We start from the raw sequence: 288,358 nt of genomic DNA on the forward strand, positions 1-288,358 counted from the left end.
TCCAGAAACTCCCCACATACGTTCGAGACACCACCCACGCCCTTCACCTCCTCCAAGACTTCCGTTTCCATGGCCCCCAACGCCTCATCTTCACCATGGATATCCAATCCCTCTATACCTTCATCCGCCATGACCAGGGCCTCCAAGCCCTCCGTTTGTTCCTCTCCAGACGTCCCCAACAGTACCCTTCCACTGACACTCTCATTCGTTTGGCCGAACTGGTCCTCACCCTTAACAATTTCTCCTTTGAATCCTCCCACTTCCTCCAGACCAAAGGGGTAGCCATGGGCACACGTATGGGCCCCAGCTATGCCTGTCTCTTTGTTGGCTACGTAGAGCAGTTGATCTTCCGTAATTACACCGGCACCACTCCCCACCTCTTCCTCCGCTACATTGATGACTGCATTGGCGCCACCTCGTGCTCCCGCGAGGAGGTTGAGCAATTCATCAACTTCACCAACACATTCCACCCTGACCTTAAATTTACCTGGACCATCTCTGACACTTCCCTCCCCTTCCTGGACCTCTCCATCTCCATTAATGACGACCGACTTGACACTGACATTTTTTACAAACCCACCGACTCCCACAGCTACCTGGATTACACCTCTTCCCACCCTACCTCTTGCAAAAATGCCATCCCATATTCCCAATTCCTCTGCCTCCACCGGATCTGCTCCCAGGAGGACCAATTCCACCACAGAACACACCAGATGGCCTCCTTCTTTAGAGACCGCAATTTCCCTTCCCACGTGGTTAAAGATGCCCTCCAACGCATCTCGTCCACATCCCGCACCTCGGCCCTCAGACCCCACCCTCCAACCGTAACAAGGACAGAACGCCCCTGGTGCTCACCTTCCACCCTACCAACCTTCGCATAAACCAAATCATCCGCCGACATTTCTGCCACCTCCAAACAGACCTCACCACCAGGGATATATTTCCCTCCCCACCCCTTTCCGCCTTCCGCAAAGACCGTTCCCTCCATGACTACCTGGTCAGGTCCACGCCCCTTACAACCCACTCTCCCATCCTGGCACTTTCCCCTGCCACCGCAGGAACTGTAAAACCTGTACCCACACTTCCTCCCTCACTTCTATCCAAGGCCCTAAAGGAGCCTTCCACATCCATCAAAGTTTTACTTGCACATCCACTAATATAATTTATTGTATCCGTTGCTCCCGATGCGGTCTCCTCTACATTGGGGAGACTGGGCGCCTCCTAGCAGAGCGCTTTAGGGAACATCTCCGGGACACCCGCACCAATCAACTAAACCATCCCGTGGCCCAACATTTCAACTCCCCCTCCCACTCTGCCGAGGACATGGAGGTCCTGGGCCTCCTTCACCGCCGCTCCCTCACCACCAGACCCATGGAGGAAGAACGCCTCATCTTCCGCCTCGGAACACTTCAACCCCAGGGCATCATTATGAACTTCAACAGTTTCCTCATTTCCCCTTCCCCCACCTCACCCTAGTTCTAAACTTCCAGCTCAGCACTGTCCCCATGACTTGTCCGGACTTGTCCTACCTGCCTATCTCCTTTTCCACCTATCCACTCCACCCTCTCCTCCCTGACCTATCACCTTCATCCCTTCCCCCACTTACCCATTGTACTCTATGCTACTTTCTCCCCACCCCCACCCTCCTCTGGCTTATCTCTCCACGCTCCAGGCTCACTGCCTTTATTCCTGATGAAGGGCTTTTGCCCGAAACGTCGATTTCGAAGCTCCTTGGATGCTACCTGAACTGCTGTGCTCTTCCAGCACCACTAATCTAGAATCTGGTTTCCAGCATCTGAAGTCATTGTTTTTACTCTTCAGAGAGTCAGTGCAGACCCGATGGACCAAATGGCCTATATTTGTTTTTATGGATTCTGCGACAATATGAGATATTAGGATACATCATTAAAAGCGAATTAGTTTTTCAGGAGTGCCTTGAAGAAGAGAGATAAAGAGATAACGAGATGTAATCAAAAGCTTTAGGGGTTTAGAGCAAGGTATAGGCAGTTGAAGAGACATCCACCGCTGGCACTCAATTAAAATTGGGGTACTCAAAAGGCTAGATTTCAAGAAACACAGCTTACCCAGAGTTTGACAACTGCGGGGGATCACAGACCTAGGGAGAGACTTAGCATGAAAATTTAAAGAGAGCCGAGGAACTTTGATCAGTGAGCTCAGGACTGATGGGTGAACAGGAATGGTTGAGATGGGGAAAGATTTCTGGCTGCAGAGCTTGGATAACCTTGCTAATACACAGTGCAGGGTTAGTAAAGTAGAGTTGCCATGGTCTTACCAGATCACAGGGCTGTTCTCTCATTAAAGAACAATGACTAGTGGTGGTTTAATCTGAGGGTCACCATCATTCAGACAAGGGAAAAAGCTGAGAAGGAGAGTTTTTCCTGATAAACTCAGCCAGTATGGGAATTGAATCCATGCTATTGGCATCACTCCACTTTGCAGACCAGCAGATAAATCCAAGTGAGCTAACCAACTATCAAAGTGATAGTAACTTACTGCTGTAGATTCAAGACATATTACTTTAGCTAATTCAGACAAGAGCATCTCATTTAAGTTAGCAGAAAGGTAAATTTAACATGTGTATTCAAAGCTGTTGTCAAAGTGTGATAAATGGTTTGGAACAAGCCAACTGACATTTCACTAGAGCATAGGAGGTTGAGAGGCAACCTTATAAAGGTTTATAAAATCATATGGGTGAGAGATAAGGTGAATGACAGGTGCCTTTTCCTGAGCGTGGAGGATAACAAGACTAAGAGGCATATTTTTAAAGTGAGAGGGCTTGGGGGGGGGGCAATGTTTCCACACAGAATGTGGTTCGTGTAGAATGAACTTACAGAGGAAGTGGTGGATGTGGGTATAGTAACAAAATTTAAAAGACATTTGGATAAGTACATGAATAAGAAATATTTGGAGAGATATGGCCCAAGCACAGATAGATGGGACTAGTTTAGTTTGGAATTATGGGCGTCGTGGTCTGTTTGGACCAAATGGGTTGTTTCTGTGCTGTATGGCCCTACAAAACGATAAAATCCAGGACAATTGGAGCAGGCAAAGTGCAGTTGATGGCAAGGCTGTGGGTCAGTTCTGCATTAGTTATGGCTCATTGTAAGGCAAAGACCAATGTGGCTACTAGGCCTAGTCCAGAGAGTTGAGCACACAATCTGGGCTGTCAATGCAACAGCCTGAGGTGCCACATATCAGGCGACATTGCAAACCAAGGCACTATCTATTTTGTCTGGAGGATGCAAAAGACTAAAGTTAATGTTGGAAGAAGACCACATGCATTCTTTCTAGTGGCAAATATTTTCAGCCTCCTCCTTCTCCTGTCCTCCTTAAAGGCACTCCTATGAGGAGACATGTTGATATAGCAAGTCACACTCATATGCGTTGCATTATCCTCAAACATCCACAGTATCTTGTTCACTTTTTGATGTCTGTCATTCAACTATGTCTCGGTCGACCAACCGACATCAGACCAACAACATTAGTTGGTCATTACCTCATTGCTGCTTATGGAAGCTTGCTGTGCACTATCTGACAGCTGTTTTACTAACATTACAAAGGTACCTGCACTTTAAAGTGAATGAATTCTTTGAAACCTGGTCTGGGAGGATATGAAAGGCATTAGTGAAAGATAATAATATGAACACAAATAACTGTGGATGCTGGAAATCTGAAACAAAAACAGAGAGTGCTGGTGAAATTCAGAAGGATCCCTGGACTAGAACATAAGAACACAAGAATGTTAGAAGTAGGAGCAGGAGTCGGCCATCAGACCCTTCAAGTCTGCTCCTCCATTCAATAAGATCATGGCTGATTGTTTTGTGGCCTCTCCACTACTTATCCGCCTTCTCACCGTAACCTTTAATCCCTTTATTGGTCAAAAAATTCTATCTTAACCTTAAAAACATTTACCGGAGTCGTGTCAACTACTTCACTGGGCAGGGAATTCCATAGATTCACAAATCTCTGGTTGAAGAAGCTCCTTCTCAATTCAGTCCTAAATCTACTCCCCCTAATTTTGAGGCTATGCCCTCTTGCCCTAGTTTCACCTGTCAGTAGAAACTTCTGCTCTACATCTGTCTTATCTATTCCCTTCATCATTTTATGAATCTCTATAAGATTCCTGTCATTCTTCTAAATTCCAATGAATATAATCCCAGTCAATTCAGTCTCTCCTCGTAAGCCAACTCCCTCAACTCCGGAATTTACCTTATGAACCTCCTCTGCACCCCCTCTAGTACGAGTCCATCCTTTTTCAAGTAAGGAGACCAAACCTGCACACAATACTCCAGGTGTGGCCTCACCAGCTCCCTGTATAGCTGCAACATAACCTCCCTGCTTTTAAACTGAATCCCTTAAACAATGCCAGACAAAATTCCATTTGCCGTCTTAATTAATTATTGCATCTGCAGACCAACCTTCTGTGATTCATGCACAAGGACACCCAGGTCCCGCTACACAGCAGCATGCTGTAATTTTTTACCATTCAAGTAATAGTTCTTTTTACTGTTATTCCCACCAAAATGGATGACTTCACATTTATTAACATTGTACTCCATCTGCCAGACCTTTGCCCACTCACTTAAAGTATCTCTGTTCATCTGCAAAGTTTCATAGTCCTCTGCACACTTTGATCTGCCACTCATCTTAGTATCATCTGCAAACTTTGACACACTACATGTGGTCCCCAACTCCAAGTCATCTGTCAATTGTGAATAATTGCAGTCCCCAACACTGATCCCTGAGGCACACCATTAGTTCTTGATTGCCAACCAGAAAAGCACCTATTTATCTCCACTCTTTGCTTCCTGTTAGTTAACTAATCCTCTATTCATGCTAATATATTGCCCGTAACACCATGCATCTTTATCTTATACTGCAGCCATGTGTGCAGCACATTGTCAAAGGCCTTTTGGAAATCTGGGTTCACCATATCTACTGGGTCCCCATTGTCCCCTGTACTTGTAATGTCTTCATAGAATTACGAAAGATTAGTTAAGCATGACCTGCCCTTCATGAACACATGCTGCGTATGCACAATGGGAAAATTTGTATCTAGATGTCTTGCTATGACATCCTTGATAATTCAAAATGCTAACTCAGTTTTTGTCTTTGCAGATACAGCCAGGCCTGCTGGTTTTCTGCAGCACCCTGCTATTGAATGGCTTATATTTCAGAGCCTTCTTCAGAACTGGTGGTAGCTAGGAGAAGATGGTATATGTGCTGTTGACAGGGGATATGGAGGTGGTGGTGGGAACAGGAACAAGTGGATAGGGGGAGACAGAGCCCAGAGAGAGAGAGAAAGACAGTTGGGATGTTGATCGTAATCCAGGGAAGGCGAAAAGCTGATAACTGGGGCAATGAGTGGGTGAAAATGGATTGGCTATGCTAAGAGCAGTCCATATCATGACAGAACTTGGGTTGTGGGAGTGAGTAAAGGCATAGAAGGAGATATATTGAGTTCTGAAGACTGCAGTACCCAAGTGGTAGATGAGATGCTATTTTTCCAGCTTGCACTGAGCTTTGCTGGAGCACTGTGGCAGGCTCAAGACAGAAATGTTGGCCAGGGAACAGGGTGGTGTGTTGAAGTGGCAGGTAACTGGAAACTCAAGATCATTTTTTACAGACAGATCATAGATACTCTGCAAAGAGGTTTCCCAGTCTGCTTTTTGTCTCCCCAGTGTAGAGGATACCACATTGTCAGCAGTGAATACAGTAGACTACATTGAGTGAAGTGCAAGTAAAGTGCTGCTTTAACTGGAACATGTGCCAGGGACCTTGAATAGTGAGGAGGAAGGAAGTAATCTGCTACATTTTACATCTTTTGTGTTTTCATGGGAACATGTAAAGGGGATGTGGGGAAATGTTGGGAGTGGAAGCGGAGTGAATCAGAGTATTCTGGAGGGAATGATCCATGCAAAATGCTTACAGAGGATAGGAGGGGACTGTGCGTCTGGTGGTGGCATCCCATAGGAGGTGGGAGAAATTGTCCTTTGGGTGCAGATGCTAGTGAGATGCAAAGTTATGTGGGTGTTGTAGGAGGGAAGAGAAGAGGTGAGGACAGAAGCAGAGCAAATGGGTCAGACATGGCTTAGGGCCCTATTGACTACAGTGGCGGGGAAATCCTTCATTGAGGAAGAAGATGGACATTTCTGAGGCCCCACCACAGAAGGTGGCATCATCAGAACAGATGTGATGGAGACAGAGAAATGGGAGAATAGGATAGAGTCTTTACAGGAACAAGGTGTGAGGATGTATAATCCAGGTAACTGTGGGAGTTGGTGGGTTTACAATGGATGTTGTATCCCCAGAAATGGAAAACAGAGATGCTGAAAAAGGGAAGTCAGAAATGGGCCAGGTGAAGGGGGTTTAAGGTGTAGGTTTGCTCGCTGAGCTATAGGTTTGATATCCAGACGGTTCATTACCTGGCTCGGTAACACCATCAGTGGCGACCTCCAAGAGAAGCGAAGCTGTTGTCTCCTGCTTTCTATTTATATCTTTCTCCTGGATGGGGTTCCTGGGGTTTGTGGTGATGTCATTTCCTGTTCATTTTCTGAGGGGTTGATAGATGGCATCTAGATCTATGTGTTTGTTAATGGTGTTGTGGTTGGAGTGCCAGGCCTCTAGGAATTCTCTGGCATGTCTTTGCTTAGCCTGTCCCAGGATAGACGTGTTGTCCCAGTCAAAATGGTGGGTTTTTTTCATCCGTGTGTAGGGCTACGAGGGAGAGAGGGTCGTGTCTTTTTGTGGCTAACTGGTGTTCGTGTGTCCTGGTGGCTAACTTTCTTCCTATTTGTCCTACGTAGTGTTTGTGGCAGTCCTTGCATGGAATTTTGTAGATGGGCCAGGTGAAGATGAGAGAAGGGTGGAAATTGGAAACGAATTTGATACATTGTTCTCTTTTCCAAATGAGAGAGGGGGTCAGCACTGATGATGAGCCAGAGAATGAGTTGTAGGGAGGGACCCAAAGTAGGACAGGAATAAGAAATGTTCCATGTACCCCACAATGAGACAGGCATAACCATGCGGGTGCCCATTGTCACACCTCCATCCTGAAGAAAGTGAGAGAAGTAAAAGGTGAATTTGTTCAAAGCAAAGACAAGCTCACTTGTTGTCTTTGAGTATGAGATATGAAATGTGATTCAGAAATGGAAAACCCAGGTGTGACATTGAAGTTAGCATCTGATTAGATTTGTTATGTGGTATGACAAGGGGGAAATTAGTGCAAACTACGTAATGGTCATGATTGCTTCAGGCCGTAATGTTTCCTTTTCATTCTTGCAAAAAGAACGAATTGCCGATGAAGTGCAATTTAACGCCAGATGGGTGACATTACTGAATCACTGGATACATGTTTAATGCAATTGCCCCTAGCAGGCTTCCCATTCAAAAAATTATATTCTGCCTCCTGAAGAGAAAACCAGGAACTTACTCTATCTGCTCTGCATGGAGTAGCAGTCATTTTGTCTTTTATTGCTCAGTTGATTTTAGCTCGAAAATGACAAGGTTTCAGCTTTGTGCCCTCATCACTGAATTGCAGGCTCTGCATGAGACAAAGATACCCTTCCATCCTTCCTTACTTGGTGTTGCTGCCTCTGTATCTCCAGTAACATTACAACCTCCCTGTATTTCCAATCAATCACTTTTTATAATGGTAAATGCTCCAAATTTATAGCTTGAGCCCCTGGCCTTGCCAATTGTCCTTTCTGGTCATTCACTATCCATGTATAGAAGTCAGAGGAATTTACCGCCCGAAATCCTCCCACAGCTTCCTGTCCCCTCCTAAAATCCATGAGACCCCCCCCTCCCCCTGATATCTTGAATTGCCCCCAGCATTCCCCCGCAATTAAGTCGACTGAGCACCAACCCCAGTCTTGACCCTCCCACTTTCCACAGGACTCCATGGACTGGCCCCTGAGAAGTGCCCTGACTATTATTACCCAAATTCCTGGGTTTGATCATGGCCCATTCTCCCGAACAGGACAGCCCAGAGTGGTTCAGTCCATAAGACTATAAGATAAAGGAGTAGTGTTAGGCCGTTTGGCCCATCGAGTCTGCTCCACCATTTGATTGTGGCCGAATGTTTCTCAACCTCACTCTCCTGTCTTCTCCCAGTAACCTTTGATCGTCTTACCAATCAAGTACCTATCTATTTCTGCCTTAAATATACTCAAAGGCTTGGCCTCCACAGCTTTCCACAGCAATTAGTTCCACCGATTCACCACCCTCTGACTGAAGACATTCTTCCTCATCTCAGTTCGAAAGGATTGCCCCTTCATTCTGAGGTTGTGCCCTTCAGTCCTAGTGTCTTCTACTAGTTGAAACATCTAGTCTACATCCACACTATCTAAGCCTCTCAGTATTCAATCCCCCGATTGTTATCTTCCCATCCCCTGAGTGATGTATTTGTAAACCTGGACTAATTATACTTACATTCAGTATTGACTACACAACGTGATCCCTAAAACTCTGATAGGAACATGCATCTAACTGAATGTGGCCAAAGCCCTGGAATTAGTCCATTGACTGACTATGGTGATGCACCCTGATTCCCTTTGACCTCACTAAGGACTAGACCCCTCTGACTTTCAGCCATGTGATTTGCACTGTGTTTGCTACTGATGTAGCATGGCACTGTAAAGTGACATATTCACCCCCTTGACTCTATTGTGCCCTGGACCATAGCAAACTGCCTACCTCTTCTTCAGTGAAGCCATAGATACTGACACCTGTTTATTAGAACTGTGGTGCTTATGTGCTAAAAAGCAAGCCACAGATGCTGGCAACCTCTAAGTAAGCACAAAGCAAGTGAATATTAAGAAAATGAACTAAGAACCATGAATTGCATCCTGCGTAGATGCCTGAGATGCATTTGTGTCCCTACACACAAGTCAAAAGTTCCAAACCTTTACTCTGCAGGGTTGAAGTGGTGTGTGATTGGTCTAAAACCTGCAATGATAATGTGCTGAGGTTTGATGATGCCAACTTGCCTTGGCAAAAGGTGTTAGAGGACGGTTTCCATGGAGCTGTAGAAAGCTCAAGAGTTGTCTAAAAGTCTAGAAAAGCAAGCAACAACGTTGTAACTACTCTGACTTGTACATTGGGAATTGGTGCCATCAAGTTTCTTGTGGAAGGAGGGAAGAATTGGGAGCATAATAAAAATTAGGTCAGTTTATAAAGAGATATAACTGAGGCAGTCATGGAAAAAAGGTTGTCACTGCTCATTAGAGAGGTTCAGAACTCCTCAATTAATCACTAAAGTTTTCTTCTGGACATTAAGAATCTGATTTTCATATTTCCCCTAAAATTTCCCAGCTTTCTCAGCATTAACCACACCAGCCGAAGGAGTGGAAAGTACCATCCTATGGGGCAGCTTAGCAAATGGAGGCAGTAGATGACTGCTCAGTGTAAGGGGATTTCTGGCACAATTAGTGACCAGCAGCTGAAAGATAGCAGAGAATACGCCTGCCACCTTTTCCAGACCAACAAACATCCCCACCTCCCGTGATCCGATTTGCTTTCAATTTCCTTCCTATTATCCTTCCCATCTATCTCCTGGCCTGCAATTTTTCCAACCTCCCTTCCCCACATAAAATAAGCTTTTTGCTTACCCCCGCATTGCTTAGAAGCACCTTTACTCTGATCTCTCCCTCCATCCTGTGCACTACCTGACTGCAGCCCAGAGTTATTCCAAAATTATGAGCTCAACAGTGAGCTGACCTATCTTCTGCCTCACCATCTGGCTGAATGCAACCAGGAAACAGGCTCCAAAATCGGTAAGCAAATCTTAAATTTAGCAGGAGCTGAGGAATGACTGTTGTTTCAGATTTACCGTGGTTAAGCGGTCTTCCTCCTCCCCAGTCAATGTCAGAGGCAATACATACTGTGTTTAATATTCATCTCTAGGCTCTCTAGCTCACAGATATAACATACCTGTGAAGCCAGAAGCACCTTACACCAAAGTTTTGTTTGTTGGAGTGAGGAAGAAAGCTAATTTCAAGCATTTAGGGGAGATAAACCACAAAGGCACTGAGGGCCAATCATCATGCTGGGTTAAAGGGGGCATAGAAATTATATCTGAGCATCTGGGAATCCTGGACAACAATAAGATGTTGTAAAACTTGGAAATGTTCAGAAAAGATTTACAAGGATGTTGCCAGGGTTGGAGGATTTGAGCTATAGGAAGAGGCTGAACAGGCTGGGGCTGTTTTCCCTGGAGCGTCGGAGGCTGAGGGGTGACCTTATAGAGGTTTATAAAATTATGAGGGGCATGGATAGAGTAAATAGACGAAGTCTTTTCCCTGGGGTGGGGGAGTCCAGAACTAGAGGGCATAGGTTTAGGGTGAGAGGGGAAAGATATAAAAGAGACCTAAGGGGAACCTTTTCAAGCAGAGGGTGGTACGTGTATGGAATGAGCTGCCAGAGGAGGCGAGTACAATTGCAACATTTAAAAGGCATTTGGATGGGTATATGAATAGGAAGGGTTTGGAAGGATATGGGCCAGATGCTGGCAGGTGGGACTAGATTGAGTTGGGATATCTGGTTGGCATGGACGGGTTGGACTGAAGGGTCTGTTTCCATGCTGTACACCTCAATGACTATGAGTCTATGTCCATATTCCCCCCTAATGATATCTCCGGAATGGCTATAATAAGCATCTGTGATTTTCAATCTACGATTTTACTCAACAGCAACAGCTTGCATTTAGATAGCACCTTTTTCAAGTGAAACATCCTAAAGACCTTCTCAGAAATGTGATCAAATAAATGGCACCATTCAGCTTAGGACTTAGACAACTGAAAGCACAGCTACCAAAGATGGAGCAATGAAAATCAGGGAAGAAACAGAGTGTGGCAGTGAAGAAATGCAGAGATTTCCAGTGTCTGAGCAAATAATAAATGCAAGCATCATATGTGCAGTTATACTGGAATATCATCAACCAGCTCATTATGAAATGCTCTGAATCCAAATGAACATCAGTAGCATCATATTTGATACCTTTGAGGTCTCACTACATCATATTAAACACTGATTTCCCCTCAATGAAGACCTTACTGTTATTTTTCTGACAGTGTCAATACTTCGTCCAGCAACAATTATTTCCATAGTTTATTTCCAAAGCAACGTTTCCATGTGCGCATATTGCTGAATTATCATTTTCTTGTCATTGCGGGTTAACTACATTTCTGAACAAGCAGTCACATGGGAGCTTTTTCCCACCTCTGATGATTGGTGATGAACGATGCACCATATTGTTTTGAGGTCTGCAAGGCCTGTGATAAAATGACAATTACTGTACAGCAGTGTCTCCTTCTCCCAGTGGCATACCTGAGTATTGATAAACGTCTCAAGTTTGCTAAGGCATAGCACACTTGAATCCAAGCCAGAAAAAGAAACATCTTGTCAATTGCCCTCTGCTTGCAAACCAAACTTTGTTTTTGAGAATTCCTGTTTTTTTTTCTTTGGTATTTACCGTTTGGTATTTACCAGGACTATATATATCGTGAAAACAAATAAATTTGACATTGAAAGAAAATGAATGAAATATACTTCTGGTATTGGGGAAGCAAAAGTATTAAATTATATTTACAAAATGCTTTTAACTTTGTAAAATGTCCCAAATTGTTTCACAAGAAAGTTATTTTAAAAAGCTGTTCAGTGGGCCACATAAGACAATTTTGGAGCAGGTGACAGGGAGCTTATCAAAGACGTAAAGATTTGCAAAAGACATGCAACTGAGAAGTAGTAATAGCTTAAAGTCAATTATTGGAAAAAATGTAAAGTTTAGTATCAATGATGCGATAGCAGAGCATTTAAAAATACATCATATGATCAAACAGAGTCAGCATGACTTCTTTAAGGGTAAATCATGCCTGGCAAATTTACTGGAATTCTTTGAGGAGGTAACAAGCAGAATACATAAAGGGGAAGTGTGAGGAGGTAATATACTTGGAATTTCAGAAGGTGGTTGAAATAGTACCACGCAGTAAGAGCCCATGATGCTGGAAGTAGTGTATTGTATAGACAGGGAATTGCCAAACTAATAGAAGATAGAGAGTTGGGATAAAGCATTCACTAGTTGCATGTGGATTTGCTTCACTGGAGTCATAGAATCATAGAATCCCAAAAGTGCAGAAAGAGGCTATTCAGCCCATTGAGTCGGCACCAACCCTCTGAGGAGTATCCCATCTGGATGCAGCTAACCACCACACTCTCATAACCCTGCATTTATCATAGCTAATCCACCTAACCTGCACATCCCTGGACACTATGGGGACAATATGATTAGATTAGATTTAGATTCTCTGCAGTGTGGAAACAGGCCCTTTGGCCCAACCAGTCCACACCGACCCTCCAAAGAGTAACCCAACCACACCTATTTCCCTCTGACTAATGCATCTAATACTATGGGCAAGTTAGCATGCGAATTCACCTGGCCTGCACATGTTTGGACTGTGGGAGGAAACCGGAGCACCCAGAGGAAACCCACACTGGCACGGGGAGAATGCGCAAACTTCACACAGACAGTCGCCCGAGGCTGGAATCGAACCTGGGACCCTGAACCACTCTGCCATCTGGAAAATCCACATAAGCTGGACATCTTTGCACTGTGAGAGGAAACTGGAGCTCAAGGCAGAAACCCATAGAGTAAGATTAGAGGCACAAAATCACTCAAATTGCATCGGGATTTCAGCAATTTGAAGGGAATAGAAAGATGAAGTGTGAGGATTTTGATCCTGCAGATATACCCTCAGACAGGTGTGGGTGTTCAGGAAAATGACCTGAGCTTGGGTGAAAGAGATTTAAGAGGTAGGTAAGGCGAAGGAAAACAATGGTGGAAAGATGTTCCCAGGGAAAGCCCCTAACCCCAGCTCTGTGTGGAGGAACAAAGTAGGGAAGGGAAATAGAGGAAGAGAAAGAGGTCACCCATCCCTATACTCTCCTCCTGAGAAGAGATGCAGAGGTCAACCCCTAGGAAACAGCAGGTGGGGAGCTACAATTGTGGCTGAGTGGGTCACTATGCCCAAGAATGCAGAGCACCCAACAAAGCCCCATCTGAACATGGAACAGAGCAGGGATATCAGACCATGCCACTAGAGGGACCAGCACAACAAGCCCCAGTAGCCATGGTGGAGGAAACCAAGAACTCCTTCTGTCTGTACCCTCAGCAGAACACAGGTCTGAGGCCATGACAGGGTCAGACCACACCAATTCCTCAGCACAGACTCTATGCTAGACCCACCTTCATAGCAAGAAGATCGTGAGTACACCTGTCAACAGAGATCAGTGAGTTGAATCCAGAAACGCATTCAAGTTCACCACAACAGGTATGTAAATGTGCAGTCAGCCTAGTTTGGAGAAAAGTTAACTTAATTTGTATCAGATTTGTTTCTTTAACTTGCTAGTGCCTTAACAAAACAAAGTTTGAATTGCAATTCTTTGTTTGTCTCAAACAGTAAGAGCACCTGGGTAAATGTATTTTATGAATAATAAACTGGTCACGGTGTCTGTATAGAATATTTCACAGGGAACAAGCTGAATATTATTTGAATAGAGAAAGGCTGCAGAAAGAAACAGAACGGAGGGATTTGGGAGTCCTTGTGCATAAATCTCAAAAAAGTTAGCTCCCAGTTCAGCAGGCAATAGGGAAGACAAATGGAATATTGGCCTTTATTTCAAAGGGAATGGTGTAAAAAAAGTAGGGTAGTTTTGCTAAAACTATACAAGGAACTGTTCAGACTAAAGCTAGAATATTGTGAACAGTTTCAAACCCATTTTCTGAGGAAAAATATATTGGTATTGGAGGCAGCCCATAAAAGGTTTATTAGGCTGATACTGGATTTAGAGGACTGTCTCACAAGGAAAGGTTGTGTAGGTTGGGCCAGTACTCATTGGGATTTAGTAGAATAAAAGGTGACTTTACTAAAACTTATAAGATTCTTAGAGGATTTGACAGGGTAAATGCGGTGAGGTTGTTTCGTATTGTGGGAGAGTCCAGCACCAGAGGCATAATCTTTAAATAAGGGGTCAGATATTTAAAATAGAGATAAGGAGGAATTTCCTCAGAGAGTAGAATCTGCAGAATTCTTTATCACTGAGAGCTGTCAAGGTTGGGTGATAAAGTATATTCAAGGCTGAGATAGATTCTGCAATCAATAAGGAAATCAAGGGTTATAAGAAAAAGGCAGGAAAGTGGAGATGAAGATTGTCAGATTAGCCATGATCTTATTGAATGGCCAAGCAGGCTCCATGGGCTGAACAGCCTACTGTAGCTCCTACACCTTATGGTCTTATGGTCTTAGAAATCAAGAAGATCTACATGCTGTGTAAGGGCCTGATGGATCATGAATCATCACTCAATCTAAGTTATATTAGTAAATGTCCCCAGAAGGCAGCGATTCTAATGAGTTGCATCAGAGACAGGTTCAGTGGTGGTTCAGTGGTTAATACTGCTGCCTCACAGTACCAGGGACCTGGGATCGATCCCAGCATTGGATGACTGCGTGGAGATTGCCTTTGCTTATTAAAATCACTGGATTTGTAGGGGAGTGGACCATATGCAGCCCCTAACTGCCAAATAATTGCACATCCACCATTAAGTTCAGGGATGATCGCCTTGGAAGGTAGAATAGGCTTGAAGGGCCAAATGGTCTCATATGATTCCTCTGTTCTTATCTTTGAGAATTGTTGGACTGGATAAGTTCATGGAGAGAAGGAGCATTTGGAGACCATGCAGCAATTTGAAATATGAGTGAGAAAAGAAAGGAAAACGATAATCTCGTTTAGCTTGTCTGGTTTTTAGTTTGGTGGAAGCTGTGAGCTGATAGCTGACCTCAAACGTATGACTAATTCTTTCAACTTTAGGCTTTTCTTTTACTGGAAATCAATAGTTTAAAATAATACAATACAGCTCTCATGGCTGTCTGTCTGATTTATTACAAAACCAGAGTTTGCAAGAGGTTTTTTTTGACTTCCTCAACCCAGAGACAAACCTAAAAGAACAAAATATAATTCTGCATTGATAGTTTACATTTGCAGAATTGTAGAATCAACTCATAAAATCTTACGCATAGAATAGTGTCATTTAGCCTATTATATCTCTGCTGACTTTGAAAGAGCTATCCAGTTTGGTCATACAGTCCAACTTTATTCCTATGATCATTCAAATTGTTTTCTTCAAAGGATTTATCCAACTGGTTTTCAAAACTTCTGCTGGATTCTGATTCCACTACCCTTTCAGCACAACCCCCTGAATGAATGAAGTTATTCTCACATCCTCCCTATTTCTTTCAGGAATTATTTTAAGTCCATGATCTCTAGTTGTTCACCCACTTCCCCCATTGGAACAGGAGGAGGCCATTCGGGCCTGTTCCATCACTCAATTTGCTTATGGTGGATCTATATTTGAGCTCCATCAACCTGCCTTTGTTCCATTTACTTACGTCTTATGAAAATTATCAATCTCAATTCTGAAATATTCAAACAAACCTTCAGCTTTTTTTGAGGCAGAGAATTCCAGATTTCCAGATGTGTGAAGAAGTGCTTTGAAGAGGTCTCTTAGGCAGCCAATGGCTCAGAGGTTAGCACTGCTGCCTCACAGATCCAGGGACACAGTTTCGATCCTAACTTTGGGTGACTGTCTGTGTAGAGTCCTCCCCGAATCTGCATGGGTTTCCATTGAGTGCTCAGTTTCTTCCCACAATCCAAAGATGTGAAGGCTGGATGGATTAGCCATGCTAAATTGCCCTGTAGTGTCCAAAGATGTGCAGGCTAGATGGCTTAGTCATGGAAAATGCAAGGTTACAGGAATAGAGTGGGAACCTGGGTCTGAGTATGAGGCTTTTTGGAGGGTGGGTACAGACCTGATGAGCTGAATGGCTTGTTTCTGCACTGTAGGGGTTCTATAGTATGTATTTGTCATTTGCAATTATTGCAGATGATTTCAACTTAGTAGAGGGAGTTAGGAAAATTTGTAAATAATTCCATACAAATAAAGCAATGTTCCTGGATATAATAAAGAGGTTCTTACGGTGAAGGAACTTAAGCAAGTTACAGTACTTCAAGGGGGTCAGTTGGCTGGTCAGCTGGTTTGTGATGCAGAATGGCACTGACTGTGTGGGTTCAATTCCCACACTCGCTGAGGTGACTACAAACGGCTCTCTCTCACAACCCCTTCCCTTGCCTGAGGCAAGGTAACCCTCAGGTTAGGCCACTACCAGTCATCTCTCTCTAATGAGAGAGCAGCCTTTTGGTCAGGTAGACCTGGTGATCTCACTCTTACCTATTACATCAAGATGTCCAAATATTTTTTAAAATGTGACAAGTATTTCTGCCTGAACCTTCCTTTCAGGCATTGAGTTCCAGAGCCCACACTCCCTGAGTGAATAATTACTGTTCAACTTTCCTCTAAATCTTCTACCAATTACTTTAAATTCAGGTCTCCGTGGATCTCTACTAATGAAATAGGTCCATAACGAGGGGTTTTTACAGAACCAATGATTATAAGAATTCAAGCATATATCAGACCATATAATTGACTTAAGTTATTTCAGCATGCTTGAAATGATCATTCTCCTTTTTGCAATGTGCCCATTGAAAAACTCCAAACTAAACCTTTAGGCACATGTTCCTTCTCTTAACCTATAAGCACAGCTAGAATTTCATTTCTACAGGAATTTGCATCTGGAAATTTCAGCAGAAACACTTGAGAAAAGAAAGCTTGCTTTCAGGTTAAAAATGAAAAGCTATGAGTGGCGTATTTCAATGGAAGGCCTCTTTAAAGTTTTCCCTCAGGAATGTTTTTTTTAACTTGTTTGAGGGATACATGTTGAGAATTAATGAAGGAACACATGTTTGATTACATTTCATACATGCTCAGAGAGCTTACAGGGTCATCGTTATGGGACAAGGGAGCTATTTACAAGTGTGCAGGTGCTGACAAAATACCAGTGGCTCTGTTCATATTCTGCTTAGTTGTCATTGCTTCGGGGCAAAGCGTTTCGGGTTTAAGCCCCAGCTGGAGAACCTCAGCTCATGTATGGGATAATGGAGATGTTTATTTAAAGCGAATGTTGGTTCAGGTACTCATTTACCTCCAATACAATTGCTGCAGTGTTTACCCAGTAGGGGCCCTCCATCACCAAGTGGAAGGGTACTCCTTTCAAAGGGCCTTTATTGTATTGTTGCCACTTGCTTGCTGAACCAAACTGTACAGCATATAACTGAGCTCTTCTGAAATCTTTGTTTCCAAGTATAGGGGCAGTTTTCTTGTCCACACCAATTCCTGAATTCGTGATTCGCAATGGGAATCCAAGCTCAAAGGAGGAAGCTCTGGGTGATGAATCAGGCTGACACTGCAACAGGCCAATTGTCCTTCCTGTGTGGGAACTTAATAACACCACTAAATTCGAATGTGTAACAAGCTCTTTGCAATGAAAACATTTACAATTTTGTTACATTGCAGATTAAAAATGTACTATTACCCCAATCCCTCAATACCGCTTCAAGTAAGGTAATAAGCTTCAGGATAAATATCTGGTCTTGACACTTGGCTCATCCAATTGTTTTTTTTAGCAGCAAAAAAGACTTCTGGTTTTCAGGTAGATTAGTTAGCATGTGTCGACCCATCACCAAAAACCACTATGTTTGATCTCAGCAGACTCAGCTCAGGAATAAACTATAGGCTTCAGCAGTATAGCTCCTAGCACCAATTGACATTGTTTCCAAACCTGGTCGCAGAAGGAGTCTGGTGCCAGCTGTCAGACACAGCAGTTTGCAGCCGGGTGAGCAGCATTGCTGACTGAAATGCTTGATCTCCGTGACATTGTGATAATAATAATGTTTAACCTCACGGGTGGCATTGTTCCAGCTGCTGTTGCTTTAGTCCTTTCACTAAAAATATAGCGTAAAATATAGCTCACAGTCCCACAAGATTGCCCAATGTAATAAAGGCAAAATTCTGTGGTCGCTGGGGATCTGAGATAAAAACAGAAAGTGCTGGTGAAATTCAGCAGGTCTTGCAGTATCTGCAGAGAGAGATACAGAGCTATCATTTCAAGTTCAATATAGCTCTTCTTTGGAACTGAAGGTAACTGGAAGTTGATCATTTTTATGCTGTTAACAAAGGGAGAAGAGAAGCAAGTAGAATAGCTGGTGAGGGTGCCCAAAGAAAGACAACAGGGGTATTAATGATACTACAGGAGAGCCATGAACACGTAATAATTGCTAATGGTCGGTGTGAATAGTCAAAAATAGGTTGGCTACGCTGAGAGCAAACAAGACATAGGAGGACAGTATAAACTTAAAATGGAGGACAGTGTTCATCCTCTGAAGTTGTTGTACTCAATATTGAGTCCAAGGTGAAGTACCAAAGCTGAAATTGAGGTATTTGTCCTCAAATTTACATTGAGCTTCACTTGAGATCTCCGGCAGTCCTAAGACAGAAATGTCAATATGACAGTGAGATGATATATTGAAATGGTAAGCAACTGGATGTCAGGGTCAATCGGCCCCGAATTATTTAGTTACATATTGTAGGCAGCCTACTGATCTCAGTGCTCTTATCCCCTGTTTATTATGGAGCAGAGCATGTGGTTGGGTGGCAAGGTGCTGGACTAGCCATCCAATTTATTTTACATGCACACCTCGCCTGCTGAAACCACACCCAGTGGAGCCGTGTTACATTCAGCCCATTGTGCCTCGTGGCATTTGAGCACAGAGTAATAAATTGACACGTCTAAAAAGTGGTTTCCTTCCAAACAAAAACAGAAATTGCTGGAAAAACTCAGCAGGTCTTGCAACATCTGTGGAGAGAAGGCAGCGTTAACATTTCGGGTCCAGAACTGATTGCAGCAAAACCAGTTCAAGACAGCTCAAAATACGGGTTAGGCCATTTATACTGTTCACTTAGAGTGTCATTGGCTTAGTAATCCTCATCAACTGACCGCATGGCTTGGTTGGGCATTTTATTTCTCTTGCTTTGACACAGTTTGGTTTCATCTTTGGTTGTTCAGAATGTAGCATTGGTCTGGCTTTTGGCTGTGGATTCCCATGAAATATAATCCCTTGTTTTGGCCTTTGATTTTGGTATTAGCCTTTCAGATATCCTCAGATGCCACATGCTTTGCCCAGCGTGTTAAAAGCTGGGCGATTTCAGGGTCCATGTATGAGACAGCACTGCCCATGTTGCTGATTAGGGGGTTACTTACCTGTATTAGCTATCATATCAATGGTGGATGAATTGTGCATAGCCTGTAGTCTTTTTATCCCAGTGCTATAGCTATGTGCTTGCATCTACATGTAGCAATGCTTCCAGGTTGTAGCCTTTGGGCTGGTCCAAGATTTCTTTTTGAAAGGCTTCCACTATGATAGGTGCTATCACAAACTCTATGTTTCTATCAATCAGTTCTGTGGCAATGAAATCACAATCACACACATTGTCTCTGCTAATACATATAAAGTGATCAATGGTCTTTGTCATTTGTTGCCTGGAAGACATGTACTCTAAACAGTGTATTCTGAAGTTGAGCTTCACTCTTAGTTGTTTTTGAATTGATCACCATATGTTCTCTGGATTTTTCTGATTGTCATTGGACAGAACCAATGTGTTCAGAAATTGTCTTTCAGAGGCATGTTCTCTTTCTCAGGAGCAGTGCAGGTTGGGTAATTGAACACTTTTAATGCAGAGTTGGATTCTTGACTAAGTCAAGGAGGTGGGCAGGAAATTGGAGCAGAGCTTCCAGTAGGATCATCCAAGACTTTGTCAAATGACAAAACTAGCTCACAGTGTCAATAGCCTAATCATGCTCCTAATTTGTATTGGTCAGTCTGTGGTCTGAGGCCTTCATTGTCTGTAACAAGTTCAAATTTAATCACTTGTTTATTTAATTAGTGCATGTTGAGGTATAAAACATACAGTGGGACATGCTGTTGGAAAAAAGTAATTTCATGTCGGAGATTCATTGCTTTCCAATTATGTGTTGAAAATTTTGTACCCATCTTACAACTTTTTGCAGGATTTTTAACACTGTCTGGAGCTTTTAGTTCTGAGTTATAATAATTTTATTGTCCATTGCCTTTCCACATTATAGATTATTCTTTTGGTTACAATCATAGCACTGTTGAGCTCTTTCTGCTTTTTATCTAGTTTTAGCTCTAAGCTCTGCCCACAAAAAGACATTTAGTAGGAAACTATCCACAGACTTGAAAAATGGAAGCAAATATTAATAAAAATGTTTTTTAACAGCTTCTTCTGGCTGCTAGGAGCTGTTACCTGATGGATTCTTCTTCCCAGCCCAGTACTTAATAGTCAGCGTCAGTGGAAATTAATTTTTCTGTCAGAGAATTCAACTTAAAGTGAGGCTAAACCTGAAATCTGCTGTTCAATCCAGAAACTGAATTTGCTGAAGAAGGTTTACTGGACTCGAAACATTAACTCTCCTTTTTCTCCACAGATGCTGCTAGACCTGCTGAGTTTCTGTGACATTTTCTGGCATTTGTTGTTTCAGATTCCAGCATCTGCAGTTTGTTGTTTTATTTTGCTCGATGTCTGATCTTGCTTAAATTTCACAGCAAGTAGAATTTTACCTATTGAGCTCTCCCAAGTTTGCTGGCTGGAGGGACGTGTAATCCCAGAATTAAGGATTACACGTTTACACGCTTGCTGGCTGGAGGGACGTGTAATCCCAGAATTAAGGTATAGTCTGGAGAATCTCTGACAAACTTCAGAATCATTAAACATAGTGAGGCCTGATAGTTGTTTCACTTTCACATCAGGTATACAGGACTGAAAAAGCTTGCATAGTCTTCTTAAACAAATCTTGACAATAATACAGTGATTATTTTATTGATGGTGCCCCTAAATTGAACCACAAGCTGCAACCAACATAATATATTTCTTTGAGGCATAAAAGGATTGTTCAAATAATAATGCATGTTGTTCATTTAAAGACAAAATATGTGCAGATAATTTTCAATGGTATCTATATATGACTTTTACCACTGCTGCTTCAGACTGTATGTGAGTCATGGGACTAATATATCACATTCGATTGAGATAGATTATGATTGACAGTATCTTAGGATTTGCTTTCACATTATATCACAACAAATTTTGAATCTAAACATAGTTTCAAAGGAAACTTGCTCTGTTTATAAGACAGCAAGTCTCATGTTTATATGCTTTATAATGTCTTTGATATTCATAAACTATTGGCAAAAGAGAGGTGGGGATCTAGTAGAAGTGCTTGAAATTAGGAACGATTTTGAACAAGTTAATATTACTCATAACCTCGACCATATAGAAAGACAACAGCAGCAGGTGCAAAGAAGTGTCAGAAACTCCAATCATACACAAATTCATTTCTTCATTGTCACTGTGACAAAATCCTGCCACTTTCAACCAGTATACCTGTATACTGACAATTTAAGCATCATGCCCACCGCCAATGGAAGATTCCCTCCCAATCTTATTGAAACAGCTAAGACTGACTGGCCACTCTACTATCGCAGCAATGCAATTACAAATCACAATAACCAGGAATTGTGGAATCAGCTGCATTAAGTGAAGAAAATAAGATCTGGGCTGTTAAGGGTTTTTGGGCATGTAAATTCACCTCCAATTAATGTAAATGTAAATTAAGGCATTCAATGGAACATTACATGAAATCATGCAAATTAAATGAAATTCCCTGGTGTAATTACATTAAGTGCCTTCTACTGTAGCAACAATCTGTCAAATTTGCAACAATGTTCTAATTAAACTGTACATGGAGTGTTCTCTGTAATGATTATGAAATTATCTGACAGTATGGTGTGTGGGCATTAAAATTAATTTTGTACATATACACAGCAAATTCCAAAAAGTTGACAAGTTAACATGATGGGCATTGTAAAGGTCATTTTCCATCCTTAAGCTTCTTTCACCTGGCTCAGATGATAATCGCCTAATTCTGAGTTCAGCACCTAGAAATGAAAGCATAGCCCAGGCTTGCCAATGCCTTTTCTTTAACTCAGTGAAATCTAGACACTCCTATTTTATCAGATGGTGCCAGTTTCTGTTTGGACAAGCTATGATCTCAACAGTTGCAGCCTTGCAATCATGGAAGCCTTTTGTTGTTGGTCCCTGCGCCAACTTTCCTTCTTTCTCCAATTTGGGCAGGGAATGAGTCCTGTCCCGCATTTGAAGTCTACACAATGGTATTCTTTCTCCTGTGCTTTTCACGGTCCCATGCCATGAAGCTTGGAGGTAATGTATGAGAAGGAGAAAAAGTTTGGTTTGTTGCTTGGAGCCCATCCAAAGCTGGCTTTGGGCAAAGTTATCTATAAAAGGTGTTGAGTGGTAATTTTGTTGCTTAAAATGAAAATCTTCTTTCTTTTGCAGGAGGTTTTTAATGTTATAGATCTCTTGCTCAGCTTCTCGCTGGCTTCTGAAGACCAGAAGAAATATGAACATCAGTAGCTCATTCAGCTCTTGGAGCTTACTCTGCCATTCTGTAGGATCATGGTTGATCCAACATTAGATTAGATTACTTACAGTGTGGAAACAGGCCCTTCGGCCCAACAAGTCCACACCGACCCTCAGAAGAGCAACCCACCCTGACCCATTCCTCTACACCTAACACTACGGGCAATTTAGCATGGCCAATTCAGCTAACCTGCACATTTCTTTTTGGACTGTGGGAGGAAACCGGAGCACCCGGTGGAAACCCACACAGACATGGGGAGAATGTGCAAACTCCACACAGACAGTTGCCTGAGGCGGGAATTGAACCTGGGTCTCTGGCGCTGTGAGGCAGCAGTGCTAACCACGGTGCCACCGTGCCGCCTTCACATCCATTTTTCTGCATTTCCCCCATTGGCTGATTCAACTACTGATTAAAACTCTATCCATCTCAGCCTTAAACATACACAAGGACTCTGCCTCCATTGCTCTCTGTGGCAAGGATTTCTAAAGACTCACAACTCCTTCAAAGAAGGAATTTCTCCTCATCTCAGTGTTAAATTGGGCACCTCTTTATTCTGAGTCTATGTTCTCTGGTCCCAGACTATCCCATGAGGGGAAACAGCCTCTCAGTGTGTATCCTATCAAGTACCTTAAGCATCCTACATATTTCAATCAGATCACCTCACATTATTTCAAACTCCAGCGAGTAGATTCCCAACCCGTTTAGCCTTTGCTTGTAAGACAATCCCTTCCTACCAGGGATTATACTAGTGAACCTTCTCTGCACGGTCTCCAATGAAATCATATCTTCTAACAGCTTAAGGGTGACTCAATGAAATTGTAATATGGATAAATCAATACAAGGCTGCAAAGGATTAGAAAAACGTATTGGTCAGAGTCAACAACGTCAGGAGCCCATTTGTGGAATTCAAAGAGGTTTGTCTTCAGCGATGTTATAACAACATGAGAGGCGATTTGATTAAATATCTGCACGTCAATCCAATGGAAATGATCATTCACAAGGATGAGAAAAACTATCTTTTTGAATTCACAAAGTTCAATAGCAAAGTGCTGCCGTGGTCTGGCTGGAAAGGAGGAGATCGGAAGAAGTTATTTCTACTCCTGTCTGTGAGTAGCACAATAGCACAGTAAGAAACAATGCCCCTGAGAAAATGTGAGATATCAAACAGATTGTGGTACCCCCGACCTGACATTTGGAAATACCAAGATATCTACTATGAATCTTCTGGAGGATGTCCCAACAGAGAACCTGTGGGACCTCAAACCTCTCACTATAGGCATTAAAATTTTCATAATCTCTGACTGACAAATATTGCGCGGTTAAAACTCTGAAGGCTTCAGCTTCTTCAACAAAATTGTTGACTTTTTTTCCCCGGGCAGTTGGTGACTAATTCTGACAGAGCGTCAGCATTAGTCTGGTATTTTCCTTGCACATAATCTTTAACAATGTCTCACTGCATGAGCAGCAAAACAAAATCATTGGATTCTGAGTGGTAACTTTCCAGTTTCCCATGTATTTAGTTGCCAACAGTTTGCGACACATTTCAGTTTTAAATCATAGGCCCAAATTGTAGTCAGAATATTTTTCACAAATCACAGCAAGTCCTTCTTTCTTCATTTCTGCATATTGCTGTTTGGATTCAGTAACAGCGCATTGAAACAGGCACTAACAGACAGGAGAATCCCATCATGAAGAATCTGGAATGAAAGGACCCCAGATCTTGCACGTGCTATTACAATAGCTGAAAGTTCTGGATTATGACATCCTAGGACATCTGGCATTTTTCTATTTCAGTCAGCTGTTCATGCTCAATCCTGCACTTGCCTGATCTTGTTCCAAAAGCTGTCTTAGCGGTTCACTTATCTGGACTATGTTAACTAAGAATTTTCCCATTTGCTTCACCATTCCCACAAACCATTGGAGATCTAAAATACTCCTGGATTGTGGAAATTTCTTGATGTTTTTTGCTTTTCCATATTGCCCATGATCCCTATTGCCAGGATATTGCAGCCTAAAAACATTATCATTGGCTTTGAAAATGTAATCTTGTCATTAAGAGCAACCACACATCTTGTAATGCTTTCAAGACTAACTAAACACTTCTGCCATGTTATTTTTTAGTTGATCCATGGATATGAACATTATCCATGTAGAACACTGTGTCCTCTATACCTTCTGGCATATTGGGCATCATCTGTTTGAAAATCTTCAGTGCACACATGATTGCCAAAGCAAGATACTTGAAATGATAACGTCAAAATGATGTTATGAAGATGCTTCAAGGTTTGGACATCTGATCTAGTGGAAGTTGAAGGAATCTACTGTTTACATCCAGCTTAATGACAATTGTACTGTTGGAAGTTTAACTAGTCTGTCATCAGCAGATGCCATTGGACGTATTTCTCACTGCATTGCCTTGTTCAAATGTTAATTAGATGCAAATTTTAATAGTTGATGGTCTGCATTGTCTTTAACAGACTAAGCACATAATTTAATCAAGTGGAAAACACAGATGATTGACTCATGGTGGTTAATTGATGTTAAAAAATACCATGGGCGATTTGGTGATGGGAACATAATGTCCAGTTGTGTGTTACAGCACTTCTGAATATTGAAAAAAATGTTGAACTCTTTGGGCTCTTGTGGTGCAGTTGTTGTGTCCTTATCTCTGGACCAGGAGATCTAGGTTCAAGTCCCACCTGATCCAGAGATGTGTGATAACAACTCTGAGCATATTGACGAGAAATAGATCAATTTGACTTGAAACTGGTACCACAGCAGAGCACCTCATAGTTAACTCAGTACCTGGCAATGCCCTGATGCTTTCTGATCTGCTGAGCATTTCTCGCATTTTCTGTTTTTGTAAGAGAAAGATACATTAGTGCAAGTGAGCAAGGTATGTTTTAAGGACTGTCCTAAAGGAGAGAGAGCGAGACAGGCAGAGAGACTTAGAGAGGGAATTCAGAGCTTAGAACGTGGGTAGCAAAAGGAGTGGTCACCATTAGTGGAGCAACTAAAATCTAGGATGTACAGGAGGCCAGAATTAAAGAAGCAAAGGAGATGTCAGTGGATTGGAGGACTGGGAGGAGCTTATAGAGGTAGGGAAGGTCAAGGACATCAAGGGGTTTGAAAACACATTTAAAAATCAGATTATATATTGAGTAGTAATTGTATGTTAAATATTACTAAGAAACAACAAGAAAAATTGTGAAAACACATTTTTGCTTGAAAACCAGCAATTAATTATTTTGGGAGTGGCAGCATGATGGTTTGGGACAGAGGGAAATGAAGCACTGGAATTTCAGTATAGCCTGTGCATAATGAGCAGGATAAGTTACTAAATAAAAACCTAGGCTTCTGTAAACCATACGCTGGACCACAAGGCAGGCAGTTGAGATTGAGCAGAAACCTTCTTCCCTAGAAAAAGAAAGAAGCAATTGAGCTCTTCAAGTGTGTTTACACAGAAGAGCACGTTAGTTGCTACTGTAACAGAGATAGTAATGTTTGAAATAGATTAACATCTACCACCTGTGTTAAGATGGCAAATGGGACTTCTATAAAATTATTTATCCATCGATAATTCTGCAGTTGAACTTCTGTAACTATTTCTAATTTCTACTTTGAAGATTTAAATCATTGAAATAGGCTGATAAATTAAAATGCATCACTGAAGATTAATACAGAAATTAATGCAAGCAACCTTACGAACACAAAATGAAAATGATCATCAGAATTTAAAAACAATTGTTTGAAAAGACCTCTCATATCTGATTATTAGAAATTAGTTCTTTGCCTTCCCTTTAAAGGAGATTTGCCACTTAACTCTGGAAATATTAAATATTTCTCTATGACAACATTCCTGGTGCTATGACTCAGCAGAGAGCACTCAAAGACCATAGCATGAGCACACAATGCATGCACACACACACCTAATTGAAGCACACACTTATTAGAAACCAACAGTTCAGGAAACAAACTTAACTTGGGATTGATGAGGTGATTCATGATGTTCCAACAGCTGTTGCACTTTTTGTAATGATCAGAATGTAAGCTTCCCAGCTTGGTTTTATGACTTCAAAACACAGTGGTCGAGAATACATGGAGGCTGGCAATCAAGAGAAGCAGCACTCAGTAGGGAAGGATCAACAGAAGTTAAGGCAGAGATCAGATGTTAAATCAGCACCCAGTTCCTGTTGATTTAGTCAGTCCCTAACCAGTGTCACAAATCTGAGATACAGGCATAGTCCTCACATTAACATCAGCAACAACATGCATTTATGTGTCATTTAACATGGTAAAACCTCCAAAGATGATTCACAGGAGAGTAATCAACCAAAACTTGACACTGATCTGGAAATATTTGGAGAGATGACCAAAACCTGGTCAAATACATTTTAAAAATATCATAAAGGAGGAAAGAAAATCAAAGATGTTTGATGGGAACTTCAGATTGTTAACCCTTTCAAGTGGTTCCAATGTTGTTTTACATGAAGAACATCTGACATTTCTTATTTTATGTGTAATTGTCTAATGTTGCTGCCAATTTAAACTTGTCATAATGCTGAAATTTAAAATAGAAAATAATAGAGATTTTATTTTCCCCAGAGTCCTATTTTGTTCTTTTTTCGAGTTAGCCCCTAACCTACATGAGTCACCCTTGAATACAGAGGGCAGTGGAAGGCCACCAATTAACAGTCCATCAACTCCTTGTCAGTTAATAGTGACATAATTACTAATAACATAACTTTGGCATTCCTTTATTAATAAAATTACTGAATTTTCCATGTCTTAAATAGATAGACAACATCAGTAAGATCTGGAGCAACAATATTCAATATACTACGTAAAAGACCTAGTGCAGAGAGTAGGTGATTGAAAGGTATTATTCTAGTTATCCATTGGTATTTTGTACACCAATGTATTGAGCAGTACCAGAAAATTAACTCAAATAATTCAAGTTTGATCCAAGTTTTGAGTTAGCTGTGACATGATAATGGAACATGAGAATTTGGACCAATTTGGACAAAAGATAAAGGCTCATATGGAGTTGAAGCAACGTGGGCGATGGCCAATTTTGTGGCAGAATCAGACAAGAACGCCATCAAGGGAACATTTTGTTCCATTTTTTTAGATATTTTTAATCAATCTGTTCAGATATATTATGACACACCTCTGCAACAGGTAGGATTTAAACCCAGGTCTTGTGGCCCAGAAATGAGGACATTGTGTCACAAGAGCCATCACTCCACCTTTTAGGCTTTTGTCAAATGGGAAGGACAATTCCTCATTAGGCAATTTATTGGGGGTTATTGCTTATTAAACACTCCATGAATAGCTCAACTGCAATTCACCGCAGCCTGATCATCTAGATCCCAGAGTACTAAATGAAGTGTCTCTGAAAATATTGGGTGCAATAGTGGTCATTTTGTTCTGGTTTCAGAAGACTGGGAAGACCATCTAGGAATGAGATTAGGAAAAATTTCTTTACTCAAAGGATAGCGAACCTGTGGAATTCTGCACAAGGCTATGGAGGACAAGTCATTAAACATATTCAAGAATGAAACAGATAATTTTTTTGGATCTTAAAGACATCCAGGGGTCTGATGAGAAAGTGGGAATATGACACTGAGATATATGATCAGCTATGATTATATCAAATGACAGTGCAGACTCAAAGCATCAAATGGCTTCCTCCTGCTCCTAGTTTCTATGTAGCTCACCTCATTAATAGTCAGCTTCCTATATTACTAAATATGCCAAACAAGCTAGCTAGCTAGCATGAAAATCTGATGTTGAAATGAAAGCAGATATCTGGTGGTTTCAGCTCACTGCTTGCATTGAAGGACTTCTATGTCAGACTCCAAGCGTCAGTATCTCAGGACACAGTCCATGGGAACTGGCCACACACACACACACCCCATGTCCTAGGACATTGGCATACAATATGTGCCAATTATTAAGAACTCACATGGCATATCTTTAGATTCAATTGAAAGACACTTAAAATGCTGCACCTGAGGCTGACAAAGGGGCTATATTCCGAAAGTTTGCGACTTCAAATTAATTTGTTGGACTGTAACCTGACCTAACCTGTCCCTCCTCTCATTTATCTCTCCACCCTTCAGGCTCTCTGCCTGTATTCCTGATGAAGGGCTTTTGCCCGAAACATCGATTTTACTGCTCCTCAGATGCTGCCTGAACTGCTGTGTTTTTCCAGCACCACTCTAATCTAGACTCTGGTTTCCAGCATCTGCAGTCACTGTTTTTACCGTAACCTGACATTGTGTGACTTCTGACTTTGTCCACCCTTGTCCAACACTGGCATCTCCACAACTGAAGCTGCACCAATAACTAACATTGTATGGGTGCAAGGACAATGTGTGCTCATGGATTAGACCAGGCTACATCTCTGGGCTCTTCAATCACTGTCACTTACTCTCTCTGAGGCTCGCTGGGTGCTCACAGCATCCTTGTCTTGCCTTGCTTTTCTGCGCTTTGAAATACTAGGCTGATATTGCTACTGTCTTGCCATGCTGTTTAGTGTAGACACAAGTCAAGGGAGATCGCCTTTGGCCGGGAGGTTCAAGTTCAGAAAGCCAAAGGCTACCCGTGTACCAGACCAGGGGCTTGAACACAGTCAGCCACTCCAAACAGTCAGAGTCAGATCCTCTCCACATTAAGTGTGAGGAGCTGAATGTCAGATAGTGCACCACCCGCCTTGACTCTTTCCACCCAATTGTAGGCTTCTTTCCTCCACAAAGCAGGGACTTGGAAATCATGCTGGGTGAGATGGTGCAGAGGTAGGATGCCATCACCCTTTAGGAGCAACAGAAGAGACCACAACAACAGACCATGCCAGCAAGATTAAAACATTCTCAACCTTCTGGAGGAATTCCAAGCACTGTAGGAAGAACATCACTGACCTTCTCCACTTTGCCAGCATAAGTATCCTACCTTTTCTCCGGTATCTCACAAGGACTCTATTTCTGTAAGTGTACCCACCTCCCACTAAGGCTCATGCTCTATCTCTCTCATTATTGCATGCAAAATCATCCCTCGCTCACTGTCATCCACCCCAACATCTGGCACAGTTAGCCCTGCATTCCCTCTGCCTTGCCTACTCACTTACTAGTGACACCTCCCTAGCTATATCATGAGTAAAAGCTACACTACAACTTTTATCTTCTGCAATATCTGCCTCTCTCATGTCAGGAACAATGCAGAGCAGCTCTAATTGACAGTGTTTGTCTGGGTCCATAATGGGGTCTAAAAGTAGTCACAGGCGAAGAGCTGCCAGTGAATTCTGAGATATCCTGGCAGTGGAGAGTTGTTCTGGAAACAGCACCTAATAAGATGGGGCCAGAATTAGACATGACACCATAAGGGCAGAGTAGGTTGTGAATAAGACAAGTTTGATAACACGCAGTGAGATGGGTCCCATGGCAGAGATCCTTTTGAAAACCTTGATGCAACTCACACTTCATGAATTAAACGTACGTTTCAACTTGATGTTTCACTCTTGCAAATAGATCTTGATGTAAATTGTTCCTTTATTTCCAATAGCCACAATGTTAAATGGGCTGAAGCTCATTATCATCCCAAAGAGAGATCTATCTGTACCCACCAACATGGTGATTAGAAATGTCCCGCGTTTAATGGTCAGGTGGGGCCATTTCACACCCAACTTTGTAGCCCCTGAGAATGAATATGGATCAACAGAAAAGCCCAAAATGGTTCAAAGCCAGTGATTTACTCTTAATGCTAAGTCACTATTGGAATGTAAGAGGACACTGCAACCAAATGGAGATCCTGCTGGATGGGATAGTGTAGAGGTCGGAATTCATCATAGAGTTATACAGCACAGAAAAAGAGCTTTCTGTCTGAGTTGTCTGTGCCATCTAGATATCCTAAACTGATCTATCATCTCCTCGGACCAAGAGAAGAGGCCACAATTGTTGACCATGCCAACCTGGTCCAATGTTGCCAGCCAGGTTAAAACAATCTCAGCCTTCTGAAGGAATAGCCAGCATTGGGGGAAGAATGTCACTGATCTTCTCCACTCAGCCAATCCTCTCCTCTCTGGCAACCCACACTCACTACTGCCACATTTTACATAATGAGATCCCACAAGGACAATGTGTGACTGGCTGATGTCCTTTTTTTGGCATTGGTTGAGGGATATATGTCAGAACAACTTTGCAGTTCATCTTTAATTGAAAGATGCTATGGGATCTTTTAAGAACTCTTTATAGGCATTTGTATTCTTGAAGTACAACTTTCTTCTAATTCCAGCTTCTTGTATTTAATTGCTCCATCATTTGTAATTACGCTTTCATGTTCTGGACTCCAAGATTTAGAAATCCTTCTGTAAACTTTTCTGCCTCTGCTCTAAGACAATTCTTAAGATATTTTCTAATCAACGTCTTCATAGATGTTATTACACAGCCCTGGAGCAGATGGGAGTTAAACCTGGATCTATTGGCTCAGAGGTAGGGGTTACCACCATTGTACCACAAGAACATGCCATAGCCCCTCCCAACCTTGAGGCAATTCTTAAAACTCACCTATTTAATTTCAATTGCCTGCTCTGTACCTCCTGATGTCAACTTTTACTTTATATCACTCCTACAAAGCAATTTGGATTTTTTTTTTAAGTTAAATGTATTATAGAAATCCAAGTTTTCAATTACATGGCTACCAGCAATAGCAGTTATGAGTCTATTCTTTATGAGCTTTAAACAACACTGCCACTATTTATTTACATCAGCCTGTTCATTTCTTTAGAATTAATTTATTTGGTGTTAATGTAATGTCTCTTCAGCACTGTAATGTAAGATGTAGTGCATGGGCACACCAGATCACCCAAGCTTGTCTCCTTGCCACACACCATCCTGACTTCAAATTGTTCCTTAATCACCTCTAAGTCAAAATCCGGAGATTCCTTTCTAAGAAGCTGTGTGGCCTCTTCATGACACTGACAGGGGCAGTTCATGAGGAAACTTCCACCAGCACTTCCTTAAAAATCATGAGAGATGGGCAATGAAGGTGTTAGACTAGATTATGAACCTTGAACTTTGTGCTTTTGAAGTCCATCGTGTCACTAATTAAACCAACATGGCCACTCACCAGTGATCTATATACCCCCCCAGTCTGACACTCATTGTCCTGCCTCACAGGAAACAATGACAATGTTGCTGAACTGCCTAGGGGCTATTTGGACCAATAGGATTATGTAGTCATCTTGACCCACAACCTCAGAGTAAAAGAGAAACAAATTTGAGGGCAGGATACAAAAGCAAATGAAAATTCACGTTCCGAATCTATTCGCAGATGGAGAGGGAGATAAATAGTCAGCTGTGTTCCCTAAATAGCCCACTGTTTTGTAAACTGCTGTTACATATCTATTATGTTATATGTTGAATTATGGTATCAAAATATTGCTATAAATTATATGGCATCACCAGTCTACAATAACATTACTATTGTGCATGATTATCTGTCATATAACATTTAATGTATCTGGCTATGATAGTGCCATTATGAATTGAAGGGTCTATTGTAATGTAAATTCCTTGCCAGTGATGGTCAACCCTATTCATTGTATGATAATAAATACTAAACACTGTGGTGAGATTCTATGGAAGTTTTCTGCAGCATATTTTATAATATATTTCCGATTTCCAGTTAAGTATAACATGAACCAGATTATCGTTGAGCAATAGACGGAGAGCTTTGTGTCTGTGCTAGCTCCTAGAAAGAGCCATCCAATTTATCTCACTCCTCCCACCTTCCCCCACTCCACACCCCCAACGACTCTCCTCATCGCCCTACAATGTTTGCATTTTAAAATCTATTACCAAGTCCCCATTTTAATCTGCTTCGTTAATCCTACATTAATCAGACAGTGATTGGTACAAATTACTGAGTTTTAAAAAAAAGCTCCTCATCTCCCCGGGCTTTTTTAAAATTAATTATTGTAAATCTATGTTGGGTTACCGACCCTCATGCCAATGGGAATGTTACCCAATCTGTGAGCACGGCTAAGATGAAAAGCACAGCTGTAGCATTGCTATTAGTATGTGCATTTCTGTGAGCTGTGACTTATAAGGTCCACATTCTATAATGGATTAGATCAGAAAGGTTACTTCTCACATCTCAAGGCTTTTACTATTGTATTACATTGCTCTGTTGTACTGGGCTGAGTCATCGTATTAGTCAACACTCAAAGTATGTTCATTAAAACAAATGCACGTGCTGACGTTTTTCACTGGATTCCAAGCTAACAGGTTGCATTCCAAGCTTATCAATATGCCTGTCATTCAATTGCCTAATTGGCTGCATAAGATTGAGTTCCAGCTGTGGAATGAATCTAATTACTGCATATTGGAAGACCTAATTAAGAAATATTTTGTTAATTTTCTTTTTAAAAAGCAAAGTGGTTCATCTTTACAACCTATTGGTTTTCAGGTGGATCCATTGGGCTTTGTCCTGGTTTTTTGTCATCATTCCCAAACGTAAAAGTGGCAGATGTATTTAGTCAAACAGTAAATGTGCCCCATTTTGTAACAGTGCTGCCTCGTTAGGAAGGATGTTGTTAAACTTGAGAGGGCGCAGAAAAGATTTACAAGGGTGTTGCCAGGACTAGAGGATTTGCACTATAGGGAGAGGCTGAATAGGCTGCAGCTTTTTTTCCCTGGAGCATCAAAGGCTGAGGGGTGCCCTTATAGAGGTTTATAAAATCATGTGTGGCATAGATATGGTGAATAGCCAAAGTCGTTTTCCTAGGGTAAAGTGGGAGGGGAAAGATTTAGAAAGGACCTGACAGGTGATATTTACACACAGAGGGTGGTGCATGTATGGGACGGCCTGCCAGAGGAAGTGGTGAAGGTAGATAAAATTACAACATTTAAAAGGCTTCTGGATGGACATATGAATAGGAAGGATTTAGAAGGATATGGGCCAAACATGGGCAAATGGGACTAGGTCAGATTGGGAGGCCAGATCAGCATGAACAAGTTGGGCTGAAGGGTCTATTTCTGTGCTGTCTGATTATGTGAGTCTATGACTATAAGTCCACATAGAAGAACAACCAAAATGGATTATTATTTCAAAACTACTTAAGTAGCTTTAAAATATTCACAGGAAGCTTGTTTTCAGCTGATTTTTGGTCTCTCCTTTTGAACTATGTATCTTCTGGTTCGGGGCTTCCAATGACTGCCTCTCCCCATCTCAATTCTGAAGATGTCATTAGAATCACAGTATGGTTACAGCACAGACGTCCATTTGGCCTGTTGTGTCTGTTCTGGTTCTCTAAGCGAGTGATACGCCCTGTGCCATTCCCCCAACTTCTCCCCATAATCATACACATTCTCCCCTTTCAGATAATAATCCAATTCCTGTGTGAATACTGAAAAAATATCCATTAACCATTACTGTCACTCAGACTGTTTTGTGTCTATGTTGCTACTGTCCCTTTCATTCTATGCGCTTTAACAAGTCTTTTTTTAAAACACTGAGTATTAAATGCCCTTTGGAAGACATGCATAAAGGCAGTGGCATTACCCTTATTGACCCTCTATTACCTCTTCAAAAAACTCTAGTCACTTAGTTAAGCATGATTTGCATTTAAAAAATTTCATGTTAGCTTTTTTTAATTGACTGACTTTTGCCCAAGAGACTATTGATTTTGTCCCATCTTATTGTTTATTGCTGTTAGAAAATTTTCTCCCACCAAAATTAAATTGATTGGCCTGTAGTATCAGGCCTTATTTTTATATACATAATTATTGAACAAGACTAAAACCTTTGCCCTATTCAGTCATCCGATACCATCACTAAGTCCAAGAAGACTACAAAACTTCCAACCAGCACCTCCACAATTTCCACTCTCTGTCATCTGGGATTTTCCAATGGGAAGATGCATGCATCTTTGCTCTTAGCTTTGATAATCAGTAAAGCTAAGGAAATGAGCCAGGGAAGCACACAGCATCATCCAGTGCTATTCCCACTCTGGACTATGTAGTCAGGGCTGATCCAACCTCACACTCACAGTATGCTCATTGAGGCTGCAAAACAATGGAAGCCATCAATGAGTTAGATTGCCTGCTTCAACCTGGCCTACAGTCCATTGAACAGCACAGGCATTGAAATACCCACAGTTGCCCTGGGTTTAATATTATGGGCACTTCCAAAGCCACTGATGGAGCATTAACCAGTTAGCAGTGCACAGATGCAGGAGGCAAGTCAACAATGTGTTGCTCACAAGAGCAAACCCATGACTCTGTGTTCATGAAAGCATGAAAGAATGATTCACATTTCATGGGGGCAATTGTATCATCAGTGAATGTGTGCTGTGCTCTAAGAAGTGCCATCTTTTCGATGAGCTGATAAACTGGAAATTTGTTTGCCCTGTCAGGCTAGATGTAACAGATCACATACTGCTGCTTTGGAAAAGAGCAGGAGAGTTAACACTGATGTCCTGACCAATACTTATCCCTCAAACTACATCACAAACATAGACTATCTGGTGATTGCTCCTTGTGAGAATTTGCTGAGTGCAACTTGACTCCTGTGTTACCCACAATGTAGCAGTGTGTACACTTCAAAAGTAAATACCGTATATATTTGTGGAAACATAACATTTTTAGACTATTTTTTAAGGTTAAATTTATGGGGTCAACTATTACATAGACACTACTTTTGAGGGGCTGAAATTCATGCTGCAGTCCAAAATACTGTATCATTAGCAGAAACCCAATTGATGTCTAAATGAATAAAGAATAAAAACACAAAGAGTGGTTCACCTGGCTCTGACCTGTTGCATCTTCAACTTTCACACCAAATTCGTCCATTTCCCTCCGTTTTAACATAGAAACATAGAGGGTAGGAGCAGGAGGAGGCCGTTTGGCCCTTCGAGCCTGCTCCGCCATTCATCACGATCATTAGTTTTTTCAAACTAACAAACTAACTAAAGAAAAATGCATTTCCTCATTGTAATGTTTATGTACAAGATATTAGCTTGACTCACAAATGTTGGTAGAACTAGGGTTGACATTTACACAAGATATATGGAAAATTCCAGACTTTTGGCCGAAGATAGGGGGTCAACTTTAACTTGAGATCGACTTCTACTCAAGTATATATGGTAAGCTGACCTCCATAATAATGAAGTGCTTTGAGAGGTTAGTCATGGCTCATATCAACTCTAGCCCACCAGCCTGCCTCGATTCCTTCCAATTTGCTTACCAGCAAAACAGGTCTACAACAGACACCATTTCTCTCATCTTACACTCATCCCAGGAACATCTGGATAATAAGGATACCTACATTAAGTTCCCACTTATCAACTACTGCTCTGCCTTCAACACTATAATCCCAACCAAAATAATCTCAAAACTCCAAGACCTAGGTCTCGGCTCCACACTCTGCAATTGGATCCTCAGCTTCCTGACTCACAGATCACAATCAGTAAAGATAGACAATAGCACCTCCTCCACGATAATCCTCAACACTGGTGCCCTGCAAGGATGGGTACTCAGCCCCCGACTGTACTCCCTTTGCACTCATGACTGTGTGGCCAAATATCGTATGAACGCCTTCCACAAGTTCACTGAAGACTCCACTGCTGTAGACTGGATATCAAACAAGGGCGAGTCAGGATACGCGAAGAAAATAGAAAGGTTGTTACTGTGGTGCAGAGATGATAAGTGTCAGCAAAATCAAAGAACTGATCATTGACTTTAGAAAGAAAGGCGGAGGAGGAGGACACGCCCCTATCTACATCAATGGAGCTGAGGTGGAGAGGGTCAAGAGCATCAAGTTCTTAGGAGTAGCGATAAATAACTATCCGTCCTGGACCTCCCACATCGATGTGACTTTAAAGAAAGCACAACAATGCCTCTTCTTCCTCATGGGCTTAGAAAATTTGTCATGTCCATATGGACCCTCACCAACTTTTATAGACGCACCTTAGAAAGCATTCTATCTGGGTGCATAGTAGATTGGTATGGCAATTGCTCCCTCCAGGACCTTAAGAAACTAGAGAAAGCTGTGTAAACAGCCCAGACCATCATGCATGCCAACCTCCCATCCATGGACTCCAACTATACTGCTCATTGCCACAGAAAGGCTGCCAACATCATCAAAGACCCCTCCCATCATGGTAATACTCTCTTCCAACCTCTTCCATCAGGCTGAAGATACAGAAGCTTAAACACACATACCAACAGGTTCACAAACAGCTTCTTCCCTGCTGTTATTAGACTGCTGAGTGGACCTCTCCAATTTCAAATCTAATGTTGATCTTGGTTTTGTGCACCTCCTGTGTAGCTGTAACTTGTAGGCCTCACTCTGTCTAAACACCCTATGATCTATATGTGGAGAAAGTGAGGTCTGCAGATGCTGGAGATCATAGATGGAAATGTGTTGCTGGAAAAGCGCAGCAGGTCAGGCAGCATCTAGGGAACAGGAAAATCGACGTTTCGGGCATTAGCCCTTCTTCAGGAATAAGGAAAGTTGGTCCAGCAGGCTAAGATAAAAGATAGGGAGGAGGGACTTGGGGGAGGGGTGTCGGAAATGTGATAGGAAATGTGAAACCTATCACATTTCCGAGGCCCCTCCCCCAAGTCCCTCCTCCCTATCTTTTATCTTAGCCTGCTGGACCAACTTTCCTCATTCCTGAAGAAGGGCTAATGCCCGAAACATCGATTCTCCTGTTCCCTAGATGCTGCCTGACCTGCTGCGCTTTTCCAGCAACACATTTCCATCTATGATCTATATGTCCTTGTTTGCTATGATCTGCCTGTACTGCTGGCAAAACAAAACTTTTGACTGTACTTAGATACATCTGATAACAATAAATAAAAGAAAGATTATCTTGGATCAACTGAGGTTGTGAAAATTGCTTTATAAATTGAAGTCTTTCTTTTTTTATTGTCACAAGGATTGATGGAAGTTTACAAATACACAGTGTGTATTGTCAGTGCCAAGATGCCAGTAAAGATGGTTGCTAGCTGTGCATGTGCAGATGGCACAGGAATATCAACAAAAGTGATCTTCTGAGCAGTGATTTGCCACATCTACAGGCAGCACCTCTGCTTGCATTACCTTCACAGAATTGATGGTGCATGAAGTAATGAGCTTGAACAGATTTGGCCTGTTTGAGCCAATTCTTTTTATGGATTGTAGTTGTTCCTCTCACCTCCAAAAGCATAATTGAACAGAGTCACTTCTGTAACCAGCTTTGGTCTGGGGAGGCAACAGCCACTAATGTCTGTCAGACTCGATAGATGTAGGTCTCACTGCAAAGATTGAACATGCCAATAAAGCTTATCCATTGGTGCAGCACAGAGGTGAATTCAAAGGTTACTGTTCAATATATGGGGAATGAAACAGAATTGTCCAACTGATCTTACCATGGTTGAAAATGGATGAAAAATTGTTTTATGCACTGCCCAAGAGGTGACTCTCAAGGGTATGACTCTGCCCTGCAGTGTGATTACCTGGGCAGTGTCAACTCTGTTGTAGTGATGAGGCACTGCAAAGCCGTGCATAAATCCTGCACCACCCAAAGATGACATTTAGATACAGCCGGCCTTACAAATCCTGTAATAAGATGTGAAACAGTGCATGTGTTCTCTATCACCCACCAGGGTCAAGTATAATTGGGGATATTATTGCCAAGAGCTTGGGAATAATATTAAAATGAAGTTGATTCCAATACGTCCAAAACCTGGAAAAGATGCCATTTTACCACACATGCACAGAAAATATAGCAAGGAAGAAAAAGATTATTTCCCTTACATAGTGTGTTCCATCTCTTTTGGATGGCCCACTGTGTTTTCCAGTTAATGGAGTACTTTTTGTAGCAGGCACTGAGCATACATGAACACCAATGTATTAATGGCCAGGTGATCTGATTTTCTTAGTGATGCTCTTTTAGGGATAAACATTTGCTGCAGAATTGTTTAAATTGGCCTACCACCCCAACCAATCCATATATTCATGATCTCTAACATCTTCATGCAGGAATACATCAAGCTGGTTACATCTTTAACCATGCAACCTTACATAGCACTTCACCTCGGTCTCTAAATTACAAGAAAAGAAATGAAACCTGCTGGCAGGGAGAGCAAAAATGAGAGGCAATTAAAAAAAAAACAAAGTTAGGTCACTTGTCATCGAGGTTCTTTCCCGTTATCTATCGTTTGCTATTCATCTTAATCATTAACTCAGACAGCCATGAAATTGTAAGAACCTCAAAAACAGCCAGTAAGATCATTTCTCTATTCATTGAGTTAAAATTACAATGAAATATTTTGAGTTGCATAGGAAATATGATCTAAAGATAAGTTCTGATTATTTGCAACAGCTTTGAAAGGAAACATGTAGGAAAATGCCTGGAATACCTTCTGTGAAGTGTCTGAAGGTTATAAGAAAAGGTGAGAAAATAGCATACCTGTGCAGAAAAGACTGAGGTTATTGCACATGCTTTGAAGTAAATATTTGTTTTTATTTAAAATTCAAGTGGAATTCTAAGTTGCTGGCAGAATCAGGGCATCACAGAATGGTAGAATGGTTACAAAGCTAAAGGAGGCCATTTGCTCCATCATGTATATGCTGCCATTTACATAGAACATAGAAAAATACAGCGCAGTACAGGCCCTTTGGCCCTCGATGTTGCGCCGATACAAGCCCACCTAACCTACACTAGCCCACTATCCTCCATATGCCTATCCAATGCCCGTTTAAATGCCCATAAAGAGGGAGAGTCCACCACTGCTACTGGCCGGGCATTCCATGAATTCACGACTCGCTGAGTAAAGAATCTACCCCTAACATCTGTCCTATACCTACCACCCCTTAATTTAAAGCTATGCCCCCTCGCAATAGCTGACTCCATACGTGGAAAAAGGTTCTCATGGTCAACCCTATCTAAACCCCTAATCATCTTGAAAACCTCTATCAAGTCACTCCTAAACCTTCTTTTCTCCAATGAAAACAGCCCCAAGTGCCTCAGCCTTTCCTCATACGATCTTCCTACCATACCAGGCAACATCCTGGTAAACCTCCTCTGCACCCGTTCCAGTGCCTCCACATCCTTCCTATAGTATGGCGACCAAAACTGCACACAATACTCCAGATGCAGCCGCACCAGAGTCTTATACAACTGCAACATGACCTCAGGGCTCCGGAACTCAATTCCTCTACCAATAAAAGCCAGTACGCCATATGCCTTCATTACCGCACTATTTACCTGGGTGGCAACTTGCAGAGATCTGTGTACATGGACACCAAGATCCCTCTGCTCATCCACACTACCAAGTATCCGACCATTAGCCCAGTACCCCATCTTTTTGTTACTCTTACCAAAGTGAATCACCTCACACTTACCTACATTGAACTCCATTTGCCACCTTTCTACCCAGCTCTGCATCTATATCCCGCTGACACATCCTTCCTCACTGTCAACAACTCCATCGACTTTCGTATCATCCGCAAACTTGCTCACCCAACCTTCTAGCCCCTCCTCCAGGTCATTTATAAAAATGACAAACAGCAATGATCCCAAAACAGATCCTTGCGGAACACCGCACTCCAAGATGAACCTTTACCATCAACTACTACCCTCTGTCTTCTTCCAGCCAGCCAATTCCTAATCCAAATCTCCAACTCACCCTCAATGCCATACCTCCATATTTTTTGCAGTAGCCTACCATGGGGAACCTTATCAATCACCTTACTAAAATCTATATACACCACATCTCGTCTACCCTCGTCTACCTCCTTAGTCACCTTCTCAAAGAATTCAATAAGGTTTGTGAGGCACGACCTGCCCTTCACAAAACCATGCTGACTATCCTTGATCACATTATTCCTATCCAGATGTTCATAAATCCTATCCCTTACAATTCTCTCTAAGACTTTGCCCACAACAGAAGTGAGACTCACCGGCCTATAGTTACTAGAGTTATCCCTACTCCCCTTCTTGAACAAGGGAACCACATTTGCTATCCTCCAGTCTTCTGGCACTATTCCTGTAGACAACGAGGATATAAAAATCAAGGCTATTGGCTCTGCAATCTCATCCCTTGCTTCCCAGAGAATCCTAGGATAAATGCTATCAGGCCCAGGAGACTTATCTATTTTCACCCTTTCCAGAATTTCCAACACCTCTTCCCTACATACCTCAAAGCCGTCCATTCTAATTAATTGTGACTCAATATTCACATCGGCAACAATGTCCTGTTCCTGAGTGAATACTGATGAAAAGTATTCATTCAGTGTCTCCCCAATCTCTTCAGCCTCCACACGCAACTTCCCACTACTATCCTTGACTGGACCTATTCCTAACCTAGTCATTCTTTTATTCCTGACATACCTATAGAAAGCCTTAGGGTTTTCCCTAATCCTACCAACTAAGGACTTTTCATGTCCCCTCCTTGCTGCTCTTAGCTCTCTCTTCAGATCCTTCCTGGCTACCTTATAACTCTCAATTGCCCCAATTGAACCTACACACCTCATCTTTACATAGGCCGCCCTCTTCCATTTGACAAGGGATTCCAATTCCTTATTAAACCACGGCTCCCTCACATGACCCTTTCCTCCCTGCCTGACAGGTACATACTTATCAAGGACACTCAATAGTTGCTCCTTGAACAAGCTCCACATATCAATTGTGCCCATGCCTTGAAGCCTACTTTTCCAAGCCACGCATCCTAAGTCGTGCCTCACTGCATCATAATTTCCCTGCCCCCAGCTATAACTCTTGCCCTGCAGTGCACACTTATCCCTCTCCATCACTAGAGTAAAAGTCACTGAATTGTGGTCACTGTCCCCAAAGTGCTCACCTACCTCCAATTCTAACACCTGGCCTGGTTCGTTACCCAGAACCAAATCCAGTATGGCCTCACCTCTTGTTGGCCTATCTACATATTGTGTCAGGAAACCCTCCTGCACACATTGAACAAACACCGACCCATCCAAAGAACTCGAGCTATAGCTTTCCCAGTCAATATCTGGATCGTTAAAGACCCCATAACAACCACCCTATTACTTTCATTCTTCTCCTGAATCATCCTCGCAATCCTTTCTTCTACGTCTCTAGGACTATTAGGAGGCCTGTAGAAAACTCCTAACAGGGTGACCTCACCTTTCCTATTCCTAACCTCAGCCCAAACTACCTCAGATGTCGAGTCTTCATCCATCGTCCTTTCCACCGTAGTAATACTATCTTTGACAAGCAATGCCACACCTCCCCCTCTTTTATCCCCACCTCTGATCCTACTAAAACATTTAAACCCTGGAACCTGCAACAGCCAATCCTGTCCCTGTTCTAGCCATGTCTCCGTAATAGCCACAACATCGAAATCCCAGGTACCAACCCACGCTGCAAGTTCACCTACCTTATTTCGTATACTTCTTGCATAGAAGTATACACACTTCAAACCACTTTCCTGTTTACAGGCACCCTCCTTTGAGATTGATGCCATGTTCCTAACCTCCCTACACTCCAGGTCCTGCACCCTAAAGTTACAGTATAGGTTCCCATGCCCCTGCAGAGTTAGTTTAAATCGCCAAGAGCACTAGCAAACCTCCCGCCAAGGATACTGGTGCCCCTCAGGTTCAGGTGTAGACCATCCTGTTTATAGAGGTCCCACCTTCCCCAGAAAGAACCCCAGTTATCCAGATATCGGAATCCCTCCCTCCTGCACCATCCCTGTAGCCACGCATTTAACTGTTCTCTCTCTCTATCCCTCGACTCTCTATCACGTGGCACGGATAACAAACCAGAGACAACAACTCTGTTTGTTCTAACTCTGAGCTTCCAGCCTAGCTCCCTGAAAGCCTGCCTAACATCCTCAGCCCTCCTCCTACCTATGTCGTTGGTGCCAATGTGGACCACGACTTCGGGCTGCTCCCCCTCCCCCTTAAGGACCCGGAAAACACGATCAGAGACGTCACGTACCCTGTATAGCCACAACATGACCTCCCAACTCTTGTACTCAGTACTCTGACCAATTAAAGACAGTATACCAAACGCCTTCTTCACTATCCTATCTAACTGCAACTCCATTTTCAAGGAGCTATGAACCTGCACTCCAAGGTCTCTTTGTTCAGCAACACTCCCTAGGACCTTACCATTAAGTGTATAAGTCCTGCTAAGATTTGCTTTCCCAAAATGCAGCACCTCGCATTTATCTGAATTAAACTCCATCTGCTACTTCTCAGCCCATTGGCCCATCTGGTCAAGATCCTGTTGTAATCTGAGGTAACCCTCTTCACTGTCTACTACACCTCCAATTTTGGTGTCACCTGCAAACTTACTAACTGTACCTCTTATGCTCGCATCCAAATCATTTATGTAAATGACAAAAAGTAGAGGACCCAGCACCGATCCTTGTGGCACTCCACTGGTCACAGGCCTTCAGTCTGAAAACAACTCTCCACCACCACCCTCTGTCTTCTACCATTGAGCCAGTTCTGTATCCAAATGGCTACCAGTTCTCCCTGTATTCCATGAGATTTAACCTTGCTAATCAGTCTCCCATGGGGAACCTTGTCGAACGCCTTACTGAAGTCCAGATAGATCACATCTACCGCTCTGCCCTCATCAATCCTCTTTGTTACATATGCTTCATTCTTTTTCTTAAACAAACTCTCAATTTCTTTCGTCATCCAGCATTCCCTATACCTACCAGCCTTTCCTTTCACCCTAACAGGAATATACTTTTTCTGGATTCTCATTATCTCATTTCTGAAGGCTTCCCATTTTCCAGCTGTCCCTTTACCTGTGAACATCTGCACCCAATCAGCTTTCGAAAGTTCTTGCCTAATACCATCAAAAGTGGCCTTCCTCCAATTTAGAACTTCAACTTTTAGATCTGTTCTATCCTTTTCCATCACTATTATAAATCTAATAGAATTATGGTCTCTGGCCCCAAAGTGCTCTCCCACTGACACCTCAGGCACCTGCTCTGCCTTATTTCCCAAAAGTAGGTCAAGTTTTGCACCTTCTCTAGTAGGTACATCCACATACTGAATTGTCTTGTACACACTTAACAAATTCTTCTCCATCTAAACCTTTAACACTATGGCAGTCCCAGTCTATGTTTGGAAAGTTAAAATCCTCTACCATAACCACTCTATTATTCTTACAGATAGCTGAGATCTCCTTACAAGTTTGTTTCTCAATTTCCCTCTGACTATTAGGAGGTCTATAATACAATCCCAATAAAGTGATCATCCCCTTCTTATTTCTCAGTTCCACCCAAATAACTTCCCTGTATTTATTTCCGGGAATATCCTCCCTCAGCATAGATGTAATGTTATCCCTTGTCAAAAATGCCACTGCCCTCCTCTCTTGCCTCCCTTTCTATCAATGGAGCTTGGACATAGATACACCTTAAGCTAACTGAGTGATGTCATTGTATCTTTTCCATCTACCTGTAACATACCTTAATATCAGATTTTATGTTCCTTAGCTAACATTTATCTAATAAAGTTTTCTCCTCATGCTATTCAATATATTTGGTTTCAGTGCATATTTATAACTTTCTGAATGTAATAATTAAAGCAATGTACCATTAACAGCATGGATAAAGAAATGAATGATGATACTTAAATTATAGAAAGATGACATACTTTCTACAATTTGAGTAGAATTTATCTGTTGGTAGATGACAGAAATGCTGAAACCTGAAGTTTACATGAAAGCATAATACTACAAGACTGTTGTGTCACAGTGATAGTGCCCCTACCTCTGATCCAGAAAAGTTCCGTTCAAGTTTCAAAGGGATTTCTGACTTGGTAGTTCAGAGGTGTTTCAAAACATCTCTCAACAAGTTGAATAAAAACATCTAAAGCCAAACTCCTGTGGGTGCTGAAACACTGAAATTAAATTAAAATTGCCAGAAATACTCAGCAGGTCTGGCAGTGAACGTGGAGTGAGAAACAGAACCAATATGACATAAAATTTTCCATTCCCTTAAGCAGTATGGGCAATGGAAAGAAAATTGGGAAAATACAGTGAGTGAAAAAAGTCAGATTTTTGACATTAATGATTATTTTCCCTGATCTTCCCTTCAAGATTTGAATAGTTCTGAATCTCACTAATTAGTGATGTCGACTTTATTTCCATGCATTTGCACCTCATCAGCCAACTCCTGCCTCATTTCTATGCAGCTCCCACTCAGCTGCCCTGAGAATCGAGACAGCACTAATTCCCAACAATGAAAGTTAGAGCAGTTACTGAGCAGCACAGATCATTGTTTGCTTCTCTAGGTGTTTAACCGTTGCCACCATTATTACCATTTCCCTGCATGCTCCATGGATACAGTCCTCTTCCACTCTTTGCCCAAGCAAGTGGGCATTGCCATACCACCTGCCTCATCATGGTAGTTTTTGGGCATTTGTCATGCCAGACAGGCAGAGTTATGCAGATACAAACTTAAAAGTCTCACCTGTTTTGGCTATTTCTCTATCTCTTTCATACCTGAAACTAGAACACAATGCTTCCAAACTGCCACATCCATCTGCAAGTCACCATGGTCTTATCAAATCGCATGGCTCATCAGACAGAAAAGACAGGTTTTGGTTTAACATGTGAGTCACCAGGTCTTCGGTGAAGGGAGAGTTTGAAAAGGAGAATTCTTTATGGCAATTTCAGCCAGGCTGAGAATTGATCCCACATTGTTAGCATCACTCTGCATTGCAAAGCAGCTGCCAAGCTCACTAAGATAACTGATCCTCTACTTTATGGGCAGAAAACAGAGAATATGCAATAAGTGGATTGCTGTCTGATTGACAGGAAGTGGTGAATATCGTCCTGCAGAAAATCTTCTATCCCCACACACTGAGCTTTTATGAGCTTTTATTTTCACAATAACCTTTGTTGTGACACTATATCGATTACCTTCTTTAAAATCAAGGACAGTATAATGCAAGCTCCTCTCTATCTACAGCACATGTTATTCCTTCAAAGAACTGCATTAATTGGGTTACATGTGATTTTCACATATCCCAAGCTGACAGTTCACAATTATTTTGAGTTTTTCTAGGTGTGCAGCTATAATTTCTTTCATGATTAATGCTAACACCCTAGTTGCAACAAACATCATTAGATCCGTGGGTTTCAATTTGTTTAGTACCACTTCCCTATTGATTATAATTACATTATGTTCCTCTCTCCCTTCAACCTTGTGATGTATTATTATTACTGAATTTTTAAGGTATTCTCTATAGTGAAGACAGAAGCAAAATATTTGTTAATTTCTTCTGCAAGTTCCTTATCATCTACTATTAACTCATCATTCTCACTCTCTAGAGGATTACCACCCACTTCACTTCCTCTTTCCTTTTTTAAATACCTGCAGAAACTCTTGCTATCCATTTAGAGATTACTAGCTAGCTCCCTGCATGCTCTAATTTTGTCCCCCAAATTAACCTTTTAGAAATACTCTGCCATTCTTTATATTCTACACAGTCATTGGAATTGCCAATTATCTTTGCTTAATTATATGGTTCTTCCTTAAGTTTGCGGCTGTCCTTAAATTCTTTCATTCGCCATGGATGGCGGGTCTTGCTTCTAGAATTGTACAATGCAGTCAGATCAAAATTTCTGCTCTTGGGGTGAGCCTTTACTTTGAGGTCACTAATTAATCATAACATATTATACAATACTAAGTTTGATATAGCCTGCTGTCGTGGCAAGTCAGAAAGTATGATGCTCTAAGAAGCTATTCTTGAGGGTGTCTCCTAACTCTTGATCCATGCTGCAACTGCCAATCTGATTTTATTAATTTATGTGCAGATTAATAACCATGATTATTGCCATCCTTTTATCACAAGCACCCAGTATGTCTTCATGTACCTTTTGTCCCACACCATGATTACTGTTAGGTGACCTCTAGACTATTACTGCCAGTGACTTCTTTTGCCCACTATTCTTCATCTCCCCCCAAACCAATTCTACATGTTGATGTTCTTAACCAGTGCCAAGTCTAATGCTTGCACAGATGCTATTAATAATGCTACCCTTCACATTTACCTAGCTTCCTGTTTCTTAAAAGTCATATTTTTCTCAATATTCAAGACCCAATCATTGCAGTCATGGTTATATATGGCTATCACACCATATTTGTTTACTTTTATGCATACGATCAATTTGCACACCTTATTAGGAATGTTATGTGCATTAAGATATAAAGTTTTTAGTTGCTTTGTCTTTTTGCTATCTTTGAAACATCTAGCCTTGATTGTTGGTGCAATCCTAGGGTTTTTTTTCTCTATTATTCTCTCTGACATTCTCTGACATTCATTTCCTATATAGGTATTACTATTTTCTCCCCTTTACCTTCTCTCAACTCTTTGATCTTTATTTTATCCATCATTTTTTCATTAAAAAGGACAGCCATAGCCAATGCTAAAACCGGTAATGTAACAGAATTAAATCATTGTAATTTGGTTGCCCATGTCTTATGGAAAACAGTGTGGTTTGAATTCAGATGTATACTTTAAATTCTTCATCACAGATTTATAAAATTCCCAAGAATGTCTTTTTCTAGTTTTGTATGTAAAATTTATTCCCTTCTAAAGGAAACTGCTTATCCTTCTAAATTCATTTAGGACTGGAGAGTAATGAATTGGCATTTAGCAAAATTGAAGCAGCAATATGCTTATGATCAGATATCTGTTTTTTGTAACGTTGACTGAGTGAGAAATATTTGCCAGAGCCATCCTTTGGTGGGTGCACGGCCTTGGAAAACTGTACTGTGTGGCAGGGGTCCTCTCCCAGACAAATGCACCCCTCCGTCTTCTGTTGCTGTTCAGCTTTATCATGGTTACCTGGAGCGAGTCTCACATCTTCAAATGTCACCCATTCTCTCCTCTAATATTTACCCATTTTATATTTCTTTTTCCCTTTTACCACCATTAACAACTTCCTTTTCTTATGCACTGGGCCTCCAAACTGCAAAGAGAATTGCAATTCCAGAATTGCGCACAATATTCCAAAAGTGACCTCACCAATGTCCTTGTACAGCCACAACATGATCTCTCAACTCCTTTACTCAATGCTCGGACCAATAAAGGAAAGCATACCAAGCACCTTCTTCACTATCCTATCTTGCTGCGATTCAAGGAGCTATAAACCTGCACTCCAAGGTCTCTTTGTTCAGCAAAACACTGCCCAGGATTTTACCATTAAGTGCATAAGTCCTGCACTGATTTGCTTTTCCAAAATGCAGCACCTCGCATTTATCTAAATTAAACTCCATCTGCCACTCGTCAGCCTATTAGCCCATCTGATCAAGATCCTATTGTACTCTGAGGTAATCTTTTTTGCTGTCCACTACACCTCCAATTTTGGTGTCATCTGCAAACAAACTAACTATACTTCTTACGTTCATATCCAAATCATTTGTATAAATGACAAAAAGCAGTGGACCCAGCACCCATCCTTGTGGCACTCCACTGGTCACAGGCCTCCAGTCTGAAAGGCAACCCTCCACCACCACCCTCTGTCTTCTACCTTCGAGCCAGTTCTGTATCCAAACAGCTAGTTCTCCCTGTATTCCATGAGATCTAAGCTTGATAACCAGTCTCCCATGAGGAATCTTGTTGAATGCCTTACTAACATCCATATTGATCATGTCTATTGCTCTGCCCTCATCAATCCTATTTTTAAAATTCCTCAAAAAACTCAATCAAGTTTGTGAGACACGATTTCCCATGCACAAAGCCATGTTGACTAATCCTAATCAGTCCTCGCCTTTCCAATTACATGTATATCCTGTCCCTCAGGATTCCCTCCAACAACTTGTCCGCCACCAATATCAGGCTCACTGGTCTATAGTTCCCTGGCTTTTTCTTAGCACTTTTCTTACTTAATGACACAACGTTAGCCAACCTCCAATCTTCTGGTACCTCACCTGTGACTATCGATGATACAAATATCTCAGGAAGGGGCCCAGCAATCACTTCCCTATCTTCCCACAGAGTTCTCGGGTACACCTGATCAGATCCTGGAGATTTATCCACCTTTAACCGTTTCAAGACATCCAGCACTTCCTTCTCTGTAATCTGAACATTTTTTAAGATGTCACCACCTATTTCCCTACATTCTATATCTTCCATGTCCTTCTCCACAGTAAACACTGATGCAAAATACTTGTTTAGTGTCTCCCCCATCACCTGCGGCTCCATATATAGGCTGCCTTGCTGACCTTTGAGGGGCTCTATTCTCTCCCTAGTTACCCTTTTGTCCTTTATGCATTTATAAAATGCCTTTGGATTCTCCTTAACCCTATTTGCCAAAGCTATCTCATGTCCCCTTTTTGCCCTCTTGATGTCCCTCTTAAGTATATTTCTCCTGCCTTTATACTCTTCTTAAGGATTCATTCGATCTCTCCTGTCTATACCTGACATATGCTTCCTTATTTTTCTTAACTAAACCCTCAATTTCTTTTGTCATCCCAGCTTTTCCTCCACCTACCAGCCTTTCTTTTCACCCCAACAGGAATATACTGAATCTGGACTCTCATTATCTCATTTTTGAAGGCTTCCATTTTCAAGCCATCCCTTTAACTGTGAACATCTGCCCCATCAGCTTTTGAAAGTTCTTGCCTAATGCCATCAAAATTGGCCTTCCTCCAATTTAGAACTTCAACTTTTAGATCCAGTCAAATCTTTTCCACCACTATTTAAAACTAATAGAATTATGGTTGCTGGCCCCAAAGTGCTCCCCCACTGACACCTCAGTCACCTGCCCTGCCTTATTTCCCAACAATAGGTCAAGTTTTGCACCTTCTCTAGTTGGTACATCCACATACTGAATCAGAAAATTTTCTTCTACACACTTAACAAATTCCTCTCCATCTAAACCCTCAACACTATGGTAGTCCCAGTCTACGTTTGGAAAGTTAAATCCCCGACTATAACTACCTTATTATTGTTACTGATAACTGAAATTTGTTTCTAAATTTTCCTCTGACTATTAGGGAATCTATAATACAATCCCAATAAGGGGATCATCTCTTTCTTATTTCTCAGTTTCACCCAAAAACTTTCCCTGGATGTATTCCCAGGAATATCCTCCCTCAGCACAGCAGTAATGCTATCTCTTATCAAAAACACCACGCCCGCCCCCCCCTCCTCTCTTGCCCTCCCCCACCTCCCTCCCTTTCTATCGTCCTGTAGCATTTGTATTCTGGAACATTAAGCTGCCAGTCCTGTCCATCCCTGAGGCACATTTCTGTAAATGCTATGATATCCCAGTCCCATGTTCCTAACCATACCCTGAGTTCATTTGCCTTCCCTGTTAGGCCTCTTGCATTGAAGTAAATGCAGTTTAATTTATCAGTCCTACCTTGCTCTCTACTTTGTTCCTGCCTGCCCTGGCTGTTTGACTCGCTCTTTTTCCCAACTATACCAGTCTCAGTTTGATCTCTTTCCTCACTATTTCCCAGGGTCCCACCCCCCACCCCCATTTCCCCCCCCCCACAACTTACTCGGTTAAATCCTCCTGAGCAGCTCTTGCAAGTCTCCCAGCCAGTATATTAGTCCCCTTCTAATTCAGGTGTAGTCCATCCTTAGGTCTTTTCCCTGCGGAGGGGAAGTCCAGAACTAGAAGGTATAGATTGAGGGTGAGAAGGGAAGCATTTAAAAGGGACCTAAGGAGTGACTTTTCCATGCAGAAGGTGGCGCGTATACGGAATGAGCTGCCAGAGAAAGTGGGGGAGGCTGGTACAATTGCAACATTTAAAAGGCATCTGAATGGGTATCAGAATAGGAAGGATTTCAAGGGATATGGGCCAAATGCTGGCAAATGGGACTAGATTAGGTTGGGATATCTGGTCGGCATGGACAAGTTGGACCAAAGGGCCTGTTTCTGTGCTGTACATCTCTATGACTCCATAACAGCAGGATCCCACAAAGCACAGCACCTAGTACATTGAATTGCACTACCCTCGGGGCAGTTCCACCCAGATTGTTAGATTAGATTCCCTACAGTATGGAAACAGGCCCTTCGGCCCAACAAGTCCACATTGAACCTCCGAACAGTAACCCACCCGGATCTTATATTTAGCCCTGGCTAATGCCCCTAACACTATGGGCAATTGAGCATCACCAATTCACCTGAGCTGCACATCTTTCATTTGTGGGAGGAAACTGGAACACCCGGAGGACACCTATGCAGCCACAGGGAGAATGTGCAAAATTCAACTGACAGTCAAGGCGGGAATCACATTCCAGTCCCTGGCACTATGAGGCAGCAGTGCTAATCACTGAGGCACCATGCTGCGCCATGGAGGATATTTTACCCCTACTGAGAGAGCCTCAGTTCATATCTCATCAGAAAGAGAAAGGACTATAAGCTGGTGCTGAGTAATTTTTAACAGAAAGAGAAAAGCTTTGACAGTGCAGCATTCCCTTAGTGGGATTGTTAACCTGGAGTCCTGAATGGAATTTGAACACTGAACCTTCTGAGTCAAAATAAGAGAGAGCTATAAGTTGACAGGTCAAGTGAAAACTAAATTACAGTTATTTGGAATAGTAAATATAATTAATCAAATAATAAAAACAGTCCTAATATCATAACTAGCTAACAATCCCAAGCTTTATACTTTCATTCTATTTGCAAAATAAATCCAAATCAGGTAGATTTCATAATTTTGTATTCTCATTCTCAGCTTGGACCCATCCTTCCTTGAATCCTTATCAAAACAATACTTTTAAAATGTTTACAGCATGGCTTTGGCCCAGCAATATTTATTGCAATGTATTGAAGGGAGATTATCTTCCGGTAAAGATCATTAACAAGATTGCTAAACAGGAGAACATTATTGGTCACTCCTGCTGTAATTCCCTGAGTCAAAATGACACTTAAAACCCAACGTTTGAAAAAAACGCACTTAAGCAGTAAATCAAATTCTCATGTAGGCGTAAACAAAGCATCTGCCTAACTGTGAACATGGCAGGATTTCACACAGCACCACTTTCAGTTGATTTCTGTAAATTCCTTATTGCTGTAACACATGTTCCTTTAAGGAGAAAAGCAGCAATTATTTGACTCCTGATCTCTTTGAGCAATGATTTAAAGCTTTGAATATCCACATGCACTTGAAAAGTGTCTGACATGTCTCAGTGTAAAGTAACAACTTTATGTCTATTGGACTTTAAGGGGTAACAGTTGGACCATCTCTGCACTAAGAAACGTAACAAGTCAGCAATAGGCTTATTCTCTGCGGTTTCTCTTTGGGTCCATGGCCATCTCTAAGCCTGTGTGAATCAATATGATTGGGACTAAATGGATGAATAGCGTGTCTATGGAATGCCAAGTGCTTGGATTGTGGTTGTCTTAACACCATGAAATGAACTAATGCATAAAATTGATCATAACAGAAATGTCTATCCCCTGCATGCAAATGAGTGGCCCTGCTTTGGAACACAGATGCTGCTATTGTTTCCCACGGAGATGACAAAAGAAGTGAAAACATTTACAGAGTTGTTTCAAAGTCCAGCATCTGCATTTTTATTATTTTCGCCTTTCACAGAGGGAAGACAAAGAGACGTCTAGTACTCATGATGGATCAGGTCAATAAATACCTATCATTGTCATAAAACCACATACATGCTTCCCAAGGGTCAGCCCATCAGCGAATACAATCACAAATAACATTTCCAACAGGAAAAAGAAAAGTAACAGGGCAGTGGAAACTTTCTCAATTGCCAGTCTGTACCATGGAATTGTTAGTGCAAATGTCTGACACAGCCTTTCTTTTGTTTTGCTTTCCATGTGTGGGATACTTAATCATCTTGAGGGCTGTTAAAACTTTCTAACTACACACAGGCTCAAGTCTTTTTGTTTGCTGAGTATGACTCCAACAGTACTGACCTTCAAAAAATAGTTTTTTCTATTTACCTTCTCTGATTTTGGAATTCCCCATCAAGCACTATAACCATATTTCCTGACCAGAAAAGGAATCATGGTAATTTCCCATCAGACTATTTTCTGGAAGATGCAAGATTGTTAGTGAATACCATCGAAAGATTGGATTGTGTTGGATTGCCTATATTCAAGGCAAATTGAAGGAAAATTAGAAAGATGTTGACAACAGGGAGAAAGAAACTCACAACAATAGACAATTTGAAAATGGGAGGCTCCTACAAGGAACTGAAGAATACAGAAGTTGTGAAGTAGAACTCCCCTCAGGCAGATCATCACTACTAATGCTGTTTCTATATTGTACCACTTGTGTAGGCATGCAAAGACAGGAATTACGTGTAGACATTCCCTGCTTGTTTATGGGCAGGTGACTGATTTCAGCTGATCACCAAAGGTGACCCACATCTGACAACATAACAATGGCAACTTGCATCAATATAGCACCTTTAACAGGTCATATCTTCCAATTACCTCACAGGAGAATGTTCAAAACCAAGTTTAAAACTGAATCAGATAAATACATGACCAAACGCTGACCAAAGAGAAGATTTTGAAGGAGCATCTTTAAAAATCATAAGACAATTGAATTTAGTTTGCAGGGTAGAATGCTGGGTCTAAGACTGGTGTTTTAAATTAAGAATAGGCAACTATGTGAACATAAAAGCTAAGCTAACTGAAGTGAATTGTTTTGATGGAGAAGGAAGTGAGGACTGCAGATGCTGGAGATCAGAGTCAAGAATGTGGTGCTGGAAAAGCACAGCAGGTCAGGCAGCATCTGAGGAGCAGGAGAATCGATGTTTAGGTCATAAGCCCTTCATCAAGACATTGTCATGATGGCCTTGGACATTTAATGGTATATTTCACAATACTCAGAATATGTATATTGTCACAATAAAGAAAACTTCTAAAAGGAGGACCTCCCACCTGTGGTTATCTCATGAAGTTAAAGAAAGCATCAAACGGAAGAAAAAGAAAATATAAACTGATCATAAAATGAATGGCTGGCCAGATGATTGGTCAGAACATAATGGACAGCACATAATAACTAAAAGGCTAATCATAAAAATAGAGTATGAGAGGAGGTTAACTAGAAATGTAAAAATGGATAGCAAGGTGCCGACACACTTTTAAAAGAGAAAAGAGCAAGTAAAGTGAGCGTTAATCCTTTAGAGAGTGAGAATGGGGAGGTAATAGTAGATGATAAAGAACTAGCAGATATTTTGTTTGCGTCTTCACAATAGAGCATACAAAAAAAAGTCTCGTAATAACTGCAACGCAGGAGATTAAAGGGAGAGGGAGGAATTTGGTATAATCAGAACAAAGATGAGAAGACTTTTTTTCTCTTTTCGAAGGCTGTGTTAGTTTGGCATTCTCAGAAGATGATGGAAATGAAATCATTAAATATTTTGACGGTGAAAATGAATTCATTCTTGTTGGGCAAGAGAAGCAAAGCCAATCAAGGGCAGGTGGGAATGTGGAATTTGAAACATGAACAGATCAGCAATGATTTTATTGAAAGAGTGGTGCAGGCTCAAGGGGTTAAATGGTCTAGTTGGGCAACCTATTTCATATATTTATAAAGGTGGAGAGTGAATTGGAAGGCAAGGAGATTTAAAAAAGTTCTTTAGCAATTCAATTCTTTAATTTTAATGCTGACATTTACTGTCTAGACGATATTAACATACCACAATTTGAAAAGGGAATCCAGTTTGTATTTTGACCCATGTTTTCCTTAACTGAGATCGCCTAAGCCCATGGTAGCCATCTTTTCACAATCCAATTGAGATATACATAAGAGATATTTATTTTTTATAACCAATTTAAACAAAAGATTTCATTAAAAATAAATAGAATATTCTCTAAAGTCACAATTGAACGAGATAGAGCTTCTAAGTTTCTAAGTGATGTCCAGCTTTCCTTACATAAGAAGTGCATTTCAGCTGCTAATCTGTTATTATTGTACATTATATTAGCTGCCAATTGCTTTAAGTGAACGGAGTGAATATTAGCCTGACTTCTTTGTTTGACCAAGTTCAGGTGACCACTCAAATCTGTCCAGCTGCTGCTAAAAAGTGTTTGGGTATCAATTTACCTGCAGAAATATTGACTTTAGGCAATGACATCGATTAGACCGGAACCAACCTGCTCTAGGGAGATGGAGAGAATGAAAATGTTTAAAAACAATCAAAGCAGGGCCACTAATCTCTTAGAGGTAAGGTCATTTGAATTTTAGGTGATCTGACCTGGAGGATTTTCAGACATTTCACCATTAAACAAGTGGCTATCAATTAAACAGGCATCATTGGTAAGCTTGTTTTTGTTTTAAAATCAAATGTAACAGGGTGAAAGATGTTGCAGTCTTGAATCTGTGTTTTTGTTTGTACCTACATTACTTCTTTAACTTCCTGCTTTTCCTTTTTGCTTTCTTTCCCAAACAGAGCATCTCATCCCTGAAGCGCATTCCAATGGCAATGGTGGTCCTTTAATAATAAGTTTTAATGAGCTTATTGGACTTCCAGAACTTCATATTTGAACCCAGCTGAATTTCCTAACCTATAAACATTCAAGTATCATGGAACAGCAAGCAGATAATCTTACTCTTCCGTGGTCGGGGAAAATTGCATCTAATTATGACCTCCAACAACATTATTTGCCATTAAATTGAAGAAATTTATCTGGAATACTCCTGTGTCTGATTATGCATTGAAACATACAATATGTTTATCAAAGGAGTCAGTAAGGAGATAGTTGAGATAAACAACTCTTCATAGAATACTTTGATTAAAGGGAAGATATACCTTGTATTTATATGTTGCCTGTCATAACATAAGGACATCCCAAAGCAGTTTGCTTATTGAAATATTTATTGTAATGCTGTAGTTGCTGTAATGTACAAAAGAAAGCCAATTAGAATGCACCAACAGCAATTTGATAATGACCAAATAAACTGCAAGTGAATTGGGTTGAAAGATAGATACTAAGAAAGATACCAGAGAGAACACCTCTGCCTCTTTTAATCTTTCATAGCCATTTGAAAAACAGGTGAAGCATGAGTTTAATACTGCTCTTAAAAGACAGCATTTCTGACATGCAGAACTCCCTCAGTGCCGCACTTGAAATGTCAACCTATATTTTGTCCTCAAGTCTCTGGACTGGAATTTGAATTGAGAGTCTTCTTCATTCAAGGCAGGCATGCCACTCACTCTGCCAGAGCGGACATCTGATTTAATTATGGCACAACATGAAATTGAGGGGAAACAACGTCAGGCCAATAGTGGTGAATAGTTGGTGTCCATCATGCTATGCTATAAACCAGGAAGATGTACGTTCTGCAAATGGCCATGCAATATGGTGCTCCTTTGAGGATAATGAGACAAGAAAATGCCCCAAGACGTTGACCAATGTTGGTCACTCAATTCCCCATCCTTTCAATGGGTGCTGAGTTAGCTGATTGGACTAACAACAATTTGTTAAGGGCTGGGAACTGCCCAAGTATTGATTTAGTGTTAGAGGGCAGATGTACTCCAATTAGTTCCACCTCCAGACCTTAAAACTGTGGAATTCATCACCTCGTAGTACCTTGACTCTATCTGCTTTATTTTTTAAACTTAAGCTTAGTGATTCTCAATCAAGCTCAGGAATTTCTTCTCTGTCTGGATCAGGACCACACCAGGCAAGGTTCTGATTCAGCTGATTTTCATTCTCAGCGCATTCTGCACTATCCGCCTTGAATTCCCTTTTGCCTGCTCCACAAAACAGACATCAACTCAGTTGGAAACTATTATGTTTATTCTAATAAGGGACTGGGAAATTGAGTTACTTAGGCCCCACAAAACTTTCTATATAACAATTTTAATTAATGGAGAACTCTGCAAGTTCCATTATCCAACCTTCGCTATTTTGGTTTGTGAGCCTTTGTTTTAAAACTTGGTACTTTCTCAGGCAGATTGTAACTGAAACAGAAACCGCAAATAAAAATAATAAAAGGAAATTGACCCTCCTAGTTTGTAAAGAAACAAAATCAAACTAAGGTTTGGAAACCAAAATGACAGGCAAAGTTTGCAAGGTGCAAAAAGGGTCAAGAGTGTGGTGCTGGAAAAGCACAGGAGGTCAGGCAGCATCCGAGAAGCAGGAAAATCGACTTTTCGGACAAATGTCGAACCGTCGATTCTCCTGCTCCTCTGATGCAGCCTGACCTGCTGTGCTTTTCCAGCGCCACACTCTTGACTCTAATCTCCAGCATCTGCAGTCCTCCAAGGTATGAAAAGATACCGAGCAATCCAAGCTAGGGAGTGGAAGTTGATGAATCCAATGGTGCAGTATTTGGAGGCTGAAAATAAAAGCTCAGTGGTTCATGGTTGCCTCACAGAGCCAAGAACCCAGATTCGATTCCACCCTTAAGTGACTGTCTGTGTGGAGTCTGTACATTCTCCCCGTGTCTGTGTGGGTTTCCTCCGGGTGCTCTGGTTTCCTCCCACAATCCAAAGATGTGCAAGTTAGGTAGATTGGCTGTGGGAAAGCAGGGTTACAGAGACACGGTGGGTCTGGGCGGACTTGATGTGGACTTGATGGGCTCAATGGCCTGTTTCCTGACTGTGGAAATTCTATGAAAATAAGAATACCGAGGCTGTATCCAGAAGGTGAGACTAAGCAAAGGTCTAGTTGCTGAAGCTCCATCTAATACTTGAAGATAACATTGCTCGATTTATCCCATTCAGAAAGAGATGAGCAGTTTCTGGAGAGATGTATCATTTGTGGCGAAGACCATTTGTATGAACCTCTGGTTGATTGTGCACTGCTGTCAGTTGAGCATCAGATGAGATGAAATTTGGAAAAGATTAGAAATTGTTTTTGAGGAAGATAGACTTTTGATGAACTTTATGAATGAGTGTGATCATCAAAATCTGAGTATACCATCACGATACTTCATAAGATCTACCTTAGTTGTATCTGCATTTAATGTGGTAAAAACAATGACTACAGATGCTGGGAACCAGATTCTGGTTTAGTGGTGCTGGAAGAGCACAGCAGTTCAGGCAGTATCCAAAGAGCTTCAAAATCGACGTCTCGGGCAAAAGCCCTTCACGCTGATTGATGATGTCACTTCCGCCCCCATCATGGCCATTCCCAAAACCACTTCCACCCCTCACAATTCCTCATGCATCACACGTGACATCACTTCTTCCCTTCACATCATCGCTGATGCCACATGCTCAGTGACTTCTGCCACCCCTACAGCCGTGGTCACCACCACTTCCGCCCCCACCAGCGCCACTCACCTGCATTCTGCTGACATGCCCCCCACAGACCCCACTGTCACTATCCCCACCCCCCAGAATCCCGAAGGGAACACTACCCCTGCTCATGACTCCACCCCCATTCACCCCACCATCACACCCACTCCAGTTACAGGTTCCGCCCCCACTCCCAGCTCTACACCCACACCAGATCCCAGCTCCCAGCCCTGCCGAGTTTTCACCATCCCCCCAGACCTCCCCCTCACTGAGGACGAACGATCAGTCCTCAGCAAAGGACTGACCTTCATCCCCCTCCATCCACGCATCAATGAATTTAATACACGCCGTGACATCGAACAATTCTTCCATCGTCTCCGCCTCCGAGCTTACTTTCACAATCAGGATTCCCGCCCACCTTCCGAGGACCCCTTCGCCCACTCCAACACACTGCATCCACCTGGACACCCCGCGCTGGCCTATTACCTGCCCTCAACCTCTTCATTTCTAACTGCCGCCAGGACATTAACCGCCTCAACCTGTCTACCCCCCTCCCCACTCCAACCTCTCACCGTCACAACGCGCAGCCCTCCAATCCCTCTGCTCCAATCCCAACCTCACCATCAAGCCGTGGTAGTCTGGCGCACTGACCTCTACACCGCTGAAGCCAAACGCCAACTCGAGGACACCTCTTCCTACTGCCCCCTCGACCATGACCCCACCCCCCATCACCAAACCATCATCTCCCAGACCATACAGAACCTCATCACCTCAGGAGATCTCCCATCCACAGCTTCCAACCTCATAGTCTGGGAACCCCGCTCTGCCCAGTTCTGCCTCCTTCCCAAGATCCACAAGCCTGACCACCCTGGCCGACCCATTGTCTCAGCATGCTCCTGCCCCACTGAACTCATCTCTACCTACCTCAACACTGTCCTATCCCCCCTAGTCCAGGAACTCCCCACAGACGTTCGAGACACCACCCACGCCCTTCACCTCCTCCAAGACTTCCGTTTCCCCGGCCCCCAACGCCTCATCTTCACCATGGATATCCAATCCCTCTACACCTCTATCCGCCATGACCAGGGCCTCCAAGCCCTCCGTTTTTTCCTCTCCAGACGTCCCCAACAGTACCCTTCCACCAACACTCTCATTCGTTTGGCCGAACTGGTCCTCACCCTTAATAATTTCTCCTTTGAATCCTCCCACTTCCTCCAGACCAAAGGGGTAGCCATGGGCACATGTATGGGCCCCAGCTATGCCTGTCTCTTTGTTGGCTACGTAGAGCAGTTGATCTTCTGTAATTACACTGGCACCACTCCCCACCTCTTCCTCCGCTACATTGATGACTGCATTGGCGCCATCTCGTGCTCCTGCGAGGAGGTTGAGCAATTCATCAACTTCACCAACACATTCCACCCTGACCATAAATTTACCTGGACCATCTCTGACACCTCCCTCCCCTTCCTGGACCTCTCTATCTCCATTAATGACGACCGACTTGACACTGACATTTTTTACAAACCCATCGACTCCCACAGCTACCTGGATTACACCTCTTCTCACCCTACCTCTTGCAAAAATGCCATTCCGTATTCCCAATTCCTCCGCCTCTGCCGTATCTGCTCCCAGGAGGACCAGTTCCACCACAGAACACACCAGATGGCCTCCTTCTTTAGAGACCCACAATTTCACTTCCCATGTGGTTAAAGATACCCTCCAACGCATCTCGTCCACATCCCGCACCTCCGCCCTCAGACCCCACCCCTCCAACCGTAACAAGGACAGAACACCCCTGGTGCTCACCTTCCACCCTATCAACCTTCGCATAATCCAAATCATCCACCGACATTTCCGCCACCTCCAAACAGACCCCACCACCAGAAATATATTTCCCTCCCCACCCCTTTCCACCTTCCGCAAAGACGGTTCCCTCCGTGACTACCTGGTCAGTAAACTAGCTTTATTCCTGATGAAGGGCTTTTGCCCGAAACGTCGATTTCGAAGCTCCTTGGATGCTGCCTGAACTGCTGTGCTCTTCCAGGACCACTAATCCAGAATCTGCATTTAATGTGTCATGAGTAGTTGATAATTAACATTAACTTGTCTATTATTTAATTTTTTATGTTTGGTCAGAGATGAGGTCACAGAGGGTCATGAGAGATTAGACCTTTCTGTTGAAACTCTGATTGCAGCAGAAACTTGGAATATTTTTAAGTCAGAGTAATAAAGGGAGTTAATGTTATCAGAGGCAAATGGGAATTTGGTTTGTGGTTGCAATCAATTCAGCCATGAACGTATTAAATCATGGAACAGGTTCGAGTGACGAAATGGCTTCTTCCTGTTCCTTGTTTCTAAGTTCATTTTTAGGTAATACAAAACAATGTTAGTGAGTTTTGAGAAGATTTGTAGCAAGGTTGAGGTTTTAGATGTAGGTTTGCTTGCTGAGCTGAAAGTTTCATTTCCAGACGTTTTATTATCTTACTCGGTAACATCTTCAGTGGACCTCATGCAAAGCAATGCTGAAAATTCCTGCTTTCTATTTATATGTTTGGATTTCTGTGGATTGATGATGTCATTTGCTGTGGTGATGTTATTTCCTGTGGTGAAGACACTTCCTGTTTCTTTTCTCAGGGGGTGGTAGACGGGGTCTAACTCGATGTGTTTGTTGATAGAGTTCTGGTTGGAATGCTATGCTTCTAGGAATTCTCATGCGTGTCTTTGTTTGGCTTGTCCTAGGATGAATGTATTGGCCCAGTTGAAGTGGTGTCCTTCCTCATCTGTACGTGAGGATACTAGTGAGAGAGGGTCATGTCTTTTTGTGGCTAGTTGGTGTTCATGTATCCTGGTGGCTTGTTTTCTGCCTGTTTGTCCAATGTCGTGTTTGTTACAGTCTTGCATGATAATTTGTAAATTACATTAGTTTAGCTCATTGTCTGTATCGGGTCTTTCAAGTTCATTAGCTGCTGCTGCCCACAAACCCACCAACACACTGAAACAGCAGCTAATGAACTTGAAAGACCCTATACAGACAATGAGCAAAACTAATATCATTTACAAATTATCATGCAAGAACTGTAACAAACCCTACATTGGACAAACAGGCAGAAAACTAGCCACCAGGGTACATGAACACCAACTAGCCACAAAAAGACATGACCCTCTCTCACTAGTATCCTCACATACGGATGACGAAGGACACCAGTTTGACTGGGACAATACATCCATCCTAGGACAAGCCAAACAAAGACATGCACGAGAATTCCTAGAAGCATAGCATTCCAACCAGAACTCTATCAACAAACACATCGAGTTAGACCCCATCTACCACCCCCTGAGAAAAGGAACAGGAAGTGTCTTCACCACAGGAAATAACATCACCACAGCAAATGACATCATCAATCCACAGAAACCCAAACATATAAATAGAAAGTGGGAATTTTCAGCATTGCTTTGCATGAGGTCCACTGAATATGTTACCTAGTAAGGTAATGAAATGTCTGGAAATGAACCTTTGAGCTCAGCAAGCAAACCTACACCCACAAGACAATATTTAGCTGTTTCCTTTACTTAACTCGTGTCTAGTAAAAAAAACTTCTGTTAAACCATGGAACTTTGTGGCTACATTATTGAAAAAAAAGTTGCTGGTCCTGAAGGAGATTGCAACAAGATATATGGATTCATCAAATAAGGCATAAATCCTTGATATTCCCTCTAATTAACCTATGGTATTTGCTTTTTTATAATCCTGAAATGATACAGCATAGAATGCGGTCATTCGGTCCATCGAGTGTAACCTAGATTTTTGGCAGTGCAGCACAATTAATTCTATTCTTCTGCTCTTTTCCCATAGTCCTGTAATTTTCATTTCTCTTCAAGTATTTATCCAATTCCATTCTAAAAGTAACTATTAGTAGCTATTGAATATTCTTCCACCAACCTTCCAGATCACAACAGCTCACTGATTAACAAAATAACTTCCTCATATCACCTCTGCTTCTTTTGTGCTTTCTGGTTACCAACCCTTCTACCAATGCAAACAGCTTCTTATTTATTCCGTAAAACAATTCATAATTTCCATCGCCATGAGCAAACACCTTAATCTTCTCTGCTCTTAGAAGAACAGACTTAGCTTCTCCAAACTCTCCATATAACGACAGCAGGAAGCAATGGCCACTGGACTGTTAATCCAGTGACCCAGATAATGCCAAGGCAGACAATGGAATTTCAATCCAATAAATATCTGGAATTAAGAGTCTACTGATGACCATGAATCCATTGTCAATTGTTTGAAAAACCTAGCTGGTTCACTAATGTCCTTTGGGGAAGCAAACTGCCATCCTTACCTGGTCTGGTCTATATAAGACTCCAGACCCAGAACAATGTAGTTGACTCTTCTTAACTGCCCATAGGACAATAATTGTTGGCATAGCCAGTGACGTGCTTATCCCATGAATAAATGTTTTAACAGTTCCTCATCCTTGACCACATTCTAGTAAATCTTTTCTACTTCCTCTCCAATTTGGTTATTTTCTTTTTAAAAAATCATTAATTAATTTAATTTCATTGCAGATTTTATAAATTTGTTTCAATTATTTCCCTTCATTTTGTTCTATTTTATTTATTGGTCAACACTGTGTTTAATGGCTAAGTGCATCAAATCAGGAGAGCTGGGAGCTGATAAATATGTTATGGGATATTCTACTGTGAAAAAGTTACAGGGCAATTTTAAAATGGACAGGTGAGTGACCACATTCCCTCAAAACCTGTAATCACCGCACCTTTTTTACTACGAGACAATGTGGACCAGAAGATCCCAAATTCGATTTTAAATGCAAAATAGTTGGGAAAACAATTAACTTCTGTTTCCATGCATTGCTGCAGTCTCACATCCCCTGCTGAGCAGGACAAATGTGCAGACATCAGATAAGAACAGGATTATGCACAGAATTGAAGCTCTTTCGCCAAGATCCACAAGAACTTGGACTTCCCGCCTTTACTCATTTGAAAAGATTTTGCCAGCCTGTCAACCAAAAACCAGGGCAAAAAAACAATCTGACTGTTTTGAAGAAAATTAGAGTAATTTCCCTCATGTCCTGGTCAATGTTTATCCATGAAGCAAGGTTACTCAAAAAAGATTACCTGGCTTTTATCACCATGCTGTTTGTGGGTGGGAGCCTACTGTGTGCAAACTGGCTGCAGCATTTCTTAACAGTAAACATATTCCAAAAAAACACATCATTGTGTTTGGGATGCTTTGGAACTTCCAGGGATTGTGAAAGGCATTATAAAAACAAGTCTGTCTTTCAGTGGAACTGTTCTGTTGCAAACTGAGTTCCACAAAAAAATTACAAGCTGCATAATTTTGCTTTTTATTTAAGATCCATCTATAAACTGCTTTAATCTTTGGCATTTGTCAACTTCACTGAGCAGTTTCTGGCTATGTTTTTTTTTATTGCGGTCATGTTGAAGCTGCTGTTGCAGTGTGCTGGACCTCCGTGGGACTGAGTTTTGTGCAGTGACAGAACATTGCCAACAAATTGCATCACTTCTGCCTCAGTTGCAGAGGACAATGGCATGCCATATGCCAGTGGCGGGAAATGAATGGAGCTCATTTACACTGGCACTGGGTGTCTCGAGCCCTGCCACTCTTCCAGAAGAACAAGCGAGCTATTGACACACACTCTGAGGTGGAAAAAAAAGGCAACAAGGACATAATTAAACACAGGAGGCGAGAAACCTTCTCCTGGTGTTATTTGCGGCTTAAGAACTTACAATTATTTCACATCACAACAAGCTTCCCTGTTAATGTGACCTGTAGCTGACCTCATTCCCCCACCCCATCTTTCTACACTACACTTAAGGCAAAAGCAAAACTAATATTTGACCTCTGACCTTCTGGTAACAAATCATTGTTTCCCTTCCTGGAAGCATTAGATGATGGGTGATGATTAAAGACCAACCTCTTAGTTGACATAGGACACTAATGAGGATAAAATGAGAAGGTCACTGATCATTCCCACTTGGCGAGCCAGGACAAGGAACTAATCCGGTGTTAATTGTCCCTCACTTTTTAGGGGCTAGAGCAGACACAAGGAGCAGTCATATGGCTCTTGTCTTTATAATTGCTATAATTAGCTTTATAACATGCCTATTACAGTAATTTTGATTAAACATTGGGGTCACTAATGTCTTTTTCTCTTTCGTTTGTCAGTACCCACTGCAGACAGTCCTTGGGAAAGGTTTTTATTCAGCAAGCTGCTTCCTGACAATTAACATACATGCAAAAAAAAACCTTTGTAGCAAAGCACTTCGTCGGCGTACACCTGTACTGTGTCGCCTCCCTACAGTTCTGTGTAGCCACAAGGCAGCCACAATCTGCCAGCCTGACCCACATCTTGATGCGTCAATGCATCACAGAACCCACCGGTGTCAACAGAAATTCCACTAATATCAAGAGGCTTCTCTTTTTGATGCTGTTTGCATTTTATGTGGGTATTTCTTTCTTGTTATGATTTGAGATCAAAAGGAGGCAAACAATATGTCTGTGTGTGTGTGTCTGTGTGTATGTTGAGTTTATAAACCCCAGCATCCCTCTAAATAACAGGCGGCATTTTTTCCCAGGCACTTTCTCACTGTTTCATTATTATATTCAACAAGGTGATGGAGTGTAAAGCTAGCAGCAGTCAAACCTTTTACTGAAAATCAAATACCCACTAGTCTGTTTGTAATTGAGTGTTTACATGCAGTCAGGGACATCAATGGCTGGATGCTGAAAGCTTCAGAGAGAGAGAGACAGAAAAAATGAGCCTGCCAGTAGTTAATTGAGCATATAGATTCCTAATGTGTCAGACATTGCCCTCTCAGATGAAGGATGACACTTTTTAGAACGCATCTTCCTTTGTTACCATTTTAAGACTAATGAAGCCTGCAATTCATAAACCTGATGCTGGGGACTAATCTCTTAGCAGGCGATACGAACAGGATTGAAGAGCCCAAACTCCTTTTTCTTTCCAGCACCACTCCCTTTCTCCTTTTGCAGACATGAAATGGACCTTTGTACTTCGAGAAGGATTTTTGTGCTTTTTTTCTTTAAGCAGGTCTGTTTACTTTTATAGCCTCTAAACAGCAAGTATCCATTATACAACAAGTTTAATGCCTTCAGGTCACTTATTAATGAGCTAAGTAATGAGAAAGGATGGAAGCTATTAGACCGGGATGCAGGCAGCAACATTTTCTGTGTCTAAGCTGAATACTTTACAAGCTTTGATGAAAGATAGGAAAATGAATGAAATAAAAGCTTTCAATCATATCACCGAGCGATTCATGGTAAAATTAACTGGCTCGAGGTTCAGTGGTCAGTGAGAAGTTTAGTGTGGTGGTCTGAGGATTTGACTAACTACGGCCACAGGGGCAAACAACTCCTGACCTTTGTAACCTTTCCAGGGCCTCTTTTACAGGCTTCTCTCATCCAGATGGCCAAGCCATCAAAACTTTATGAGCAAGCTTCCTTTAACACTCTTTCAATCCAAAGTCCAACTGATTAAAAGTATGCAAAGTGAGTGCTGGTGATGTCACATAAACTAACACTGGACAGACACCTCTTCCCCTTGATTCTTTGCTCTCTCTCTCTCGACTAATTCACAGTTTCCTCCATTTTGTTTTACATACTTTCATCCTTTTACCTATTTTTATTGTCTTTTTTTTCCCAGTTCTTTTTTGTTCTTACTCACTCCACATTTCTGTCATTCACGTTTACTCTCTTTTCTTTAACTTCATGGCACCTTCTACATTTTTTAGTGGTTCTCCAATGCCTTATGGAAAGTATCTTACAGTTCTTCAAATTGATCAGTCTGCAACCACCAATATGGGTATCTGTGTTGAAACGTTTGAAATGTATTTCCTGATTGCCCATGTTTGGCAAATGCAGTCTGAAGATATTCAGTGATGAAGGAGAACGATCCCTAAAGTGTGTGTGTCCTGCCGTGAAAAGAACACTAGCATTATTGTGAGAATACCCTGCATTAGAGGTAAATTTATGCAGATGGAAAGCACCATCGCAGTAGTACAGAACAATCCAGAGGTAATAGCAGGTTTATCTGCACCTGCAAATTCCCCGTAAACTCATCCTCCTTCTCTCCAATTTTGCTCCCCACCATGTTATGACAGACATGCAACAAATCTTAAGACACAGCCCAGGATGTATTTAATTTCCAGTGATTGCTTTGAAGCAAAATTCCTTGGCGTTCTCTATTAACACATGTAGATTTAACGGACTTGAGAAGATTGTGAATAAAGTAACCCTACCAAAACACATTAAGAGTGTGCTACCAAAGAAAGCTGAACTGTTGGTGTTTTATATCTTTAAAACAAGCCTATTCGAAGAAAGAAAATATATTTTTCCAGGTGCCTTTTCACAGAAAGGTCACTCCCGCTCTTGGTTTTATATTAACTGCTCCTCAGAGTTGTGAATTGTTTTCAGTAACAGTTCCCCTGCTGGCTGCCTTACAACACCCCTGACACATTAAAGCAAAGACTGCATTCTGTGGCTTTAACATTCTTATAACTATGACAGATCACCAAATGTATTATTTCAGCAACATGATGGGAGTCAAAGGGAATTAGATCTGTAGCCCGCTGTTATTGAACACGTCCTTCTGTGTGTCGAACTTTTAATGGTGCCCATAAAGTACATTACAGTCCTTCCAGCAGTGTGGTCTGCAGACAAAGTCACCAGTTCAAGAGACACATCAGCTGAGAATATTATAAGTTCTCTGATGTTATGCAAATTGCATTAGCAAATAAACTGATGTGTGCCAAGTGTAAATGGCAACATTCTTTCATGTTGACTGCAAAGGATTTTGAACAAATTTATGTATGCACACACACACTCACGCAAACATATAGAATTGTGAATACCAGAAGTTAACTTTTGAACTTTCTTAATTTAATATCTTTTCCTTGAGTTCTCTGCCCAAACTCTGGTCTGGCTCACGGTGCTGTGATCTCTGCTACAAGTAGGGTACAGAGTCAGAAACCCGCGCATTTGGCACCAATCTGATTCACACACTAGCCACCCAACAAACTGAGGTGAAAGTGAGGTCTGCAGATGCTGGAGATCAGAGCTGAAAATGTGTTGCTGGAGAAGCGCAGCAGGTCAGGCAGCATCCAGGGAACAGGAGAATCGACGTTTCGGGCATTAGCCCTTCTTCAGGAATGAGGAAAGTTTGTCCAGCAGGCTAAGATAAAAGGTAGGGAGGAGGGACTTGGGGGAGGGGCGTCGGAAATGTGATAGGTGGAAAGAGGTCAAGGTGAGGGTGATAGGTCAGACTGGGGTGGGGGCGGAGAGGTCAGGAAGAAGATTGCAGGTTAGGAAGGCGGTGTTGAATTCGATGGATTTGACTGAGACAAGGTGGGGGGAGGGGAAATGAGGAAACTGGTGAAATCCGAGTTCATCCCTTGTGGTTGGAGGGTTCCTAGGCGGAAGATGAGGCGCTCTTCCTCCAACCGTCGTGTTGTTGTGGTCTGGCGATGGAGGAGTCCAAAGACCTGCATATCCTTGGTGGAGTGGGAGGGGGAGTTGAAGTGTTGAGCCACAGGGTGGTTGGGTTGGTTGGTCCGGGTGTCCCAGAGGTGTTCTCTGAAACGCTCCGCAAGTAGCCGGCCTGTCTCCCCAATATAGAGGAGGCCACATCGGGTGCAGAGGATGCAATAGATGATGTGTGTGGAGGTGCAGGTGAATCTGTGGCGGATATGTAAGTTTCCTTTGGGGCCTTGGAGGGAGGTGAGGGGGGAGGTGTGGGCGCAAGTCTTGCACCTCCTGCGGTTGCAGGGGAAGGTGCCGGGAGTGGAGGTTTGGTTGGTGGGGGGTGTGGATCTGACGAGGGAGTCACGGAGGGAGTGGTCTTTACGGAATGCTGATAGGGGAGGGGAGGGAAATATATCCTTGGTGGTGGGGTCCGGTTGGAGGTGGCGGAAATGATGGCGGATGATGCACTGTACATGAAGATTGGTGGGGTGGTAGGTGAGGACCAGTGGGGTTCTGTCCTGGTGGCGGTTGGAGGGGTGGGGCTCAAGGGCGGAGGAGCGGGAAGTGGAAGAGATGCGGTGGAGGGCATCGTCGACCACGTCGGGGGGGAAATTGCGGTCCTTGAAGAAGGAGGCCATCTGGGTTGTACATTTTTGGAACTGGTCCTCCTGGGAGCAGATGCGGCGGAGACAAAGGAATTGGGAGAATGGGATGGCGTAAGGATCCAAATTCCTTCGTCAACGCCATCCCATTCTCCCAATTCCTTCGTCAACGCCATCCCATTCTCCCAATTCCTTCGTCTCCGCCGCATCTGCTCCCAGGAGGACCAGTTCCAAAAATGTACAACCCAGATAGCCTCCTTCTTCAAGGACCGCAATTTCCCCCCCAACGTGGTCGACGATGCCCTCCACCGCATCTCTTCCACTTCCCGCTCCTCCGCCCTTGAGCCCCGCCCCTCCAACCGCCACCAGGACAGAACCCCACTGGTCCTCACCTACCACCCCACCAATCTTCATGTACAGCGCATCATCCGCCGTCATTTCCGCCACCTCCAAACGGACCCCACCACCAAGGATATATTTCCCTCCCCTCCCCTATCAGCATTCCGTAAAGACCACTCCCTCCGTGACTCCCTCGTCAGATCCACACCCCAACCAAACCTCCACTCCCGGCACCTTCCCCTGCAACCGCAGGAGGTGCAAGACTTGCGCCCACACCTCCCCCCTCACCTCCCTCCAGGGCCCCAAAGGAAACTTCCATATCCGCCACAGATTCACCTGCACCTCCACACACATCATCTATTGCATCCTCTGCACCCGATGTGGCCTCCTCTATATTGGGGAGACAGGCCGCCTACTTGCGGAGCGTTTCAGAGAACACCTCTGGGACACCCGGACCAACCAACCCAACCACCCTGTGGCTCAACACTTCAACTCCCCCTCCCACTCCACCAAGGATATGCAGGTCTTTGGACTCCTCCATCGCCAGACCACAACAACACGACGGTTGGAGGAAGAGCGCCTCATCTTCCGCCTAGGAACCCTCCAACCACAAGGGATGAACTCGGATTTCACCAGTTTCCTCATTTCCCCTCCCCCCACCTTGTCTCAGTCAAATCCATCGAATTCAGCACCGCCTTCCTAACCTGCAATCTTCTTCCTGACCTCTCCGCCCCCACCCCAGTCTGACCTATCACCCTCACCTTGACCTCTTTCCACCTATCATATTTCCGACGCCCCTCCCCCAAGTCCCTCCTCCCTACCTTTTATCTTAGCCTGCTGGACAAACTTTCCTCATTCCTGAAGAAGGGCTTATGCCCGAAACGTCGATTCTCCTGTTCCCTGGATGCTGCCTGACCTGCTGCGCTTCTCCAGCAACACATTTTCAGCACCCAACAAACTGAACCCACTGACTCCTCAAGGAGTAACTGTGGCAAAATAGACTTATACATGCATGCTGTAGCCTGGAGCCTTGAATAATGTTGGTAGATGCTTTGATTTGATAGCATCATATGCCTGAACCAGAAAATCTCCCACTTTCACCATCTGCCACAGGCATATGTTGGAATAATTTACACATTGATACTCAGACTGTTGGGCCACACGACGAATGTACTTTCCATGGTCATCAAATACTAAGATGGAACATGAACCCAGAGCTTCTGGCCAGGAGGCAGGGACACTCCTGACTATGCCATGCACCTTCCACTTTAGCTTCTTGTAAGTTATAAATATTCCTGAAGACCAATGTTGGCATGTTTATTTGAGGACTGGAGCACAAAATTGAGTCGAATGTTCCAGTACTGAAGAATTGCCATGTTAAGACAGAGGGTGGTAGTGGAGGGTTGCCTTTCAGACTGGAGGCCTGTGACCAGTGGAGTGCCACAAGGATCGGGGCTTGGTCCACTACTTTTCGTCATTTACATAAATGATTTGGATGTGAGCATAAGAGGTACAGCTAGTAAGTTTGCAGATGACACCAGAATTGGAGGTGTAGTGAACAGTGAAGAGGGTTACCTCAGATTAAAACTGGACATTGACCAGACGGGCCAAGGGGCTGAGAAGTGGCAGATGGCGTTTAATTCAGATAAATGCGAGGTGCTGCATTTTGGGGAAGCATATTTTAGCAGGACTTATACACTTAATGGTAAAGTCCTAGGCAGTGTTGCTCAATGAAGAGACTTTGGAGTGCAGGTTCATAGCTCCTTGAAAGTTGAGTCGCAGGTAGATAGGATAGTGAAGAAGGTGTTTGGTATACTTTCCTTTATTGGTCAGAGTATTGAGTACAGGAGTTGGGAGGTCATGTTGCGGCTTTACAGGACATTGGTTAGGCCACTGTTGGAATATTGCGTGCAATTCTAGTCTTCCTACTGGAAAGAAGTTGTGAAACCTGAAAGGGTTCAGAAAAGATTTAAAAGGATGTTGCCAGGGTTGGAGGATTTGAGCTATAGGCAGAGGCTGAACAGGCTGGGGCTGTTTTCCCTGGAGCGTCGGAGGCTGAGGGGTGACCTTATAGAGGTTTACAAAATTATGAGGGGCATGGATAGGGAAAATAGACAAAGTCGTTTCCCTGGGGTTGGGGAGTCCAGAACTAGAAGGCATAGGTTTAGGGTGAGAGGGGAAAGATATAAAAGAGACCTAAGGGGCAACCTTTTCACAAAGAAGGTGGTACGGATATGGAATGAGCTGCCAGAGGAAGTGGTGGAGGCTGGTACAATTGCAACATTTAAGAGGCATTTGGATGGATATATGAATAGGAAGGGTTTGGAGGAATTTGGGCCGGGTGCTGGCAGGTGGGAGTAGATTGGGTTGGGATATCTGGTTGTCATGGACAGGTTGGAGCAAAGGGTCTGTTTCCATGCTGTACATCTCTATGACTCTATGACTCTAAAACAGAGGTGGTGTACTCTCAGGTAAGAGATGATAGCCTAGTATGATCACTGGACTATTAATCTGTAGAGCCAGGTAATGTCCTGATGACCTGGCTTCAAATCCTGCCATGGCAGATCGTGGAATTTGAATTCAATTAAAAGTCTGGAATTAAGAATCTAATGATGACCATGAATCCACTGTCAATTATTGGAAAAATCCATCTGGTTCACTAGTATCATTCAGGGAAGAAAACTGCCATTCTCTACTTGGTCTGCTCTACGTTGCTCTCCACAGCAATATGGCTGACTCTTAACTGCCCACTAGGCTGGGCAATAAATACTGGTTAGCCAGTGACACCGTCATCTTGTTATTGAATAAAAAAAAACAATGTCGATTGTAGGGAAATAAACTATCTGGTTCACTTATCGCCTTAAGGAGAGGATGTTTGCTCTTCTTGTCTGACTTACATGAGACTCCAGACCCACAGCAGTTTGGCTGACAATTGGGCATTAGGGATGTGCAATAAGTGCTGGCCTGGGCACTGAGACCCACATTCAATGAATAAAAAAGTTGGTAAATGTAAACGTCCTTGACACAGAGCCAGTGACGTTTGTTTTCCCCCCAGTGCCCTGGTCAATGTTTAACACTAAATCACACCGAAATCAGATAATCTTAACATTATCACTTTACTACTGGTGGAATCATGCAATGAACAAATGAGGTACCACACGTCAGAAATTTACTTAAACCAAAGATGCTGGAGATCACTGCAGGTCAGGCAGCATCCATGGAGAGAAAGCGAGCTAACGTTTCAGCTCTGATGAAGAGTTATCTGGGCTCGAAATGTTATTTTGCTCTCTCTCCATGGATGCTGCCTGACCCATTGTGATCTCCAGCATCTTTGTTTTCAGTACAGATTCCAGTATCTGCTGTAATTCCTACTCAGAAATTAAGTTATCTGGTTCTTCAGCAATTTAGAACATCCTGAAGGAATAAATGACACCATAAAAATAAAAGTCTCTCCATTTTCATTTCCATGTCTTCTTTATCAATTTACATCAGTATGGTAGAGGAGGGTCAAGCACACATCTGAATTGCTAATTTCTGAATCCAGCTGACCACACCAAAAATATATTCTGGATTAGTAGTGCTGGAAGAGCACAGCAGTTCAGGCAGCATCCGAGGAGCAGTAAAATCGACGTTTCAGGCAAAAGCCCTTCATCAGAAATAAAGGTAGAGAGCCTGAAGGGTGGAGAGATAAGTGAGAGGAGGGTGGGGGTGGGGAGAAAGTAGCATAGAGTACAATAGGTGAGTGGGGGAGGGGATGAAGGTGATAGGTCGGGGGCAGGGGGAGGGTGGAGTGGATAGGTGGAAAAGAAGCTAGGCAGGTAGGACAAGTCATGGGGACAGTGCTGAGCTGGAAGTTTGGAACTGGGGTGAGATGGGAGAAGGGGAAATGAGGAAACTGTTGAAGTCCACATTGATGCCCTGGGGTTGAAGTGTTCCAAGGCGGAAGATGAGGTGTTCTTCCTCCAGGCGTCTGGTGAAGAACTGCTATTTCTGGAAATCCAAAACAAAAACAGAAATTGCTGCAGGGACTCAGAGTTAAAGTTTTGATTCCAATGACCCTTCTTCAGAAGTATTCATGGTTATAAAACCTTTCTATTAACTGGTGTACAGTAATAGAAGTAGGGATTGAGTCAAGGTGACAACGCTGAGGTAATGCATTCTCAATGAGGACCCTTACCTGTCAAGAAGGCATAACACTTTGAGATTGTGCTCACATTTCTGATATTTGTTCTTGGTGAACAAAGGTACCTTATCTGGAACACAGAACAAGAAAGTTGCTCAATGACACTCTATTCAGGGAATTGCAGGATCTTTATTCTAAATGAAGTACCTTTCATGAACACAGCTAAGGAAGTCCTGCCACTGTTGTAATATAGGAACTGCAACAGCCAATTTGCACACAGCAAGCTCCCAATACAAGACTAATGACCAAATTTTCGGTTTTCATTATTTTGGTTGAGGGATAAATATTGCTGTTCTTTCAATCGTGCATGAGAATACCTTGTAACTGAGCTAAATTCTGTCCTCAATTGATTTTCACAGTGCAAAAGGGCACATAACCTGATTTTCCATCTTGATTCCATTACTTCAATAAGTCCTGTGGACTGTTAGTCCATCGGGGAATTTCTAGAGTATTTTTGAGCTTGTAATATACTTTAGCACCTAGACTGTGCATTAGTCCTATTCAGCTTGTTAACTCAGGAATTATTGCTTGTGAAAGGGGAGCCCACAACATTGTAACCTTCACACATTGCACAATCAATGTGCTAATCTTGCCCATATAAAACAGGCATTAGGGCTGAAGCAGGTTCTCACACATCAGGAATAAGAAGGCAACCTCAGCAGTTTTACAATTGATGTAGAGAGAAAGCTAACAGTAATGAGGATTGCTTTCATTGCTAGCCTGCATCTGTTTTAGTGGAGATGGTGTATCAGGAGCCAAAATAGGCTGCTAGAGAGGTTTCCGTTCATTGCTGTGACAATGCATGTATCTGGGTCTTCGCACAGCTATCTGACAATGAATGAGGTGCACCAGTTTCCTGACGCCAAGGTTTAGCAGGCAGGTATTTGCAGAACTATATGCTTCAAGAATGCAGATGTCAAACATCAGTATTTAACCTGGGGCAGTGTTTGTTTTTCTGGGTCTGTAGATTGTGAAGGAGCAAAAATGGCCTTTGCAGTGATATGTACTTCTTGTCAGATGTGGGAGTTTAAAGAGAGTTTAAGGGTTACTGCGGATTATATCTGCCATAAATGCTGTTGGATGCAAATCTTATCAGATCGAGTGGATCGGTTGGAGAGACAAATAAAAGCGATGAGGAATTTGCAACAGCTACATTATGTGATGGTTGGCAGTTATAGAAAGGGAGGAAAGTCTCAGATACAGTCACATAAATGGGTTAACTCCAGGAAGGGTAAGAGAGGTAGGCAGCTAGAGTAGGAGTCTTTTGTGGATATACCCATTTCAAACAGGTATGCTGTTTTGGAAAATGTAGGGGGTGATGGATTCTCAGGGGAACGTAGCACGAACAGCCAAGTTTCTGGTATTGAGACTGGCTCTAATGCATCGAGGGGTATGTCGGCTTCCAAGAGATCAATTGTGTTGGGGGATTCTGTAGTCCGAGGTACAGACAGACGTTTCTGTGGCCAGCAGAGAAAAAGCAGAATGGTGTGTTGTTTCCCTGGTGCCAGGAACAAGGATGTTTCAAAGAGGGTACAGGATGTTCTCACGGGGAAAAGGGGCCAGCAGGAGGTCATTGTCCATGTTGGAACCAACGACATTGGAAGGGAAAAGGTTGAGACTCTGAAGGGAGATTACAGAGAGTTAGGTAGAATTTTAAAAAGAAGGTCCTCAAGGGTAGTAATATCTGGATTACTCCCAGTGCTACGAGCTAGTGAGGGCAGGAATAGGAGGATAGAGCAGATGAATGCATGGCTGAGGAGTTGTTGTATGGGAGAAGGATTCACATTTTTGGATGATTGGAATCTCTTTTGGGGAAGAAGTGACCTATACAAGAAGGATTGATTGCACCTAAATTGGAAGGAGACTAATATACTGGCAGGAAAATTTGCTAGAACTGCTTGGGAGGATTTAAACTAGTAAGGTGGGGGGTTGGGACCCAGGGAGATAGTGAGGGAAGAGATTGATCTGAGACAGGTACAGCTGAGAACAGAAGTGAGTCAAACAGTTAGGGCAGGCAGGGACAAGGTAGGACTAATAAAATAAACTGCATTTATTTCAATGCAAGGGGCCTAACAGTATAGGCAGATGAACTTAGGGCATGGTTAGGAACATGGGACTGGGATATCATAGCAATTACGGGAACATGGCTCAGGGATGGGCAGGACTGGCAGCTGAATGTTCCAGGATACAAATGCTACAGGAAGGATAGAAAGGGAGGCAAAAGAGGAGGGGGAGTGCCACTTTTGATAAGGGATAGCATTACAGCTGTGCTAAGGGAGGATATTCCTGGAAATACATCCAGGGAAGTTATTTGGGTGGAACGGAGAAATAAAAAAGGGATGATCACCTTATTGGGATTGTATTATAGACGCCCCCAATAGTCAGAGGGAAATTGAGAAAAAAAAACTTGTTAGGAGATCTCAGCTATCTGTAAGAATAATAGGGTGGTTATGGTAGGGGATTTTAACTTTCCAAACATCAACTGGGACTGCCATAGTGTGAAAGGTTTAGATGGAGAGAAATTTCTTAAGTGTGTACAAGACAATTTTCTGATTCAGTATGTGGATGTACCTACTAGAGAAGGTGCAAAACTTCACCTACTCTTGGGAAATAAGGCAGGGCAGGTGACTGAGGTGTCAGTGGGGGAGCACTTTGGGGCCAGTAACCATAATTCTATTTGTTTTAAAATAGTGATGGAAAAGGATAGACCAGCTCCAAAAGGTGAAGTTTTAAGTTGGAGAAAGGCCAATTCTGATGGTATTAGGCAAGAACTTTCAAAAGCTGATTAGAGGCAGATGTTCGCAGGTAAAGGGACAGCTGGAAAATGGGAAGCCTTCAGAAATGAGATAACAAGAATCCAGAGAAAGTATATTCCTGTCAGGGTGAAAGGGAAGGCTGGTAACTATAGGGAATGCTGGATGACTAAAGAAATTGTGGGTTTGGTTAAGAAAAAGAAGGAAGCATATGTCAGGTATAGACAGGATAGATCGAGTGAATCCTTAGAAGAGTATAAAGAAAGTAGGAGTATACTTAAGAGAGAAATCAGGAGGGAAAAACGAGGATATGAGATAGCTTTGGCAAATAGAATTAAGGAAAATCTAAAGGGGTTTTACAAATATATTAAGGACAAAAGGGTAACTGGGGAGAGAATAGGGCGCTTCAAAGATCAGCAAGGCGGCCTTTGTGTGGAGCCACAGAAAATGGGGGAGATACTAAATGAATATTTTGCATCAGTATTTACTGTGGAAAAGGATATGGAAGATATAGACTGTAGGGAAACAGCTGGTGACATCTTGCAAAATATCCAGATTACAGAGGCAGAAGTCCTGAATGTCTTGAAACGGCTAAAGGTGGATAAATCCACAGGACCTGATCAGGTGTACCCGAGAACTCTGTGGGAAGCTAGAGAAGTGATTGCTGAGCCTCTTGCTGAGATATTTGTATCATCGATGGTCACAGGTGAGGTGCCGGAAGACTGGAGGTTGGAAAACGTGGTCCCACTGTTTAAGAAGGGTGGTAAGGACAAGCCAGGGAACTATAGACCAGTGAGCCTGACCTCGGTGGTGGGCAAGTTGTTGGAGGGAATCCTGAGGGATAGGATATACATGTATTTGGAAAGGCAAGGACTGATTAGGGATAGTCAACATGGCTTTGTGTGTGGGAAATCATGTTTCACAAACTTGATTGAGTTTTTTGATGAAGTAACAAAGAAGATTGACGAGGGCAGAGCAGGAGATGTGATCTATATGGACTTCAGTAAGGCGTTCAACAAGGTTCCCCATGGGAGACTGATTAGCAAGGTTAAATCTCATGGAATACAGGGAGAACTAGCCATTTGGATACAGAACTGGCTCAAAGGTAGAAGACAGAGGGTGATGGTGGAGGGTTGTTTTTTTAGACTGGAGGCCTGTGACCAGTGAAGTGCCACAAGGATCAGTGCTGGGTCCTCTACTTTTTGTCATTTACATAAATGATTTGGATGCGAGCATAAGAGGTACAGTTAGTAAGTTTGCAGATGACACCAAAATTGGAGGTGTAGTGGACAGCGAAGAGGGTTACCTCAGGTTACAACAGGATCTGGACCAGATGGGCCAATGGGCTGAGAAGTAGCAGATGGAGTTTAATTCAGATAAATGCGAGGTGCTGCATTTTGGGAAAGCAAATCTTAGCAGGACTTAAACACTTAATGGGAAGGTCCTAGGGAGTGTTGCTGAACAAAGAGACCTTGGAGTACAGGTTCATAGCTCCTTGAAAGTGGAGTTGCAGTTAGATAGGATAGTGAAGAAGGTGTTTGGTATGCTTTCCTTTATTGGTCAGAGTATTGAGTACAGGAGTTGGGAGGTCATGTTGCGGCTGTACAGGACATTGGTTAGGCCACTGTTAGAATATTGTGTGCAATTGTGGTCTCCTTCCTATTGGAAAGATGTTGTGAAACTTGAAAGGGTTCAGAAAAGATTTACAAGGATGTTGCCAAGGTTGGAGGATTTGACCTATAGGGAGAGGCTGAACAGGCTAGGGCTGTTTTCCCTGGAGTTTTGGAGACTGAGGGGGTGACCTTATAGAGGTTTACAAAATTGAGGGGCATGGATAGGATAAATAGGCAAAGTCTTTTCCCTGGGGTCGGGGAGTCCAGAACTAGAGGGCATAGGTTTAGGGTGAAAGGGGAAAGATATAAAAGAGACCTAAGGGGCAACCTTTTCACACAGAGGGTGGTACGTGTATGGAATGAGCTGCAAGAGGATGTGATGGAGGCTGGTATACAATTGCAACATTCAAGAGGCATTTGGATGGGTATATGAATAGGAAAGGTTTGGAGGGATATGGGCCAGGTGCTGGCAGGTGGGAGTAGATTGGGTTGGGATATCTGGTCAGCATGGACAAGTTGGACCGAAGGGTCGGTTTCCATGCTGTACATCTCTATGACTCTATGACTCTATATTTCTATCGATGACCAGGGATATCTAATTATGACTCCAGAGCCACAAGCCTTTAAGATTTCATGTTCAGCTCCCATGCTTTTCTAGTTGGATCATATAAATATGAAAAAAGACAAAGTAATCTAAGGAAAGGCAAAACCATCTTTTTATTGCTGGGATGCAAGCATAATCGTTAAGCTGCACTTTACAGTTTCAAATAATTATTTTAATGAAGAGCATAATCAAATTCCAAATAAACCTGTTCAAATGACATCGCTGCATCACAGTTATAGATATTACCTTTGATTCAAAGGACAGGTTTTATTGTTGCAAACATCATTATTCTTAATATAATCAAGCTAGTAAATTATTCTGTGTTCCTAGAAACTATTATTTTGACTTTGAGAATCAAAAGTTGAAAAGATTTGGTCTTAATTCCACATATCTTATGCTAAATATTGTTTTAAATATGAGTTTCCTGAAAACAAATTGTAATTAAAGTCAAAAGACATGAGAATTCGGAATTAAGTCTCTTCTAAATTCTATGTATTCCTAGCAATACGTAAATTTATTATATGCATTTATTTCTCATATTTCCAAATTATGCATTGTAGCAGAAACATTTGGCAATTTGCCATGCATTTGGTTATAAAAATGCTGAGTTTTCACCTTCTTCAAGTGATAGTCATTTTCGAAAAAAGGGTCTTTGATTTCTTCCAGATGAACAGGAAAGGCATCAGCCTGTAAGGGACATGTCAAACAGACTGTTGGACTTCTTGCTTGAGAGTTGCAATATCATCCTCCCCTGTCCAGCAAAACGTGAAAAGCAAACATCACCAACATATCCCGGTACTGCAAGAATATTCCGCTTCGGAAAGTAGACAATCACATTGATTCCATGTAGCCAGCAGTTACTCTACAAATGCAACAACTGCTGACAAGAAGGGAGATGTTGGAGAGAGTTTAGTCCATCAGTGTTCAGATATTCAGTGACAAATCCATGTGAGTAAATGTTGGTTTTCGCCAGCATCTGTTAGAATTTTCCCTTTTCAACAAGCATCAAAGTCTAGCATGATGATGACTTTTGACTCCTCGTAGATGAAGATAACCCTTTTCAGCCCCAGCTAATGACATTAGTCAAAACCAGAACCTGGACTAGAATAAAATTAATTTTTAGCCAACTCCTAGTTGGTTGCTGAGCATATTATAGGCATTTGGAAATAATGCTTCAACTCCCTGTGAAAGGTCCAGCAGTGTCTTTGGTACACTTGTTCACAGCCTCTCCCAAACAGAATGTTGTCCAATTGAAGTGCTGGAGGTCTCTAACCATAGTGAAGGTGAAAGTCAATCTAGAATTGAGATCCTTCTTCTGTTCTTTTCCTTCCCAAAGCCATCATGCTTTCTGCTACGCTGCCAGCTTACTAAACCAGAAACATAATTCACAAGACAAAGTTTAAACATAATACGATCAATTTGTTAACATACTTGGTGTGAGGTGAGAGAGATGTCCCTGGAGATTACCACAGGGCTTCCCATTAGTGACATGTATTGTCTGTGCTGTCTAAACATGGAATTTTTCATGCAATGATTGTGCAACTGTGTCAGTCCCGCATTCTGCTCCTGTGGCTAACAGATCTTGCTCACTTAATTATGTCAGTCTTAACTCAAAGCTAGCATTTTGTCTTGCAAGAAGAGATTTCTTTCGTGGATAACACAAGAGATAAGATGGAAGAGAAATTAGATTAGATGAAAGAGAAATTAGATTAGATTAGATTAGATTAGATTAGATTAGATTAAATTAGATTCCCTACAGTGTGGAAATAGGCCCTTCGGCCCAACAAGTCCACACCAACCTTCCAAAGAGCAACCACCCAGACCCATTCCCTACACCTAACACTATGGACAATTTAGCATGGCCAATTCACCTAACCTGCACATCTTTGGACTGTGGGAGGAAACCGGAGCACCTGGAGGAAATCCACGCAGATACAAGCCTTGCATTTTTACAGAGTCTTTCACAAGATTGGCACATTCCAAAATGAAATAATGCATTGTGTGCATATTTGGTCTCCTTATCTGAGGAAGATGCTGCAGCTATTGAAGAAATGCAGAGAAGATTTACAAAAATGATTCTTGGGATGGCAGGACTGATGTATGGGGGGAGACTGGATGAGTTAGGATTATATTCACTAGAGTTTAAACGAATGAGGGGGATAATCTCACAGAAACCTATTAAATTCTAAGAGGATTAGGCAGGTGGATGCAGGAAGGATATTCTCAATGGCAGGGAACCCAGAACCAGGGGTCAGGTTAAGGATAAGCTCTAGGCCTTCTGGGACAAAAATGAAGGAAATTTATTCACCCAGAGAGTGGTGAGCCAGTGGAATTCTCTGCCACAGCAAGTGATTGATGCTATAACATTGAATGTTTTCAACACAAAGAGAGATATCGTTCTCAAAACTAAAGGGATGAAAGAATATGTTGAGAAAGCTAGGAGAATTGGATGATCAACCATATATTGAAAGGGAGAGTTGGCTTGAAGGGCTGAATGGCCTGTTGTTGCACCTATATTCTGCGTCTCTGTGTCTATGTTTCTGTAAAATAGTTTTGCAATGTACTCACTGCTACAAGAAATGTGACAGTCAAGATCCCACACACAGCGCTGTAGCAATGGTTTTTGGCATTGGCAGAGGCATGAATACTGACTAGGATCCAGCAATGATCCCAGTGCTTTGGGATCTTTTGTGTCCACCTGAGAGGACAGGCAGAGCCTGGGTTTAACATTTCATCCAAAAGGTGGCAGCTCCCACGATACAGGCCTAAAATGAAGAACACTGTGGGAGCATCTACAGTCCTCACACTAAGGCTTGCCAAAATGATGCTAAGCCAAGTTTTGACTTTTTGAGACTAACTCAAACAATTTATAGCCCACACTCAGACAGGATTGGGGTTTGCAATCAGCTGTGCTGATATACAGCATCCAACTCCCACCTCTTAAAGACTGCAACTGTTGCTTAAGAGATGGTGAAAGATCAGTGACCTGAAATGTTGAGTGGAATCTTCTCCTATCTCTAGTCATGAATTTGAGGCAGCAAGACACTAGGGTGGCCAGGAATGGGATAGGAGGTCGCACTCAGATTGAAGAGATGAAATTAGTGAGGGGTTAAAATGATGAAGTCTCGGCATGTTATTCTTCCAGCTATTAAATAGAAGTTCAACTTTATTTTCGAAGTTATTATCGATGGAGATTGTAACAACTGTCACTGCAAACTAAAGAAGAATAACTGCAAAAAGACATAGGTGAGTTTAACTTGAACCAAGCTGAAGTTCCTCACAAAAAAAGCAAAGCAAAGGTGGATCAACGAATTCTAAAAGTAAATCTGAACTTCCATTTAATAACTGAAAGGATGGCATGCCAAGATTTGTTGATCCCAGGGCCAAAAGCTTTCAAATACATAGCTGAAATCAATGCCACCAAAAATAGATGGTGACCACTTTATTTTTGGTACCAAAATATTTAGGGAGCCAATGACATCAAGTGATTGTCATGGAGACAACTGAACCCATCAGAGGTTAGTTCACTCAGGACTTTCCATTGCCCTGCAATAACAGCTAGATGACAATGGGAAATTTAAACAAAGCTTTCTGTGCAGGGAAGCAATGAGGTAAATTAATGTTTGCTTTCACTGACTGGGTAGATGAGTCAAAAAAACAGTCGAAATGCAGAGTTGAATGGAACAAATAGGAAAGAAGAACCACAGAAGCAGACAACTATGAAATCAAGACATTAGGGCAACTCCCACTTTCTCCCTAGTGAAGGCGATCAAAGGACCTTGCATAGTCCAAAAAACATATACAGCCCTGAGGACACTAACCAGAGGAGAAACAACAGGGTAAAGGTTTCATTGAAAGCATACAGAACCCTCAACCCAACAAACATGTAGAGAGTGGACCCTCATCTTCAGGACAGACCTTGGTTAATTTTTGGGAGTTTAACAATTGCTTTGTAGCTAGTCATAAGAATGTTTAGCATCAGTTATGCCATATAGAGATTTGCCATGTGTATTAAGCATACTCTCACTACTCTAAAATCTGAAATTGTGTCCATTGCATTATTCATCGTTTTTCAGTGTGATTCATAAAGGCAAGCCCAGACCTTCAGCAGTTTGTTCATGATTTGGAAGGGTGAATGACCCTCACACAATGAGAAAAACCCTACAGGATCCTGCTAGTTCGAAAACAGCTGAAGTTGAGGATGGGGATAGGATTGCCCAGATAATCAACCTGCTCAGAGATTTTATTAAAACCTTTAGAGCAGATGAGACTTGAACCTAGGCTTCTTAATTCAGCAGTAGGGACATGAACACAATGTCACAAGAACCAGGAACACTTGATGCTAATATTGGATCCCCACAGTGGAAGAATGGTTCTTCATGATCATAAACATCCTGTAGTTTGATAAGTTACAAATGTTACTGAAGATTTTCAGATGACAATACAGTGTGGTTCATCAGAGCTTTGTCTGCCTTGAGTTCAGAGGTTAGGAGAAACAGGGGTCACAGCCTTTTGAGCATTTTCTCTGGGATTTCCATCAAAGTTATGACACACACTCAGATGAGCTATGGAAATTATAGGCAAACATTTCAAGTGGTCTAAAACATTCAAGATCTTAATGACATGATCTAATGTGCTGCAGAGTCTATTATGTGCAATCATTATCCGATCCTATTCTGAATTATTTTCCATTTTCCATCTTCCTTGAAAATCTAATGAACTGCCAATAGAAAGTTCTCATGTTTCAATGCAAGTGAAAAGCAGCAGTTGAGGTTGCTTTGCTTCTTTCCAGCTGAATCTTGTTGCCTGATTGGTAGAGCCATAAAAAAAAATTGATAAAATACAATCACTTCCAGATTGTTTTCTGACTTTGTGCCCTTGGGAAAGGGAGTTTTGCAAGTGCTGATGAAAATTTGTGCACGTGCTGCATGTGACTCTCCAACCATTTAATGGTCAGAGAAATTACATGAAACGAACTCCCAAATTTCCATGATGGAAAGCTACCCACTGGGAGCAGAAGGTTTGCAGTGATTCAGTCCTTAAGTAAGACACATCTGGGCCTTCCTACAAGAACCACATATGTAATGCTCAACATTGTAAAATGATCCAAGAGGTTGATTTTAAAAAGCACCTTAAAGGTGGACAAAATCTTCTAAATCTTGAGACTAAGACTGCTAAAGGCAGGACCACAAAATGGTGGCTTAATTAAAATTTGGGTTGCATCAAAGACCACAATTAGAGAATTGCATAGCTTTTAGATTTTTTTTAATTGAGAGGGTACAAAGATAGGAAGGGATGACGTGAAGAGTTTTTAAACTAGGATGGGAATTTTAATATACAATATACAGTAATGAGCACACTGATTTGATGAGAGCTTGGTAGAGTTTCAGAAAAGCTCCACTTTATTGGAAGATCTAGGCACACTGTTAGCCAGAAGGACATTAAGAGCAGGGTGCAGAATGGGGAATGGTGAGTGAGAGCATACTTCTTTAACAGTGTTCATTCATGGCTTCGTCTGAAGGAGCGAACTTTGTTCCTTTTCAGAAAACTAGAGTTTTTAAAACATATTAAAGAAAGTGTAAATTAGAAAACATAATACAGAGGCAACAGATCTGAAGCCAAATATAAGTAGTCAGCTGAACTTTGACTTGGTTCCACACTTAAGCCCCAGCCATCAGGTTTAATTTTGGATTTGGAAAGGGTTTGGCAACAAAAGGTTGTCTTAGTATAGAATCCACTTAACTCACTACTGAAATGTTAATTTTATTCAAATCATAACAAAGCCCTGATGGTCAGATATTTTCATGCTTGTGTGATGATTTTGAAGAAAAATTAATTAAGCGACTGGTGAATTATGCAACATTTTAATTGCTGCCGTATATAATGTAGTTGCCTGCTATTGTCATCCTGTTTTACCTATTAGGACAATGTTCCATGGTTACATTAATTATCCAGCAAGGTGAATTAAATTTATTGCCAATAGAATCTGGGAAGTTTGCCATCAAATAGCTGGGAGGTCCTGTTTATAAACTCCAAGTCATTTGTTTAAAAAATATCTGACAGCACCCAGTTGCCCATTAGGGAAAGTAAGACTTGCAAGGCAGCTTTAAAGTAATTAGTAGGATACTTAGAGCGAGTTAAGAAAATGTTTTTTCACCCTAAAAGTTATGGGAGTCACAAACTCACTGCCTGATTGGGCAAACAGAGGCAGAATACTTTTTAAAAAATGTTTGAAGTGCCACAACCTACATGGTAATGAACAAGAGGTGGGAAGTGGATTTATGCTGTTTCCCTTTCTTTCAGTCAACAAAGCCATGATGGGCCAAATGGACTCCTCCAGTTTTACAAATCAAATTACATTTCTACATTTAAGCATCATTCACAGTATTAGAACATTTCCGTGTGCTTTACAGGCAATTAAACATAGAAACCAAGAAAAAAGGAGCAAGAGGCCATTCAATCCTTCAGACATGCTCTGCCATGGTTGTTCATCAAGCTCAATACTCTAATCCTGCCCTCCCTACATTTGAAGCAAATAACTATTTTAATGTAGGAAATGCAGCAGCCAATTTGTGTACAGAAAACTCACAAACAGCAATGTCATAATAGCCAGGTAATCTAAATATCGTCATATTGGTTGAAGGCTAAATATTGGCTCGGAAATTGGGATCACTTCCATGATCGTTTGCAAACTAGCATCATATGATTGATTACAACCACCTGAGAAGCCAAACAAGGCCTTGCCTTTAATTTCTCATCCAAAAGACAGTATCACTGATTCTGCATAGAGCATTGCAGATTATATAATCAAGTCTGGAGTGAAACATGAATCCACAAAATTATAATACTGAGGAGAGAGAGTTACCAACTGAACCACCCCAGGCTTGAGGCAAGATTTCATTGCTATTGCCTCTTCTGAGGTGAAGCTTCTGTTCTATAAAAAAAATTCAATGATCTGACGAAGTGAACTGATAAAATTGCAATCAATGACAATTTATTTCACTCCATGGTTATTTTGTACATTGCACAAGCTCTCCTCAGTCAGAGACACATAAGATCCACATAGTTGACACCTGAATGATCGCTTCTTTTAATTGGAAGAAATTTGTTTCATCCCTTTTTCATCAATTGTGTCCCATCCTTTTCTCCAACCTTGAATGACTCGACTCTTTTGTTGGGGAGCAACATCCATCATCCAGAATCTAACTTCCTATCCAAAGACTAGAGACTGCCTGGTTCGGGCAGGGACTATTATCTGGGTGGTTCAGTAGTTGCCTCATAGCACCACAGACCCAGGTTTGATTCCAGCCTTGGGAGTTTGCACATTTTTTCCATGACTGTGTGGGCTTCCTCCTACAATCCAAAGATGTGCAGGTTAGGTAAGTTGGCTATGCTAAATTACCCATAGTGCTCAGGGATGTTAGCTTAGGTGCATTAGTCAGAGGAAATATAGGGTAGGGGATTGGGTCTGGCTGAGTTACTCTTTGGAGGGTCGGTGTGGACTTCTTGGGCCGAAGGGCCTATTTCCACACTGTAGGGATTCTATGAATGGCAGGCAATATTGTAGTTGTGTCCAATCCTTTTCTACCCAATGTCCATATGTAGTAGACTAAACAAGATAAAATTCCATGATATATTTATACTCCATCATCCAGGAGCACTGGTTCAATTTACTGCAGTGAAATATATAGTTTAACTTCGGATCAAACCAAGGGGATAAGAGTGGTGCAGTGGCAGTGCCATGACACTTTGGGGACAGGAGTTCAAATCCTGCCATGACAATTGTATGTTCCAAAATTCAGTTCGAAACATTGAAAGCTTTATCAATAATGACCACCATGAAACATCTCTAGCTCCTTTTGAAAAGGGAATTTGCTCTCTTAATTGGGCTGACCTACACATGATTCCAGATATACAGCAAAGTGATTGAAATCCAACTACCTTTTGCAATGGCCCAGCAAACTATTCAGTTGTAGCAACTCAGGATAGGAATTCTGGCCTTGCCAGTGCCATAAACATGCCGCAAAAGTATAACAAGATTCACAATGTCGTTTGTTGTGTTTCAGGGTTCTCTGAACAGCTTTTCACTGAAAGAATTGGGAGAAAAACTTTATTTAAGTGTTCTTTGGAAGTCTATTTCATTTCTAATGAAATAAGCTTTGATGGTTTGTTCCAAAATTTAAAGATAAGCATTTGTCAGCTCGTTTGGACAACTGATAAAATCTCACACCCTTTATGCCAGGAAAGCATCTAGGTCTCATTGATTGGGGGGATTAGTCTGAAAAGCCTCCTTTTTTGGTTAGAAACAGAGGTCTTTCGTTTCAAAAATAGAGGGCAAAGATATTTATTTAAATTCAGAAGCTTGATTAAAAACTGATCAAGTTATTAACCCAGAACCAACTACATAAGCCACTGATTCGGTTTCTTGGCATTCAAGATGTCCCAAGTGGCCTGATCAATCATCTGCCACATTTATATTACATCACCTCCCCTTGACACTGCAAACATTGGCTAGACAGATCAGTTTTGGAGGTTGTAGGGATACATATCTGCCAATAAGTAAACATCACATATTTTTAGCTCAATGTTCAGAATGATGGAGAACTGGAGAAATTTAAAGGGAAAACTAAAGATCAATAGAATTCTTTGACAGCATCTCCAAAACCTAAGACCTTTAAACTTAGGTGAGTGAGGACATGATGCCAGTTGGAACACAGTTTCCTCCAAGTTCCACCCAAGTCACACATTATCTGTCCTGATCTGAAATATATTGATCAGTCCTTCTGTGTTGCTGGGTTACCATCCTGTAACTTCTTCCCTAACCACACTGTGAGTATAATTTCACCACGCAGGCTGAAGAGGTTCAAACAGAAACTCCCCATCACTTATTCAAAGATGATTAGGGGCGAGCAACAAGATGCTGGCCTTGGCAGTGAAGCAAACATCCTGTGAATGAGTAAGTTTGAAGAGAAGAGGCTTTTATTAAGTGAATATATTATAAATTTCTAAATCCTTCTAGGAATTATTCCAAAATTAGAACCTTTCACAATGTTGATATTGATCAATTATCTACCATAACGTGATCATATGTAAAAGATGATAACTAAAACTTTTCCAATCTGCTTTGATAGAGTTGGCAGTTGAGTGAGTCATCTGCAAAAATTAATGTTTTAAAAATGAGTCTATTTTGCCTCAGGTTAGAAGTGCCGTTGAAGATACAAATCGGGATCATGTGGATACACAAGGTACACGGGAATTGCCCGAGATATTAAAACTTCCAATGGCAATTACATAGCGTCTGGTAACCTCCAAAAAGATCCTCAGCCCTGTATTAAAGTCAGAGATCTGAGATTAAGTAAATTCAAGGCTGAGGTAGACTGATATTTAACCAGTAAGGGAAACCTAGTTTATGAGGAAAAGGCAGGAAGGGACACCCACATCAGGCTCCTACACATTGACTACAGTTCTGCCTTCAACACCATTATCTGCTCCAGACTGATCTCAAAACTCCAAGACTTAGGTCTCGATTCTGCCCCCTGCAATTGGAGCCTCAGCCTGACCCATAGTCTACAATCAGTGAAGATAGACAATAGCATCCCCTCCATGATAACCCTCAACACTGGAGCCCCCCCCCAAAAAAAATGTGATCTTAGCCTCCTACTATACTCTTTGTGAACCCATGACTGTGTTTCCAAATTCTGAATGAATTTGATTTACAAGTTTGTTGATGACACCATTGTGATAGGACGGATATCAACCAACGATGAGTCAGAATACAGACAGGAGATAGAGGACTTGGTGTTATGGTGCAGTGACGACAAAACAAAAAGAACTGATCATCGAGTTTAGAAGAAAGGAGGAGAACACGCCCCCATCTACATCAATGGAGCGGAGGGTGACAGGGTCGAGAGTGTCAAGTCCCTTGGAGTGACGATAACCAACAATCTGTCCTGGACTTCCCATGTAGATGCAACAGTCAAGAAGACACAACAACACCTCTTCTTCCTCAGGTGGCTCAGGAAATTTGGCATGTCCATAAGGACCCTCTCCAATCTTTACAAATGCACCACAGAAAGCATGCAATCCAAGTGCATAATGGCCTGTTATGGCAACTGCGCTGTACAGGACCGTAAGAAACTACTGAAGTTGTATGCGCAGCCCAGACCATCGTGGAAGCCAGCCTTCCATCTATGGACTCCACTTACATTTCTCATTGCCACGGAAAGGCTGCCAACATCAAAGACCCTTCCCAGCCCAGTATTGGTTTCTTACAACCTCCTCTGTCAGGCAAACAATATAGAGGCTTGTACAATCCACCAGCAGGTTCAAGAACAGCTTCCTCCCCACCGTTATTGGACTTTCTAATTTCAAATAATGCTTATCTTGCTAATGTTGGTCTTGCTTTGCACATCTACTATGCAGTGTAACCTGTACGCCTCACTCTGTATAAGCACCTTATGATCTATATGTCCTTGCTTACTATGATCTGCCTATACTGCTCGCATCCAAAGCTTTTCACTGTACCTTGGTACATGTGAGTACAATAAATCAAATCAAATCAAGTGGAGTTGAGAATTATCAGATCAACAATGACCTCAGTTAATGGTGAAGCAGACTGGAATGGCTTTCTTCTGCTCTTATGTCGTATGGTTTTACGATTCAGACTTACTTACTTATAAGAAATGTTAGAGGAATTAAAACCTGTTTTAACTGCTGAGTAATTATTAAACTGGCCCCTTTCCCTCCATCACAATACCCCCTCTGCCACCAGTGACAATCCCAATGAAAACTCAGTTGCCTACATCCCCCTACAGACTTCGTATGAACCTGATTTTGTCCCACCCTGGACATGACCAGCTGTGAATCTGAATTGAACACCACCATCCACCCGCCACCCCCACTCCTCCACAATAACTTTCTACACTGAACCTGGTCCTCACTCTTTCTAACCCAATCAAAGCCCCAATCTGACTTCTGACACCCTGATCATTACCACCCTCACCCAAATGCCTCCTGATCCCAAAGGCGAGCTCCTAACCAGACTCATCCTCACAGTCCCCCAAATCCCACTCCCAACCTGATCCCCACGACCCACCTAGCACTCACTCACTTACCTGCCACCTTAACCCCAGCCACCTGATGCCCCAACCTGCCATCCAGCTGGCAGCCTACCCTATGAGCCACATGTAAGTCTACTTCCTCTCTGATGTACTTTGCACAAATGTTTTCCCTCAGCAGCCGTCAAAGTGCCTGCAGGGCATTTAAATCTTGGAATATGGTAGATGTGTGGAAATAAAGGGGAGCTGTTTCACCACTTGGCTGTTGGCCTGGACTAGGCTGCTTCAGTTGGGAAAACTCCTGGAACAGAGGTTCACTCATAGCGAACTCCTCCAAAGGTAAGCTATGTACTTTTTTCTCCAATCAGAGTCAGAAACAGGGTTGATCAGAAGATCAGGATCATTGGACACAAAGATAGCTGTTCGGTGGTCTGTTTTTTAACACTGATAAATCTTTCCACTTTTGTGGAAAGATATACACAGGTAAATAATTTATAAGATCCATCTACTGTGTGACTAAACTCTGATGTTAATGGAGAACACTAACTGATTGTTGTTCTCAGCAAACACTCCTCAGCTCACTGCCAATCAACTGACTCATAACTGTCAATATTCAATGACAGTGTGGATTTTTACCATTATGGTTTCAAAGTAACACCACATACTTCTCCATTGCAAATCATCTGCAGTTCCCATGTTGTTCTCAAGACACATGCAATGTAGATGCTAGCCATCAACTTTCTAAACTGACAGGCATCATTTTATCCCATGCAAGTTTTGTGGTGTTTCACAAAGCGGTCTTAGTGCCTGAGGAGGTTTAATGTTAAACAAGCCCAAGCCAAGTCGGGCATCAAAAGAAAGGTTTGAATTTATGTGTCCTTCGTAACCTCAGGACTTCCCAAAAAACTTTAAAGCCAATGAAAGCATTCTGAAGTGTAGTCACTGCTGCAAAGTATAAAATATGAAACCAAATTGTTCACATCAATGATCTGCAAACAGCAAAGAGATGACTGATCTGACAGCCTTCTTTAAAATGCTGAACATTATATACTCGGCAAGACACAGGGGTGAATTCCACTGCTCATCCTCTTTGGGAGATTACAATTATCTCAGAAGGGAAATGAGGACTCAGTTTAGCACCTCAGTCCATGCACAGCACCTCTGACAATGCAGCTTTACTGCACTGGAGGAGTTATTTAGAAATTGTGCATCAGTAACTAGAGTAAGACTTTAACCCACAGCCTTCTGACTTAGAGATAAGAGTGTTACCACAGAGCCACAAATAGGAACCACATTTGAAATTTGTCTTCCTGCTCTCACTTGAAACTAAACACACCATGCTTTGGTTTCCTCTGGATAAACCTTTCAGCTTGTAAGCTACAATTAGTCTGTCGACATAGCATTGAGCTGCCTTCTTGCTGATGTCACCAGTGTGCAAAGGGCATGCTTTAGATAGCTGAGTCAGAACTTTTCTTATAACACACATCTACTTCCATCCTGGATTATGCTTTGTTTCATAATACATCTGGCCTATATTTACTTGGACCATCGACTGTGCCAAATGTAGCTGTTTGCTGGCTGCTGATTCAGCCCAATGCAAACAAGAGACGCTAAGGTTAAAAGTCTATAGGTCACATTGACACACAATGCTACTGAAGTGAACAATCTGATCTTTCCCCGTCATAAGAAAAAGTTTCACTTGTTACCTTTTTTTTGGGGCTACTTTGTTTAACATTTCCACCCGGTAGGGTGATATGATCATTGTGGGTGTATTTTTCCCTTTATCTGTGGACCGATGCTGTTGGGGCATAATCTTAGCCTAGTGTAGTACTGTCCAATGGATGAGATTGGACCAGTTCACACTAGAGTTTGTGTGGTACAGTAGGAGTGCCCCAACTTTGAGCCAAAAGGCTTGGGTTCAAAGCCCACTAACTCCAGATGTGGGTCAAAATACATTGATGTAAAAATACAAAGTTTGGGGGATGTTTTCCCCTACCCACTCAAAATTGATTTGGTAAGCAACCAACTATTACCTTCTGCCAAAAAGTGGATGTGGTAACTTTCAAACCCCGTCAGCTCAGTAGCATTCCATTTTAGCATGCAGAGTCATGAGAGAAGTACTGAGGCTAATTCTAAAGGGGAATGAGGTGAGGTCAAATATTGCAGCAATGCACACTGCAATAAACCTTGTCATTTTTGAATGAAAAGTGTCTTCACACTAGGAGATGAGAAGTAATGATTAAATATTTATGCATGAAAGCACCCTTAAAAGGATCTCAGCTGACTGCTGTCACCATCCTACGGCTTAACTTTCTCAGACTGAACTCTTACCTCTTTTCCCTTTCTTTAATGGAACTTATATACATTCTGCCCAGAAAGAACAGCAGACATTTTCTGTGGCCCTGCGAAGCATTTCTGAACTTCGTAATGACATTTTCTTTTGGGTGGGGGGGGAGGGGTGTTGCTGGGAGTACTCCCAGGGATATGTGTATTCCACATTGTAACATGACACATCGGGTCTCCAATCTGGCAAATAATTAGCCAGTATTGGAGGACAAAGGTTTTATTTGCAGGAATTTCTTACATTATGGAATGAATAATACATCACTGTAGTGTGTTGGGTCATGGGAACCTAAATCTTAAACATTGCTGCAGAAAGCTGATGAAATAGTAGATTATAATTTAACTTCTAAGGAAATGATTCTTTTTTCTCCCAGGGACATTGAGAAAACTCAACGCATTTTTTGAAATTCAAATCTTTGTGAAATACGCGTTTGTTAAAGCTCACCGCTCAGCGTTATTGACAAAGCAAACAGGTTAATTTTAATCTAAGTTTACAGAATGTAAACATTTTTAAATTGCACATTTCTTTGATTTGTGGGATAGTCCAAAGTCTCTATTTAATTAAAATGATAAATTGAGACAAGACAGTTTAAATAACTGCCTTTTTATGCTGCTATATGGGGTGATGAAACAACTTAGGACAATTAATTGACTTCAGTGAAGCTAACAATCATTACGTGACACCAAAATAGTTGACTAGATTTCTCAAGCGCTTGCTTGGCCACACAGAAACATTAATCAGAAGAAGTCTTGGGTATGCTGTCCTCAATTTTCCTTTCGTGATCCCAACTACCTCAGATCTTCCAAAGTAATTTCATTAAATAGACATACAATCCTCGACTTGGATCATTTCAGTTTAGTGTGATTTAGCAGAGGCCACAGGAATTCATTTGGTGTCCTGTAGAGCTGCAAAATGTGCACTGAGTTGGCAACTATTGCAATGCTGTGATGGGCAGGAGAATTCTAACAGAGAAAGAAATATACATCATAGCTGTGTGTCAGGTGAGAACATATTACTAAAAAGGTCACAGAATCTATAGACGTGATTTTGGTTGAGTTGCCAATCTACCAGTCCAAACAAGAAGCAACACTTGAATAAAATAAAGTTGGATTTCCTTCTAGATTGTTGTCCTGTAAAACCTCTGGTCAATGCTGTTTTCAAGATTATTTCTGTACTGAAGCACAAGATCTCTCAAAATTCTTTATTCAGTCACTGTGATGCAAATGGAGTTTCGAGGCTTGAGTGATAAGTGTTATCTATCTTTGGTCCAGAAGCTCCAGTTCAAGTCCCAGACTAGGACTTGTTGCCCACAAAGGACGCAGGTCAATATCCTGATAACCAGCTGAAGAATCCTACGACCACCACACACAACCCACCGCCATCAGTCCATGCCACATATTCTCCAACGAGGAAAACTGAATGAGTGAAGATACAAGAAAAGTTTTGCTTATAATAAATATGGAAAATTGTACCTTCCTGCTATCTTATGATCTTACATAATATATCAGGTAAAGATCAGCTCGTCCAACAACACTTCTGAGGAAGGGTCACTGGACCCAAAATGTTATCTTTAATTTCTCTCCAGATGCTGCCAAACCTGCTGAGATTTTCCAGTAATTTCTATTCTTGTTTCTGGTTTCCAGCATCCGCAGTTCTTCAAGTTTTTTTGTTTAGCTAGTCCATCAAGCTTGCCCTACTCTGTCATGGCAGGGGCATTCTGACTAGACATATCTCCCCACCCATCTTCCCTTCTCCATCTCATTCTGATCATTATGTTCTTCACTATCACTCACAGTTATGCAAGAAGCAAATGAAAGAAAATGTCAGGGCCAATAAAGGAAAATAATTACTGTGGAAATTTTATCTCAGACTCTTGCAGGTGATTGAAACCTGTTCTGTAAGATCACACAGCCAACATCATTTTGGTAAATTACTCTCTGTAGGTTGCAATCTGGACCCTAATCAGAACTGATTGATCTCCCTTTTGAAGGTACACACAGAGAGTACATGGTTATGTATTCCAGAAGGTAAGCACACCTAGAACGTCTATTGGTCCACAATTAATCTCATGGGGCCTGGTCTTCCTGATTCTGTCAACTTGGAATATTCTATCAAAATATCGATAGAGATCATAGAGTAATTTCAAAGCCATTGATAGAAGAAATATAATTCTCATGTTTTAATAAAATAACTCTTTTGAATATACTTAGGTCCATCAATTTTATATCTAAGATCAATTTATTGAAAACTCTTTCCCTGAGACCACATTTAGTGCTAAATGCCAATGGCTCTGAATATATTCTTTGACCCCAGTTTTATGCCATATAATTTCAAATGGGTTCAAAATTCTTATTAACATCTGACCTTTAATTGACCTGGATGAGAAGGGAAAAGTATTAGAGTCATAGAGTCATAGAGTCATAGAGATGTACATCACGGAAACAGACACTTTGGTCCAACTTGTCCATGCCGACCAGTATCCCAACCCAATCTAGTCCCACCTTACAAAAGGTTATGTTTTTTTGTTCTCTAACATTTATATATTTGGTTGATATTTTCAAATGAGATGTTTAAAACGGAGACTTGATTTTTCTGACAGCTTTTTGTGATTGCAGGATATCCAAACATACTTTACAACTGGTTATGTATTTGTAAAATGTAGGTTGTAATATCAATTTGAGCACAACAAGCTTCCCAAAACAACATTTTGATCATGACCACCTAAATGTTTTTGTTAAGGACGCTGATTGAGGCACAACTATTGATAAGGATGTGAGACAGAACTGTTCTTTTATGGAATCTTTTGCATCCACCTGAGATGTCAGATAGAACTTCACTTTAACATCTCATCTGAAATATGGCACCTCATTTAGAATTGTTTTTTATCTGACTGAAATGTCAATTCCTTAACTCTTCTTATTTTTAAGTTATTCTTTAAACACTGTAAATTAATGCAACTACTTTTCTTTTTATTCCTCTTTTTTTATCTAAGATTTGTACCTAGGTATTTGTATCTAAGATTGTGCCATGAGAGGTGACATTTGTAAAACTTTTCACTGTACTCCTGTACTTCTGTACTTGAGTACACATGACAATAAAGGATATTCTATTCTATTCTCTGACAATGTAGCATTCTGTCAGTCCCACTTTGGGAACATCAGCTTTTACTTTTGCACTCAGATCCTGGAGCAGTCAAGGCTTCATTTAATCTCTCATGGTGAATGGTCTCTTTCCGCATTGGAGGAGATGGGAAGAGAACATCCCATTCAGGTCCCCAATGATAAAGCAATAGAATATCTCAGCATATCTGTCCAATACTTCCCAGGAGCTGAAAACCTACACCATGTTCTTCGCAGCCTGCAACACATTATCAATGATGTTCCCCTCGCCTCTAATTCTCACCTTTAATCAACCACCAACCTTAAACAGATCATTTTTTGCAGCAAATGGCCCAGTCTTCATGGCAACAACACCATACAACACTGTCACGGCAGCCGCTGAAAGACATGTCAGAGTGTCGACATGGATACCACCATTACACGTGAGGTTGCCTCCCACAAGTATGCGGCAGGTACTCATGTGACTCAGCCAATGCTGTCTATCTCATACACTGCAGGCAAGGATGCACCGAGGCATGATACATTGGCGAGACTGAGTAGACACTACGACAACGGATGAATGGACACTGCACAGCAATCACCAGGCAGGAATGTTCCTTCCCAGTCAGGGAACACTTCAGCAGTCAGGGGCATTCAGCCTCAGACCTTCAGGTGACCATCCTCCAAGGCAGACTTTGGGACAAGCAACAACGCAAAGTGGTCGAGCAGAGGCTGATAGCCATGTTTGGTACCCATGGGGATGGCCTCCACCGGGACCTTGGGTTCATGTCACACTACAGGTGACCCCACTGCATTATACGCTCTCGCTCTCACTCACACACACACCCTCCTACATACTCACTCTCACACTGACCCTCTCTCATACAAAGCTCTCTCTCATATGCACACACATACATCCACACACTCATACCCACGCACGCACCCTCTCACAGGCTTATACCCCATCACACTCACACACATACTTTACCAAGCTTACACACACTCCCTCACATGCACTCACACCCAATGCACACACTCACATACACACACACACATATATAAGTTTATGGGATGAATCTGTATTTGCAGAATCATAATTTATTTTGTTCAAATAATGCATAACTTACAGTCAATATATGTAAGATTCTGTAAATCCCACTTCAGAAATAGAACCAGTCTGACTCAAAATGGGGCACAGACAGACTTTAACTTCACATCTTTAACTTCACAGCATTGTCTGAGCTGAGATGACACATTTTGTTAGAAAACCTGAAGTTATCTTGAGAATGTGACTTAAAAGGAGTTCTGGGATTTACATATTAATGAACCGAAAGTAGCAAAAGCATTCTAAGAGTTGAAAGACTTAATATAAGTTTGTTTAACATATTTCAGCCACACAATACTGTAACCTTTTGCTGTAAATTCCGTGTCTTATGGTCCTACTCCACAGCCACTGATGAAGAAGCAGTGCTTCGAAAGCTAGTGCTTCCAAATAAACCCATTGGACTATAACCTGGTGTTTTGTGATTTTTAACTTTATCTGGACTAGGGAAGTGATAGAAGAGCTCCTTTGACAGATTAGTGAAAAGACTACAAGTGTAACAGTTGGCTGAAATTGAGGTCAAGTTTAGAGGTGATGCCAACACAGCCCATCTATTGAGGTAATTTCCTGTCCTTTTATTGTACATAAGGTCTTGATGTAAATGAAAGTTTTTTTCTCACGCTCAGTGGTGAAATCTAATATTCTTCTTCTGATAGAGTTCACCAATCTGTTAGAGCTTTTTAAGGTCTAACTCGTAGGACTGATAAAGGGGATTCAGTGCACAGTGTATTTGGATTTTCAAAAAGGATTCAGTAAGGTGTCACTCACAAGATTATTATACAGCATTAGGAATCTTGAAATTGCAGTAATATATTAGGTTTAGTTAAAATGCAGAAAACAGAAAGAAGGAATAAACTGAATATTCTTCTGTTGACAGGCTGTAACTAGTAGGTACTGCAAGGCTCATTACTGGGCTTCATCTATTTACAATCTATAGCAATTACTTAAATAAATAACTGAATGCAATGTAGTCTGACAATGCTAAGTTTGGTACAATATTAAATGGTGAATAGAATGCAACGAGGCTGCAGAGGGACATAAACAATTGAGTGAGAGGGCAAGGAAGTCATAAATGGAGCATAAGAGAGGAAAATATGCAGTTATCAATTTTGATATGAAAAATAATAAAGCAGAATAATTTTTAAATCATGAGAGAGTGTAAAAATTGCTGAGCAATACTCAGAGGGATCTTTGTATCTCAGAAAATTAGAATGTAAATATACCAAGCAATTTGGAATGCAAAAAAGGTGTGCTAGGAAATCCAAATGCATCACATCCACTGGTTCCCTGTTATCAACTCTGTTATTAACGTCTTCAAAAAACTGTCAGGTTTATCTAACATGATTTATGCTTCATAAATCCATGCTGACTGCCTAATCAGACAATTTGAAGATCCAGTATTAACATCCTTTATAATTGTTTCTAATATTTTCCCTACTGCAGACTTTTAGAGCTGTAGTTCCTGATTTTCTCTCTTCTTCCTTTCGTAGCATTCGCAGCCTTCCAATCTGCAGGTACTATTGTAGAATTTGGATAATTGGTCTCTACCGTATCCACCATCTCTGTTGCCTTTTCTATCAACCCTCTAGTTTAAAGGTCATTGGGCTCCAGGGATTTGACTACTTTTGGTCAGAATTAATTCCTCCAATACTATTTTGTTTCACTGACACGAGCTTCTTCAAGTGTCACACTCTAAATCCTTAGGTCTTAGTTATTTCAGATCAAATACCAATATTCTCCCCTGTGAAGGCAGACAGGATATTAGCAGTTTAAGAACAGGTAGAGGTGTAGGCCATTCAGCCCTTTAAGCATGCTTCTCACCCAGATCATGACAAGTCTGTACTTCAACTCCATGTGCCCACCTGTCTTTTAGATCTCTTCACCTTTTTAACTATTGAAGAGGTCTATTGACAAGAGTCTTATCACTGCTTTTTCAAGGAAAGAAATCCAGACTCTCCCTGTGTTAAAGCATGATGCCTGCTTTTCTTCCTGAGAAATTGTCTCTAATACTGGCAGAACGATTCCTTTTTTTAAGAATATATCCGCATGTACTTAGACATATACAAAGTTTCAAACTGTTCACTGTGGTAAATACAAGGCAAACCAACCCAAATTCATCTATTCCAGTGAGGGTTTAATACTTTCTTCAGTCCACAGGAGATCCTGTTTTTCCCAGGCTTGTTCATCCTGACATTCTGCCACTTTTTTTTTTAATTCTTTCTTGAGAGTTTCTAGTTCTTGCTGCATGAGTAATGGAACTCTGCCACTCAGGATAAGTACAATGGATGTGTTCTTGCAGGAGTAAACTGCATATTCCAAGCATGCAGGAGACCCTGTTCCTGGGATTTGGTGTGACTTCTCTGACTTCGAACTAGAATGGCCATAAGATTCTGATTGAGCACCACAGTTTGAATGTCAGGTTGAAGACCACCCCAGGAATGTATGGAATCTCATTTACTTGTCAATGACACTGGCAATGCCAAGGTATACAAGGCAATGGGCAAGAACACAAAAATGGGATGAGAATAATTAGGTAGTTGTTTTTGACTAGCATAGATGGGCTGAAAGGCTGTTTTCTGTGTTTTAAGCCTCTATGATCCTAAACATATCACTGACATAGCCACTTGTATGGCTACATTCAAAAGGCAAACGATTCAAAAAATCTTTCAACCTTTCCTTTATTAGTGTTAACGTTATCTGTGCTTAATTGGCACCATTTGCCATTATCTGCTCTTTGACCTGGATCAATAAAGGGTGCCTGGTGAGAGGAACAGCGAGCTGCACAAATATTCCTGACCAAAATATAATAATTTATTTGTAGAAAACATGTCTGTTTAAACAGGAAGTAACTTTATTTGAAGGCCTTTAACACTTCTTTTTAATGACCTTTCTTCATCGTACAGGTTAAGTGTAAGAAGCAATGGGGGGTTAAGGGTGACCCAGCATAGACCTGCTGTGGTAAAACCTGTTCGCTCCCTTTCTGCACATTGTCCACTGATCCTTACTCATTGACCTTTTACTCCAGAGGTTTTATGTCCAGGAAGTAGCTGAGAGTGTTAATTATGATTGATTTGCTGTGTTCTTCGGATGACTGTTTATATCATTCCATGCTACGGGTGTGCCCTTAATGACCTTTCTCAGACCACTGAGTGCAGAGAGGAAAAATCCATAAGCTCTCTGAAAGAAGCACAACTAAACTAAGAGGAAAAGGCACAGTGAAGCTTCAAATCTCAATGATTATCACACTAATTCATGCGCACAATTTTCTACTGGGTATTGCAATCTAGTATTAAATTCTTACTGTGATACATGGATGTGGCATTAAATTTCCTAATTCTGTCAGACATTCAAAATTATTTTAGTTTGCACTTTGTTTCCCAGATACTGGTCTTAAAAAAATGACTTGCAGATTCAGAAATCTAGAACGATTGTCGTTATAAATTTTTTAATGAACAATGACTTCAGTAATGTGACATACAGGCAGTTACTTAAGTTGTTTTTGGAGGGTGAAGGATGACAGTGATTGGTATCTTGACAAAATATTTATTCACATTGACTCAGAATAGTGTCAATGTTGCTTGTGACCAGCTAACAGAAGCCTTTTCAGAAATGGTTAATTGTTCAGGTTTACTCCTTGTGGATGGGTGGGTGTGTGTGGGGATGTGTGTGTGGGGGTGTGGTGTTGTGGGTTTGGAGGATTGGTGAAGGGATTGGTCAGCATGACTGATCAAGATGGAGGTGGAAAACAACAACAACTTACACCTATATAGCACCATCAATGTAACACCAAGATGCAGTGTCGAGAGTGTGGTGCTGGAAAGGCACAGCAGGTCAGGCAACATCCAAGAAGCAGGAGAATCAATGTTTCGGGCGTAAGCCCTTCATCAGGAATGGCTTCATCAGAAAGGCCTTATGCCTGAAATGTTGATTCTCCTGCTCCTCAGATGCTGCCTGACCTGCTGTGTTTTTCCAGCACCACACTTTCGACTCTGATCTCCAGCATCTGCAGTCCTCACTTTCTCCAACATCTAAATGCAGGGAACTACTAGGTTAGGTGATAAAAAGATTGGTCAAAATATTGGTTTTAAAGAGGGAATGTGAACTGGAGAGGTGTAGGATTGGTGGTTTTAGAGTTTTGGCCTAGCCAGTCAAAGGGACAATCACCAACAATGGAGCAAATAAAACCAGGATTGTCCAAGAGGTTAAAATCAGTGAGCAAAGCTTTCTCAGTGAGTTCTGAGGAGATTGCAGTGATAGGAAGGACAAGGCCATGGAGGGATTTGGAAACAAGGATTAGAATTTTAAAATCAAAATGTTGGGGGAGGAGGGTATGGCAGTAACCAACTTTTGTCTGTAAACAATGCAAATTAGGATGAGGAGAAAGTGAGGACTGCAGATGCTGGAGAGTCAGAGTTGAAAAGTGTGCCACTAGAAAAGCACAACAGGTCAGGCAGCATCCAAGGAGCAGGAGAGTCATTGTTTCAGATGCTGCCTGCCCTGCAGTGTCACACTTTTCGACAATGCAGATTATGACTCAAGCATTAGACGTTTAAGATAAATTCACGTTTTAGCATGGAAAATTCAAGAAGGAAGAAACGTGTCCAATATTTATTCTTCTTAATACATGCTCTCGATCTGCAATAAAAACACAAAGTGGTGCAAATCCTCAACAGGCCAGACAGCTGTCTGCGCAGAGAGAAACTAAGTTAACAATTAGAGGTGGCTGATCCTTCAACGTACTGACAAAGGTCAGTTCATTGAATCATAGAAACCCTACATCATGAAAGCAGGCCATTCGGCCCATCAAATCCACACTGTTGCTCTGAAGACCCTATCCCTGTAACCCAGCATTTCCCATGGCCAATCCACCTAACCTGCACATCTTTGGACTGTAGGAGGAAACAGGAGCACCCAGACGAAACCCACACAGACACAGGGAGAATGTGTAAACTCCTCTCAGACTGCTATCCAAGGCTGGAATTCAACATTGGTCTGTGAAACTGTGAGGCAGCAGAGCTAATCACCGAGCCACAGTTGACATGGATCCGCTAACTGCTGAACTTGAATGGCTCAAAGTGAAAGCTGGCTGCAGATACCTAACCCCTCTTTGTCTTAAATGCTGCCCAAATATTTTTGGATGTAAAATGTTGTGAGCTGACTGACAATGTCCAAAGTTGAAACTTTATTGCTGGAACAGCACAGCAGGTCAGGCAGCATCCAGGGAACAGGAGATTCGACGTTTCGGGCACAGGCCCTTCTTCAGGAATGAGCAGAGAGTGTTCAGCAGGAGAAGATAAAAGGTAGGGAGGAGGGACTTGGAGGAGGGGCGTTGGAAATGTGATAGGTGGAAAGAGGTCAAGGTGAGGGTGATAGGTCGGAGTAGGATGGAGGCGGAGAGGTCAAGAAGAAGACTGCAGGTCAGGAAGGCGGTGCCGGGCTGGAGGGATTCGGCTGAGACAAGGTGGGGGGAGGGGGGATGAAGAAACTGGTGAAGTCCAAGTTCATCCCGTGGTTGGAGGGTTCCCACTCGGAAGATAAGACGCTCCTCCTCCGACCGTCGCGTTGTTGTGGTTTGGCGGTGGATGAGTCCAATGACCTGCATATCCTCGGTGGAGTGGGAGGGGGAGTTGAAATGCTGTCCTACAGGGTGGTTGGGTTGGTTCGTCCGGGTGGCCCAGAGGTGCTCTCAGAGAGCACCTCTGGGCCACCCGGACGAACCAACCCAACCACCCTGTAGCACAGCATTTCAACTCCCCCTCCCACTCCACTGAGGATATGCAGGTCATTGGACTCATCCACCGCCAAACCACAACAACGCGACGGTCGGAGGAGGAGCGTCTTATCTTCCGACTGGGAACCCTCCAACCACAGGGGATGAACTTGGACTTCACCAGTTTCTTCATCCCCCCTCCCCCCACCTTGTCTCAGCCGAATCCCTCCAGCCCGGCACCGCCTTCCTGACCTGCAGTCTTCTTCTTGACCTCTCCGCCTCCATCCTACTCCGACCTATCACCCTCACCTTGACCTCTTTCCACCTATCACATTTCCAACGCCCCTCCTCCAAGTCCCTCCTCCCTACCTTTTATCTTCTCCTGCTGAACACTCTCTGCTCATTCCTGAAGAAGGGCCTGTGCCCGAAACGTCGAATCTCCTGTTCCCTGGATGCTGCCTGACCTGCTGTGCTGTTCCAGCAATAAAGTTTCAACTTTGATCTCCAGCATCTGCAGACCTCACTTTCTCCTCGAAGATGACAATGTCCAAATCCTTGACAATTCTGCCGATGGACAAAGTCATTCATAAAATTGACCCATACAGAAAGGAAATGAGTTTTCTTTGTTAGTGTATTTAAGAGGCTAAATGAAATTTTAATACTGACACGACTGGGCATAAATGTGCATCACAACATCGAATGGATTGAATCAAATCTATTTATCAAAGAGGGACTTCAGTAGGGACCATTCATGAGAAGTAGTAAGGCTGTTGATTGCTTACTATTTCACTAATCAGCAAATTGGTAGCAGCAGTTTCTCCGGCTGTTAAACCAGAGGGCCATCAGGAGACCCAGGAGAATGATTTCTGACACAAGGTAAGTTCAGGGAGGAAAATTCTGGTCATGGGGTTGAGGGTAAAACCACGGCAGGAGATGAGTCACAAGGTTTCCTCGGACTTGACCTGGCTCAACCTGTAAAAAATACATGCCGAGGTTTCTGTTTATCCAGAATGTGCAAGTTTTCATCGCGTGGGAAACCATTGCTGATCCCTTACTCTCAGTTAAAAATAATCATCGGGATCCAAGCATGTCATCAGAGCACTATCTGCATACTTAAAGAAAGGTTTCCCTTGGCTTTGAACTTTTGTTCTTCGCATCTGCCATATAGAATTGTTGCTGTCTAGAAGGTGAGGGAACAGAGTAAGTATATGTCCCCTGCTTGATTTTAAAAGTATTTTCATCCAGTTTCTACTCTGTGGGTGATTCAGATTTGACCCCAAAGTTTATGTACGACAACTACTTAAAGCTATAGTCCATTGGTGTCTGGTGCATTTTTGCTACAATTAAAGCTCAGTCGTAGAGTGTTTTTACTAACTTCATCCACTCATCATCCAGCCCTACCTACTTCTCCTACAAATGCTTCCAATCTACATTTATCCAATTGCTGCAGTTGAATCTCATTGCTCTCACAATGTAATTGTTGAGTTGTTATATCTTTATCTCCTCTACACCAATAGTGTATGGTCAACCCTATTTATTGAAGATGTTCAAAAAAGAGCTCTTCGTGTCTCTCACAAAGAAAACTTTGACAGTTCTACTGTCAGTTCATTTATTACATCGCTGAATGGCCTATTCCATTCTTGAGGAAGGGTCACCGGACGCGAAACATTAACTCCGATTTCTCGTCACAGATGCTACCAGATCTGCTGAGCTTTTCCAGCAACTTTCTGTTTCTATTCCTTCTTGGGCTATGCACCTGGACCCTAACCATTCACCGTGTGAAGGAAGTTTTCCTCCTGTTGCTTTGGTTCTTTTGCAATTCAATTTAAACCAGTGCCTTCTGCTTCTCGGCCCTGGGAACAGCTTCTCACCATATTAACTCTGTCCAGACCCCTTAAGATTTTTGAACATTAATTCAAGATGTACGGCTGATTAAACATGGTGATGGAGAGAACTTCTTGGTGTTACTTTCCTCTTTGATTTTCTGTTTAGCCTAGGGCAGAGGTTAGTCGTTCAGGGACCTGTAACAATCTGTGTTTTTTTTCGTCGGGTTTGCAACAGAAGATTAACAGGAATGCAAACAAGTGGTAACTTCCTCTAACTTTGATGCAAATGAGGAGAGAATTCCTGTGGAATAACGGATAAATGCCTTCATGTGACACTTTCCAGTCAACTGAATGGCGCAAAATAATGTTTTAAGACCTGCTGTTGTGCATACAAAATAAGGGGGCCTGAGAGTGACATTTATTAAAGGGCATGCAGCCATTGATAAAACAGCCTGTATGAGCAGATCTCTTTGCAGACTTTCACTTTTACCAACAATGCATTTAAATGTAACCATTTATTAATAGAGGATTCTCTGAGGGGGGCTATTTTCATTTTAATGTTTATTTGCTGGAGTGGATCTGAGCTTTGATATTTGAAGCTATCAATTCAGACAGTTTGGTTATACAATATAGTCATACAATGAATGGTGCACACTTATCTAACCCCTATTTTAGATGTGACATATAAATAAAAACAAACACATTTTTAAAAATCCCCAGGGATTGTACAAGGCCTTAGCTCTTCACTATGTCTATCATTGTTTTAGATGAAGGAATGTAGAGAGCTGGATGTCTTAGTTTGCTTTAGTCAGGCAGCAAAGAAACACTTCTGTAGTGTGGGAGTGGAAATTAAATATACGTGTATGAACAGAATGGATTAATTTTGAGGGTGGCTCGGTGGTTAGCGCTGCTACCTCAGAGCGCCAAGGACTCAGGTTCAATTCCAACTTCGGGCAATTATTTGTGTTGACTATGCACATTCTCCCTGTGTCTGTGTGTGTTTCCTTCGAGTGCTCTGGTTTCCTCCCACAGTCCAAAGTTGTGCAGGTTAGGTGGATTTGCCATGTTAAATAGCCCATAGTGTCCAGGGATGTGTAAATTAGATGGGATTAGCCATGGGAAATGCAGGGTTACAGGGATGTGGTGGTGGTGGTGGGTTGTTGAGTCTGGGTGTGATGCTGTTTGGACAGTTGGTGTGGACTTGTTGGGCCAAATAATCTGTTTCCACACTGTAGGGATTCTGTATGTTTCTATATGAGTGTGATGTCAGCTAGTTTGGATCCAAGAAATAATAAATTTTCTCAATTAAAAGAAGCTAGGAGCTGTGGAGGTACAGAGATCTGAAGTCTGTCTAGAACAATTACCAGAAATAGATGACAGGTTGAAAAAAAGTCATGTAGGCTAATGGAATCTTTGCCTTCATCTCAAAGGTGCAAGAAGACAAAAAGATATATGTTACCTATAGAACTACATAGAAAATACAACACTGGAACAGCCATTCAGCCAGATCTGTACTGAGATCTGTTTAGATTGCATATAATTTGTTGAGTGCCACACAGAACACCTCAGAAAGGGTATATTGGTCTCAGAGAGGGTGAAGCGCAAATTTAACAAAACCGTACCTGCACCAACGTTAGTGTGGGTGAAATTCCAAGCATGAGTTGTTCAGACAAGCTTTGAGTTTCCACATGTATAGGATACCAAGGGCAATCTTATTGAGGTGATTATATACTTAAAATATTTGAAAGGGCAGGTAGTGTCATAAAGATGGATTACAACCCTAAATTACTTACTGATACATTGATATTTTAAGTACAGCATATGATGCTTTAAAAGAAGGATGTACAAGTCAAAACTTGAATCAGAATGTAAATTTAGTGGCTGCTTAAAATCATTGTGTGGATTATAGAATCCAGAGAGGAATCATGGAATGTTGCATCTTAAGACTGTCAAGAGAACTTCAGAAATCAAGACTTCCAATGGACAGATGCCATTCAAAGAACTCAGTTGTGATATCCTGTGTGAAGTAATACCACAGAGACTGGTATCCCATCACCAAGTCACCCTTCATTTACACGTACATAGACATTGGTTCAGCTTCCTTACAGCCAGCTCTCAGAGTCAATAGAACCTCTGACACTGATGTTTATCTCTGTCAGTCAGGGCTCCCTGATTGGACCAAGATAACAGCCCCAATCAGGGAATTCCTATTCCACAAGGTCCATCTGGCAGAGCTCATTACAATTACTATGCTGTGCATTGTGTCTCAGACTGTGATATTAGTTAAATATGAGTGAAAGACATCCTTATGTTTTACTCACCCAGGAACACACAAGAAAAGGAATTGAAATCCACTGCAAGTCCAGATCTCTCGGTATGTTAATTTGTTGTTCACATTCCACTGTGCTAGATATGCTATAAAGCACTATTTTACTGGTCCTCGGATGCTGCCTGAATTGCTGTGCTCTTCCAGCACCACTAATCCAGAATCTGGTTTCCAGCATCTGCAGTCATTGTTTTTACCTATAAAGCACTATAGCTGAGACCTCCACTTAACTCTGCATATGTAGGCAAAAAGAGATAACTCTGATTACTGAAAAGAGGTCAAGGCAGAAAAGCCACTCCTGAAGGAAACTGGACAAATTCCTTTCAGCTCACCACTGAACCAGGCATCTCCAAACAAGTACTTACTGCCAATGTCAGCATTACTGGCATCGCCCACCTTATGACTATAACATTTCACATTCTATTTGTCATGGACAAGCCAAAGACTGATTTGGTTTTTTTTTAACTTTAACTTTGCGGTCTCACCTCTCCTTTTTAAACAGTGTAGGTGTGTTGAGTTATATTATCTTTACTTGCCTGTAAGTAGCTAATAAGGTCACTCTTTCTTTAACTCAAGAAAAGGGTGTGGGTTGAGAAAAAGGTGGCGAGCCAGTAGATCCCTCCACACCTAGAATCGTAATCATTTCGGGTTATCTCATCCAGAATCATTGACAAATTGGAGACTGTGGTCAAGAGGTCGATTGCAACATGAGGAACTAATTTTTTGTGGGGTTTCCAGGAGAAAGAAATGTAACCTTAAATTCAGATCTACGCTAATCAGTGGAGATATAAGGAAGTGGTTCATCTCACAATAGTTAATAGAAACAAGCCCCCAAAGAGAAAGATCAATTGAAATTGTAGAAATGATATTGATTGATTTAAGTTAGCTAAGGGTATTTAGGGATATAGTTGGGCAGCACAGTGGCTCAGTGATTAGCACTGCTGCCTCACAGCGCCAGGGACCCGGTTCAATTCCCGCCTCGGGCAACTGTCTGTGCTCCGGTTTCCTCCCACAGTCCAAAGATATGCAGGCCAGGGGAATTGGCCATGCTATATTGCCCGTAGTCTTAGGTGCATTAGTCAGGGTTGGTTGATCTTTGGAGGATCGGTGTGGACTTGTTGGGCCAAAGGGCCTGTTTCCACATTGTAGGGAATCTAATCTGAAAACTGTAGGGAATCTAATCTAATCAGGTAGTAGTAGCCAAAATGCAAGCCACCATGATATAATTAAATAGAGGAACAGGCTGAATGGCCTTCATTTTGCCCCTTGTGTTCTTTAAAAGAATAAACCACAGAGATAACATGCCTACAGATATATCCAATGCAAAATGCATTTATATAGACTAATAATGCAAATGGTCTGGGTTGCATTATGAGTTTGACAGTTGTAATAAACCTTACAAATCAGTAATTACTGCACTTTGTGAGATTGACTGAAGCATAAACATAATAAAAATTACAAATTAAGTTATGATTTTATGACCTAATAAAAGACGTTTGCAGCAATTAATGTTAAAAAAAACTTAAAGCATGCTCAACCATTGAAGATGCGCATTTGGTTTGTATGAAGGTGGTTTCAGGAGGGTCCTGTCAAAAAAGAAATGGGACATTTCAGAGCAGGGGAGACTCATAGCCTCCCTGTGGGGCCCGTATAAGCACCGTTTACATTATGTACATATGTGTAGCATAATTACTATGTGCACAATTATCTAGCACAGAGGCACAACCTACTGAAGCTAAACACATTAAATGGTTTCTATTAGCTTGGATTCTCTTGGGAAAGTTGCATTGACATTCTAAGAAAAGACCTAAGGCATATAAATCCAAAAGGTAAAAACAATGACTGCAGATGCTGGAAACCAGATTCTGGATTAGTGGTGTTGGAAGAGCACAGCAGTTCAGGCAGCATCCAAGGAACAGCGAAATCAACTTTTAGAGCAAAAGCCCTTCATCAGAAATAAAGGCAGAGAGCCTGAAGCGTGGAGAGATAAGGTAGAGGAGGGTGGAGGTGGGGAGAAAGTAGCATAGAGTACAATAAGTGAGTGGAGGAGGGGATGAAGGTGATAGGTCAGAGAGGAGAGGGTGGAGTGGATAGGTGGAAAAGGAGATAGGCAGGTAGGACAAGTCCGGACAAGTCATGGGGACAGTGCTGAGCTGGAAGTTTGGAACTAGGGTGAGGTGGGGGAAGCAGAAATGAGGAAACTGTTGAAGTGTTTCGAGGCGGAAGATGAGGTGTTCTTCCTCCAGGCATCTGGTGGTGAGGGAGCGGCAGTGAAGGAGGCCCAGGACCTCCATGTCCTCGGCAGAGTGGGAGGGGGAGTTGAAATGTTGGGCCACGGGGCGGTGTGGTTGATTGGTGTGGGTGTCCCGGAGATGTTCCCTAAAGCGCTCTGCTAGGAGGCGCCCAGTCTCCCCAATGTAGAGGAGACCGCATCAGGAGCAATGGATACAAGTCATTGAAGCCTGCCTTGAAGAAGTTTTCCTCCTCTCTCTACAAGAATCTCAGGGAGTCCCTCTCCCACTGCAACTCCCAGGTCATTGCCTCTGCCCTGACGCTCTTCAACCATGTCATGAAACAAACTTGCTACCACAGCCACATTTGCTTCCTCAGTGCCTGCCTCCGTAACCAACTCATCCCACACGGACTCCGGACCACCTTTAAACCAGCAGAGTTTGGACCCGAACAGGATAAACAGTACAGACTACACATTCAAAAACACCAGCAACGGTTCTCCTTCAAGATCCTCCGCTCCACGCTTGCAGCAATGCGCCGGCACCTAACCTCTCTACAGTCAGCCCTGCCTCAGCTGAGGGCCACACTCTCTCAGTATAGCAAAGGACCCACTCTGTACGACATCCTCAGGAGAATTCATACTCTCAATAAACAGAATTTCAATTCCATCTCAAACATCAAAAACTGTAAGTACAACAAACTTTTATCTACCCACCTCCATAACCAGCGCTCCTCAAACATTCCAGAAGATTCCCCTGGCCTCGGAAACTACACAGACGCCATTAGCCATGCGGCTGATGCAGCTGCCACCCCCACGCTGATTGATGATGTCACTTCCGCCCCTCTCACGACCACACCCACAACCACTTCCGCCCCTCACAATCCCTCATGCATCACACGTGACATTACTTCCGCCCCTCACATCATCGCTGATGTCACATGCTCAGTGGCTTCCGCCACCCCTACTGCCGTGGTCACCACCACTTCCGCCCCCACCAGCGCCACTCACCTGCATTCTGCTGACACGCCCCCCACAGATCCCACTGTCACTATCCCCACCCCCCAGAACCCCGAGGGGAACACTACCCCTGCTCATGACTCCACCCCCATTCCCCCCACCATTACACCCACTACAGTTACAGGTTGCGCCCCCATTCCCAGCTCCACACTCACACCAGATCCCAGATCCCAGCCCTGCCGAGTTTTCACCATCCCCGCAGACCTCCCCCTCACTGAGGATGAACGATCAGTCCTCAGCAAAGGACTCACTTTCATCCCCCTCCGTCCACGCATCAATGAATTTAATACACGCCGTGACGTCGAACAATTCTTCCGCCTCCGCCTCCGAGCTTACTTTCACAATCAGGATTCCCGCCCACCTTCCGAGGACCCCTTCGCCCACCTCCAACACTGCATCCACCTGGACACCCCGCGCTGGCCTATTACCTGCCCTCAACCTCTTCATTTCCAACTGCCGCCAGGACATTAACCGCCTCAACCTGTCTACCCCCATCCTCCACTCCAACCTCTCACCCTCACAACGCGCAGCCCTCCAATCCCTCTGCTCCAATCCCAAAATCACCATCAAGCCAGCGGATAAAGGGGGCGCAGTGGTAGTCTGGCGCACTGACCTCTACACCGCTGAAGCCAAACGCCAACTCGAGGACACCGCTTCCTACTGCCCCCTCGACCATGACCCCATCCCCCATCATCAAACCATCATCTCCCAGACCATACAGAACCTCATCACCTCAGGAGATCTCCCATCCACAGCTTCCAACCTCATAGTCCAGGAACCCCGCACTGCCCAGTTCTACCTCCTTCCCAAGATCCACAAGACTGACCACCCTGGCCGACCCATTGTCTCAGCATGCTCCTGCCCCACTGAACTCATCTCTACCTACCTCGACACTGTCCTATCCGCCCTAGTCCAGGAACTCCCCACATACGTTCAAGACACCACCCACACCCTTCACCTCCTCCAAGACTTCCGTTTTCCCGGCCCCCAACGCCTAATCTTCACCATGGATATCCAATCCCTCTACGCCTCCATCCGCCATGACCAGGGCCTCCAAGCCCTCCGTTCTTTCCTCTCCAGACGTCCCCAACAGTACCCTTCCACCGACACTCTCATTCGTTTGGCCAAACTGGTCCTCACCCTTAACAATTTCTCCTTCGAATCCTCCCACTTCCTCCAGACCAAAGGGGTAGCCATGGGCATACATATGGGCCCCAGCTATGCCTGTCTCTTTATTGGCTACGTAGAACAGTTGATCTTCCATAATTTCACCGGCACCACGCCCCACCTCTTCCTCCGCTACATTGATGACTGCATTGGTGCCACCTCGTGCTCCCGCGAGGAGGTTGAGCAATTCATCAACTTCACCAACACATTCCACACTGACCTTAAATTTATGGGACCATCTCTGACACCTCCCTCCCCTTCCTGGACTTCTCCATCTCCATTAGTGACAACCGACTTGACACTGACATTTTTTACAAACCCACTGACTCCCACAGCTACCTGGATTACACCTCTTCCCACACTACCTCCTGCAAAAATGCCATCCTGTATTCCCAATTCCTCCGCCTCTGCCGTATCTGCTCCCAGGAGGACCAGTTCCACCACAGATCACACCAAATGGCCTCCTTCTTTCGAGACCGCAATTTCCCTTCCCACATGGTTAAAGATGCCCTCCAAAGCATCTCGTCCACATCCCGCACCTCCACCCTCAGACCCCACCCCTCCAACCGTAACAAGGACAGAACACCCCTGGTGCTCACCTTCCACCCTACCAACCTTCGCATAAACCAAATCATCCGCCGACATTTCGCCACCTCCAAACAGACCCCACCACCAGGGATATATTTCCCTCCCCACTCCTTTTCGCCTTCCGCAAAGACCGTTCCCTCCGTGACTACCTGGTCAGGTCCACACCCCCCTACAATCCACCCTCCCATCCTGGTACCTTCCCCTGCCACCGCAGGAACTGTAAAACCTGCGCCCGCACCTCCTCTCTCACCTCTATCCAAGGCCCTAAAGGAGCCTTCCACATCCATCAAAGTTTTACCTGCACATCCACTAATATCATTTATTGTATCCGATGCAGTCTCCTCTACATTGGGGCGCCTCCTCGCAGAGCGCTTTAGGGAACATCTCCGGGACACCCACACCAATCAACCACATCGCCCCGTGGCCCAACATTTCAACTCCTCCTCCCACTCTGCCGAGGACATGGAGGTCCTGGGCCTCCTTCACCGCCGATCCCTCACCACCAAACTCCTGGAGGAAGAACACCTCATCTTCCGCCTCGGAACACTTCAACCCCAGGGCATCAATGTGAACTTCAACAGTTTCCTCATTTCCCCTTCCCCCACCTCCCCTAGTTCCAGACTTCCAGTTCAGCACTGTCCCCATGACTTGTCCGGACTTGTCCTACCTGCCTATCTCCTTTTCCACCTATCCACTCCACCCTCTCCTCCCTGACCTATCACCTTCATCCCCTCCCCCACTCACCCATTGTACTCTATGCTACTTTCTCCCCACCCCCACCCTCCTCTAGCTTATCTCTCCACGCTTCAGGCTCACTGCCTTTATTCCTAATGAAGGGCTTTTGCCCGAAACGTCGATTTCACTGCTCCTTGGATGCTGCCTGAACTGCTGTGTTCTTCCAGCGCCACTAATCCAGAATATAAATCCAAAATCCCAGATGCTTATCTCAGGATGCCCTAAAGCATGAGGGTTGCCAATCCTCCAGGATTGCTCTGGATTCTCTAGGAATTGTAGATCGATTTCCAGGACACTGTCTAAAAGCATTGAGAAAAACTAGGCAAGTATTAAATAGAATTTATTTTTGATATCTTCTTTGAAGGTTTCAGCTTACCAGATATAAATTATTGAAAACGGGAAAGGAGACAATCAAGCATCACCCAATTGGGTGAAAAGTCTTTTTGCTTTCTGGTTGGCATAGGAAGGCAGCATGGCACAAGAAGTTGTGTTGGCTGAGAAATGACTGGAAGGTGAGGGCAAGTCAAGTGATGAAATATTCACAGATATACTGATCGCAGTTAGCAACCCATAAAGCACTATTCAGATAATGAAGTCCTTTTTAAAAGTAGTGCTACTGTAACATAGGAAACATTCCAGTCTTCCCATTTGCAAGGTCACAGATTGTGGTAATGACTGAATCACCTAGTTTATTGACATGGTATAAAATCATTCACCTGTAATGTTAACTAATGTTATGGAGGTGACAAGGATCTTTCCTTTGTTAGGGTAGGCCTGACAAGTTAGATGTCACTTCTGATATGGAGAGCCCCTTACTTACTGCATCAGTGGTTAGTTGAGAACTTCAAGTAGTAGGAGATAATGAGGACTGCAGATGCTGGAAATCAGAGCTGAAAATGTGTTGCTGGAAAAGCGCAGCAGGTCAGGCAGCATCCAAGGAACAGGAGAATCGACGTTTCGGGCATAAGTCCTGAAGAAGGGCTTATGCCCGAAACGTCGATTCTCCTGTTCCTTGGATGCTGCCTGACCTGCTGCGCTTTTCCAGCAACACATTTTCAACTTCAAGTAGTAACCAATTGCTCGGTCAAGGGCCTTAACTGATGTATACAGGAAGGCTGTGTTTGAGCTTTCCTGCTATAAATGTGATCAGGGACCTCTGTAGGGTTCCCACTTGTGATCTTTCCACCTAATTAAAGGACCCTCACCACAAAAACATGTCACAGAGGAGGGGGCGTTAAATTCTGGCCTGTTTCTCTCTCCACAGATGCTGCATGAGCTGCTGAGTGTTTCTAACATTTCCTCCTTTCTTGCAACTTGTTACTGGTCAAGAACTCCCCTGCTCGATTCAGGGTAGCATAGAATCAGGCAATGGTTACAGAGGAAGTCCTTTTGGCCCATCTTGTCCAATGCTGGGCAGACCTCAATTTAATATTTCAATAAAAATGTCACACCAACAACACTTCCTGACTTCGACACTGAAGCGATCCGAGATTTTGTGTTCAAGTCTGGAAGCCACAACCTGTTAACTGCTAGTCCTTTCCACTGTGTCAAAACTGATTCACAAATTACTAAACATCAATCACAAAGATCAAGAAGAAATTCATTGTACATAATAAATGAGAGGATGTGATGGAAGATGCTGGACACGAACCAAAAAAATGGTGATTTCCTTTCAAAAATCATTTCTTTTAAAATGACATAGTGCAAGATAAAAAGTAATTCATGGGGAGTTTGTCTTAGCAGTGAGGTTGACAGTATTGGTAATAATAGAGTGACCTATTGACCTTCACTGAAGCTGGAGGGTCTAAGGAAATGAGGTGTGAAGAGGAAGGCGTGCTGCCGGGATTGATGTTCTCCAGGCCTCCCTGGTCACACACATTCAGAAGGGTGCTGGGATTGACAGATCCTGCTTATCGACTGTAAAGAGACATTGGAACAAAATCTGAGAATGGCCACCTGGACAACACCAGCCTTGGTATCCAGGGAGCATCAGTCAGTGACACACACACACACACACCTAAATCTCCAAGCAATTCAGTTAATCCCCCACCTTCCTCCTTGACCCACATTAAACTATTACTGCAGTTTACTTGTAAGATCGGATGTAAAAAAGGCTCATAAATTTAAAAGAAAAGCAAATTAACATAAGAACATCGGATCATTATTATAGCTGTCACAGAAACGAAGGAGAATTGGATTTTATTGTTTCAAAGAAGATCCCTGGCTCCCATTTATGTGTGAAGGGAAATATATTAAAGCAAATCATCAGTGCTGAAGGTAGGTTCTGCTGGGGATAACTTCACATAGTTGGTAAAGAATGTCATAGATTAATATAACATAAAATGAGGCCTTTCAGCCAATTGCGCCTGTGCCAATTTATTGATAAAGTTATCCTAATTTAACCCATTCACCTGCATTGCTCTCATAGCCCTGTCATTTACTTTTCCCCCTTTCAAATATTAATTCCCTTTAGAATGTCACTGTGAAACCTGATCACTTTCCGACAACGCATTCCAGATATGACTGCATCGACAAAACAAGGAAACCTTTTTTTGTTGGGAATTAGCTTGTTTGCTTGGAATTTGACAATGCCTTTCAAATATATTGAACGTGTAAACTTGCAGCATTATTGAGAGAAGCAGGGTGGGACTAACTGGATTGGTCTTCAAAAGAGCTAATGCAGGTTTAAAGGGTTGAATATCATCTTTTTGCCTTGTTCACCCAAGTGCACATCACTGGCAAACCTAGCAGCTATTTCCCATGTCTAATTGTTCTTGAGAAAATGGTAGCAAGCACAGGTCGCTGGGTCCCTGATCATGCTTGAGGAGAGCCAGCTTGCTGCCTCAGATCCCCAGATCCCTCACTGGATCCTGGTACATGCAGAGGGAAGTGAATGAGCTCAGGAGCTCAAGCACAGTGCTGCTACTCTACCACCATCTTAATATTACTGCACAGATTTACAATCACGTTGCTGTTTTTAATTTAAAATTTGAAAGTCATGGTACAATTTGAACTTATGTCTCTAGATTGGTCCTTCAATATAGCCATGAGATAGAAACATAGAAAATAGTAGCTAAAGTAGGCCATTCAGCCCTTTGAGCCTGATTTGCTATTCAATATAAACATGATCAGTCATTCAACTCCAAACCCTATTCCTAATTTCCCCCCATATCCTTTGATCCCTATAGCCCCAAGTGCTGAATCCAACTCCTTCTTGAGGTCATACAGTGCTTTCTTGGTAGTAAATTCCACAGGGTCCCCACTCTTTGGCTGAAGAAAGTTCTCTTCTGGCTCAGGGCTCCCCGTCCATTGGGAACATCCTTCCTGCATCTATCCCATGTAGTCCTATCAGAATGTTATAAATTTCTATGAGATCACTTCTTTCTTCTGAACTCCAGCAGATATAATTCCAACTGATTCAATCTCTCTTAGAATTATAGAATCCCTACAGTGTGGAAGCAGTCCATTCAGCCCATCAAGTCCACATTGATCCTCCAAAGAGCATCCCTCCCACAATCATCAGCACCCTCCCCTACCTTATCACTGTATTCCTGCATTTCCCATGGATAGTCCATCTAGCCTCCACATCCCCGGACACTTTGGGAAATTTAACGTGGCCATTCCACCTAACCTGCACTTCTTTGGACTATGAGAGGAAACCAGAGCAACCGGAGGAAACCCACGCAGATACAGAGAGAAGTTGCCAACTCCACACAGTCACCCGAGGGTGAAATGAAAGCTGGGTCCCTGGTACTGTGAGGCAGCAGTACTAACCACTGAGCCACTGTGCCATCCTCTTCATGCATCAGTCCTGCCAACTGAGGAATCAGTCTGGTAAAACTTTGCTGCACTCCCTCTATAGCAAGAACTTCCTTCCTCAGGTAAAGAAACCAAAACAACACACATTATTCCAATGTGGTCTCAAGAAGGCCCTGTATGATTGTAGCAAGGCATCATAACCTTGTTATGAATGCTGAAATATCATTTGCCTTCTTCACCGCCTGCTGCATCTACATGTTTACATTCTGTAAGGACACTAAAGTCTTGTTGCACATTTCTCTTCTCTCAATTTATAACCATTCAGATAAGAATCTACCTTCCTATTTTTGTTACCAAAATGCATAACATCACCTTTATCCACATTGTATTGCATCTATCATGTATTTGTCCACTCACTCAGCTTGTTCAAATCACACTGAAGCATCTCTGTATCCTCGCTCACCATCCTCACCAGCTTTGTGTCATCGGCAAATTTGGAGATATTACATTGAGTTCCCTCACCTAAATCATTAAGAAATGTTCGTAATAGCCAAGGTCATAGCACTAATCCCTGCAGTACTCCACTAATTGCTGCCTGCCATTTGGGATAAGACCTATTTATTTCTACACTTTGTTTACTCCATGCCAACCAGTTTCCTATAAATCTCAAAACATTATCTCTAATCCCAAACTTTTCATTTTTATATGAGATTTCAGCGGGACTTTGCCAAAAGCCTTCTGAAAGACATTTCTGCACCTCATGTTCTATATTATTCTATGAACATTTTTGATACCAAAAAGGATTTCCTGTTAGGTGTTAATCATCCATTCATGTGCTAACCTTGCCCAATTTTGTAGGATCCTCTTTCTTTACACAGTTAAAGTTCACACAACACCAGGTTATAGTCCAACAGGTTTATTTGGAAGTACAAGCTTTTGGAGTGCTGTTCCTTCATCAGGTAGTTCACCTTTGCACAGCATGGGCTCCAGCTCATGTCAGGGCAAAAGTGAGGACTGCTGGAGATCAGAGTCGAGATGAGAGTGGTGCTGGAAAAGCACAGCAGGTCAGGCAGCATCCGAGGAGCAGGAAAATTGACATTTTGGTCAGGAGCCCTTCATCAGGAATGAAAGGCTTTCCTGACGAAGGGCTTCTGCCCAAAACGTCGATTTTCCTGCTCCTCAGATGCTGCCTGAGCTGCTGTACTTTTCCAGCACCACTCTAATCTTGACTCCAGCTCATGTCAGACCTATCATTGACATTTTGGAAGATGTGAAGGAGCCAGAGAAAGTCACATTAAATAGCTTTTCAAAGTACAAATGGTAGTACATAAATCAAACAGTGGTGGTTGCTTATGGATAACAGAGCTAAAATATTGGCAGTCTCTACAACTGTTCATAATGTCTATACTTCTGTGCTTACATTGCAGAGATAAGAAAACCACTGTGCCAACATCAGTGACTGGCACAGTGTGAGTCAAAGCAGGAAACCAAATTGATGAGTAAATATGAGATCATTGCAACTTGCCAAACCACCTATTTGAAATCAAATACAGTAGAAGTGCGAAAGAATAAGATGTCAGCCATGTTTCAGAGAATAGCACTTTATAGTGAGCACTGATTGGAAAATTGTTTGTTTTTCAAAATATCTGGCAAATCTTATTTTTCTGGGCATGGGAACAGTTAGAAAGGAAGATTAATTTCATGTATCACTTCTCACAAGCACTGAACATTTAAAATGTCTTACGAAGAGAAGCCAATAAAGAGAAGTTAATTGAAGTTCAGTTACCCTTGGAAGGTAGAAAAGACAACAATTTGTGTCCTGCAAGACCCAAAAAAGATGATAATGACAAGATTTTACCTTATATCGCCAGAACACTGGAAGAAATCCTCTGCTGTTTTGTGAAATAAAGTAGGATCTTTTATGTTATGCCTTACAGTCAGTATGTCAATATAACTTTAAGAGACATGTTTATGATATCATCACTGTACCATAGCATGCGAGCTGAGGGTATAATGGTCTTAGGCCCCATCTTACTGGGATCACTTGAAGTATGACATGCCAATGACAACCTGCTGCTCTGTTGTAATGAAATAGCTTAATACAAGGCCCAATATTGATGTACACAGCAAATAGTATTTGTATATATTAGTGAGTTATAACAAATGTATATTGGATCTTTCTAAACCATGTTGACCATGTCTAGTTTCTAAAGTTATGAGGGATAAAATAAGCATCACTGTATCAGGTAAAATATGTTGCTGGAGGCAAAACCCACATCAGGTTCTTTTACATCCACCTGAGAGAGCAGCTAAGATCTCAGTTTAACATCTTGCTCAAAATTACCAGGTGTCATTTTTATGAGATTGATGGTCAACTGCATTAACAACAATTCGTTGGCATGCTTGATACATCCAAGATGGAGCAAATTGTATAGAACCAAAGAGTGTGTCATAGAGTCAACACCAAGTACAACAGGTGGAATGATCTCCTTCAAGGCTGAATGATTCACATGAAAAGGTTTTGCTGATTATATCTCACAAAAGCAACACAAACATATGAAAATGAGTCTGAGAAAGATAAATTGGCCCATTTAACGCATTCTGTATTCTTGTGATTCTGTGATGCCTGAAGTGTGAGAATGTGTACATTCCCTACTCTCCAAGACGTGACCTAAAAACAAATAGATCCAAAATTAGGCACCATCTTCAGATAATTGTAAGTAGTCAAAGAGCTCACACAGATCCTGATCTTCATCATCCATTTCCTCCCTTTGTTGTCTCCTCCTTTAAGAAATTCCTTCAAGCCTATCCCATTTTAGACACTACAGAGGGTGGTGGTGGAGGGTTGCTTTTCAGTCTGGAGGCCTGTGAGCAGTGGTATGCCACAATGATCAGTGCTGGGTCCACTGCTTTTCATCATTTATATAAATGATTTTGATGTTAACACAGGAGGCATGGTTAGTAAGTTTGCAGATGACACTAAATTTGGAGATTGAATGGACAACAAAGAAGGTTACCTCAGAGTAAATGGGATCTTGATCAGATGGGCCAAGGGACCAAGGAGTGGCAGATGGAGTTTAATTTAGATAATGTGAGGTGCTGCAGTTTGGAAAGGTAAACATAATGGTAAGTTTCTGGGGAGTATTGCTGAACTAAGAGATGTTGAAGTGCAGGTTCATATACTCTTGAAAGTTGAGTCACAATGATGATAGGTCGGAGAGGAGGGTGGAGCAGATAGGTGAGAAGGAAGATGCTCAGGTAGGACAGGTCATGATGGTGGTGCTGCGAGTAGGCGTCCTGTCTCCCCAGTGTAGAGAAGACCGCATCGAGAGCAACTGATACAGTAAATAACTTATGTGGAAGTGTAGGTGAAACTTTGATGGATGTGCAAGGCTCCTTTGGGTCCTTGGACAGAGGTGAGCGGGGAAGTGTGGGCACAGGTTTTACAGGTTTTGCAATTCCTGCGGTGGCAGGGGAAGATGCCAGGAGGGGAGGATGGGTTCGTTGGGAGGGGGCGAGGACCTGATGAGGGAGTCACGGAGGGAATGGTCTTTATGGGAAGTGGATAAGGAAGGGGAGGGAAATATATCTCTGCTGGTGGGGTCCATTTGTAGGTGGCGGAAATGGTGTAGGATGATATGTATGCGGAGGTTGATGAGGTGGAAGGTGAGGACCAGGGGGTGGTTGGAGGGGTAGGGCCAAAAGGTAGAGGTGCGGGAAGTGGATGAGATGTGCTGGAAGGCATCATCAACCATGTGGGAGGGGAAATTGCGTGTTTTAAGAAAGAGGCCATCTGGTGTGTTCTGTGTAAAAACAATGACTGCAGATGCTGGAAACCAGAGTCTAGATTAGAATGGTGCTGGAAATGCACAGCAGTTCAGGCAGCATCCGAGGAGCAGTAAAATCGATGTTTCAAGCAAAAGCCCTTCATCAGGAATACAGGCAGAGAGCCTGAAGGGTGGAGAGATAAATGAGAGGAGGGTGGGGTGGGGAGAAAGTAGCATAGAGTACAATAGGTGAGTGGGGGAGGGGATGAAGGTGATAGGTCAAGGGGGAGGGGGAGTGGAGTGGATAGGTGGAGAGTTTGTTTCAGGACATGGTTGAAGAGCTTCCGGGCAGAGAAAATGGCCTGGGAGTTACAGTGGGAGAGGGACTCCCTGAGATTCTCCTCCTGAGAGCAGATGCAGCAGAGGTGGAGGAACTTGGAATAAGGGTTAGCATTTTTACGAGAGGCAGGGTGGGAGGAGCTGTAGTCCAGGTAGCTGTGAGAGTTGGTGTGTTTGTCGAAGATGTCAGTGTTGAATTGGTCACTGTTGATGGAAATGGAGAGGCCCAGGAAGGGGAGGGAGGTGTCTGAGGTGGTCCAGGTGAATTTTAGGTTGGGGTGGAATATGTTGGTGAGGTTGATGAACTGTTCAACCTCCTCACGGGAGCATGAAGTGGCGCCAATGCAGTCCCCAAATACTTCAACTTCCCCTCCCACTCCGCCAAGGACATGCAGGTCCTGAGCCTCGTCTATCACCACTCCCTAACCACCACCTAGAGGAAGAATGCCTTATTTTCCGCATTGGGACCCTCCAACCCCATGGCATCAATGTGGATTTCACCAGTGTCCTCACTTCCCCTCCCCCCACCTTATTCCAGGTCCAACCTTCCAACCTGGCACCGGCCTCATGACCTGTCCTCCCTGTCCATCTTCCTTCCCACCTATCCACTCCACCCTCCCCTCTGACCTATCACCATTAGCCCCACCTTCATCCACCTACTGCAATCTCAGCTACCTTCCCCCCTGCCCCACCCCCTCCCATTTATCTCACCACCCCCTTGGCTCACAGCCTCATTCCTGGTGAAGGGCTTTTGCCTGAAACGTTGACTCGCCTGCTCCTCAGATGCTGCCTGACCTACTGTGCTTATCCAGCACCACGCTCTCGACTCTAATCTCCAGCATCTGCAGCCCTCACTTTCTCCAAGTTGAACCAAAGAGTCTGTTTCTGTGCTGTATATCTCTACGACCTGACAAAATATCTCCATAGGTGGCAAATTCTGTTTGGTGACACATCCATGGAAAGGATATTTTTCTAAGTTAAAGACGCAGGCAAATTGTTTACAAGAACATACATCTTTTATGAGGTTAATTCTGTTTAAGGTAGTTCTGGCTTAGGTCTGGCTCTCAGTTGAACGAATGCAGAGTTTATATTCATTCACAACAGGCATTAGCTGCTCCATAAGCCCACCAACTTCTAAGAAAAGAAAAACATCCAGTATAGTTCTGCTCTTAAGCAACTTACACATGTGATATTATCTTCCTTGCTAATCTATCCAGGTGGAATAATGGATGCACTTAAAAAAACAATCCAGTCCCTTCAGTATTTTTACAAACCTTGAACAAATTACTTCCCAAGCACCTGTTTCCCTGAAGCATATAGATCCTACTCTTTGAGCCTATCTGGGGATATGACATGGTATTTTGAACAGGGAATAAAACATGAGGGAAACGTTCCAGTTGTGGATGAAAATATCATTAGTCTGAAATTAGCAGAATTTACTAGAAAAGGCAAGATGGTGGGTAAGCCTGAAGAATTGCCCTGGATGTTAACTGTCTGACTCCATGAGGCAGGTAAATAGTCCCACACTGGGAAATGGCCACAAGAAACTCACCGACTAGTGGGGAGTTGTCATTTAGTCAAGTTATATGAGCCACTACAATTTAATTATCCCTGAGTCCACTGGGATTTAATATGGTTCAAGGATTAAAAAAGACTCCGACAGGTCATCAAGGTCAGCCAGCTGTCAGCTGCCTAAAACAGGGCTCCTTGAATCACAGGGACTCAGTGCTCGATCAAGGGATCCGACATCAGGAAGAGGGTGGAGGGGAGAGGCCACTTGTAAGTCATCCCATTGCTGCTGTATCCAAGTCCCTTAAACATTCCTTGCCAGTTACTTTCCCTATGATCCATCCCATCACATTTACCCTTCTCTCTCGGGATCAAGAGGCAATCCTGGTGAACATCCCAGTGTGTTCCTGCAGCAGTCAACTGGCTGACAACTAACAGGGGCAAGATTTCCTTCTTACTGGGGATTGAATCAAATGGAAGGTTCAATACCGTCTACTTAGGTACCCTTTTTCCTGATTACAGGCTCCCGTTGAATTGCAGCCTGGGGTTCCTACTGGTTCTCCAACTGGAGACAAGACCTCTGTTATCACAACTGAATTCTGTATGCTAGTTCTGCTGCTGTCTCCACAGGTATTGCCTGATCTTCATTCAATTTTCTGTTTTTATTTGCCATTAATCAATCTTGCAAACATCTTCAGCAAACCTTCCAAGGCCTCAAATGTCCTCCCTCAATATATTGGGATTAACAATGGATGCTGCGTGCATAGTGAAGGCCTTGCCAAGGACAAAATGGTCAAAACAATTGGCTGCTATGCCAGATGAGTGAACATCATTTGTTGCTTCAAAAAATACAATTGGTTTGATTTATATTTAATCCTTCATATGATGTGGGCTTTAGTGGCTAGGCCAACATTTATTACCTATCTGTAGTTTCCCTTGGAAAAAGTGGGCATGAGCTGCCTTCTTGAAATACTGCCATCCATGTGGTGTAGGTAGACCAACAATACAGTTAGGGAGGGTGTTCCAGGATTCTGACCTAGCGACAGTAATGGAACAGTGATATATTTCTAAGTCAGGATGGTGAATGGCTTGGAAGGGAAATTGCAGGTGGTGGTGTTCCCATGTATCTGCTGTCTTTGTCCATCTAGGTAGCCAATTACACTGAGTTTGGAATGTGCTGTGTAAGGAGCATTGGTGAATTTCTGTAATGCATCTCGTCGATGGTACATTTTGGTGCTGTTGAGTGTTTTTGGTGGAGGGAGTGAAGATTTGTGAAGATGGTGTGAATTAAATGGGTTGCGCTGTCCTTGATGATGTCAAGCTTTTTGAGTGTTGATGGAGCTGCACCAATTCTTTCTTGTGCCTTGTAGACCACAGACAGGCTGTGGGGAGTCAGTGGGTGAGTTATTCCCTGCAGGATTCCTAACTATTGCCTGTTCTTGTAGCCACAGTCTTTATTTGGCGAGTCCAGTTTAGTTTCTGGTCAAATATAATCCTCAGAATGTTGACAGAGGATGTTTCACTATTGGCAATGCCATCAAAAATCAAGCAAGAAAGAATTGATTCTCTCTTGTTTGAAATAGGTATTGCCCAGTACTTACGACGTGAATGTTCCTTGCCACTTGCCACTGGATATTGTCAAGATCTTGCTACCCATGGACATGGACTGTTTCAGTATCTGAGGAGTTTTGAATGGTGCTGAACATTGTGCAGTTATCTATGAACATCTCACTTTTGATCTTCTAATGGAGGGAATGTCATTGGTGAAGCATAATATGGCTCATTGAGGCAGCTCCCTGGAAATCAAACTCTGCTATTCCTGATTTGTCACAAAAATTGAAGATTTTTCAAAAAATGCAGAACTCCCCCATCCTACCTGAGTTTCAGAACCAGGTTGACAGAAAGCACAGACTAGGTTTCTGAGCTTAACAAGAGTTGCTATTTATTCCAAGTAAATAGGTTCTAGCTGCAGGCAAAGAATTATGAATGGTTGTCATAGAACTCTACTAGTTAAAAACTGTAATCCTTCTAAATTCCTTATGACTGACACACACAGATAGATACAGGCAGGAAATTAAAAATGGGCATTATTGGCAAAGTGAAAGACTGGGAAGCCAATTCAGTATTCTTCCAGTTTGCTGAGATGAATCTTGTACTGATCAGAATGTTAGTTTTTGGTTTCCCCTCTCTAGATACTTTCACTTGTTTACGGGAGTTACAGTGTGACTGGCTCATGCTTATAAAGGTCTTTGACTTAATAAAAGTCACAGTGTATTGCAATGCTAAGAAAAATAATGTATATTTTTTAATTATTGTTTTTTTTATGCAAAGAATAGTCAGCTGCTGATTTTACCGAGATCTGATAGCTTCATCCTATCTTGGTCATAGACCCAAGCTGTTAGTCTCCCTGGAAACAAATCACACAATTGTTGGCAGGAAAAAAGGTCTTTGTTATCAGTAACTGGTTACTAGTGTACAGACCAATCAGCCACTTGTTGCCAGTTGAATCTTTATTTGTACTCAATCCTTGGTGCCAGCTCATCTGCAAGCTTGAAACAGCAACTGTGTAAACAGTACTTACAATGAGTGTCAGCTTACTAGCTTTCAACCAGCTAACAAACCTGTTCTTTAGAAACAGTTCCTTTCCCATTTCAGTCCACAATCAAAACTACAAAATGAAAATTCCACAATGTCTTCAAGCTAAGAAGACGCATCTAAAACCATAACCATCTTCCTTTGTTCTAGGTCTGACTCCAACCAGTGGAGAGTTATTCCTGATTCCAGTTGACTCCAGTGCTGCTAGGGCTCCTTAATGCCACAGGAGAAAGTGAGGACTGCAAATGCTGGAGAGTCAGAATCGAAAAGTGTGGCGCTGGTAAAGAACAGCCCCTCTTCCTCCTCTGCATTCCTGATGAAGGGCGTACACCCAAAACTTTAAACTTTGTGCTCCTCCGATGCTGTCTGACCTGCTATGCTTTTCCAGTGCCACACTTTTCAACTCCTCAAATATAACCTTGATGTCAAAGGCAGTTACTCTCACCTGGCCTTTGGAATTCACCTTTTTGGTCATATTTGAACCAAGGCTGTGATGATTTCAGGAGCTCAGTGATCCTGGTGGAACCCAGACTGAATGTTAGTAATCAGCTTATTGATAAGCAAGTGCTGCTTGATGGTACTGCTGATGAGATTTTCTATCACTTTACCATTGATTGAAAATAGAGGTAGTAATTGGCCAGGTTGGATTTGCCCTCTTTTTATGTATAGGATATCCTTGGGCAATTTTTCACAAGTTGTATATTGTGTTTGATATAATTCTGCTGCTGCTAATGGCCCTCTCTGCCTCATGAATGGCCAGTCTGGAGTTGCTAGATCTATTTGAAATCTGTCCCATTTCTCAGGGTGATAATGCCACATAATACAATAGAGGGTATCCTCCAGACTTTATCTCTACATAGACTGGGAGGTGGTTATTCCTACCAACATTATCATAGAGAGATTCATCTACAATGAGCAGACTCGTTAGGACAAAGTCAAGTATATTTTTCATTTTGGTTCCATCATCACTTGCCACAGACCCAGTCTCGCAGCTATATCCTTTAGAACGCAATAGCTCAATCAGTGAAGGTGTGACTGAGCCAGTAGCTGGTGGACATTTATGTCACTCATTCAAAGTACTTTCTGTGACCTTACCACCTGCAGTGATTCCTCCAAATTTTGTTCAAAATGGTGGATACTGATTCATCAGCTGAAGTAGGATGTTGTATGACAACAAGCACGAGATTTCCTTATCCATGTTTGACCAGATACCATGAGACTTCTTGGGGTCGAGAACCAATATTGAGGATTCCCAGGGCAAATCCCTTTTAGAGCTGTACTGCTAGATCTACTTGGCCTTTCCTGCTAATGGGACAGGATCTATCCAAGGACCTTAATTTCACTGTCTAGGAAATGTTTAAGATTTGATTCCATGAGTTTGAATATGTCAGGTTGTTGCTTGCCGAACCTGTGAGACAAATCTCCCAGCCTTTGCACTAGCCCCCTTATATGTTGGTAGGGAGCAATTTACAGGGTCAACAGGACTGAATGTGCTATTGTTGTTGCCAGAGCATTGACTAGTCAATGCCCACAGTCTGTCCAGGTTCATTCCATGTTTAAGAATTTTCTGCAGTTTGATATTACGGAGTGACTTATTTGGTATTTTCATAGAACTGTTTAGAGTCAACCACACTGCTGTTGGTCTGGAATCCCATGTAGGCCGGACTAGATCAGGATAGTAGTTCTTTCTCGCTAAAGGCTTTTAGTGAATTTTTAAGACAGATGGATTTTTAAGACAATCAACATTGCCATTAGACTTTTAATTCCAGATTTTATTGACTTAAAATTCCAAGGTGGAATTAAAATCAAGATGCCCAAAATATTGTATGAGTTTGTTAATAGCCAGATCAGCAACAACACCATTACATCATTCTCTCCTCCTTTTAAACAAAAAATAACGTTTTGCAGATTTTGCAGTTTTGCATTTGGGTTAGGCAGCTTTGATTTAATAGCATTCTGCTTTCTCAGAAAAGTTGAATGGTAGTCAGTGTTGAATCTAGAACACCTTAATAATAGGGAAAAAATAAAAGGGGAAGTAAGGGTGTGATGCCAATGTTGAGAAGAAAAAGATGACAGAGCCATTCCCAAAAGTTCTTCTGATCTAAGACACAGGCCTTGAAAATTCAGTGTGCAAATATTAATGTACAAACAGCTAATACATTTGTAGACAATTAATCTCTTCACTATTTAAACAGAAGTGCTAATCCTTGTAAAATAAACTGGTTAGCACCTCTAAGGAAAGAGCAAGGAATGGGATTGCGTACAAAGCATTTGTATGCTAATGTCACGACAATGAGGCTTGAATTTCCATAGTACTTTTCGCAGCCTCAGGACATCTCAGAACGTCAGTGAAGTACTTTTGAAGTGCAGTCCCTACTGTAAGAAACAAAGCACCCGATGATTTTGCACAGCAATCTCCCACAAAACAGCAATGTAATAATGATCAGATGATCTGTTTTTGTGATGTTGACTAAGGAATAAATATTGGCCAAGGACAAAAGAAAACCCTCTCAGCTCTTCTTCAAACAGTACCACAGGATCTTTTATCTGAGGCAGCAGATGGGTCTTTGGTTCACTATTTCAGGTGAAAGATGGTACTCAATTTTTGTGTTTGAATCCTTGACTGGGAATCCACAATATTTCCACTCAGAGCTGAAAGTGTTACAAATGACATTTTGATCAGGATCACTGACATATTGCTCTCATCAATGGAGATATGATTAGATTAGATTCCCTACAGTGTGGAAACAGGTCCTTCAGCCCAAACAGTCCACACTAACCCTCTGAAGAGTAACCCACCCAGACCCATTTCCCTCTTACTAATGCACCTATCACTTTGGGCAATTTAACATGGCCAATTCACCTGACCTACACATCTTTGGACTGTGGGAGGAAACTGGAGCACCCGGAGGAAACCCACGCAGACACGGGAAGAATGTGCAAACTCCACACAGTCAGTTGCCTGAGGCTGGAATCGAACCTGGGACCCTGGTGTTGTGAGGCAGCAATGCTGACCACTGAGCCACCGTGCAGCCTTTAATTATGTTGGTGTTGTTACCTATAGTATGCAGTCACTTCAAATGGAAGATAGTTCGCTGCGCTGTGCATAAATTTAACATTTTACATAATATGTAGATTTTACAACAAACATCAAGCAAAAAAAGCAACAGAATAATAACCATATATCACAGCATTCATTCCTGAACCTGAACACATCCCTTTAACTGAGACAAGGGTCAGTTACCAACCTAACTATGCCTGGAAGACTGAATTTCATAAATAAATACATCCATTGCAGAACTGAAGTTTTGGTTAAAGGAAGAAACAGACTTGCATTTGACAACACCTTTCATAAGGAGAAAGTGAGGTCTGCAGATGCTGGAGATCAGAGCTGAAAATGTGTTGCTGGAACAGCGCAGCAGGTCAGGCAGCATCCAGGGAACAGGAGAATCGACGTTTTGGGCATAAGCCCTCCTTCAGGAATGAGGAGGGTGTGCCAAGCAGGCTAAGATAAAAGGTAGGGAGGAGGGACTTGGGGGAGGGGCGTTGGAAATGCGATAGGTGGAAAGAGGTCAAGGTGAGGGTGATAGGTCAGACTGGGGTGGGGGCGGAGAGGTCAGGTTCTTCCCGAAACGTCAATTCTCCTGTTCCCTGGATGCTGCCTGACCTGCTGCGCTGTTCCAGCAACACATTTTCAACACCTTTCATAACTTTTGGATGCTACTTAAAAGCACTTTACAGACAATAGGTGGGTTAGAGGAGTTGTCTAAAGGCAAGTTGTTCTACTACAGGTTCTCTACCAAATATCCTCACTGGTGGTCTTGATGTCTAGTCTTCATTGGGGGAAATGTAAACTGATTTCACATACTGAAAAATGTGTTGCTGGAAAAGCGCAGCAGGTCAGGCAGCATCCAAGGAGCAGGAGAATCGACATTTTGGGCATAAGCCACTCCTGAAGAAGGGCTTATGCCCGAAATGTCGATTCTCCTGCTCCTTGGATGCTGCCTGACCTGCTGCGCTTTTCAGCAACACATTTTTCAGTTCTGATCTCCAGCATCTGCAGTCCTCACTTTCTCCTAGTTGATTCCACATACTTGCCAGTTACAGAGTTGGAAATTTACTTGGAGTCACAGTAGAGATAAATAGCATGGAAACAGACACTTCGGTCCAACCAGTCCATGCCAACCATAATTCCAAACTAAGCTAATCCCATCAGCCTGCACTTCATCCATATTCCTGCAAGCATTTCTTATTCACGTACTTATCTAAATGTTTTTTAAATTTTGTAGCTGTGCCCACATCCACCACTTCCTCTGGAAGTTCATTCCATGCATGAACCACTCTCTCTGTAAAAAGATTGCCCCTCATGTCTTTTTTAAAATGTTCTCTTCTTACCTTAAAAATTTGCCCTTTAGTCTTGAAATCCCCCATCCTGGGAAAAGACACCTGCCATTCACATTATCTATACCCCTCATTCTTTTATAAAGCTCTATAACATCACTCATTGTCCAGTGAGTAAGCACCCAGCCTGTCCCGCCTGTCCTTATAACCTAAACCTCCATTCTTGGCAACATCCTGGTAAATCTTCTGCATTAAAGATCTTAAAGTGGGTCTTCAAGGTGAGAATAATCCGATTCAATCTGTTTCCTGGAACTTTGCTCATTCCAGAATAACAGCAACACCATTCAGCAGCAGAGTTCTTGGACAAATGAACAAAGTCTCAGTGGTCAGTTCTATGCCAATAATGAATATACTGTAAACATGCCAGATTGACCCTTTTGAGTTTGACAGTACTCTAGCTGAAACATTCACTTCCATTTCTGATTGGCCTTGATGATATTTCACAAATGAATGATATTTGTTAGGTGTAAAAAAGATTGAATTGAACTCACCATTTAGATACAGAAATAGCTCAGTGATAGAAGACAGAGGGTGGGGGTAGAGGCTTGTTTTTCAGACTGGAGGCCTGTGACCTGTGGTGTGCTACAAGGATTGGTGCTGGGTCCACTGTTTTTTGTCATGTATGTAAATGATTTGGATGTGAACATAAGAGATATGGTTAGTAAGTTTGCAAATGACACCAAATTTGGAGGTGTAGTGGACAGCGAAGAAGGTTACCTCAGAGTAAAATGGGATCTTGATCAGATGGGCCAATGGACCAAGGAATGGCAGATGGATTTTAATTTAGTTAAATGTGAGGTGCTACATTTTGGAAAGGCAAATCAGGGCAGGACTTATACACTTAATTTTAAGATTCTGGGGAGTGTTGCTGATCAGAGACATTGGAGTGCAGGTTCATTGTTCCTTGAAAGTCGAGTCACAGGTAGATAGGATAATGACGAAGCCATTTGGTATGCTTTCCTTTATTGGTCAGTGCATTGAGTATAGGATCCCTCCTCTCATTTATCTCTCCACCCTTCAGGCTCTCTGCCTGTATTCCTGATGAAGGGCTTTTGCCCGAAACGTCAATTTTACTACTCCTCGGATGCTGCCTGAACTGCTGTGCTTTTCCAGCACCATTCTAATCTAGACTCTGGTTTCCAGCATCTGTAATCATTGTTTTTACCTAGTTGATTTTAACCCTACTGCGAATCCTCTTGCAAGGATGCCTGCCTTGAAGAAGTTTTCCTCCTCTCCCCTCCTCTCATTTATCTCTCCACCCTTCAGGCTCTCTGCCTGTATTTCTAATGAAGGGCTTTTGCCCAAAACATCAATTTTACTGTTCCTCAGATGTTGCCTGAACTGCTATGCTTTTCCAGCACTATTCTAATCTCGACTATAGGAGTTGAGAGGTCATGTTGTGACTGTACAGGACATTGGTTAGGCCATTTTTGGAATATTGTGTGCAATTCTGGTCTCCCTGCTATAGGAAGAATGTCGTGAAACTTGAAAGAGTTCAGAAATGATTTTCAAGGATGTTGCCAGGGTTGGAGGGTTTGAGCTAAAGGGAGAGGCAGAATAGGCTAGGGCTATTTTCGCTGGAGTGTTGGAGGCTGAGGGCTGACCTTATAAAGGTTTATAAAATCATGAGGGGCACTGATAGGACAAATAGACAGTCATTTCCCTGGGGAGAAAGTGAGGTCTGCAGATGCTGGAGATCAGAGCTGGAAATGTGTTGCTGGAAAAGCACAGCAGGTCAGGCAGCATCCAGGGAACAGGAGAATCGACGTTTCGGGCATAAGAAGGGCTGAAGAAGGGCTTATGCCCGAAACGTCAATTCTCCTGTTCCCTGGATGCTGCCTGACCTGCTGCGCTTTTCCAGCAACACATTTCCAGTCATTTCCCTGGGGTGAGTGGGTCCAACATTATAAGGCATAGGTTTAAGGTGGATGGGGAAAGATTTAAAAGGGATCTAAGGTGCAACTTTTTCATGCAGAGGGCGGTGCGTGTGTGAAATGAATTGCCAGAGGAAGTGGTGGAGGCTGATATTCTTATAATATTTAAAAGGCATCTGGATGGATTTTATATGAATAGGAAGAGTTTAGAAGGATATGGGCTAAATGCTGGCAAATAGGACTCGGTTAGTTTTGGATATCTGTTCAGCATGGATGAGTTGAACCTAAGGGTCTGTTTCTATGCTGTACATCGCTATGACTCTATGACTTTCTAACACTGTCAAGATATTAGCATTTAAAAACTTGCATTTATATCACTCCTTTCACGATTATCCAAAATGATAGGCTTAACAAGATCTTGGAGGTATGTGTTGCCTTAAATGTCATAACAAACTATATAAGTCACAAAATGGAGATATTATGTCAGAGAACCAAAAGCTTGTTCAAGAAGGTCAATCTCCACGGTGTCTGAAAGGAAGACCATAAGGTAAAGAGGTGGCACTGTGAAAAGGATTTTCAGAGCTAATGATCAAATAAATTATAGCTACTATTGCAATGTTAAAAAAAAGCAGCAAAACTTGGCCCTAGAAATGAAATAGTAAGCAAATTATCAACTATCAAGAATAGACATAGGACAAGTATTGACTCAAGACACTGGTTAAAATGTCACTGATCTTCTCTAAAATATTGCTATAGAATTTGAGGATCCACCATAGGGTTACACAGTGCATCTCCTCTAAAAGACAACACCTCAGACTATGCTGCACTACCTCTTTGTGACACTAGGGGATCCGCTTTAATTTTTATGCTTAACGTCTGCAGTGGTACTTGAACCTATGACCTACTGACTGAGAGCCACAGCTGACAGCTATTATCATACCAGACAAGAGAAACATTTGGAGACAACTTAGTAAGAGTCATCACTTCATGCTAGACAGAAAGCCTCTGCACAGTTTCTTTGCTGTAAGATACTTATTGAATGACTTTACTTTCCAAATATGATGCATTACAATTTCATTAGTTCTGTTTTCTGAAAAAGAGAAGTTATTGTTGAAACTTTTGAAAGTGAAATAATTTTACCAAGAGCAAGTTCCTTAGTTTTAATGATATTGCAGTGTCCAGTGGAGATTTTGCTAAGTAGAAAAGCGTAAAGCCTCTGTATTGTGGGATGAGAGGTGATCCAGGTAGATCCACCATGGACATGCACAGGTAGGTCCATAGCTCACCAAATAACAACCTTGAATTTTTTTTTCGTATTCGTTCAGGGAATCAATGCATCACTGACAAAACCAATATTTGTTCCCCATCCCAATTGCCCTTGAGAAGGTACTGTACCTCAGTGGTTAGCACTGCTGCCTCACAGCGCCAGGGATCCGGGTTTCAATACAGTCTCAGATGACTGTCTGCGTGAAGTTTGCACATTCTCCCCATGTCTGCATGGGTTTTCTCCGGGTGCTCCAGTTTCCTCCCATAATCCAAAGATGTGCAGGTTAGGTGAACTGGCCATACTAAATTGCCCATACTGTTCAGGGATGTGTAGGTAAGGTGCATTAGTCAGGGGTAAATATAGACTAATGGGTTTGGGTGGGATACTCTTCAGAAGGTCGGTGTGGACTTGTTGAGCCAAAGAGCTTGTTTCCACACTGCAGGGATTCTATAAAAAAAAAGCAATGGTAAGCGATCACCTTGAACCACTGCAGTCCATATGGTTTAGGCACACCCACCGTGTTGAGAAAGGGAGTTCCAGGATTTTGGCCCAACAACAGTGAAGGAATGCCAATATTGTAACAAATCAGGATGGGATATATGTTTGAGGGAAACTTGGAGGTGGTGGTGTTTCCAAGTGTTTGCTGTCTTTGTCATGGTAGTACAGTTTGAAAATCTGAGGTTGTTGCCCAAGGAGATTTGGTGAGTTGCTGTAATGCATCTTATGTGTGATAGACATTGTTACCACTATATACCAGTGGTGAAAAAGAATGAATGAAGATGATGGATGGGATGCCAATCAAATGGATTACTTTATCCTGGATGGTGTTGAGCACTCATCCAGGCACATGTGGAGTATTCCATCACACTCCTGACTTATGCCTTGCAGATTGTGGACAGGCTCTGCGGAGTCAGGAGGCAAGTCACTCACCACAGAATGCTGTTGCGGCCAGAGTATTCATACAGTTGGTGCAGTTCCATTTCTGGTCAATGATAACTCCCAGAATGTTGATGCAGGAGATTCAATAATGGTAATGCCATTAAAACACCCTTAAATTATATATGGCAATCCTGGCATACCTGCAGGTAGACCAAAGGTGAATAGGCTTCCAATATTGAGCCATTGAGATAGTGGCACAGTGATAATGGTAACCCAGAACCCCAGCTCATATTTCTGAGGTAGCTGCTTGAATCCCCACCCTGGCAGTTAGTAACATTTGAATTCAGTTAAATCTGGAATAAAGAGCTGATGGTGACATGTAACTACTGTCAATTGTCACATCTAGCCCACTGATGTCCTTTAGGGAGGGAAAATGGCTCTCGTTACCTGGTCTGCATCTATATGTGATTCCAGACTCACAGCAATGTAGTTAACTCTGATCTGCCTCCTGAGCAATTGTGGATAGACAATAAGTGCTGCCGCAGCCATATTTTGTGAATGAATAGAACAGAACATATCAGTAGCACTAGCTTTTAAGTAAATCGTTAAAGAGGAAGAGAAGACCAGGAGAAGGGGTAATTGAGAGAATGTTGTTGGCCAATTGGATTTGGCTGTCAAAGAGAGAAAGCAATGATGGTTTGATGGGTTGGGCCTGTGCAGGACGGTTATGACGTGTTACCTGGATCCCATTTATATTAGTATTGTTTGAAGGCATTCTACAACACCCATTAAAAGACCATCAAACAGGCTGAGTGTAGACCTGTTTTGCCTGGATTTTGGGGGCCTCATTTTTGCAAAGGAACTGTCACTCTGAGCTGTATTGTAAAGTGCCGGTAATCATTAGATCACAGGGGGACCTAGCATTTATGCTTAAGAGGAATATATTGATCCCACAGTGCCAGCGAATAGGTCTTGCTGACAATGAGCAAGGGTCAGAGATGGGATTTACACCATGGAACCTCAATTCTCCAACTTGCATTTATTGGAAATACTGCACACCACTAGGGGCATCAGATCTCAGAATTACCAATTATACCTACTCATATACTTACATTATAATAGTAGTGACACAGACTCATAGAGTCATAGAGACCCCTCGGTCCAACCCGTCCATGCCGACCAGATATCCCAACCCAATCTAGGCCCACTTGCCAGCATCCGGCCCATATCCCTCCAAACCCTTCCTATTCATATACCCATCCAAATGCCTCTTAAATGTTGCAATTGTACCATCCTCCACCACATCCTCTGGCAGCTCATTCCATACACGTACCACCCTCTGCGTGAATAAGTTGCCCCTTAGGTCTCTTTTATATCTTTCCCCTCTCACCCTAAACCTATGTCTTCTAGTTCTGGACTCCCTGACCCCAGGAAAAGACTTTGCCTATTTATCCTATCCATGCTCCTCATAATTTTGTAAACCTCTATAAGGTCACCCCTCAGCCTCCGACGCTCCAAGGAAAACAGCCCCAGCCTGTTCAGCCTCTCCCTGTAGCTCAGATCCTCCAACCCTGGCAACATCCTTGTAAGTCTTTCTGAACCCTTTCGAGTTTCACAACACCTTTCCGATAGGAAGGAGACCACAATTGCACGCAATATTCCAACAGTGGCCTAACCAATATCCTGTACAGCCGCAACATGACCTCCCAGCTCCTGTACTCAATACTCTGACCAATAAAGGAAAGCATACCAAACACCTTCTTCACTATCCTAACTTCCTGTGACTCCACTTTCAAGGAGCTACGAACCTGCACTCCAAGGTCTCTTTGTTCAGCAACACTCCCTAGGACCTCACCATTAAGTGTATAAGTCCTGCTAAGATTTGCTTTCTCAAAATGCAGCACCTCGTATTTATCTGAATTAAACTCCATCTGCCACTTCTCAGCTCATTGGCGCATCTGGTCAAGATCCTGTTGTAATCTGAGGTAACCCTCTTCACTGTCCACTACACCTCCAATTTTGGTGTCATCTGCAAACTTACTAATTGTACCTCTTATGCTCGCATCCAAATCATTTATGTAAATGACAAAAAGTAGAGGACCCAGCACCGATCCTTGTGGCACTTCACTGGTCACAGGCCTCCAATCTGGAAAACAACCCTCCACCACCACCCTCTGTCTTCTACCTTTGAGCCAGTTCTGTATCCAAATGACTAGTTCTCCCTTTATTCCATGAGGTCTCACCTTGCTAATCAGTCTCCCATGGAGAACCTTGTGGAACGCCTCACTGAAGTCCATATAGATCACATCTACTGCTCTTCCCTCATCAATCTTCTTTGTTACTTCTTCAAAAAACTCAATCAAGTTTGTGAGACATGATTTCCCACGCACAAAGCCATGTTGACTATCTCGAATTAGTCCTTGCCTTTCCAAATACATGTACATCCAGTCCCTCAGGATTCCCTCCAACAAGTTGCCAACCACCGAGATCAGGTTCACCGGTCTATAGTTCCCTGGCTTGTCTTTACAGCCCTTCTTAAACAGTGGCACCACGTTTTCCAACCTCCAGTCTTCCGGCACCTCACCTGTGACTATCGATGATACAAATATCTCAGCAAGAGGCCCAGCAATCACTTCTCTAGCTTCCCACAGAGTTCTTGGGTACACCTGATCAGGTCCTGGGGACTTATACACCTTTAACTGTTTCAAGACATCCAGCACTCCCTCCTCTGTAATCTGGACATTTTGCAAGATGTCACCATCTATTTCCCTACAGTCTATATCTTCCATATCCTTTTCCACAGTAAATACTGATGCAAAATATTCATTTAGTATCTCCCCCATTTTCTGTGGCTCCACACAAAGGCCGCCTTGCTGATCTTTGAGGGGCCCTATTCTCTCCCTAGTTACCTTTTTGTCCTAAATATATTTGTAAAAGCCCTTTGGATTTTCCTTAATTCTATTTGCCAAAGCTATCTCATGTCCCCGTTTTGCCCTCCTGATTTCCCTCTTAAGTATACTCCTACTTTCTTTATACTCTTCTAAGGATTCACTCGATCTATCCTGTCTATACCTGACATATGCTTCCTTCTTTATCTTAACCAAACCCACAATTTCTTTAGTCATCCAGCATTCCCTATACCTACCAGACTTCCCTTTCACCCTGACAGGAATATACTTTCTCTGGATTCTTGTTATCTCATTTCTGAATGCTTCCCATTTTCCAGCCGTCCCTTTAACTGCGCACATCTGCCTCCAATCAGCTTTCGAAAGTTCTTGCCTAATACCGTCAAAATCGGCCTTTCTCCAATTTAGAACTTCAATTTTTAGATCTGGTCAATCCTTTTCCATCACTATTTTAAAACGAATAGAATTATGATCGCTGGCCCCAAAGTGCTCCCCACTGATACCTCAGTCACCCGCCCTGCCTTATTTCCCAAGAGTAGGTCAAGGTTTGCACCTTCTCTATTAGGTACATCCACATACTGAATCAGAAAATTGTCTTGTACACACTTAAGATATTCCTCTCCATCTAAACCTTTAACACTATGGCTGTCCCAGTAAATGTTTGGAAAGTTAAAATCCCTTACCATAACTACCCTATTATTCTTACAGATCTGCTTACAAGTTTGTTTCTCAATTTCCCTCTGACTATTGGGGGGTCAATAATACAATCCCAATAAGGTGATTATCCCTTTCTTATTTCTCAGTTCCACCCAAATAACTTCCCTGGATGTATTTCCAGGAATATCCTCCCTCAGCACAGCTGTAATGCTATCCCTTATCAAAAATGGCACTCCCATTCCTCTCTTGCCTCCCTTTCTATCCTTCTTGTAGCATCTATATCCTGGAACATTAAGTTGTCAGTCCTGCCCATCCCTGAGCCATGTTTCCGTAATTGCTATGATATCCCAGTCCCATGTTCCTAACCATGCCCCGAGTTCATCTGCCTTCACTGTTATGCCCCTTGCATTGAAATAAATGCAGTTTAGTTTATTAGTCCTACCTTGTTCCTGCCTGCCCTGACTGTTTGACTCACTTCTGTTCTCAGCTGTACCCGTCTCAGATCGATCTCTTTCCTCACTATCTCCCTGGGTCCCACCCCCCCCCCACCACCTTACTAGTTTAAATCCTCCCAAGCAGTTCTAGCAAATTTCCCTGCCAGTATGTTAGTCCCCTTCCAATTCAGGTGCAATCTGTCCTTTTTGTACAGGTCACTTCTACCCCAAAAGAGATTCCAATCATCCAAAAATGCGAATCCTTCTCCCATACACCAGCTCCTCAGCCATGTATTCATCTGCTCTATCCTCCTATACCTACTCTCACTAGCTCGTAGCACTGGGAGTAATCCAGATATTACTACCCTTGAGGACTTCCTTTTTAAATTTCTGCCTAACTCTCTGTAATCTCCCTTCAGAGTCTCAACCTTTTCCCTTCCAATGTCGTTGGTTCCAATGTAGACAATGACCTCCTGCTGGCCCCTCTCCCCTGTGTGAACATCAGAAGTACAAATACACAATCCTTTTACCGAAATCCTTGCGGCCAGTTGTTCATCAGATTTTTGAATTTTTCAGAATTCAGAATAAATGACATTTTTACGGTGAAATAAAAAGAAATTATCGAACAGCAAACCCACATGTGAATAGTACAAGCGCTGAGACACAACTGAAGTCTGCCAGTGCTCGGCCGCATCGCCACATTATATCTGAGTGACGTGGGTTGAGTGGGTGTAGAGTTGGGTCACCTGTTCGCACACCAAACAACCTTGTTATACAGAAAAAACCTTCATGAAGAAAACTTCGGATTTCGGAGCTTTTTGGATTTCGGCATTTCAGATAAAAGATTGTGTCCCTGCACTTCATTGTCTATGAAAAGGTTAGGTTGTTCTGAGATCATGATAGGTGCTATATAAATGCATATTTTCCTTCCTCTTTTATATGTATAATTGTTTGGAATAATAACCAAACAGCAACAGTTAATAGACATTTGAGGAATCAAATTTAACTGATGTTAAACTAGTTAGTGAAAATTGAGCTCTCTAAGCGACCTGTTCAGATAAACAATAAACAAATTACTATTTGTAAAATTGAAATTGGGTCAATTAATCTGCCCCATACATCTGCTGTGTGTGTAGACTGTAAAATTATGTGCAGAAATAAAAATGACTTACTGTTATGCTTTAAAGGGTGCAGACTGATTTAGAAATAAACAAAGACAGTAGTTTTTTAAAAGGAATATAGTTAAAGCAGTCATTACATCAGCTGCATTTTGGAAGCACTTCAAAACATAATTGCTGTGAAAATGATGGCAGAATTGAACAGCATAAAGAAACTAGAGCACATAAGCAGGAGGTCCTTTAATATACCCAGTAAGTTTGAAAAGGACATGCCAATTCCTTTACTGTTCAGAATAAAACAACACTCTGGGCAACAACAACTTGCAGTTGTACAGCATTGTCAATGTAGGAAGACATCCCAAGGCATATCACTGGGGCATTAATCAGACCCAAATGAACTCTCAACCAAAGAAGGAGATAACTGGCCAAAAAATTGTTTGAAGAAACAGTGAAGGCAGCGATGTAAGTAGAGAGGTTTAGTGAGACATTACAGACTAGGAGATGTTGCTTATATATCCTCCTGCTGTTCGAACAGACCCAGCAGCACAAATGGAAGGCAGTAGTTACTACGATAGTTGCATCTAGCCATGGAGCTATGAAAAGATCTTCTACAATTCCCATGAACATGTTCAGCCTTACAACATGTTCACCACTGTTGCTTAAACTCCCCAAAAGAAAGGCATAAGGGCCAACGCCTTGCAACATGTTCACTAGAGTTGCTTAGTCTCTCCACAAGAAAGGCATGAGGTCCAAGGATAATTTTGCTCATCTTGCATGCCTCCACTGCAGATTCTTTTTCTTTTCTGGAACCTAGAAATAGAAAATGGCAACCAGAGAGATAAATTAAAGCTCAAATCCAAGTCCTTGTTGAGAGGTTTTCCTCAAATATACCAGGTGGATTACATTTTCAAGAATCTTTGAGTAAGCTCAGTTTTTATGAAACACAAAACAGCAGTTAAGCACTTAAATCAATGCTAATAAAGGGATGAAAGACTTCAATTGTGTAAAGTGATGAGAAGAATCGGTATTGTTGTCATTAGAGGCGAGAAGGAAATTTGAAAAATGTGTTGGAAAAAAATTAATGGTTTTGATGTAATAAACAAGGAGAAATTGTTTCCAATTGAAGAAACGCTGATAACAAAGGAGAAAATACAAGGAATGTTGGTGAAACACAGCAAATCTGGCAGCATCTTTGAAGAGAGAAAAAGAGTTTATGTTTTGAGTCCAGTGTGGCTATTCTTCAGAAGTCCTGATAACCAGAGAGCACATATTTACATTGACAGACAGAGGAGTTAGAAGTGACATGAGGAAAACAAAATTACGGAGAATTTGTTTCTTATAAAGAGACTAAAAATTATTTTGTAATGATTTAGAGTTGACTCCCTGCGACTGTCGCAGAAGCAGATTCAATAGCGGCTTGAACCAGGGAATTGGATGACCACTTGAAGGCAGCTGTGGGGACAGATCTAGGTAGTGGATATTTCTTTTGAAAAGCCAGAACAGGCAGAACGGACAGAGTGGCCTTTTTCTGTGGAGATTCTCCAAATGTTTATTCTTTCTTCGGATATGAATGCTATTGGCAAGGTCAACATTTGTTGCCATTTTGAATGGCTTTTAATCTGATTGACAATTAGAGATGGACAATATGCACATCAGACCAGATAAGGATGGCAGATTTCCTTCCCTAAAGGACATTAATGAATCTGAGCTATATAACAAATTGTCAATTATAGTTGTCATGGTCACCATGTTGGGCTTCGCTTTCATATTTACTGATTGAATTTAAATTCCACTAACAAGCATGGTGGATTAGAACTAGATTCCCCAGAGTATTAGGTTAGATTAGATTAGTTACAGTGTGGAAACAGGCCCTTCGGCCCAACAAGTCCACATCAACCCACCAAAGCGCAACCCACCCAGACCCATCCCCCTATATTTACCCCTGCCCCTAACACTATGGGCAATTTAGCATGGCCAATTCACCTAACCTGCACATGTTTGGACTGTGGGAGGAAACCGGATCACCCAGAGGAAACCCACGCAGACACGGAGAGAATGTGCAAACTCCACACAGTCAGTCCCCTGTGGTGGGAATTAAACCCAGGTCTCTGGTGTTGTGAGGCAGCAGTGCTAACCACTGTGCTGCCCAGAGACTGATTCACTGGATTATATATACAGAGACTTTATACTACACCACCACCTCCCCATAATACACAAAAGGTACTACATAAATGCAAGTTTTAAAGTCTCATTTTGTAGATATCAGCATCACTAGTAATGCCAACATTTATTGTCGCTTCCTAACTACCCTTGAGTAGGTGCTGATGGTCTTTCTTCTTGTACTGCTGCACTCCCCGTAATGAATGCACTCCAAGATGCTGAGAAGAAGGAAGCTCCAGATTTTAATCCAGCAACAGTGAAGGAATGATGATACAGTTCAAGTCAGGATGGTGTGTGACTTTCAAAGAAAGTTAGAGGTGAAGGTATTCCTAATTATTGCCCATCTCAGTTTAAGTGCTAGAGGTTGTGAGTTTAGGAGCTGCTGACAAAGAAATCTTGAAAAATGCTTGTTGAATCTTGACTATGATATACATTGTTACCATTGTGTACTGGATGCTGGGGAATGGGGAGGTGGAGAAGGGTTTTTTTTGGTGGTGGATGGACTATTTAATCAAGTAGGCTATTTTGTTCTGGCTGATATCAGTCTTCGTAACATGATTTGATGAGCATTCCTGTAAACGTTTTTCCATATAATTTTTAGAATAGAGGTGGAATAAGAGAAGGACATACAGAAAATGATAGAGGCATGCAGGATAAAGAGGAAAAAACACCCTTCCTCTTCAGATCAACATCTCATCCATTAGATAGAACCTCCAATGAAGGGGTACTTAGCCCACCTTTCAGCCGAGAAATTATGCCTTAGTCTCTGGAGTGAAACATAAACCCACAACCTTCTGACTTATACACAAGAGTGTTATCCACTGAGCTCGAACTATCATATTCAGTTTTCAGACTCTCAAGAAGATTCTGCTGCATTGGTGTCAGTTGCTTCAGCCATGGTACTGTCTGAGAGAAGAGGAATGAGAGTACACAGAATAATTTGGTAAAAATAATAAATATTAGACTAGTAAAAATAGTTTTTATCATCAAGTTCAGAAACGGTTCCATCAAAGGGAAGTAACACCCAAATAACATCATTCATTATATCAGTTTTGTCCACCTGGATGGTGTCAGGTGATATTTGGAAATCTAAACCATGCAACAACCACTTTAGTATGCAAGAACATGCCTTCATGCCATTGGTCTGTAGTTTTATTTAGGTGTCTGGGCTCATAGAAGGTGGCATCAGAATTTTTCCAGTGTTTCAAGTCTGACCATTTAAACTCTGGTTAAATCAATTAGGAGCCACATGGTATCATTCTGAGGAGAGAGAAATGCTTCAAAGAGATTTTTTTTGCTGATTTGCAACATCTAGTGCCAATATTTTGAGGTGCAGAAAAGTAGACAGTCACTAGTATCACGTGTGGAAGGAACTATAATTCTTTAACCTCTTTAATCTCTTCCACTCCTTTACACACACTCTTCTATTCTCCATCCCTTTGACTCCAACCTTTTGTATATGCTCCAGCTTCTTGCATATGCTTCTTTCACCTCACAACTGGAAGCCCAGTTCCTTTACTCTGAAATTCTCTACCAAAACACATTCAAAGTACTTATTATCCACAACACAGTGATGGCTCTTACATCCCAATAATATCTGGAAACATATTCAAATTCCCAATGATTGATTGGAAGGAGCACTTGGCAAAATTTCAAGTTATGACATCTAATGTAGCAAAAAAAAACTAAAAGTAACATGCCCTACCAGAAAATGTCCACACCATTTGCTTTCATCTATCCTCAAAGACTATCATCATTTCGCAGAGTAAAAAACAAGTAAATGAAAAACCACTGATAATTTGCAAATGAATGTACACGTCATTCTGGATCACCAACTTGAAGTATATGAGTTAGACCTGTATATGGCATTCACAAGTCTTCCTGGTTTTTCCTGAGTTAGCGTCTTCTGCTCAATTACAATCATTCATCTGTAATTTGGCAATAATTGGACTTAAGAACAATCACAACTATGATTTGACATTCCTAGTGGTTATCAACTGCTATCATTGTTATAACTTGGCGTCAAGTGAAATATCATAGCGCTCAAAATGGTTAGCATCATTTAGCTCCCTTTCATGCTTAGAAGCTAACAAAAAAAATCATGTGAGAAACTCAGAGATCAAAAGACAATTTGACTAAGTTCCACATATCAATTGACATTTGAAATATTGTGCTGTGGACTTTTCTTAGTCCAAACTGATATGGGTTGCATTGTGCAGACTGTTTAACAGGCAGTGCATAGATCATGTACTGGGTGTACAAACAAATACACAATCCTTTTCTTTATCCAAATTCCTGTCCGTCCCTTGACACATGTACATGTACCCTATGAAATCTCATTCTGTTAATGGCTTTACTATTTCCCTTACAAAGATTCATTATCCAATTGTTAATCTAATCCTCAACTAGGAGAAATTTAAATTATTAAAGCAATAAGAGCCAGTGTCACTAGTTATAAATTTGGTCCTAAAATGAAATGACCTCCCTCACAGATTGAGAACTCTCTGATCGACCACGTCTGGATTAAGTTCCCCTCAATCTCCTTCATCCACCTGAGCTTGTTCTCCCTGTATTGAGTTCTCATCATCTCCCATCCCCTGGACTTACCACACTGCAGATCTCTCAGCCTCTAAACTGCATTTCCATGATTTCTAACCTGACCCCACCACCCTCCCCAATTAACCTCTTCATGATCCCAACACACCCCACCCTCAGTTATCTGTCATTTCCCTAGTTTGTCCATCAGACCTCTCTTCCTCTCTCTCCCTACCTCCAGTGTCCCTCTCTTGCCCCTACAATTGCTCCCTGACTAGTCCCCAAGTGTTTTCTTTCTCTCACCCAAGTATCACCACAGTTCTCATGAATTTGCCCGGATACTCCCCCTGCTTCTTCTTAGATTCTGTTAGCTCCTCTTCACCATTTCTCCATGGATTCTGCTCTTTTTAAATCCATTCATGGAATGAGGGTCTCACTGGCTTGGCCAGCATTGATTGTCCATCCCTAATTTCCAAGAGAGCAGTTAAGAGTCACATGTAGGCCAGACCAGTTAAGAATGGCAGATTTCCTTCCCTAAAGGACATTAGCTAAACGGATAGGTTTTTTTTGACAATTGACAATAGATGCATGGTCACCATTAGACTCTTAAATCCAGATATTTATTGAATTCAAATTCTACCACCTGTTGCCAGGTTCCCAGAACATTAACAAAACAGAAATTGACGGAAATGCTCAGCAGGTCTGCCAGCATCTGTGAAAAGAAATCAGAGTTAATGTTTCGGGTTCAGTGACCCTGCCTCAAAACTGATGGTAGCTAGGAAAATGTTGGTTTTTATGCAGAAGATAGGGTGGAGGGAGGGGGGGAAGGAATAAATGATAGATGGGGAGAGAGCCCAAAGAGAGAGAAGAACAGTTGGACAGATGAAGGAGTGGACAACGATCTGGCTAGGAGGGTGAATAGCTGTTAATGGAGACTGTTAGTGGCTAACAATAAGTAGTATGTAATGGCAGACTTGGTGTGATCACAAGGCTTGGTGTGTGGGGGTGGGGTCTAGGACATAGGAGAGTACAAGCCCTAAAGTTAATGAACTCAATATTGAGTCCAGAAGGCTGCTGGGTCCCCAGGTGGAAAATGAGGTGTTTTTCTTTCAGCTTGCACTAAGTGTTCCTGGAGCGGTGTAGCTAGTCTGAGAGAGATTTGGCCATGGAACAGGGTGGTGTGTTAAATTGGCAGGCAACTGGAAGCTCAGGGCCTTTTTTTGCAAGCTGAACATAGGTGTTCTGCAAAGCCATCACCCAGTCTACGCTTCATTTCCCCAAATGTAGAGGAGACTATATTGTGAGTATCGAATGAAGTAGACTAAAGTGTGTAGTGCAGATAAAGTGCTCCTTCACCTGGAAGGTACGTTTGGGCCTTTGGATACTGAGGAGGGAGGAAGTAAATAGGCAAGTGTTACACCTTCAGCGATTGCAGGAGAAGGTGTTATGGGGCTGTGGGGGGTGGGTGTTGGGAGTGAAGGAAGATTGGATGAGTGTGTCTTGGAGGGAATGCTCCCTGCAGAAACTGGACAATAGAGGGCAGGGGAATATGTGTCCTGCGGTGCCTTCCACTGGAGGTGGCAGAAATGGCAGGCAAGAATTTTCTAGATGTAGATGCTGGTAGGATGGTAGGTAAGGACAAGGGGAATCCTATTGCTGTTGCAGGAGGGAAGAGAGGAGTTGAGGGCTGAAGTGCGTGATATGGGTTGGATCCTGTTGAGGGCCCTGTTAACAACGGTGCTGGGGAATCCTCGGTTGACAATGAAGGTGGACATTCTGGAGGCTCCCTTGTCGAAATTGGCATAATTGGAACATATGTGATGGAGACGGAGGAACTGGGAGAACAGAATAGAGTCTTCACAGGAGGCAGGGTGCGAGGATGCATAGTCCAAGTACCTGTGGGAGTCAATGAGTTTATAGTGGATATTAGTCGCCGGTCTATCCCCAGAAATGGAAGCAGAGATGGCGAGGAAGGGAAAGGAGGAGTCAGAGATGGACCAGGTGAAAGTGAGAGCGAGATGGAAATTGGAAGCAGAAACAATAAACCATTCCAATTCTGGATGAGATAGGGAAACAGCACGTACGACAACATTGATATATCGGAGAAAGAGTTGTGGGTGGGTGTCGGAATAGGATTGGAAGAAGGAATGTTCCACATACCCCACAAAGAGACAGGCATAACTAGAGTCCATGCAGGTGCTGATACCATCCGTCTTGACCTGAAGAAAATGAGAGGACTCAATAGAGAGGTTGTTTAGAGTGAGGATGATCTCAGCCAGGCAGAAGCGGATGGTGGTGGGTGGGGACAGTTCAGGGCTTTGTTCCAGTAAGAAGCTGAGAGCCCTAACACCATCCTGGTGGGGGTTGCACATTCTATGGTAAAGAAGTGGTTGGAGCCTCCAAACTGGAAATTCCAAAACTGATGTAAAGCATCAGAGGGGTCACAGAAGTAGGTGGGCAGGGACTGGACTAGAGGAGAAAAGACTGAGTCAAGGTATGAACATATGCGTTCAGTGGGGCAGAAGCAGTCAGAAACAATGGGTCTGCCTCGGTACTCCTGTTTATGGATTTTCAGAAGGACATAGAAGCTAGCTGTACGAGGCTGGGGGACTGTCAGCTTGGAGGCAGTGGTGGAGGGAGGAGATCAGCAGGTGAAATTGAGGTAGCCTGACAATCAGAGTGGTGCTGTTATAGTCTGGCATACTGACCTCTACATTGCAGAGACTGAATGCCAACTCTCAGATACCTCCTCCTGGCTTCCCCTACACCCTTGACCGCTCATTAACCTAGCGTTGACTCTTCCTGGATGCTCACTGCACTCTGCCTTACGTCGCCTTACGTTTTTCCCTATCAACCGGAGACACCAGACTCATATTACTTGCATCTTGTTGTGCCATTTAGCATAGACAAGAAGCTTATCACATTTGTCAACAGGGCCTCAGTCAAATCAAGGGGTCTCGCCTTCAGTCGGCGGTGTGGGGGTGTGGGGGTGGGGTTGGGGGGGTGAAGCTGAATGGCGGGAAAGATGCTACCAGCATTGACTCTTCCTGTCCTAGATTCGGTTTGAGATAGCAGAGAAAAGATGATGGCACCTATCCTGGCAGAGTGAAGAATGTATTGACCTTCTTAGAACCATAGAGTCATAGGGATGTACTGCACAGAAACAGACCTTTCGGTCCAACTCGTCTGTGCCGACCAAATATTTTAAAATTAAACTAGTCCCATATCCCTCTAAACCTTTCCTATTCCTGTCCGCACCGACATGTCTTTTAAATGTTGTAATTGTACTGGCTTCCACCACTGCCTCATTCCATAGACACAGCTCCCTCTGATAGAAAAGGTTGCCCTTTAGGTCACTTTTAAATCTTTTCCCCCTCACCGTAAACCTAAGCCATTTAGTTCTGGACTCTGCTAACCCAGGGAAAAGACCTTATCTATTTACTCTATTCATGCCCCTCATGATGTTATAAACCTCGATAAGGTGACCCCTCAACTTCCAATGCTCCAGGGAAAACAGCCCCAACTTCCTCCAACAGAGACTGCTTTAACCCCAAGGACAACCTCGCGCCAGGTTGGTATGGCCTGGTGTCATGGACTGTACTGCTGGTCCTGGGGAAGAGAAAATCCTGCCTCTGTACCATCCATTCCAGCAGGCTCTCTAAGTCCCTGCCCATTAAAAGGAGTGCCAAGATCCACCCTCCACGGTCTGCCATATGCCAGGAACCATATGGGACAGGTCTGGACTGAGTCTTATCTGGGTGGACTACAGGCTTTTAACGGACACAAGAGGTTAATTCCATGATACCTGCTTCCAGGATTGGTACGTGGGAAGATGGGGTGGAACTTGAATACGAAAGATGCCGCAGGGGCAGAGTAGGTAACCACTGGGGTGAGGTAAAGCAAGAGAACTCATTAGGTCTCACAGCTAGAAACCTTGCAAAAAAGTTGACGCAATTTAAATGGTAGGATTCAGGCCTTTGGAATCACAACCCAGCACTGCTGTCGTCTCATTCTTAACAGTACAACCACTTAGTGCAACCAGGATTAAAATGAGAAGGAAGAAAATGAGTAGTTGAAATGATATTTTTAAGAACATAAGAAATAGGAGCAGGTGTGGGCCATCTGGCCCCTTAAGCCTGCTCCCCCATTCAGTAAGATCTTGGCTGATTTTTTTGTGGACTCAGCTCCCCTTAACCCATCCACTCTCCAAAACGCTTAATTTCTTTACTGTTCAAAAATATATTTATCTATCTTTGCCTTAGACACATTCAGGAGGAGAAAGTGAGGTCTGCAGATGCTGGAGATCAGAGCTGGAAATGTGTTGCTGGAAAAGCGCAGCAGGTCAGGCAGCATCCAGGGAACAGGAGAATCGACGTTTCGGGCATAAGCCCTTCTTCAGGAATGCTTAGACACATTCAGCAAGGTAGCCTCAACTGCTTCAGTGGGCAGGGAATTCCACAGATAATTTTTAAGAAATGAATTGCAATGTATGTCTTCTCAAATCAAATGAGCATCTTGAAACATTTTGTACATTGAGAGGAACTCATTTTTTGAAGCAATGTTCACAGCAATGATCTTTTCCTTCAATTCCCTACACCTGTCATTGAACATGCTTCCACATGCTGTCACTGCAATTTTAATTGATCACTGCTTATTCCTCTACTCCACGCTCTGGGCAGTACAGTATTTAACTCTACCTGTTGCACAAATAATTTAAGTCATTTGTATAACAGATAGTTCGGCAGAGGCTAGGTCTCTGGAAGGTTCATAGACCCTTATTATATGTTGCTCACCAATTTTATAAACCTTTTACTTGTCTTGAAGTGGACTTTGGGTGCATTTGAGTCCAGGAAGAGGGTGAGAAGGGAACTGTCCAAGTTGGACTGCCTGATCTTCATGCTCACTGTGTTTTTAAAGTTGTTTTATTTGATACAGAGGAGAGGCTTATGTCCTCGACTGTGCGAACTGAAAAAAACAGCATTAACTAGGGGAAAGCAAATGTTTGCTTGATCTACTTAAGCTCTTACTCATCTCAACAGCTGACTAAATTAGTGAAGATAAACACAGTTTGTCCCCTCACCCCAGCTCTGACTATATGTGGCCTCAAACAATGAGCAGGAGAATAAATACCGCAGTCTTACCGCTGCCTGTCTTCACTTTCTTTTCAGTGTGAGCTAGTGTAAACAAAACAAGTCACACCAACATCCAGTTTATAGTCAGGGACCACTTGCTTTTTCTCCAGGAAATTGGCAGATGTTCGGGGAGGATTAGTGGGATGTTGGGGTAAAGGAAGGAGAACATCCCACTTTAGGATATGTCTTTCTCCATTTTTGTAACTGGGACAGAGTTCCCTGAGAATCAGCCCCTTTGCTTTCTGTGGAGAGAGCTGACAGAATGAAGCAGCCACAGTTTCTCCTTGGTTTGGTCTCATCACGTTCCTTTAGATGTGCTACCTCCTTCTCTCCCAGCCCCCAATTCCCATCAGCTACCATTTCATAGTTTTGAAACCCACTGACCTCTGGAAATATAAACACTGCCCTTAAGTTCAGAGAAGGCCAGGATATAAGTGATATCAATTCCACTGTAACTACCTGAATATCACTCTCCATTGGATAGAAACTGAGTAGGTCCACTCCATTGCTTTCATGCATCTATGGGTGGTCAGTGCTGTCTTCACTCTTCCTTCAGTTGTAAATCCCTTTACAATAAATACTGTTCTATCTAATAACAAATTCTTCTGATGGCATGCTTTCCAAACTAATAATAATTTGATGCTGTGACAGATCTCATTTAAGATATGGCAGTGTAATGGTTACAGTCCCGGGTTAACATGGCCAGATCATGTAGGTTGATGTGGAATATAAAAACTGCTATCAACCAGCTGAGCCAAATAGCCTGTCAACATACATCGATGAATTCAACCACAGCAATTTATGAAATTGAACATTCAATAATGAGTTCAACCATGGCAATTTATGAAATAGAACATTCAATAAACCTGATAATTACAGGGTTAAGAATAGAATTAATAACTTTGACAACCTGTCCTTCAGAAAATGGAGTCACCAGTGGCATAGATATGATTCCTGTGTATACCATGTAACTCTTAACTAACAAACCACTCAATTGTACATGTTCACTGTAGGCTGGATCAACTGGACTAAGATAGGAGAACTGCAGCCTGACTTGGCTGTTGGTAAAGAGTCACAGTTATCAAGCCTCCTCTTCTATTATGATCCTATTTCACTGGCAGGATAGGCCCACAATAAATAGGGGCACAATAACAATGATTAATGGGAGTAGATCAACAACATTAGGTCTGGCCCCCTCAGGAAGCCTCATGATTTCCAAAGACAAACAAAGAATTGCAAACGCGCAGCACTTATGACACAAGACATCTCAACGTGCGAGAGAGCTTTTGAAGTAAAATTAAATTTGTAATGTGGGAAATAGCACACTCAATCTGTGTACTGCAATACACAACACTGTGATAATGGTAGGATAATCCATTTCTGTGATGTAGATTGAAGGTTAAGATTCAGACAGGAAACTAGCAATAACTCCCCTGATAATCTGCAAAAATATTCTATGGTACCTTTTACACTGAGCCAAGATGGAACCTCTGTACTCACCCTCAGTGCTGCAGTGGCATGTCAGCCTTGATTTTTGTGTTCAAGTCCTGGAAAATAACTTGAGCGTAGAATTGAGAGTGCTACAAACCAAGCTACAGCTAACACTCAGCTCGAACAAGGTCAAGAAAAGCAGCTGTGAATCATTCCTGTCATGTTCAATGGTTTAATTGTTCTGTATTCAATTATGTTGGTCCAGTAACTGATCTATGCTCACTGTACTTGATTGATTAAGCTTGGGTGTTTACTTAGAGATAAAGCAGAAGACAAGTTACTAAAAGAAGCTGAACTAGGATAAGCATGAGTGCAGACATTTTGTCATTGCAGAGATATTTTGAAGCGCTGTAAATAAACTGGTTGTACATTTGGAACTACAAGTGTAATTTCTGCATTGTATATTAAATATATAAAATATTAAAGGGCAAGTATACAACAATTAACACCTCTCATTTGGTAAATCAGTGCACATCCACTTGAAATATCATTTCGATGATCTTGTTATATATCCTGTGGAAGACACTTCCGATGTCTGTCAGCAGGAGTGGCACTATTATTCCGTTGCTGACTGAATTGGCTATATTTGAAGGACATTGATGCCAGAATAGATAGAGGGGGAAACCACACACTTAAAAGTAGCCAACTTAAGCCTTCTCAACTAAGAATGTTTCTGTATACTAAATGACCAATGCCTTTGCATTTCAAATATAATTTATTCTACATTTCCCATATTGCAACAAGAGCTACACTTCCAAATGTAGTTGAAAGTGGGTTTTTTTGGGAGATTCTGAGGCCATGAAAATCATTGTATAACTTTATATCCTATCTTTCCTTACGTGAAGCAGTTTGACAGATATGTGTCAGAAATGAAGGAAGTGTGTTATAGCTCAGGCTCAGTGAACTGCCAGGGTTCAGAAAAGAATGAAAGATCAGCCTGACCTATAAGGAACCTGCTTAAATTTCCTTCCACACAGGTATACCCTCTGAACTCCTTTGTCCCTAATTTTTCAATACCTGTGGTGCTCATACAAAGAGTCTCCTTGAATAGAAATAAGAGTTTGCATTGAAACCTTTGACTTCTTCTAATTTTGCCAGTTTATTATTTTAAGTACTTCTGATATCAAAAACAAACCCCGTACCTAAAAATTAAGAGCTGCAAAGGGCTTTTTAATTCAATGGCATAAGTTAATGTAATGTAATAATAGAACAGTATCACAGTCCATAAATTCTCACTGAAAGAAAGCATTAAGTGGTGCTGCTTCATGCTGAACATGATATCACTTTGGGATTGACTCTTCTGCTTGGTCTCTGTAGAATATGCTCTCTTCAGTACAGTAATCTGGAAAATTTACTGCAGTCAATCAATAATGCGGTCAAAAGCATAAATCATTTGCACAGTGTATTGGAATGACAACCAGTAAAGGTCAAACAGGAGGATTTGATGCCCCTTTTGCAGATTTAGTGTCCAAAACCAAAACTGTTTTGACTGAGACTCTACCATACCACTGTGCAAACATTTAACAGCGTATGGACATTTTGGTTTAGGAGTATAGGCAGTAATTTTTAGATCTCTCTCCCCTGCGCTCTCAAAAAGGATGAGAGAAAATGAAACTTCAGTGTGCCAGGATAAGTCAATTCGGTGAGATCTAAACTAGTTCCTCACATTCACACAACAAGTACATGTGGGCTGTTGCAAAGGATGTATGTTTAATGGTTGTGACTAATTGTACACAAAGGCATATACCACAAAGGCAGAGATCACATGGTTATGGCAAGCCATACAATGCACAACGTACAAGTGTACTTCTCCAAAGTTCCCACTTTCATAACAAATATTACATGCACTAACATTTGCAGTTCTAGATTGTCTAAGTTACCCAGTTACCATGGTCATTAATAACAGTTATAATTTATTAACAGGATGAACGTGTGTTAACACTCGCCATTTCAACTTTTATTCAGCCATTGCATTGAATACATAGGCTTTAAATAGTATGCATGTGCTTTCTCATCAGTTGTTCTTCCGGCATCTGTTTAGTCCTAGGGTGTTGTTCCTTCCCTAGAGAATGGTGTTTATGTGGTGAGTGCTTTGCCATGGTAACTGTTGTTGCTGATCTATTTCCGTTGCTTGGGAATGGTCGACCTCTGGGACTCAATAGGATTTTTATACCTTGTTCAGGTGGTGAGATCACATCTTCTTGGTCAGCTGCCTGCGGCTTCTCTGATTATACACAGATATCTGTGGTTGTGATGATATATCCATGTATGATCAATGTGATAGCTACTCCTCATAGATCCCAACTTGCCACATGGGCTGATTCTTGCTGTGAGCATTGAACATGTGCACTCTGACAGATTCTCCAATGCTCATCCTTGGCAATGAAATGGCAGTTGTACTCAGTTGAAATTTGGCTTTTTGTCATTTTACCTTCATCTTGTAACTCACAGTTGTCACTACTTCTGATCATTGGTAGTTATTTCATTATTGTTGCAATAGTAGTTTAGGTGCAGCATGACATTAGTCTTTGAACTGGACTGCTTTCCATTACTCCATTTGGTGCATTTCACCACTTAAAGATTGCCTTGTACAAACCTGCGCTGGATTTGTTTGATTTCCTTATGATCACTTTGGTGAGTTTTTTCACTCAGCTTTTCCATTTGACTGGGAATAGTATGGCGATGATGTGTGCTGTTGAATTTGCCAATTTTAAATGACATAGCTAAATTCTTTCCTCAAGAGTTGAGGGCCATCATCACTCATCACAAATGTCTAGAATGCTACTTTGAAGTGTTCTTTCAGGTATTCTACAATTTCAGTGTTTGTCATTGGCGTCAGCTGATCTAACTCCCAGTAATTGGAATAGTAGTCAATCATGGCAAGATAATTAGTTCCTGCAAGTATAAAATGGTCCACTCTAAGCTTCATCCATGGTGTGGGATATGTGTCATAAGCAGATCTCTAGCTTGCTGGTTTGATATTCATAACTGGCCCTGCATTTGTTGATGTAGTCCTTTATTTCATTGTTCATGTCTAGTCAGTAGAGCACTCCTCTTGCCATTCTCAGACTATACTGTATTCCTTGATAGCTTGCTTGGATGCGCTTCAGCATCTCTTTCTCATCTCTTTAGAAACAATGACTCCGTTTCCTTTTGACAAGATGTCATCCTGAGCTACCACTTGGTCTCTTTCATGCTCAATACTGTCTTAAAGCAAGAGGTGAATCCCTGATGCTATCCAGGCATCTTTTCATCACTATTTCCAAAGTACTTGAACAGTTGCATTTTAAAGTCATAGAGTTGTACACCATGAAAACAAACCCTTCCTTCCAACTCATCCATGCCAACCAGATATCCGAAACTAATCTAGTTCCATTTGCCAGCACTTGGTCCATATCCCCCTAAACCCTTTCAAATCATATACCCATCCAGATGCTTTTTAAATGCTGTAATTGTTCCAGCCCCCACCACTTCCTCTGGCAGTTCACTCCATACACACACCATTCTCTGCGTGAAAAAATTGCCCCTTAGGTCCCTTTTAAATCTTTCCATTCTCACCCGAAACCTATGTCCTCCAGTTCTGCACTCCAACACCCCAGGGAAAAGACTTTACCTATTTAACCTGTCCATGCCCCTCATGATTTTATAAACCTCTATATGGTCACCACTTAGCCTCCAACGCTCCAGGAAAAACAGCCCTAGCCTGTTCAGCCTCTCCCTATAACTCAAATCCTCCAATTCTGACAACATCCTTGTAAATCTTTCCTGAGCCCTTCCAAGTTTCACAACATTATTCTGATAAGCAGGAGACCAGAATTGCACCCAAAATTCCAAAAGTGGCTAACCAATGTCCTGGAAAGCAGCAACATTACCTCCCAACCTATTTACTCAACGCTCTAGCCAATAGAGGAAAGCATACCAACTGCCTTCTTCACTATCCTGCGACTTTCAAGGAACTATGAACCTGCTCTCAAGGTCTCTTTGTTCAGCAACACTCCCCGGGAACTTAACATTAAGTGTATAAATCCTGCTGTAATTTGCTTTTCCAAAATGCAGCACCTCGTATTTTTCTATGTTAGACTCCATTTTGTTGTGCAACTTGCATGATTTGCACCAGATGGTCACTTTTCTGATTCAATTCTTCTGCTGTGTTGGTGCCTTCCAGTCCATGTCAAAGCTGCTGCTTCTCATTGAATCTGGAAACTTTCACACTCAATCTTAGCATCTTCAACTTTCTTCACAAAGAATGTTGCTCTCAACAGCATATCAGCAATATGATTTGGAGCCACCAGTGTTGGACTGGGGTGTACAAAGTTAAAAATCACACAACACCAGGTTATAGTCCAACAAGTTTATTTGGAAGCACTAGCTTTTGGAGCGCAGCTGATGAAGGAGCAGCGCTCCGAAAGCTAATGCTTCCAAATAAACCTGTTGGACTATAACCTGGTGTTGTGTGATTTTTAACTATCAGCAATATGCAATCTGTTCCCCTGGATTGTATTTCACATCCAAACGCTCTCAATGCCAAAACTCTCACCTTGTCAAGATCCAGATAAAGTCTTCTGGCTGCTATTATATGACTTATGTACTTGACTTCAAGGATCTCTAACTGCTTCCTTTTATTGTTCAGCTTCAGGTTCATCTGGTGAGTTCTCTTTAACAGTTGTTCTGGATTCTGATCATGGCCTGTAATGGTAACTTTCATTGACAGAAGGAAAGAAAAGCAAAATTTGTCTTCAGTACCTTCAAACAAAGCTCCAGTAAAACCAATGCATTCATTTCTAAAAATTACTGGGTTTTTTTCTAGCTCTGTGTTGGGTCTCCACATCCATGGACTATCAAATCATCAACAATAGCTTCCACTGTACCAAGATAATTGACTATCTCATACTGTCCATGCTGATACTGTGAATGTAAATTCTTTAGCTGCCAACTCGCGGACACCTCCTCCTACTGCCCCCTTGACTATGACCCCACCTCCCACCACCAAACCATCATCTCCCAGACCATCCATAACCTCATCACCTCAGGAGATCTCCCATCCACTTCCTCCAACCTCATAGGCCCACAACCCCGCACCGCCCGCTTCGACCTCCTGCCCAAAATCCACAAACCCGACTGCCCCGGCCGACCCATTGTCTCAGCCTGCTCCTGCCCCACTGAACTCAACTCTGCATACCTCGACACTGTCCTGTCCCCCTTAGTCCAAGAACTCCCCACCTACGTTCGGAACACCACCCATGCCCTCTACCTCCTCCATAATTTTTGCTTCCCCGGCCCCCAACGCCTTATCTTCACGATGGACATCCAGTCCCTGTACACTTCCAGCCCCCATCACAAAGGCCTCCAAGCCCTCCGTTTCTTCCTCTCCCACTGACCCAACCAGTACCCTTCCACTGACAACCTCCTCCGACTGACTGAACTGGTCCTCACTCTTAACAACTTCCCCTTCCAATCCTCCCACTTCCTCCAAACCAAAGGAGTAACCATGGGCACCCGCATGGGCCCCAGCTATGCCTGCCTCTTCGTCGGATATGTGGAACAGTCCATCTTCCGCAGCTACACTGGCACCACCACCTTTTCCTCCGCTACATCGATGATTGTATTGGCGCTGCCTCGTGCTCCCACGAGGAGGTTGAACAGTTCATCCACTTTACTAACACCTTCCACCCCAACCTCAAATTTACCTGGACTGTCTCAGACTCCTCCCTCCCCTTCCTAAACCTCTCCATTTCTATCTCGGACGACCGACTCAACACAGACATGTACTACAAACCGACCGACTCCCACAGCTACCTAGATTACACCTCCTCCCACCCTGCCCCCTGTAAAAACACCACCCCATATTCTCAATTCCTTCGCCCCCGCCGCATCTGCTCCCAGGAGGACCAATTCCACTACCGAACAACCCAAATGGCCTCTTTCTTCAAAGACCGCAATTTCCCCTCCGATGTGGTCAACGATGCTCTCCACCACATCCCCTCCACTTCCCTCACCTCCGCCCTTGAACCCCGCCCCTCCGATCGCCACCAGGACCGAACCCCACTGTTCCTCACCTTCCACCCCACCAACCTCCGGATACATCGTATCATTCTCTGTCATTTCCGCCACCTCCAAACAGACCCCACCACCAGGGATATATTTCCCTCCCCGCCCCTATCAGTGTTCAGCAGAGACCACTCCCTCTGCGACTCCCTCGTCAGGTCCACACCCCCCACCAACCCAACCTCCACTCCTGGCACCTTCCCCTGCAATCGCAAGAAGTGCAAAACTTGCACCCACACCTGCCCCCTCACCTCCCTCCAAGGCCCCAATGGATCCTTCCATATCCGTCACATATTCACCTGCACCTCCACACACATCATTTACTGTATCCATTGCACCCGATGTGGTCTCCTCTACATTGGGGAGACAGGCCGCCTACTTGCGGAATGTTTCAGGGAAACACCTCTGGGACACCCGCACCAACCAACCCAACCACCCTGTGGCTGAACACTTTAACTCCCCCTCCCACTCCACCAAGAACATACAGGTCCTTGGCCTCCTCCATCGCCAGACCCTGATTACACGACGCCTGGAGGAAGAGCGCCTCATCTTCCACCTAGGAACCCTCCAACCACACGGAATGAATGTAGATTTCTCCAGCTTCCTCATTTCCCCTCCCCCCACCTTATCTCAGTCCCAACCCCCAGATTCAGCACCACCCTCTTGACCCGCAATCTTCTTCCCGACCTCTCCGCCCCCACCCCCTCTCTGGCCTATCACCCTCACCCTCACCTCCTTCCACCTATCGTATTCCCAGCGCCCCTCCCCCAAATTCCCTCCCCCCTACCCTTTATCTCAGCCCGCTGGGCACACCAGCCTCATTCCTTAAGAAGGGCTTATGCCCGAAACGTCAATTCTCCTGCTCCTCGGATGCTGCCTGACCTGCTGTTTTTTTCCAGCACCACATTTTTCAAAAATGTAAATTCTGTGACTGTCTGGCAGAATGCTGTGTGGACCCATGGAATGTCATATCTGTACAGAGTCAGGGTAACCTCAAAGAGAAAGACCGAAAAGGAAGAGTTATTAAGGGACTGATTACCCATTCCCCTCTGAGCAAGAAGCCATCTCTTATAAATGATTTTTTGTACATATTTACTCTTCTCGGGATATCCAAAAGAAGATGCTTAAAACTGATTTGTGACTCCTGATCTACATTGGTGCCTGCATCTGTGTGTCTGTTGGGCTCATAGAGTCATAGACTCAGAGATCTACTGCATGGAAACAATCCCTTCAGTACAACTTGCCCATGCCATCCATCTTTCAGAATTAAACAAGTCCCATTTGTCTGTGTTTGGTTCATATCCCTCCATAGCAATCCCATCCATGTACTGTCTATATGTTTTTTAAATGACAAAATTGTACTCACTTCCACCATTACCTCTGGCAGCCTGTTCTAGACACCTACCACCCTCTGCATGAAAAAACTGCCCCTCTAGACCCTTGTGTATCTCTCTCCTCTCAACTTAACTCTATGCCCTCTAGTTTTAGATTCCCCTACCATGGGGAAAGGCTATTGGCTATCAACCTTATCTTTGTCTCTCATGATTTTATAGACCACTACAAGGTGTCACACCTCAGTATCCTATGCTCCAGGGAAAACAATGACTCAGTCTATCTAACCTCTACTTATAACTCAAACCTTCCAGTCCAGGTAGCATCCCAGTAAATATTTTCTGCACTCTTTCTAGTTTAATAATGTCCTTTCTATAGTATGGTGACAAAAGCTGCATGCAGTAGCTGGTGGTGAGACCACTGCAACAAGACATCCCAAATCCTATATTCAATGCTCTGACTGATGAAAGTAAGCATGGTAAAAGCCTTCTTCACCACCCTGTCTATCCCTGACTCCACTTTCAAGAAGCAATGGACCTGTATCCCGAGATCTCTTTATTATATAACACTCCTCAGGGCCCTGCCATTGACTATATCAGTCCTGTCCTTTTGACCCACCAAAATGCAACACCTTGCATCTATCCAAATTAAACTCCATACCTCAGTCCACTGGCCCTGTTGATCAAGCTCATGAGTGGACTAGTGTACTGTGACAGTCACAGCTTGTGTACAGCCATTAAGCAGCCATATACTGCAGGTAAAACAGGTAAATATATCTCTAAGTCTTAGTGCTGCTAGCCAGCTACTATTGTATTGCTTTGGCCCTGGTTCCTTTCAATCAGCTTGCAAAGCCAACCATCTTGAAATTGACTGCTCAACTACCAACTGGTCCATCCCTTATAATGGCCAGACAAATGCTACCATTCTATTCTTTACAAACAAGAATCATACAATCCCTACAGTGTGGAAACAGGCCTTTTGGCCCAACAAGTCCACACAGACCCTTTGGAGAGTAACTCATCCAGACCCATTCCACCCACACCCTCTTACTCTACATTTACCCCTGACTAATGCACCTAACCTACACATCCCTGAACACTATGGGCAATTTAGCATGGCCAATTCACCTAACCTGCACATCTTTGGATTGTGGGATGAAACCTGAGCACCCGGAGGAATCCCGCACAGACACAGGGAGAATGCACAAACTCCACACAGCTGGAATCGAACATGGGTTGCTGGTGCAGTGGGGCAGCAATGCTAACCATTGAGCCACCGTGCCACCCAACAACTCAGAGACTGATCCACAGATCACTTTTTAAAAATGTTTTCCTTTTCTGACCTCTTCTTAGTCCGTGTGCGTGTGTATATGTATGCGTGTGTTGTATTTTTATTTACTTTCAATCTTAGTAATTAATAATCCTATTCTTTTGATAATTTAAGAAAGCCGAGTTAACTCATTTCCTTGGGAGGCATTCACAAGGGAAGGAATCCTTTAGAAAATAAAAGACCACCCAAGAGGGTGGATGAATACAGAAGGGGGACCTATTCATTCTTCCACACCTGAGTGCTTAGAGATTTGGGCCTCCTGTATGGAACTGTAACAAATTAGGGAAGCTTACCCAGGGACTGGTCATAAGAGAACAGAAGTCTTAGATACTAGACTAAGTAGCTGTGCTTGAAAGGCTACTATCTATCAATCTTAATAAAGGTGTGTTACAATAGATAAGGAATTGAAGAGCCTCACTTAGAGCTATGAAGCAAACAGTCTCAGCAAGAGTGTATATGCAGACACTACAGACTGGTGATTCAGTAAGTAACAGTATTAGATTAAAGCACAAGATATAGCTACCAGCACTCTTTCTAGTACCTGCAATCCCCTGTTTCTCGTGCCAGTAGAGATCAATATGCTTATGTGACATGGGCAATCTCTCCTACAGAAAGGGTGGAGAGAGAGGATATCGCAGCCTGCAGGGAGAGTTTGACAATTGAGGCTGGACAGAACAGAGAGAGGTTAGTGTGAGAGATTGGTGGTCACGATGGAGGCAGAGGAGGGGAGGCAAATGCTTCTTTAAAGGATTTGGGTTGGGACTGAGGTGGAGAGCACTGCAGCGACTCTTGGCCCACATGCAGTGCTGGACAAGGCCTATACCTTCTGTTAAAGGCTCCTAACTCGCACCCACTGCTGGGTTTCCCACGATCTGAGAAAATTGAGTGGCAGCAGGGAATCTTGGATGAGGTCCCAAGTGATGGGCTAGATTTAAACATGCTGATGAATTGTGCCACCTCCCCTCAACACACACATACAAGCCAGAAAACCCTCAAGTGTAAAATCAGCAGAGCAGGTGAACTTAGCATGTTAAGATCATGGAAGTGATTTAAGTCTTTAATCCAACCCTTTCCAACACCTGCCCCCTGACTGCCCTTTTAAAAGGAATGAGAACCAATACCACAAAGTCACACTAGTCAGCAAAGTTGGCCCAGTTTCCAGAATTTGTTAAGGCAGTGGGGGCAATTTTGACCCACTTGCCAGATGGAAAATGTATTCTTCAATTTGGAGTAAAATCAAAAGGGATATACAATGAATGATGCATACAATACCAATAATTTCCCACTGGGTAAATTGCCCCAGACAGAGGCTAAACCTGGTCCCAGTGACCCTGAAGTAGGATGGAGAATTCCGTCAGTGACACTTGCTGAAGGTGGAATTCACACAAAGACTGGATTGACTTTGAATTGATGCTTCTGTAGTTGGAGAGCTTATTGATGCAAGTGTGTACTGTGGTGCAATTGAGCAATGAAGCCTATATTCCAGACAGCTATAACCCAGCACCTCCTGCATAAATGTGGAAGAAGGAATGGAGGAATAAATGCCAAATTTTAAAAAAATCCTCTCAAAGTCTGCGTCTGGGTGTAAAGTACCAATGGTAGATCCACAGGTTGTTTCCTACTCCTGTGGTCTCCGCCATTTAGCAGAGCTGAGTATTAATTAGCACTTTATTTGCTGTTGTACTGTTTTTCAGCAAACATTTCCTGGAGGGCTATGACAGCCATTTCCTGCTCTTTCATCTTTGGCATGTAACCTACTAGCTTGACATACCTACAAGTGCTCAAAGACCAGCTGCTTATTCAGAACTGGGTGCCTGAGACAAGGAGACACAGAAACAAGACAGACAAATTCCAAAATTAGTTATTGATTCAGTTCTAAGACAATATTCCAACTAAAGCCTCCAGATTCTTACATAGCTCCCTATTCACTCAAGGGTGGACTGTGATGGTTGGAAAAGCACTGAGTAGTTTTTGTTTTAAACAATCATCGCAAACACCCACTAAATTCACATGCAGGAATTTTCAATGCAAACTGTCTGAGCAGAAAACTTCCCAGCAGAGACTCAAAGATGGAAAATTAATCCTTAACATTAGAGTGTAATCAACAGGAGCAATATTAAGCTATTCAGCTCCTTAAGTCTGCTCTTTAATCTAACAACAGGAAGGTGCTTATTTGAGGGCGCAAGTCCTCAACCCACATGTTGTCAACATTGTACTTAAAAGGAGGATGTCAACAAAACAAGCTGTTTGAGTAAATGAAGAATGGTCATGACTGCATGGAAAATCACTCGACCTTTCTAGTCTCTCATTTATCTTTCAGGATGCTGAAATGCCTAGGCCTCTAACATATATTGCCAACACACTTCACAACTTCAGCACATTTCTTAAAGGACTGTGGTTGGTTTGCATGCATTGTTTTGTCCTCTGCTGCACTCCAATCACCTTTAGCAGTCCAGTGGCATACTATAAAGTTTACAGCTCACCAAAAACAGATAGGGGGGGGGGGGGGGGGGTGGTGAAGGAAGGGAACAGATTTGTTTCATTCATTCAAAACTCTGATGGAAGCCTTTTCACTCTGACCAAGTGAGAGAAATTAAAGACTGCCTTGTTTTAATAATGGAGCTGAGGCTGCCGAGAAAATCCCTTTAAGGGTTTGCATGGGTGATGTCATCTTTAGCGAGGGAAATATAGAAAACACTGACCACACAGTCTGTCCTTTTACTCTTCAAATGCAAACTCTGAAAGGTGATATGGACCACTGGATCAGTCACTGTGGAAGAGGGAAGGTTGCGGGGGGGGCGGGGGTGTGTAAGGTGGGGAGACATTGAGCACTCAGGAGGAGGGGGAAGGGATGCAGTGTAGCTCGAAGTCATTGAGTAGGTTTTCCACCCAATCCACCAAATGATTCCATCCCTAGAGGATACAAACTAATTTCATTTGGGGCTGGGTTGTGTGTGTGTTTTTTTTTCCCTGAGACTGCCTGGCTTTTTTTATATATAAGTTTCAGGCTGAATAACAAATGACCACAAATGACAGCACAAAAGAATAACAGAATAGCATAAAAGAAAATTCATTGTCAACAGAAACCTCCTGCTGAGGAATTTCAATTTCATATATCTAATTATCGCTGTCAGTTAGAAGAATTGACAAAAAAAAGCATTCTTTGTTCTCTCTTTCTGCCTCCTGCATCTCACTCTCAATTAATTCCGGCATACAAATATGACTAATTGTCTTTCGCAGTGGAGACACTGTGCTCAGGCTGGGTGTAAATAGAAGTACTGCAAATGTTTCTGAGGGTATTCATTGCTTTATGATATGGCAACACAATGGACATGCATAATTCAGGTGACCACACTCCTACTTGGCATGTGCTTCTGTGAATGAGATTAGATTGTCTTTTCTTTCAGAGTTGAACCCCCCACCATCGTCTACCCGACACCCCTCTCTTTCCACCCCTCCCCCTCTACTAACTAGATGATGACGACAGTAAATCAATTTTACCTACCAAAGTGCACATGTGTGATAGAAATAATTCACTGAAGTGAAAAGTAGCTGGGGCAACCTGTTGAACAGTGCACAAGCATTGCACTTAGTCTTCACGCTGTATAAGAATCTGCTAAAATGAATGTTTCAGGCTTTCAGAGGATAGTTCGTGAAAGAATTTACTTCATCTCAAAAATGAGCATTGTCACACTGATGTGTGTTAGGTTTGCATAGGCAGCAATTCACTAAGGCTCCGCCAATAGTACTGTCCAAAGGCTACAGAAGCATGCACATGAGAACTCACCTTTGACCACAAGTCCATCAGGAAGTGGTCAGCATGAAGCACCCTCGAGATCCTGAGGGAAAAGGAGGTGGATTCTGTTGCATGGTTCCCTGAGCTAGCTGTCAAAGTCATTCAGCAGAATGCTTCATCACCAGAACATTCCAACAAGCACCAAGACATTGCTTGGGAGAGAAGGTGATGAGAAGGGCACTACCTGTGAGATCCTTGATGTACGTTCAGTCTGTGCCACTGCACACTGCCCTTGAAGCGGCTGCGGGGGTGGGGGGGATCGGATGAGACAGTCATACATAACCTGCTGGAATGTACCTGGAGGGTACATTCTGGAGGGATGCAATGGCTCATGTTGGGGTTCATCCTGAGCAGCTCAGTGACACAGGACTCAGTGCTCCACAATTTATTCCCCAGGAAACACACCAAGAGAAATATTAGCTGTGCCTGGAAAATGAGCAACTCAGTGAAAGACACTTTTTGGTCTAACTGAAACTTGTTGGTCTTCCAGAACAAGGAGTTGACCCCAAACAAATATTGCAGATTGACATATTTCAATATCCAGGACTATGTGCTGAGGGACACATGAAAGCTTGGGACAGCTGCCACCAAGGTTCATGGGGAAAGACCACAGTCTGAGGCCCTTCTTCCAAAGTTAAACTGGGGACTATCAAGTAAGGGATGCCTTTGATTTGTTTGTTGAATAGAATCAAACCCCAATGTTTGTTTTCTCCATATGCTACTGGACAAAACTGAACTGTTTTAGTGACTTGTTACATACCGAATCAGAGTTTCATAGAATCACTACAGTGTGGACGCAGTCCATTTGGTCCATCTAGTCCACACCAACCTTCCAAAAAGCAAGCCTCCCAGACCTATCCCTCTACCCTATCCTATCCCTGTAACCCTGCATTTCTCATGGCTACTCCACCTCTCCTCCTCATCCCGGATAGTATGGGCAGTTTAGCATGCCCATCTAACCTACACATCTTTGGACTGTGGGAGGAAAGCGGAGCACTCAGAAGAAACCCATGTAAATTCAGGGAGAATGTTCACACAGAAGGTTGCCTGAGGCTGGAATTGAATGCGGGTCCCTGGTGCAGTGAGGCTGAGCCCCATGTCAATCCATTGTTTGTTTGAATAAAGTATTTTTGAATTTAAAAATAAGGAGGCACATGGGAATTTCTTTTCTTCCAAGCCACATACCATCCTGACTTGGAACAGCATCTCCATTCCTTCACTGTAACCGGGCCAAATCTTTATCCTGCATGTATTCCAATTGATTCTTAATCAGAGGAACTAGCCATTTGGATACAGAACTGGCTCGAAGGTAGAAGACAGAGAGTGGTGGTGGAGGGTTGCTTTTCAGACTGGAAGCCTGTGACCAGTGGAGTGCCACAAGGATCGGTGCTGGGTCCATTAATTTTCATCATTTCTAAATGATTTGGATGTGACCATAGGAGTTGTAGTTAGTACATTTGCAGGTGACACCAAAATTGGAAGTGTACTGGACAGCAAAGAAGGTTACCTTAGAGTACAACAGGATCTTGATCAGATGGGCCAATAGGCTGAGGAGTGGCACTTGGAGTTTAATTCAGATAAATGCAAGGTGCTGCATTTTGGAAAAGCAAACCTTAGCAGGACTTACACACATAATGTTAAGGTCCTAGGGAGTGTTGCTGAACAGGGAGACCTTGGAGTGCAGGTTCATAGTTCCTTGAAAGTAGAGTTGCAGGTAGGTAGGATAGTGAAGAAGGCATTTGGTACGCTTTCCTTTATTGGTCAGAGCATTGGGTATAGGATTTGGGAGGTCATGCTACGGCTGTACAGGACATTGGCTAGGCCACGTTTGGAATACTGCGTGCAATTCTGGTCTCCTTCCTATCGGAAGAATATTGTGAAACTTGGAAGGGTTCAGGAAAGATTTACAAGGATGTTGCCAGAGTTGGAGGATTTGAGCTAACGGGAGAGGCTGAATAGGCTGGGTCTGTTTTCCCTGGAGCGTCGGAGGCTGAGGGGTAATCTTATAGAAGTTTATAAAATCAAGAGGGGCATGGATAGGCTAAATAGACAAGGTCTTTTCCCTGGGGTGGAAAGTCCAGAACTAGAGGGCATAGGTTTAGGGTGAGAGGGGAAAACATAAAAAGGAACTAAGCGGCAACTTTTTCACACAGAGGGTGGTGCATGGATGGAATGAGTTGCCAGATGAAGTGGAGGAGGCTGTTACAATTACAGCATTTGAAAGGCATCTGGATGGGTATATGAATAGGAAAGGTTTGGAGGGATATGGGCCAAGTGCTGGGAAATGGGATGAGATTGGGTTAGGACATTTGGTCGGCATGGATGAGTTGGACTGAAGAGTCTGTTTCCATGCTGTACATCTCTATGACTCTATAATTCTAATCTCTTTTCTTTCTATGCTATTCCTTTTGAGAAGCATGGGGTCCTAGAGTTCTGGTCCAGTGACATTACCACTACACCAGTATTTCCACAAATGGTGTTAGGGTGAAGTACATGGTTCTGGCAAATCGTACTCCAACTATAAATGAAAACAATTAATTATCAACATTTCAAACATGTGTCAGTTCATTTAGTTCTGTGGGAGGAAAGACAGTCAGACAGTATTTAAGGTATCAACATGTTCATGACCCTCACTGTTTGCCATTCAAGGACATGGGTTAAATTATTTATATCACTGAATTGGGAAGTCTGAGGACTTTGAAAGTTTACTAATATATTGTTGCAATTATTGCTAAATTTGAAGTACTATTAACTCAGTCAACACAGCAGAAGTGTTATTTTGTTTGTTTTCTTATAATATTGCAACATTGAACACAGCTCTCTGGAAGCCAGAAATAAACATAAACCACCCAAAATGGTTAGAACATAGAACATAACAGCATAGTACAGGCCCTTCGTCCCGCGATGTTGCGCCAACCTGTGAAACCAATTTGAAGCCTATCTAACCTACACTATTCCACTCTCAGCCGTATGCCTTTCCAATGACCATTTAAATGCCTTTAAAGTTGGTGAATCTACTACTGTTGCAGACAGTGCGTTCCACCCCCCTACTACTCTCTGAGTAAAGAAGCTACCTCTGACATCTGTCCTGTGTCTATCAATCTCAATTTAAAGCTATGTCCCATCATGCTAGCCATCACTATTCAAGGAAAAAGGCTCTCACTGTCCAACCTATCTAACCTCTGATTATCTTATATGTCTCAATTAAGTCACCTCTCAACTTTCTTCTCTCTAACGAAAACAGCCTCAAGTCTCTCAGCCCTTCTTCATAAGAACTTCCCTCCATATCAGGCAACATCTTCATAAATCTCCTCTGAACCCTTTGCAGAGCTGCCACATCATTCCTATAATGCAGTGACCAGAACTGCACACCATACTCTAAGTGTGGCCGCACCAGAATTTTGTACAGCTGCAGCATGATCTCATGTTTCCAAAGCTCAGTCCCTTTACCAATAAAAGCTAACATACCGTATGCCTTCTTAACAACCCTATCAACCTGGGTGGAAACTTTCAGGGATCTATGTACCTGGACACAAAAATCTCTCTGCTCATCTACACTACCAAGAATCTTATCATGATTCGGAGATGCCGGTGTTAGACTGGGGTGTACAAAGTTAAAAATCACACAACACCAGATTATAGTCCAACAGGTGTAATTGGAAGCACACTAGTTTTCGGAGCGACGCTCAGACAATCACCTGATGAAGGAGCGTCGCTCCGAAAGCTAGCGTGCTTCCAATTAAACCTGTTGGACTATAACCTGGTGTTGTGTGATTTTTAACTAAGAATCTTATCGTTAGCCCAATTCACTGCATTCCTGTTACTCCTTCCAAAGTGAATCACCTCACACTTTACCACTTTAAACTCCATTTGCCACCTCTCAGCCCAGCTCTGCAGCTTATCTATCTCTCTTTCTGTAACCTTCATCACTATCACAACTCTGTCGACCTTAGTGTCATCTGCAAATTTACTAACCTATCCTTCTGTGCCCTCATCCAGGTCATTTATAAAAATGACAAGCAACAGTGGACCCAAAACAGATCCTAGTGGTACACCACTAGTAAGTGAACTCCAGGATGAATATTTCCCATCAATCGCCACCCTCTGTCTTTTTTCAGCTCGCCAATTTCTGATCCAAACCGCTAAATCACCCTCAACCCCTGCCTCCATATTTTGTGCAATAACCTACCATGGGGAACCTTATCAAACTCCTTACTGAAATCCATATACACCACATCAATTGCTTTACTGTCATCCACTGTTTGGTCACCTTCTCAAAGAACTCAATAAGTTTTGCGAGGCACGACCTACCCTTCACAAAACCCTTCACTATTCCTACTCAACTTATTCCTTTCTAGATGATTATAAATCCTATCTCTTAAAACTCTCTACAACACTTTACCCACAACCAAAGTAAAGCTCGCAGGTTTATAATTTCCAGGGTTGTCTCTACTCCCCTTCTTGAATAGTGTTCTGGCACTATTCCTGTAGTCAATGACGACATGAAGTTCAAAGCCAAAGGCTTGGCAATCTCTTCCCTTGTGAAATAAAGTAAGAGTTGTGAAAGGACTAATGTTGGGTCTCCTAGGCACATAGATATTTACAGCAGCGAGGAGGCAATTTGATGGCATCATATTAGGGAAAATACAGAACATCTGAGTATCTCATGGAGATCAATATCTGGAGGTCTCCTCATAGACATTGTTCCTGAGACTAAAAGTTTATTGTAGTTTTTTTGTGTTATTTCCTCCATTTCAGAGGAGAAGGGCCTCTTCCAGGAGGGGTGAGGAGCAAGGAAACTCATCATTTCACTGGACGAATCCCGCTTTTCCCTCCAGCTCCTTTATCTTTATAATCTCAGAGAAGGGTAGGATTTTGGAATGAACGATTATACCTTGTACCAAAGTGCTATCATGCAATGATCCACATCTTATTGGGACCAACCTCTTTAGATTAGATTACTTACAGTATGGAAACAGGCCCTTCAGCCCAACAAGTCCACACTGACCCGCCGAAGCACAACCCACCCAGACCCATTCCCCTGCATTTACCCCTTCACCTAACACTACGGGCAATTTAGCATGGCCAATTCACCTAACCTGCACATTTTTTGGACTGTGGGAGGAAAGCCACGCAGACACGGGGAGAATGTGCAAACTCCACACAGTCAGTCGCCTGAGGCAGGAATTGAACCCGGGTCTCTGGCGCTGTGAGGCAGCAGTGCTAACCACTGTGCCACCTTGCCGCCCATCTTATTAAATAATTCACTGGTGGTTGATCCTCTATCTGTGTGAGCCTAATAGGGCCTTAATCAATGGAGAGAGAATTTATGATAGCAACCTTATGCCCACAGACATGACATGGTGATCAGTAGTGGGCATCATTGTTTAATAATTCAAAATATGATGATGAAAATATCCAATGGATCCAGGAGAAGAAATTTCCTGACGTCAGTTTACTCACACAGGCAGCCGGTAACTGCAAGCATAAGAACAAACAAGCAAACAGCAGGAATTCAGAGAAGGACCAACAAAAGAGAAACAGCACTCCAGGCGAAAGCTTTTATTTCAAACCTGAAAGGAAGCACAGAAGCAGTGCGAGCTAAAAAGGCTTGACGAATAACCCCACCTGACTGTGAAAATTCCATCAGAGATCAAGGATGAGGAGGAGCACTCACAGTTCAAGATTCAGCCAGGAAGCAAATGTGTCAGACTCTGTGAGTAAAGTTACAAATCCTCATGTGACAAAAGGAAAGCCTTTAAATTAATTTTGTAACCAACTGGCTGAGAAGGCTGAAAGACAAAGGAAAAGAGTACTAATTGTTCACAACAAACATCTTCACCATTGCGAACAAAACTATGAGGATGATTACAGTCGGGAAATGAAAGGCTACAGAAGTACTTTATATCAAGTTTGTAGCAGGAACATGATGAAGCGGATGTAAGGTAAGTCCAAGTAGGTAGAGTCAAACAGCTGTCTTTCAAGGCCACAACAAGAATGGGAGATCCTTAATTTAACCATGTTCTCGTGAGAAGAATTGACAAAGTTTGCATCAAGAAGAAGAAGCATATCAAGAAGAAGAACAAAGATCATTTATTTGCCTGTGAAAGGCAGGAAATTAACCATTTTGACCACGAGAAAGCATTTTGCCTGTAAAAGTTGTGAAACCTCCATTTTGATCACAAGATGGCAATGAAATAGGATGCTCCAACCAGAACTCCTCCGCTCCTTCTGTTTACTTCTCTTTTTTCCCCTTTTCTTCCCTTTTCTTTCCCCAATTGGACTCTTGAGAGTCTCAGCCTAGTCTCCCGGCGACTAATGGCAGGTCCCAGCCTGGTCTCTCTGCAGTATGTTAGGTGGTCTCTCAGAGGTGCACAATGGTGTCTCGGCATGAGTGGATCCTGCCCAGGCATGTTCCCAAGATACCGGGACGGGTTGGTGGGGGGTTGGGGGGGTGGAATCAGAGAGGCAGCAGTGACTTTTTCCACGCCAGCAAGAACAGACAGCACAGCGAGATAAGCGGAGGACTCATCACAGACTGTTGAAATTTTAACTTATTCCTTTATTATCCTAGTTTAAACTACAAAAGATATTAATGAAAACTGTTATGTATTTCTTTATTTTTCTAATGCTCTATGAACTAATGTTAATCCTTTAACTCTTGTTTCTCTTACTACTTTGTACTTGAGCTTTTTATGTACCTAGGTACCTTGACTCCTAAGATGGTGCCATGTGTGGTGACATTATATACTTTTCACTGTACACTGTACACTGTCTTGAGTACATATGACAATAAAATCTAAAATATGTGGGAAAAAAGCAGTAACCAATATAGAATAAAGCTTTGCCTTACTGCACTGTTTAAAAACTTTAAGATAAGGAAAACAAAATAGCATTGCTATTCACAGAAGCAAAGCTTCAAGAGAAAGAGAATACAGCAGCATTGCGATAGTGTACATTTTAAAATCTTTAAACTGCGAGGAATAAACAATTAAATTTTGAAGAAATGATAAGAGATATCATACTACCTATAAAGTTAAAGTCAGAGATTGGACAAATAGAACACATGAATGGACATCTAAGGAGTGCAGGGTTTTTTTATGTACAGAATTACTTCAAATTTAAATTCACAGTCACAAGCTAAATATGCAAATGTACTATTGTGTTCAATATGACCTACAGTAGGCGATATTATAAATGACCAGAATATAAAAGAAGGCTCCAATACTTTGGAAAAAAATTCTACAAGCTTTTAATCAAGTTGTCAAGCCTACCTCTGACAGTGCAGCCCTTCCTCAGTACTCCTGATTGACATTACATGATCAAGTCTCCAGAGTGTGATATGAAGGTGCCACCTTCTAAATTTAATGATGAGGTTGTTACCTACTGAGCTAAATTGACACCCATTGACAATTACAATCCTCTCTGTCAGGTGGCTCAGTGGTTTGCACAGCACCAGGGACCTGGTTTCAATTCCCGCTTGTCTATGTGGAGTTTGCATATACTCCCTGTGTCTGTGTGGGTTTCCTCTGGGTGCTCCAGTTTCCTCCCACACTCTAAAGATGTGCAGGTCAGGTGAATTGGCCATGCTAAATTGCCCATTATGTTAGGTGCATTAGTCAGGGGTAAATATAGGGTAGGGGAATGGGTTTGGGTGGGTTACTCTTCGGAGGGGCGGTGTGGACTTGTTGGGCCGAAGGGCCTGTTTCCACACTGTAGTGAATCTCATCTAATCTAATCAGCTCTCCATCATTCATGAATGGTATCTGCTCAGAGTCATAGTTTTCTTTCACTACTCTCATGTGACTGTGCAGGCTGATTTTTGACCCATGGATCTTTGGGTTCTTGGAGCAAGATATCCCAAAAGGCAGTGGAATCCAGAGGACGGGATTTGCTTCCTTTTCTTTCTTTGTCTGCCGTGCTCTGCCTCATCATTAAGGTGTTGTGACTCAAAGCGTGATGCAGCATTCATGTAGTGCCTTTAACGGACAAAGCATTCTTCAGGAGCAATTGTCAGACAATTTTTAACACCGGGCCACATATTTGCTACAAGGTCTGAGCAATAGACAAGAGGGTGAGGAACCATTCCACCTGCTCCTTGCACATGTTTACCAAATTTTTGACAAGCAGGTGTATTTACTGGGACATTGCTAGTGAGTTCCATTTTATTTCCTTTGGCATTGAATAAAAATTATTTAGAGGCAGCATGTCTATACCTTGTCAATAATGTTTAGATGGCAACAATAATTCAGAAAATCAGTTACTTTTTATGCTGTCCCAAGCTGAAACCCCTTTGCACTAATGCTGCAGTTGCTCAACTCAAGCTCTGGATCCTGTTCTGTGACCAGGCAAGCAACCTCAATTGTAAACAGCAGTTGGGTGTGTCCAATGGGTCTTATAGTATCGAAAGTGAAGAAGAAAAGCTTTTGACAGTTGGTCACTCCTGACCAATGTACAATGATATCTCCATCACCTCATCACCACCACCAATCCCCCACAACCCCAAACAATATATAAATGGGCTCATGACATTCTCAGGAGAAAGTGAGGACTGAAGATGCTCAAGACTCAGAGTCAAAAGCATAGCTGAAAAGTCAACTCTCCTGCTCCTCGGATGCTGCCTGACCTGTTGTGCTTTTCCAGCACCACACTTTCTGATGCATGACAGCCTCAGTAAAGCAACCCATCCCATTCATCGAGAGCGTGGTGCTGGAAAAACACAACAGGTCAGGCAGCATCTGAGGAGCAGGAAAATCGATGTTTCGGGCATAAGCCCTTTGCCGAGATTCACGTAAACAATAGTCACTTCACCAATGTGCAGGAGGGTAAAAATCTTCATAGCACCCTAAAGCACAGTAAAGGTGAGCAACTACAGGAAAATTGTGATATAGGTAGAAAATCAGGGGGAATTGGAAGCTGAAGCCCTTAAGAACACAAAGAACTGATTGTTGGAGGCAGAGTACTTTGCACGTGTGGTATTTTAAGATAAAGTACTTGTCATACTTGGATAAATCTAAGATGGTCAGTCTAATAAGAAACTCAAAGGAAGCTTCTTTATTCAGGGATTGTGGATCTCATTACCATTCAAGAGCCAAGATGAAAAGTCTTTAAGGGGGGAATAGACTGGGGGATAAAGAAAGAAAAATATTTTAAAATATTGTTCTCAAGATGTGCATGTCACTGGCTAGGCCAGCATTTACTGTTTTTTGCTGACCAGATATTTATAGAAATTTAGTAAGAGTAGTGGGATTTAATGTGTTTACTTTCGTTTGGACAGATTGGCATCACTGTTGTGAAAGTGAAGACTGCTGATGCTGGAGCTCAGAGTCAACAGTGTAGTAATGGAGAAACACAGCAGGTCAGGCAGCATCCAAGGAGCAGGAGAATCAATGTTTTGGGCATAAGCCCTTCATCAGGAATGGTGATGGAAAAGCACAGCAGGGCAGGCAGCATCCGAAGAGCAGGAGAATCAACATTTCGAGCATAAGCCCTTTGCTGAGATTAACATAAACAATAGTCACTTCACCAATCTGCAGAAGGGTAAAAACCTTCATAGACTTTGTAGTATTGCATTAATTTAGTTGTCCTCTTATAAAAGGATAAAACGTACAAATATTCACGATGGTAGAAGTCAAGTATTGAATGGTTCTGTTCAGATATACCAGAATGCTGTGGAGGCCAGGACATTGAGATTGATAGGTTCTTCAGTATCAAGGGCATCAAGGGTTACGGGGAGAAAGCAGGAGAATGGGGTTGAGAAACTTATCAGCCATGATTGAATGGTGGAGCAGACCCAATGGGCTGAAAGGCCTAATTTCTGCTCCTTTGTCTCATGGTCTGAAATATGGTATTTTTATTCATTCACAATTTTGGGCATCACTGGCAAGATCAACATTCACTGCCCATCCCCAATTGTCCATGAGAAGGTGCGTTGTTGAACCAGTCCATGTGGCATCGGTACCCCCACCCACCACAGACAGATACTGCTGAATTTCTCCAGCAATATCTGTTTTTGATTCGTAAAGTAAGAAATATGTTACATGGGGCATAAACACTAGCAAAGCACAACTGAGACAAAAGACCTGTTTCTGCGAGGGAAGTTCAATAATCATAGGAAATACAAAAAAGATCTGACTGTGGTACACTCTCAGGTGTCACAAAATATATTGGAAGTCCCATTTTGAAAGGAACTGTTAAAGATAGTGCACATCAACAATCTTCTATGATGTGTACTGCTGTGGGAAACTACTAAAGGGAGGGAAGAAAACAAAAGAGCCATCATCCAGCCTACTTGAATCAATATCAACCAGAATTGCTACCATCATGTTAACTGGTTATCATGCATACTCTCAGCCTCAGTAACATGCATAAGGAGGAAGTGCAGAGAGAAGATGCCATGACATGTATATGTTAAAATGGAAACAGTATTCCTTTCCAGCTTTCCGTGGTTCAAGGCTGAAGAAGTTTAGATTATTTTATTCCCAGGTGACGATGAGGAGTGAGGCGTAGAATTGAGCCATAGCAAGGGGGTGGAAAGAGGAGCACTTTCAATCACTTTGAGCCAAGTACAGATTCAAAACCATTGGATGAGATAAGATTGAATCAAATCAACCTAGTTCTCAGAGGTTGTTCACTCATCCCTGCCCAGTTATTTTGACAGATCTGTTATATTTTCACAATAGGATGATATAACTCATCTGAAGGGAGAAATGATTAAGTCATGACTGCAGGACCAGAGAAATGACTGGTGAAAGGCAACTTTAGAACTGATGGCAGGAAACTCTTCAAGCGAAGACTGATCGATACCTGGAATGATCTTCTGGATAGTACAGTTGATGCAAACATGTCTGAAATCATTCAAAGGGAAACCGAAGGCTTCAATCAAAGCTGAGCAACATGCACCACCCCCTACCCTCAACGTCAATATTTTTCTTCAAAATCGTAATAAAACATTGCACTTCAGTGAAAAACATCTTCAATTAAAATTAAATCAGAATTGTGTTGTGTGTCACTATCGGTGTTAGCCATTGGCAAATAGGTAGTGACAATGAACAAGAATTCATACGAAATTGACAAAAGGAAAAATTGATTGCCCAAGGTACATTTCTGAAGGAAAGGGATCACAGAATTGGGTGAAATCTCTTCTGTCTTATAACATGAAATTGATAATCAGTAATTCCTGCTCACTATAACAGTGTGACCCAGCAACATAATTCTCAATGCGAATTCTCTACTCAGTCCTCCAACATGAATATCTGATCAAAGCTGATCCGATGCACTACTGAAGGAATGCTGCATTGCCAGAGGTATCGTCTTTCAAACAAGATATTAAATCAAGGTCTCATTCATGAAGTCCGATTTTGAAAAGGCAGTGACAATCTTGCCTATGGTTGTGGCAACTCTTTGATGTCCCAACTAACATAATTAAAATTGGGTTATTTGAACATGATCATAATGCTGGTTATGGGATCTCAGTTTGCACAATGTCGATGCAGTGCTTGCTCCTTTATATATTACATGTCAAAATTGTGTGTAATTTATTGGAAGTGCTGAGTTTGAAACTAATGAGGCATAAATACAAGCTCTTTCCTTGTGAAACATTTCTAGCAGTCATGTCCCATAATATCAGTGTTATCGGTCAATATTGGTATTAGCTTAACAATAAATATATTAATCATATTAATCATTAATATTAATTTGAATCATCCATTTACAAAGTAAGATTTGTTGCACTTCAAATAAATGCTCTATTTGTAAAACACTGTGGGACCTTCTGAAAGCATAAAAGCAAGTCTAACCTTGACATTTCATCAAAGTGCCTTGGTAAATTTTCCAGCCTGCAGGAACATTTTCAGCAGAGGAAAATCAAATAAACGAAATAAACACATGAATAAGAGTAGGCCATTCAGTCCCTCAATATCATTCTGCTATTTCATAAAATCATGGCTGATCTGGTTAAGTTGCAATCTCAACCTTTCTGTTAAAATCAATGTCTCATGTGCCTGAAAATTAGTCATGCATCCATACCGGCAGCTCCCTATCCAAATCAAGTGGCATGTAATCCTCATTGGCAATCTCTTGGACTGGCTTACTTGATGCCAAAGCTTCAATTTAGTACATCCTAGATTAGAATTTACTATTTAAATTATACGAATGAGACGAGTGGGTAGTATTTTGTTCGGATAACTGACTGTTCGGATAACTGACTGTTCGGATAACTGATCTGATCGTAAACAAAGGAAGCATTTATAGGACTTTGAGATCTTGTTTGGATAAGCCAAAATTTGGATAATTGGTTTTCAGATAACTGAGGAGAAAGTGAGGGCTGCAGATGCTGGAGATCAGAGCTGAAAATGTGTTGCTGGAAAAGCGCAGCAGGTCAGGCAGCATCCAAGGAACAGGAAAATCGACGTTTCCGGCATAAGCCCTTCTTCGGGAATCAGATAACTGAGGTTGTTCTGTATTACACAAACATTGGTATGGATAACATATTGCCTTGAAAGATCTGCAGATGATTCCCCTATATTCCTAGCAGGGATTTTTTGTGCACCAAACCCTTCTAAATGAAGTTGGCATTTCTATGTTTTTTTCTGGAAATGACCTCTTAAAGTATTGCTATTGCATCACTGCAAGCTATGTTCTGAAAATGGGAATTGCATTAAAATGAGAGCACTTCTCTATACATTTTATAAGAAAGCAGAAACAGAGGCAGAAGGGGTTATGATTAAAGCCTGGATTTGTAATCATTTCAACAGGAAGTCTTGCTGGTGGGTTAGGAAAGATAAAAATAAATCATGCTATAATGTAAAACACTCTTTCAAATACAGTGGTAATACAATGGAATTGTATTCAACTGGCTTTTTTTTCTTTCATTTTACTCATGCAATATTAGAATTACGAGTAAGGCCAGCATTTATTGCCCATTCTTAATTGTTATTGAGAACATGGTGATCAACTGCCTTCCTAAACATCACTGCATGGCTTGCTTGAACAACAGCAAAATACAGTAGGTGTTGGAAATCTGAAATTAAGAACAGAAAATGGTGGAACCACTCAACTGGGTCAGGTAAGCGTATGTGAAGAGATGGGTAGTTAGCATTTTAGATGCATTCAGATAACAGGGCAAGGTTAGAGATGTAATCATTTTTTTTTGAGAATGGAAGGGTGTAGACCAAGGGGATAGGTGGGAGACAGGAGGTTGGAAAATAGAACCAACAAAGATCTTTAGAGGTGCAGGAGAGATTAAAAACAACAGAAGAGTTTGTGGTGCAAAAGATCAAAAGAAGTGGCAATGCAACGTGAAGAGAAACCTGAAATGAGTCAAGAAGATTTATGAATGGCAGGATCATGAACAGTTGACAAATCAATGTAGAGAAGCAAAGAAAGAGAAATTCAAGAGAGGAAGAAATCAAACAAGCAAAGAGAAAGTAAACAACATGAATGGGCATGCTGGACCATTTCAGAGGAAACTGAGCAGTTTATGTCATTGTTGTGAATTTGCAATCATTTGTTAGAAGCTAGTTTTGTGACATCAGTTTTCCAAGTGTTCCTATGTCAGCAGTGGTTCAATGTCTTGCACTTTCCTTCGAGGCAAAAATTGTGGGTTCAAGTTCCACATGAAATACAGAGTTGAGGAAGCTTTTTTTTCCAAAATGTATTCCTTCATAGGCCGTGGGTGCCAGTGTCAAGGATTTGTTGCCCATCCTTAATTGCTTTTGAGGCTTCTTTTGTCACTTTAGAGGACAGTTATGAATCAATTACATTACTGTGTGTCTGGAGCCCTATGGTGGATGACAGATTTCTTTCCCTAAAGGGCATTAGTAAATTGATATGAAAACAATAGTCGCTGGTGAAACTCAACAGGTCTGGAAGCATCTGTGGCGAGATAGCAAAGTTAACATTTTGGGTCCATTGAACCATGTTTAGAACTGATTGGACTTTTAATCAATCAATGGTAAATATCGTGGTCACCATTACTGAGACTAGTTTTCAATTCCAGATCTCAATTAAATTTAAAATTGACTAGTTACCATGATGGGATTTGAATCTTTTACTTAGATCATTATTTTGAACAGCTTAATGAAGAATATATTAATCACATTAATCATTAATATAAATGTGAATCATCCACCTACAAACTAAGATGCATTAACTTTGTAACATTATCACTATGCTACATTTCCATGGATGAAAGGAGAGAAATGAGTCAATTTTCCACTTTTATTTCAAGATTAATGATTTAGGAGTGCTGCAATGTCAGGGGTGCCATCTTTCAGACAAGCCATTAAAATGAATGGATGTTAACATTTCGTGGTATCTCATTTTGGTGTCTTGGTGAGTCTAAAAAGAGTTTATCTGCTCACTGTCACAGTTGTGCTTGTGAAAGTTTTTCTTGCTCAAATTACTGAAGCAGTCCTAACCCAAATGCAGTAAGAACTGGACAAAATCCAAGTGGGTTGACAAATTGCGAGTAACCTTCAAGGCTCAAGAATGAATCTAATCATTGCCTTTGATATTCAGTGGCATTACCATCATGGAATTCCCCATTATCAACATGGTAGGAGTCACCAGAAAGTGAATACTGGGGCTACAAATGCCAGATGCCAGAAGTCCTGCTGCAAGTCACACCTCCTGACTCCCCAAGCCTGTTCACTGTATATAAGGCACAAGTCAGAAGTGTGAATGGAATATTCCCCCCCTTGCCTGGATGAGTGCAGCTTCAACAACACACGAAGCTTGACACAATCTAAGACAAAGCTCCCCACTTGATCAGCACATCAACATTCTCTGCCACTGACACCAAATAGCAGCAGTGTGTACTATTTGCAAGATTAAATACAGACAATCACCAAGGCTCCACAATCTCTATCATCCAAAAGTACAAGGGCAACAGACACATTGAAATGCCATCAAGTGAATTTTCCCTCCATCCAACTGACCATCCAGAATTGGAAATATATTGTTGTTCTTCAGTGTCACTTGGTGAAAGCACTGATAATCCATCCTTCAGGGCATGTGGGCCTACCTACGCCAAATGAACTGCAACAATTCAAGAAGGATGTTCACTACCACATTCATAAGGGCAATTAGGGATGGAAAATGAACGCTAGAACAGCCAGTGACATGCATATCCCATTAATTAATTAAATAAATTGCCATTGTGGTCATGTGCAGAAGCAGTGCAAGATGCTACAGAATTGGAAGTATTACTTTCTAACAGTCCTAATTTGATTGTGCAGTGGAGCAATTTGGGGTTCAAGGACTGAAAAGCAGAGTGCAATAGTATTCCATGAACAGCAGTATCTCTATTCCCCATCTTCTAGTCTCATTATTTTGAGGACTTATTTAAATATATCATTCATTGTCAGCAGAATCGCAAAGTACAGACTGCAACCCATTTCCAATCTAAAACAGTACCTGTTGCCCTAAGGCGTTTGGTATACTTTCTTTTATTGGTCAGAGTATTGATTATAGGAGTTGGGAGGTCATGTTGCAGCTGTACAGGACATTGGTTAGGCCACTGTTGGAATATTGCATGCAATTCTGGTCTTCTTCCTATCAGAAAGATGCTGTGAAACTTGAAAGGGTTCAGAAAAGATTTACAAGGATATTGCCAGGGTTGGAGTATTTGACCTATAGGGAGAGGCTGAATAGGCTGGGGCTGTTTTCCCTGGAGCGTCGGAGGCAGAGGGGTGATCTTATAGAGGTTTACAAAATTATGAAGGGCATGGATAGGATAAATAGACAAAGTCGTTTCCCTGGGGTGGGGAGTCCGGAATTAGAGGCCATAAGTTTAGGGTGAGAGGGGAAAGATATAAAAGAGACCTAAGGGGCAACCTTTTCATGCAGAGGGTGGTACGTGTATGGAATGAGCTGCCAGAGGAAGTGGTGGAGGCTGGTACAATTGCAACATTTAAAAGGCATTTGGATGGGTATATGAATAGGAAGGGTTTGGAGGGATCTGGGTCGGGTGCTGGCAGGTGGGACTAGATTGTGTTGGGATATCTGGTTGGCATGGACAGGTTGGACCGAAGGGTCTGTTTCCATGCTGTACATCTCTATGACTCTATAAATAGGTCAATCATCCCCTTGAGCTTGTTCCATTGCTGTTCAATGAGATTGTGATTGGCCTGGATCCTAATTCCATGTCCTGCCCTGGCTCCATATCCATTATTACCTTTAAATATCAATCTCAAATTTAAATGAATTAATTGAGCTGGTATCTACTGTTTGAGTGGACTGGCTTCCACACTTCCACCACCCTTCATTCAAAGGAAGTTCTCTTGTGAATGGCATAGCTCTGATTTTAAGGTTATGCCACCTTGTTCTAATTTCGCTTTTCAGCAATAATGGGTTTTTCTCTAGCTATTCTATTAATTAATTTCAGTATGCTAAAAATTGCAATCGAGTCATCCTTTAATGTTTTATTAGCTAGTCAATATAAATCTAGTTCATGTAATTGTTCCTGAAAGTCTGACCCTGGTAAATCTGCAATGCAATCTTTACAATGGTAGTCTTCCTAAGGTGCAACACCCAGAAATGAGCCAGCACTTTTACTGGAGTCTAACAGAATTCTCATAACTTGGCATATGCATAGACCACATATGTATTCCATCACTAGACCATCCATTTCTACCCCCAACATATTGTCTTGCTTTTCCCTGCTTTAGCTCATCTATTGTTATGGCTCAAATTCTTGGTTTTGTTACATTTAGCCTTGTTAATTCTAATGCATTCCTGATTAATCTCCCACAGTCTACCTTTGCAAATATAAGATTATCCAAAATTCTGCTGTCCATTCTCCCATTACCTTTACATTCATTGACCAGCTTTGGTCCCTGGTCAAAAAATAGCTAAATTCCAATTGTTATTTCAAGTCTCTCTCAAACCTGGTGCTTCCCTGTCTCTATTCCCATCCAGTCCTAAAAGTGTATGAAATATCTGTACTCCTCTAATTATCATTACTCAAGCATCTCTGATTTACATCACTTCATCACTAGTGGTCACATACTTAGCAATCTACACTCTGGGCCCTGAAATTCCCTCCCTAAATCTCTCTACAGTTTTTGCTTCCTTAAGATCCCATCAAAACTTAAATCTTTGACCAAGATTTGACTAAGTTTTAAAAATGAACTTCAAGACTTGGTGTCTAATTTTGCTTTATGATTATCCTATTCAGTCTGAAGACGAGAGAATAAACAATTCCTCTAACCAAAAGAACAGAGGCCTGCCTAACAAACCAGTCTATGGTGAATTAGTCTGTTTTTACCCAAAATAATTTGCTTCTACAGAAATTCAGCCCTAACTTCAATCGAAAATCCAGAGATTTCCAACTTGCATTTTTCTTCAAAGAAGCATGAGAAGGAATGTATTGAGGCCTATAGGTTTCAGTCTGAACATGTTTTGCTTCTTGCATACTGTTATTTATCTGCACATTTTCTCTAGATTCAGCCTTTATTTTGTGTATGTATGTCCATGCATGGAAAAGTAAGTGTGTTTGTTGTGTTTACATTTTGGACTGTTTTGTAAATAAATCTTCATCTTTTCATCTAATTTAGCTTTACTCGAAAACCCATTTAATGCCACTGGCAAAAATGACAATATTCAAAGAAATTCAAAACACACCCTCTAAACCATATCTTGTTGCAGACAACGAAGAGGTGAGAAGAGGTATCCCACCATCACTTTCCCATCGATAACATTAATGGAATCATTTGTATGATTCTCCTACCTGCTGCTAATCGTCCAGAAGATTGTCTGAATGCAGCCTCATTCAAGGTGTGATAGCCTGCAGCATATCAATTTATTTTGAAGAGAGAAATGCTGTGGTGGATTTTCTGACCTGGCAACTTCTCTCATCCAAATGTTTTGGATTTGAATTTACAGAAACCGACCAGTTGATATACCTCATCTGTGTCACCATGTTTGTTCCACGCAAACTTCCTTGCTCTCATTGTTCTCATCTAAATAGGATAAATTATTAATTTCTCCCTCATGCACTTAGACACTATCCCATAAACACATCTGTATTATTAACCATAATTATGGACATGAATTCCACACACTCATCACTATTATTAAAAATAAATTTCTCCTGAATTTCTTATTAAATTTATTCAATATTTAATATTATATTTATGGCCCTTAGTTTTAGATTTCACCACAAATAGAAATATATTGTCTATTTTATGCCCTGTATTTATGAACGTGTGTAAAATGCATTTATGCCATTAAATTTATAATTCCTATGTACTGATTCTGTATGCAAAAATCTCCCCCCTATTTTAAAATGGTTTTCCACTCAGGGGAAAGCCTTTCAGTTTGCAAGGAAAAGGCTAACCTTTACCTAATTTCTCGAAGAAGAAACAAACTCATCCAATGCTATGCATTCTTTGGCAGCACTGTACTATTGCTTCCCAGTAATCAGCTTGCTGCCTGTGATACTATCACTGCCAAGAAAAAAAAGCAAGCTTCCCTTTAAGTGGCAGCTGCAGCCCCTTTAAGAGCTGCAGCTGCATTCAATTTGCCACCCCCTCTTGTGCTATCTCCCAGTGGTAGTCCCAATCGAAGCAGGATTAATGATGAATCCTGGTGCTATTTACAGTTTATCTACAGGAAACCTTTTGCAGCATGGTTAACTTAGAAATTCATCTTTTGTTATTTTACACATCAAACTTTGAACCAAATGTTTATGTTCTTTTGGAACTTAGAATCTAGGCAAAATTATTGATTGTATTTACCACAACACACACATGTTGGAGAAATCAATCACACTCTTAAAGAGTTACTGCATTTCCTTTGGCTGGTCTTGCTGATAAAAGGACTGTGGTCCAAGGTGTGTTAAGGCAAGTCAATGGCTTTGGTGAAAATGTCTAGGACTAAGATAAATGTTCTCCCTCCCCATCAGTGGTGTGAAAATCCAAAACATATGTTCACCAATCTTAGAGAAAGGTGACAGAAATAGCCCCAGAGCAATTAATTCCCTTGAAAAGTATCCATGACATCAAACCTTTCCATGGTCCTTATAATAGTAACAAGGACAAGAATAACTTAATCACTCTGCTCAATATGAGGTAAGAATACTTATTTTTATTTCAAAACTATATTTTATTCATAAAAATATCTTTATAAACATGCATAGTCCTTAAAGCAGTTCTGTTCTGCACAGTAGCATATGAAAAAACAAACTAACATTGGAATTTGACTCTATCCAACTTCTCGAGAGTGTGGTGCTGGAAAAGCACAGCAGGTCAGGCAGCATCCGAGGAGCAGGAGAATTGACATTTCAGCCATAAACCCTTCATTAGGAATGACTTTTCCAGCACCACACTCTCGACTCTAATCTCCAGCATCTGCAGTCCTCACTTTCTCCTTTATTCAACTTTTTACTTGTAAAAGATTATATTCACATATATTTGAGGCATCGGAGCTGGGATGCATCCGACAACTGAGCAATCCCCCATTTAACTTCGACAGAAAGACCTCAGACAGTGGGCTTTCCCCACTGCACCCTGGCAGTAGCTGCTCAAGCTTTAGTGTGTCCCTCAGCATGTAGTCCTGGACCTTGGAATATGCCAGTCTGCAATATACAGTCAACTACATGTTCTGGAAGACCAACGAGTTTCAGACAGACCAAAGAGTGTCTTTCACCGAGTTGATGGTCCTCCAAGTGAAGTTGATATTTGTCTTGGTGTGCCTCCTGGGAAATAGACTGAAGAGCACAGAGTCCTGCATCACTGAACTGCCCAGGACAAACCGTGACAAGAACCACTGCATCTCTCACCAGATTCCCTTTGCAAAGGCACATTCCAGAAGGAGGTATGTGACAAGTCTTATCCCCTCCACAGCTGCTTCAAGGGTAGCATACATGTCCTTCTGACCATCAAACAAGCAATGTCTTGGTGCTTGTTAGAAAGTTCTGGTGATGAGGCACTCTGACAAATGACTTTGACAGTCAGCTCAGGGTCAACCCGACAGGATCCACCTCTCTTTTTCCCACAGGGTCTCAGGGACACTAGCTACTGACCAGACTTATGGTTAAAGGTGCTTGTCTTTGCAAATTTCTCTGCGAAGCACAGGTGATATAGAATGGTCCAACTACAGTCCCATCCTTTGCAACACCAGGTACAGGTAGAACCTCATACATGGTGACACTTGGTGTTTGTGTATTGAAAGTCTATGCATTGCACTGTTGGATGCAGCCACACACAAAGGTGGCCATTAGGATGAGGGTGGTGTTGGGTGCATTCTCCCCCAAACCCCCCCCCCAACCTTATCCAGAACTTTGTATATAGTGTCCATCCTAGACCTCCAGATGAAGTGGAAGATGGCTCAGGTGACTGCAATGGTGCAGGTTTGGCGAATGGACCAGACCTGCACCATCTAAACTAACAGAGAGAGTGCCTCAGACCTGGTGACCAGGTTCATATCTGCAGTGGAAAGGGAATAGTACTCCCAAAAGACCCCTAGTTTTTGTATATGCTTCAAAACACATTCCCAATACCTTCAGGTAATCTGTCCTGACGATGAAGGGTAGGAGAATCAGTTGGCCCAGTTCCCAAAGAATGTGACCTCGTTCTTGTCTTGATTTACTTTGGCTCCAGAGGCCAGTATGAATTGGCTGCAAATGCTTATGAGTCTGCGCACTGACTGTGGATCTGAGCAAAAAACAGCAATATCATCTATGCACAGGGAGGCATTGACCTGCAGGGCTCCGCTGCCTGGAATAGTCACCCCTTTGAGGCTCACATCCTTCCTGATGGACGCAGCAAACATCTCTGTACAGCACACAAACAAGGCAGGAGAGAGAGGGCAGCCCGGCCTGACTCCGGATGCGATCAGGAAGCTTTCTGATTTCCCACAATTAATTGTGATTTCACTAACAATGTTGGTAAAGAGCAGTCAAATCCAATTGCGAATTTCTTCCCCAAAGCCCATTTTGGAGGGCACATCCCACGTGTAGGTGTGTGATAGCCTGTCAAAGGCCTGCTCCTCATCCAGGCTGATAAGGCAAGTGTCCACCCTCTGTCCAGCATGTAGGCAATTGTGTCCCTGAGCGAGGCTCTCAGAGATCGTCCTGCCCAGTACAGCACAGGTTTGGTTGGGGTGAATCACCAATCACAGAGCAGACCTGACCCAGTTGGCAATGACCTTGAACAGGATTTTGTAGACTGCATTCAGCAGTGAGATTGGTTGCCAATTTCTAATTTCCACCCTATCCCACTTCTGCTTGTAGATGAGGGTGATGATACTTTTCTCATAGATTTGCACATGCTACCTGACACAAGCACACAATCATACATCTCTAGCAGTTCCTGACCAATCTAGTCCCACATAGCTGAATACAACTCATCCAGTAAGCCATCGCTTCCAAGAGTTTTATTCTTTTCTAAGGACTCAAGGGCATTGGTCAGTTAATCCAGAGATAACAGCTGATCCAACCTTTCCTACTTGCTATCGTCAAAGACATCCATGATAAAGGACTGGAATGACTGGGAGGGCCCACTGTCTGTGGACGTTGTGTCATATAGTCTGGTATAAAAGGATTTCCTGATCTTCAGGATGTCAGATTGAGATGCCATTAGTAAGCCATCTTCTTCCTTCAGGCTGCTGTGCACAGAGCTCTCCCCATGCACCTTCAGGAGGAAGAAATGTGAGCACATCTCATCCTGCTCCACAGTGTGGACCCTGGACCAGAAGGTTATCTTGGAGGTCTCCGAAGCAAAGAGTGAGGCTTGCTGCTCTTCACCTCCTGGCAATCCTCCACGATATCGAGTGCAGCAGGAATAGGTTCTGCAGGTTTTTCTGGAATTTGGACAGCTTTACCTGTCTCTTTCTTGCCCTCCAAACAACTTTGAGGATAAAAAAAACCTCCTGATATTCCCCTTGACTGTTTCCCACCAGTCAAAGAAGGTCTTCATGGTTCTCCAATCTGTGTAATCCTTTTTGAGCTCCTCAATGTTTTCTGGGGTCAACATTTTCATGTTCAGCTTCCACATTCCCTTCCATTGGTAGATGACAGTTGGCCAGCAGGAGGCAATGGTCAGAGAAGAACACCAGCTTGATGTCAGTGGGTCTGACCAGGAGCATGAATAATTCCATTCCTCAGTGCATACTGTTTACTGCTCATCACAAATATGGTCAACTGAACTTAATTTTCAGTCCTCCTAATAGTAGAAGGTATTGCTGTTCCTTCAGAAAACCTGCATCCATTTTTAACTTTATGAAAGGAAGAAGGAATTAAGTCAAATTCAAAAGGAAAACACACAAAATAAAAGATAAAAAGGACCAAACACAATGAAGAAAAGTGTGACAGAGAAAATGCCTATCAAAATCAAAATGAAGAAAGATACATTGCTAACAAAGATGAGTGAGATACCCAACCAACAAATGACATAATCATCACTCACAGACTCTTACAGCTAGAAGGAAGGACATTCAGCCTATCATGCCAGTTCTAATTCTTTAAAGAAGCTGTACAGTTTTACCTCTATAACATATTGTGAGCAATGCCACAGGAAAATTGTCAACAAATGTCTTGCCTAAAGTTTGAAGCACAATTTTCAGTAGAAAACCCTTTCTACTTCTACAACCATTTTGATTTCGCTCTCCATTGAAGTTAGTGGATAGAAGGTGCTGAAGAATCAAGAGTGGACTCACAACTTTCAAACATCTCAATAGTCAGAGGCCTAACCACGAAGGCAAGGTTAGCAAGCATAATGTATCATTTCCACATTGTCCTCTAGCTCCTTTGTTGTTTATCTGGAGTCTGCTAAGTACCGAACATAGTGTATTGAAAATTGCATTGTACATTTTATCCACCTGAGGCTTCCATCACACATACACCAGTAAAGGGAGTTTTCTAGGAGCAATAATAAAAGATCCCTTTGTAATAGCTCATCGAGTTCTAGTTCTAAGTGTCTCTGGCTGAAGATATAACTATTTCTGTCTCAAGAATTTTGTAGCTTGGCCTCAGATCTTCACAACCAATATTTTCAGAAGATTAAGTACCAAAAGTAATGAATGTATTGTCACTGTATTCCAGTTTATTATAATTTACCAGATCACAGAATCCCGACAGTTTGGAAACAGGCTCTTTGGCCCAACAAATATACACCGGTCCTCTGAAGAGTAACCCATCCAGACCCAATCCCCTACTATCCTATATTTACCCCTGACTAATGCACCTAAGCTACACATCTTTGAACATTATGGGGAATTTAGCATGGCCAATTCACCTAACCTGCACATGATTGGATTGTGGGAGGAAACTGGAGCACCCAAAGGAAACCCATGCAGACACGGGGAGAGTGTGCAAACTCCACACAGACAGTTGCCCTAGACTAGAATCTAACCCAGGTCCCCGATGCTGTGAAGCAGCAGTGCTAACCACTGAACCACCATGCTGATGAAGCAAAGCCATACTTCAGATCCACACCCTGACCTGTAACCTAATATAGCACTGATTTCAAGGGTTCTGATCAACTAATCCTTAAGTCAATGTGTTTTTCATCCTGTTATGTATGGCACAGGTTTTATTGCCCTGAGAAAGCTAACCATCATCTGAACACTGTGAGCAATCCTGCAGCACATTCAGCTGAAATATAGTAAACACATGGTATCTTAGCAGACATCAGACACCACCCACCAAATGTCATCTTTTGTTAATGATGTTAAACTTTTGATCAAAAAAAGTGGAAGAAATCCAAATATGTGTTCTTCTCAGGAGCTAAACTTGGCAAAGTACTTTATCATTTGAAACATTCCCTACCCAAATAACTGAAAGAGTGCTATTTTGTCAGAAGTGGCACCTTTCCAGTGATATTTTAAAACTTGGTCCTTTCTATTTTCTTAGATGCATGTCATTCTTTGAAGAACAGAATTTACCCTGGTGCCCTGGAAAAGTTTACTTCCTCAACCAGCCACTAAAACATGATCTGCTGGAGCTTGTTGTGGGCAAATTGGTTACCAAACTTGGTGCATAGTACTAACTATACATCAGGAAGTACTCTATTGGCAGAAAAACACTCTGGGATGTTCTGAGATTGCAAAAGGTGCTATAGTAATGTAAGTCATTATTTTGCTTTTATTGTTATTGATTTGGAATAAAAACTAGTTGTATCATTTCATTTGGAAAGCTGGACAAATAACATTCCATCTATTATTTCCATAATGATATTGCCATCATGCATTATTGCAAAGACCAAACAGTGAGTATGTGGCCATATCACATCCCTGAGGCTTTTTATAGCTAAAATAAACACAATATGAATGAGGAAGGGATTTTCTCATAAGGAAGGTTAGATTGACAACTGAAGGACAAGTCACACCAATGACACTGTCACATAACTCCTAGAAATCTCAAAATGTGACATTATCAGTGGTCTGTCTGCCCCACTTTCAGCTATGATACATGCCAAGGACAGTGCTGTGAGAGTGGAGATGAAAGAAAAGTACAAATTAACTTGGAAATGAAAAAGAAATACACAAAGGTTGAGCATAACAGAGGCTCACAAACTCTCGTATCATGCCATCGACTTGGAACTGGTGCAGTATTATTTAGCAAACATCAATTGATTTAAGGACATTAGTATTAAAGTAAATCTTTGGGATTTTGTTTTGTTGGAACAGCCCTCTCTGGGAGAAGAACACTTTAGAAACTGTGTAAGCCTATCATGCAGTGAACGTTAAACAGATGGAGGGATAAAAATGTCAAGTGTGGGAACACAACGAGAAATATTGCTATTTTCTGTGAGCTGCTTTCTTTGCAGGAAACTGTTTGTTCAGTTGCCATGGTGCAGCCAACAAGATTTTATAATTTTCTTCTGCTTGCCTTGTGCTACTCCAACGACATGAATTTAATCTGACCAAACAGGTAGGTTGTGTCAGCCATCCAAATGAGAGCCCGGAGAGATGGGGGAAGAAAAATACTTTGGTAAAACTTAGGAGATACTCTGAAAGCTGCCACATAATGCTTTGGGGATTCTCTTGTTTTATAAATATATGCATATGTTTTTCTAAATCTCTGATCTGAATAGTGACCCTTGCTATTCTATAGAACTATGGAGTGAACCACATCATAATTAATTATATGTGTGAGCGTTGAGTGAAAAAGGGCTGCTCAATTGTCTTAGCTCAATCTGGTACTCACCATGTATCTGCTATAATTGGTGGTTGTGGTTCAGTATTCAGCATTTTGTAGCTGATCCAGACGGTCATAGGTTCAAATCCCACTATATGGACTTATTTTTAATTGCACACTGAGACACAGAGTGCATTACAGACGGATTGCTGAACCGTTGAAGGTGCTGTCTTTTGGATGAAACATTAAACTGTCTTCCCTAAAAATCAATGTCAAAGGTCCCAAAGGGGAGCTAGAGTCGAGTTCCTCCTTAAGCAAGGTAGACAACTCCGACCAGACTGTTATGAATTAATTTGCCAGGTGTTCCATTGTACTGAAGTGGTCAGTACGAACACAAACTGATACCAATGCAGAACAATTCCAATTTTATGAGGAACAAAGTTACAATTACATTTAATACTAAACATACATCTCTAATCCTATTTGGCCCCGTAAAGTTACAATATTTCCCCGAGTCTCTTGTCGATTTATGTGGTCACGCTCTCTCTGGTTTTGTCACTAGTTCTGCATAGCTGCTTTCTTCCTCTCTCTCTCTTTCTGTCTCTGGATGGTCAGCTGCTCCCTGCCTCTTGCCATGCTGGTCTCTTCGGAAGATCTCAGACAATTCAAGAGTGTTGTAGAAATTCAAGAGAGAGCTCTGCAGGTGAACTCTGTTTTTATACCTTTTAGATGGCTTTCTGGAACTTCCTATAGCTCTGGTCAATCTGGGAGATACACTTAATAGTTTGAAACACTGTCAATCATTCGGATGGCATGTTACTTTTTAGTTTCTTCATGTAGCAGGACCCAGTGCCTTTCTGACTGGGCTCTCCACTGTTCAGTGGATACATTGTTTGAAGTGTGTCGGTCCAGGATAACTGTTGTCTTTTACATTATGCTAATATCATTAGCACCTGGCTGCTGTATTTATACTGTGTCTGGTGTGTGAGTTTTGTGATTTCAGGGTTTTACTTGGCCAAAGTACCCAGCATCCCTTGCTGTTTGGCCAAGTTAGCAATCCCTCTGTGTTTTCGCAGCCAGCAGGCTGTTGCAGGACTAATTTGAGGAAAAGCTAAGGAATTGTCCCCTGTGTCACAACTAATGTTTATCCCTCACTCAACATTAGAAACAGATTATCAGATCATTATTGCATTATTGCTCATGGGACCTTGCTGCACACAAATTAGCTGCCGTGTTTCCTACAAAATAAAAAGTTCAAAGGTACTTTATTGGTTGTAGAGCACTTTGTAACATCCTAAGACTGTGAAAAGTACCATCGAATTGCAAGCTTATTTTGATTGGGTATTGCTGGCAAAAGTTATTCAATCAGGATTTGGAAACTCTTAGCAATTATTCCACTCACAAGCCCACATATAGGGCATCTACTTGCATCACCTCAAACGCCAACCCAGCTATTATCAGCAAAATCAACAAGAACTAACAGTCAAATATCAGACCTTTCTTTTTACACTGATTAGTGCCACACGACACCATGAGATTCCCATTAAGCCACTGGGGCAGCAAGTCCATAATTGATTGATGGCTGAATGATTGCTTTTAAATTAGAGGTATCCTTTTTATGGTGTAGTAACCCCGACCACAAATATGTTGATGACATGATGTGACCTGTGAAACAAGAGAAAACTTCTCTTTCAAAAAAGAATTCTTTGAGCAACTTTCTGTTCAATGTACCATGTCAATACTCTTTGGAGACAAGGTTTTTTTTCAACCAGATGTTTATACTTCTTTAGGTTGCCCCCTATCACTCACCCATTGCACCTTCCCATTCTAAATCACTCTGCCTCTTGATTCTGGCATGCTACACCTAAGTTGATATCTCATGGATCCAAATGAACACTATATCTTCCTTTTACCACTCAGCGTGGCCCTCCCATTTGTCCTGATTGCCTACCCCAAGTGCCATTCAGGAAGTGGATGGAGAAGTGTCAGTATATATCTCAGCAGCAAGATTCCACATTCACAAAAATGCTCTTCCTTTTATAGCCGTGATATATGACATTAATGTGAAAAGCTTGTCATGTGTTTCTGTACAAGATACTTCATATTTAATCATTTACTCTAATTTTGCCAAGGCCAGTATCCAAGTATCACTCAAATAACGATTTGCAAAAGTAAATTACTAATTAAAGTGATCAACTACCAGAACAATAATGCTGTTCATTAACATGCTGTTTGGCAAGCCTGGTTCTATCTAGACGTGAGGTACAATGCCAAATTGGCTTGTGAGGTTAATGGACACATTTTGAGCTCATTTTTTTGATTAGATACTTATGTTTTGTTCTCATTTGAAACTTTACCTGCGTTTACTTGACAGACAGAAGCGCTTTCTTTGATTTTTAAAATGGCTCGTAAAAATAACAGTCTTGTCTCAAATTCATGGTTTCACTGCCCAGCCTCTATAATCTTCTTCAGCCCACAACTCTTTGCACTTCCCTGATTCTGGCCTCTTGAACATCGCCAATATGAATTATCAGTGGCTGCAAGTACAATCGCTGAGAACCTAAACTCTGAAATATTCTCCCAAGTCTCTCCACTTCTGACCCACGTTACTCCTTTTAAGACTCCTTTTAAAAACCTACTTTTTTGGCCAAGCTTTTGATCATCTGACTCAATATCTGCTTGTATTGTTCGACCTTATATTTAATTTGCTAATGTGCCCATGAAGTGCCCACCTTCGAACATTGATTATATTAAAGCCTCAAATGAAGTTGGTCTTGTGATTGCTGCAAAACACTTTTGGGCATCTTGACACCATGAAAAGAGGCTGTAAAAATGAAACTTCTTTCCTACTTAACTTGTAAAGAAAATAATTAATACAGCCAAGTATCCACATTTTTTAAAAAAAACTGTCTAAAACCAAAGGAAGATTTAGTTTAGTCTCGAAACAGAATGTTTAGTCAATACAATAGTTCTACCTGATCATCTATAACCCAATTTTTGTTACATTAATTAATAAATTCTGAACCATTTTACCATGCACGTGCCTGAACAGTCTGAGAAAGAAAGAAGCTCCGAGCTGAGTTTTATGCATAACTAGTTCCTAGTCTATGGCTGTTAAAAGTAATAAAAAAAGTTTTCCATTAACATCTAAACAGTCTGGAAACACAGGAAAAAAGGTTGATAAATATACATAACTCCTTAACAATGGAGCGCTTGTGCTGCTCAGTGAAACCTCTAAATTGGAAGTTATATTTCCAGGATTATTTCTTTATTCAGTTGCAAATTTTTTTTAATACTTTGGTTCTCAGAATGGTATGAATAATGGTATTACTTGAATGCAATGGACACCTGGTGCAGTACGAAGGGAATTGGGAACTCCAGATTGACCCAGTAAGACTTGCCAAATTCACATTTTCCCAGCCTTTCCCTGTATGCTCCATTCAGAATCTAATTTCAATCTCCTTCAGCAAAAAAAAAAGCTAGACACTTGTAACTTTATTCTGGATCTGGGAAAAAAGAAACACATTCTCTCGAAAAAGCGAGGAAAAGACAGGAGGCAAAAAAAAATTAATCTTTGCAATCTCTTAGTGAAGCAGTAATTTGAAAGCAGGTTTATATTTCATTTGGGGTTGGGGAAGCACCTTCCAATTAAATACTGTAAAAAGATAAAATAACAGTGGCTTTTCTGCTGCCCAATAGCAGGATTGAAGCCCTTCTTTGTTGATTTATTGTACATTAGCCAGTGAGCCATGCAAAGAACATTACGTTTCGGAAAGGACTATTCGTATGCAACCTGCATCCACTCTAAAGACAATCAAGCCTGTATTGCATTTTGCAAATTTATACCAGGATGTTGGTTTAGAGTGTTTCCCTGAAAAGTTTTTCAAGTAAGTGTCTACTTTCATGGGCAAGAGTGATCGAGGCAATACAAACAAACCTTTGTTTAACAGCTCACAGATGTATGGCTAGAGCTGCCCTTTTGTTTTCTACACTAGGAAGTATTCTCAGATTTTGTGTTGTGAACACAACACCGGATTGTAGAGAAGAAGAAAAAAAGTTTAGAATAGTTGCGTTGTATAATCTTAAGCTTTTTCAGCTTTTTTTTCCCAAGGTTACTTTTTCAGACTCTCTTCACTCTGCTTTCCCTCTCTTCATGCCCCATCTCCCCTGCACCCCACCACCCGCACCCCCCACCCTCTCCAAGCACTTCCAGCTTAATATTTTTCTTGCAGCCAAGAATCACTTCTTAAAATTTTGACTCTTTTGACAATCTATAGATTCTTCTGGTTTTAACCCTGACTCCCTGAAGCCTGTCCACATTCTAAAAGGCACCAGTCAGGGGTATGACGGAATTTTCTGCACTTGCTGAGCAGAGTTTGGCTCCAACGATACTCGGAAGCTCAATACCATCCAGGACAAAGCAACTTGCCTGATTAGCATCCCATCCATCACCTTCAGCATTCAATCTCTCCACCACCAGTGGTCGCACAATGTCTGTAACTACTTGCCAAGGCTTTTTTGACAGCACCATACAAACCCACAATCTCTACAACCTAAAAAGAAAGAGCAGCAGGCACATGCAAACATCACAAACTTTCGGTTTTCTTTTTCTCCAAGACATATACTATCCCAATTTGGAGACGTATCACTACTCTCACTGAAAGCTGAGTCCAAATCTAGCTGCCACTACATCGAGTGCCCCAGTTCAGAAAGGTGACCCACCAACACGGTCTCCAGGGCAATTAGGGATGGACAAATATTGTTGGCTTCACCAGTCTCACACACACTCTCTCATCCTGTGAATACATGCAAGTGCTGAAATTGTGCTGTTATATCAGAACAGTAATACTCAAGACCTGACTCCTACATGGGGAAATAAATAAATCAAGGCAATCAGCCCCCACCCCTATCGCTGGCAACCCCATTCTGTCCAAATTTAAAATAAACAAAATACACCTCACCATTTTAATTCAATCTCACAAAGCATATCTTTCTCTTGTCCTCAAAAGTGTGGGTGGAAATAGCATTTCTTTGCTCTAATGCTGTCAAAATGGGAATGGAACCATGAACAGTCATCAAGTCATACAGCATCGAAGCAGACCCTTCAGTCCAACTCATCCATGCTAAGCAGATATCCGAAATTAATCTAGTCCCATTTGCCAGCACTTGGCCCATATCTCTCTGAACTCTTCTGAGTCATATGCTCATCCAGATGCCTTTTAAATGTTGCAATTGTACCAGCCTCCACCACTTCCTCTGGCAGTTCATTCCAAACCCACACCATCTTCTGCGTGAAAAAGTTGCCCCTTAGGTCCCTTTTAATTCTTTCCCCTCTCACCCTAAACCTATGCCTTCTAGTTCTAGACTCCCACACCTCAGGGAAAAGTCTATTTACCCTATCTATGCTGCTCATGATCTTGTAAACCTCTATAAGGTCACCCCTCAGACTCCAATGCTCCAGAGATAACAGCCCCAACCTGTTCAGCATGTCTGTAAAGTACAAACCCTCCAACCCTGGCAATATCCTCGTAAATCTTTTCTGAACCCTTTTTAGTTTTGCAACATTCTTCCTATAGGAGGGAGAACAGAATTGCCCACAATATTCCAAAAGTGCCTTAACAAATGTCCTGCACAGCTGCAACATAACCTCCCAACTCCTATACTTGATGCTCTGACCAATAAATGAAAGCATACCAAATTCCTTCTTTACTATCCTATGCATGTGAGACTTCATTTTCAAAGAATATGAACCTGCACTCCAAGTTCTCTTTGTTCAGCAATACTCCCCAGGACGTTAGCATTAAGTGTATAAGTCCTGCCCTGATTTGCCTTTCCAAAATGCAGCACCTCACATTTATCGAAACTAAACTCCATCTGCCACACCTTGGCCCTTTGGCCCATCTGATCAAGATCCCATTGTACTCTGAGGTAACCTTCTTTGCTGTCCACTACACCTCCAGTTTTGGTGTCATCTGCAAACTTACTAACAATACTTCTTATGTTCACATCCAAATCATTTGTATAAATGACGAAAAGCAGTGGACCCAGCACCGAGCTTTGTGGCACACCATGGGTGTCCAGACTGAAAAGCAACCCTTCACCACCATCTTCTGCCTCTTACCTTCAAACCAGTTCTATATTCAAATAGCTGTATTCCATGTGATCTAACATTTCTAACCATCCCAAATTAAACGAGTTCCACCTGCCTACTCCTGGCCCATATTCCTACAAATCTTTCCTATTCATTTATTATCCAAATGTCTTTTAAACATTGTGACTAGGCCCACATTCACCACTGGGAGAAAGGGTGGTATGTGTATGGAATGAGCTGCTACAGGAAGTGGTGGAGACTGGTACAATTGCAACATTTAAAAGGCATTTGGATGGGTATATGAATAGGAAGGGTTTGGAGGGATTTGGGCTGGGTGCTGGCAGGTGGGACTAGATTGGGTTGGAATATCTGGTCAGCATGGATGGGTTGGACCGAAGGGTCTGTTTCCATGCTGTACATCTCTATGACTATGACTCTATGACTGCAGATGCTGGAGTTCAGATTCAAGAGTGTGGTGCTGAAAAAGCACAGCAGGTCAGACAGAATCCTGAGGCCTCATTCCCGACGAAAGGCTTATAAAAAGATTTATGAAATGTCAGTTCTCCTTCTCTTTGGATGCTGCCTGATCTGCTGTGCATTTCCAGCACCACGCTCTTGACCCACATCCACTGCCTCCTCAGTTCATTTGACACATGAACCACCCTCTGTATAAAACATTTGCCCCTCAGGTCTTTTTTAAATCTCTCTCCTCTCACCTTAAAAACGTGCCCTCTAGTCTTGAAATCCCGCAATCGTCAGGAAAAGCCAACTACCATTGACCTTACATGATTTCTGAAGTCTTACGTTGCCAGCATCCAACAAGGGAGTGGACATTATGGCAAGATTGATTGATCCTTTAGTTTTCTCAAACATCTAGCAACTTCATTAAATGAACAAGGCTGTAACAAGACAATCAAATAAAGAAATGCCAATTAAAAACAAAGGTAAATATTGTGTTCAGTAAAAAGTTAATGACAGCTGGATGGTGAAATGTTTACCTGTCCAGCTGAGAACAGTGAGGATTCATCCCAGGGAGAAGAAAGGAGACCAGATTTGTGGTGATAGTGCATCATGCATGGTAATGGAGTAGGCGTCTATGAAGAAAATCACAGCTTCCTCTAATTGATTGAGTCAACAGGAGGTCCAAATAAAAAAATACTCCTCATTTTCTAAGAATGTAGAAGACCAAAGAGTGGTATGATAGAGGATTTTAAACTTCTAAAAGCATTTTATAGGGAAGACAGAGAAGATATTTCCATCTGTATAGGAAACCTAACCCATGGTATTAATTGACAATAGTCTCTAACAAACTCTGGACGGAGAAACCTCATCAGCCGGAAGTGGAGTGAACGTGGACTCATGAAACTGCATATCGTCAATGCATTTAGAGTCATAGAATCATAGAGATGTACAGCATGGAAACAGACCCTTCTATCATACCACTCTTTGGTCTGTCCATGCCAACCAGATATCCCAACCTGATCTAGTCCCACCTGCCAGCACCCAACCCATATCCCTCCAAACCCTTCCTATTCATATACCCATCCAAATGTCTCTTAAATGTTGCAATTGTACCAGCCTTCACCACATCCTCTGGTAGCTCATTCCATACACGTTACACCCTCTGTGTGAAAAGGTTGCCTCTTAGGTCTCTTTTATATCTTTCCCCTCTCAGCCTAAACCTATGCCCTCTAGTTCTGGACTCCTTGATCCCAGGGAAAAGACTTTGTCTATTTATCCTATCCATGCCCCTCATAATTTTGTAAACCTCTATAAGGTCACCCCTCAGCCTCCGACACTCCAGGGAAAACAGCCCCAGCCTGTTCAGCCTCTCCCTATAGCTCAAATCTCCAACCCTGGCAACATCCTTGTAAATCTTTTCTGAACCCTTTCAAATTTCACAACATCTTTCCGATAGGAAGGAGACCAGAATTGCAAGCAATATTCCAACAGTGGCCTAACCAATGTCCTGTACAGCCGCAACATGACCTCCCAACTCCTGTACTCAATACTCTGACCAATAAAGGAAAGCATACCAAGTGCCTTCTTCACTATCCTATCTACCTGCGACTCCATTTTCAAGGAGCTATGAACCTGCACTCCAAGGTCTCTTTGTTCAGCAACACTCCCTAGGACCTTACCATTAAGTCGAATGCTGCCTGAACTGCTGTGCTCTTCCAGCACCACTAATCCAGAATCCTTACCATTAAGTGTATAAGTCCTGCTAAGATTTGCTTTCCCAAAATGCAGCACCTCGCATTTATCCAAATTAAACTCCATCTGCTACTTCTCAGCTCATTGGCCCATCTGGTCCAGATCCTGTTGTAATCTGAGGTAACCCTCTTCACTGTCCACTACACCTCCAATTTGGTGTCAACTGCAAACTTACTAACTGTACCTCTTATGATCGCATCCAAATCATTTATGTGAATGACAAAAAGTAGAGGACCCAGCACCGATCCTTGTGACACTCCACTGGTCACAGGCCTCCAGTCTGAAAAACAATTCTCTACCACCACCCTCTGTCTTCTACCTTTGAGCCAGTTTTGTATCCAAATGGCTAGTTCTCCCTGTATTCCATGAGATCTATCCTTGCTAATCAGTCTCCCATGGGGAACCTTGTCGAACGCCTTACTGAAGTCCATATAGATCACATCTACTGTTCTGCCCTCATCAATCTTCTTTGTTACTTCTTCAAAAAACTGAATCAGGTTTTTGAGACATGATTTCCCACGCACAAAGCCATGTTGACTATCCCTAATCAGTCCTTGCCTTTCCAAATACGTGTACAACCTATCCCTCAGGATTCCCTTCGACAACTTGTCCACCATTGAGGTCAGGCTCACCGGTCTATAGTTCCCTGGCTTGTCTTTACCACCCTTCTTAAACAGTGGCACCACGTTACCCAACCTCCAGTCTTCCGGCACCTCACCTGTGACTAACGATGACACAAATATCTCAGCAAGAGGCCCAGCAATCACTTAGGGGAAAGCTAGATGAATACACAAAGGGAACATGAAGAGGAGAACTGTTGATAGTGTCATGACCATGGCTTAGAATCACAAAGTACTGTGGGCATTTTAAGTTGTAATTCCAAAATTTCTTTTTAGGAAAGGACTGACACAGTCAAAAATGGCTGTATGTAAATTAAGTGTTTGCCAGGAGGGAGAGAGACCCGTGCAATGTCAAACCAACAGCTGCAAAGAGAGTTTCAAATAACAGCCCTTCAAAGGGGCAAGGAGGCAAGTCAAAACAGACTTGGATTGTGATTTCTTGTGACTACAAAGAGAATTAGGGGCTGATAATCATCACTCAACAGAAAGCTACCCCTGCCAAATATGTCACAACAACAGGCATATTTTGTGTTTCTTGCTTGCAAGAATACACAGGGACAGTGGTTAAAATATCAATTCAACTCTACTGGAGTGGGCTAGTGTGACTGAAAGCTTTTGTGTGTACCAGCCTGCTATCAAGCATCAGTGCACTCTAAAGGTCAAAGAGCTGCCCCTAATTGTCGCTGTGTTGCAGGCAGAAACCTGCCTTCATTCGAAGTGCTGCAAACCAGTTAAAAAGGAAATAGAACAACAGAAGGACCTTAGAGGAAATGAGGACTGCAGATGCTGGAGATCAGAGTCGAAAAGTGTGGTGCTGGAAAACCACAGCTGGTCAGGCAGCATCCGAGAAGCAAGAGAATCGCCGTTTTGGGCATAAGCCCTTCATCAAGAATTAGATTACTTACAGTGTGGAAACAGGCCCTTCGGCCCAACAAGTCCACACCGACCTGCCGAAGCACAACCCACCCAGACCCATTCCCCTACATTTACCCCTTCACCTCACACTATGGGCAATTTATCATGGCCAATTCACCTAACCTGCACATTTTTGGACTGTGGGAAGAAACCCACGCAGACACGAGAAGAATGTGCAAACTCCACACAGTCAGTCGCCTGAGGTGGGAATTGAACCCGGGTCTCTGGCACTGTGAGGCAGCAGTGCTAACCACTGTGCCACCCAGAATGAAAGACTTATGCCCCAAATGTCGACTCTCCTGCTCCTCGGATGCTGCCTGACCTGCTATGTCTTTCCTTTGCCACACTTTTCACCAAAAGGACCTTGTTTCATAATGAATGCTGGAATCCATGGTTGAAAAGAATCAGAATGACAGAGTCTCAAATAATCTGCAAAATTACGGATCTTGGAGCCAACTATCTAACTTTCAACATCATTGCTACTGCTAACCTCCACTACAATGGTCACAGAATTCCACTATCCACTCTTCACAAAAGACTGATATTTTCTTTTTTTTTAACTTTTACCTTGTTACACTCATCTTTTATTCATAACCTGGACATATGTAAGTTGGTTAATATTTCTTCTCACGTGCAGTCATTTAAAAATTCAAACCTTTTGTTAATTCAAGAAAGCCTGATTAAATTGGCTCCTTATTCTGGGAGAAAGGTATCAAAAAAGTGATTCTTCCCTAAATTTACCTTGTGGCAACCAACCAAGGGCTCATAGAGACATAGAGCTGTACAGCATGGAAACAGGCCCTTCAGTCCAACTCATCCCATTTGCCAGCACTTGGCCCATATCCTTCTAAATCCTTCCTATTCATATATCCATCCAGATGCCTTTTAAATGTTTAGTTATACCAACTTCCACCACTTCCTCTAGCAGCTCATTCCCTACACACACCATTCTGTCTGCATGAAAAAGTTGCCCCTTAGGTTCCTTTTAAATCTTTCCGCTCTCATCTTAAACCTATGCCCTCTATTTTTGGATTCCCTCAACACAGTATTTTTATCCTATCCATGCCTGCCATGATTTTATAAACCTTTATAAGGTCACCCCTCAGCCTCCGAAGCTTCAAGGAAAACAACCCCAGCCTGTTCAACCTCTCCCTACAGCTCAAATCCTCCAATCCTGGCAACATCCTTGTAAATCTTTTCTGAATCTTTTCAAGTTTCACAACGTCCTGCCTGTAGGAGGGAGACCAGAATTGCAAGCAATATTCCAAAAGTGGCCTAACCAATGTCTTGTACAGCCGCAACATGATGTCTTTTAACGGTTGCAGGGAAGATATCAGGGATTTGGGGGTGTGTGGGGGGAGAGTGGCATGATCCAAGGATAGGCAAAGGGAACGGTCCTTGCAGAAGGCAGAGGGATGGGAGGAGAAGATGTTCTTGGTGGTGGGGTCTAAATGGGACTGTATCAGTGCTGCATTCTTACCCAAGCTGAACTGGAACAGTTCATCGACTTCACCCACAACCTCTACCCCGCCCTTAAACTCATGTGGTCTATCTCAGACACCTTCCTCCCTTTTCTTCACCTCATTGTTTCCATTGTTGGCAACATTCTTACAGGCGGATGTTTATTATAAACTCACAGGCTGCCATAATCACCTGGATTATACCTCGTCCCATCCTGAATCCTGCAAGAACTCCATGCCATTCTCCCAAATCCTCCACATTCTCCACACCTGCTCAGACGAGGACACATTCCCAAGCATCCCAGATGTCCACCTATTTCAAACAAGTTGCTTTTCCCTCCCTTGGTCATTCAGATAGCCCTTCATGCACCTCCTCCATTCCCTGCTCCACTGCTATAAACCCCACACCCGCCAAACGTAGTAAAGACAGGGTCGCCCTTGTCCTCACCCACCAGTCTCTGCAGCCAATGCATCATCCTTAAACACTTCTGCCAGCTCCAATTAGACCCCATCACCAAGAATATCTTCCCCTCCCTACTGCTCTCTGCCTTCTGCAAGGACCATGCCCTTTGACAGTCCTTAGTTTGCACCACTCCCTCTCCTTCTCCCACCCACCGCGCCCCCCACCCCCCTCCCCCAACTAACCCCAACCTCCAGGTACCTTCCCCTGCAACCAGAAAGATGCAAAACCTGCCAGTACACCACCCCTCTCACCTCCACCCAGGGCCCCAAACAGTCCTTCCTGGTGACATGGAGGTTCACCTGCCTCTCTTCCAACCTAGTTGACTGTATCTCGTGTTCCCAATGTGGTCTTCTCAACATCAGTGAGGCCAAACATAAACTCAGAACATGTTTCACCGAGCATCTCAGCCAGGCCCACAGGAGCTGACCGGACTTCCCAGTCACCCCCATTTTAATTCCCTTCCCACTCCCTTTCCAACATGACCATCCTTAGCCTCCTCCATTGCCACAATGAGCTAAACTGCAAATTGGAGGAACGTCATCTTCCGCCTGGGCAGCCTACAGCCTGGAGGATTCAACATTGAGTTCTCTAATTTCAAATAACCTCCCTTCCCATCCCCCGACTCCCTTTCCAGCCCCTACTCCTCCCTTCCATGTCACCTAATGTCAATCCTTCCATTTACCACTGGATTATTCCTCCCATTGACCAACCAGCCTGGACCCTCTACCTGTGTTCGCCTATCACTACCTCACCACTGCACCCCTCTCCCCACTCAAAAGCCGCCCCCACCTCCGCCTTTATCCACAGCTCCCCTTAAATCCACCCTCAGTCCTGAAGAAGGATTACACCCAAAACGTTGACTTCTCCATCTCCTGATGCTGCCTGGTTTGCCGTTTTCACTCTCGAGTTTCTCTTTTCCTCTTAATGTACTTGTAGAATTTCTTTGGATTATCCCTAAACTTATCTGCCAAGGCTACATCATACCTTTTCTTCGCCCTCCTGATTTCCCTCTTAAGAATGCCCGTACACTCTTTATATTCCTCAAGAGATTCATTCGAACCCAGTTATCTATATCTAATATATGATTCTTTCATATTCTTGACTAGAACCTCAACATTTTTATTTATCCATTGTTCCCTACTCTTACCAGCTTGCCTTTCACTCTAACAGGAACATAATGCCTCTGAACTCTCGTAATTAAACTTTTGAAAGCCTCTCACTTGTCAGTCGTCACTTTACCTGCAAACAGTCTACTTCAATCAACGTTTGAATGTTTGTGTCTCATACCATTAAAGTTTGCCTTACTCCAGTTAAGAATTTAACGTTTCCGTAACTATTTTAAAACTAATACAATTATGATCACTAGTCCCAAAGTGTTCCCTTCCCCTACAAGCACTTCAGTCATTTGTCCTGCCTTATTTCCCAACAGAAGGTCAACTTCTGCTCCTTATTTGGTAGGTACATTTACATATTGATAAAGAATATTTTCTAGAAAACATTTAACAAATTCTTTACCATCCAAGCTTTAACACTATGGCAGTCCCAGTCAATGTTTAGAAAATTAAAATCCCCTACTATTACAACTTTATTATTCTTACATATGTTCATGATCTCTCTAAAGATTTACTCCTCAATTTCCTTTCTTATTTCTAATTTCTGCACATATAGTTTCACTGCACAATCCCTTAGAAAAATCCTCTCTAATTACAGCAGTGATGTTTTCCTTAATCAAAAACACCATTCCCCCTCCTGTTTTGCCTTCTTTTCTATCCTTCCTAAAGCATTTAAAACTTTAAGGATTGAGCTCCCAGTCCTGTTCTTCCCTCAACCAAGTTTATGTAATAGCTCTGATATCCCAGTCCAACTTTCCCACACATGATCTGGGTTCATCAGCCTTACCTGTAAGATCCCTTGTATTGAAATTAATGCATTTTAATTCAACAGAATTTCTTCATTCTCTGACTTGCTCGTGTCTGCTGTTTCTAATTAACTTGCTCTTTTCTGATTCAGAACCATCCTCATCTGTCTTTCTATTTTTACTGCTACTTAGGAACACCCCCAACTAGTTTAAATGCTCCCGAAATAGAACTAGCAAATCTCTCCACCAGGATATTGTTCCCTTTCCAGTTCAGTTGAAATCCACCCCTTTTTGAACAGGTCTTTTCTGCCTCAGAAGAGCTCCCAATGATCCAAAATCATGAATTCATGCCCAAATGCAGCAAGACCTGGACAATATCCATTTCGAGGCTTGACATATATATGCTTTAATTTGAAGTTCGTACAAACTTGACTTGTTATAGACCCCTTTCTGATTGTTCCTAGGAAGAGCTCAACTGTCAGTTTGGAAGCAGTGTGACCCTGCCCAATTCCAGTTCACTTTGGCCTCTTACAGTTGCCAGAGGATTTAAATATTCATAAATATTTCAGTCTGGAATGGATTCAAATGCAGAACCAGTGGTAAATGACAATGTCCTAAACTTGATTGAGTTTTTTGAAGAAGTAACAAAGAGGATTGATGAGGGTAGAGCGGTGGATGTGATCTATATGGACTTCAGTAAGGCGTTGGACAAGGTTCCCCATGGGAGACTGGTGAGCAAGGTTAGACCTCATGGAATACAGGGAGAACTAGCCATTTGGATACAGAACTGGCTCAAAGGTAGAAGACAGAGGGTGGTGGTGGAGGGTTGCTTTTCTGACTGGAGGCCTGAGCTCAGTGGAGTGCCCCAAGGATCAGTGCTGGGTCCTCTACTTTTCATCATTTATATGAATGATTTGGATGTGAGCAGAAAAGGTATTGTTAGTAAGTTTGCTGATGACACCAAAATTGGAGGAGTAGTGGACAGCGAAGAAGGTCACCTCAGATTACAACAGGATCTCAATCAGATGGGCCAATGGGCTGAGAAGTGGCAGATGGAGTTTAATCTAGATAAATGTGAGGGAAAGAATATCAGGGCAGGATTTATACACTTAATGGTAAGGTCCTAGGGAATGTTGCTGAACAAAGAGACCTTTGAGTGAAGGTTCATAGCTGATTAGTAGTGACAACACCATGATGATGCAGAAGTTAATGATATTTGACATTTAATAGCCGACTGTGGTTTAAATTTTAATCCATCATGGAAACCAACAAAAATGTTTGCAAAAGCTTAGCCTAGTGGAGATCTAATGGCAATGCCACCTTTGTTGGGTTGCATGAGAAATGGTAAGTAACATCTTATCCCATGTATAATTTCGATATGTAAATGATACATCTGCTATGTTTGAATCCACAGCTGAATTAATAATTTTCTTGCATGCCTTAACAGATTCTAAACTATACTCAGATTCAGTACAGGTAGAAGATCCTTTATCCAAAATGCTCGGAACCAGCTGTTTTTCGGAATTCGGAATTTTTCAGTTTTCAGAATGTGGACAGTTTAATGGTGAAAGGTTTAAAAATCTTATCAGAGAAGCAGACTTCTAACTAAGAACGTGCTTGGCCCCACCGCATCGCATCTGAGTGACACATATCGAGTGGGTGTTAACCTGGGGTCATTCATCGAGAAACCCCAGGCCTGTCGGTGCTTGGCCACACCCCCCATGTTGCATCTGAGTGACACGCATCGAGTGGGTGTCGACTTGGTTAACTGTTTGCTTGCCAAACAACCTTCTTAATGAGAAATAAAACTTCACAAAAATCCTTTGGATTTCGGAGCTTTTTAGTTTTTAGATATTCTGATAAGGGATCTTCTACTGTACTGAAATGGAGCAGTCAAATTTGCTTCGTCACCTTAATTCCAAGTTGGGAAATCAGCCAAAGAGATATCTACAAATGTTTACTGCAAACCTACCTTCACTGGATCCATTCTGAATAAGGGTCATGAGACCTGAAAAATTAATTGTGCTCCCTCTCCACAGATGTTGGCAGATCTGCTGAGTTTTCCCAGCAATTTCAGTTCTTGTTTCAGATTTCCAGCATCTGCAATTCTTTCTTATTGGGTTTCACTGGTCAACATATGCTTTGGGATTCTGACAGTTCTGGATGCTATAAGGTTGGCTTTACCAAATATCATAGTAGCTCAAGCCATTTGTTCATCTTGCAAACATACTCTGAAATGGAGTGCATCAAAACCATGGGATAATGGTCAAACTACTCAGGCCATCTCTCACTATATAGCTTGTAAACTCATAAACAGGCCTAAAGCCTTCACTTTCAATCCTGAAAGGTGCTCAGTTGACCTTAAGTTATGACAAGGTGTTTGAAATGTTTGAGCAACAGGTAAAGCTGGTAGTTTCATGCTGCCACTATGTGGAAGCAATAAGATTGGTGTACACCACTAACAGGATGCTGCCATCAAACTAAAAAGACGCCCTGCCTTACAGACAAATCATTGATGTGGCATTTGAATTTCGGTGTTGGTGTGATGCTATACGACATGTGTCCCAAAGGCTGGAAGATCATGTTCAGAAGACTGTCACTTCAGCTGTTTGTAACAAGCAAGTTACTCACCAGACTCAACCAGTACATGCTTGCAAAACTCAACAGAGTATCCAATATTAAATATGACTGCAATTTTACAACCTTTTGTAAATAATCCTGAGTGCAAATAATTACGTTGACAACCAATTTAGGTCATGCTTTCAGTGTCTTGTGTATGTGAGTACTGGAAGCTACACTGGTTAATGCACAGGCCTTTTTTTTTGCAGTTAGAAAGAAAATGTTCACAAATTGTGCCTACTTCAACTTAACAAAATACATCACAGCCATTCTCTGGCTCATTTCTTAGCATAATGTCTTAACTAGTCAGAGTCTTCTGTCTGGTTTAAAATTTAAACAAAGCCTAGCAATTAACTGTCAGTCATGTTTGAGTTCATTGCTCAGACCTTTGAGTGTAGGAGTTAGAAAGTCATGTTCAGGTTGTACAGGACATTGGTGAGGCCCCTTCTGGAATATTGTGTCTGGATCAGATGGCCCTGTTATAGGAAGGTTATTGTTAAGCTGGAGAGGGTTCAGAGACAATTTACCAGGATGTTTCCGGGAATGGAGGGTTTGAGTTAATAGGAGAGGTTGGATGGGTTGGAACTTTTTTCACTGGGTCATAGGAGGTTGAAGGGTGATCTTATAGAGGTTTTTAATATCATGAGGTGTATAGATAAGGTGAATAGCAGGTGACTTAGCCATATGGTGGGGGATTTCTAGACTAGGGGGCACATTTTTAGGGTGAGAGGAGAAAGATTTAGAAAGCACATGAGGAGCAATTTTTTCTGCAGAGTGTGTGGAATGAACTTCCAGAGGAAGTAGTGAATGTGGGTACAGTTACAACATTTAAAAGACAATTAGGTAAGTACAAGAATAAGAAGTATTTGGATGGATATGGGCCAAGCACAGGCAGGTGAGACTAGTTTAGTTTGGGATTATGGTCAGTATGGACTGGTTGAAGCGAAGGGTTTGTTTCCAAGCTGTATGACTCCACCATTCTATAACTAGTGCACTTTCCTTGGCAACACCTTTGCCAATTAAGTCCACTTGCCAAACAGTCAGCACTCATTGTTGATACAGAATAAATATTGCTTTCCCTTTACTTTGCTATTTCTTGAAAATTTTCCTGACAAACACGCAAACATACAAACAGAAGAAATAGGATTAGATGTAGACCAATTTGCCACTCAAACTTCTCATAACGTTCAATTAAATCATGGATGATTGGTTTCTGTTTTAAATTCCATACTCCCATTGATCCCTCTGATCCCCTCACCAAACAAAAATCTACAATCTAACCATGTCTTAAAACTATTCATCAAACAGGGATTCATTGCTTTCTGAAACAGAGATTTCCAAGTCCCATAACCATAATTCCCCTCATCTCAGTCAATGCATTTGAACTATTCACTTCAAGCATCTTCTGTGGGGCACCTGTGTCACCCATTCCCAACACCTCTCCATATCCGCACAGTACCTACACATGCCATCACAAAAGGTGCAACACTCACCAGTTTACCTCCTCCTTCCTTACAATCCAATGCTCCAGACATACTTTCAAGGTAAAACAACAATTTACCAGCACTTCATTCAATCTAGTCCACAGTATTCGCTCCTCTACATAGTTAAAAATCACACAACACCAGGTTATAGTCCAACAGGTTTATGTGGAAGCACTAGCTTTCAGAGCGTTGCTCCTTCATTAGGTGGTTGATGAAGGAGCGACGCTCCAATAGCTAGTGCTTCCAAATAAAAATATTGGACTAGAGCCTGATGTGTGATTTTTAACTTTGTCCACCCAATCCAAAATTGGCTCCTCCACATTTTAGCTTTCAGAGCGCTGCTCCTTCATCAGGTAGCTGTAGAGCAGGATCATAAGATACAGAATTTATAGCAAAAGATGACAGTGACATGCAACTAAAACAATATATGAACAAACCTTTCATCTTTCATCTTTTAGAATGGATTGCTGATTTCAGTTCATTAATATGTAAATCCCAGAACTTCTTTCCAGTCACATTCTTGAGATAAGTTATGGTTTTATAAGAACAGGTGACATCTCAGCTCAGACAATGCATTAAAGGTGTGAGGTTACAGTCTGTCTCTATCCCAATCTTGAACCAGACTGGTTCTATTCCAAAGTAGGAATTTTTAAACATTACATGGATTGACTGCTTGTATTGACTGCCCATAGATAGTGTACTTTTTGAACAAAATAGAATGTATCTGCAAATATAATTCTGCAAATGCAAATTCACCCCTTAGACTTATATGTGTGTGCGCATGCATGACAGAGAGAGAGTGTGTGTGTGTGTGAGAGAGATATGGGGGGAGAGAGTGTGAGTGTCTGCATGCGAGTGTGAGTGCATTTGAGAGTGTGTGTTTGCATGTGTGCATGCTTGGTAGAGTGCGTGTGTGTGTGTGTAAAAGTGTGTATGAGAGAGGGTCTACATGAGTGTGTATGTAAGATTGTGTGTATGAGTGTGTGTACAGTGTAGTGAGGTAATCTGTAGTGTGGCATGAACCCAAGGTCCCGGTTAAGGCCATCCTCATGGGTACTGAAAGCTTCTGTACTCATGAGGAGGGCCTCAACCAGGACCTTGGGTTCATGTCACACTACAGGTGACCTCACTACACTGTACAAAAAAAACATACAAGCACACATACATTTACACACTCACACACTCACACAGACCTGCATGCATTGCTCCCAGCATAGCCAACCCATTTTCAACTGTTCACACTTAGAGTTAACACCCATTCAGTATTTATCTCTCTCTTGGCTAATTGTCAGCAATCTCTTTTTCTGCTTCTCTTTCTGGCACCATCTCCATCTATTAGACTCACTCCTTCCCCCACCGTCGCTGCAACCCAAAGCCCCCACCATCAGCACAACTCCCACCATTTCCCAGATGCTTTCAGTTCTGAAGAAGAGTCATATTGGACTAAAAGCTTGGACACAGTTTTTCTCTGCACAGATTCTGCCATACTTGCTGGGTTTCTCTAGCACTTAGTATTTTTGTTACACAATGTTTAGTGCTTGGTATATTTGCATTCTGTGATCCCTTTATTCCCTCCAAAACATAGCACCTCACAGTTATTGGTGTTATGGGGGGATCTAATTGAACATACAGAAAACTGAATGGCCTGGACAGAATAGATATTGGAAAGATGTTTCCTTTGGTAGGAGAGACTAAGACCCGAGGACACAGTCTTAGAGTAAAGAGAAGACCTTTTTGAACAGAGATAAGGACAAATGTCTTCAACCAGAGAGTGGTGAATCTGTGGAATTCATTGCTACATAAGGCTGTGGAGACCAGATCATTGAGTATATTTAAGACAGGGATGGATAGGTTCTTGAGTATCAAGGGAATCAAGCGGAAGAATGGGGTTGAGAAACTTATCAGCCATGATTGAATGGCGAAGCAGACTCGATGGGCTGAATGACCTAATTTCTGTTCCTAAGTCTTATAGTCTTATGAAATTCATTTGCCAACTGTTCGGTAGGTTTATTACCGTTCTATTGTAATTTGTTGCAGCTTTCTCAGTGCAGGTTGTATCTTCCTAATCCAGGACCATCTAGTCCAGTTCCTTCAGTTCTATTCCAGTTCCAGTTCCAGATCCAGGTTTGGTCTGTGTGAAGTTGCTGTTCGGGTCATGAGGTCATAAAATGCACATGCCCTATTATGTATTTATTTTAATAAAGTACTTTTATTTCTGTCTGGAATAATTCATATTGTACTCTTATCATGCACAGATTGGGCTCTTGAGAAAAATGATTTATTTTCTTACTCACAGCTGGACGTGGGAGGCAAAAATAGACAGGAACAAATGCCTCTGGTGTTGTTAGCGCTTGTGCAACTTTATCCCTTTCCAGCTTCAGGGAACCTTCCAAATATGACTTACGCAAGAACATGTAATTGAATCTAATAATAAAAAGAGGGTTGCACTGTACTTTTTAAGCATGTTTAAAAAGCTCCCATACTGACCTCGACCCTCCTGTGATCCAACAATTTTTTCAATCTGGCAAAGTCCCAGTCCTGAAATTGGTGGGTTACAGAGGTAAAACCTGTATTGATGATTGTTTTCCCACCTCCACCCACCTCACCATAACTTTAAGCCTGGAGGCTGGGCTTGCGTTTGCAACCTTTATATCTTCAATATCTCACTCTGACCATAACCTGCTTCAGTGTGTTCTCACTTGCTCCCATATGGACCCACACTGATGGTGTTGCCAATAAACGTTTGAGAGACATCGGATCTTAAGACATGAAGGATGGGCCAATTAATCCATTGTACTCTTGGTGCAACGTTGAAAGAACTTTCAAGTTAGTCCACTTTTCTGCACTTTTTCCATAGCTCAACTACTTTGTGTACTTAAAACAGGTGCAATTGGAAAGAATGGATATGTACCACTAAATATGTTTAAGAGACAAGACATGCCATGACAAGAATACGTGACAAGATCTCTAACTCCAATTCTGACCCTATCCTTAACTATGACATAATCACTGCAAGTTTATGAAGTCATATAAGTGAATAGATTAACAGGAATTTCTTTTTTAAATAGACATCTAATTTTACAGCTTCGATGAGAAACTGGGTTCACCTTAGGAGACGATCACTTAAATGCCTCATATTGCTCTGTGAATAATACTTCATGCAATTTGAAATCCATTTCGGTATGGATATACAATGTTCCTTTAAAAGGGGCTTGCAGACATGAAATAAATCATTATGTAGACCACCATCTGTAACATTTTCTTTCTGGAGGTCACAGGTTAATATGGCCTAAACTGACATGTTTGACTAAACTAACAGTCTTATTCTTTAAACTACTGATAATAAAACTCCTCTGGGCATGACAGCAGCTTGACTGTATCCTGTATTTATGGAAATAAGTCATGAATTAAACCCTAAGAATTACAATAAGTTCTCTCTTGTCTCGAACACAGACCAAAATTCTGTGAAATTGTGTTACATAGAATAGATTGGGATGGGACAAAGAGGGCTTTTATAATCAAGATTGCACACAACAGGACTGATGAGACTGCTGCGTCCTATAAACGATACCACACTTTTGCATTGATGGTACTCCAACCATCGACAGCCTTTCAACATATAGCACACTATTACCTTTACTGCTCAAGACTAACTTTATTATTTGAGGTCTCAGTTGGTGCACAACATTTTGCCTATACTTTTCTCGTATGTTGCTGACATTTTCCTGATCCATCAGACATTTTTAGCACTTATTTTAATAGTTATGGATTTTTTTTTCTGTTTCACTTTGGGGATGAGTAGAGGTGAGAAGCAAATTGCTTAAAAACTAGGTGAGAGGAGAAAGATTTAAAAAAGACCTGAGGGACAACTTTTCACACAAAGGGTGGTTCGTGTATGGAACAAACTGCCAGAGAAAGTGATAGATGCAGGAACAATTACAACATTGACTTTTGGCGGGATGTTACTCATGCCCCCCTACACATTAACAGCACAGAGGTGGAACAAGTGGACAGTGTCAAGCTCCTGTGAGTGGTCATCCACAACAAGCTTTCTTGGACTCTTCATGCGGACACATTGTTTCAAAGGCCCAACAACATCTCTTCTTCCTCAGGCAGCTGAGGAAATTTGGCATGATGGCGAATACCCTTGTCAACTTTTATAGGTGCGCCATTAAGAGCATGCTGTCTGGATGTATCATTACCTGATGTGGCAACTGTACCGTTCAAGTTTGGAGACAGTTACAGAGAGTGGTGACAATCACAAAGGCCAACCCCCCATCTATAGAATCCATTTACCATGCCCGGTGTCAAGGAAAGGCCGCCAGCATTCTCAAAGGTCCATCCCACCCTGGCAATGTTTTTCTACAAACTCTACTATTGGGGAGAAGGTACTGAAGCCTGAACACACGCACCTGCCAGTTTCGAAACAGTTTCTTCCCTACTGTTGTTAGAATACTAAATGGACTCCCAAAAGCTTAACATTCGCATTATCTATGTTTTTGTTTTTGCCACTGTTTACCTATTATTTAATATCTATGCTGTTTAACTCTGTGATTTGCTTGTATTGCTTGCAAGACAAAGCTTTTCACTGTGCCTCGGTACACGTGACAATAAATTCAATTCAGTTCAATTCAGTTAAATGACATTTGGATAGGTATATGAATAGGAAAGGTTTAGCAGAATTTGGGTCAAATACAGGCAAATGGCATTAGTTTAGTTTGGAAAACATAGTCAGCATGGACACGTTGGATTGAAGAGTCTGTTTTCATGCTATATGATTCTATGACTCTATGGTTCTTGAATACCTATTGATGAACTAGGAAGCTGAAAACAGGGTAAAATGTGTCTTGATACTTTGGTGTGAAGCATGGCCTGGTGAGCTCACATAAATTGAAAATCAGGATCCCATACTGAGATCCTGGGCAATTTTCCCTTTTCCTTTTATTGATATTGATGGATAATCTATTCTAAACCATTCTGAGACTTGGGACAACTCCAGTATACACATGAACTTGCATTTTGTTGGAAGAATTTTAATGCTGAACAAAATTCCCTAGATTCAGAAAAGGTTCCATCATTGAACTGGAAAGTAGCAAACGTAGCCTTTCTATTCAAGGTGGGAGGGAGGGAGGGAGGCAAAAAAACAGAAAACCATTTAGTTTGATGCTTGTGAGAAAAGTGTTAGAGTCAATCTTGAAAGAGATTATAGCTGGGTTCTTAGAGAAACTCAAGGAAACTGGGAAGGGCCAGTGTGTTTTTATCAAAGGGAAATCATGTTGAATTAATTTACTCAAGTTTTATGAAGAAATAACAAGTACTTGTGGATAAGCAGGAGGCTGGAAGATATACTTTATTTGGATTTCAACAGCATTTGATAAAGTGCCATTTTAGAGATTATTGCAGAAAATAAAATCTCATGTATAAGGAGGAATAGAATGGATAAAATATTGGTTGGACAATAGAAAAGAGAGAGTATAAATTAACGTGTCTTTATCTGATTGGCAGGATGTAACTATTGGTGGTCCCTTGAGGTCTATGTTTGGGCCTCAACTTTTTACAGAAAACATCAATGACTTAGATGATGTGAGCAAAAGTATGGTAGCGAATTGTTCAGATGATACCAAGATAGATACGAAAGTTTGTTGTGGAGGAGGTATAAGGAAGTTGCAGACTTATGTATATAGATTTAGTGAGTGGGCAAAAATCTGGCAGATGGAGTATAATATGGGAAATGTGAAGTTTTTCACTTTGCTAGGAAGAATAATCAAACAGTGTTACTTAAACAGAGAACAACTACAGAATTCTAAATGGATTTAGGCGTTCAAGTGCATGAGTCACAATAAATTTAGTATGCTAGTACAGAACACAATCAAGAAGTCTAATAGGATGCTCTTCCATATTACTAGAGGAACTGAATATAAAAGTTAGGATGTTTTGTTTTAGATATACAAGGCCTTACAGTGACCACATCTCAAATACCCTGTGGAGTTTTGTCCTCCTTATTTTAAGGAGGATATAAATGCAATGAAGGTGTTTCAGAGGAGGACTTCTAGATCAATACCTGGATGGGAGGGTTATCTTGTGATGATAGGCTGGATAAACTTAACTTGTTAACACCGGGGTTTAGAAAAGCAAGGGGTGACTTGATTGAAATGTATAAGTTGCTGAGTGGTCTTGACAAGCTGGATGTTGAATGAATGCTTCCTCTTGTGGGTCTGTCTCGAGGGGGCGGTTTTAAAGTTAAGGGTCACTCTTTCAGGATAGAGATGAGAAAAAAATCTCACGGAGAGTTGTATCACTTTGGAACTCCCTGCTTCAGAAGACAGTGGAGGTGGGATAATTGAATATTTTGAAGACAGATGTGGATAAATTCTTGTTCGGTAGGGGAAGCACTGGTTATTGGGGTAGATAAGAATACAGTATACAAACACCAGTGTTTGTATGTAGGATAGCCATATTAAATCCAATAAAGAATTCAGGGGAAACATCTGGGAGTGATGAGACCGTAGACTCCACCAAATAGAGTAGTTGAGTTAACTGCATAGAGAATTTAAGGGGCAACTAGTTGAATTTGTGAAGGAGAAAGGAAGGAAAGGATACATTGATCATGTGAGACAAAATAGAATGGGCAAAAGTTCATGTGTAGTTCATGTGTAGCATTGAGACAGACAAAGATCTGTTGGACTTGTTTCTGCACCGTTAGCGAAATATCAATCTGTCTGATCTCAATGGGAAGGAAAACATGGCTGTTTGCATAATGGACAGATAAAAGCAAACTACTGCAGATGCTGAAGCAAACACAGAGAATGCCCATGAAACGTAGCAGCTCTGGGAGAATCTACAGAGAGAGAAAGAGTTAGCGCTTGGAGTACAACATAACATTTCTGAAGAAGAGTCAGACCAGATTAGAAACATTAACTGTTTCTCTGTCTGCAAATGCTGCCAGCCCTGCTGAATTTCTCCAGCATTCTGTGTGTTTGACGCATAATGGACAATTTGTTTTACTTTACTGCTGAAAGTTAAAACCAGTTCTATAAAGCCCGAAAGTAACTGTGATATTTGTACAATCTAATGGTTCATTCACTGACACTGACACGGTTGATTGACAAAACTGAAAGTGTCATCTGCTTGGCTTTGCTGCTTGGTTCCAGCAAATGCAGTAAGATTAGCAGTGGGACTTCAACGTGAGAGATGGTGGGTAAGTGAATAGGAAACAGTGGCATTTCAGCTGGCATAGCCGGCTGCCAGTTTGGACTGCTATGTATATTCCTCCAATTGTGACTACCCAATGGATGGGACTGAGTTGTGATGGAGATGCTGTGGAAACAACACAAACAGCTTCCAAATTAAATGCATTTCAATTAGTTCTATGCAAAAAACGCTTGTAATCCTTGTATTAGTCTTAATAAATCAGATCATGGATTAGGTTAGAGTATTGTTAAAGGTGAACAATGTTTTCCTACAAGCAATATGTCAATCATGTGTTGTGAAGGTAAGTCCCAATAGTTATTATCTAGTGCTTTTATATTTGAATTGGGAATTTTAATGTCATTTGAAACATCTGGCAGTGCATTAGAAATATGGAACATACTGCAAAATGATACACAGCACTATGGAAATCACAATAATTCTCCTTACAGAAAGTTACTGATCTCAACTATGATGCAGAGAAATTCAGTTTTAACTCATTCCCTTTAAAGCACAGTAAATCATAGGTCAAAATCATAGGGTAAAATCCTATGATCTCACTTATGGTGAGCTTGGAGATGGAAAGGCATTTAGTTAGGTAGGATGCTGGCCGAACTGAATCACGCCACCTTCCCCCTTCCACCAGGATGAAGTCCCGAATCGGAAAGCCCAGGGTAACCTTCCCATTCTGCTGCCAATTGAAGCCCCTACCTGGGCAATCAATGACCACATCATGATGCCCGGGACTCCTTTGGAGAGACCTTGCAGTAACCCTGCAGCTGTGTTTGAAAATCCCTTGGACAGAGGATGAACTTTATTTATGTAATTACTTTTTATTCTTTTTGTAAGTCAAAATGTTGCTGGATTGTGGCCCCAAAACACTTCTCACTGTCTGTTTGTAGATATATATGACAACAAATAACTCATAATTCAGAAAGCATCCTTTCCAGATGCATCACAAATTGATATGGCAACTGGTCTGCTCAAGAGAGTTGTGAACACAGCCCAATCCATCATGAAATCCAGGCCTCTTTCCATTGACTCTGTCTACACTTTCCACTGCTTCGGGAAAGCATCCAGTATAAAAGATTTCTCCCTTCCCGGTGATACTCTCTTCCACCCTCTTCCATTGGGCAGAAGATACATAAGTTTGAAAACACCTACCAACAGATTTAAGATACACACTTCTTCCCCGCTGTTATTAGACTTACAAATGGACCTGATCTTTCTCTGTTTAGCTGTAACCTCCTGTTTAGCTGTAACCTCCTGTTTAGCTGTAACACTATATTCTGTATTCTGTTCTAGCACCTTGATGTACTTATGTAAGGTACGATTTGTCTGGTAGCACGCAAAACAATGTTTTTTTACTGCATTTCGGTATGCGTGACAGTTAAAGTAAATGAAATCAAATATTGGTTTCATGAAAAAGACACAATCTCCAGTTTCATGTGATCTGATTTACTGTCACCTAGCTTCTTACATACATGCTCAGTAGAATAAAAATACAGTTAACCCTTTACTCCATAATAATCTCCTTAGAGAAGAAAGGAAATTAAAGGGAGATGTTGAAAGGTGATTGAGAAAAGAAACAATAGTAACATCAGGACAACCCTTTTGACACAGCAAATGATTGGCTTTTTGATTTGTTGGCAGACTCAGAAAGTCCTAGGAAGAGTAGGTTCATTTGAAATTAACAGATCAAATCAAATTGTAGACCTGAATTAAATGAGGTCAAAGTTATGAAGTGAATGCCAGCAGCTACAAGCTGCCATTAGTCTCAATGTTTTAAAAATAAAAATAGCTGCACTGTTCAGCCTCCATGCCTGCAATGCACCTCTTCCATGTACAAGTCAAAATATGTACTATTAAAGATTGAAAATCAGCAAAGGAATCAATATTTCTCAATCCTGTATCTCATGACTGCAAGAAGAGATGGAGACTTTAGTTTAGACTGTACTGTCAGACTGAGGGAACCCTTCAAATCCTCCATGCTGGACTGTGCATTCACTTGGTTAAGTGGTTTCGCTCATAGCCTACAAGAAATACTCTGACATGACTCAAAATTCTTACCACTTTAAAAAAATGACCTAAACTCTGACAAAGATTGAAAGAGTTTTCAAAAAAAAAATGATTATTAATATTTTTGACTTTATATTGAACAAATCTCAGATTAAAATTCTCAATGTCTACAGAAATTGTCGCAGCAAGGTTTCAAGTTGTGAGAGGCCATCTTTATTTTCTCTTCATTCCCGACACACAACAATTAAATATACTTTTCAGTAAAGTGCTTTGGAATGCCCTGTGGTCATGAAGATGCCCTAACAATGAAGTCTTTTGGTCTCAGGTGTCAGCTGTGCTCTCACAATTTTCTTTTTTTTTATTTCAAAAATATACTTTATTCATAAAATAATTTGATGGACTGTACAGTTGGTCATGCCATACATATGTAAACATTTACATACAGAGATCAGAATTTATCATTTGTATATACAGGTCTGTACATCTTTCAATCATATGCCCATATATTTAGCTGAGCCCAACAGAGCCCAATGACTGAGTGGGCCCCCTGTTCTTCTTCTGGTCCTCAGCAACTACATTTTTTTTATTTCAAAAATATACTTTATTCATAAATACTTTGATGATCTATACAACTGGACATGCCATACATATGTAAACATTCCATTTCCTTGCATACCGAAACAGAGTAAGCATTCCTATTTACAGGTCTGTACGATTACATTTTTAGCTGAGGCGTCAGCAGAGCCCAAATGACTGCGTGGGCCCCCTGTTTTTCTTTAGGCAGGCAGATGTTACACGGTGGTCTTTCCCCAGCGCGCCTTGGCAGCAGTTGCCCCAAGCTTCAGCGCGTCCCCCAACACGTAGTCCTGGACCTTGGAATGTGCCAGTCTGCAACACTCAGTCGGGGTCAACTCCTTCAGCTGGAAGATCCTGTGCCGCTGCAGTCACCCGGGCCATCTTCCAGTTTATATGGAGGTCAAAGGTGGACCGGGTCCGAAGGGACTCGCTGTACAAAGATCTGGGCAACGGGGGAAAAAATACACCCAATGCCACCCTCACTCTGATGGCCACCTTTGTGTGTGGCTGCATCAAGCTGTGTGTGGATCCCCGGTTCGCAAACACCAAGTGTCACTACGTACTGAGGTTCTACCTGTCCCCGGTGTTGCAAAGGATGGGCCTGCCCTCGCTGCCACGGAACGCTCCGAGTAGTTGGACCGTTCCGTGTCACCTGTCCTTCGTGGAGAAGTTTATGAAGAAAAACACCTTTGACCACAAGTCCATCAGGAAGTGGTCAGCACGTAATGTGCTTGAGACCCTTCGGGAAAGGGAGAGGGCAGATCCTATCGAGCGGTTCCCTGAGCAGACTGTCAAAGCCATTTGGCAGAACGCCTCATCGCCAGAACTTTCTAACAAGCACCAAGACATGGCTTGGCTGGTGGTGAGAAGGGCTCTGCCTGTGAGATCCTTTATGCACGCCCGGACTCTCAGCCGCACCGCACGCTGCCCTCGAAGCGGCTGCGGGTGGGACGAGACTGTCACACACCTCCTTCTGGAATGTGCCTACGCAGAAGAAGTCTGGAGAGAAATGCAGTGGTGTTTGTCGAGGTTCGTCCCGAGCAGCGCCATGACGCGGGACTCCGTGCTCTACGGCCGGTTCCCCAGGACGCACACTGAGACGAACATCAACTGTGCCTGGAGGATCATCAACTCGGTGAAGGACAGTCTCTGGGCGGTCTGAAACCTGTTGATCTTCCAGCTGAAGGAGTTGACCCCGACTGAGTGTTGCAGACTGCTCTCACAATTTTCAGTAGAAGAAGGTGAGCTCAAGTAACATTCACACTACAGAAATCAAGGCTGATACTCCAGAACGGGGATGTTGGGTTCATGTCTTACTACAGGTGACCCCACCATAATATACATTCTCACACACACACTCATACACATGGACACACACTCACACACACTCCTACAGACCCTCTCTCATATACACACACTTGCACTCACACTCTCTCACAGGCATATACTCCCTCATACTCACATACACGTGGGAATGAGGGTAAATGTACATGCAAAAAGGCCATGTTTGGTTCAATCATTCTGTCCCCAAAGCAAATGGACTTACCTGGGAATTAATATTGCTTGAATTTCAACACTTCAACATTCTTCTTTGATAACTTCATTTAAATTGTCTATAATCACAAGGTGCCATACAATAAAAAGAAAATAAATAAGCAAACTGCATATCATTGTCTTTGTAGGGATAAGTAATACTGCAAACAAATTAACACAGATGGAGTTGTGATGTCCTTTGAACAAAGGGATTCTTATTTGAAAGAGATTTATAGTTCTCTCTGTTTATCTCACTTCAGTTCTGTTTCTGTGCTATTGGACATTTGTGTATCATATTAAATGCATTTTATGCCTGTTGGTAATTCTTTCGACAGATATTTTTCTTTCTTCTTTTGTTAAATGGTTATACAAGTGAAATAAAGAGATAACTATCTCAGTTGGATAGAAATCTGCTTGTACGCAGAGAGTTTTTTAATCTCTACTTCCCATAAAATGAAGACCTCCTGGTGATCAAACAGTTCTAAAATGTTGCATGTAATTATTTCTGATGGATACTTATAGTTACCTCAATTAATCACGTTTTTATCCCTGGAGCATGCTGGTCCTTCAGAGAGACTGGAGTCTGAGTCATAAACTTGGTTAGCATTCTGACTCAGAAAGACTCTTGTAAAGTTTTGGGTGGGGGAAGGATTTAGTTGCTGGTTTTGGAGAGGGGATGGCTAGTTCTCAAACTGAGTATTTGCCGCCTCAGCTCCAGGGTTGGGGTAAAGTGGGTTCTGAAGAAGAGTTCTATTGAACTGTGTTTCTCCCGCTACAGATGCTCAGCACTTTCTTCAGCACTTCCTGTTTTTATTTCGATAAAATTAGAAGGTTCAAACAAAAATGGGTTTTGAACAGTATCAACCGTGGATGTGAAGTCATCCTGGTTCCATCCTTCTGATTTTGGAAGATTCACTAGAATTTTACTAGTTTGGCTTTCATTCCCTGGAAAGGATGTGCAGGTAGTCCTAAGAATGTCCAAAGATATGCAGGTCAGGTGAATTGGCCATGCTAAATTATCCAAAGTGTTCAGGGATGTGCAGGCTAGGTGGATTAGCCTTGGGAAATGCAAGGTTACAGAGATGGGATAGGGGGTTGGGTCTGGGTAGGATGCTCTTCGAAGGATTGTTGTGGACTCGATGGGTCGAATGGCCTGATTTCACACTGTATGGATTGTATGATTCTATTCTATGAATATAGAAGACTATGAGTTGATGTTTTTGAAAAAAATTGATATCTTGGATAGAGAAAATGTTTACTGTTCATCGAAGTATTTAACACAAGGGAACATAAATAAAAGCAAATGGTGGAGAAACTCAGCAGGTCTGGCCAGCATCTATGGAGAGAAAAACAGAGCTAAGGTTTTAAATCCAATATGATTCTTCCTCTGAATTGTGAGTTTTCATTGCAGTTTTTCAGCATATGCAGCAGTTTACTTTTACAAGCAAAACATAACCTTAAAATCAGAGCCAGGCTGATTTTAAATGCCTTCTTCATGCAATAGCTGGTAAAAGTATATAACTATCTCTCTAGTTGATGCTAATTCAGTTAAGACTTTTAAATATAGCCAGTTATCACATTACTGCATATGGAAGGTCTGCGCAAAAATTGACTGTCACGTTTCTAACATTCGAACAAACTACACCACAAAAATGGATTCTATTGGTGTAAAGGGACTTCAAACACCCTGAGGTTGTGAAAAATGTGATATAAAAATAAGTTCATTATTGGTGAACAGTTATAAACTCTGAATTCAGATCCGCCTGAAAACTGGTTGAATCTATCCATATTCATTTAACTTAGTTCAATTATATTCAATTGAGGAATAAAAAGTTAATCCTATCAGCATGGGTTAGAAACACACCCAGGTGCTAGCAGTAAAGTAATTGAGCTTTTGAAGGGGTGCTTGAAGGTTCCAAGGAGCAACTGAGAAATTCTGTGGTAGTGCATTCAAATACAGCGTACGAAGATGGAATGATCAGTTAGTTATCTTCACCCACCAAAATATACAATTGGCCAATAATCTTCATGCAAAGGGATTCTATTGGACAGAGTCAATGACTTAGAAGGTCAGAAGTCAGAGCAAACTCTTGAGGGTATCTTCTGTCATTGTAGTCAGTGCTACACCCTGTCAGTATCACTGAGTTGGCAGTCTATAGTGGGAATAGGGAGGCCTGGCATCCTGCACAGTGCAGAAGGTAATGACCTTGAAAGTAACAGTTTGGCAATATTATGTTGCCTTAGACCTGGCCTTCAAAGAAACAACGAAGGAAACGCAGAGAGGTGCAGAGGAAAATAGTTTTCATGAATAAAACATTGGTGCGAAAGTGGATGCCAATTTTAGTTGGGCATTGGCACTTATAAAAGTGCTAAGACAGGATGGAGCGGGACTTTCTGCTACTTAAGAAAGATCAAATCAGTCACATCTTCTAGAATATAAGGTACATGCTCAAATAGTTCTCTTTTACAGTTGAGAATGCATATGGCATGGAATGTAGACTTTGTTCCATCTATAAGGTACAGGGCATGTCACTCAACATCTTAGAGAAAGAGTTAGTTACATGCTAGCAGATCCTCTTGGCAAAGCCTCTCACATAAAGATTTAATTTAAATTAGTCTTGATCTCAAATGCTGAGAAGGACCATAAGACTTTGGAGTAGGTGTCAACAGTGTCCATATCTCAATTAAAAAGAAAGAAAGACGTACATTTCTCTCGTGCTCTTCACAATAACTGGATAGCTCAAAGTGCTTCACAACCAATTGAGTACTTCTTGAAATCTGAGCACTGTTATACTGCAGGAAAACAATTTGCATACAAGAAATTCCCCCAAATAGCAATCTAATGATGGATAACCATAAACTCTGAGGTAGAACATGAATCCACAACCTTCTGATTCAGATTCATAGAGTCATAGAGAAATACAGCATGGAAACAGACCGTTCAGTCCAACATATCCATGCCAACCAGATATCCTAAATTAATTTAGTTCCAATTGCCAGCACTTCACCCATATCCCTCTAAATCCTTCCTATTCATATACCCATCTAGATGCCTTTTAAATGTTGTCATTGTCCCAGCCTCCACCACTGACTCCATACACACACCACCCTCTACAGGGAAATGTAACCCCTCAGATCCCTTTTAAATCTTTCCTCTCTCACCCTAAATCTATGCCCTCTCTTCCTGGACTCTCCCATCCCAGGGAAAAGACCTTGTTTATTTACCCTATCCATGCCTCTCATGATTTTATAAACCTCTATAAGGTCACCCCTCAACCTCTGACATTCCAGGGAAAACAGTCCCAATTTATTCAGCCTCTCCCTAAAGCTCAAATTCTCCAACCTTGGCAACATCCTTCTAAATCTTTTCTGAGCCATTTCAAGTTTAACAACATCTTTCCGAGAGGAAGGAGACCAGAAATGTACACAATATTCCAAAAGTGGCCTAACCAATGTCCTGTATTGCTGCAACATGACCTCCCAACTCAGTACTCTGACTGATAAAGGAAAGCATACCAAATGCCTTCTTCACTATCCTATCTACCTGCGACTCCACTTTCAACAAATTATGAACCAGCACTCCAAGGTCACTTTGTTCAGCAATACTCCCCAGGACCTTACTATTAAGTGTATAAGTCTTGCCCTGATTTGCCTTTCCAAATTGCAGCACCTCACATTTATCTAAATTAAACTCCAACTGCTATTGGCCGATCTGATCAAGGTTCTACTATACTTTGAGGTAACCCTCTTCACTGTCCACTCCACCTGGGGTGAGACAAGAATGCAGCTTTTGGTGTAAAGTTTTTTCAGACATTCTGAAGTTGTAAAAGACACTATATAAATGCAAGAAATGGCTCAGCAGCTCTTCATGTTATCATAAAAGACAGATGACCTTAAAAGTTATGTTTCTATTTCAACACTGAAAATGGGTGATGAGGAACAATGCCAATGGTACCTCAAATTCCAGGAAAAGACTCATTATGCTTTTATAAACTCAATGCCCCCAGACTAGGTAGCATTTAGGACTCACTTACCATATTTCCCATCTTCATCCCAGTACACCACTGCCCCACACCTCTCTCTAACATCTGCCACATAATCGCACAAAAAGCATTGCTGAAGCATTTTAAACATCTTTCGAAAGTAAACATCACAATTTAAAAAGAGATTTGTGTCTGCCATTGCTTTATTCCAACAACTAATGATGGCTACCCTCAGTTTCCTGAGCCAGTCACCTCAACTCCAGGACATCCCTGCAGGGTTTAATCAGGAAAGTGTCCTAGGCCCCACATCTTCAGCTGCTTCATCAATGACATCCCCACCCACCACACCTCATGAGGCCATAAATGGAATGTTCAGCCTTACCTTTTGCACTGATACGTTCACTCCCTCTCATTGAAAACTGTGGAGATTCTCCTCCAGTTAGTTGTTTAATTGCCCGACACCATTCACGGCTGGATGTGGCAGGCTGCTTAGATAAGATCTGTTGATCTCTTAGCTATGTCTAACCCATGCTCCTTATACAGCTTCACATATAAATAGCCCTGAATTATCAGATTGTTCACCAGATTGGCATGTCATTTTAAGTCCTGCTTCTTCTCTTTCTTTCCATTGGAAATTTGGGATGGAAGGTGAATGGAGAAGCTTCAGATTGATATTCTGCCTAAAATGCCTGAGCCTCTGAAGATAATTCTCAAATTTGTTTTTTCCCCACCACAGGGAATTTTCACCTGTTTGAATGTTTGGCTTGGAAAAGAGGTTTTCTAGAGCACTCTTGTTTGCCAGTGTAGTCTTCTTGCCAGCAAGTAGTGGTGTGAAAGGAACAATTCAGGCTTACTCCAATCCCCATAAGACTGAAAGAAACTACAGTACATGCCATGGAAACTGAAATGCCTCAGGTTTGCATTTGTTCCCAGTTGTTGGGAATGAAATTTGTAGAAATGCTCTGTGTTTTCTGTTTGGTGTGTGGAAGCTGATCACTCTGTTATGATCACAATTGTCCTATTGCAACAGCATCAAAAATTATTTGCTCAGATGTGGGTAATTTCTATTAACAAACATGCAAATGTGAAGTGTTTTGCAGTCAATGCAATAATACCAAAGATGGCAAGTACACATTTGCTGCATATTGTACAATAAACATCATTTGAGACATTCAATAGCCAGGTCTTTATTATGTAAATATGTTTTGTTTTGATACAATTGTTAATAATTTCTAAAGCAATAGTTACTATGCAAACAACATCAAATCTGATTTACCTGATTTGATTCATTGTAAAAAATCTCTTCTTTGAGCAGTAAAAACCTCCCATCTTCCAAAAGCTTAACATGGTGACCTGTCCATCAGGAAGTGAATGTCTGTAACTTCAGCCTGGTCAAGGGTAACAAGGTATTTTAGACGAAGCAGCTGCAAAGCATATATGTACTATGCATGGACAGGCATGAAGTTCTGCGGTAGTCATTTGCAGATGTTAATAAAGTAATATCTTTTCACCATTTTGTCAAATTTTGTTTCACAAAACATGAACAATGCACTTTTAAAAGATAACCCATTATTGCAAGGGTTCTTCTTATTTGTGCATGTGAAGTTAACAATACTAATATGGTATTTCTATTTTATTAAAGTATTAGGACATCAAGTCAAGCCCAGCAGATCAAATTCAAAATTTCACACCTCATAGATGAGCATTCTGCATCTTAAAAAATATTTTTCATTCATCTCAAAAACAGAATGTGTGAACAAATTAGCAAAGATGTGGATAGTTGCAAATATAATTCCATCTAATTCACCATGGAAATCATTAGAGCAAATATTGGAACACCTAGGCAGCCATATTGAAGTACTCAAGTATCTCTTGGCAATGTTAGCACTACGATATTGTCAGTGTCATTTTGTTACACAAGACAATAGACATGCAGAAAATCCAGCTGGGATTAGGTAGGTTCAATGGGGTAATCAGATCAATATTGTTCTTAGTGAATGGCAGAGCAGGCTCAAAGAACCAAGTGACCCACTCCTGTTTATGATTGATATGGTCTGTGTTTTTCTGTATGTTCCTATGGTGCACTCCTGTTAATGACTGAAGAGATCAACCCACGAGAAGCAGGTTCTATAAAACAAAGAGCCACAGATGAAGTCGCTATCAGGTGTTATTGTGGGCAGTTGATTTGGGTGTTAATTTGCATTGCTAAGCCACTGATTGGCATTGTGTTACACACCGGCCAAAGGTGATGATGCCATTTCCATCGCTGTTGGCTATGGGTGAAGAAGGATATGAAATGATTCATACCAGATTGAATGCAATAAACATTGAGAGGGAGTCATAGGGACCTTGTGGGACAGAAATGTAGGATTTCATGGGAGACAGATCTAAGGTTAGTTCCTCCCAACAGTAATTTTAATGACATAGAACCTATTCTTACAATCTATATACAGTTAAAGAAATGCAATGAACTATATCTTGTTTACTCTACTAGTCTCTTCTGAAAAGACACTTAGTCCCTCAATACTCCCCAGAGGCCTATTATTCATTGTATATATCCTTCCCTTATTAGATTTCCCAAAATGTATCACCCCACACTTATCAGGTTTAAATTTCACCTGCCATTGTTCTGGCCAGTTTACCAGCTGATCAATATCAGATGGTAACCTGAGACCATCCTCCTCACTATCAACAACACCAATTTTATCTCATCTGCAAACTTACTAATTATACCTTCTGCATTCACATCCAAGTCATTAATATACATAACAAACAGAAAGGATTCCAGCACTGGCCCCTGTGGTCCACTACTATTCATAGGCTTCCAATCACACAAGCGTTCCTCTACCAGCACCCTTTGCCTCCTACTTGCAAGCCAAGTTTGGACCCAGTTGGCCAATTTGACTTGAATCCAATCAGCTTTCATCTTTCGACCAGCCTTTCATGTGGGTCGTTGTCAAAGGTCTTGCTAAAGTCCATGTAAACTATTTCAAATGCACTACCCTCATCAATATATTTAATTATCTTTTCAAAAAACTTAATTATATTATTCAGATGAAATGACCCGCCAACAAAACCTGTGCCGACTATCCCTGATCAATCTGAAGCTTTCTGAGTGTTGATTAATCCTGTGCCTCAGAATCCTTTCCAAATACTTCCCTTCCACTAATGTTAGACTAATGATAATTATCTGGCCTATCCCTGCTGCCTTTCTTTAACAAAGGAACCACATTAGGCTCCTACAGTCATGTGGCATTTCACCTGTGGCCAGCGAAGTATTAAATATCTCTGCCAGTGCCCCAGAATTCTCTTCCCTTGCCTCCCATTGCACCGAATAGTTCCTCCTTATTAATCTTAACAGGTTTTAGAATTTCACCATCACAAATGTATTCTCCAGCCCTGAACTCTCACTATACTACTTTTAAAACACTCTGACTTTCCAAATATAGATATCTTCAAGTAGCTCCTCCCAGTCTATGATTGCCAGATTCTGTCTAATGATATTGAAATTATTATGTGGACGTGCTGGTGTTGGACGACACCAGGTTACTGTCAAACGTGTTGCGATATAACTCAGTGTTGTGTGATATCTGATATTTAAATTGGCCTTTCCCAATTTCCTCCATTCCTGATGAAGGGCTTATGCCTGAAACATCGATTCTCCTGCTCCTCAGATGCTGCCTGACCGGCTGTGCTTTTCTAGCACCACACTCTCGACTCTGACCTCCAGCGCCTGCAGTCCTCACTTTCTCCTAGTTGATTTTCTTCCCCCAATTTTGACACTTAATTTCTGCACAATCCTATCACTTTAAGTATGACTTTTAAACTTAAAGAGTTATGGTCACTATTTCAAAATACTCACTGAACTTCAACCATTTGACTGGTTTCATTGCCTAGAATTAGGTTTGGGCACTGGCCCATCTCTAGTAGGACTATTTATGTACTGGCATAAAAAAGCTTGCCTTATTGCATTTTAAAAATTGCACCCCATCAAAACCTTTCACAACAAGTTAATCCTAGTCGATGTTAGCAAAGTTAAAATCCCCGACTATTTAACCCCATTCCTCTCACACTTCTCTATGATTTGCCTAGTCCCTAAAGATACCTGTTGAAACTTTATTGCTGGAACAGCACAGCAGGTCAGGCAGCATCCAGGGAACAGGAGATTCGACGTTTCGGGCACAGGCCCTTCTTCAGGAAGAAGGGCCTGTGCCCGAAACGTCGAATCTCCTGTTCCCTGGATGCTGCCTGACCTGCTGTGCTGTTCCAGCAATAAAGTTTCAACTTTGATCTCCAGCATCTGCAGACCTTACTTTCTCCCTAAAGATACCTGCCCTCAATTAAAGATTCTAGATGACTGTACACACAACAATCACAATATATGTTGACGTACCCCAAATCTTACTGCAATTCATACCTTTCTGACACTTTCCTCAATGTTAATATAATTCTTAATGTATTATTCTTTTCAAATGCTGGAAGAGCTGCATTTAAATTAGGCTCTCATAGTTAAGTCATTCTCTTAGAGTACTCAGGTAAAATTATTAAAATTACAGCATGTAGGCATTAGAAATTGAGGAGCGTTGAAAATCTGGCAGGCTTAAGACCAGATGATGTGCAGCTCACAGGATCATGAACTGGAAGAAGTTACAGGATACTAAAAGGTGAGGGCATGGAGGCATTTGAAAAGTAGGCCGAGAGTCTTGGTCACAGCTAAACATATTTTTATCTCTCATCTCATCAAATTGTGTACAGTTGATTTTACAACTGCATAGGAAAACTTGCAGGCCCAAGCAGTAAATGCATTTAACTTTGAAACAGCTGGGTAATTTAGACTATGAAGAGATTTGCTTTATACAAATGTTTGATGTGAAGAGTGAAGAGTATGCTTTTGGTCTTCTGCTGGTGAATCTGATAACAGTTAAATATTAACCATTAACATTGCTCAGCTGAATCATTCATTGTTTCATAAATGAAAATTACATTTACCTTCAGCAAATGTCTACATTTTACCCAGCATGCTCGGGAATGGGTGCTTCAGGATAATCAAACAGGGAATTACGTTACGCCTGGCATGAGACAAGGTGCTGCTCTGGCATGGAGGAGTTGAATGGAGAGGGAAAGCAGCTGGGCAGTCAAGTGCACAGCACAGCAGGGCACCACAATAAAACCACTGAAGACCAGACTGACAATCAGAGTCGAAAAGTATGGCACTGGAAAAGCACAGCAGGTTAGGCAGCATCCAAGGAGTAGGAGACATGACATTTCGGGCATAAGCCATTCATCAGGCTGACAACCAACATTACAACCTTCAGACTTTAAATTGACAACTCAATTTAAATTTTTAACATTGAGTTGTCAGTTTCATTGACAGTTCATTGGGGCAGTATAACTTTTCATGGAGGACAATAACCAAAACTGACCCAATCATTTCATAACTTCAATGCAAGAACTACATTGGCAGATTTGCAGTCTGTTATTATTCAAGCATTTTTTCAAAAGAATGCATTAGCTGACACCACAACTGACCAATGTTTTAAAACATCAAGCTGCCTAAAATTCCACTTCCAGTTGGTAGAGTGCCGATAACACAAGGTTTATTTTACATTGCTCTATCCAATCGTTTTTAACTGTCAAGATTTTCCCAGAAATCAGAATTTTATGCAAGGAGCACTGCGATGTCAGATGTACCATCTTTCAGGAGAAAACAAATCTAAGTAAGGCCCCATCTGCCTGATTGTGTGAAGATTAATGATGCAATGGCTCTATCCCACAGAACAATAGGGGAGACAAATATGTATCTGTAATGATTGTAAAAAGGTCAACTCATAGAATATGAGTTCCCTGACTGGGGCTGTTAATCTGGTCCAATTGGGGAGCCCTGGCTGACAGACATAAACAGGAATGTCAGAGGTTCTATTCACTCTGAGAGCTGGCTCTGAGGGAGATCTACACATGTAAAGGACATGTAAATAAAGAGTGACTAGGTGACAGGATACTGGCCTCTGTGGAGTTATCCTTCAGATATACTAAAAACAGATTAATAGGTGTCATCACGTTGCTGTTTGTGGAACTTGCAATGAGAAACTTGACTGCCAGGCTTCTTGTATTGACTACATTTCAGAATCTTTTATTATCAATATGTGTCTTGGTATGTGTCTGTCTCTTGTTATGATCAATAAAGATTGCCAGAGACAAGGATATTATAAACTTTACCTTTAATTAAACATTGTCTTCTAACTATGTATAAGGCAAGGCTTAGTTTGAGGCTTTAAGAAGAAACATCTCTCAATGGAGTCTGTCATAAACTGATCTTACATCACCACTTCTGTTGAATGTATATTTATATATGTAACACTACATCTCCTCTCCAGTGTTTGATACTATTTAATATATCATCTACATTATCCTTTAACTCCAGCCTACATCTCAGTCTTCATCAAAACCTGAAAGAACTGCGAATGCTGGAAATTGGAAACAAAAACTGAAATTGCTGGAAAATCTCAGCAGGTCTGGCAGCATCTGTGAAGAGAAATTAGAGCTAATGTTTTGGGTCCAGTGACCCTTCTTCCAAACAATTCTGCAATCCATTTGGTTTTGTTGCTGCAGTCATTCTGGAACACCAACCCACTGATTTTATTACAAGGGAGATTTTCACCTGATGGACCATTGATTCAGTTTCTTTCTTCAGCTTCTGTAAAGGTGGACACAGAGCTGTGCAAGCTTAATGGCTTAGTAATGAACACTTATTTTTGGATCACATGCAGTTGTTTCAATTTCTTTCCCCTTATACTGAAGTGTAGCATTTAACTGGCCAGATCCTGGACCATGAATTGAAGACATTCCTAAGAATGGCGTAATATAGTTGACTGCCTGAATATGTCTGGCTTTCACCACTGGTCTGTGTCTGACTCAGCCGAAACTCCCCCTCCACTGATTAATTGGAAGCTTGTTTTATTGTCTACTGATGCAATATTAGTTCTCCAATAGTTTCCATCAGATGCAGTAACTTCTCCCAGATATGGCACTTCATTGCCTTGAACAACTTGAACTTTTTGAATGTTACTTGCTTTAATAGTTCTTTGAGGAGAAAGTGAGGGCTGCAGATGCTGGAGATCAGAGCTGAAAATGTGTTGCTGGAAAAGCGCAGCAGGTCAGGCAGCATCCAAGGAACAGGAGAATCGACGTTTCGGACATAAGCCTGAAGAAGGGCTTATGCCCGAAACGTCGATTCTCCTGTTTCTTGGATGCTGCCTGACCTGCTGCGCTTTTCCAGCAACACATTTTCAGCTTTCATCGTTCTTTGTTTGGTTTCTGATTTGGGAGTTTTTTTTCACTGTGACATACAGCTTTAAAATGTCCATTCTTCTGACAACAATGGCACTCTACATTCTTGGTGGGACAATCTTTGCATCGATGCAGCCCTTTCCCATTTCACCACTTCACCAAGTACATTGCGTAATGGCATGCACACTGCATGCTCTCCCAGCCTTTGCATCGTTAGTTTTCTCTGTGAAGTCTCTCTGTCACCTTGAGTAAATACAAAAACTTACTTTCTCACATCTGCCTGCCTTCTTAACTGCATGGCTTTTGATCATGTTAAATAGTTCTTCAATTAGCGAAAATGTGATAAAATCTCCTTTAAAATTCCCACAACAGTGCAATCTCAAATTAATTAATCAGTCAGGTTCTGTATTTGCAATTCCCAGCTAGTCGATATAATCATTAATAAAGAAATCTACGCTCACTTTTCTTCATCGAGTATGCCAGTTGAACTTTGCCTTTTCTATTATTGTGTTTCTTCTAACACTGAAATATGTATCAAACACTTTTATAATATCTTTGTGTGCTACAATTTCTTTAATAATGGAATGTCTGACCGCAAATCATCTGTATGAAAATAAAAACAGAGAATGCTGGAAAAAAAACTAAGCAGGTCTGGGAGCATGTCAGAAACAGAGTTAACATTTAACATTTAAGATTCCTCAGCATATTGGAAAATAGTGGTTTTTGTGCCATTGACAAAGGGGGAAGAGGAGTAAGTGGGTGAGTTGGTGAGGGTGTCCAGGGCAAAACATAAAGTAAGTCCTTATGGTAATATATGGAGGGATTGAGATGTAGAACAGGTATGAATCATAGGTTTGATAAAGTAAATTAACTCTCCCAAAAGCAAAGCCAAGAAAATACAAACTTGATACATGGAGGGAGGTGGTTTTGATCAAAATGGAGGACAGTATTCATGCTTTGAAGACATTGAATTCAACATTAAGTCATGAAGGCTGTAAAGTGCCAAAGCAGAAAATGAAATGCTGATTTTCCATTGCATGGAGCTTTGTTCACTGCAGCAGACCCAGGAAGGACACCCGGTTGGCATGGGTGCAGCTAGTTCATTGAAATGGCAAGCAACTGGAAAGCCGAGGTCATTGTGAAAGATGGAGTGGAGCTGTTCCTTTATCATCAAGAGCTTTCCATTTGTCTTTTTATCTAGGCACCCTCACCAACTGTTTCACTCATTCCTCCTCCCTCTTCTCACCAATAGAAAAGAACCCTAATTTTCCAGCCACCTTCAGTTCTGAATAAGAGTCTTTGGACTCGAAATATTAACTTGGTTTCTCTCTCCATAGATACTGCCAGTCTTGTTATATTCTCTCATTTTATTCAGAAGTTCCATGTCTGCAGTGTTTTGCTTTAATTTTAGGTCATTTGTACTGTCAGATATTGTGTAGAGAAGGGTACTGACCTGTTTCTTGCGAGATTCTTTACTAGTCCAAAAACACTCGATGCCTCATAAACACATATTACAACCTCTGCCCTTTCTCAGTTCTATTTGGGCTTTTCACGTTTTACTCCAGTAAGAGGAAGGTATACTTCTTGACTGCCCGTTCCTCTTGCTGTTTCCACTGCTGTTCTTTCCTGGGCTTTTATTTCCCATGCTGCTTTATCAACGACTGTTTTTTTTTCCCACTAGCATTTTCTCTGGCCAGAATTTTCATTTATTGGCTGTTCCATTGTCTTTATCGTTTTTTTTTTGCTACTGTTTTCATCGCTGTTTTTCCAAAGCCTATTCTGTTTTCTTTTCCATACATCCATCATCGGTTATCATCATTGCAGGTCTGAGCTTGTTTGTGTCCATGACGAGGGTTAACATAGATGGTGAAATTTAAAGATTCACAGAAGTGTTATGCCACAGAAGGAGGCCGTATGACTCATCATATCTGTGCAGACTCTCCAAATGAGCATTTCACTTACTGCCACTCTCCCTCCTTCTCCCAGTAGTCCAGTTGAATGCCTCAAATGAACATGTCACCACTACCACATTCTCAGGCAGTGTCATGGAGTCATAGAGTTGCACAGCATGGAGAGTGACCCTTTGGTTAAACTCGTCTGGCCAACTAGACATCCCAGTCTGACTTGGTCCCATTTGTCAGCACTTGACCCATATTCCTCTATGTCCTTCCTATTCATATACCCATACTACTATTAATGGAAACCCTTAAGTGGCAACTCACCACCATCGTGATTCACTAAGTGCCATGCAGCAAATTTGAAAAATAAATACTTTTTTTTGTTTAAAGGCTCCTTGGGTCAGGGTGCTGTCAAGGGGTGGGGAACACTTTGTGCCTGACCAAGGCACCCAGCATTGAGAAGCAACCTGTAGCCAATGAGAGCCACCCCTGCCTTTACTGCCAAAGCCGCCCCCATCCCCCACCTTATAAGCTCTACTTACGATCCTCCCTCCCACCATCAGTTACTAGATCCTGCCCTTCAGTGGGTGCAGCTACTGCATTCTGAGTGCTATGTCTCCGATTGGCCACTAGCTCAGTGCATGGCTTGTCCCACTCCCTGCCCACTATCCTGGGGTCCTTAAGTTTAGGAAAGACCTGCTGTTGGCCAACTAAGTGCCTATTGACATCTAATATGTCCGGCCTCCTCAAAGAAAACAAGTTGAGGCCCTCAGTTTTCCAGGTAGCAGCCAGGACCTCTGTTGCATCCATTAAATATTTCAGATTGGTGACCTGTGATTATAAGTGTAATTGTCTTGACTGCTTAGGATCTCCTCATATGCAAAGAAAGGAGTTCTATGCCTTAAAGTGTTCTGAAAAATTACATTACTTACAGTGTGGAAACAGGCCCTTCGGCCCAACAAGTCCACACCGACCCGCCAAAGCGCAACCCACCCAGACTCATTCCTCTACATTTACCCCTTAACCTACCACTACGGGCAATTTAGCATGGCCAATTCACCTAACCTGCACATTTTTGGACTGTGGGAGGAAACCAGAGCACCCAGAGGAAACCCACGCAGACACGGGGAAAATGTGCAAACTCCACACAGTCAGTCGCCTGAGGCGGGTCTCTGGTGCTGTGAGGCAGCAGTGCTAACCACTGTGCCATTGTGCCGCCCACTTCTGCCATGTAAACCTAGCACATCACTTTGAAATGGTAATATTGGATAAGAAAATAACCCATTCTGGGGTGATAAAATAGTATGTATGATGCTGTCACAATTTATCTAGTCAACTTCACACAGAGGGTGGTGCATGTATGGATTGAGCTGCCAGAGGAAGTGGTGGAGGCTGGTACAATTACATTTGAAAGGAATCTAGATGGGGTTATGAATAGGAAGGGTTTAGAGGGATAAGGGCCAATTTCTGGCAAATGGGGCTAGATTAGTTTAGGATATCTGGTCAGCATGAACAAGTTGGACCGAAGGATCTGTTTCCATGATGTACCTCTCAATGACTCTAACTTCACTTACATTTATTACACTACTTTGATCCTTGCTATCCAAGGAGCAATCATAATTCATTATGAGAACAAAAAGATAATACATTTATCCTGTACAGGAAAAACATCTTCATAAGTCATTCACGGTCTGACCACTTTTTGTGGGCTATGAATGACTTCCTTGTTGACGTAAAAATAGCATATCCCACTGTTCCCCAATGAGGATCAGCTGTCTAGAATGTGGAAATGAATAAAACAAATAAGCCACAGTAATAAAGAGCAACTGCAACTAATTATTAGATTTAAAGTCCCCTGCTGTCATGAAATATAAAAGTTAATCTTTTTTTTTCCTTTGGTTTCATGACCACACTTTATTAATGAGGTAGTACTTTGAGAGCAGCTCTGTTTGCTTTCTGCCTCAATGATAATATTAATGCTGACATAGAATAATGTTTGAAGCACTTCATTGGTACAGCACACTAACATGTTGCTTATTGTCATAAAGGGCACTCAATAACTATATTGTCATTATCTCTGACAATTAGCTTATCATATGCCTGTTGCTGATGTGATACCTTAATTTACGTCAAACTAAGTCTTTGGCTGTCATGTTCACAATAAGTTAAAAAAAGATTTCTTAGGGTTAATCTAAGCACATAATATTTTGAAAAGCACAATTTCCTTTCGAAAACATGCAAGATGAAACCATTTTTCCGCAAATCAATGTTGCTTCTTACATCACTGGTAAAGCAAACAAAAATGGTCTCTGCCTGAACGAGAAAACATTATCAGACCTTTCATTGATGCCAGCAGCATTACATTTTAATTTGTCACATTTTGAGAATATGCAGGATGCAAGGGCTGTTCTGAGTGCCTGCCATTGTTCTGTCTGAAGAAGGAGAAATACACCACACAATATTTTCCTCAATCGAACAATTATGTCATCAAAGTAAAAGATCATTAAACTTGAGTCATATTATCACAACCCTAGTCAGTGTTTGTTCAATTATTTTTCACAGTGAATGCACACAACCATTTTATAAAATGTACTATGGTCTTTAATCATGGTCTGCTTTTTTGGCAACGTGGTTGGTATGGGAGAGTCACTCGCTGTTAGGTGAAGCCATGGTTGTTTTTAACTCCTAGGTCTCTGTAACTCCTGGTCAGCCATTTCCTGCCTGAACAGGAAGGCAGAAGATCACATAGCTAGGAGGCTTGTGTCTTAGCACACTGTAGGTGGTGGGAATGGGATCCACAGATATCTCAAGCAGCCTGGGATTGGGAAGTGCAAGGACGAAGGGATTCCCTGTTAAATCCAGCACAGCTCATATATTCTAGTCTCAAAAAGGAAAATGAAACTCTGCTGCTCACTCACAAGTCCCAGTCCTCTAACACACATTGAGCTCACTGGCCTAGTCTTCTGTTCAGGAACACCTTGATTTTAAAATTCTCGTCCAGTTTTGAAATCCTTGGCGTTGTCTTTCCCCATCACTGAATCTCATCCAACCCAAGACTCTCCTAGATATCTGCATTGTTCTACTTCTAATTGTAGTTCTTGTTGCACAATCTGTATCTGACTGTTCTGATGCTGAATCCCCTTCTGGTAGGTTAATTTGATCTGGTAGGAAATTATTAACATTTAACCCCTTCAGCTCAAAATTCAAACTGGAGTTGGGTCTCAGTGATATCTGTGTGGCCTGACATGCAAATATGGAGAAGATCCCTTCTGGCATTGGACAAGTCTCTTTGAAGCTTGATCAGGAATTTGTGATCAATATTGGAGGAGCATTCAAATCAAATCTACCATGTTATATACAGGGATGCCAACTTACTGCACTGCCTGAGAAGCTGCGCGTGATGAAGGTTACTGCCACTATCTACTTCAAGTTTAGAAAACTACATGATCTATTCAGTCCAGTACAGTAGAAGAAAAGCACTTCCTGATCTAACTAGAAAGGTTTCTTGCAGTTAATAAAATATTGTTTATTAATGCACGTTAGCAACTGTTTTCAAGATATATTGACATAGATACTGAGCTGGATCTTAAGATAGTTTGGCCAAGTGTGAGCTACGTTGGGTGTTTTGGAAAGTTTTTCACCATAAGGACTAGCACTGTATTTTTCCAAACTCGCCTCATTAGCTACCTGCCCTGCCCATGGAGTGTCTCTCATGTAATCCTAGCTCTGACAATGTATGGCATTACCAGAACAATTCACCACTCCATGGATATTCACCAAAGACTGGCAACCCTTGTGTCTGCGCCATCTTTGAAAGGCCGTTGTGCACCCACATGAGTGTTGACAATCCAGTTTCACCCCTCACTGGCAAGGTAATGACACAGCAGTCACAAAATCACAAGTTAAATAGAACATAATTCGCCTGACTACCACTTGCTCACAGATACAAGCCCATTTTCTCATCCTCGTTGCCATTTAACTATCATTCCACACACTTTACCTTTTGTAGCTACATCCTATCTGAAAACCCTTTTATACATTGTATTCCTGTCTCCAATGCCCACAGTAGATCCATTGCTGATGAGGGGACTATCACATGCCGTTAAGTTATTGGCCAAGTCTGAACTTGACCTTTATTTATAGTGGCAAAAGGGAACCAAAGCAAAAAGAATTATGCTGCAGTTCTCCCCCACAATAAAAGCCACTTGCTGTTTACTTTGACAGTCCATGACATTCTTCAGCACCCAGCTAGCACCCGCTGGAACAGGTATCATCAGGCCTTGTCTGCATTGTGGAGCCCAATGCAGCTGAGTCCTGTTACCCCCAAGGAGAGATTCTTCATTCCAAATGTCTGCATTCTTCTCTTCGGAAGACTGCTATCATTCCTCAATTCTTCAGCATCTATCATATCATCTTGTTGCCTGCTCTAATTTTGCAGAGCCCAGCACACTAGGATGTGGCAGCACATTCTGTGCAGACTGTATTGGAGGGGCAGCCTGGACCACTCTAAACTGTGGGCCCACATATTCAATAGCCCCATTATCTGTTCTGCCACAGCCCTGGTTGTAGCATAGGCACCAACTTGGTAAAGATGCTGCACCAACTGAGCGACCAATGTATTATTTCATAATGGAAGTACCCATTGTGCTCCAACACCCTTCCCATTTCAGGCCCACCTCAACCATTCCATTTTCCGTTGCATTTATTAGAATTTATTTGTGCAATAGATGGGCCTACATCCAACAAATGAATTTTAAAAAGCCCATTGTCACACTTACATCATTGATGATGCAGCAATGTCCTCCTTTTGCCAAAGTACTTGTAAAAATTTCAGAAGCAATGGGGCATTTTTGCTTGGCTATTGCTGCTAACTCCTGCATCACTGAGGTGACAATGTTAGTTTAGCCAGCACGAATGGCATGGTGCAATCCACTTTTGACCAGCCTTCAAAGCCTAAGCAAGTTCACTCTATAGGTATTGCAATTGGGCAAGTTTACAAATGTTTGCCAATGAAATGAGGGAGTTTGCAAATGGGCGCTTCATGTCGTCTTCCCTTTGGGATCCCAAAATTTAGCAGACATGGATCTCACACTGTCACCCATCAGAGTGACACTGACTCTGCCCACCCTGGGCGTTGCCCCAGCCATTTATCAATTGCATACTCATTTAGAGAATGATAAGTGATGGTCGGGACCACAGTTCATAGTGGACAATCTCAGGACAATGCTACACCCGGTTGACAGGTTTCTGCCTCCCCATACCCTCACTGCCCACAATGATCCACAGCCCCCAGCCCTCAGGCAGCATGTCCCTTTATACTTTGTACTATCCTATCAGCCTCAATATGGAACCTCATGAACTACAACTCTCAATATTGCATGCAGCATTTCCACTTACAATCTCTTACCCATCTCATTCCCCATAACTAGTAAGACTTCTTGCCCTCTGCACTTCCTACTCACTGGACACACTTCATCACCTCTTGTGCATCTGCTCTTCTATCATATCATATTAATCCCACCCTTTGTCTCATTGCTGGAAGTATTTGCCCACACCTGGGCTAAGGGGCAAGATGGGAGTGGGGAGAGGGTGTGGAGGAATTCAGGCCTTCATTCTACTTATTCACCAATCAACCCACATCTCCTCCCATAACAAAGCACAATACAATTCCTAGAGGATGAATATGTTCATGCAAAAGTATCCAATCAACTCTTTTCCCACTCGTTCTGAATTCCTTAAAGGTACCATGGGGCAGCACGTTGGCTCAGTGGTAAGCACTGCTGCCTCACAGAATCAGGGATCTGGGTTCAATTACAGACTCTGGTGACTGTCTGTGTGGAATTTAAATGTTCTCCCCGTGTCTGCGTGGGTTTCCTCCAGGTGCTCTGGTTCCCTCCCACAGCCCAACAATGTACAGTTTAGGTGGATTGGCAATGGTAAATTGCACGTAGTGTTCAGGGATGTAAAGGTTAGATGCATTAGTCAAGGGAAATGTAGAGTAGCGGGATTTTGAGAAGATTTGTAACTCAGGTTGAGGTGCTGGATGTAGGTTTGCTCGCTGAGCTGGAAGGTTGAAGGTTTTCAGCTGGAAGCTGAAAATGAATCTTCCAGCTCAGCAAGCAAACCTGCATCCATTAGAGTAGTAGGGGTATGGGTCTGGGTGGGTTACTCTTCAGAGGATCCGTGTGGACTGGTTAGGCCATATGGCTGTTTCCACACTATAGGGATTGTATGATTCAACTCCAGCACACACTTGTAAGTCACACTGAAGGCTGAGCAGCCTGATGGTTGTGAACCATATAGGGACATTGTGCTGTATACAGTTGGGATGGTTGGGACAAGTTGGTGAGCTGTAGCCACCAGCCACTCTGACGTACATGTCAGGAATTTGCATTGTCAAGTTTCAAATGGGAGGAGAGGCAAATTGAAAGTGTCACAAAAATAAAGCAAGTTGGACTAATAATAATAATATGCAAATGCGTAGAGACAGGAAGTCACAACTCAATAGCATGATTCTAAAATTGCCATTCGGGGAAAAGTACAACACCGTTTCTCATCATCAAACTTCTGATATATTTCATTCTTGCTGTATTTTTCCAACTTTCTCGCCATTGATACATCACATCAGAGAGACGAAATTTCCAACTATTGTTACAGAGACTTTGAGGAGGGTGAGATGTGAGGTCTCACACCTAAAAGGTCTTAAGCTCCTCCAGTTACAAGTCCATATAATGTCATCATAGTGGATGATGTTGATAGCATTTCTCAGTATTAACTCTTTCAGATCCATATATAATAGCCAGTGGATACTAACTTACTTCTCAACTAGTGAGTAATCTAGGCAATCACATTCCCTGATTCTGGGTTGGGTAGGACTAAAAGCGCACTTTAAGGAAAAGAAGTCAATACTTACAATTTATAAATCCAAGTAATTATTCACTTTTACCTTCCTCCTTTATCTTTAAAAACAATACAATCATATTCATGTTACAATATAGGAAGGCAGAAATTGACTAAAAGTATAGTTGTCACAAAATTAAACACCACCCACTCCACCATTATTCCAAAAGGCACTGACATCTGCTGAGGTTCAAAACAGCAACAACTTTCTTTCTGCATCATATATTTAAAACCTTAAAATGTCCACAGATGTGCCGAGGAAGATTTGGCACCAAGCTACATAAAGCGATTTCGGACAGGAACCAAAGGCTTGGTCAGAGACGTCTTAAACAGTGGCTTAAAGCTAGATAGAGAGACAGATATGGTTACAAGGGAATTCTTGAGCTCAGGGTAAAGGTAACCAACAGCCATGGATGCCAATGGTGAAGTGACTAAACTCAGTGATTATAGTGTACATTAAAAGCACGATATAAATGCAATTTGTTATGGTTCAGAGTTTCAGGCAGCTCACTGGCATTTTTTGGCTACACGTCACTCAGAGGAAAAACTTGTAAACTCCACTTCTATAATCCAACAAATATTGATCAGGATTGTGGGAACCCTGATTTGATCTCACCCCTCTCACTAGTGCAGGGCATATTTTTTTTATTGCTACACTAACAGATACCAGCTACTTCAGTATTGTTCAGGGTTTGAACTTGGCCATCAGTGACTCAGCAGTGTGTTAGAAATACTTTCAGTCATCAGGCTGCATCAAGTATCTTAGAGATATGAATGGCTATTAGGTTACAACTTAGTAGAGCAAAGGTTTGCCAAATGCAAAGATAGCAATCTCAGTCCACTGCTTTCTCAAGTCTTTGATGCAAAACCCTTTCTTCTATACGAAGTTTGCAGCATGAGAAAACACAAAATATGAAAATGAAAAAACAATTGCACAGCATGGTGAATTAAGCTAAATATTGCTCTATTAGCATTTTAACAGCAACTTGTTTCTTTTTTTCACTTTCATGCATAATGCTGGGGATAATTTCCTAAAATGCACTAAGTGGGTGTGCATGAATGTACTTCATATCACACTTCATTGGAAAGCTTCATTTATTTCCGAGTAAATTGATGTTGAATGGGCAAAAACATTATGTAAAAGCAATAACTGACAAAAGAATGAATTATACACTTCAGGATTATTAAGGTACATGAGCTTGTCTCTCGATATGACAATTACTGATGCATACCTGTCTGGACAATCAATAGAACAAGAAATTATTATCATGTAATGATTGTTCATTATGCTATCATAAAACATAGATACTAACACAAAATTATATCATAAAACCATATTACAATCGATACCTACATTTTACTGCTATAAAAATGACCAAAATTATCAATTACCTCATAAACTTTGTTTCTGAAATCACAATGTAACCAAAATAGTCATAATTACAGGGCAGGTCTATGTGTACAATCAGCTGAGGTCCTCAATCAGGGTATTTCATGCAACCACATTGAGGTACAAAAGGTCAACTAAGCTAGTTCTAAGAACAAACAGAGCTTCCTCACCTGCATGACTTCAGAGGACTTTGTTGCAAAGATGCTCATATTAAGTAGAGCTGGATTTCAAAGCACTGGAAAAAGGCTATACAGTCTCTTTTGCTTATTCTGCTGTTTCAGTTAGATGATGGGTAATCTGTGTCTCATCTCCAGCTGCCTGTCTTGGTTCTCTTAATAACATTACCAAACAAGTTCAAAAAGTTCACAATACCATCACCACCACCTTCACCCTCATACTCAATCTTCCAGCCTGAACAGCTTCTAAGCAAAAAAGATGGCAAATTTCCACTATCATTTGTGTGGCAAAGTACTTCTGCTCACAAGGGTCCAGCACTGATTTTAAATGGTGAAGATCATGGTTTGGTTGTCATGACACTGGCATATCCAGAGGCCCAGATGAACACACTGGTCATAGAAGGAGTAAAACAAAGATTCACCGAACAAATTCCTGATACTGTCCTTCGAGGAAATGTGATTCTGGTTGGATCGCTATGATGGAGCTGGAGAGGATGTTGGCTAAGCCACAGCTGGAGTACTGTATGCAGTTGTGGTCACCACACCATATAAGGAAGGATGTGAATGCACGGGAGAGGGTACACAGGAGACCCACCAGGTCGTTAACTAGGCTGGAGCATTTTGGTTGTGGAGAGAGGCTCGGCCTGTTTTCTTTAGAGCAGAGAAGGCTGAGGGGGGTCCTGAGAGAACTACAAAATTATGAGAAGTACAGATAGGGTAGGTAGGAAGAAATATTTTCCTTTAATAGAGGGTCAATTCCTTGGAAGCATAGATTTAAGGTAAGAGGCAGGAAGTTTAGAGGAGATTTAAGAAAAAGCTTCTTCACCCAGATTGTGATGGGCATCTGGCACTCACTGCCAGAAGGGTGCTAGAGGCAGGAATCATGACCACATTTATTTAGATGAACACTTGAAATGCTACAGCACAGAAAGCTATGGAAAAGTGCTGGAAGAAGGGATTGGAGTAGATTGGTGCCTGATTCCTAGTGTAGGCACAATGAGCCAATAGGCCCCTTTCTATTCTGTAATACTCTGTGACATTATGTATCTATATTCTCTGGAGTTTAGAAGAATGAACAATAATCTCAGTCAAACATACAAAATTCACACAATCATAGCAACTGATGGAGTTTCCAATGAAAAATCTGGAATATAAAACTGTCAGCGATTGTTGTAAAAACTCATTTAGTTCACTGTTGACCTTTAAAGAAGGAAATCAATCGTGTTCACCTGATAAGGCCACCATATGACTCCAGAACCACAGTGCTTTATGCTTCACTCTTAAATGCCCTCTGCAATGTCCTAGCAAACCATTTAATTCATGGACTTTTTAGGATGAGCAACAAATGCAGTTACTGTCAGCAAAGAATAATGTCATAAAAAATGAAAATAAAAACTAATTTTAGACCCCGGATTCTTCCTCCTCAGCTCCTGCCTTCCCAGTGGATGACCCTCCCTATCACATCTCCCTTGGCCAAAGCCCATTGTGATCTATCTGCTGCCCAATTTTGACCTCTCCTGCCCTCGTTTGCAGTTCTCAAACTGCTGACTCTATTTGAATGAGGCCTGTGTTTCAATATCCAAGATGCGTCAATAGTTCATCATTGAGTACATCAGCATGTATGCCCTCTAGAGTACATGGTGATTCCAACAGCTTGATCAGATGTGAAATGGGGAATGACAGCCATATTCTCAAAGACACACCTACTATGAGCGTGCCACCAGCACCAGATCAACAGGGTCTCCAATGTCTGCAGTGTAAGGTCAATCGGAAACAAATCCTGAAATGATAACCATCACAGTCAACTTGTTGCTAACCAGAATACCTAGAGTAAAACCTTTGTGGAAAACACCAGACTGAAAACAGAAAAAAGAGTTTGGTAGAAATTAAAACTTGCCAAGCCCCGCCTTATTGGTCAGTTGTGGAAGGGAATGTCATTCACAAATTGGATGGATGTCAGTCCCTTGATAGAGCATGTAAGTGCAAAATACTACAGATGTTATCTACAAGATACACTGCAGAAATTCATGAAAGATTCTTAGACAGCTCTTTCAAAAGCATGAATATTTCCATCAGGGGCAGCAGATACATAGCAACACTACTACCAATAGGTATCCCTTAAAGGTCACTCACCATCTTTGGAAATACATCACCGTTCCTTCACGATTGTCGGGTCAAATCCTGGAATTCCCTCCCTAAGGGCATTGAGGATCAACCAACAGCATGTAGACTTCAGCGGTTCAAGAAGGCAGCTCATCACCACCTTCTCGGGAGCCATTAGGGTTGGACAACAGATGCTGGCCCAGCCAGCGACATACACGTTCCATGAGTGAATATTTTTTTTTAATGAAATGTTGGAAATTTGAAACAAGCAGAAAATGCAAGAGAAACTCAGAAAGAAACTCTTTCAGAATGAAGAAGCGTCCTACTGGAATCAAAACGCGAACTCTGTTTATCTGTCCGCATATGTTAGCAGACCTGCAGTTGTTTCTTCAGCATTTCCTGTGTTTGTTCCTCAATAGCTCATCATTGAGACGGATGCCATTGACACCGTGTTTACAACTGCATGAGAAAAGTTGTGAATGGAAACTGATCTGTTACAATTATGATGCATCTTAGCACATCATTACCCCAGCACATCCACCCCCGCAGTACTGTTTACGTAAACTGTTGGTGCAAAAATCCCCCTCAACCAACATCGCCCCCATACATGGATATTTCAAGAAACTAAACATTACAAAATAAATTGCAAACTTTTGCAGTTTGCAAATCCAAGAAAACTGTTGAAGTTTCATGCTTTCAAAGCTATTCTTTAACATAGTAGAAAGATTTTGAACTTGCATTCTTGTGCCTGATGACCTACGTTGGCTCCCAACCAGGCAAAGTCTTAAACCATAAGAACATAAGAAATGGAAGCAAAAAAGTGGCCATTCTGCCCTTTGTGCCTGTTCCATTATTAAATGAGATTGAGACTGATTTTCCATTTCAACATTGCTTTGCTGAACTACCCCAGTATCCCTTGATATCTTTAATATGTATAAATCTATCAATCTCTTCAAAGGTTCACTATCCTCTGAATGTAGATATTCCTCCTCAATTCAATCCAAAGTGGTTCTTCCACTTTTTCTGTCCCCGGTTTCTTGATACTCCAGCCAAGGCAAACCTCCTTCCTGTACCTACCCTGTCAATCCTGGTAAGAAATTTGTCTGTCTGAAAGAGATTCACCTCTCATTCTTCTAAACTCCAGGCAATATAGGCCAACTCCATTTAAACTTTCCTCAGAGGACAATAGGAAATTATTTTGAAAGGATGGAATAGTAGATTGGCAATTGCTAACATTTAAAGAATTGATACATAATTTATAACAAAATAACATTCTTTTAATGCATAAAACGCAACAGGTTTTGGGCGGCACAGTGGCACAGTGGTTAGCACTGCTGCCTCACAGCACCAGAGACCCGGGTTCAATTCTCCGCCTCAGGCAACTGTCTATGTAGAGTTTGCACATTCTCCCCAGGTCTGCCTGTGTTTCCTCCGGGTGCTCCGGTTTCCTCCCACAGTCCAAAGATGTGCAGGTCAGGTGAATTGGCCATGCTAAATTGCCCGTAGTTTTAGGTAAAGGGTAAATGTAGGGGGTATGGGTGGGTTGCGCTTCGGCGGGGCGGTGTGGACTTGTTGGGCCGAAGTGCCTGTTTCCACACTGTAAGTAATCTAATCTAATCTAATCTAAATGTAGGGGAATGGGTCTGGGTGGGATGCTTTTCGGAGGGTCGGTGTGGACTTGTTGATCCAAAGGGCCTGTTTCCAGCCTGGAAGTAATCTAATCTAAAGGACTTGAACCATTACAAACAAACAAAGTGTTTGTTTGATCAAAGGAAAATACCTATCACATTGTCAAAAAGTGACAAGCCTGAGAATTGGCAAGATTTTAGAATTCTACAAAAGAAGACCCAGTAAAACGAAAAGTCACATAACTCAAAGAAGTGGGTACTTACTAGACAGAGACCATTGGGAGTGGTTTAACTTGAGGGTCACCATACCTAGGCAAGGAGACAGCTTGAGAAGGAGAGTCCTTTAGAGTAATCTTAGCTGATGTGGAAATTAGTCAGGGTAATGTAAAGGTAATAGGGTAGGGGAATGGGTCGGGTGGGATGCTCTTCCAAGGGTTGGTGTGGATTCGTTGGGCTAAATGGATTTGGAACTGATTTGGTTTACACTTATTGTAATCCCTCTGCAGCAAAAATATCTTTCTTAGGTAAAGAGACCAAATGTGTACACGATATTGCACTGTATTTGTTTAGTTTTTCTCCCATTTTCTTGTTTCACATTTAAATTATCTTGATTCTGCTTGTAATAAACATACATTTGTGTTTGGACATCTTTCTCCTTTTTACGTATATAGAAGCTTTTACTTTCTGTTTTGATGTTCTCGTTAGTTTTTTCTCATGCTCTATTTTAGAAGGTCACTTTGGTCAATTGGCTGGACAGCTGGTTTACAATGCCTGTGTTTATTCATAAAATCCATAGAATTCCCAGAGCGTGGAAACAAGCCATGTCTTCCAAGGTTCTCCACAGGAACATTATCAAACATAATTTGACACTGAACCATATAAGGAGATAGTCAGTCAGGTAAGATCATTTTTGAGAACTATAAAGGATGAGAGAGCGTTAAAGAGGCAGAAAGGTTTAGGGAGAAAATTCCAGAGTTTGGTAGCTGAATTCCTTATTAATATCACACTTCCAATAGTGGTGTAGTTATTCGATTGCTCAACCATGCAGAGATTGGAAGACTTCAAGTTTTGAGGTACAGTATTAGTTATGAAACCAAATGCTGATTGCTTCATTTGCGGTTACATTCTCAGCCTACTAAATTGTACTTTCAATATGACTGAGATCATAGTGCAAAGAAAAATGACATGACAAATAATTGACACATTTTTAAAATGACCTCCAGCATCTAATTTTGTTCATTGTACCATGTGAAAAAGATTAAATATTTCTAAAATTTTAATATTCACTGAACTCTTAAAGTCATTAGATGTGAGCGTGAAAGATGTACTTCATGTCTTTTAGTTGCTGTTCCTTAAATGAAAGTCTGAAGATGTTGACCTGTGAATTTTACACACTGAGCATCAATTCCCCATTTTATTCCTTCACTTCCTGTCTCCATTATCAAGTGTTCCTCAGAGAAAGAAAACAATGTACATTTGTATAGCACATTTCATTGTTCTATATGCATCTGAAAAGATCTGAAATCAACAATATATGATTGAGCATAGTAAACATCACCCGTTATGATGATGTCATGGGAATTTCATCAGAATAAAGAAAGAGCTTATAGGAGATGGACGAAATGTGCTCCTAACAGTCTCTGTTATAATGTAGGTCATATTCATGTAATCTCTAAATACTGCAGCACTGAAATGATGTTGTTTTCATACTGTTCACTCAATAAGACCCTTCCAGATAGTCCAGAAAGGAGGATTTCATATTCCAAGCTAGACCACTTCAGGCTTGAAGGAACTCACACAAAATAATCATGGTCTCAAGATATCGCAAAGCATTTTACGGCCAATTCAGGTGTGCTCAATATTGCAATATAGGAAATGTGGCAGCCAATCATCACACAGCAAGCTTCCAAAAGCAATGTTGTAATGATGAAAAATCTTGGATGTTGATTACAGGATAAATAAAGACCAGGGTCCTATGTTTCATCAAAATGTTCTCATATCATCCTTTACATATACCACAATAAATTATACTATATAGTCCCTGCAACTTAATATACTGTTCCAAGGTACTTTACAGGAGTGTTAGAAAAGTAAAACTTGACACCAGGACACATGAGGTGATTGAGGATATCAGGGCATATTTGTGCACTCGGAATATCAAGCCATACAACCTTGGTTAAAGTGGTTGTTTTTAAGGATGTCTGAAATGAAGGAAGCAAAATATATAAGCAAAAAGGCTTAGAGAGGGAATTCCAGAATTATAGGACACAGGCACATAATGCATAGTTACATTTGGCTTCTGGTGATTAGAGATGGTGGAATGGGATGGGATTGGGTTGGAAGGTTCAAGAACAGCTTTTTCCACACTGTTATTAGACTTCTAAATGGACTTCTCAGATTTCAAGTCTAATGTTGATCTTGCTTTTAGTGCACCTTTTTTGTAGCCATAATTTTTAAACCTCTCTCTTTTCCATCACTATGATCGTTGTATGTTATGATCTGTTTGTACTGCACACAAAACTTTTCGCTGTGCCTAAGTACACGTGACAACAATAAATCAAATTTAAACAAGTCAGGAAGAAGCAGAGATGTGAGCAGAAATGGATGGGCTTGAAAGATATACCTTTCTACAACTCATCATGAAGATCAGATCATGGCATTATTGATATTATCAGTCTGTGACTTTGGTCTTTAAAATAGGCCCTGTTTTGTCCACTGCAAAACTCTTAACTTTTTCCAAAGAGATAAGATAGTTTTTAGCAAGAGTGGAGCTTCTCTGGTCAGTTAGTGGTGAAAACCAAACTTAAATTGGATGCAGTGGCATATATATCTATATTTTTCAAACACAACATCAGGTTGAAGTCAAAGATTCTGAGAAATCTTCCATTCAACTTTAGGACACAGGACATACTGAATTCAGAATGAGAGAGCAAGAGCATGCTGCTCTTCGCTAGAATCGAAATGTGAGCATAGAAATCATATATGTCATTCCCAATAATTTCTCTTTTTGTTGAACAGACATGCTTTGTGTTGCTTTGAATATTCTTCATTCAGCAAATACAGAAGGCTTTGCAGTTGATTCAATGCACCAGGAATCACTCTTTACTGCAGAAACACCATTCCTCGGACTACTGGAAGGTAATGCAGCTCTTTAATTTTTCTTAAAAGATGTGAAAGATGATGGCAATCAGCTATCAGGGCATTCTAGGTCAGAGTCAAAACGTGTGGTGCTGGAGAAGCACAGCAGGTCATCCAGCATCTGAGGAGAGGAGTATCGATGTTTCAGGCATGAGCCCTTCATCAGGAATGTTGGGGGTTGAAGTGGACTGAGAGATAAATAGGAGGTTAGGGGTGGGGCTGGGGGCAAGCTAGCTAGGAAGGTGATAGGTAGATGCAGCTGGGGGGTGATGGTGCTAGGTTAGAGGGGAGGCTGGAGCAGATAGGTGGGAAGGAAGATGGACAGGTAGGACAGTTCAAGAGGGCAGTGCTGAGTTGGAGGGCTGGATCTGGGTTGAGGTGGGGAGAGGGGAGATGAGAAAACTGCTGAAATCGATGTTGATGCTGTGTGGTTGGAGGTTCCCAAGGTGGAAGATGAGGCATTCTTCCTCCAGGCATCGGGTGGCTTGGATTTGGCAGTGGAGAAGTCCATTCTAGATCTTAGTTTTCTTTTTCAGAATACAGAGGCAAGGAAAGAACTTACCACTCTTTTTGGTAACTAAGACAGTGCATTACTTTCTTATACTCTTGGATTCAGGCAGCACTGCTCAGGACATTCCTGTTGTCTCATTTGAGTAGACACATCCCTTTGTGACAAAGCAGTACATTTATCTACTTGTTGCACTGAACCCACAAAGAACACGCAACAACAAGTAAGATTATACAAACTAATTCCTCCCCATGATGAAGGCCAGGCCACACATGGAGGCAGAAAGAAATCAACATCAAAATGCCTCAGTTGCTGCCAGCTGAACTTTCATATTAATGAGCGATCAATAAGACTTTATCAAACTTACAAGCTGAAGGTAAGGAATCTGCCACTTAGAAGCTAAGTGCAATGAACAGGCAAAAGTGATAGATGCACTAATAATTAAAATGCCAGCCACTGAAGAGCTTCAATCACAATGAACACAAACAAGGCTTCACAATTTTATACAGCTAAAAATATTGCCACAATATCTGAGAAATATTGGATTAAGAGTTAGGAAGGTTTGTTTAATCATCCACATAAAAGACCTCAGGGCTCTGTCATTGATACGTGGATGCTGCAGTTTCAGACAGATTGGATGGTGCTCCAGTTATATCAGCATACGTCAACTGCTTTTTGTTATTTATATAAATGATTTGGATGTGAACAAAGAAGGTATGGTTAGTAAATTTGCAGATGGCACTAAAATTGGAGGTGTTATGGACAGCGAAGAAGGTCACTTCAGAATATAACGGGATTTTGATCAAATGGGCCAATGGGCCAAGGAGTGGCAGATGGAGTTTAATTTAGATAAATGTGAGGTGTTGCAGTTTGAAAAGGTAAATCAGAGCAGGACTTATACAGTTAATGGTAAGGTCCTAGGGAGTGTTGCTGAACAGAGACCTTGGAGTGCAGGCTCATAGTTCCTTGAAAGTGAAGTCACAGGGAGATAGGATAGTGAAGAAGGCGTTTGGTATGCTTGCCTTAAGTAGTCAGTGCATTGAGTATAGGAGTTGGGAGGTAATGTGGCTGTACAGCACATTAATTTGGCCACTTTTGGAATATTGTATGCAAATCTGGTCTCCCTGATATAGGAAGGATGTTGCGAAACTTGAAAGGTTTCAAAAAAGATCTACAAGGATGTTGCCTGGGTTGGAGGGTTTGAGCAATACGGGGAGGCTGAATAGGCTGAGGCTGTTTTGCCTGGATCATCAGAGGTTTAAAAAATCATGAGGGGCATTGATAGGGTAAATAGATAAGTTATTTTCCCCTGCATGGAGGAGTCCAAAATAGAGGGCCTAGATTTAAGGTGAAGGGGAAAGATATAAAAGGGATTTAAGTGGCAACTTTTTGATGCAGAGGGTGGTGCACGTATGGACTGACCTGCCAGAGGAAGTGGTGGAGGCTGGTACTATTACAACATTTAACATTTAAAAGGCATCTGGATGGGTCCATGAATAGGAAGGGTTTAGAATGATGTGGGCCAAATGCTGACAAATAGGACTAGATTTCTATAAGATATCTGGTCAGAATGAACGAGTTGGGGCGAAGGGTCTGTTTCCTTGCTGTGCTTCTCTATGAATTTGATTCTACAACTGGAGGCAATACATTTTCACAATAATCTTGGGCTCCAGGTCCACAAAGCTCATGGTTTTGCACTAAGCACCAGTCTATCTATCTTCACATCACTTGATGCTCTCCTTCTGCAGTTATCATTCTGATTGTATAGAGTATTTGGCAGCATGATCAACTGGCATCGATTTGGCAACCATCTTCAGAGTTTTGCTTTGCTTCTTTCCAGCTCAACACTTACATACAAGCAAAGTGATTCAGCTTCTTGCAATTAGAGTACTCCTTTCCCCATATTGGACATGTTGTCCTTTACTTGGTGTAGTGTCCTCAGCTTTAGCCACATCCTGTGCTCTGGCCATGATTTTTTTGCTAACAAATGTTTGGGAGAAGATTTGTAGCTCGTGTGCTCGTTGTTGTGGTTCTGTTCACCAAGCTGGGAATTTGTGTTGCAGACGTTTCGTCCCCTGTCTAGGTGATATCCTCAGTGCTTGGAAGCCTCCTGTGAAGTGCTTCTGTGATGTTTCCTCCGGCATTTATAGTGATTCGTACCTGCCTCTTCCGGTTGTCAGTTCCAGCTGTCCGCTGCAATGGCCGGTATATTGGGTCCAGGTCGATGTGCAAGGACTGCACAAAACACTACATAGGACAAACAGGAAGACAGCTAACGGTCCGCATCCATGAACACCAACTAGCCACGAACGACGTGACCAGCTATCCTTAGTAGCCACACACTCAGGTGACAAGCAACATGATGAAGGGCTTTTGCCCGAAACGTCGATTTTGCCTGTCCTCGGATGCTGCCTGAATTGCTGTGCTCTTCCAGCACCACTGATCCAGAATCTGGTTTCCAGCATCTGCAGTCATTGTTTTTACCACCCTGACAAGCAACATGAGTTTGACTGGGACAACACTACTATTATAGGACAAGCCAAAAGAGAACAGCCAGGGAATTCCTAGAGGCATGGCACTCATCCACAGATTCAATCAATAAGCGCATCGACCTGGACCCAATATACCGGCCACTGCAACGGACAGCTGGAACTGACAACCAGAAGCGGCAGATTCAAACCACTACAAATGCCGGAGGAAAGATCACAGAAACGCTTCACAGGAGGCTCCCAAGCACTGAGGATGTCACCTAGACAGGGGACGAAATGTCTGCAACACAAATTCCCAGCTCGGCAAACAGAACCACAACAACTTCTGTAAATATTTATTAGTGGAAATATTTAAACTGTGTCTTCAAGTTCAGATTAGATTCGCTATAGTATGGAAACAAGCCATTTGGTCCAACAAGTCCACACCAACCCTCCAAAGAGCAACCCATCCACACTCATTCCCTTACCGTATATTTATCCCTTACTAATGCACCTAACACTAATTTCTTCAGAATCTCTTTAGACTGGCTTTTCTGTTCCTCAGTGGGATTTGGGGTGCTGTGCAACTTGCACCACTTTCTCCCCAGTATTGATAATGCAGTAACTCTCATTACTTATTCACGGTTTTTCATCAATTCCATAGCTACCTCAATAGTTTTGCCACTAATATTGGAAGGAATTCCAGTTCTGTATCATATCATCTTTCATTTCTATAAAGACTGAGAAATGTAATATTCACAGCTATTCTGACTCACTCAGTAATTCAAAGTTGCAGACTGCTATTATAATTCTTCCTTATTAATGTTTTACAGCAGCTATCTCCCATTCACCCTGAAAAATCTGCACAATTTTAGCTGGACACTCCAAACACTATGTTTCATGCAGTGTATTTTTGTTGGTTATTACTTCTAAAATGAAAGCAAGTTATGACTATAGCATATGACTAAACCAAGCCACAAATTTACAATGGACAAATGCATTTCTTCAAAGCTTCTAGTTATTAAAAATACTTCACTGGCTGAAAAACATTGTAAAGTATTGAGTATTGAGATGTTTACAATCACCATAGAAATGAAAGTCTTTTTTTTCTAACAAGAGACAGTGTGTTCAGTACAAATTGAGGATGGAGAACTGAAGGTCAATCAAATAGCTGGTAAATATTTTTCAGTTCTTAAAAAAAAGGTAAACCTGAAAAGGAAACTATATGGAAGATGACTGTTTTATGCTCTGTGAACTAAGTGTTTGTGTTTCACATAAGAGTAAAAGATCTTGCATTGACGAGCTATATTAAAACAGTACATGTAGCTTATAAAGCTGTGAGTCACCTAACCAAAACTTTCTACAGATCTTGATCCTACAATCTTGTGCACACACAGACCTGTCTTAGCCTAACCTTCCACACACGGACTTATAAATTCAAGGACATATACTTGTACACTTGGACAACTATACACTTACACATACTAATACGTGCACACAAACATGTGCAGGTCTAATTCCTAATAATGTGTACATTAGAAGTTTGGATCAAGCAGTTAGTTTTGTGTTCTGAAGATGGTTGCTAAGTAGATGCCAGCTGACCATTCTGACAAATACTCTATACAATCAGAATGATAACTGCAGAAGGAGAGCATCAAGTGACGTGAAGATAGATAGACTGGTGCGTTGTGCAAAACCATGAGCTTTGTGGACCTGGAGCCCAAGATTATTGTGAAGATGTATTGCCTCCAGTTGTAGAATCAGATTCATAGAGAAGCACAGCAACATGTTTAGAAGAGGAAGGAACTGTAACTGATTTTTATTGAAAAGGAGCAAGCATCTGAATTGATTTTCTTTACCTCAAAGATGTGAAGTGTACATTGACATGAAAAGGTCCCCATGCCTGTGCTTTAATATGCTATTGTTTTAAATCAGATATCCAACCTCTCATGTTTAATTTATAATGGCAAACACCAAAAATGTTAGCACTATGTGAGAGAAGATTAATTGCTTCAAAATGCTCACATTGGACACAATAAAGTGTTCATCATCATTTTAGAGTCACATTTTGGATCTCAGGTGAGCATGTACATCAGCATCATAAGATTTATATTTTAATTGCTTCACTTTATATAGTTAAATGCCAAAATAAACTGTGCAATACAATGATCCACCTTAAAGCAATGTCTCCCACTTGTTTGCTGAATACAAAATAATCAAATAGAACCACTCCATTTGGAAGAATTTTAACTTCTGGCCAGACAAGGGGCATAGGATACATGTGGCCATTCTGAGAACAGCTCTCAGAGGTCTTATTCCCAAAATTGCTTAAGAAGGTTCGATATCATATAGATCTAAGCAACCTGCTTATCTGGTCCCCATCCAATACCTTGAATGTTCACATACTCAACCACCAGTGCACTGTGACAGCAGGGTGTACCATCTACAAAGTACATGCAGCCAATCACCATGACTCATTCCACAGCACATTCCAAACCCACGACCTCTACCACCTAGAAAGTTCTCCACCTAATTGCACACCATCCCAACTTGGAACAATATCACTGTTTCTTCAGTGTTCACTGGGTCAAAATCCACCAACTTATATCCAACTTATATTGCTTATATCCAGAAACTGGATATAAGCAATAAATGCTGGCCTTGACATATATACATTTAAAAAGCTGATTTTAAAACTTTAGCCTTACTAAAATCATAACGCCTGCCTACTTCCTCCTTTATGTAATTGCCCACCCCCTTTCCTGCCTCAGTTCATTTCCTAAACCCCCTAAATTCACAATCTGTATTCTAAGCTCATCAAAAAATTTTTGTTGACTGTATCCAACTTGCACCAAGATGTGTTCATCTGTCTTGTCCATACTTGCTGACTAACATTGACTGCCAGCAGGACTTCATCTAGCCCTACAACCATCTGAGATATCTGTGCTCCCCAATTCTAATTTGTTACACATCCCCAATTTTTACTGCAGCTCTTTTGTCCCTAAACTTGCAATTCTCTTCCTTAAACTCCTTTAAACTGATTCCTAAAACCTACTTCTTCAAACAAGATTTTTGTCACCTCTCCTATTATTTCCATATGTACTTTGATGCTAAATTTTATTTGTGAAGGGCACTTGGACATTTTATTACATGATAGAATCTCAATTTACAATAATACATTAGAAGCTTGGATCAAGCAGTTAGTTTTGTGTTCTGAAGATGGTTGCTAAGTAGATGCCAGCTGACCATTCTGACAAATACTCTATACAATCAGAATGATAACTGCAGAAGGAGAGCATCAAGTGACGTGAAGATAGATAGACTGGTGCGTTGTGCAAAACCATGTTTCTGCCTGGCCCAAGCAGTCACTTCCCTATGTCTGAAAAATGAGTTATTGCAAAATTAGGACAAAGTATATGTTTCTCTTATTTTATTTTAACAGTTTTCAATGGGCAGAAGAGAAATTAACATTCATCCAATATTTCAGTAGTTTTCTTATGTTGGTTCAAATAAAATTTAAAAGTATCAAAAAGTAATTATACGATATGTTATTGCATCCATGCATTTGGTATGTATGCGTTCTTTACTTAGTATATTTTTCATGTTACATTTATTCATTTGGCTTCCCATAGCTCTGGTTCATGATTGTGTTCAAAGGCTTTGTACTTCATTTACTACTTTACATTGTGCCTAATTAATGTTAACTAGTCTACAATAGGCCTCTCTCTTCATTTAATTTGGGTATTTTCAATCAAGTCTCTGTTCTTTCAGAAAATAATTAGTTTATTCACACTTCATTAACATGCAATGTAATTTCTAAACATTTATCAAAATGATTTCTTATTAATTCTTTCCAATATTATCTCCTCTAATGAAACTGTTAAAGTCTACCCAGGATTCCACAAATGGTTGAGGCAATCTTAGATGTTCCCTATAAAACAATAGCATAACTTGAGATTCAGGCCTATAACTGTTAATTAGTTCCAATGTTGGTTAGGCCAGAAGTGCATTGCTTGAAGAAAATTCTGTCTAAATATTAACCCTATAAAGTATTAAGGTAACAAATGTTGTACTTTAATACTGATATTTGGGAGGGAGAGGCACAGATAGAGAAATATTCTGATCTGATATTTCATGATTACAATTTTTATTTGTTTTCTTTCAGAATGCAGTACTAACTGCAACTTCATAATTTGTTACTACCTAGCCCAATATCTGTAGGATCAGTATCCCAAGGTGTGATATATGTATTCAGCTATGGATTGGTACTGTCACCTCTGAGGGAGCACTATACTACTGGAGGGGCTGTATTTTTGAAGAGAAGTTAAACCAAGATCCTAGCTGGTGTCCTTGTGGACAATATGGCATTATTTTGAAGGATAGCAGGTGAATTAACCTCAGCATTTTGGCCAAAGTTACTGCATTTATACACCCTATCTATGCAAAATGTATGGAATTTGTTGCTTACAGGCTTCATCAAACCTTCCTGTGTGCAAATTGGCTGCCATATTTTATGCATTAAAATAGTGACTACCTTTCATTGCTTCATTCCGCTGGAAAGCACTTTGGCACGGATATGCTCAGGTTACAGAAGGCACTCTAGAAATACAAGATTTTATTTCTAATGATTTTCAATTGTAGCCTTGCTTCCAATTAATCTGGCAAGAAGTGAAGCAAGACCAAAGGCAATATTTAAATTGAAAAAGCTGCTCAGATTTCCCCATCTCCAAAGAGCTCTTTCACTACAAAAAGTTCTTGTTTAGTTTTAAATTTGTACTTGTTAAAACTAAATACAGCCTTTAATATAAAGCATATATCTGGTATCTGTAATGTCATTTTCAAAGTAATGAACACTAGGTACTTCATAGTGAGTTATTATTCAGTTAGTTTATGTTACGAAAACAAAGGGCTTGTGATTCCCAGGACATAGTGCTCAGTTTTGTTAAAAGTTTAATCCAGACCAGTGAAGTGGAATGGTAAAATGGATTGTCCCTTTGTTAAACAGTTTGAACTAGGGTTTTCCTGTGTACACAGAAATCCTACTGGTAGGCAGGAGCCCTTTGCTTTTCTGAAAATGCTCTTTCTTCTATTAAAGGGCTCAGAAATTACTTGCTGTGGATGCAGTTCAGTAAGAGAAACACGATAATAAACATGGCAACCATTTGAGTGAAGTGCATCCAATGTTTGTTTACAAGAAGTTAAGTGTTACCTTTACATGGAACAAGCAGTGATGTGTTTTTAATGGAGAGAGGAGACCACCAGTGTTATTTAGGCAAAATTTGAAACTAACTTCACCAAAATTGCAGAAACTGAGTTTTAAATTCTGCTTCTGCGACCATTTTGAGTTCAGCAAAAACAGCAGCAACAGTATTTATCAAATAGACTGCAATCAAGAAAGCCTGTGGGTCATCCCATATGTTTCTCCCTAGGAAAGAAGAAACACTTGCATTTATATTGCACCCTTCATGACGGGTTGTATTGGTGTCCTGAACATTATGATCACATTAGAATATGAAGCATAAAATCAGGCATTTTGCCCCCAACTGTCGTGGTGATATTTATAAGGTACACAAACACTCTTCTTATTCTCTCTGCTTAACGTCAGCCTTTCAGCACAAACTCCTATTTATTCCCTTTTTGCTAATGCACTTTGAAAGCGAGCAAAAACAGAGTGGTATGCTGGCCTCTGTATGTAGAGGATTCAAATACAAGACAAGTCAAAACCATACTTGTACCCTAAGTGAGATTCAAACAGTGCACCCAGGAGAAATATATTGGCTGTGAAGAGCACAAAGAATTGACGCCGCAACATTTTCACTCAATATTGAGAATTCCATCAATTGAGCCAGACTCACACACTATCTCTCCTGTGCAAATGGTGGCTGATAAGGTCCAATTTGGTGCTTTCGTTTTTCGTGTGGGCAGTTCCAAATCTTATTTGACAGTGTGATCAAAAAGCCATTCCTGGATGCAGTAGCCTGTCCCAATCATCTCTCCATCAGCTGTTAACCCATATGCAATCTAAATCCATCTGAAAAATCTCATCACCAGGGTTCGTGAAAAGCTCCTGGTCCTTAGAAAATCATCTAAAGTGATATAGCAAGTAATCTAAAGAGTAGAGTAAATAACACAATGTTAAGTTTACCCTTTGAGACAGAATAAATAAAAGGTGTAGTAACATTACTACTTGGGGACAGAAGCATTATGTTTATATTCAAAACGCTATAAAATACTTCACTATTATTTGCTAAGAGGTCACCATTGATGTGTGGCCACTCTCACAGTTATTTTTGTCCATAATTACACTTGATTAAGTTTTTAAATAAGAACACTACAATAGCTTGAACTTGCGCATGGAGTCTTCACTGATTGTGTGACTGATAAAGATCGCAAAGTCCGAGGCTGTGAATTTTATACGTACATCACAATAGACACTTCTTATTACAACTTTCAGGCTAGAGTTTGACAAACCAACACTGTCCACCTGATTTCAGCTGGACGTTAGAAGGTACAAGAGCGCTGTTGACACATTCATGAGACTTTATCCCATTGCCTGAGTGAACATATTCAGAAAAAACAAAGCATCAGAAGAGAAAATTGAAAACAAATCACTGAAATCTTTGAGCTTGTTCCTTCCTGCAATGCTTGCAACTGTAATTCTGTGGAGATTCTTAGCTCATAATGGCCAATTAGTGGGAGCTTACATCTGACTGACGTGACAGGTAAATACTAATGGTGTACATAAGTGTATTATGAGTGAAGAAGTGATTCTAGGCAGGAATTGGCAACAACAAAAAAAGAACTTTATTAAATTACAATATGAATGGGAATTTGATGAAAAGGAAAAGGTTTTGTAAGAAGAGGTATAATGCAGGAAATGGCTGTAAAACCAATCATAACAAGTGGAATTCAGTACATCACAATTATTCTTACACAACATAAATGGCTCTTGGGCCAGAGTATGTGCCTCAAGAAGCCACATGAGACTGGTAAAGAATGAACTTGAGAAATTTTTAAAAGTTATTTTGGATGCTGCTGTATCACTATAGTTAGATGATTATTTGGTTTAAAAAATTAAGAAATAAATTAACAATTAAATTTCTGGTTATCTCAAATTAAACCTTTGACTTGAACCAGAATAATAATCAGTTGGTACAATTGCGGAATGAACGGTCGCTGCAGAAAGCACGGGTGGGGAAGGAAATGTCTTTTTGGTGGTAGGGTATGATTGTAGGTGGCGGAAATGTCAGAGGATAATGCCTTAGATCCAGAGGTTGGTGTTGGTGGCATGTGAGGATGAAGGGGAATCTATCCTTATTGTTGTTGGGGAGAGGGGGTTTGAGGACAGAAGTATGGGAGATGGAGGAAATGCAGTTGGGGGTGTCCTTAATTACTGAGGAGGGGAAACTGATGTTCCCAAAGTAGGAGGATAGCTGGAATGTCCTGGAGTAGAACATCTCATCCTGGGAGCAAATGTAGCAGAGGCAGAGGAATTGGGAGTACAGGATATCATTTTTGCAGGAGGGTGGGTGAGAGGAGGGGTAGTCGAGGTAGTTGTGGGAGTTGATGGGTTTTAAATGGTATCAGTGATGAGTCAGTTTCCAGAGATGGAGAGGGAGAGGTCCAGGAAAGGGAGGGAGGTGCCAGAAATGGTCCGGGTCAATTTGAGGGCAGGTGGAAGGTCCTGATGAAGTTGATGAACTGCTCGAGCTCCTCGCATGAGCATGAGGCAGTACCGTTGCAGTCATCCATATAGCGAAGGAAGAGGTGAGGGATGGTGCTGGTGTAGTTGTGGAAGAGGGACTGTTCCACAAATCCAAAAAGAGTCTGGCTCAGCTTGGGCCCATGTGGGTGCCCATGGCTACCCCTTTGATTGTAGGAAATGGGAGCAATCAAAGGAAAAATTGTTGAAGGTGAGGACCAGTTCTGCCAGGTGAATGAGAATGAGAGTGGAGGAGGATTGGTGGGGCTTACAGGAGAGGAAGAAGCAGATGGTATTTAGACCCACCATTGTGGGGGATACACCTGTAATGGGCCTGTACATCCACGGTGAAGATGAGATGTTGGGGGCCAGGGAATTGAAAGTTCTGGATGAGGTGGAGGGCATGGGTTGTGTTCCAAATGTAAGTAGAAGTTGCGGTAGGTGAAGGTGAGGTTGGTGGAGCGGGAGTAGGCAGAGACAATGGGTCGACAAGGGGCAGTTTATGGATTTTGGGTAGGATTCCACTCCCCTGGCCACATGTCCATCCTTGGCCCCCTCCAGTGTCAGAGTGAGGCCAAACATAAATTGGAGGAACAACACCTGATATTTCACCTGGGGAGCTTACAGCCCAATGGTCTCAACATTGACTTCACCAGTTCAAAATCCCTCCACCTCCAGCCTTACCCATGTATAGGACTCCCTCTCCTCCTCACCTCCCTGACCAGACCCAACCTGTCCATCTTCCTACTCACCTATTTGCTCCACCCTTCCCACTGACCAATCACAATAAGCCCTTACCTGCATCCACCTATCAATATCCCATCTACCCTTGTCCCAGCCCCAACCCACTCCCTCAAATTATCTGTGGGGTCCCCTCCCCCTCCCCAGTCATGATGAAGGGTTTCAGCCCAAAACATTGACTTACTTGCTGTCTGACCTGCTATGCATTCCAGCTTCACATATGTTGACTGACTTCCAGCATCTGCAGTCCTTACTGTCTCCAGGCACAGGTATGTTGGTCCTTGAAATTGGTGTCACAGGTAAACAGGGTGGTGACATTGGTCAGAGCATTAAGTACAGGAGTAGTGATGTCACCCATGTTTCCAATTGATGGATAGCTCTCTTTCCTTGTTTTTTATTCACACGGCTAATCCATTTAGCCTGCTCATCCCTGGACAGTACGGGGCAATGTAGCATAGTCAATCTACCTAACTTGCACATCTTTGGGAGGGAACCCACACAGACATATGGAGAACATGCAAACTCCACATAGATTATCACCCAAGGCTGCAACTGAACCTGCATGCCTGGCACTGTGAGCCAGCAGTGCTGACCACTGAGCCACTGTGCTGCCACCAATGGACAGCTCTCTACTTTTCCTAATCAAACTGTTCAGAGGTCATTAACACACCTCTGCAGCAAGTGGGACTTGAATCCAGACCACCACAGGAGCTCCCTAATGGTGAGCTCTCCAGCCATCAGGCAAGATTGCTATCACCTGCATTAAATTCTACCCATCGAGCTAGTATCCACAGCTAGATACATGCCATTCATACCAACTGGTTCATGTCAGCATTTATACTCCATACAAGCCTCTGGTTGCCCTCTTTATCGAATGTTATCAGCATCTACGGTCAAAATTATGTGCCTCCTCCTGGAAGCAGACTCGAACTCATTTGAGCGTTACCTTACCTGTCTATTCCTGCCACTGCTGGACACTTCGACATTTGGGAAAACTGCCAGTTAAACCTGGCAGCCACAGTGGGCGATTGCACTCTCCTGCTCAGTGATTCTATGGTGCAAAGAAAGTTCCCACACTACGGCAAAAGCTCCCCACTGCCCTTGTAATCGTTCACATGAAACCGAATCATGGCTTCTATGGCCAGTGAAGGCAGACTCACACCTGCCGTCCTTGCCAGTTGCTGAGGTCAACCACCTCTGTGCCAAATCCCAACCTATGGAAGGCCACACTCCAGCTTCTCTTCCACTTCAATAGCAACAGCTTGTACAGCAACCTTAATGTAAAAAATGCCCCAGGACACTTCTCAGGAGCACTAGCAAACAAAGCCTTGAAACTGAGTGGTATAAGAAGATATTAGAACAAATGTCTGAAGGTTTAGTCAAAGAGGCAGCTTTGAAGGAAGAGAGGGAAAAGGAGAGGTGGGGAGGTTCAGTAAAGAAATTCCAAAGCCTGTAGGGCCCAGGTAACTAAAGGTTCAGCTGTCAATAGTAGGGAGAAGGAAATGGAGGGTGTCCGTTGCAGTGTTCAATTTGTCTATTTGCTTATGAAAGTTTGGTAATTTATCTATACTCATTATGCTTTATTAGTTAAGCCTGGATGTTGACTTGGAGCTAAAGTAAGCAGGCACCACAGACCTTAGAGCTGGGGTACGTGCAGAAAAACATGCATTTTTCTGATTAAACAGGTATTATAAAATTCTTGCACGCTTAGAAATGAACATCATCTCTGTATTACTTTGAATTAAGTAAAATATATCACAAACTGGCAAATGCAAGATGCCGAAACTAAAGGATTAAGAGGTCTTGGAGAGTAAGGATAAGAGAATTTCTCTGAATCAATAAACAGGTAGAGGGTAAATATTTTAACAGCAGCTAGTGATCTTGCCAGTTGCACTGCAGTCATCTGAAATTACAGGGATATTTTAAGACTATAAGATGTAGGAGCAGAATTAGGCCACTTGAACTATTGAGTCTGCTCTGCCATTCAATTATTTTTATCCCTATCTTCCTGTCTTCTCCCTGTAACCCTTGATCCCCTTGCTAATCAAGAGCCTAGCTATCTCTGTCTTAAATACATGTAATGACTTGGTCTCCACAGCCCTCTGTGACAATGGGTTCCACAGATTCACCACCCTCTGGCTGAAGAAAATTCTCATCTCAGTTGTAAAGGGTCGTTCCTTCACCCTGTGGCTGTGCCCTCAGGTTCTAATCTCTCTTACTTGTGGAAATATCTTCTCCACATCCACTCTGTCCAGGCCTCTTGGTCTTCTGTAACTTGCAATGCGATCCTACCTCATCTCCTAAACTCTGTTGAGTACGGTTTCAAAGTTCTCAACCGTTCCTCACATGACAAGCCCTTCATTCTTCTGAGGTACAAGGTCCAAAAATGCTCATAATACTCCAAATGGGGTCTAACCAGAGTCTTATACAGACTCAGCAGTATTTCTCTGCTCTTGAATTCTAGCTGTCTTGAAACAAATGTTAACATTACACTTTGCCTTCCTAACTGCCAACTGAACCTGCATGTTAACCTTAAGAGAACCCTGAACCTGGGTCCCAAGTCCCTTATTTTTCAGAATTCCAAAGCCTTTTTCTATTTAGAAAACAGTTTCTATCTCTATTCCTTCTAAAAGTAAAGTGTATAACCTGACACTTTCCGACATTGTATTCCATCTGGAACTTCTTTGCTGGTCCAAGCCCTTCTGCAGCCACTCTGCTTCCTCAACACTACCTACCCCTCCAGCTAATTCTGACCTACACAGTTGTCAGGTGCAGCACTGCAATATCTACTCAGAAACATGTTGCCCACGTGTAATTGCTATTCTAGACAATAAGAATGCTGACATATCTCAATATCACTTTACGTCACACACAGGTGTTGATGCGTGATTACAATTATACAGCACTCATAGGCATGATCATTTCTGAACTTCTGTCAGAAGTTCGGTCTGCTTGTATAAATGCTGTAATTGGGCCTTATTTGATGCTCTTAAATTATTAGCTTCATTTCTCTTTGCAGAAGTATCATTGAGATTCAGGTGTAGTACATGTTGTAATAAGCATGTGCACAAACATATAAATTATTCAGAGTAGTAGGTCATTCAGCATCATGAGCCTGCTCCACCATTCAGTAAGCTCACAGATGATCGCATTACTGCACATTCCCATCTTCCCTTGCTAACCTTTCACTCCCTTATTTAACAAGAATCTACCTCTGCGTTAAAATTATTCAAGGACTCCCACAATCTTTTCAGGAAGACAGTTTCAAAGACTCTCAGTTCTTAGAGAAAAATAAATTCACTTCATCGCTGTTTAAATGAGCATTCTCTGACTTTTACCCGGTGATCCCTAGCTCTGTATTCTCCCACGAAGGAACCATCATTTTCATATCTTCCCTATCAAGACTCCAAAAGATTTTATTGGTTCAATCAAGTTACTTCCTATTCTTGTAAACACCAGCAGATATAAGCCTAGACTGTACAATGTTCCCTCAGAAGACAACCAACCCATTCCAGGGGTCTATAAAGTCTATATAATCTATTAAGCCTTCCTTGAATTGCTTTTGATGCATTTAGATGCTTAGGAGACCAACACAGTATATGGTCCTCTAGATGTGGTTTCAGAATTAGTATCACTGAAGCAAACCTTCCATGTATTCAAATTTCATTGCTATAAGCGATAACATTCTGTTAGCTTTCCCATTTACATCTTGTATCTGCATACCAGCTTCTCACGACACAACTCAAAACACCATCGGAATAATAATAGGGGAGTCTGAATCTCCTTGCAACCACCAACACCTGACATCACAACTGCCACTCTTTCTCCTTAAGTATGAATAAAGTTCTCAATCGACACCACAAAAACAAAACAAATGGTCAATTGTTCATTGTTTATGGGATCTGGTATGTTACTCCATTTGCCTATAGAATAAATGTAGCTGTAACCAAAAAGAAAATAGTGCAAGTTACCACAAGTTGCTCCTCACAGTCACAAGTGAGGTGTGTATCAATGCAAATCTTTCTGTTTACTCTTTTGCTGCCTATTGGCTAACTACACTAGTAATTATGTGAAGAAATTCCTTGCCTCTTTATTTATATTTGTTCTTGGGATGTGCACATCACTGTCAAGGCCATCATTTATTGCCATTCCTAAATACCCTTGAGAAGGCAGTGATGAGCTCTCTTCTTGAACCACTGAAGACCATCTGTTGTAGATGTAACAGTAATGCTGTGAGGAAGGAAATTCCCAGCTATAGAGGAGGAATGGTGATACGGTTTCAAATCGGGATGTGTGTGACTTGAAAGGAAACTGCAGGTGGTTTGTGTTTCCATGTGTCTCCAGACCTTGTCCTTCTGAGTGGTGGAGCCATGGAGCTGGAAAATGCTGCCGGAGAGCTTTGGGAAGTTGCTGCAATTCATTTTGTGGATAGTACACACTGCCCCAAGTCTGTACACAAAGGAAATGAATTTGAAATCGGTGAATAGGTTGTCAATTAATCAGACTGTTTTGTCTTGGGGTGATGTTGTGTTTCCTGAGTGCTCTTGATGCTTCACTCATTCAAACAAGTGGAATGTATTACAGCAAAGTCTTGAAGTTGTTTTCCATCAGACCCCTTTCTTTTGAACATTTCACTGAAGAAAGTGAACAATGGAATTTTTTTCTATCCTGTTTGCAGCACAGTTAAAACACCATGACCAAAGGTTTTTTTCTCCTTCATGAAGTAGAGGAAAAGATTACAGTCCTTGTTGCGTACACATGAGATGAGTTCATTTTACGGTTTGAGTACAATGGAAGACTTGCCAAGAAAAGATGACTGCATAGACTACAACATTTGCCGACTGATACATTTTGAAACTTGGCTCTTGCTGAAAGACTTCCTTTCCCTATCCTCCCGCACAATACAGAAAAGCATTCGCTGCTATCGTAAACATTCCCTTAAGCAGGAAGGCAAAGGGTTAAAACATTAGGCTGGTAATCGGTTATTGCTGGTGGAATGTTCAAACAATGGGCCCATCAGCCTTTAATAAGAATTAGTATGCGGGAATGAGATCTAGCACTTTGCTGCTGTTAATGGGCCCTGTAAATGAAGACTGAATTGCTTGCCCTCTGAAGGGACAGTTAAACAGCCTGTTTACCGAAACATTACAGATCCCAGTACATCGATTGCATGTTCAACATAAAAATTAAAGCTTTATTCCCATTAGATAACTAGTTATGCTTAAAGATCACAGAGCTGCTTTTTTTTTCTTTTCTCTCACTCTCAACGTACTGGACAGAAACAGCAGGCAGCACCTTATGTGCAATTGATTTCATGCAGAGTTTTGTCTGATAGATGCACCTATCTGGTCGAGATTATGACAAGAAAGCATTCTATAATCCTTTTGCCAATGTATTTATGTTTAACAGACAGTCAACTCTTATCACTGATTGATAACACTTAACTCAAAACATATTTAAGCATTAGGAATGTCAATATTTCCCCACCAAGTGAAGGTGACCCTTGATCTTCTGTTTGCTAAATGCACACGGTGGTTTGCTGGAAAATTTGTAAGGGTGGTTATGTGGGCAGGCGGTTATGGATTTACTATCTTAGCCTGAAGTGTTTGCTGCTGATTATGTGATTAAATCAATAATAATTTCTGTTTGGCTTCTGCGCTTCTTGATTCATGCTCTTTTCTACATGGCAGAGCGGAACAATGAGCTCAGGCTTTCGTGTGTAAGTGCTGTTTTATGGATAGTGGCATAACTGTTGTCAGGTAGCACTTGAATCTCAGTGCTAGATAAGAGCGAAAACATAATATAATCTTTTTTTTAGCCAAGATGTCCTTTAAATCTGTTACTGAGTGGTTTAATGAGTTTTGCTTGCATGTCAAAGTGTAGATAAAATAAGCATACATTCAAGTCCACTCTAACGTACAATAGACAAATATGCTTGACAGTCCAACACCTGTTTTATTTTCCAGCTCTGTAACTCTCCAGTCTCAGCTAATATGTGGCTGGAGGACTATAACTCGCTGCCCCTCAAGCTATAGGAACTGGCACCATACCTGTGATTTCCCCACACACACTGAGCTATTGAAGTCAGTCATGCCACTGCGGGCAGTTAATGTGTACAGTGGCAATCCCAATTTGTAGATATTGGCACAGCCCATGAGCTCCCAATTGTCAAAGAGGGAAAAGTGCTGAATGGATGCTTGCTCGATAGATAGACAGAAAGGAATGCTACACTTAATGGAGGCCCAGTTGGGATGTATAGAGCTGCAAGTATGCCAACAACAGCAACATCTTACATTCATGTGACATCTTTAACATAGCAAAATTTTCTATGGTACTTTGCAGCCAAGTTGTCAATTAAAAAGAAGTACGTAAAGAGGTTTTACATCAGGTGACAAAGGTTGGACCAAAGACATTGGTATTAAAGAAGGGTAGAGACCTAGAGGAATGGAGAAGCTCAGGGAGTTCCAGAGCCTGGGGTCCAGGCAACTGAAGGTACAGAAGAAGGAGCTACAATTTCAAGAGTGCAGAAATATTGAGGTAATCTGGGAATACAGGAGTTTCCTGAGATAGGGAGGGGCCAGAGATGGGCAGGGGACAAGGCCATGGAGGCATTTGTATACCAAAAGGAACATTTAACTTTGATTTGGTGCTGAATGAAATAATTTCACAAAGGCCAGTATTCTGTCAGCAAGTCACTCTTTATATACACTTGACACTGGTCCAGATTCATCAGAGCCAGATCTCAGAGTGAACAGGGTGTCTGACACTCTTGTTTATATCTGTCAGCTAAGCCCCCCTGACTGGACCAGATTAACAGCCCCAACCAGGGAACTCATATTCTATGAGGTCTGTCTGGCTGACCTCATTACAGTCACTACACCATAGTTTGAGCCAATGTTTACCAACATACATAGGTAATATGGATGGGACTTTGTGCAAGTTAGCACACCAGCAGCAAAAATTTTCATAAGTTTAAGTTTAGGGAGGTGGAAGGTGGGAAGCAGGCCAGGAGATTATTAGACTAGTTGAGTGAGGAGGTAACAAAACCCAGAAATGAATGTGATGTTTGCCTGACCCCTGGGATGTATTGTAAGTATAATTTTACAATGCAATATGATTGTAAACTATTTACAATAAAAAATCAGCACCCTGCAAATAATCTACTTGTGATCATTGACCTCTGTGGGTTAATTTGAGTATGAGCCAATAAAAATCATTTGTGCACTTACAAATAAACAACTGGCACAATTGTTTGTCCAATCATACAAGATAGCAGGACACAGCTGACAGCAGTGTACATAACAACAGTGAACAGATTGATGTGCCCAGCCAACTCAAACAGTAACAACTTCAACAGCTGATCTGAACAGGGGTTAAAGGTCAATGTTGTCATATCCAAGGGTCAAACGACCACTGCGTAGAATGACATCACCCCCACACTAATTAGCATCTGACATCACCAAGAATTCAATGGCTGCAGAACAAAGTTATTTCCTCAATAACATTATTTTTTCAATAAAACTCTATTATCTGATCTTGAGAAGCTTTGACACAATTAAATTGTTCTGTACTTGAAACCTCTTAAACTCAAAGATTCTTGCATTTATTATTAGCAGAATTACATTGATTCCAAGTTTTGGTAATATAGCTTGTAAATTAAAAGAGACCTTATATAATTTTAAAGTTTCAATGACTTCTTTATTTTGGAGAAAACTGATTACTTCATCATCTTTGAGAACAGTGTGGGTCCTTACAATCTAATGGTTAGTAATTCTAACACTCAATTACAGGCACATAGAAAATTGGCCTTTAGGTGCGAAGGAGGGTTTTAGCAGTATTATTGCTACATAACATATTCTGGTATAGCTTTAGCTCAGTGGTTAAACCACAAAAGCCAACTCAGACCTATGTGCACCTTGCTCTGTCAGTGCTGTATGTCACTTGCAATCATTTTGTTTTTGTAAAAATACATAAATCAATATAATACAATTTGCATTCTTATAAAATTTATGACAGAATTTCCAATACTTATTAGCACTTATTTACCAATAGTGTAGCTGGTATTGCGAGTAAGAACCTTTGAGACTGTCCTATACCAGCCCTGATATATCAGCACCCTCGTAACACTGACCACTTTTGCATTCCTGATATTCATCCTTCCATCTTTGTGGGCCATACTAAATACCACTGCCCTCTCCTTGATATTTTTAACCAGCCTCTTCAGGGATGTATGACACACCTCAAGAGCACATGCCACTGGAACCTAGATTTCCTAGCTCTGAGGTAGAGAAATACCACTGTGCCACAACAGTCCTTAGTCTTCTCTTTTAAGGTATTTATTAAGACACACCTCACTTGTCTACTTATGTAACTCAGTGTCAAATCTTGCTTGCCAATTACTTGCTGAGATATTTTATGATGTCAAAGATGCTATGACAATGGTAGACATTAAACATACTCTTGTACTTGTTGCCAATCTTCCACTGAAATAGTGTGAGGAGTTTGAGGGAGGTTTCCACTCAACGAGAGTCAAGCCCATAGGTCTCACAGCTCACCTTATTTAAAAGGCAAGGGCAGCTGGCCTCCTTACAATTTTTAAGTAAAGCCAAAATATTTGCAATGAGAGGAATATTTAAATGCTTACCATACAGTCATATAAACAAATACTGACCTCACGTTTCTGTGGACTAACCTTTGGATCACTTGAGAAAGCTCTAAACAGCAACATTGTGGAAGCTGGAGAAATGAAAACTGTTAAGTCTTCAGGAACAGTAATGAGGAAATTCGCTACTCAATCAACTCTTTCAGCTTGGCGCATTCACCCAAACTGCTTTCTATGAGACCCATATTGTTGAAATCTGAACCAAACGACATTGCACAATGTACCTGCTGCCTTGATAATGGATCAGACCTGCCCACTGTGCCCAGATGCCATCAGGTTACTTCCTCCAATTTCTGTGAGGCATTGCAAATATGGTTAGAGACAAAAAAAATTGCAGATGCTGGAATCCAAAGTAGACAGGCAGGAGGCTGGAAGAGCACAGCAAGCCAAGCAGCATCAGAAGGGTAGAAGTTGACGTTTTGGGTGTAACCCTTCTTCAGGACTGGGTGTGGGTGTGGGGGGAGCTGCAGATAAAGGGGGTGGGGGGCAGGGTGGTGAAGTGGGGATAGGTGAAGACAGGTAGAGGGTACAACTGAGCTGGTCAATGGGAGGAATGAATCCGGTTGGTGGTAGGGAGCAGTGGAGGGAGGGAGAGGGGCTGGGAAGGGAGTTGGGGGATGGGGAGAAAGGTTATTTGAAATTGGAGAACTCAATATTGAGTCCTCCAGGCTGTCGGCTGCCCAGGAGGAAGTGTTGTTCCTCCAAATTATGCTGTGGTTCGTTTTGGCAATGGAGAAGGCCAAGGAAGATCATGTTGGGGGGAATTGAAATGGGCGGTGACTGGGAGGTCTGGTCTGCCCTTGCAGGCCTAGCTACGATGCTTGGTGAACCATTCCGTAAGTTTACTTTTGGTGTCCCAGATGTAGAGGAGACCACATCAGGAGCACCTGATACAGTAAACTAGGTTGGAAGAAAGGCAGGTGAACCTCTGTCTCACTTGGAAGGGGTGTTTGGGCCCTGGATGGAAGTGAGGGGTGTGGTGTACTGGCAAGTGTTGAACCTTTTCTGGTTGCAGGGGAACGTACCTGGGGGTTCAGCGGCGGGCATGGCATGAACCAAGGACTGTCAGAGGGAACGGTCCTTGTGGAAGGCAGAGAGGGGTCGTGAGGGGAAGATGTTTTTGGTGGTGGGGTCTATTTGGAGTTGGCGGAAGTATTTCAGGATGATGCGTTGGATGCGGAGACTGGTGGGGTGGTGGGTGAGGACAAAGGGGACTCTATCTTTATTGCTTTGGGGGTGATTTAGAACAGGGACCGGAGGAGGTTTGGCGAAGGACTGTCTGGATGACAAAGGGAGGAAAAGCATGTTGCTCAAAATAGATGGACATCTGGGATGTTTGTGAGTGGAATGTCTCCATGGCAAATATGGTAGCACCGAAGACCTTGACAGCATAGTGTCAAATCAAAGCTCACACTCATTAACTGCTTAAAAATATTTTCCATCAGAAACGGTCCTTTTGTGATTTTGGTTAATATCCCTTGCCCAATGCTGACATACAATTGCTGAACAATATTTTGCTTTCTATAATATTAACCCTAGCTTGTAATACACCCCATTCACCATCACCCCTGTAGTCATTGTATTACACTAGCATCCAGTCTGACATCAGTTTGATTTAAAATTCTTAAAAATATTTTAAAACCCTCGATAGCCTCACCTCTCCCTATCTCTGTAATTTCCTCTAGCTGTGCAACCTTTTAAGTTCAGTACAGCCCAACAATCTAATCTTTGTGCATATTCAATTTCCTTCATTCCATCATGGGAAGATGTGACTTTAGCTGCCTTAGCCTTAAACTCAAGAATTCTGACTAAATCTGACTGACTCTCTTTCTTCTTGGAATGTTCCTTCAAACCAATCTCTTTGACCAACCTCCTAATCATATTCTCCAAAATCTTCTTGTGTAGCTCAGTGTCAAGTTCACTTTGATAATGATCTCAGATGCTTTGTCCTGTTAAGGTGCTATATAATTGAAAGTCACCATGTTTGCTGTTGAAGAACATGAATGTGAATACATGAAAGAAAATGATTTTATTAACTAACCGTGGGCAGTCTGGGATAAATAGTATTATAATAAAACCACTCTAGAGGACAGAAATTCAATAATTGATGCAGTTACTTCAACCACATCAGACAATTATGGAAAATGAAAAATACTAATTAGATAAACAATAATATTGCTTAACATTATTGATAGTAATATTATAGAAACGATCTATACATCTTCCAAATAAGAACGAGGATTATTAATTCTTCTTCATCAATATAGTAGCAGATGTTCTTCAGTAATGAGTTGTTAGGACAGGATGTGGCTCACTGGAATATGAGAGTGAGGTGATGGAGCATAATGTCTAATGATATGATATTTTAAGAAATATACAAGGAATCTTCCTAGCCACAGTCGAGTAAACATTTCTTTTTGATTGATTCTTGGCAAGTAAATACAGATAAGAATTCTGCTGGTGTGATAAGCTTTAAAGTTATTGATGGCAAAGTGGTTGAGAACCAGGATCCAGCAGATCTCCAATCCATTTAAATAACTACACAAGCGCAAATAGAATTTGGGAAGCATAGGCCCTCCTCTGTCTCCCACAACCCACTTGTCAGGCCAACATACCTTGAGTGTGTCTGGGACCATTCCAAGGAGAATCTAAGGGTTCCACCAAAAGAACCCATGAAAAGCCGCGTGCTACCTATCTGGACGAGGGCAAAGCTCTGACGTTTAGCCTCATTCCATGAAGTGATTAACTGGTATTATTTTATTTCAACAAGAATGCATCATCCCAGGCTTATAAACAATGAATTCCACCTGCTATATTTTCGCCCATTTCATCATTGTGCCCTTTCAGTTCCCTTTTGTATTCTATGTCCTTCTATTTGGTATCATCTTTAAACTTCGACACACTTCCCTCTAGGTCTAAATCCTCTCCCTGTTGGGTCTGCAGCACAAACTGCTTCTAATTCAACGCTAATTAGCAATGTCACTCAAACAGACTTAAGGTAGCTTGGTGTGGGAAATGTAAAATTGCTGCTATGATCCAGTAAAACATGATCCTCAGGCTCAAGATTACAACACATTGAGAGCCAGAGTAGTGGAAGCTCACTCCACATCTAGTTGCCCTATAGTCTAACTCAGAACGGCTTAATGATGACACTGAGAACCCAAAATGGGAAGATTTTCACTCACCCCCCCAGCACTAAAACACCTCAAATTGACGAGCACAAAAGCATCAGAAAAACCTGCCCTACTCATTTCACTTTCTAACATAGTTATTCTCGTCCCTTGGATTGTGGCAGGTGGAGTGAGAAAGTCAGAAAAATGGCAGGAAGCCATTTTTGGTTGGTTAGTCAGAGCACTTTCCCAGTGGTGGGCAGGAAACCAGATCAGCTGCCTGCACTTTTGGGCAGCCAGTCTACACAATTAAAGACCCACTTGGGGCATTTTACCTGCTCACAATCATTTTGCCAGTGGCAGCAGGGGGAAGAGAGGATAGTTAGTTATTGGGAGGACTAATCAGTTCTGTCGTTTCCCAGGAGTTGGACTTGATTATAATCTGTCCAGGTAACTACCATGAAAGCTGTCCGAAAACTGAACTCAAGCTCAGGTTCAGAGACATTCATGCAGTCTGCCAGGGAACAAAAGTTTTGCCTGTTAGAGGTTCTAACTTCCCAAGTAGTTCCCGTGATTGTCAATGAACTGGGACGTCCATGGAGTGACAGTACGCATCTTGAGGCCTGAAGGTCTGGGCCAAGAAGTTGTACTCCTCCAAGGTCCCTCCACTTTGACATGTCTTTGTGTTTACTGGCCTGCCTCAGAGTCACCCAGTATTCTCAGTGGGGATGCCAAGGTTTCAGAGTTGCAAAACTCCGCGTTAATAATTCAGACATTTAAAAATTAATGATACCGGTTTCCCACAGACAATGCTATTGATTGTTCTCTCCATAGTACACAAGCTGAGGTATGCCATCCTTGGAGTTGTTGACATAATCCCTTATTTAGAGGTGAATTTGGTTTCTGTTTAGCCACCCTGAAATCTCTAATCAGGAGTTGAATTCAAAAAAAGGTCTGTCAAAGGAGCATACATCTCCAAAGCCCCGACAGAAATTAGATTTTATGCGTAAAATTAATTATTCACATGTCAACATGTTGTTTACTGGATATGTTTCCAGCTTTAATTAAAGAAGTGAGTACTTAGTCCACTGGATCATCCATGGAAGTGATGAAAAACACCTTTGAAGATTATTTTTTTCATTGCCCAATGATCTCCACGTCTTCCTGTAGGTAACAAAGTTGCCAACCCTCCAAATTGACCTGCAATCTCCAGCCATTGCAAAATAATCTCCAGCATACTGCAGTAAGCAATCCAGGAACTAAACAACAAGGTATTAAAAAGAATCTTGTAAGGGTCCGAGCCACATGCGCTGTGGTGGGATGTGTGGCTAAATTGGTCAAAAAATCCAGTTGGTCCCATCTCAACGTCAGGCAATAATCACTCCATCTTTTATACTTCTCATAAGCAATGTGTTGAAATTCTCACTAGGCAGCAGTGAGTTGCAAATTAAGGGGGAATTGTTGCTTTTTAAATGAATTGTTTATGGTCCAACTCACCTTATTAATATTTGGTTTTCTATCTTACCAAAATCGCCAAATAGGTTGCCAATATCAACGTGGAATCTAGCGAAGGTAACTGATGGATTCAGCTCATTGCTTGTTCCAATCAGCCTTCATGTTTTCTGTGTGTTCAACATACAGGAGTATAGGGTCATTAGCAGAGGGAGGATGGTATGTGAGAAGCAGCAGAAGGCTTCCTTGAATCTGAACCTGATGCCATGAGACTTCATGGAATTTGGAGTCAATATTGAGGACTGGCGGGGAAATTCCCATCTATACACCACTGTGGTGGTAGAGCCTGGATCATTGTCTGTAAGGTTTGATTATGACTATGTCATGCTGAAGCTTGAGTAGTCTGTGGGACAGCTCTTGCAATTTTGGCACAAGGTCCCAGATGTTGTTAAAGAGGACCTTGCAAGCTCAACAGGGTTGAGTTTGAAGTTATCATTTCTAGTGTCAGGTGGTCCTTTAGGTTTCATTGCTTTAGGCATTATAATAGCTTGGTACAATTAAGTGGCTTGCTAAGTCATGTCATAAGAAAGAGGCAACCACATGACTGTCAGTCTGGAGTCACATGTAGGCTACACCAGGTAAGAACAGGAGATTTGTATCGCGAAAGGACATTAGTGAGCCAGATAGGTTTTCATAATAATTAGCAGTGGATAGTTAGTCACCGTTAAAGCAAATTTCAAAGAATTAAAATTTCAGCATGTTCCACAATGAGATTCAAAAACATTTCCCCAGAGCTTTAGTTTGAGGCTCTAGATTACTAACTTAGTAATATGTGCGTTATGCCACTGCAATTTCTCACCTGATATCTTTTTGCATGACTAATTTTGTTTTTAGGCATTTTACTTCATTAGGTTTCATCCTAAATGGATGGTGTTCCTGCATTAATCTGTACTAGATCCAGCTTGGATCACAATGTACCATTCAACTGCATTGTGGTCAATTATCCTTCCTGGATCAGCCTCGAACAATAAATGCTGAATGTTAAGCAGACTGACAACTTGTGCTATGGGGATATTAAGCAATTGTCTAAACAATTAAATATCACAGTGTAATATAATGCACAAAATGGCATATTTTGGGTGAAATGGATGAGTTATTTTGAAAGTAGAGGCTGCAAGGACACAGTTGGTAACTGGTTAATCATTTGCTGGAAATGTCACTCACTGTTGAATGGCAATATGTTGGAGGATCACCTATATTCATCAATTGGTTATATTGATTATTGGGACGAGCAGCTAAATTGATCACAGTAACTGGATTCTGCATGACATACATAGATGTCCAAACTGCTGGCACATTCTCACAGACTATTGAAGATTTGCTCATTCCGTTTTTTTTAAACTCTGTGTCAGTTCTATTTTCTTCTTTCCAGCGAAGGTCACTGTATCATATTTAGCTGAATTGGTAGCTGACTTTATCAATGGGCTGAAGCAGGATGAATGATGTTACAGATGTTGAAGTAAGCAGTCTTAGTGTTGGGCAAAATATAGGGTGAAAGAACCATCCAAAGTGAGCTGAATGTCTGTGATTCAGAAGAGAATGATTATACCTGGAAAGATGGCTTGGAAGCAAATATAATGGGAAAAAGATTCACATTTGACTGGAGGAAATTGTGGTTTATCCAAGATTGGATGTCAGACCAGTCTACAATTAGCAGGGGAAGGTTCAAGAGATTATGATGGAAGGGCAAAGACATGTAAGCAGAAGCTGACCCAGTGAAGGAAAAGCTGTTAACGTTAATCACATAATGTGCAAAGCAGATGGAATATATATCATTATTGAGATATACAGCATGGAAACAGACAATTCAATCAAGTCATCCATGCTGATCAACTATCCTAAATTAATCTAGTTCCATTTGCCAGCATTTCGTCCATATCCCTCTAAACCCTTCTTATTCATGTACCCATCCAGATGCCTTTTAAATGTTTTAATTAGACTAGCCTACATCAACCCCTCTGGCAGCTCATTCCATATATGCACCACTCTCTGCATGAAAGTGTTGCCCCTTAGATGCCTTTTAAATCTTTCCCCTCTCAACTTAAACCTATGCCCTATAATTCTGGATTCCCCTACCTTGGGAAAAAGACTATTCACCCTACTCATGCCCCTCATGATTTTATAAATCTCTATAAGGTCACCCCTCAGCCTCTGATGTTCCAAAGGAAGTAGTCCCAGCCTATTTAGCCTATTACAGGAAGGAAAGTGGAGATGAGGATTATCAGATCATCCATGATCTCATTGAATGGTGGAGCAGACTCGATGGGCTGAAAGGGCTACTTCTGTTTCTATGTCTCATGGATTTATGAGTTTTTAATGGCTTCTTCATATGATTTTGCTATCTTATGTTAGATCATGGTAAGATAGCCAGAGTAGGACCATTTTTGATCTTCTATATAGAAATGAAAGTCAGAGCACTGGGGGTGATGTAGTACTAGGAGATAACTCTGTGTAATTGCTAATGAGGTGAGGTATACATCAGCATAGGAAGTAAGAGAGCATCTCTTGTAAGATTTTGTGGGAATTAATTACAATGTGACTACAGTAAGACATGTCCAATAAAGTTAGTGCTTTCCCTAGCTGAGCAACTAAGGAAAATACTCTGTGTTGGTCTAACAGCACTAAGAATATTATAATGGGGAGGAGATCATCACAAGCTTCAGGGCTTTGATGTCAAGACCACATGAGGATACTGAACCCTACCCTTGCCAATAATGGGCCAGCTCAGCAACTTTACCAGAGCCAGCATTCAATTTGACATCGCCAACTTTGACAATTCATTAAGGGTAGTGGGCAGGTCATCTCAGAGGGCTGGTAACAACATACCCTTGTCAGACCCATGAGGAACGATGGGTGCTGCTAAGAGAGGATTGGGATTGAGAGAGCACCTCAAAATTGAAATGTCCTTAAAGAGATCAGCATCATACTAAAACTCAGAGGGGCCAAGAGATAGAATTTATCACACTATTTGGGAGCTGTTAGCTTAACTGCTTACCTTTTAATATTGCAGCTGGACCAAAGATATTTCAGCAGATGTTGAGAAAAGCTTTGCAAGGATTGGAGGGAGAAATCTGAGGATGACGTCCTAATCAATGGATTCACTAAAACAGAGCAAATGCTAGATTGAGAGTGGTACTGCCATGTTTACAGCAAATAGAACTGACCTCAACAAAAAAAAATGTGCGTTCTCACAGCCTTGGGCACATTTTACAGGCATTAGAGAACAGAGCAGATCCTCAGAACACCAGAGAGATTAAAGAAATTGCACCACCTCAATATATTAGAGTTTCAGCAATTTGTGGGGATGATGAATCAAGTAGGGAAGCTTTTACCCAGTTAGCAAATGTGAACGAACATGACTTGATTGCTAAGGCACGAGCAAACGTTGAGCTGGGAAGAGGCCCAGCAGATGTTGTTTGAAAGAACCAAAGTATTGATGCTATCATCAGACATATTAGTTCATTATGATCCAGATTTGCATGTGATTATTGTCACAGATGCATCATTAACTAGATTAGAAGTTGCACTTTTCCAGATTCAGTGGGATTGAAAATGTAGACCAGTGTACTATTCTCCTTGTTCTTTGACTAAAACAGAACAAGAACATGGCATTATTGAGAGAGAAGCCTTGGGTGCCACCTGGGCTCATGAGAAATTTGTTGACCCCGATTTGGAACTTAATTTTACAATTGAAACTGACCACAAGCCTTCAGTTATCCTATTGAATGCTAAGACATTCACAAAGATTCCATCAATTGTGCAGAGATTTTATTTTGAGGGTGATGAGATTCAAAGCTAAAACTGAATATGTGCAAGGGCAGAACCAGACTGCATCATGTGCATTGTTGCATATTCATGTAGCAAGGCATAAGGGAGGGAGGTGTAAATAATAAGATGTAATGCAATGGGTAGAGTCAGAATCTTGGAGAACATGTTATGTAAAGAGTTTATGTGCATATGCCTTTGTTGTTGAAGACATGGAGACCTTTATTTCAGTAACAACAAAATACCAGCAACAACACAATGTCATTTAAATAAGAATAGAAGTACACAAAATTTACATAACAAGTGTGCTCAATGCATGAATATTCCATTAAAGTACCATCAGAATATATTCGACACAATCCTATTCTGAGGCAATATTTTGAGCAAATAAGACATCTCAGTGTTGTGGCTGACTTGCTGATTTATGATGTGAGATTGTCCTTTACCTAGTGTTCTCAGACTGAATATCCTTGTGTGGTTACATCAGGGTCACTTGGGTATCATGAGGTGTCATTCCAGAGTGTAAAATTCTGTTTCGTGGGCGGGGTATTCAAAATAATTAGAAGAGATTATTTCCAATGTTAACACGTGTGCAACATATTGACAAGAGTAATCCATTGACAGATGTAGCAAAGGTCAACAAGAAGGAGGATAAGCATTGTTACAACCAAATATGCAATTCAGTCATTGTCACAATGCGCACAGTTTCCTAAACCACACAACTGGAGAATCAATAAGGATTCATGATCAAAATCATTAAGGCCAAGATATTGAGGAAACATTAAAGCCACAATCCTATTTTGTGGAGAAAGAATAGTGAGAAGAAGCAGGCGTGTAGTCCTTCATATGATGAGGTGACCTACAAAATTGATCAAGAGGCCTGGAGGATAGCCTGAATGGTAAACTGGTTATCATGTGCTTATTCTCAATCTACCCAACAGAGTTCAAGAGACCTATGGAAAATTTAAATTCGCAATATCATCTGAGAGAGCTGAAAATCTGATTGAATAGACGCTAAAACCATCACTGCGAATTGGAAATGATGGCAGAGACTTGGGGGACATGTCAAATAATAAGATGCAATGCAATGGATAGAGTCAGATTCTTGGAGGAGATGTAGTGTAAAGAGTTTGTGTGAATACGTAAATAAGATCCATTCCTATATCATTGCAAACTGATATACCATTAGATGAGTCCTGGAGATTGTTGTCTACTGCAACATCACGGTGGAAGTGAAGTCTTGGCCTCTATGTCATTAGTATTTACTATGTCTAAGTAAAAGTTAATGCTTGATGAATCAAAAGACTCCTGCAATACTTACTAGCCTGTCTCTTGGTCCCAACAATGCTAAAGTAGTAGATTTAAGTGTTTTATTAATTCAACTGTGGAGGAAAGGTACAACAAAATCCTATTAATTTCAATAGTTGTCTTTGAACGTTGTCTAATGGAGTAAAATATTTTTGCTGAAGTAGGAGCAGTCCATAACTGAGCATCTGCAGTAAGAGTTGTTATGAAATCACAAAGCACGTGAACTTACATGGCTGTAATTCTATAAAATTGGTCATGTGGTTGAAAGTGAGGAAGGAAGCTTTAGATTGCAGTATGAGGTCATGTTATTTAGGCAGAAAAGTTAGAAAATTGAATTCAGTCCAGAGAAGTGGAAAGTAATGGATTTTGGGGGATGCAATGAGGAAAGAAAACACATCATGAATGGAAGGATATTGGAAAGTGTTGAGGAGCACAGGGAAAATAAAGTATCTGTCCACAGATTCTTAAAGATACAGAATAGATGCTAAGATGCTTAAGAAATCCTTAAACCGCTTGGTCAATTCATATTGTGGAGAACTGGTCATTAAAATAATAGGATCTAACAGGATCTTTGTGTCTTTTCAGCAGCTCATACATGCATGGACGTAATGAAACATGAAGATGAATTATATCACATATGTATGAAGACAGCTTGTTATCTCATATGTGTCTAACAAATATATTTGTAATTTGCTTTTGAGCAAGGCTGTATGGTCATGCTGGTCAGCAGATCCAATAGATATGAATCTGAAGCTTTCAAAATAATTCAGTGAATTAGTTCAGCCAATTCTTACAGGGAGATTTCCACATACACAGATGAAGAATTCATTCATCTTTACAAGGGCTACATGGTACCTACATTTTATTACAGGGAGAAAGTGAGGACTGCAGATGCTGGAACTCAGAATTGATGATTCTCCTGCTCCTCAGATGCTTCCTGACCTGCTGTGCTTTTCCAGCACTACACACTTGACTACATTTTGTTACACCTTGGTCAATATTATGAGCTTGTTTTCAAATGTGCTGCAGAGCGACATCTTCAGTCTTTTAATATAGATAAACTGCCATTTTCTGAACCTGTATTAATTGATCTGCTGGACTTAACAATTCATACAGTCAATTTCAGTTTCAATTACACCATGTATATCCAAATCAGTGCTATAGCCATTGGAATCCCTTCGATCCAGCCCTCACTAGCAGCTTCACCAGCATCCGTGAGCAACGATAACCCTCTGCTTAATTTCAATAGCAAGATAATACATTCGCCATCTTTGAATCATGTTAGGCTTTCAAATTACTCCCTGCCACACTCAAATTTACTTTTGAGATGAGGTAGCCTTTGCTCAACATGCGAGTTGAGAACCCTACAGATGGGTTCTCACTAGTGTCTACAACATTATAAATGTTGATATTCTTACAGTTCCATAGTCTTTAGAGTGGCTTTGTCAGTAAGCTTGAAAATAGGGCCCTAATTATCTGTTCCCGTTTCAAACTTGACACAGAACTGGAGTGTATTAAATGTTACTCATGGGACAATAGCTCTCTTGATCAAATCATTCTTCAGCACAACCTCACAAATAGGCCAAATGCCATTACTTTCTAACCTGAAAAGTGTTTGATCTACCTCAAATTGTCCAAGAAAGGTGAAATAGCTGCACAGAAGATGGGGCTGTGCACCCAAAAGGCCTTCAACAAGGTGCCACACAAAAGGCTGCTGTATAAAATAATGATGCAAGGCATTATGGGCAATGTATTAGCATGGATAGAGGATTGTTTAACGAACAGGAAACAAAGAGTGGGGATAAATGAGTGCACATCTGGTTAGCAATCAGTGACAAGTGGTGTGCCTCCGAGACTAGTGTTGGGATGGCAATTATTGACAATTTAGATAGATGATTTGAAGTTGTGGACCACGTGTCATGTATCAAAGTTTGTGGATGACACTAAGATGAGTGGCAGACCAAAGTGTGCAGAGGACTGTGAAACTTTGCAAAGGGACATAGAAAGTTTAAGCAAGTGGGCTAAGGTTTGGCAGATGGAGTTAAATGTTAATAAATCTGAAGTCATCCATTTTGGTTGGAATAACAGTAAAATGACTATTATTTGAATGGTAAAAAAATTGCAGTATGCTGTTGTGCAGAGGGACCTGGTTGTCCTTATGCATGAATCACAGAAGGTAATTAAGAAGGCAAATGGAATTTTGTCCTGCATTGCTAATGTGATTGAATTTAAAAGCAGGGAGATTATGTTGCAACTGTATAGGCCACACCTGGTGTACTGCATGCAGTTTTGGTCAACTTACTTGAGAAAGGATGCACTGGCACTAGAGGGGATGCAGAGGAGGTTCACTAGGTTGATTCTGGAGTTGAGGGGATTGGCTTATGAGGTGAGACTGAGTAGACTGGGATTATATTCATTGGAATTTAGAAGAATGGGGATGGGGGAATCTTATGGAAACATTATAAAGGGAATAGATAAGACAGAAGTAGAGGGGATGTTTCCACTGGCAGGAGAAACTAGGCCAAGAGGACATAGCCTCAAAATTAGAGGGAGCAGATTTAGGACTGAATTGAGAAGGAACTTCTTCACCAGAGGGTTGTTAATCTATGGAATTCTCTGCCCAGTGAAGTAGTTGAGGCTTCTTCAGAAAAAAAATAAAGCTAAGAGAGATAATGTTTTGAACAGTAAGGGAATTAAGGATTATGATGAGAGGGCATAAGTGGACCAGGTTAAACTTGATATTTCCAGACTTTTGGGGGGAAGGGGGAAGGGAGAGTGAAACAGCAGCAGGATTGCCATTGCCAGCCAAATGCCTCCTCTACGCGAGAGAGACAATTTAATTCAGGGGATGAGGTTTAGTGCTAGAACCATGGAACATCAGAACATAAGAACCAGGAGCAGGAGTAGGCAATCTGGTCCTTTGAGCGTGCGCCACCATTCAATAAGATCATGGCTTTTCATGGCCTTCAACATTTGGACCGCTCCATCCACTAGACCATTGGACGATGGATGGTATGGAGCTGGCCTTTTGTGCCTAATGCCATTGGACTTTAGGAAATATTCAAATTCCCCACTGTCAATGACGTCCCATTGTCCGTGACCAATACTTCCAGGAGTCTGTGAATTGCGAACGATGCTCGCAGCTTCTCAGTCATCACCCCTGAGTTTGTTGAATGAACGTTATGCGCATCCAACCACTTTGAATAGGCATCCACAATGACCAGGAATATTGAGGCCAGGGAAGGACTGGCATAGTCGACATGCAACTGAATCCATGGTTTTCGCAGCCATTCCCACTAATATGAGGGGGATGCTGGTGGCACTTTTTATCCTTGTTGGCACTCTAGGCACTGCCCCACAATGCAGCATTTTGGCATTCAACTGTGGCCACCAGACATAGCTTCTTGCCAGCAACTTCATCCTGGAAACCCCTGGATGACCCTGGTGGAGTTCAGCCAGTATCTGGCAACGATCTTTACTGGGGGCATTCACTCTTGCTCCCACTGTAATTTGCCATCCTCTATGGTGATCTGGTCTCACTTGGTCCAAAAAAAGGTACAATCCTGATTGTGATGGCCCTTCTGTTTCCCCATTGCCACCAACTGTTTCAGTTTTGCGAGGACAGGGTCTTTTTGTGTCCTCAGTCAGATATTGTCAGCAGTGACTGGAAGACTGTTCAGAAAGTTTAAACCAAAATTAACTCTTTCAGGGGAGGCACCACAGGTGGAGTAACTGCTAGTGGGAGGCAGCTTAAAGCATTCGCATTAGCTGCTTGGCTCCCTGGATGGTGTTCTAACTTGTACTTTTACGTGCTGAGAATAAGAGCTCACCACTGAATTCCACTGGAAGCAATGGGTGGCACCATCTTGCCTCCTTTTAGTAGTCTTAGAAGGTGTTTGTGATCTGTTACTATGAAAAATATCCCGTAAAGATACTGGTGGAACTTCCTCACACCAAAGATGACAGCTGAACCTTCCTTCTTTATCTGGGCATACTTACGTTCGGCATCAGCCAAAGTCCAGGAAGCATAAGCTATTGGGAGTTCCTCTCCGTTGGATACCCAATACCATATGGGGAAACATCGCATGTCAACACTACCACTTGCTTTGGATCGTGGTGGGCCAACACTTTAGATGCTGATAGCTGCTTTTCAACTTCCCTCACGATTATGCCTTGGCGACGCAACCATTTCCAAGGCTGACCTATTTGCAATTGCAGGTGTAAGGGTGCCAAGATAGAGACCAGGTTACATATGAATTTTCCATAATAATTCACTAACCCAAGGAAAGACCTAAGCTCAGGTACAGATGTGAGAGCAAGAGCTCCTTTGACTTTCTCTTCCAACGAGAGTAAACCAAGTCTTGTTGACTCTGTAACCCGAGTAGGTCTTTCGAAGTGACTGGAACACACATTTTTCCCTGCTAAGGCACATGCCCGCCTGGGAGAAATGTTTAAGCATTATGTTCAAGTTCTCCAAGTGCTCTTTATTAGTTTTCCCTGTATGTCATCCAGATAAATGGCAACCTGGGGGAGTCCTTGTAAAATGTCTTCCATATTCCGCTGGAAAAGAATGCAGGCTGATGATACCCCAGATGGCAGTCTTGTATATTGATATAAACCCTTATGACTATTAATTGTAGCATACCTCTGGGCATCCTCATCCTGTTGCATTTGTAGGTAGGCGTGGCTCATGTCCAGCTTCATAAAGGATAGCCCTCACCTGGCCAACTTTGCAAACAACTCCTCTGTGCGAGGGATTGGGTGTTTATCAGCTGCAAGTGGTTTACACTTTGCTTAAAATCTCCACTAAGATTAACTGAACCATCAGGCTTCACAATCGATACAACTGGTGCTGCCCATTCTGCAAGATGCACTGGTTTGGTGATTCCCTCACTCTCCAGCCTCCTGATTTCTGCCTCTACTTTTGCCCACAAGACAAATAGCATCGGGCGGGCTTTGCAAAATCTCGGAATTGTTTCCTGGTCAACATGTAAAGTGGTTTTGGCCCCTTTGATAGTCCAAGCCCTTCCTGAAATATTCCTGGGTATTTCACTAGCACTTCACTGAGGCAACCATTTTCCAATCGAAAAATGTTGAGCCAATCCAGTTGAATCTTTTTCAACTAATTCCACCTCAATAGAATTAAGCCTGAGACTTTTACTACCATCACTGGATGATGGTAGTAAAACTGCACGGACTGCTTATCATAGGAGACTGGAAGCAAAGTCATAGCCTTAATTTATAACGGTTCCCTAGTGTATGTTCTCAGCCTGGATGAGGTCTTGCGCAAGTTTAAAGGATAAAGTTCCAAGCAAATTTTGTTAAAGACAGTTCCTGCAACCACAGATACAGCTGCACCGATATCGACCTCCATGGGAACTGGGTGACGATTTAACCAAACCTTAACTTTAATTGGCTCCGATTTGGATGTCACGAAACAATTACATTGTTCCAACCTACATGCAGGGGAACTTCCCAAGGTGTGCACTCTCCTGGTTACTGGCCTACGAGTTTTCCTACTCAGGTCTTGTAGGACTCCTTTGCTGTCTCAAGTCTGCATACTAGCAGCAGCCACAATGGCTCATCAGCCTAGTTCCTATAGAACTGTTTAGCCACTTGGCCGAGGTTCAGATTTGTTGTGAGTTGGCCTAGGGTCCCTCTGCTCAGGAAATTCCCTACTGAGGCTCTGCGACTGTCTACACTCAGCTGGTGTTCTCCAAGCTGAGTTGGACAGGTGAAAGTGTCCACTTCAATTGGGACACTTCCATTGCCCTGTAGTTCCCATGCTCTACTTGCCACATTTTCTAAAATCAAGGCCAGCTCCGCTGCCTGTTCGAAGTCTAGTTGGGCTTCAGCTAGTTACATGGTTACATCATTAATCTCATATACCAAAAGGTCTCTCAGCGTTTTATTCAGGATTAACACAAAATCACATGCCTCTGCCAGTCTTCGTAAAATCCCGAAACGGATTCCACCAGTTCTCTAACAGCTGAATAAAATCAATAGCGTTACAGGATTAGTGTAGTTTTAGGATCGTAATATTCCTTAATCAACTCTGTCAACTCTTTACATAGAACGTTACAGCACACTACAGGCCCTTCAGCCCTCGATGTTGAGCAACCTGTGAAAATAATCTGTTGCCTATCTAACCTACATATGAATAATAATGGAATGATGTATGTCCAATGACCACTTAAATGCTCTTAATGTCAGTGAGTCCATTACTGTTGCAGACAGGCCGTTCCATGCCCCTACTACTCTTTGAGTAAAGGAACTACTCCTGATATCTGTCCTAAATCTATCAACGCTCAATTTACAGCTATGTCCCCGTCACCATCTGAGGAAAAAGGCTCTCACTGTCCACCCTATGTAACCCTCTAATTATACAACTCGATTAAGTCACCTCTCAACCTTCTTCTGCCAATGAAAACAGCCTCAGTTCCCTAAGACTTTTCTCGTAAAACCTTCCTTCAATGCCAGGCAACATCCTGGTAAATCGACTCTGAACCCTTTCCAAAGCTTCCACATCCTTCCTATAATGCGGTTACCAGAATTGTACATAATACTCCAGGTGCAGCCTAACCAGTGTCTTGTAGTACTGAAGCATGGCCTCATGGCTCCGAAACTCAATCCCCATACTCATAAACGCCAACACACGATATGCCTTCTTAACAACTCTATCAACCTGGGTGGCAACTTTCAGGGATTCATGCACCTGGACACCAAGATCTCTCTGTTCATGTACACTGCCAAGAATTTTACCATTAGCCCAGTATTTTGTATTCCTGTTACTTCTTTTGAAGTGACCTACCTCATACTTTTCTGCATTAAACTCCATTTGCCACTTCTCAGCCCAGCTCTGCATCGTATCCATGTCCCTCTGTAACCCACAACATCCTTCTGCACTATCCACAACTCTGCCTACCATAGTGTCATCCGCAAATTTACTAACCCATCCTTCTGTGCCCACATCCAGATCATTTATTAATATGACAAACAGCAGTGGCCTCAAAACAAATCCTTGCGGCACACCACTGGTAACTGAGCTCCAGGATGAATATTTCCCATCAACCACCACCCTTTGTGTTCTTTCAGGCAGCCAATTTCTGATCCAAACTGCTAAATCACCTTCAATCCTGAAACTCCGTATTTTGTGCAATAGCCTACCATGTGGAACCTCATCAAATGCCTTACTGAAATCCAAATATACCACATCAACCACTTTCCCTTCATCCACCTGTTTCATCACCTTCTCGAAGAACTCAATAAGGATAGTTAGGCACAACCTACCCTTCACAAAACCGTGTTGACTATTCCTAATCAAATTATTCCAGATGATTATAAATCCGATCTCTTATAGCATTTTCCAACACCTTACCCACAACCGAAGTAAGGCTTACTGGCCTATAATTACCAAGGTTGGCCCGACTTCCCTTTTTAAACCAGGGAACAACATTAGCTATCCTCCAGTCTTCTGGCACTACTCCTGTAAACAATGAGGAGATAAAAATCAAAGCCAAAGGCTCTGCAGTCTCCCAGAGTATCCAAGGATAAATCCCATCCGGCCCAGAGGTCTTATCTATTTTTAGATCTTCCAAAATTGCCAAAATTGCTAAAACCTCCTCTTTGTCAACTGCAATCCCATCTAATCTAGTAGCCTGTATCTCCATATTCTCACTAACATTGTCCTTTTCCAGTGTGAATACTGATGAAAAGTATTCATTAAGCACTTCTCATATGTCCTCAGATTCCACACACAACTTCCCACTAGTGTCTTTAATTGACCCTAATCTTACTCAAGTCATTCTTTTATTCCTGATATATCTATAGAAGGCCTTAGGGTTTTCCATGATCCTATCCACCAACAACTTCTCATGTCCCCTCCTGGCTCTTCTTAGCCCTCCCTTTAGATCTTTTCTGGCTAACTTATAACTCTCAAACCCCTAACTGAGCCTTCATACCTCATCCTCACATAAGTCTTCTTCTTTCTCTTGACAAGAGCTTCAACTTCTTTAGTAAACTATGGCTTCCTCTCTACCTCCCTGCCTTATAGGTATATACATATCAAGGACTAGCAGTAGCTGTTCCTTGAAGAAGCTCCACATTTTAAGTGTGTCCATCCCCTAAAGTTTCCTTCCCCAACCTATGCATCCTAAATCTCGTCTAATCACATCATAATTGCTTTCCACCCAGTTATACCTCTGTCCCTGTGATATATACCTATCCCTGCCCATTGCTACTGTAAACATATCCGAATTATGGTCACTATTGCCAATGTGCTCGCCTACCTCCAAATCTAACACATGGCCGGGTTCATTCCCCAGTACCAAATCCAAGATGGCTTCGGCCCTTGTTGGCCTGTCAGAAAACCCTGCTGAACACATTGGACAAAATCTAATCCATCTAAATTACTTGAACTATAGTATTCCCAGTCAGTATTGGAAAAGTTAAAGTCCCCAAAACAACCATCCTGTTACTCTTGCTCCTATTGAGAATCATCTTTGCCATCCTTTCCTTTACATCCCTGGAACAATTTGAAGGCCAATAGAAAACTCCCAACAAGGTGACCTCTCCTTTCCTGTTTCTAACCTCAGCTCAAACTACCTCAGTGGATGACTCCTCAAACATTATCTCAGCTGCTGTAATATTATTCTTGATTAACAATGCCGCCCCACCCCCCCCCCCCCCCAACCTTTTACCATCTTCTCTGTTCTTATTGAAAATAACTACTAACTTCTTGGAAGGTTTGAGTGTCTGGTGTCTCGATGAAAGTTAAGCCAGATAACTGAAAATGTTGTGGGTCCACATGCAGTCAGAAGGATTATTTGTTGGTTTTCATCTGCCCCAGTGTCATTTGCCCAGAGAAAATATTGCATTCTTTCCACAGATTGGACTCAGTCTTCGACAGCAGGGTCAAATGCGTCAAGCTTCCGAAATTGAGACATGTTGCCAGAAAGGCCTACCCCAACTCCAAGACGACAGTTGCAAGCAATTGTTCTTCAGGCACGTCCTGTTTTCTCTCATCACCACTGAAATAACTGCACAGAGGCTGGGTCCCATCACCAGACATGTTTTATTTACAAGTGCACGGTACACTGACTGAAGTCACAGCTCAGAGTCAGTCCTCAACTGAGGAAATTCTAATCTCCTGGTTATATATTTTTTATTCTTTTTTTTCTTACCCCCACACTACCACCTAACTGCGGTAGTGCTTATCTTTTTCCCAGCAACCATGTTCTCCCGGTTATATTTTTTCTGTTGTTTTCTTTTTTTTAAAATACTTTACCGCCACACTGTCACCTAACTGTGGTAGTGCTTATTTTTCCCCAGTACCCATGTTCTTCTGATTACATTGGTCAGCTAAGCTTTCCTGATTGGCATAAGTTAACAACCCCACTCAAGATCCTCGTAGTTAATGAGGTCCACCTGGTCCCAATCACTACAAATGATAAATTATCGCAAAAATCTGAACAATAGTTTAAAGAAGCATTTCATGCAGCTACTAATGAGTGTGATGTGGGTGGTATTTTCCACTTACAGTAAGCTGCAATTGAATAACAACGTGTATGAAGTTTAGCATCAATGCAATACCAGTTACATAGAATGGAAACCATGCTGACAGGTTGGTCAAATCTTATAGTACATTCCTACAATTGTTTGTAATAGGCAGAGTACAGACCATTCTCAACCATAAGCTCTCTCAAAAAGCAAAAGATCTACAATTAGATGTGATTGTACAATTGGGCAGAACTTGTTGAACAACTCTAACTGCATAGCTTTGTGCAACAGCCAATTTAAAGTAGCCAGTCAAGCTCAAAGCAGGGCCCAGTTACACTTGGTAGATGTGACATACATTAATATAGAGAAAGCCATTCTCTGCAAACAAAGAGAATATGTTAAAATCTTGCAGATTTTCTGAATGACCTGGGAGCTTAGTGAGCTTATAAATCCCCACTGCTTTCTCCACGGCAATACTTCAGCCAATCAGAGTCAACTTGTCAACCAATTTCCACCCTTTTCTCCAATGTTACCAATTACTGTGATTGTTTGAAATTTGGAATTCGTATATTTGCCCTGATGATAGCAAGACAGAAAGCTTCAGCCACATGTCTTTCTTCTCAGCAATATTCCCCTTTCTTTCAGTTAACTCTGTAACCTATTCCGAAATCCTGTGAAGGTCCACCCTTTCATTGTTAATTCCAATAAAGCATGCCATAGTTTCACAACTCTTTTTGCAAGAGTTTTCTTTCTGCTCTCTTTGCAAAGTCCGTAATCATTCACAAACAAAATGAAATATGTGCTGTGAGCAATGTTTCCTTTAAGTTCTCATTGGCCAGCTTGTTGCACTTTGTGGCCCCTTTAAGATTGCCAAGAAGCCATGTATCTTTAAGCTAGGGAAGTCATTGCTGGGCCTCTTGCTGAGATAGGATAAAGTGAGGACTGTAGATGCTGGAGATCAGAGCTGAAAATGTGTTGCTGGAAAAGCACAGCAGGTCAGGCAGCATCCAAGGAACAGGAGAATTGACATTTCGGGCATGAGCCCTTCTTCAGCCCTTCATGAAGAAGGGCTCATGCCCGAAACGTCGATTCTCCTGTTCCTTGGATGCTGCCTGACCTGCTGTGCTTTTCCAGCAACACATTTTCAGCTTTTGCTGAGATATTTGTATCATCGATAGTCACAGGTGAGGTGCCGGAAGACTGAAGGTTGGTTAACGTGAGGCCACTGTTTAAGAAAAGTGGTAAGGACAAGCCAGGGAACTATAGACCAGTGAGCCTGACCTCAGTAGTGGGCAAGTTGTCGGAGGGAATCCTGAGGGACAGGATGTACATGTATTGGAAAGGCAAGGACTGATTAGGGATAGTCAACGTGGCTTTGTGCGTGGGAAGAAGTAACAAAGAGGATTGAAAAGGGCAGAGCGGTGGATGTGATCTATATGGACTTCAGTAAGGCGTTCGACAAGGTTCCCTATGTGAGACCGGTTAGCAAGGTTAGATCTCATGGAATACTGGGAGAATTAGGCATTTGGATACAAAACTGGCTCAAAGGTAGAAGACAGAGGTTGGTGGTGGAGGGTTGTTTTTCAGACTGGAGGCCTGTGACCAGTGGAGTGCCACAAAGATCGGTGCTTGGTCCATTACTTTTAATTATTTATATAAATGATTTGGATGTGAGCACAAGAGGTATAATTAGTAAGTTTGTAGATGACACCAAAATTGGAGGTATAGCGGACAGCAAAGAAGGTAACCTCAGATTACAACGGGATCTTGATCAGATGGGCCAATGGGCTGAAAAGTGGCAGATGGAGTTTAATTCAGATAAATGCATTGGTGCTGCATTTTGGGAAAGCAAATCTTAGCACGACTTATACACTTAATGGTAAGATCCTAGGGCGTGTTGCTGAACAAAGAGACGTTGGAGTGAAGGTTCATAGCTCCTTGCAAGTGGAGTCACAGGTAGATAGTTTAGTGAAGAAGGCGTTTGGTATCCTTTCCTATATTGGTCAGAGTATTGAGTACAGGGGTTGGGTGGTCATGTTGCGGCTGTCCAGGATATTGATTTGGCCACTGTTGGAATATTGCGTGCAATTCTGGTCTCCTTCCTAGCGGAAAGATATTGTGAAACTTGAAAGTGTTTGGAAAACATTTACAAGGATGTTGCCAGGGTTGGAGGACTTGAGCTATAGGGAGAGGTTGAATAGGCTAGGGCTGTTTTCCCTGGAGCGTCGGAGACTGAGGGATGACCTTATAGAGATTTATAAAATCATGAGGGGCATAGATAGTATAAATTGACAAAGTCTTTTCGCTGGGGTGCGGGAGTCCAGAACTAGAGTGCATAGCTTTAGGGTGAGAGGGAAAAGATATGAAAGAGACCCAAGGGGCAACTTTTTCACACAGAGGGTGGTGCGTGTATGGAATGAGCTGCCAGAGGAAGTGGTGGAGGCTCAACCAATTGCAACATTGAAAAGGCATTTTACAGAGATGTGAGCCGGGTGCTGGTAGGTGGGACTAGATTGTGTTGGGATATCTGGTCTGCATGGATGGGTTGGACCAAAGGGTCTGTTTCCGTGCTGTACATTTCTATGACTCTATGACTCCTGGGTGTACATGACATATTTACTATCTGCACTTGTACATTCTAGTTTACTGTGTGGCCATTCATCTGCATGGCTTAGTATGAACATTTGTTATGAGTTTGATGCACTGTTCACTCATTCAAGTTGTCTGAGAGTAAGGATTGTAAAAGATCCATGTTGTATGCTCATTTTAATGATCTCTAACTAGGGCTTGTAAGTGTCCACTATGAAGCTAAGTGGTGTTCCTTGACTGTAAAAGTTTCAATGGAAGTGCGTGTACTGGAGTTAAGGGGAAAGACCAATATCTGGAGGAAATCACATTTAAATTTAACATCAAACTACATTACAATTAAAAGGAACACATAATAGGACAGCAATTTTACATGTCTCTAATGCCTGACATGATTTCAAAACTGTGGGACACTGAGCATTGCCATGGATTTGGCATATTTGTCTTGAAAATGGTTGGTGCTAGAGTTATTTATATCAGACGGACGGGCTGAAAATTGTACATCAAGTCTTGTTTAATATAATTTGCAACAAATGATCATTGATGTAATATAATATAATATATAATTAACATGTTGGTGCCCCTTCACCATTATCCCCATGCTCTCATTAAGGGAAGTGCATTACTGGCATTTTTGTTGCATGTGTTAATTCACTCTGTAACTTTTATTGGGTGTTCCTTCCCAAAGGCTTTGTGATCACACAATGAATAAAGGTGTAGAAGCCACTCAGCATGATCAATTTCCTGATTTGAATGTTATGGTTTGAAACATGTGCAGGACTTAGAGAGCAGCCTGTGGTGTGATCAGCAATGTATGCATTATACATGGTCTTGGATGCTAATTTTGTGACTTTTTGCCTTACCTTAAACCAATACCAGATGCATTGAATTTCTCTTGGCCTGAATCATCGGAAGGCACACAAATCTTTGAATTGTCTCAGCCGTGGCTTCTCCCTCTGAATTAGTAGGTTCCCAGACTTTAGAGCAAAAGACAAGGTTCATATTCTTGTGTGGCACTGAGGGAGAGCTGCACTATTTGGAGGTGTCAATTTCCTGACAGAATTAAACAAGGCCCTGTTTACCCTCTGTATGTGGAAAAGGACACAGAATAACAAGTTGCATGTACCTTACAATAGAGCAGAACAAGTCAACTGAAAAACAGACCAAAACGTTGGATTGGAATATGGAATCTTCACAGTTAAGATCATCAAATTCCACAGTATGAGGCAACTTTTATCATTTTCAGATCTGGAAGTTTGAAGATCAAAGGTTAATCGCTCAATGATAAGTCATAAAGAAGAAAATAGTCAAAACTTTGATTCAAAGGAGTAGAGCGTCACCTTGGGCTGTGCCATAAAACCAATCCAGGGGTCTTAATTGGAGAGTGAAGCCACAAAATTCCACAGTTTTGAACAAACAATAAACTTTACAACACAAACTTTACTTTAAAACAGTAACACAATCTGCAATGCATATGCAACTTATATTTTGACATCCAGAATTAACATGGGTTAAGCATGGATAATAAACTCTGATTGAACACCCCACAGCACACATCAAATAGCACTTGTAATTAAGACAGATCCCATGGATTTCTCAGCAACTCCTTCAAGACATCAACTTTCATTAAACCCTTGGTTGTTCACCACCATCCTTCTGGGTTGGTCTCAAGGTTTTGATTTACAGGGGAAACCTTTTGTCTTTTGAGGACTATTTTCTTCTCAGTAATTCATCTATTAGTTGATTCTGTCACAATAACAATTTCTTCAGTGTTTGTACAGCATGTGGGGTATCTAGACTCGCACAGAAGCAAAATTAAAATAGTTCATTAATTTCCATAATAATTATCTAATTTCAATTAAACCTGAAGCCATAACACAATAAATAATTAATTTCCTAGAAACCACAATGTTGAAACTGGCACAAGATAACAAGCATAAATAAACATAAGATTTTTTTTCAAAATAACTAACACAGATTTCTATATATGAAAAGCTGTCATTCTAAACACAGTCTGGTAAGGTCATAGCTAATGTGTTTTCATCACACATGCAAAATCAGGAACATTTTAATCAGACAATTGCTGTTGGCTGTGTACCTTGGCTTTAATAGAGTTCCCTTTAAGGACTCCATGCACTGAGTGAAAACAATGTTGCAACTCTGCCTGGCAGTTAGCCTGCTATGGTTTTGGCAAGCTATATACGCAGAAATCAATTGGTATGTTGTAATGTCTGTTTCATAACTTATACTCTTAATGTATCTTAATGTTTCAAATGAACTAACCCATGGAGCCGATCAGTCCAAGACAAGAGAATAATCATTAGACTAGTACAGTGCTATTTATTGCATCTTGCATCTCAATCTCAGGTTTAAACCTAACAATTGGCAGTGTTCATTACAGCAAGATTCATTAATTGTTTTAAAATTATTGTAGCTCCTAAGCTTACGCAGCCTAAAGTGGACATTCCAAGTATGAAAACTTAAAAAAAAATCCAAATGTTGACAGAGCCAGAACCAGAGACCCAGTAGGTGATCTAACCACCCTTAGAAACTATTTGATTCCACACAGCCACCCCATAAACCTTATGCATCTTCGTTAAATTATTAACTGTTTTCCATGGGTTTCTTTCTTAATGTGTTACCTTTAATGGATGCCCATTTATAGTATAAACATGTCAGAGTTTCCCACCTCCAAATGCTCTAGTACATTTAACGGTCGTTAAATCATTTGAGTTGTTGGAATCATGCCACAATGGCTTGTTCTAGACTGATGTACTAAATAATTTACTCAATTGACACAATTTCTTGTTTCAAACGGCACATTGAGGCCTTTTATTTTCCAGAATGCAGGTTTACTTTTGATATCATTTGATAAAAAAAACAAAGCTTGAAAAGGTCCACTAGTATTTCAGAATATTTCATAATTTGATCCTTCATTGCAACTGAGAGATAGAAAATAAGTCAGGCTGCTCATTGAATTAAATCAAACCAAAATGTGCAGGGTCAAGAGAAAGAGAAGCTAACTTTCGGATGGGTGTGTGGACCATTTTTATAAAGAGGCTATAAATGGGTTTAATAGCCCCCTCGGTTACTGTGACTATTTAAGTTGGGAGATGATATTTGTCGAGGACAGATACTGTGAGCACAACTTTGAGCAGGGAATAAAGCAGCATACCCATTTACTTAACATTATAACTTGTTTCATTAATTCAGAGACATTACAAGCCATTCAGTTTAAGATCATCAAGCTGAAATGTTAAAATTGGGTCTTTCTTGAAAGATGCCTGATCATTGGGCGACCTGATGTCCTATTTTGTCAGGACAATTCTGTTTTTTCAGTAAACACACTGCTGTGCCAGTAGTTTTCTCCAAATCGTTCAAATGTCACAATTTTAGCCTTCTTTTGCATGAACCAAGTCATTGATAACCACCAGCACTCCACCTTTCCTTTCACGTGGTATTAGTGTCCCTTGAATTCCTCTCTGCATCCCATACCCTTTATCCGATCCCATTACTGTCAGCAAATGTACTTTCATTTGTACTGCACTAATTCCTGGGAATCAGAATTCTGGCCACTCACTGACCATTAATTAGTTGTTATGAGTTGGTCCCATTGTGTTGACATCCTTGTTCCCAACATTAGAGCCAGGAGGGAATCAGCCTCTGACAACAGAAGAGGGGAAGGTCACTAAATTCCTTTGTTGCAACCTATGACTCTAACTATGAAATTATGCATTCAACTTTGTACTAAGTCCTCATGCACCGCACCAAACATATCACTCGTCATACACTCTGTTTTTTGACCAGGAACCCCTGTAGCAGTCAGACAATGTTGCCCACAACTGGAGAGTTGGCCCACCTTTTTAAGAGTCACAAGATTGGACAGTGTGATGTAGAAAATCATTCTGAAATTGAATTCAAAGAAACACTCTCACAATTGGAAAAAATTCGTGGAGATATTTCTGGTGGGCAATTAACATGGTTGAACATATTCCACGAGTTGGCATTATTTGACCTCCTAAATTCAACTGCCCCTCCACCAGACTCCTGCCATAAAT

General features: G+C 41.8%; 1 long non-coding RNA gene across 1 annotated transcript; it reads right to left on the minus strand.

Annotated features, from left to right (window-relative positions):
• Nucleotides 1-71,930: 71,930 nt before the first annotated feature.
• LOC148150138 (uncharacterized) lies at nt 71,931-237,854 on the minus strand. The gene is made up of 4 exons (XR_015756836.1): nt 237,705-237,854; nt 77,904-78,655; nt 72,313-72,388; nt 71,931-72,125 (listed from the first exon to the last, which is right to left on the minus strand). It is a non-coding gene; the product is annotated as an uncharacterized LOC148150138 (long non-coding RNA).
• Between the last annotated feature and the right edge of the window lie 50,504 nt (nt 237,855-288,358).

This window comes from Chiloscyllium plagiosum, unplaced genomic scaffold (genome assembly GCF_037043375.1).
Source record: "Chiloscyllium plagiosum isolate Xiang-an unplaced genomic scaffold, Cpla_swu_hap1 HiC_scaffold_4, whole genome shotgun sequence".
NCBI classification, from domain to species: domain Eukaryota; kingdom Metazoa; phylum Chordata; class Chondrichthyes; order Orectolobiformes; family Hemiscylliidae; genus Chiloscyllium; species Chiloscyllium plagiosum.